Here is a 226,061-nt window from a genome sequence, read left to right as displayed (position 1 = left end):
GCAAAGCAGCCTTGAGAACAGCAACAGGGATTTAGAGTTATTTGTGCCAATGGAAAGTACTTGACCAGCAGCTACAGCTAACGGAGGTAGTGAAGTATTCCATGCCCCTTTTTCCTGCTGAATAGATGTACGATGAGCTGAAAGGAGAGGTTATGCAATATTTGCCAGGTTCCTAAAGCCCTTATAAAGTGGGCTAGCAATGAAAAGCATTTTCATAATTCAGATGGACTCAAATTTTATTGAATTGTCTTATGTCCAAGTTGGCAAGAACATACCATTCTAAAGTTAATCACAGAACCCATGGTTTTCATAAGATAACCTGAGCTTATGCACAATCACAAGGATAAAACTGAACCAGAGTCTGGTAGAATATTTTTCCCCCAGTTATAAACATAAAATGGCTAAGCGTTGAATCTGGAAATCAACCCCCTGAATCTGTGGATGTGGCTGCTTTGTTAATGGCCAACTATCAAAATTTCCAAGAAAATGCACACTCTATTTTAATGATCCTGCCAAACGTGGGGATGACAACATTACCCTTTTCAGTATAGAACTGTGTGCTAAGCTGGTAGCATGCAAAGGGAAGGAATAGAATGAAATTTGCTGCAGGCTTAGAATGATTCAGATGGCACAACTTGCTCTCAATAAGCCACCATATTCCCAAAGGAAAGGCTGTCTCATCCACACACCAAATGGATAACTGAGGAATGAGCTAAGTGCTGTTCTTCTTCCAACCTTCACACAAATGTATGCTTATGTTTGCTGTATAAATTTGGTTATGAACCATTTAATACAAACCACTATTTGATGAAAAATTGTTACAGACAAACCATTAGGGCAAACTCTTTAACATGTTGCACTATGTATCTGGCTTGGAAGAAATAATGGGCCCCCCCCCCCCCCCAAAAAAAAAAATCTTTCCACAGAATGATCGACAAGAATGCCGAAGGTTTCTGTAAGGCATTCCCGGCACCACCAGCACCTCCATGGTAGAACGAAGTAAAAAGTGGCAATGAGATACAAAGTAAGTTACAGCAATGGAGTAAAGGATAGGCTTCTTCTCCAACCTTGGCAATTTTAAGACCTGTGGACTTCAACTCCCAGAATCCCTCAGCCAGCAAAGCTTTGAGTTGCCAAGATTGGAGACCCCTGTATTAGACTGTAAGTTAATGTATATAAATTTAGTAATAGGGAGGATGAGCAATACCACATCATTTTTAGCAGTAATAAAGCTTATCCCCTTACAATGATGGCTTCTAATTTAAAAATATAAATGACAATTTGCATTTTCTTCAAGACTATCAAAGCAGTTATTTAATAAAAAGTATTCAAAGATTCCTCAATAATTTTCCATATAAAATGTCAATTTTCCAAATGAGTTAGCTTTGAAACACATTAAACTTTCATGCAATAGCATGAACTTTAAGCCCAAAATTAATGGAGCCTTAAAATGTTTTGAATTTTACATGAACAGATTTTAAGAAAAGTATCTTCAATTTCTCTAAATGCTTATTTTACTAAAAGTATCAACATTTCCTTAACATGTTGCATTTGGATGAATTTGGACAGCAATTTTAAAGCCGTAACAAAAGTTTTTTTTTTATCAATATCAATCACAAATTACTTAAAGCTACTAGTGTACTAGTTAGGAATACAAAGGAAAGAAAGGAGGAAGATGTATCACTAAAAAGTAATTTACTTTTTCTATTTTTCACTGTTTTTTTTTATCTTGTTTTCCTATCTTTGTATATTTTCTTTGTATCTATTCTCTTTGTACTTCAACAATTAAATACAGATTATAAAAACAAATTACCTATAATGTGTGTATTTCAATAGAACAGGGTTTTGGTGGGGAGAAGCATTCAAGAATAGCAAGAGAACATCCAAGTTTGAGGTATTAAGATTACGTTGCATGTTTAAAACACTCATTCACTCTTGTGCAACAATGCAGTATTTTAAGGCCCAACTACATAAAAAAAATCAGTTGTGCAGATTATGCAACTGGTTACAGATATTATCATGGTAACACTGTGTCTTTGTTTAGGCTTGTTGGATATGAATATGCTCTTCTCTAAGATCAGGATCAGCAATCTTTAAGAAGCTGATGGCAGTTTAGGCAAATATTTAAAAGCATTCCAGATAATATTATGATGCAATGTCAGACATGCAAATTTTGAAATAATTCTAATTCTAATCCAAGCATAATGCTTACTTATCTATGATCTTAATTATCAAGGATGTGATGGTAGTTTTTAATCAACAGATTATAGATTCACAAAAAATAAAAAGTTTCACTATAACAAGACATGCTGAAAATGCAATTTCATAGAGTAATGATTTTACCCAAAATTACTAATGTTGATAACTTTAGTAATATTTGAGCAGTTGATCAAGTATTTATTTTGAGTTTCTTAAAATACTACTATTCTGTATTATTTATAATTTGGATTGAGTGTTCATATTTGGGTAGGTTCCTCTTTGCACAAACATTTGGGCACAACTCTAAATAGAAGTTGGAATTATTCAGATTTCTTGTGTTCTTCAGTAACAGAAAGCACTTTTCTTCTCTGATGTAACATGTGAAAATACAGCTGAGGGAAGCCTGAAAAACAACAGAATTGGGTAATTAAAAGTCAGGAGCTTTATCTGTGCACATTTTGATTAGTTTCATATATCCAAAGACTCACACAAAAAGGTATTGGTGCCTCAAAACATGCATTTTTGGTTTTTTTCAATATATCAAGGTAAAAAAACTACTCAGGATATGCTAATTCGCTAAACAGTTTTTCTTTGGACTTTCATTTCAATATTCAATTTACTGTATTTTTTTCTCTATGGCACACTGTATGCTTAAAGTAAAGGCTTCTTTAATTAATAAAACAAGTCAAAGTAAAAAGAAAATGATAGCTTCTAGCTTCAATATTCAGAAATTAAAATGTCCTTTCCTCTACTTCCTCTTCTTTCTATTATTCACTTTTATTTGGGCACTGTAAATCTGACCTTCTTTCAAACAAATCAGTATCTCACACAACAATTATCTCATTCTTGATATAACAGCTGCAGAAAGTTTTTGTTCAAATAATTTCTGGTTCTCCCCATGAAAAAGCACTGGTTTGATAAGATTTATGCTTCAATTACAGCACAATACAATAAAAATGCTGGCTGTCTAATATCATATCTTCTTCTTCTTTTATGCCTTCGAGGCAGTGCTGACTCCTGGGGGGTGCCTTAGAAAGGTTTTCAGAGATGGTATCTAGTAATAGCAAAATGAAATTTGCAATGTTTGTTGTTCAATCAGTGCACTGATTATTACTTTCTAGTTCTAGGAAAACAGATGACAATGGGCTCATCCACCTGACCCTGATTCTGAGATGGGCTGCTTACTGTTTGCTAAGGGCACATCTTCATAGTGCAGGTCCCATCTTGTTGCCAGCTGCTTCTGAAGAAGAATGAAGTGGAATTGAGTGATCCAGCAGAAAAGTGATGTTCTGCTAGGAACAAGAACATGGAGCTACCCTTGAGGACTATTTGGAAGCTACAATTGGTCCAAAATGCAGCAGCACAGACAGTTTGGTAGGATTCTAGGTGGCACATGTAACACTACTCTTAAGTGAGCTACCAATCTGGGTGCAATTCAATGTGTTGGTTATTGCCTTTAAAGCCCTTTGTGGTGTGGGTCCAGCATATCTGCGGAATTGACTTTCCCCGATGGAATTGGTCCATCCCACTTGTACTGGCAGAAGAGGCTACTACAGATCCCATCAGCCAAAGCATTTCAGTGGATGAGATCCAAGAAAAGAGTTTTTTCTGCCACGGCTCCTGCTCTTTGGAGCATCTTGCCACAAGAGGTAAGACCTGCCCCTCTCTTTTATCCTTCAGAAAGGTCCTTAAAAGCTGGTTCTGCAGACTGGTCTCTCTAAAAACTGGTGGGTTTTTTTTTTTTTTTGCACAAGGTGCTTTTCTTGATAAGTGCTACACAGCCCACTGCCCATTCCACTCTGCCAATCTCAAGCCCTGTGTAGCCTGTCCCCTTCCTTTTCCATAAAGGAAAGCCACCCTCAGGCTCCCTTGAGGGTGGCTTTCCTTTGCCACCCTCAAGGAAGCATGTGCTTGGATGGGGAGAGGGGTCTCCAACTAAAACTATAGGGAGAACAGCCTTGGAAAGCTGTTGTTTCTGGTGAACAAGAGAAAAGCAAAAACATCATCCCAAGCAGTTCAATAGTTATAGTTGTGTAACATTATAAGTTGATATATATTTTTTTATTTAACTTGATATTTATTCGATCATACCAGGATGGCCATGACGAAAGGAGGGTGAGAGACATTCTTGATGTCATCCAGAAATAGGTAGTAAGAAACTCTTGCTGGACAGCACTGCCTTTAATAGCAGCAGCGGGAGCTGCTGCTTACTCACCCTTGAGGCATGAGATAAAAATAATGCTGGTGGGGGAGGCCATCAGTTTTGAAAATGAGATGCTTTCCTGGCTTCCAATGATGGAAGGGAAAAACATGTAAGGAAGAGCCCAATGTGAAACCTGCATATTCCAGCTAATGTGGAAAGTTACCAGAACAAAATGAAGGAAAGAGAGGTTTAGGAAGAGTTTTGTATATTTAACAGATGTATAGATATTCCATGCAGGGCTGACAGTTCTGAGCTTTAGCAGATTACCATTATAACAATTGTTGCAGAAACCCCCTTCATAGACAAGAGATCTGTACATTTATGTTCACTGTGGTAATCTTAAACATACACATACAAGTTGGTGTAATGGTTAAGGGGCAGAACTAGGTTGTGGATTACTAGTTGATTTTCAGCCAGAGAACCTTGCTAGATAACCGGAGTATATTTTTCACATAGAATTCGGTTATGGAACAACTCCTGGAATACAGGTCTGAAAATAATCCCGCCAGGCTTTTTGCAAGATTATTCTAGAATACCAACACACAAAATCTTTAACTGCAACAGATCACAAATATTTTCAAATTGTTTTAGATACATAAGGCAAGAAAATATGAACTGAGTCTGTACTTACTTGGAATGTAAGTTAGCATGACCAGGATCAGAAATGTGTAGTAGTCAAATGAAAAATTATATTTGTTAGGTAAACTAATAGAAAATAAACCAGATCGCTTGACAAAGGGCAGAGCAGCATACATTGTGAGCATTTCTCCAGTAACTCCCATTGGATATAGTATGATGAATAAAGTATACCTACAAAACCAAAATAAATATTCACATGGGGATAAAAGTCAGAGAGGCAATTCTAGATACTGAAATTTCAATGACTTAAAGATACACACATTTTATAACCAAATCAATATAAAAATTGTTATAACTGATTAGTTATACATTGTTTGAGGATAAAATATTCAAAGTTAAATAAACTGCAAATTTTTCATTTCTAGGAACTCAGGATATTATCCAATACACATTTACTCGGATAAAATTTCATTAAAAACACTGGGAACTTCTAGACACAAAAAAGAACTGCTTCATAAGTATAGGTTGTTGCTTCAGTAGGATTCTGCAAAGGATTTCCTGAGCATTTCCTTAATCAAAAATAGCAAGACAGTTGAAAGAGGGGACAAACAAAGAAAAGGGAGAAAGAGAGAGAGAAGTATGAAGACAAATGGAAGAGTCATTTGACAGGTTAAAAATAAATGAAAGGAAAAGGAGTCCAGTAAGGGAGACTTTTAAATAGAAACAGGTTAACTACAGTACACTAACTGGCTATATGCTTTTGTGCTATACCAATTGTTACTACAAAATAAAAATGCAATTGTTCATCAATTAGTTCTCTGAATATCCAAAAGAAATAAAATAATGCCCCCTCCATGCATGGGTATAATCTAAATTAGGAGGCAACTGATTCCAATACCCAGTTGCAACTTCTCTTCTCCCTCCAAGCATTCCTGCACATGCCTTATTAAGCAAAATTGATCCGTATCTATTGAGTTTCTTCCTTTCCAAGCACAAAAAAACAGCAACAATCCTAATCCCCCTTCTCCTATCTTATAATTAATTGCAAGAAACTGAAAGAGCAGCAAAGGATATTTTGCAACCCAATCAAACACAACTTCTCCAAGTCAGCACCCAGATGTCCTTAATGATCTTCAAAGTCAGAGCAATTATAAGGCAGTCAACACATTCCCTATGCAAAGGGCTTTAGATGCAAACCATTTTAACTTCAAAACTCCTTCTCTGAAATGCTAAATGGGCTGTTCCAATCTTTTTGGAAATATTTCAAATTGGACCAGACCTGTTTTGAATAGAGATAGTCCTTAAGTTATGATAGCTATTGGGACTGATCTTGCTAAGTGACATAATTATAAAGTGCAACATGTAACTTAGCAATAGTATTTTTGTCTGTCCTGGTTGTCATTGTTAAGTGAGGCCCTCACGTGACCGAGTCTTCTGATTTCCTGCTGGCTTTCTCACTGACTTTATTTGTAGAAAAGCAGCAGGGAATGTCAGAAGTCACAACCACATAACTGTGGCTCACTGCAATCTTGTAAATCACAAACTAGGTACTGAGTGTACCAAATCACAATCATGGAGATGCTATAACAGCCAGTACTCCAAGAATTGGTTGTTAAGTCCTTGTTCAGTACTATGGCAAGTTTAAATGATTGTTGGGTGAGTGACTGCAGTCTGAAGATCACTTATAGAAGACGCTCTGCTTCTGAGCTTGAAATATTACATTACAAAATATTTAAAACAGTTCACATCTGGAACAGTATTTCCATGCTCAAAATAAGTGCTTCAAATCCAAATGCTTTTCATGCTCCCATTAAACTCTTTCCTTACATAAAATGCCTAGTGCATTGAAGATGGTGTTTGATTTCGTTGTACGAGGTGCAGTGGCAATAAAGTAAACAAAACTAAACTAGTGTCTGTTTGTTTCTCTTCTGTTTCACTGAGCTACTGTTTCTTAAACTGATAATTATTAAGTATTTAATCACCTTACCTGGCCCACTTGATAAAATAAGGAAGGTGGTTTAGTAAACTAAACGTGTAGAAGGAGTAACGGATGATCTCTGTGATCGTCCAGGCGACCACAAAAAGAAGGATGCTGTCTTCACTTTGCACCTATAAAAGATAAATGCAGCTATTGAAAGTGGAAAATAAATTACATATACAATCTAAAATATTAAACCGTGCTTATATTCTTTGACCCCAAGCAGGTGAATCATACCATACAAATGAGGCTTCGGGATAACCATCCTTCCAATGATTTCAAGCTTTGCATATATAATCATACTAATTCATTCTTGTTTTTTTAAAAGCCATCTCAATTCTCCCTCCAGAACAGACTACAGGAAAATAGTTTTAAAATGATTTTTGCCTCTCCCATCAATAAGCACTGAAATGGAGTCTTTTAAAAAATTAAAAATGTTGCACAAATGAATCTTCATTTTTTTAAAGTATCAACTTCTAATTTGTATTATTATTCTAAAGTGAAATAATTAAAAGACAGCAAATGCAGCAGAAAGAAGGAGTCTATGTAATGCATTGTTGTAAAGAATTCTGGGTGACTTCAGATCAACACAGCTCCTAGCTCTACCAGTCAAAAGATACTGGATGGTTATTCTGTCTTTACTTAACAGATTTTCTATAATAAGAAAAAAAAGAAATTGTGTGAATAAAAGGAGGGTTCAAGTGGAAAACATTCTTAATAATCCCTGTAAAACTTTGTATTAGAGGCAATTGCATAATAAAAGCTTCATCTGGAAACTATTTCTGTTGTATTATAGAAAAGGATAAAGATTAGGAGAAAATTACATCTTTGGACCCGAGGACAGTAACATTTGTTATCTTTTGGGAATTGCTGCACACTTGGATGCAACGGCTCAGGTGTACAAAAAAAGGAAGGAAGGAAGGAAGGAAGGAAGGAAGGAAGGAAGGAAGGAAGGAAGGGAAGGAAGGAAGGAAGGAAGGAAGGAAGGAAGGAAGGAAGGAAGGAAGGAAGGAAGGAAGGAAGAAAAAGAAAGGAGAGAGAGAGAAAAAGAAAAAGAAAGAACTGGTTGTTTATTTGTAACTTTGATTTTTGTAAATTATTATCTCTGACTTTACATACAATAAATTGCATCTGTGTCTGGTTAATAACCTATCCAGAATGTTCTACAGACTAGAAAATCAGGAAAATAACTGGATTCTGTCCCTCAATATTTAAGTAAAGTTAGAACTGCTGCCATTTCTCTCAATCTCTCTGAGGACTGCCACTGCATACTGAAATATACTGCATATAGGTAGTCCTCAATCGACCACTATTCATGTAGTGACTCTTTGGCCCTGAAAAAGGGACTTAAAATTGATACTCACACTGCTGACCATTGCAGCATCCCCACAGTTATGAGATGAAAATTCAGGGACTTGGCCAACTGGCATGTCTATACAACGGTTACAGCATTTCAGTCATATGATGGCCATTTGCAATTTTCCAAGCCAGCTCTTGACAAGCAAAATTAATGGAGGAAGCCAATTCACTTCACAAGTACATGATTCACTTAACTGTAGTGATTCGCTTAACAAATCATGGCAAAATGAAGAACACGGGGGCAGAATCTCAGACGGGAGGGAAGTTCAAATATCAGAAAGCATTACCTCGTAGAAAGAGTAGTGGAAGCTTGGAACCAACTTCCAGCAGAGGTAGTTGGGTCAGTCACTAGTAACTGGGTTTAAACATGCTTATGATAAACATATGGCAAAAATTAAAAATAAGTAAAACATTTAAAATAATAATTAATTAAAAAGGAAACAAAAAATTCAAAGGGAAGACTTGATAGCCTGCTAGGTCTTTTTCTGCCATCAGTTTTCTATGTTTCTAAAAAAAAGGTCGCAAAATGAGGCATGACTCACTTAACAACTGCCTTGCTTAGCAATTGAAATTCTGGTCCCAATTGTAGTTGTGCAGGTTGACTACCTATACTGAAACTCTCCTGCAGGGAAGGAAGAGAGGACGGTAACCTTAACTTTAGCCCTAATTCTCATCCCTATTCTGTGTTGTGGTGTCTGTGACATACATATGGGGAATCAGCCAGCTAATCTATCAGAAAGAAGGGGACAGCTAAAATAATAACTTTAAAAATGTGAGCCTTGCAATCCTACCTTGTTGAAATGAAGGCTCAGCTAATACTGCCAAATTAATTAGGCAGGCTGAAACTAGGAGACTGACAGATCTTGGATAAAACAGTACACCCCCCCCAAAAAAAAAAGCTATTAAAATGACCCAAGCCTATGTTATATAAGTGAAGGTTCTTGAACTGTTTGAATGTTCAATATTTCTACATAAATATGACCCATAAAACATGAATATTAAAAATTCAAATAGGTTCTTAAACTTTTAAGCGCTGCTGTAAGTGGCCCTGAACTTTCAGTCACTTAATGGAGATCAAAGGAAGGATTAAGAGCTGCCATAGCTCTTAAAAAACACTGAAATGAAACTGAAGTACCTTGCTTTGTGCTAACATAGGAAATGAACAAATGTAGGATTCTTTTAGAAAGGATATGTTTCTGCTGAAGCAAAATGCAACAGACTTCCTAGTGTCAAGGGCATTAAAATATTATTGAAGGAGAGCTGTAGATCTATGAAAAAAATCAGTTATTCATGTAGATGAAATCCTGACACTCCTTTATGCAAAAAGGAAACAATTGGTCATTTAGTCCATATCAAAAAAAATCAAAATTACAATTGTATGATCAAAAGGGACAAGGCTCACTGGTACTATATGTCACTCCAACATGGAGAGAAAACAAAGTACAATCAAGCTTGCAAATTTATTATGTCTCAGTAAAGTATCATTCTAGTCTTCCTGAGGAGTCTGTTTCCTGGTCAACCATGTAGGGTTGGCATAAATTTTGTAGACCTGATTATGTTTTACTTCAGAGGCCTGCCTGTGTATCTTCTCATGTGATCTTGTTTCCCAGGGATCTTTTAGCCCTCTTTGTTTATGTAATTGTTGTCTATTTCTCTCAAGGTTCCCTCACTGACTCTCCAACAGAAACGTGCTTATTCTAGGAATTTGGACAGTCCTCCCTCTGAAATAGATTCAATGCCGAAGATATTTGGGGAGCGGATTTTACAGCTGGTTATCTCACCAAAGCATTCTGATAGTACAGAATAAGAGGAATGGGGGAAAGAATTGAGGGAGGAACCACATCACTTGGTACCAATAAAATTGGACTGATGAGGAGTATTCAAAGGTAAAACTTGGCTGATGCAGACAAAACAATATGGACTTTACCAAGGCAGAGAAGATGAGATAGATGGGACAGTTCTTTCTATAAAAGAACAGCTCAAACAACGTCATCCAAGTAACCATGTGATAATGTTTGAATAAAGAACAATGCTTTATGATTGGTTTCTGTGCTAGAAAAGAAGTAAATGATTCTATCTTTGTGATGGTCAAAAGAATACTCTGCCTAAAGTAATCAATGCTTTATATCAATGACATTATTATTAACAATACAAAAAGAAACTTCAGTTTAAGGAGACACCTGCATTTTCAGAAACAATATGTAAATTAACAAATTACAGGTTCTACATCAATTGTAGCATCATTGCATTAACTGCATTGTGCAGAGAGAAGAGACTGATATCCCTCACGTTACTAGTAATTACTGAAAAAGCTTTTATTTGCACTGAAAACTTTCCTCTGTGCTATTATTTTTTTAAAAAAAGAAAAAACTTTGTACAAGACTGCAAACAGCACATTTCATATCATATTAGTCTCTCATTATAAATATTTTGTTAGTGTACATCTTATGTCACCTACTGCCATCTACTGGGCATATGATGAACACTGTTTTACATTCCTCTCTTCCAATGACAAGAGTAATGAACTTAAACAAAGGCTACTCACAATCAGCTAATGACAGGAAAACCATTTTTAGCATCATTCAAAACTAAGCTATTATAAGTTGAAGTTGAACTAAGCTATTATAAGTTGAGCTATTATAAATAATTAATGCTGTTACAACAGCAAATAATTCATAGCTTAAAATGAAACACAGCTATCCCTCCATCCACAACCAATAGCTGGTTTAATTTTCTCTCCAATGTCCAAGGTACATAAATATTCTTTCTTTTAAAAATAGTCCTCAGTAAGGAATTTGTTTTTTACTGTTGCACAAATAAGAAAAACAATAAATCTATCAAAATTTAAACATATTTATTTTACTTATTTCTATTCTGCCTTGATTAAAAAAAACTTGGTGGCTTACACAAACCAGTTAAAACTTTCATTGCATAAACTTCTCAGTAAGAACAATAAAACAGTACCCACCATAATATAAGAATGAAAATAATAAAAATAGTAGTTTCCAATTGTGTGATAAAATCAGGGGAAGGCTCTCCAAAACAATTCTGTCTTTAGTAGCTTCCAAAATGTCAACTGGGAGCGGGTTAGAGCCTAATCTTTACTGGGAAACTGTCCCACAGAGTTGGTGCTGTCACAGAAAGGCAGAGCCCTCCCATTCTCAAAAGTATGTGATAAGTAACAATCTCTCTCTTTTTATCTGATCAGTTGGGCCAGTACTGGTTGGAGTAGGTGATCATATAGATATTGGATACTAATGAAGAGCTTCATAGGATAAAACTGGCACCTTTAATTGTACCTGGAAAACGATTGGCAAAACCTTCCTATTTGCTGATGATATTGGAAGACAGGAAGTATACAGCCTGCTTGTTTCGGACCAACTTAAAGTAGTCTTTAAGGCCCAAGAGTCCGTTATAGTTATCCAATCCAACTAGATGGTGATGATAGGCTCTATTTAGGCACTCCTGCTACAGGTAGGGTCACAAATGGTACACTAGTTAGAGCCATGAGTCCAGAAGGGTCTCAAGTCATGAACTTGCTCCCTCGCTGGCAGGTTGTGCTCGTTCATCAAGGAACAATTCTGATGGTGACAGAAAACCTTAATGTATCAACACCAACTCTGACTTACCAGGATTCAACTTCAGTCTATTCTCTCTCATCCCAGATTCCCACAGCCTGCAGGAACTGGTAGGTAATATTAACAGTATCTCTTTCTCAACTGATACCAAACTCCAAGCCATCACATGATCTCTCTCTCACAGCATCTTCATATAGATGTTAAATAGCAGGGGACAGAGGAGTGACCTCTAGAGAATCTACACATCAGAGGCCACTCAGCCAACCTCTCCACCCCCACCATCACAGACTGGAACTGTCCACTGAGGAAGAAAAAGAACCATTACAAACAACCACATCCTATCCCAAATATTTGCAGACAGTCCAATAAGGTACCATGATTGATGGCATCAAAAACTGCTGCTAGGTCCAATAAATCAGGAGGGATAGATTATCCAAGTCCTGATAAAGGTCTTCTAAGAGTGTGGACAATGTTGCTTCAATACTGAACCAGAATGCTTAGGTGATCTCCTTAATCAAGAGAGCTGCAAAGTTGTTCTGCTACCATCAGCTCAACAACTCCCACAAAAAGATCCCACCAATTGTCCATATTATTATTAGAAAGAATAATCTTAGCATTGCAAACTATCAACATGGGTAGCCATGACTGGAAGTTTTGTTCAATAACATCCGAAAGGAAGATTCACTTGCTTTTTGAGTCTTTCAGCAATACCAAGTGATTTTTTTTTTTTTGCTAAGCAGGTTAGTTGTCAAGATGTGGATTAAGCTAGATTAAATCGGTGAAATCTCTAAACTCAGTTTTTTTTAAATCATAAGATCTGCTGGGTTCATTCTGCCACATGAAACATAAATTGTCCATCAAAGTAATATGCAGAAAGCTAATGACATATCAGTGTTCTGAATAAGAGCTTTACAGTACTGGACCCTAAGCTTTTCCCCACCAACTAAAGATTATGAGAATAATGTAAAGATATTAAAGTTAAGCAATGCCTGACACATTAAGAAAACAAAATATAATCAAGCCTGATTAACTCCTGGTTTGCAATACCCTTGAATGCTGGCACATTGTCTTCAATCTGGCATTACATCAAGTTTTGGCTTTAATTCACATTTGCTTGCCATACTGATTTAAAGGGAAATCACACAAGGCACTCCTATCTTTGAATCGCTTGTCTTCCCTAATGAAAAGTAAGAAAGCAGGATTTAAACTTAAGATTTGGCAGGGTTTTTTTTTTCTTGAATTCAACTTTTAAAAGAGGGGGAGAAAAGACAGAACAAGTTAACAATGTTATCATCTTAGTAGAACAAGCACATTCCTCAAGCATCACTGGACTCATGCAATTAATATTATGCACTAAACATCAGAAAGCATCCAAGAAAAGATTAGAAGAACAATCTGATATCATATATTTGATACCAAAACAAATAATTCCTTCATTAGACTGGTAAATAAATTAAGATAGCTTTATCCTGGTTTGAGAGAAAATTATATTCAAGAGAAATCTGATCAAAATTATTAAAGAGTCTCTCACTAAAAGACTTGAAAAAGACATGAAAGATTTATGCAAGAGATGAAACACATGCATCTTACAACATTCTCAATAGTTGAACTTGTTCAAAGAACTCAGGTATGTAGACAGCCTTTCAAAAAAGAAATGTAGAATGCTTTCATAACAATGCAAGTAACTATTTTTTCAAAGAAAACAATACATCCTTTCAACTAGCCTGGGCTACTTAAGTAATCAATCAATAAAATTACACTCTATTACAGCTACAATTTTAATTTTGGATGTTTGTGTTTTACAATCCAGTTCTTACTATGCTATAGCTAAGATATTGGAATTATTTCTAATCATATGTTTAAATTATATTAATACAATTGTGTATTCCAATGGAATCTGCATCAAAGCTGCTTAGTTTTGAAAAATAGATCCTCTCTCAATTCTTCTAGCAGACTTGCTAGAAATCATCATCATCATCATCATTGTCTTTTAACAACCTCATAATCCCTTGAGGGGTGAAGTCTGGGCAACTGAATGGAGCTACTGCACCACCCCAGCAGTTACTTAAAAAGATATATTTTTTCTTTATATAGATTTTTTTATTGGGAGCTGCTCAAAGTCACTTAGAAAGATATCTGGCCATACAACCTGAATAAATAATAATGATAAGTTTGGTTTATGGAAAATTGAATGCAATAAATGAAACCAATGAAGTAAAAAATGAAACTGTTCATGGGAATGTTGATTGTCCTTTCCAAACAATGAGTTGGATTATGACCCCTAGTTTTCTTCAAGCCTACAGAATCTCACTTGAAATATATTAAATGGCAACAAAATGATGTCTACCAAAAAGCATTCTAAATTACATGTCCACGGTGTTGAAATATGACATTAAAACTAACAGTACTGAAAAGGTTATTTGTTTACCACACATCTACATACACATCTATTATCAGCAAAAGAGATTATATAGTGGTGTCCATTGTGAACAGAGATAGGAGCTTCATGATAAAGGATGAATAAAATAGTTCAATCTCAACTCACCTCTTTTACACTGTGGGCTATACCCCATGTCAAAAAAACTCTTGACATGATTTGGAAAGCAGTCAAGACAACAGAAGAAGGAACAATCCCTGTAAAGACAATTTAGATTTACTATATTTTTGAGCTCCTAAACTACCCACCCACCCTTTAATAGTAATCTAATTTGGAAAGAGATAGTGTTATGAAAATTAATTGTAATGTTTTAATATTAAAATATTGTTAAATATTCTTTTCTTGGTTTCAAAATTTCTCTCAAGTCTGAATTTTGGATCGGAGATGAAAACACAAGGTTTGCTATGATTTTCAAGTAATAAATTTGATAAACACATGACTAGTTTCCCTTCTGATTATCAGATGCCAGAGCTAAAAGAACAACAGATATTATGTCCCATGTAACATACTTGAATGAGATTCCTAGATGCTGGTGCCAAGCACAGAAGGAAACAAACACCCAGTAAGGCAATTACAACAATAGCATTTTCAAATGACTTTTTTTTGCTGAACAGCAAACTCTTGTTTATGAAACAGCACTTATCTCTGATAGTAAAGGGACAATGTCAAATCTGAATATATGACTGATGAATATTCAACTGCCTGTGACAGATGTTGAAGGAAATATATATTTTCCCAGTACTTTTATTTTCATGACACCAATGATTGTTTAGGGACAATAATTAAAATTCAAACATTTCCACTGAAATGTCTGAATAGCATTAACTAATTAATAACTCTGGAAGAGGCAATACATGAAAGATTTTTCATGTGTAAAACTCATGTCTTTCTATAAATTAATTCAGTTTAACATTAGTAAAGGGATATCAGTTCTCACTTGTAAACATTTGTGCATGCATAAAGCACTATTTCTAACTAATTTCTCACAATCAAATTTTGCTTTAGATTTTGTCACATTAGATGCATACATGTAGAAAGTTTGTTTTTGTATTAATAATAATAATAGTAATAATAATAATAATAATAATAACAACCACCATTGACCCTGCTAAGGAACGGATCTTCAATACAGGATAGGGAAAATGCATCAATGGCAGCAATCCCTTTGCTAAAGATTCCAGGAGTACTGGAGTCAGCAAGCCCGCTTGTTCTGATAGACTCTGGAAGTTCACAGGATCCCTCAACTGTTTTCTGATAGCAACAGACTCAGATACTGTATTCAGGCCTTTGGCCTAAAGCAGAGGTCCTTCATGAAGATCCAGTCAAGAACTGCACAAATCTGAGACTGGCCAAAAGGCATTGGGGCTGGGGGCAAGAGGAGAGCAGACTACTATCCTATGAGTCTCAGCTGTGGACAAGGCAGAGGTTCAGCATTACTTATTATTAATGGCCATCCTTCTTTCGGCAATGCTGAGGACAACTTAATTAAAACCCATCTCTTGCCTGTGACTATCCTGATCTTATTAACTCTTCCTTCTCCTTTGGATTCCCCTTCTGACTCGTCTCCAACCCTGTTTGTCCCAGGATAGTGATCTCTTCTCAGAGGTCCTGCAAAAGGACTTTTTCCAGCTAGTTACAATAAAACCTAAGCTTGATTATTTCTAGCCTGGCAATTGAAATAGCATGCTCATTTGCTTTCTGGCAGCCAGGTCAGCTATTTAAAAAAAAATGTGTGTGTGTGTGTGTGTGTGTGTGTGTGTGTGTGTGAAGAGAGAGAGAGAGAGAGAGAGAGAGAGAGAGAGAGAGAGAGAGAGAGAGAGAGAGAGAGAGAGAGAGGAGAGAGACTTTCCTGTGATGAGGCTAGAAGAACTGAAAATTGGATCACATTTTCAACTTATAAGTAAATTGCTTCAAAATGCTGAATTTTATTTTGGCAAACTTTAATGTTTATACCTAACAGTTGTTCTATAAGCAGTATGAAGCAGAAATAGACCAATTTTTATTATTAAATAATTAACACCATAACAAAAGCTATATTCAGTACAAGCAATAAACATAAAATGTTGAACTAACTTCTGTTAGTCTGAACATGTAATTCTTACTTTTGAAAAAATGATTATATTTGCATATTCAAATGCATGTTTAAAACAAAAATAAAGAAAATCAAATGCTGAGAAACTAGATGTCATGCTATATATAGTTGCAATTCCTTTAAACGACTGGGCAGAGAATATGAGTAGAATTCCCTCCTTGCCTTCCAAAATAGAGATATTAAATATTTAATTTAAAAACTTACCTATTGCACAGTGCACGATCTAAAAAAAAAGTCAGAAATAATTATGACTTTTCACATTTGTAGCACATTTTGCTTTACCACAACAGTATCATGATTATGACTAAGAACATTGTTCTTGAATAGTATTGTTCTTGAATAGTATCTACACCAGGCATTTTTATCATAACATATATCTCTTATCTGTTCAATAATAATTTTGTGAAATTTTAATCTCACCAATGACTAATTTCCCCATTTACAATTCTGCTGTGCTGCTTTTAGAAAACTATGTTATTAGAAAAAGATTGACTTTTATCTCTTTTAAAAGAGATTCTGGGGTTCTCAAACATCATTCTTCCTTGTTCATGAGACAATGATCATTGTCAGATCAGAACTTATTCCATGAAATAAAGCAATCTCTCCTTTGTATGCATTATTGGGAAGAGAAGTAAATGACAGGTTGGGCTACTGTTGAGATATCAGAACCATCTTTAAAAAGTATTTAATTTTCTCTGATGAACTATCAATAGAATATTTCTTCTTTATACTGTGATAAAAAAAGCATGAAAAGTCTCTAATTTGACATTTTTACCAAGTATGTCAAATGTCTAAACTTTAATTTCAAAGGAAAACACATTCACTTGAAAGTAATAATTTTATCATGTTAGTCTTTCTTTGTTGCACCTGATATCATTATTCTTCCTATTATGCTTATGTTTTATCATTATTTTTTTCATTTGACAGAACAAACCTTGGAAAAAGACAATGCATTTAAAAGGGATAGTAATTAATCAAGCATTACAACAAAGGAATAAGTTGAAATGCCTAGGGAAGTGATGGCGAATCTTTTAGGCTTGGTGTGACCAAATAAAATAAAATAAAATAAATCAGAAAATGCCTATCTTGACTCTGCTGGCATCCTGGGGAAAAAAAAAAGGTCTCTCTGGACCTCCTCTTCAAACTGTCCTTTCCTCTCTAGACCCTCTGGAAATTGCACGATTTTTGGACACCTCAGAGCCGTGTGAGTTCAAAGGCTTTTCCACACCCTTTGAAAGTCATGGGAGAGGGTTCTGATTTTGCGAGGCCTCTGGTGCCTCAGGAAATTGTATGAAAATGAGAAAGTGCAATTTTTGGATGTTTCGGGCTGCACAAGAACAAGGCCTTTTTGCACAACTTCCAAAGGGCTCCTGGCATGTCACCAAAAATAGCATGTCATGTCATCTCTGACATACATTTCAGAGATTTGCCATCACTGGCCTAGGGTTTGAAGACTGTGATAAACCTACCTCAAGCAAAGCTCCAGTCTGGAAGAATTTCAAAGGCTTTTCTATTGAATGATAGAGTTTATGATAGCTACCTGTTGCAAGGTATGCTCTGACTAAACCAACTGCTATAACAAGCCACCTAGAAGAAAAACAGAGAAAAACACAGTGATGTTTTTCTTGAAGTAGCAATAGCAACAGCACTTAGGCTTATATACCGCTTTACAGCCCTTTCTAAGCGGTTTACAGGATCAGCATATTGCCCCCAACAATCTGGATCTATGCAACAGATACTATGAAATATTTTGAGAGTAATATAATAAAATAAATAATTCAGCATTATATTCCATTGAGAAAGAAATATATTTTACCAGTCTGATTGCTGAAAAAACTGTGAATTATAGTCAACAGTTACAACTGCAAAGCTAAAAATGAGCTTCTTTTAAATATTTTAAATAGCAGCAAATAGCACCTGTATTAATTGAAGATTAGGAATAAAACTGAGTCTAAATCCATTAGGTTTTGATCACTTCGCTCATTTATCCAACACAGAGCTCTCCTATGAAGTTTAACAATGTCATGCAATGATGTATGAAGAGCAGAATTCAATATTAAATGTCTCCAAGGAAACAAAGTACAAGTGCACATCATCAAATAAATTGTGTTCTACTACGACTACTTTACTAGCTACTTTTTACTGGGATCTAGTAGATCCAATAAGACTTGCCAAGTGATTATATACACTTCAAAAACTTATTTTCTTAGAAAGTTGGTGACATGCATTGTTTGGTGTTGGTGTTATGCATGTCAGCCTTTCTGTAAAAAAAATCTGGTAGGACCTGGAAACAAGTGAGTACTTGCAGGCTTAACATCAATGGGAACTAGATTGGGAATTATCTTAATTTAAAATTACTGTGTGAATTATTTAGCAAACTCATAATGAACCAACTTAGTCATGTTCATCATTATGTCTGGCTAAGCACCCATAGGGGAAATTCAGGAGGCACAGTGTTGTGCTGGCTTTAGATTTCTGCACTTTGTAACTTGAATTCTTTAAAATGATAAGGTTAAAGGCATAAGGTTCCTGCCTTGAGCAGGGGCTTGACCAGAAAATTCCAAGGTCCCTTCCAGCCTTATGATTCTGTTTCTAAAAGCAGAATGTGTTCATTTGATGTTTGAGATAACATTGCTAGAGAAATCTATTCTACCCAATTTAAAGTGTCACAAAATTGTTACTGAAGCACATCTTTATCTTTAAGAAATGTCCATTAATCCCTGGGAAAGTAGAGAGCTCTAGAGATTTAGAGACAATTTTGGAATGAATGAAAATGATCTGCAACTTAATATAGACAAGACAGAAACTGATGATGGGAAAATACATTTTAGCTAGAGCGGTTCATCCAGTTCTGAATGGAATTGCATACTTTCTGGAAGTTCCAGATCATCATTTGGGGTCTTGCAGAAATTACAAGATTGTGGTATCACATGAAAGCTGTGATAATGACTATACTTGTAGAGTTAGGCTCACTAACATGCTTCCAGACATTTCCCATTTAATACCTTCTGACCTAAAGTTATAAACAATCCATGAAGTTTCGTATCCTACCTTTTTTTACCTTTTACTTAAATAAACTGAATGGAAAACTGGCACGCTAAAAAGTAAAGTACTGGCTTGTAGATTTACCTTTACTATAATTCTTGTATTGGTATTTTTACAAAATATTTTTTTTTAAAAAAAGGGAGTGACTATAGTTTCAAATTTTGTTTGGAAATATATCCACCTACCCAGAAAATAAGGCAAAGATAATCAGATAATTGATGCAAGGAAAAATTCTTATGAGAGGCATTGTTCATAATTAACTTTTCTCACTATCATTCTGCTTCTTCAAAAAATCCCACTTATTACTCTTACATTTATTTGCTGCCCATCTTGCAGTTCAAAGCAACTCTGAGCAGCTTAGTGACTTAATGTTTTACCTTGTGGATACATGCATGGATTTGTGGTGCATCAGCATCGAGAAACAGCACCTATTTCTCACCCTGTGCAAATACATCTAGAGCAAATGATACTTTAGTTCAAGGGTCTTCAAACTTGGCAAGTTTGAGACTTGTGGACTTCAACTCCCAGAATTCCTGAGCTAATATGACTGGAGGAGGAATTCTGGGAGTTGAAGTCCACAAGTCTTAAAGCTGTCAAGTTTGAAGAGCCCTGCTTTAGTCAACAAGCAGTTCTATAGTGACAGTGATCACTGAGCACCGATCTCTTGGCTGTTCTCTCTTTCTTTAGATAGTGATACGGTGATAGTAGAAGTGATACAATCCAAAAAATGGTTGCAAGTGATGCTGATTATACTGAAAGACAACCTGCTGACATTTAGAACTGACACACAAGTTCAAAAATCAACTAATACACACCTCATATATCCTGAGTATGTTCCTACCACATGTATGCTCAATCCTGGAACCTTAATGTTGTATGTACTGTTGTAACACAGAAATTTGTAATGTACCCCAAACATATCAGATTCAAATGATTGCTTTATTGTGATTAGAATCTAACAATTATTTCTACAGTGCAATTCTACAAGCAAACAGAAAGAACAAATGCATTTTAACAGGTGATAGTTTCAGAAAGTGATGATGAGAATAGCCCCAATCAATGTAAGGAGCTAACAAAAAAGTTATTCTGTAGATAATCCAAAACATTACCAGAATTTTAGAAAATGCCAAATGCCCAATGTTAATCAGCATAATACTATATTTTAGACTTCAAATGCTTTAAAAAAATCAAGGACACTACTTACAATTATTTCCAGCTTTTGTTACTGTAAATTCCTAATCCCTCTACTTTCCCCCATCCCCACCCACCAAAGGTGTGTTTTACCTGTGATGTCTCCATCCCTAAGAGCTGAACCTGATATTTCTAAAGGGAACTGCTTAAGGATTGTCATGGGTGCAAGCTTTGATGAACACAGCATTCAAAAATCAAGGGCACTACTTACAATTATTTCCAGCTTTTGTTACTGTAAAATCCCTATCCCTCTACTTTCCCCCACCCACCAAAGGTGTGTTTTACCTGTGATGTCTCCATCCCTAAGAGCTGAACCTGTTATTTCTAAAGAGAATTGCTTAAGGCTTGTCACGGATGCGAACTTTGATGGCTACAGCATTTCCCAGAGCCTAAGCTGAACACTTCAGCCTCCATAATCGCCTCCTAAGTGTACACGTCAAGCCTCGAGAACATTATTACCACATGAAAAGAAAGAAAGCTCTTTGGGGAAGGAAGCGCTCGCATATTATACAATGACCTCTCGACTTAGAAATAAAAATATTTCTTATTAAATCACCAAGCTGGGGTCCTCAGTAAAGGATCCCCAAGAGGAGAGGCGCCTGCTTATGTGCATCTCCAACCTTTGTCCGGGCTAAAGGCAAAGAGAGGCACGTTCAAAGGAGCAAAGGCCATTACGCCCAGGGGAGGGAAAGGAGAAATGTCAGGGGAGGCAGAGGGCCGCCGGGTTCCCCCGAGAAGAAGCGGCCCCCACCACACGCCCTCCTTCCCGCGCCCCGAAGCCGAGCCCACCCACCCGTCAAGAGTGCGCCGGCGCTCGCTCACCCGGCGGTCATGACCACGTTGTAAAGGACTAGATAGGCCGTCGCTAAGGCGCCGGGGCCTCTCCGCCGCCGGCCGCCGGCCTGCTGAAGCTGCGGGCTTTTGCTCTCGGAGCCGCTCTCTGGCCGGCGGCCGCTCCCGCTGCAGCTCCCGGACGCCGCCATGGCGCCGCTTCAACTGCTTCCCCTGTGCCGGGAGAGCGCGAGGCTAGGCGCGCGAGGCGGAGCTTGAGCGAGGCGGCCGCCCAGGAGGGCCTCGCCTCCCGCGGCGTCACGCGGGCTCGTCCTGGGGAGGTGGGGAGAAAGAGAACGAGGCCTCACGGTCGGCGGGGAAGAGCATCGGCTGGGGCTGCTTTGCTGTGGCCGGAGGCTGAGCGGGTGCATCGGGAGCTTGCACCAATGCGCTGTAAATCCTCGGCGTGCATTTTGGCTGGCTTATTCTTCACCCCGGCTTGACTCGGATTCCTCCTTTCTTACGACCTTTCCGGCGTCTGTTATTTGGACCCTATCTAGTGGACCAATAAGTAACAATAACAAGGGACCTTGGAGGTCTTCTAGTCCAACCCCTGCTCAGACAGAAAACCCTATACCTTTTGAGACAAATAGTTGTGTGTTTATTTATTTATTTGATTTGATTTGTCAATCACAAGATAATAGGTATAAGTATAACATACTTATGAATACATGAAATGGATACATACAGAAAAATAAAAAGAAACAATAGGACAGGGACGGTAGGCACATTGGTGCGCTTATACAGACCTCTTAGGAAAGGGGTGAGGTTAATAGTAGACAGTCTAAAGTTAAAGTTTTTGGGGTTTGGGGAAGAAACCACAGTCAGGTAGAGTATTTCAGACATTGACCACTCTGTTGCTGAAGTCGTATTTCCTGCAATCAAGTTTGGTGCAGTTTACCTTGAGTTTGTATCCTGTGCTCTTGTATTGTTATGGTTGAAGCTGATGTATTCATTGACAGGTAGGACACTGCAATATATAATTTTATGTACTATTTTTAGATCTGACTGAAGGCAGCATAGTTCTAGATTTTCTAGATCTAGAATTTCGAATCTGGTGGCATAAGGTATTCTGCAATGAGTAAAGGAGTGGAGAACTCTTGTGAAATATTTCTGGACTTTCTCAAGTGTGTTAATATCAATATAATTAATATAATTATATATATAAATATGTAATTAATATAATTGTTTGGTCTCTTCTTGAAAACTTGCAGTGTTGGAGCACCCACAACTTCTGGAAGGAAAGCTCACCAGATCAGACATTTAAAAAAAGAAATAATGTTTTATTTATTGATGTCTTTATTTATTAAATGTATATACCTACCCTCTTTGCAAAGCAGCTCTGTGGCAATCGTAAATATTAAAATATTAAAAATATTTGTAATAGACTTTGCCTGTCTTCGGGGTCTCCCTGAAAAGGAAGAAACAACGTGACTCCACCAATTTACTGCAAGGCTGGCTGTTAGGAATGGACTGGTTTCTCTTGGGTGAGAGCCAGAGAGGCTGAGAGGTAGTGAAGCTATAATGCCACGAGTTGCCTGGCTTCTCCCAGGGATGGTTGGTGAGGACAATAGGAAGTTCCCTGTTATTCCTGATCTTTGGGGATCTGGTTTTGGGGATCAAGCTTCAGGGGGCCCTGAATAAAATGAATTATCTGGATCTTTTTCAGTCAGAACTCAGACCCAGGTATGGGATAGAAACAGCATTGATCATGGATGGTCTCTGGCATGGGCAGGATGGAGGTTGCCTATTGACCTCTCAGCATCAAATGTGGTGCCATCAAATGTGGTATCCTGGAGTGGCTCAGAGGATTGGGGGCGGGCAGCCTGGTTACCTGCCTCCCTTATTTGTGGTCAGTTATGGAAAGTGGCAACAAGGAAGGAGAGGCACACCCTTGGCCACTACTACATGGGTTACCACATGGTTGAGAGATCTTCCTTTTCTTATTGAACATTTACTTACATGAGGCTGTTTGGTGAGCTTATCCTCTGCCATGGGATGAGGTATCATGAGCATGCTGATACATCCCTGGTGAATTAAATGAGGCCATGAATGTCTTCTCCTGATATCTGGAAGCTGTGATGGCGGACAAAGGCTTCAGCTGAACTCTGGCAAAAATGAATGGGCCTACTGGTTCTAGGACTATGCCATACCTGGTGTTCATTATGGATGACCTTGGGGATTGAAGAGATGCTCCTGAGGAAACAATCAGATAAGAGAGGGAAGAACCCCCAGTGGTTTAGCAGTCAGAGAAAGAAATTTAGAAAGGATCTTCTCTAATAGATTGACCAGTTAAAAGTGGAGGCAGGTAGTTTGTACTTTCAGAATTGCAAGATTCTGTTCACATAACTTTACACAATAAAGTAGAATTAATTCATTCAGTCCTGTTTCCTGTCTGGTTTATCTGGGAGGGCTGTCATCCAGACAGACCCAGTGCACAATTTGGGGGGTCCTAGTCCCACAATTCGTACTCAAAAAACCAAATGGCGATTGTGGCCTTTGCACTGCCTTGTTATTGTGCACCAGTTGTGCTCTTTCCTGAGTCAGTTGTGCTCACAATCGCTCATGCCCCGGTCACCTCCAGATTGGACTACTATAATGCGCTGTACTTGGAGCTGCCCTTGAAGAGTATCCCGAAGCTTCCGACAATGCAGAATGCAGTGGCCCAGACAATTATGTGTGCTCCCAGGAAAGAAGATACTACCCCTTTGCTCCACAGGCTGCATTGGCTGTCAGTCTGCTTCTGGGTCTAATTTGAGGTGCTGATTTTAACCTTTAAAGCAGAGGTATCCAAACTTGGCAACTTTAAGACTTGTGGACTTCAACTCCCAGAATTCCCCATCCAGCATAGCTAGATAAAGTCACCAAGTTTGGGGAGTTCTGCTTTAAAGCCTTTCATGGTATGGGAGCAGGTTATCTAAAGGACTGCCACTCCATGACTACATCAGCCTGTCCTATCAGAATGAGCAGAGAAGGCATGTTGTGGTTATCATCTGCCAGAAATCTACATTTGGTGGGTCACAGGAGGCAGGTCTTCTCTGCTATGGAGTCCTCCCTATTCTCACCTCCGAAGTGAGGTTACCTCCATCCCTGTTATTATTTCAAAAGTCCCTTGAGATCCGATTTTATTATCAGGTCTGGGGGTCCCAGGGAACCAGAGATAGTCTTAGGTAGCTTCACTGGGATCAATCGTTTTACTGTCCCAGTGTGGTTTGTATTCTTTATAAATGCTTTACATTTTTATATGAATTTTTATATTTCTATAATGATTTTTATATTGTTTTATTGACAGTTGAATGCCACCCAGAGTAGTTTCTTATGAGATGGGCAGGCATATAAATGGGATTAATAGATAAGTAACTGTGTGACATTAGAGAAGGAGAAAGGAAATCCTTGAAATATTTCCACAGGGAAGTCTTGGAATCTTCCCTTCTCTGTTTGGGAAAAGTCACATATTTTATTTACTAGCTTCCTTTTAAAGGTAATCAAGGGAACGTTTTTCAACTCTTACAAGAATAACTGGTTTCTCTGTTAGAATTTTAGCTTTGAAGCTGTACTTCTTTTTGCCAGAAGGAAGCCCTGTTTAACAAGGCTGTGAATAAGGGGGGTGGGGTGGGCGGCTGTGGATAATTTTGTGAGTGCAGTTGTGGTTGCACATGTTTAGGAAAGCTCTTGGTTTTATCAGAATTCTGTACAAGTTTATTGAGAAGCAAAGTACTTAGTTTTGCATTGGAATTATGGGATTGCATACCAAGTTTCTTAGTTCGTCCCAGAATTATATGCTGAAGAAGATAGTCAGGATTCTGTGATTTACAAAGAATCCAACATTACAATTGTACCTATTATGTGAGTGTGTGTGTGAGAGAAACTTTAATGCTTTTTCAAAATGTTGATTTAGAAGGAGTACTAGTGGAAAAGTTAGGCCTCTGGAATGTCAGCTTATTGTCCTAATAACTAATACCAAATCACATTTCTGTTGGGAAATGTTAACACGAAATACATATGCCTTACAATTCTTGGTTCACTCCAGTGCATAAATAGAAATATCAAGCACTTGAGCATTCTGTCTTCCAAAGAGCACATCTTTCTAGACATTAGGCATTAAGAATTGCTGAAACTAAACAGAAGCTTTCAAACTTTTCCAAAACTTTAGATCGTACATAAAAATACTCTCTGAACTAGTTGTTTTGGTGAAAATTTGCCATTATTCATTTATATTCCCTTTACTGTTCTTATAAAGTGGAAAATGAGTTGACCCGAGGCAGAATGACTGACTCAAAGTCATCCAGCCAACTGTCATGCGCAAGGTGGGACTAGAACTCATCATCTCCTGGTTTCTAAATGCTGAATGGACTTTTGATTTGTATTTCATATATGTTCAAAAAGAGGGATTTGCAATTATAGTTAAAATCTTGGAATTCCAGTCTTGAGCAGAAGAAAGGTATCCATGCAGTAGAAATCAATTTAAGTCTCTGCATGTATAAGTGTATGGAAGTGTATGGAAGTTCAAACTGCAATCTAAATTGCAATAAAAAAAATCGGTTTTGCAGAATGCCCATAGATGGCTAATTTAACCATAGTTTATTCAGCTTGCCTGACTGCTCTGTGAGCTAATAATTCACACAGGGTGAATTATCGTATCGGTTTATAATAGTCTGTCTCCTGAAAAGAACTTTCTCTCTTCCTCCACTTAGCACAACCTGGAGGGATATTGTGTATAGGAACTGCACAAGTAGTTCTGTGCTTTTTGAAGGCAGAACAGTTGGGAATGGAGAAAAACTTCATACCATACTTCTTAAGGAAGAACTATCAGAAATCAAATTCATGTGGAATTGTTCTTCCTGCCTTTTCGACCCTACCTCATCCAGATTGAACACTGCAAATATTAGCTATTTTGCAACATGCTCACAACTGTTAAACCAATGGGTGACAAAAGGAAGTTTGGGGAAGAGATTAAGCATTCTCATTCATTTATGTTGGGTTTTTTTTTATAACTTCAGAAAATACATTGATTTACCCAGTGGAAAATGACTTTTTAAAAGCAGTCTAGCAATAACAGTAGGACTTCATAGTGCTTTACAGCCCTCTCTAGGTGGTTCACAATGTCAGCGTAATTGCTTCCAACAGTCTGGATCCTCATTTTACCAATCTCAGAAGGATGGAAGACTGAGTCAACCTTGAGCTGGCCAGGATCAAACTCCTAGCAGTGAGCTGAATTAGCCTGCAATACTGCATTCTAACCGCCACAGCTCTTTATCAACAGCACGGGGGGACAAAACTGCAAACTTAATTCTTAAAAATGTTTCTTTTTCCTCCTCCTTGGCACTTGTTCGTTCCTTCACAATGCTGGATACCAGGAAATAGCCATGAAAGAAAAAGTAGCACACCTTCACACATCACGAAAGCTAGTAGATGGTTCCTGTCATACTCCAGTATGTAGTAATGTAGGCTACATGGAAGGGAAAAAAGAATGAAATGCCTAGGAGGTGGAGGCGAACAAGAAGAGGTGCTGAAGTGAGTTAGAAGGCAGTGGGCAAAGAAAGAAACCACAAAAGACCAAGGCAGAAGACAGGAGAGCAGGCCACCATTTTCAGCCTACAATATTTCCTCCAGGGGGTTGTGTCAGGTGCAAGAGATGAGAAACCAGAATGGAATTTAAAAGTACTACAAGTTTATTTAATGCTACCTATACACAACAATCTGATCTAAGTCAAGATGAATTGGTGCCAAACTTCAAGGGGGACTGTGTCAAAACCTGCTGGGGTTTGCCATACCTGTGGGGAGGGTGATTGGGGAACAGCCACAGTAAGACAACCAGCAGCAAATGGCAGCGGCAGTCCCAGCCTCCTAGAACAGGTGATCGGCGGCATGCCGGGCCCCCGAGAGCTGCTTACTGGTGAAGTCTCCAGTGCCTACCAGGTGAAAGCGGAGCGTGATGTTTCCAGTCACCCGGACCAGCTGATCAGTGAGGCACTGGGATGCTAACAATCAGCTGGACAGTGGCTCAGAAAGCGGCAGCTGAGCCCTGGAAGGTGCTGGACAATTGGTTCCTGGGGAAGATCGGAGCCCTGGAAGACTCTTTGCTGTAAAAAGACTGCTAGCTGAAGAGGGCCAGTTGGCTACCAGATGGTGGCTGAATGGCTGGGGGCATATCCAGGCGGGGAGGGCATGGACCCTGCCTACAAAAGATGCTGGGGGACAGTGGCTCCCAGTGCTGACTTCCTCTCAATGGGTAGTTTTTACTAAGCTGGACCTGCAGGAGGCCTTCTACCAGCTGACCATTAGCCTTTAGGAGATTGCTTAACAGTAAGGCTACCCTGGCAAATAAGGGGATAAACTGCTGGTAAAAATGGGCAAAACCTAGGAAACCCTGCAGTTGTCTACGTGACCTTGATGCCTGCCATTCCATAACAGCCTGGACTTTGGCTAGATTCATATCCACCCTGGCTCAAGTCTCTTATGGGACGTAGACCCCAAACTAATGATTAATTTAACCCAACACCGCAGGCTCAGTCTCATCATCTCCTAAAGGTTGCCTCCCTTTTCCTTGCCTCTACCATTTCTTCCCATTTTGCCTTCCGTCCTTTTTGGGAACCTGCAAATAATTCACCAGTTGTAAGAAAAAGTGACTAAAATGGGTCTCAGGGCAGGAGGTTCATACGTTATTTTTCTTTCCTGTACTTTTAAGATTTGCTTTTTTTTAAAAAAAATTAAGCATGTTAAAAGAATATGTTCTTTTCTCCAAAAGTGTTAAATAAAGTAGGTGTGCTTGTTTGCTTTCAAGCAAACATTTCAAGGCTTATAGATTTTTAAAAGAGAACTGTTAGTAGAATCATTTTGCAAACAAACACAACCCCTTCCTTGTATGAGTTAAAAAGATTCATGGGCCAAGATGAATAATTTAGTTCTCAGCTAAATTCATCATAGTTATGTACTTTTACAACTCAAATCTCTAGGTAGAAAGTTATATAACTGTGGGTATATGCAAGCAGTATAATTTATAAATTTATCAGGGAGCAGTAAAGTTCTCAAACACTCACCTTCGATTAAGAAAGGGAAGTAGAACTTAAATTGAACAAATGAACTAGTAGCAACATGCTTTGTGATATGTATTTATTTAAAAATTGTGAGTAACTACAGCTGTAGTGTTCACGAATATTCCCTCTCTGTTTAAGACACCAGAAAACATTAGCATATTTTTTTAATTAAGATATACAAAAATACACCCCGTTGTTTTCTTAACACATTGAAAACATGTGAAAAAAATGCCTTGTATGCACTAAATAATATTAAAATTGCCTTATAACAATGTGTGGCAAACTGGCAATGACTGTGTTTTATTATAACAAAAGTTTCTCATCCACTTAAAAAGAGGACATGCTGATAACTAAGAAACAGCGAAAGCAGTAATAAAAAAAACCCACAGCAAATGTGAGTACATATCATAAATGGAATTTTGAATATCTGCATTCCAACAGGCAGACAAGCAAATACAGAACATGTAAGACTACAGTAATAAGATCAAACGTTCTAAAGATACTTTATGTATCTACATTGAAGTATAGTCAATTTTCCTCTTCTGCCTTGAGAAGCTAATGCAAAATTTGTTTTCTGTGTTCTTTAATGAAGCCAATGTTATGCTGAAAATATTGGCATCTTGCAGAAGTAGTGGAGAAAAGCCAGAGTTGTAATGATACACTAAGTGCAGACAGATACACTGTTAGGTATTCTGAATGACAGCTGTGAAAGGAAAGCAATATGGAAAAATCTGAATGTGTTAATCAATTTGAGGAAGGTACATATTTTTTAACCATCGGGTGTCTCTTTTGTATCAGGAAACTTTCTGTGGTACTCTTGTATTTCCAGTGGGCTCCTTGCAGGTAAAATTTTATTGCTCCAAATGTACTTCATTCATACATAATTCAATGGTGTCACAGGACACCAAAGACGCATTTTTGCTAGCTATATTGCTTGATGAAACAATTAGTATACTTATCCAGTTCCTCAATCCTGATCATACGTTTATGAAAGAAATGGTTGAGTCTAGCAGATTAGCTTCATATAGTGTGTTCACATTCATTGTCTGGGCTATGCAACTGATGCTTTAACTTAAACTAAATCCAAGCACAACAGCCAACTAAAGTGCTTGTTAATTCAAGTTAATGCCCATAAATAAAACAGGTGTCAGCCACACTGCTGATAAAATAAATCAAGAAAACTATGACCTAGTGTAATACTACATGAGCATTAAAGAGTCTTCAACTGAGTGATTTTTGTCCTCTTCTGTTGATTCATTCTTCTTCCTCCTCTTCCTCTTCCCCCAACGTTTCCACAATAAGTTCTGCTGTACAAGTTGATTCTCCCAAACAGTTAATTGCCTTGCAAGTATATTTGGCATCATCATCCCCACAAACTTCAGAAATAATCAAAGAGCAATTGCCATCTTCGTCATAGTCAATCTGGAAGTGCCGGGATTCCTTGATAGATTGCTCATCTTTGTACCAAATCACTTCCGGGTCAGGGTAACCTGAGAAATACCAGATGCCAAAATGAAGATATTTTATTTGTTAATTTTTTTAAGCAATAAGTGAATATAAAAAAGAAATAGACAATCATTTGAATTAGCCATTAAAAAGCAGGCTGTGAGGGCCAGGGGATGTAGATGTGCATCTATCAACTAAGTTACCTTTAACAGTTAATAGTGTACAAAAAGAGCAGCACAAATGGAGTTTTTAGAGTAAGTCCAATTCTATGAAATTGCAGGTTATATAAGAGAATCCTGTGGAATCTCCATAATCCAGATGTCACTCTTTAACAGCTCACTTCAAATGCTGCATAGGTCATTAGCAGGTATGGCATAAGCTCAGTAAATACAAGATAATTACCATGTGAAATGTAAAGTGGGTAGATGTATGGTTGGCTTTAGAGTGATTATATATGGTTGTACAAATTTACACCCACTTACCTGTAACACGTGTACTCAAGATTTCAGCTAGAGTCCAACAGCAACTGTTTCATGATATGCCTTAGTTGTACAATTATAATTAAATAGAGACACTAATGTCAATCAATGTATATATTTGTAAGTCTGCAATTCCTGTAAGTTGCCAAGTAATTTGATAAACACACAACATTTTCTTTACATGGCAGGTACGTTAAAATAAATCAATAACTAAAAGCCAGATGTGATCATTGATAACCTGAATAAAGCTGTGTTAAAAATTCTATCTTGTAGCACACCCAGAAAATGAGAATGAGAATTAGCAAATAAGATACATCAAATTGCAAGAAGATAACAAATACCAATACACCAACCCCAAAAGGACAGGTGGATAGCTGAAGATAAAGTCTTCTGAATTAGTGAAGAATACCTTCAATTTTACAGTCAAATCTAGCAGCACTGCCTTCCACAACTTCTATATCTTGAATTGTTTTAGAGAAATAGGGCTTCACATGAGACCTTTCTTCATCAACTGCTTCTAAAAGAGAGCTGGCTGTTTCATCTAGGAAAAACAACAACACAGTTCTGCTTTATCACAGAACAACTGTCTGATAATAATTCTTATAGCCTAATATATGTCAAAGCTTGTCTTTCAGCCACAACATAGCAGTTTTCAGAAGTCTACTTTATATTTTTTCCATGGCAATCTTTAATGACTGCTAATTTAGAATTCAAATAGGAATATTTTATTCCTTTTGGGAAAATTCATGTGATAAAGCATCATGGATATACATCCCTGCAGTTCAGACATCAATTGTGGTAAACGGACAATGCACATTGTCCTTTTAGACAATAGACTTGGAAGGAACCAAGTGTTTATTGAAACTTGCTTCCTGCTCAAACTAGATCCTTGCTTAAGCAGAATTTAAAGTATCGCAGACAGATGATTATTCAGTTTTGTTTGAAAACACTCAGAGAAAGAGGATGTTACAATTATCTGGGTTCCATTTCAAATTACTCTATCCTAGGGGTATCAAACTGGATTTCTTTGAGGGTCAAATCAGCATTGCAATTCTCTTCTGTGGGCTGGCAGTGGGAGGGTGAGCAGGGGGGGTGGGGGCGGGAAGGATGTAGCACCCTGCCAGCCAAAACGCAGCACGAGGGTCCAAACGCAGCCCCCCTGCACCTTGTTTTCACCCTCCATGGCTTCCTGCAGCACTCTGCTGTTTTCGGGCCTGTTTTGAGCCTGTTTTATACTCATTTTGGGGCCTGTTTTTGCCCATTTTTTGCCCATTTTCAGCCCAGTTTTTGGCCTGTTTTGGGGCCCATTTTGGGCCCGGTTTTGTTAGGCAGAGTGCTGCAGGAGGTCATGAAGGGTAAAAACAAGGCACAGGGTCCCCGCATGTGGCCCGTCTTAGGCACCAGAGGCACCCTGGGCTAGTCCTTTGATATTTCCAGGCTGGCCCCACAGGCTGGATTTAAGCAACTCGCAGGCCCAATCTGGGCCGTGGGCCTTGAATTAGGCACCCCTATACTATTATGAGTAACAGCAAACAAAAATCAGAATCGAATTTCCTGAAACTTAAATTCATTATCATATCTTGCACTTTAAAGCAATGAAGGACAAATTGTAGCCTTCTATATGACACTTCTTACAATATTTTTAAAGTGCTTTCACAGTATCTTCTCAAGGCTAAACATTCCCAGTTCTTTCCATTTTTTCTCCATAGAACTTAACTTCTAGTCCCCAGTTCATCCTGGCTGCCTTTCTTTAAATTTGCTCCAATGTGTGGTATAATTGCTCAGAAATGAACAAAATACTCAAGATAGGATCTGACTAAGAGTCATAAAATAATGTTAATTTATTATTTCCTGTGATTTGCAAATTAAATGTCTGTTGACACAACCTTAAACAACTTTTTAAAGCCATATTATAGAGATAGTTTATATTCAGTATATAAGCAACTCAGTATTTTTTTCACAGGTATTACTGCCAAACTGAGGTTCCCCATTCTAGATTTGCATTTTTCTATTGTTTTATATGTGTCTCTGTCAAATTTCCTTTTCAATCTAACATATTGGCCATTTCACCCAATTCTGTGCCACCTGTATTTTTAAAAGATATTTTTCCACTTCCTCATCCAAGTCATTAAAAATTTGATTTTTTGGGGGGGAGTACAAGGCCTATAACTATTCCTTGTAACATTTAATATGCCACTATATTCTAGTTTGTTTAAAAAAAGACTGGATGAATATTCTTTATATAATACAATTTTCAAGCATCTGTTTAAGTGTTATGCCATAATCTATACTTAAATAATGTGGTAATCTGAATGTCATGGAAAAATACCTCCAACTTCCATCTCCGCATTAACAGGGCTGGTTGGTGAACTTGAAGAGGACTTCCGTCCACTCAGGCCAGAAATCATTGCCATAGAAGACAGCCTTCCTATGGCACGAACAGCATTCCCTGTTTTCTGTAACATAACCAAGAAATGCTGATGAATTCCTTCTTACCATATGCTATTTTTGATATATTTGTAAAAGATTGAGAAAAATACAACAGTTCTATTTAGTGCATTGAAAGCAGACTCTAGAGATGGGGGTCCAATAACAGTTGACCCAGCGAATGGAGGGTAATAGGTGTCTGGTAAAGATTTCAACCATAGAACTTTTGGGCAACTTGCATTATAGCCTGGCAAGGAAACCTTTGAAGCAGCTGGATTTTTAGGAATTTCCCCTCTCACAAGAACAGAGGAAGGAATGAAAATCAAAAAGGGCAAATCAATATCGAGTACCTGCCCAAATGTAAGAAAAAGTTACCAGCCTTGTTTCAAAATGGTGTAATCACTATGCCTCACATTTGCTACACCATAATAAAATGCTTTTAAAAAGTTATTAATTTGTTTAAAATAACAAATAAAAATCCCCCTGAATACATCCACAATTATCTCAGCAGAATTTTCTTATAAGCATTGTGAAGGTACAAGTTTGATCAAAGCCAACATGATCATTAATCTGTTATTATTAAATTAAATGTACTAATAGAAGAGAATATAAGTTACATGTATTTACTTTAAGGACAGGGATTGGAATAAGGCAATTTAAGATGTCCCTCCTTTATCCTGTACAGGTAGTCCTCAACTTACAACCACAATTGAGCCCAAAATTTATGTTGCTAAGTGTGGAATTAAATGAGTTTTGCCCCATGTTATGACTTTTCTTGGCACATTTGTTAAGTGAATCACTGCAGTTGTTAACCTAGTAATATAGTTGTTAAGTGAATGTGGTTCCCCCCATTGACTTTGCTTGTCAGAAGAGTGCAAAAGGTGATCACATGACCCCGGGACACTGCAACCGTCATAAATGTGAGTCAATTGCCATGCATCCGAATGTAAATCACATGATCATGGGGATGCTGCAATGAACATTAAGAGTGAAAAATGGTCATTGTTAGTGTTTGGGGATAAACCCCCAAGCAGAGTATGCAGCAGCAGTCCAGCCAGGCAGGCAAATGAGAGAGAGAGTGGGCCCAAGAGTATACACACACTGGAGACAAAAACACTGTTTGTAGTTTTAAAATAGTTATTTAATTCACACAGAGATTAAGAAGTGTCATTCAGTCCATATATCATTATCCAGTATATCCATCCAGTTATCAAGTCCATTAACAGTAAATACAATGTCTTTATCTGCTTGTAAATCTTCTCCTCCCGATACCTTTCTCTCAAAGACAACGCTGAATCCTCAGCTCACCAAGTAAACAGTCCAAAAGGTATCTGGCACAGTAGCCTCCAAGAGTAAGCAGATAGACGTTCCAGCAGGCAGCAGACCAGGAACAGAACCAGGTGCATCCAGAAGCCGGGTCTATTACGTTTCCCTTCCTACCTTTATTACTGCCTGCAACCGCACCCACAATGACATTGCAGTTTCTTGTGCTTAAAGCTACAAAACACTTAAAACTAGGTTTACATATTTATTCAACCCAAACCTGGTTGGTGTATCCATATACCCAACAGTCATAAGTCATTTTTTCAGTTCTGTTCTAACTTCAGTCAGTAAACAAACTGTCGTAAGTTGAGGATTACCTGTAATAGTTTTCCTGCAAAAGATGCATTGTTTTCTTAAACAAATGGCCTTTTATTTTCATATATCTTACAAATTCATGCACTTTAGAACGTACAAAGAATTTGTTTCATATGTTCTTGACCAATTTAACCAATTTCATTGTATACATGATGTACAATGACAATAAAGGCTTTGAACTTTGATCACTATGCTTACCTGCCCCAAAGGTGCTTTTTGAAAAGGCAACTGGACTTTTTTTTATTTTTCTTGAAGACATTTTGCTTCAATTCTGAACTGAAGAAGTTTCTTGGATGAGAAGCAAAACGTCTTCAAGGAAAAACAAAGAAAGACCAGTTGGCTTTTGGAAAAATGACCTGGATGATGAGAATCTCCATAGACATCAGTTACCTGCCATTTTCTTCTAGCCATGTATTTTTTCATCCTATCTTTGGAGAGCTTCTTCGCTTCCATGTGTTTGGTATCTTTTTGCAGCCACGGATGCTGTAAGCACTGAGTACAATTCAAGCGGTCCCTATGAGTAATAGAGATAATAACTATTATACTTACATAAATAAAACTTAAGATTTTAATGAGCTCTGTATTTAATAATATGGCACGTTAGACTACTGTACATTATTCAGCTGCAATTCCCAAAGTCTCAGATGTTTTATTTCTAGCATTATATTAGGAAGACTGGAAAGCTGCTTGCTTTCTTGAGGATGCAAATCTTTTTACATTGGGATATGTCTACCCAGAACCATAAGAGCCTCCAAAATTCCTTATAAATGCTGACTTTTACCTTACACTTCCAGATGGCACAGGGCAGCTGACTGACTGCAGAGCAGAGAGCTACCTTAAATAAGCCATGGGATGAGTTCCAGTGATAATTATATGTCAATATATAAATTAATTTTAATTCATAGAGTGATAAAAGATTTATGTCTTTGGAATATTATGACAAAAAAATCTAAATTTAATTCTTAAAAACCTCTGCTGTAAAGTATTTGAATATTTCATTATTGTGTTTCATATTTCTTATTCAGATGTATTTCATTACTTTTTGATATCTTTGGAGCAATAAAAAATGGCAACTATACCATCCTTTTCTTGGAAACAGTCTACATTTGTTACTTATTAACACATTATTTATCACTAAGTTTTCTCATAACTGCTGTGCAGAAGCAACGAAATCACATATGAGAAAAATATCTATTATTAATGCTGCAAAAAATCTTACGTTATTGATTACATCTTTTTTTTTATTCCTAAATCATGGGTGGGAAATGCAACATTTAGCATCTGTATGCAGGTTCCAGACTTCTTTTTGTAGGCCACACAGATTCTCTGGATTATGCTGCCAAAATTAAAGTAGCATTTTGAAGCTATTTTGTAATCTCCACAAATCAACAACATGGGGGAAAGGTGTGAGTTTCAAACATGCACACAATTATGCCTAGAGATTTGAAGTTTTTTTTAAAAAAATTAAAACCATCAATGCAAAGTGCACATAGAATATTACATTTCATAGGATCAGTGGATCGGAGGTCTTCTAGCTCAACTCCTTTAGGACAGGCATCTAAATTAAACATATTAAACTATATTTCATATGTAGTTATATTAAGAATAACGTAATTACACTACACATTGAGTTAAGCATTTTTTGGGGGGATGCATCTATCTGCATATTTCTATGATTTCCCTCAGTAAAAAAAAAGTTGTCCTAAAGAGGTACTACTCATGGCTGGACTGCCTGTGTGGAAAAATGCCAATACATTAATCATTTGAGCAAACCTGAAATACCTAAGAATTTTGTTGTAGATCCACTTGCCTTGATTTACAAACTGTATGTGGGTGTCAATGTTCAGATGAAAGGATTATGGGATTAGCAATTATTTAAAGGAGTAATCTAAAATTACTAGAACTTAATTCTTTCCTTGACCTGCTCCTTTGCAATTCCCACACAAGGCATTAGAGCCAAGCTGAATGCTAATATATATGGAAAGCAATGGACCAGAATAGGAAATGTTAAAAATATTCATATCTTAAGAGTCATTACAAATTTATAGAAGAAAGTTGGATTTATTAATTGTATTTATTTAATCAGGTTTATAGGCCATAGATTAGGATTATTAGATCAGTTCCAGAAACGCAAAGTGAACATAGGCACGAGTCTAAATTTATCATGTACATTAAATTAGTGCAGAAGTTCCACAATAAGGATACCTCTTATGCAATTATGCTTGGGTAAAACAGTGTAAGAAATTTCTCCAGGATAGTCATTATGCATTCATATTTAGAGTAGTATGTGAACATTATATGAATGTAATGTATCCTTACTTCATATCTTTCTTTAAAAGGTTGCTTATGAAGTCTTTAGCATCATCTGATATCTCATCAAAAGCTTCGTCATCAAAATCCCAGGTGGCTGAGGTAACATTAGCTAAGGTTTCATTGTCATTATCACCCATGAAAGGGGAAAGTCCACTGACCCTGAAATTAAGGATGAAAACAGTGAATGGTAACATTTACTTGAGAGTGTTGATAGCGTCTGAAGGAAAAGGAAACATTATTTTTAAAAGCATGCATGGTTTGTAAATATGTAGATTTAATGATTACATACAAGAAGGCACCACATTAGAAATAAGTTTTCAAAAGAGTCCAATAGCCTGATAAACCAAATATTTACTATACTAGAAGCAGAACTGATCTCATTCTCAATAAGATCTCAATACTTTAAAACCAAGGAAAAAATAAGGTGGATTTGTTTTTGAAATGCATAGAAGTAGTAAACAAAATAAATAGTTCCATTATTTAGTCATTAGAGGGAGCCAGTAAGCTAGAGGTCTTTTAAAAAGAGAATAAGTGATTTTTGTTTTGTTTTAAAGGAAATTAGTATATTAGTGGAAGGGAGCTTCTGATCCAAAGGCAAAATAAAAATATTAATTTAGAAAATGGAATAAATGCATGCCATTACAAGCAACCCTCATCTGAACAATGTCTATGCAATACTTAAGATTGTTCCATTTGCAGAATAGTAGTTGTGCTACTCTTAAAGAATATGCAATGCAAATTTAGTTCATCAAATTATTGGTGAAAGTGTGCACGCTTTAAAATTACCATATTTTTCAGAGTATAAGACACCCTCCCCCCTCAAAGTGGGTGGAAATGTCTGTGTTTCTTATACAGTGAATATAGGCCCATTTTTGATCTCCCAAAGCCTCTGTGCTTCCCATTTTTGCCCTCCCTGCAGGCCAAAAATGTGGCCATTTTTTGCCTCTGGAGACCTCCGTGCATCCCGTTTTTGTCCTCCCCGGTGTCCAGGGCAAAAACGGGCATGTTTTTGGCCTGCAGAGGGCCTCTGGAACCTGGAGAGGGCAAAAACAGGACGTGCAGAGGCAATTTTTTTTTTCTTATTTTCCTCCTCTAAACCAAGGTGCATCTTATAGTCTAAAAAATACAGTAGATGTGAACATTTTACTGCATGGTTTGACCCCCCCCCCCCTCAATTTGAGTTCTACAATATAGTTAACACAAATGCTATTAAACAAAAAGTACTGTGGATTTCACTATTTTATTGGGTAACCTGCTTCAGGAAATCTATTGAAACTGTAGATGAATTACATAGTAACAAACTGTCTCTCCAACATCAGAAGCACAACTGATCATTGCAGAAGGTATTTTCTGTGACCATCTTCAAGTGTAAAAGTTCCCATGCTCTCTCTCCTTCATTGATTTCTCTTAACACTGAGCAGACTTTTGGATCTCTAAGTTGCTATGTTCATTTTAACTGAGATCACTGCTATATTAGCTTATTAATGCATTTTACCTAAGCCAATTTGAGTCATTTCAAGACAGAAAAGCTGGAAAACATGATATAATAACTGCTAAACTTCATTTCAGAATATGAGTCAAAGAAGGTCCCATCAGTTCACTGTGGATCTCCAAGACCATAGAATAAGATACAAAGAATGAACTTTTCAATTAATTGCCTTGAAAATAATGGTAAGAAAAACAGTATTCCTTAACTAGTTTGGGAAGGAATAGAGTGTCCAGGAATGGAATTTGCTGGCATGCTTCATAGAGTGTCTTCATTTTTTCCAAAGATCTCTGTAACCTTGATCTGTGATCTCTATTATATTCAATAGTGAAACAGTATCTAATAGCAAAACAGAGCAGTATTTGTTTATGGAAACTATTTCCTTTCTGCAGTGTCATTGTCAAAATGAAAATGAACAGCAACCTTCAAGGAAAAAATAATTTTGAGATGAAGGTATGCAGCTACTTAGAGCTAATATTGAGCTGCTTATTGGAAAGGTTTCTTCAGCTACTTAGAACCAGCATCTTCTTCATGTATGGTATGCATAAACCCAGGCATACCTTAAATGTCTCTGACAATTCTACTTTAACCGGGCAATTAAAAAATGATGTGTGCACCTTTCAATAATGCTAGAATGAAATCAAGGTATCCTTCCTATTAACCCTTATTCTAATTTATACTATCTGAGACTGACTACTCAGCTCCTCCAAGATGGCTTACGGAGAAACTCAAGACCTAAGCAATGGACATATTCCTGGGCTTTCAGCTTGGTACTCTACAGAGTTCACAACAGTTGGATGAGAAGGGTCTCAGGAAGTGTGGATACTTTTTCCCTTAGGACACTCTACTCTCATGTCAAAAGATCATTGTGCAAAATGTGCAAATCTATAAAAACTCTTGATATGTGTAAGTTTGTATTAGCTCAGTGCAAATTGAAACTTTACACTACTCTTATTTACCTCAAAATAGTGCTGCTTGGGGGAAATCAGCCTATTTTTGCCCCAAAGTAAAGTATTTATAATCCTTTACCCTTATCTCTTCCTTTATGTTTTAGGAAATGATTTGTCTTTCCTTCCATAAACTTGCACAACATAAAGGAGTATGTATATGTAACCACACTGTTTGAACTTTGGATTTTTCCCAACTGAAATAGAGTAATGCAGTTTTACATCTTTGACTTCCCTTACCTATTTGTTGACCAATAACATTTGCTTCATTATGTTTTATCCTTGTGCTCATAAGCTTTTTTAAGTGTAAGCTTCCCTAAAAGGTAAGCTATTGTTCATATAATGGCTCATTACATGCTAAAGGAACATTTAGATGTGATTTTTCTGCTAGAAAACCCAGAATTGCTTTCCAATGTAGGGTTCTATGGAAACTGTAATCTAAAAATGCTGCTGTGATTTAACAACAAAATATAAATTTCATGCCCCCATGTTCTCATACATTCAGCTTAAGAAACTGCTTTGCAGATAATGATGTAACAAAAGGAAAACTCTAAAGGAAGGATTAAATATTTAAACATGAAACTGAATCAGGAAAGAGACATTCTCACATACATGAGAATGAATAGAATAATTTTGTGTAGGGTTAATTATCTCTATTGTCTATTGTATCATTTCTCAGCAGTCTCACAGTGGTTAAATGACAATTGAACTTTTGTATCCATGAAGTCAACAGGATTCAGATTTAGTTTAAAGGTAGTTTTAGGCAATTGTAAAATTCAATTAAGACTAACTGGAATAATTTACATATTAGGACTAGGATCACAACACATATCCTTCCCTAAGTCTTAAAAAGGACATTAACATATTTACAAAACTGTGATCTAATTAAATTCTTATATTCTGGGAAGTTTTGCGTTTAAAGAGCATGAATGTACATTTAAGGGGAAATAATTTCAAATAGAACAGTTCTACTGTATATGGATATGTTTAGATTGGTATGTTTTTAGAAAGTGACAATCTAGAATGCAAGCAAAAAGAATGAGATATTTTAAATGTCTGACTCAATTAATTACTTACAAGATGTAGCAGATGACTCCTATGCTCCACATGTCAGTAGCATAGCCAATAGGTTCATAATTAATAACTTCTGGAGCCACAAATTCTGGTGTTCCAAAGAGGACCTTCAGAGAACCTGCATTTTCTAAGATTACAGAGAAAGTTAAAATGCTGTGTGTTCAATATAGTGTCTCTGAAATTGCTCTCTGAAGTTAAGCAAATTCTCTCCAAATTTCAGAGTTAACATAGAAAAATAATTTTAAGGCAATCTAGGTAGAATACAAAGGCAATTAGGAATGTGAACCTTGGGTGATTATCCAAATTTACATTAGTACGTACATTCCTCTACTGCTGAACAGTTTTATATGAAGACTGGAAAGTCAAGAAAATATTCCTTCCCTCTTTCCCTGCCTGCTCTCTCCTTCTCTATACAAAATGCTTCTAATCCATTATATGTACTATTCCTGCACAGTGTGAGTATGAATGTGTAAATATATCTACCCACTCACCAATATACTATAATGAATGTGTACGTATTACAGATAAAGAAGCTACAGTTCTTCAGATGTTGTACAAGTCCCACTGGTAAGGGCCTTGTCAGCTGGATAATGTAAATGGAAATAGAAATTTAAAAAAAAATATTGGAAATGCCTCCATCATTCAGTAACAATCCACAATTAGTCACAAGATTCTTATTTCAAAAATAATACTGAATTTCTAAATATGTTAAGTACAACCTCTTACTTGGAGTAGGACAAAACTAGTCAGCATTCAATGAAGATTCAATGTGAGTAAGAGACCATCTACCAGAGAATTTGGGAGATAATAAGTATGGTGGGACAGTTTCCATAGGAAACAGCATAGAACTGCATTTATTGAGATTCTAATCTACCCCCAATTAATTTCACACATATTAATCCTTCAGTACAGTATGTTCCATCTTATTTCTTTATTAATTTGTTATTTTATTAAAACATATGCCTTTCTAAAAGCCTGTTTCATATTTTTGTTGAAATGCAAGTTGGCACAAGGTTTTGAGTTGAGCACTCAAAAGTTCAAAAAGATGAAATTAATAAGTAATTATCCTATAATCAAAAAGTAGTTTAGGGTCTATTAATAAAATCAGTTCTGACTGGGATCATAAATTCTGCTTCCCTGATTCTCCTTAAAATTATGATGATTTGCCACAGATATTTATTTCAGTTTATGAAATCTATACACCTAGCATTATTGTTTGGAGATCAGTCAAAGCCTATCCAATGACTTTTCTCAAGTTCTTAAATTTATGGATGTAATCATCTTCTGAATGATGACAGAAGGAACTGCATTCATCTGAAGGGTCCACTGTAATGGATCTCTGGCAAGCTATAATGCTAATTAAACCATACAGAAAATGGGACAAGCCAATTTTGAATTAAATAGTAGTTCCAAGTACCAAGTGGTTGCAATTACTATACATAATAAAAATACACTGTATCTGACAATTTTTAAGATGACTTAGAGACTTTACCTAATCTTCGTGCAAGTCCAAAATCAATCAGCTTGATTCTTGTACCAGTTTTGTTGACACACATAATATTTTCAGGTTTCAAGTCCAAATGAACAATGCCTTGTTTATGAATGAATTGTACACCTTCTGAGATCTGTTTCATGTATTTAATGCATTCCCTCTCTGTCAGTTCAAAGTCCTCATCAATGATTCTTTCGAAGAGCTCTCCTCCAGAAACACTAAAGCAATATAACAAAGAGCAAACAGTGACTGCATGGAAAACACATCCACATGAAGGAAAGTCAGATCACCTAACTCTGATTATTCTGAAGGACTAAGGTGGGATGGGCAATAGGAAAAATGTAATGTATCCATGCACAAACATTCCTTTGTCCCAACACTTAAACCTTTGAACATCTCAACATCTGTCAGTGCAAGACAAAGTGACACTTTCTATTTTGAAGAATAATAGAGTTGGAAGTGAATTTGAAGGTCTTCTAGTACAACCCCCTCCTCAGGCAGGAAACCCCCGGCCTATACCATTTCAGACAAACGCTGTCTAATCTCTTCTTTAAAACCTCCAGCATTAGAGCACTAACAACTTCAGAGGCAAGTTGTTCCATTGATGAATTATGCTAACTGCCAGAAAATTTCTCCTTAGTTCTAGGTTGGTTCTCTCTTGATTAGTTTCCATCCACTGCTTCTTGTCCTGCCTACAGGTGCTTTGGAGAATAAGTTGACCTTTTCTTCTTTCTGGTAGCCCCTTAGATATTGGAACACATTGCAATAGTGAACGAGTACTGTGGTCTCTTCAGGAATTCATACCTTTAATGTTTAGATTTCATTTTGTTCATATGATCCAATATGATATTAAATACATTTTTAAAAAGAACATGTTTGGGTAAAACTTTTAGAGAAAAATATACCAACAAACAAAGACACTAAAAATGAATTAAAACAGTAGAGCAAATTATATACTTTGGGACTATTATTGTATGTAACCACCTTACGAAAAGGACCATGATTAAATGGATTAGACGTAAGTACAAATGGTAAAAATCTGCTTTGTTAAATGGAAATGCTTTATTGAAAACCTACTCACATACACTCTGAATTTCACTGATTTGATGTTTATATATATATATACATACATACACACACACATATAAACTATTGAGACAGGAAAAACATTTTCCCCACATATGGTGTTGAATTTAAAACAAAACGACAGCAGTGAAAACTTGGATCTGCAAATCACTTTTGCAAAAAGGAAGAGTTAACAAATCTAGTTAAGTACTATTTACACTAATTTATTTAATATTTATCACTCCTCTCTGTTTATAAAATATTAAAAGAACCTGACAGCAATTGAACAAGAAATTTGATAGTTAGCGATGTAAGACTTTGTATTAGTTATGCTTTAGGTAACAGAAGCAAAGACGTTTTGAAGTCCTACTCTGAACTGCTTTATTTATTTATTTTTGTCAATTGCTTACGAGATAATAGGTATAAATAAAAACATAGTTATGAATACATGGATACATATAAGAAAAATAAAAAAAGTAAAAGAAACAACAGGGCAGGGACAGTAAGCACGTTGGTGCGCTTATGCACGCCGCCTACAGACCTCTTAGGAAAGGGGTGGCACTTGTGCTCCTGCCTGAACCCAACCCAGAATTTAGTTGCATAAAGTGGTGCCTGAAGGAAAACTATGAAGGTTGGAGTAATAAGTGGACAATTTCAGATCGTAAGAAAAGATGAAGACTCATTTGGCCAAACAAAGGGTGTGCTACAATGGATGGTAGAGAAAGCAATTCTACTTAAGACAGTCAAACAGAGCAAATTATGTGGATGAAAAGGCTAACAGGGTAAGGGATATATAAGATATTTAGTATTGCAAGAATTTAGAAACTGCTTTCAGACCCCCACAATAGAAATAGATTCTGAGTTTGCAAAAATGGGAAAAAAAATCATACTGCTAAACAGGAGATAGGAAGGTGGAACCCAGAAGATGCAGCTTTGTAAAAAGGTGAAGAAACAAGGTAATTGGTGACTGATTCTCCAAGAAAACAAATTTATATCGATTGGAACCATTAAGTATCTGATCATGGATATGACAGATAAATCTCAAAAAGTACTGATAGTTATCCCTTTCTGATAGTCCAAATGGACACTAGTGATGTTGCCAAGAATAGTTATAATTATAACATCATGGACTATGAAGATTTGAAGAGGTTCAGAATAATAGTACTCAACTGATATTCTCATCCATCTTCTCTACCCAGATAACAGAGCCTTAAACAACCAATCAAGAGATAAACAGAAGATTTTTGTTTTTTTGGAACACAGACTGAATTTTTAGTGATGGTTACAGGCGTGAAATCGTTGGAACCTGACCGGACAAATATTATTTGATTAAAGTATGCCAGGTTTAATTAGAGAGACTTGAAACTGAATCCAGGAGGCTGAAGATTAAAATGCTGAAGAAGAATTATCAGGTACAGAACTGTACAATAAAGAAGGATGTTAGGGGGTTGCTTTAATGGGATCCATTAAATCCTTAAATTAAAAAACAAACAGAAGAAATATTGGCTCATAAAAATCATGCTATTTATTTCCCATGTTCGTGAGTCACTAAATCAGTGAGGCAAATAAGACCTAATATTAATAATAGATCTAGTGGAATGATTCCTGCAATTACAATACACCCACTCTTTTAATTTGTGTGAGACTGTAATAATCAATGATCTTTGCAGCATCTCTCTCTCTCTCTCTCATTCACTCTCTCAGTCATGTGTTCACTTAATGACTATTTTGCTCAATGATGGTTGTTAAAACATAGCTCGGTCACTAAATAAGAAGTGGATGCAAAGGAACTGAAAGATACTATTCATTCAAAAGGACTGCAAAAACATCTTTTCAGGTTTCTGAACTCTTAAGATACTGTGTCATTATCACTTAGACCATAACGCTTTAACAGTCAAAATAAAACTGGGGGATTTTCAGGCTTGATACAGCTGGAATGTGCATGGAATTATTAGCATTCTTCAGTGTTCTGATTTCTAAAGCCAGAACATAATTCTCACAATTAAGGGTGGGGGGAAATGCATTAAAAGCTTGCTAGATTCATATAATCTCAGATGAACTCGAATTATGATGGGATAAATCAAGCTTGAAACGCTATTTTAAGAGCTTTCATTTGCAGGGCTGTTCTTTCTGCTTCTGGGAAATACTAGATTGAACTAAAAGATAAAACAGGAACATACAATTGAATTCAATTCATCCTCCACAGAAGTTGCCTCATTTTGTTCAGTGAGTTCATTCCCCCATAAGCCTGCAAACTATCGAAGTGCTCATGTTGTAAAAACACCTTGGATTGGAACAATCACCGTTTATCAGTATATTTAAAGGGAAGGGAAATAATATTTAATTGTTTAAAAACAGTGGACTATTGTGTTTTGTAGAGCTGAATTAAGTATTCTAAATTGCAAGATGTTACTTAAAGCAGTTACTGCAGTCAAAGCTGAGAAGACAGAGAGTGGCTGTACTGACTGTACTGTTCCAATGTAATACAGCAGCTTACTATTAGTCTGCTTTGGGACCTAGGAAGAACTTAAGGGGAAATATATCATTAAAAATACTAAACAAGTTCAGGATTGTTATGTAAGAAAATAAAGATTATAAAAACTTTGACACTGCTATTAGTCCTACTACGGTCAACTTTTTACTTACATTTCCAATACCATGACAATGTTAGCTTTCTCTTCAAAAGCATCTACCAACTGGACAAGTTTTGGATGGTGCAGACAGTTCATTATGCTGATTTCTTGCCTTATGTTTTCTTTATCCTTAGCTGAATATGCTTTAAAAAATTTTCCTGCCCAAACTTTTCCACTTTTTTTCTCAACAAGCCGGAAAACTTGTCCAAATTTACCTCTGAAAAATATAGAAAAAAAATCCCAATGAAATGAAAATATGTAACACAGGAAAACATGCTTTCTGGATGCCCCAGATTCTAGGGTTTAAGATGATTAATATGGTTCTTATGCTCAGTTGACAGGTATTAGCCAGAATCAGCATGCTTGGATTCACAGGCACAGACATGAAAAGGCAAGGGTTATCGGAATGTGGAAACTGCCCTACAACAGCTCTGATTTTTTTGTACTTGCCTATATAGCACACTTTTTTTTACAATAACTAGCAACCGCTCTCCATGCCCTTGCAATACTTAATATCAGATATTTTAAAATTAGCACATCAAGTACTGAACTTGGAGTCCTTAATGTGCAAAGCACAGACTTTTCTGTTAAGCAACACAATAATTAATCTAGTAATAAAAGGATTAAAATGTAATTTGAATATGTAGGAAATTTCCCGATTACAAAAGATGTGGAAAAACAAAAAAAGTCCTTTGATCATTGAATATTCTGAGTAAACTAGAGGAGAGGAATGCTAAACAATTTATTTGTGAATTCTCTACCATGATCTTGAAATCTAGCAGATTTGTCCTTCTACAGAGAATTGACTTTTCAGAAAGAATGGAGTTGCAAATCTGATAAAATGGATTAGATTTCAACAATAGGATACATGTCAGAATATAGATGGGTGCCAACCAAGGAGATCCATTTGGACCCACTAAATCTTTCCTTTCTCTATGAATGATGAACAGTTTTTCACAATAGCTGTTTATACATTCTCTTTAATTTAAGGGAAGAGAGATTGTAACTTTATTATGGCAATAGAACTACTTATCTTAGGGTAGTATTTAAAAGTTTGCAGAGTACTTGGAGAGTTCTTGAGACAAAGAATAAGAGCCAATGTCAGGGACCTGTTTCATCTTGTCATGTTTGTCACTGGGCTAAGTCTGTTCCTAGAAAGTCAACCAACTTGTTCCAGTCTGCGCCTTCTGACATCAGAAATACATTACTGATCTTCCCTCTGTACAAGGCTACACAAGAATTACAGTAGTGGTGGATTTATTTACAAAGATGGCTTATTTTATTCCTTGCAAGGGCCATTTATTGGATGTGGAAACAGCACTTTTAGATCATGTTTTTAGATACAGACCATGCTTTTAGGTGCAGGAATTAATTAATTGTGTGATCTCAGATTGCGGGTCTCAATTTATATCTAAGTTTTGGAAGTTTCTACCACTTGTTGCTGTAGACATTTAAGAATCATTTGTCATCTTCAAACCGTCCAGTCTCTAATGAGTTGATAATGAGCCAAATATTAGAAAAACACTTGAGGTTTTTTATCAACAGGACAATTGGATTGAATTGTTACCTCAATTGATTGTAACAATTGAGTGCATTTCTCCATATGTATATGTGTCTTTCAGGAAACCTAAATCTAAGTAGCTAACCCAGTATACACTGTACAGCAGGAGAAACTTTCCAGTGCCATTTGATGTTGTACAGCAAGATTTGTCTTTTGGGTAGGTGAAAGGTTTGGGTAGGTGTTACGGTTTATGTAATAAGTGCCAATCACACTGTCATTAGTGTGAACCAGTGAATATATTCTCTGTTTCTCCAAAAGCTGAACTGTCACTGGCAGTTGCCAAAATGATCTCTTCTATATTTAGCTTCAGATCAATTCCATAAAGTTAAACCAATTGATTGGTAAATGAGGAAGACAGAATGTTTTTTTTTAATTCTTGTTGATATCTGGGAAATCTATGCCTTCCTACATCACAAACTGTAGCTTAATTTTTTAAAAATAGTATCAATAAAAAATAACCCATACCGATATCTTTCACATCATAATGAAAAATTGTCCATTTGGCAATATAGGAAACAAACCTTATGGCAGCAAGGTTGTAGAATCTATCTGATTAAAAAGCTAATTACTGAAACAGACCAAAAGGTCCAATTTTATTGTTCCCAATTAACTGTAAAATTATTATCATTTGATGACTGCAAATATTAAGATGACACACTCATTTGGTAGAAAATTATTTGAGTATGAATAAGAAATAAGATATACCTTAGAGACTCACTTAACATGCATTTAAAATAGAATAGCACTGACAATAGATTTTTAATGAGTCAATGTACTAAAAAGGGAAAACACATTGTTATACTTACGATCCCAATCTTTCTTCAACATGGTAGAATTCTGAAACTTTTTGTTCTGTATTGATAGATACTGTCCGATAATCAATTTCTGTTTCTTTCTCTTCTACAATTTAGTACAAAAATATTTAATTACAAAAAATTCCCTTATATACTATAAATCCCATATTTTGCATTAGTCAAGGTCTTACCATCATCAGATCCTTCAGCTTCTTCTTCTTCTTCTTTAGGGCCTAAAAAAACAGACATATATGTATATATATGCCACTTAAGAGTCATAATCCACCTTGTCTACTTCCCTGTTTTATTTCAAATGCCTTGTGACTCCTTTCTGGAATAAGGCACTTATGCACACTGAACTTGTTCTGAAGTTTGGAGGTATACAATATTGTTGAACTGCTTTTCTATGTATTGTGATCTGTCCAATGACCAATCCATGAACATTTTCATGGTTGACAATATGCTGGAAATACTGAAAGGAAAAATTCTAACTCCTGATCATTTAATGGGAACACCTAACTCCTGGCTATTGTTGGCAATATAATTTGAATTCTTATTTCATCAGATTTGTAAGCTTGATCTTTTTTCTCCCAATATATGCTTTGCAAATAGGTTCCCAAACTGAATTTTCCTTCTCCCTCATCTTACAAATTTATGTTGTTTTACCAAAATAAAATATATATATTAATGCAAGATATATTCTTTTCCTTATATTATTCCTCCACTCCAAGCAGAGACATTGTATAGCAGCTTTACTAACAACATATTATTTGTTTACTTTTTTTTAGAAGAAAGCTTTTGGGTTAACTTTCTATAAGCACTTTTGCACATGGTATTTGTTTTTAAAAAATTAGCTTCGTTATTGCAACTCTCATCCTATTTATATCTCTTAAGATACCATTTATGGGAAAGAGCTACAGTACAGTAATAGAATAGTGTGATTTGTATGCAGGTTAGCAGTCACCAGTTATGAGGATCAGATGGCTATTCATGAGAAAGCTTCTGTTTGGGACAGTCAGAGCAGACAGTAATTATCTGATCTCGCTTAAGACAGTATCTTGTGAAACTACAGACCGAAAATAAGCTTTCCAAATTCTTTTATGAGGTTTATAAATTAATATTTGGTATTTATTTTAATAAATGTTATAAATATAAAATTGTCACTATCATGTAGAGGACACCTGAAGACCTTCCACTGCTCCAAAACTTCTTTTATTGCCAGGCATGATCAATCTTCATGCCATTTGCACATATCTGGCAGTAAACCTGGAGTCTTAGCCTCACTTTTGAATGCAGGAACTAGTAAATGCTACACCATCAGTATCTTCTGAATGTTCCAATGTTAATGTAATACATTCTAAATAAAACTTGTATCTTGTATCTGAATGTTTATTTTATTTCATTATTACAGATTGTTGTGCTGAAGCAGAGCTATAATGCATGGCCTCCAAAGAAGGCTGGATTCAGATTAAACACATGCCTCAGGCTTGCATACAAAGTATAATCACATTTATTATATTTCCTTTTATAACTTAAAAAGTTCACAATGTTTTTTTCCACTGACAGGGTTGTGGGGAGGTTGCAGCACAGAAGAATCTTTCCTCTATATGGACCGTTCTTTAAAACAGTTGTTTTCCAGTTTTCCATTGCTTTCTTTCTTGAAATGACAGTATCAATCATAAATGCATTTGAGTATGATTGAAATTTCCTGGAAAAGATGAAACCTGCACAAAAAATTTCTTCTGTGAAAAGTATTTTATGGCAAAGGACTGACGTTTTCAACGTGCAATTGATGAGGAACTTCATAATGAAATGAGAGATCAGAAGTTTTTTCTTCATGTTTTCAATGATCCTTCCTCTTCATGATTGATTTTGTTTTGCTGCACATTTACAATGTAATCTTACATAGGTAAAGCATTAAAGGAGCTACTTTAATCCTATGAACCAATCAAATGATGCCAAGGTTATCTAAAAGCTAGATACCTGCTGTGGAATATAAGCTTTGGAAATATTTCTTGTTCTATTCACCTTAAGCAGTAAAATCCTGTTGGGCTTAAGAAGTTGTGTTGTTTGTCATTAATTTTAATGAAATTTTCACCTTTTAGTAGAATAGAATAGAACAGAGTTGAAAGGGACCTTGGAGGTCTTTTAGTCCAACCCCCTGCTTAGGCAGGAAACCCTACACCACTTCAGATAAATGGTTATCCAACATCTTTTTAAAAACTTCCAGAGTTGGAGCATTCACAACTTCTGGAGGCAAGTTGTTCTAACTGTCAGGAAATTTCTCCTTAGTTCTAAGTTGCTTCTCTCCTTCATTAGTTTCTACCCATTGCTTCTTGTCCTGCCCTCAGGTGCTTTGGATAATAGTTTGACTCCCTCTTCTTTGTGGCAGCGCTTGAGATATCGGAACACTGCTATCGTGTCACCACCCCTAGTCCTTCTTTTCATTAGACTAGACATACACAGTTCCTGCAACTGTTCTTTATATGTTTCAGTCTTTAGTCCCCTAATCATCTTTGTTGCTCTTCTCTGCACTCTTTCTAGAGTCTCAACATCTTTTTTACATTATAGCGACCAAAACTGAATGGAGTATTACCACTGGCCTTACCAAAGCATTATAAAGTGGTATTAACACTTCACGATTCTATCCCTCTGTTTGTTTATGCAGCCTAGAACTGTGTTGGCTTTTTTGACAGCTGCTGCACACTGCTGGCTCATATTTAAATGGTTGTCCACTAGGATTCCAAGATCCCCCTCACAGCTACTACTATTAAGCAAGGTACCACATATACTGTACCTGTGCATTTGATTTTTCTTCCCTAAATATAGAACCTTACTTTTTTCTCCATTGAATTTCATTTTGTTAGATAGTACCCAATGTTCAAGTCTGTCAAGATCCTTCTGTATCTTAAGCCTATCTTCCGGAGTGTTGGCTATTCCTGCTAGCTTGGTATCGTCTGCAAATTTGATGAGTTCCCCATCTATCCCTTTGTCTGAGTCATTGATGAAGATGTTGAATAGTACTGGGCCTAAGACAAAGCCTTGAGATACTCCACTGCATACTTCCTTCCATGTAGATGCAGTTCCATTGAGGACTATGCATTGAGGCAGTTGGTCAGCCAGTAACAAAATCCATCTGGTGGTGATGCTGTCTAACCCATATTTTTCTACTTTATTTAATAGTAGGCTATGGTCTACTTTATCAAATAACTTACCAAAATCCAAGTAAATTATATCGCAGCATTCCTCTGGTCCACTAATTTTGTCACTTTGTCAAAGAATGCAATAAGATTAGTCTGTCATGATCTGTTTTTAACAAACCCATGTTGGCTTTTGGTTATTACTTTGGATTGGATTGGATACTTTGGATTACTATTATTGGATTGTACATGGGGCTTTTTGCTCCAGTGTGTGATGGTTTTATTCCATCATATATTGACCAGGTAAGCAGGAGTATTATTTATAATAAACATAAAAGCAAAAACATTTTGTGATTATCTTTTTCCTCTGTCCTGTGCTAGATTGTTTTCTAAATAAACAGTCTTTTGAAAACAATCTACTTTCAAGTTTTGGAGAGTCAGACTTCATATACAGAATTATATTTTCAACTAAACTGCAATACCTTGTTCTCAAAAACAGCTATTATCTGTCAATTCTTTGTTGATGTACATATAAGGAAATGGCACAGTCTGTACCACATCCTGGTCATGATAATCTAAAAATACTGTACTGTAATTCATAAGCCTCCCTCCATCCCAAGATCACAAAGCAGTCCTTTTTGAAAGATGTACATACCCCTTTCCATTAATAACTTAAAATATTTTATGCTTATTGTGTCAGTTACCATATAAAAGACCTGCAAAGTAATTCAGAACAGCATTTTAGAGATGGGAATTCAAGTTGTAAGGAAGAGTGGTTTATTGTTATAAGATGCCTTATGGGCAACTGCTCCATAAAACTCAGATTTGTCTTTGCCAAATATTAAAGGGAAAACAATATAACCTACTATTTAAGTATAGTTTACTAACGCCAAGCTATCTAATAACTCATAGCCAGACTAATGTTTAAATAATGAATTACGAGGAAGAAAGTGATTAACTGAATTTTTGCACTCTAACAGCAAAACTCTTTTACTTTGCTGAATTTAAAGTAGAAAGATAGCAACAAAGATTCAACTATAATTCATAAGACTAAAGCAAATATATCTTTCCTAAGACAATAACACTCATTTCCAAATACCAGTATTCATTATCAAACCAAAAAGTTTGGATCTTGTAACTAACTGGATCATATTGAGATACAAATAGATAAAACCTCTACTTTATGATTTTATTGCATTTAGAAGTACACAATTCCTAAGTGACTCTGGGCAGTTTATGTCTTAAAAGAAACAATAAAATGAACGAAAAAAACTTCATACTTCTGAAAAAAAAACAACCTACCTCATCAAAAAAGCCAAAACCAAACAGAGGGTCAACAACCACTCTAACTCCAAGCTGAGTCAGGTTTTTGAAAGAATTACAAATCAATTGTAGGGTGGGAGCCACATGGATTTCAGATGTGAGGGATGCTCTTCCAGAAGGCTTTCATGTGTGTTCACATAACCCACCCTCACCCCCCCCCCCCCCCCCCCCCCCCCCCCCCCCCCCCCCCCCCCCCCCCCCCCCCCCCCCCCCCCCCCCCCCCCCCCCCCCCCTCCCCCCCCCCCCCCCCCCCCCCCCCCCCCCCCCCCCCCCCCCCCCCCCCCCCCCCCCCCCCCCCCCCCCCCCCTCACTTCTTTTTGTGTAAAGGGATTGGATGCACTTCTAGTAACTAGCATTCCTGTGATACAGAAATATTTCAAAGCATAATCCCTTGTAGTACTTACCTTCTTCTTTCTTTCCTACTTTTACTAGCTCAGATTCATGACTTGGCTCACTTATCCCATACACATTAGCAGCTCGCACCCTGAATTTGTACTCCCGGTCAGCTAGAAGATCATGGACATTGTATGAAGTGCTGCGGCAAGTGGTGAGATCTGTCCATTTCTTGTCCACTGTGTCCCATATTTCCACACTGTAGGATTGCACTGCACTCCCACCATCATACGAAGAGCCATACCATGAAAGGGTGAGGGAAGAACTCCGAATATCAGATGCACAGGGGGTTCCTGCTGGAGGATCGGGCTTATCTGCAGATAGGGAAATGTATATGCAATGTATTATTACTGCTGTTGTTATTGGTTACTTGTTGAACTTATTTTCTGCCTATCTTTCTGTGGGGCTACTCTAGGTGGCTTACAATAATAAAAAAAGAAAAGGGAAAGGAGTGTGAATAGAATTAAAATAATAGAACAATAAAATACAAAATGAAAAAGAGAATACAACAAGAATACATCAATATGATAATCAAAAACAATCATTACCTCAGCAAATCCACTTTCTTATTTCTCATACAGAGGAAAGGGTAAGCTTGAAGTAAATTTGAAAAATTTAGTTTTTCTCAAGAGAGCAAGTCACACTTTAAGACTTTACCTACATAGTGTGGGACACAAACTTGTTAGATTTGAAGAATCCTAGAGCGTTTCTGTAATCCTGCACTCATAACTTACTTAAATCATGGATTCAACAATGATATTTTATACTCAACACTCCTTACCTTTCATTTATCATTCTTATTTAGAAGACAGTAAGAGACAGAAGTGATTTGTCAGCAGGCGAGTCTTTGGTCATGCAATTATTATCCATCGTAGTACTTTATGCTACATGCCAGAATCAAATCATTTTTGGTCAAGATACTGAACTGATATAAATCAGCATATTAAGGTCTGTGTTTCATGTGGGGCTGTGCTACCTCTGATATTTGCATGCGGGGAAAAAATCTATGCTACATTAATACACATTTAGTAAATCACACATTCACAGCACACATACACATATGGTTTCCTGCCATAGTGCCACACCCTAAAATGAAGGTAAGCATTTTCTTGTCCAGAGATAACAGAATCTTTCATACTTTCTCTGACGGATGAACAGATATTAACACAATTAATACAATTAAAACCAATAGAGTGTATTGAAAATTAATGATTTGGCTCTATAGCAGGCCTTTCAAATACTTTGAATTTGTTAAGGCTTTCATAGACTCTTTAAATCTCTCTAAACAGCTCATTTATTTTCTAGAGTACAAACTTAAAAATGGTTTTAGGTAAGTATTAGATGCAATAGCCACAAATGATAGATAACATTTTGTACTTAATGCATTAATTGTATTTGGATCCCTTCTTTCCAACTTCCCTTTTAAAAGTTGCAAGTAGTTTAAGGTTAAGAATTTTCTATACAGACTATTTAAGGCCCAGAATCAGATACATTATTATCCTAGTTGCTATATCTATCTATCTATCTATCTATCTATCTATCTATCTATCTATCTATCTATCTATCTATCTATCTATCTATCTACCTACCTACCTATCTCTATCTGTATGTGTATGTATATGCATATGCATATGCATATGTATATAATAAAAAGCTAGCCATAATTTAAAATAAAAATTCAGTTTCTAAGAGTGAAGATTAAAGTTTGGAACCCAGCACAATATATAACTGTAAAACTAAATCAATTTAAAAGAAACATAAATCTTCTGTTACTTGTATAGGTGTACTAACAGCAAAAGAGCAAACCATTTTTCAGTCCTAAAAAATTAGGGCTGAATTTTTCAAGGAACTGAATAAAATGCTTCCATACATAAAAGCTATGTTACTGAACAGTGCAATCCTAAATATATTTACTAAGCTAATATAACCAATAGTAATAATGTAAGTTAGAATTGCTAGGTCAAGACTCATTGTTCCTTATGCTACATACTATAACAGGCTACAAAACCATCATTCCCTAATTTATGGCCCATATTGGAAAAGTTGGACGAAGACAATAAGGTGCAGATGCCATGGGGTAGGGTAAGCAAGAGGAACCCTAACAATGGCTACCACCAAAGGCAGCCTCCAAACTGAGAAGCATCATGCCTTGAAAACATATGTTGAGAGAGACAAAGACAAGGTTTTGACTTCTAATGGGCTTGCCAGCTTCCCAGAAGAACTGGTTGACTGCTCTGGGAAACAAGATGCTCTATTTGTTGAAACATCAACTAGAATCACTGCAAAGCTCTATTTTTAATGAATGGACTTTAAATACTACTAACTTCAATGGAATCTGTTTTCAAGCATCTATATTTGGCTGCAGCTTTATGGCAAATGCTATTAATTGATATCAAAATTAATGGATTGTGTTCATGTTTATTCAGTAGGGGAGAAAAAGATTGGATATAAGAAGTGATATTTATGAATGGGCTCTGTGTGTTACTGTGTATGAATGTTAAAACTTTCTTAAGGCATGGAAGAAATCATTACAGCTGGAAATATTGCAGATAAATACTGGTAGATTTATGTTTGGTACAATTATGTCATATTCATTGTGTAGTGTTAGTGAATACCCATTACTGGGTCTCTCCCTTGTGTTTTGAAAACATGGATGTTTTCTTTCCCTCTTGGCAGGTCTGATTAGCTGTAGTAGTAGCGTTCACAAGTAATGTTTCGGTTTTTATTTAAGAAGTTCTTTAGTGTTTAATCTTCAAGTGTCAATATGTTATTACTTTTAATTTTTTGTGCAGTATAAGCAGTATTAGAAAGCATTTGGAAAAGAAAAAATGCAGAGTAAATTTCTCTCTCCACAAATTTGTGTTTAATTTGCCAGCAATAATAATTTTTGTACTATTATTATTATTATTATTAAATTTATCAGCATTATAATGACATTGAGTAGCATGAAAAAGCATTTGATAAAGTGACTAAATTAGTGGATCAAGGAAATGCTGGTGATATAGTACATTTAGATTTCAGTAAATCATTTGGTAAAATAAATCTCAGCCTGTTTCTTTGTAAGACAGAACAATGTGGGATAGGCAATACCACCATCTGATAGATAATTGTAGTGGGCTGACCAAACAGATTCAGCATATGGCTGTCAATGGAACTATATCTACATGGAAGAAAGCATGCAGTGGAGTACCTCAAGGTTCTATCTTAGGCAAAACATCTTTCAACATCTTCATAAATGACCTAGATAAGATAAACAAAGAGGTGCTCAGCAAATTTGCAAATGACACCAAGCTGGGGGGAACTGCTAACACTCAAGATTTAGAAGACTCTTGACACACTTAAGCATTGGGCCCTATTCAACAAGATACAATTCTGCACTTAGGTAGGAAAAACCAAATGCACAGGTACAGAACAGTTAGAACCTGGCTCAACAGTAGTGCTTGAGAGAGCGATTTAAGAGTCTTGGTGGACCACTGCTCAAATATGAATCAGGTGCCAAAAAAGCCAGTGCATCAAGGTTGTATCAACAACATTCCCTATTGATGCTGCTTGTCAGAAAGTCACAAAAAGTGATCACATGACCTCAGAACAGTGCAACTGTCATAATTATGAGACAATGGTCAAGCTTCTGAATTTGGATCACATGATGCTGTAACAGTAATAAGCCTGAAAATGGTTATAATTCATTTTTTTCAATGCTTCAAATGGTAACTGAATGAACTGTCGTAAGTTGAAGACTACCTGTATTTGTTATACAAGCTTGTTCTGGATCACATTGTTTCTAAAAAATGAGCACAAATATTTCTATGCATGCTGAAAATTTATATATGTAGCCATATATACCTGCACATAATTATTCTCAGAATTTGACAGCAGAAGTCAACGGTAGAATGTAACTTGTTTTAGTTCCCTGCAACCAGGTCACCAATTACAGCACTTTAATTTTTTTCTCATGAGCAAGTAAAGAAAAAATTACAAGAACATACATGGACATAACTGAAATAGGAATATCTAAGCCCTTCTTTCTAAGGATCTAATAGATTTATTCTGTCTATCCTATGAATGGTCAGTAATTACTACATTCCGTTGCTTCCAGGATGATATCGAATTATGTTTACATGAATTCTACAGCCTTCCAAACTCTTAACTGATTCATCTCCTTGGAAGTACAAGAGCTAGTTTTGCTATGCCATCTCTCATTCTATGTAATTACAGCCTGTGTATTTTTATTGTCACTTATGCATTTATTTCTATTTATATCCCACATTTTTGCCCATAGGAACACAATGTCCCATTATAGAAGCAGGGTGCACCCAGGGTAGACGAGTAAAACCTGGGCCCAGACAAAAATGCTGTATTAATTTTAGTCTACTAAGCATTGGAAATATTTAAAATATTGCCAGTAATTTCAACAATTTAAAACAGACACCATGGCCTGGAAAGGTTAAGCAAACATTCACACTGGACTTCACACTTAGATGCTCATATCATGCCAATCCTATGCTTCTTAAATTTCATTTTTCTAAATAAGCATTCCCATGCTTTCACAATCAGTCATAATTAATTTTCTGTGGTGGTTTCTGAGATACAGCCAGAGTATGAAACAGAAGGGACCAACAATTGAGCTTATCCAGCAGTTTTAAAATTAGTTGTGTTTATTTGGTTCATTTCTATATTCATAAAGGATGTAGTATGGCCTAACAAGCGTGTAGGAGGACAATTATGAGTGCATCTTATCACTGAAATCTTGAATTACATCAGGAAGAAGAGTAAGCTTCAAAGCTTCAATATGCTGGCTTTTAGATATTAATATTACAACAAGCAGTGGCACATGACTAATATTGCAAAACTGGTGTATTTAACTTTATTAAAACTGGTTCAAATAAATGGAAATGCTGCTCATTGGGCTATTATAGGGGAGGCTGAGATCTTTGAGAAAATCCCTTTTGTCATAATTAAAATGTGTGAGGGGGGCTGCTTTCAGATTTTGAAATGCTTTGCCAAGGATGCTCACACAAGCCTCCTTTCTTTTATTTTTTAATCAGTTTGAAAAATATTGTTATTAAGGCAAGTCTCTGTTATCTAAGATAATTTGCTAGGTGGTGCTGTTTGTGTTGTAATTGTGTTTTCAATAATGTTTTCATTATCCTTGAAACAGTAAGAGCTTTTTAAAAAGTAATTGATCTTTTTGTCAAAATCTTGAACACCAATTGCTGGTGTAAAGGCAAACATAAATAAAATAAAAATCAAATAACTCTGGGTGGACAATAGTAATATGGGATGTGGGTTCTTCCTTGTGCACATTCTCAAAATCAGTTATCCAGAGGCATTAGCATTCATTTCAAAATTCTAGCTTCACAATTCCAACAGTTTACTCACAGACTGTTCTCCATTCAGGATGGAAGCAGCTTCTCAAGAAAGTTCTCTTTAGATACCTTAGCTCCTTTTTGAGTGATCATATTACCATTCCACACCATTATTAGCTATTGAGAAACTTGCCAGCCAGATAGAGAGCAGGCATAAAGCAACAATTAATTCTTTTCCATGGGCTCGTCTGTTTAGCCAGAGAAGGTATTTAATATACTGCTAAAGCTGGCTGGATGATGTCCATGCCGACATTACTGGCAAAGGCTGCACTTGAGATTCATTTGTGAGAGAAAAATGAAACCATAAAAGGCCATAACTGAACTCTAAGTTACTGCTCTCAGGGCTTGGGGTCACTGTAAACGTCTCTGCTTTCATTGGAAAAAAAACATTGTGTAGCTTATATTTTCAAGGGAGGAAAGAACTGTAATTTAAAGGCATTATTCTACAATATATAGATGTTAATGAATTCTATTTTTAGAAAAAAAAATGGATTTAGACAAGAAATGGGTAAGTTTTATTTAAAAAAATCTTCATGTAGTCATTAAGTTCCATAATAAACAGAACTTTCTCATAAAACTATCTTTTTCAACACTGAAGCTACAGTGAACTTTAATTCTCTATGAGAGCTTCTTTGCTTCCTAAAAGGTGTCAGTTGAGTAGACAAATTATCTAATGTGGTATCTTTGATTATGTTATTTTACAACACTTTCTCTAGTTAAATCTTATAGCTAAAATAAATAATTATTGAATGACAATACTGAATTCCGATGATTTCTTATGCATTTATGAAAATCTTGGAAAGTGTCTTTTCATCTTCATACATTACTATATAACTTGCTGTGATAATATTTAGAAAATTTTAAACACTGAATTATATAATGTTTCCAATTTTTTCTGCAAAGTTGAGAGACTTTCATCAAGGCTCATAAAGATAAAAAAGTATAAGTAAGATGAGCTACATACTGGGTAATTAAAAAAAACCAAACCTCAATGTAAAAAAATGCATTGTTTTTGCAAATAATGTTAGTATTACAACCATGAAATAGATAGTGGCAGCTATATTAATAAATTTTGGAAAGGAAGGTTTCTAAAATCTTTTATTGACTCCTTTGAAGTTACCATCTCCAAGCCAAAAATTCCTGAAAATTTAACGTACTTCCAATATTTTGTAAATTTACACATGTCTTTATGCTATCAGATAACAAGGATCAAACTTTATGAATTTAAGATTAATATTTTTCCAGGGAAACATTTTTTTAACTTGAGTAAAAGGTGTCAATTTCCAAATTTATCGGACAAACAATTTGCTTTTCTCTTAAACAATCTAAATCACTCAATATTTATGTTTTGTTTCTCTGTCTTTGTAGTTCTTTCATATGTAACCTGGAATATCCCAACTCTACTATTTTACTTGCTGATTTTTCCATCAATACATTTTTTTGGATCTGGAATAGCCTGAAATATGCTCAACTATAGGGAACAAAAAGAGGAAGTTATCCAATACCTTTAGTCAATCAATCAAATCATCTAGCTTAGTAAAGCTACACACTTCTTTCAATTTCACATTTGAAAAGAAAAGATCATCATAACTCACACCAATGGTTATTATAAACAGGCATTTTATAGCTTGTACTACCTGAAATTTAACTATTTTGACAGCTCATGCTAATTTTCCCAGTACAATAATAAAAAACCTTCCTGCATCAACCTGACCTAGCTAAGAAAATATATTCTACCATAAATTATAGCCATGTTTAAAATGATAGTAGATGGTTGTTGGAAATAACAGATACAAATTTACACATTCTTATTAAAGAGATACAGATATAACAGAGAATTGTTGCTAAGGAAAATAATGCTATCTGTTGCTGTGCTTCTGGCTAAACGTCCGCCCTCAATGGCTTAAATATCTTGGCATCCTCATGAAAGGTGTTCCTCAACATCTCATACCTTCTTGGATACCCTGTGCAAAATGAGAATGGTGATTCCCCTTTTGCTATCTGGGCATTCTCAGCCAACAGCATTGCACACCATTCTAGCTATGAACAAGATCCTGACACAGGGATAGTCCTGTCAGTCAAGGCAAAGAAGTGCAGAAATAAACAGTGTAGTAGTTGGGCTTCCATTAATCCTGTTTTTTGTCATAGCATTAGCTGCTCACATTATATTTATCATTGTGGGAGAGCCAAATACAGGAGATTGCTATGTTAAATCTTTCTATGGTACACTTCTCAAGACAAATAAAATTACTAAGGGAGGTCGAGTAACATATAGGTGGCCTAGGAAAAAACACGACATTTTTGGAGTGGAATGTGGGATACAAAATAGATGAGGTGACTTGAAGGTCAGGCTTTAGGTTTGGGGTTTTCCATTCTGATATGTCAGTTATAGCACTTGCACTTTAATCTGCTTCTAATAACAAAATAGTGCAAAGTTTTGATCATAGAAATCATGATCAGAAAGAACCCCAAGAAACAAAAGGGCCTCTGAGGTCATAGTGCTCCTGAATTTACAGGTTGTTCATTTCTGTTCTTGAACAGGAATACTTCACTGAAGGTGTTCTCATTCATGTTTACTCAGTGCAGGAGGAAACTATTCAAAGTGAATTGAGGGAAGACTGCCCAGAACAGAAGCTACTGTTAAAGACAGTAGAAAGAAAGATGAAAATGAAAGTGCAAACCTACTGCTGCTGAAAAGCATGGGTGTTTTTGAGAATTGGATCAGTACTAAAACATTATAATAGCAGCCTTGGTTCATCATTCACACTAAAAGCAGGTTGGAACAAACCTTTAACAACCTTACAGAAGTTAAATCTAGTTAATATCAGGACAATTTCATTCTACAATCTCAATCTGTATATAGACAGTAGAAGACAGTACTCCAACTTCTTATTGAAACAATTCTTCTTATTTGTTATATATTAATAATTTCCCTTTGAATTAGTATTGCTTTTTAAAGTTAATTTATTTTACAACATCTAATTATATAGCTAATTATCTATAATTAGACAAATAGCTCAAGTACTCCAAATGAAAATACAACCTGATTCTAGAAACATGAAAAACAAAAATAAAACCAACATTTTTTGTACTTACCTACAACTGTAAGGTTAACTTGGGCTTGCTTACTACCCAGCTTGTTTTCCACTACTAAAGTATAACATCCACAATGTTCCTGCTTTGTTGAGGAGATGGTCAGCATACTGCTATTCTCAGCATTCTCAATTTTGATGTGTTCATTTTCTTGGAGCTGCCAAATTAAAACAGGTAGATTAATATAGATATTCTAAAATAAACTACGATTTCATAGGATAAATACACCAATATTAATAGGAAATGATAAAAGAAGTGTGTTTGGCTGATTATAATATTCTGTCTTTTCTTGAGATCACCCCTGTATATACTCTCATGTGATATTAATCTCATTTTTAGTCAAGAAAAGCCTTAGAGAAGATATTCCTATCCCACTGATAGACTTGACTTTCAACCCAATCTCATCTAAGAATGCTTAGAATGAAGAAATTATGAACATCTCACCCAATACAATCAAACTTTAAATTTAAAATTGCACCTTTGGCGGGAAAGAGAGAAAATGAAATTTGATTTTGTGTTTTAACAATTAAAGTGAATTATTAATATAGAAATGACTAGTAGTTACTATTTTGTATAACTAAAAAGTTGATACTGTAACTTTATTATGTTTCTTACTGCACCAAAAATTGTCTGAAGTTACTGCTTGTTTCTTTTATTTCTTTTTCCTCTCCCCTCACTTTATCTCCTCTATCCCCTTTCTTTTCCCCTTTTTTCTATCACTTTTATTTCTATTTGCATTTTATATTAAGAAAACACTTTTAATAAAAATATGTTTTTAAAAATTAAAGCTATGACATAGGGGATTTTTTTTTTGCTGTCAAAGTAAGCCACATCCTTAACCAAAAGTTGTTAATAGTCCTAATCATAAATTTTCTTGGAGACAATCAAATAAATATTGCTTTCCTTTGATAGTAGTTCTACCATTTGGATTTGCTTCAGTATTACATTTTTAACCTAATTAATTATACTCAGCAAGAGCAAGTGGCTGTAAGTACAAACAATGTATTAAATAATATTTAATATTAAATGCTAGAAAGGCAGTTTTAAATTGCATACACATAAAATTAATGCTAACATTTAATACTTTGCTCATTTCAATATTCTGATTTTTAACCAAATTACAAAAAGATATTCAACCAGTCCTTAAAAGATTTATTGTGGATTTTATTACTTCATTTCTTTTACTAGATTAACATTAACAGAAGAACTTGGAGCATTTACATTTGTTTGTCTTCTAACTTTGGAATTATCTAGTGAGAATTCCATATCTACTTATATGCACACAGGCTTCTTTCCAGTAGTTACTGAAATCACACTAGAGACTAAGAAACATATTGGGAAGAGGCATCATTGGCAGCTTACACAAGTAGCATTTACTTCATCCATTACCTCCCAAGTAGCATTTTGAAAATAAGCTCTTGAGTTTTCCCAGTTGGAACTGTTGGTCTTCCCAAATCTTACTCTGGATTCCATTACTTTAGATTGGGAAATATCAGTGAGAAATTGATATGCATAAATTGGAGTCAGTAAAAATATTATTTAATTATAAGCATATAAAGAAAAGCACAGATTATTCTAGATGTGAAAATACTTGGGTCAATGACTTTTATGTCATTCCATTAATTTCCTGTTAGAGAATAGTTTTTCCAGTTCATCTGTAGAGTTTTATAAGAAGTAAAGGCTATTTAGTTTGGCTTTTCTTTCCATAATTTTTGAGATTTTTAAAAAAAAATCATGAACATTGTAAATCGTGTATTGGTTAAACACTAAGTTGATCCTACAGAATAAGTCGTATATTCATAATTATTGTCGGAGAAGACAGTATTTTCTATTTGCATTGTTTTGTCTTTTCTTCAAGTCCCTTCATTTCTTTTATTAGTGCTCAACAAGTGCTCCAGATATGGAATCCAGATGTTCCATGTAACCAAAGAACTAAATACCCATATTAGCAGTATTTCATTTGCAATTGTGCATTAATACAATTCCTGTAGTAGGGATCTTCTGATCAATGAAAATAATAATAATGGTGTGGTATGATGGTACTGCCAAAACTGGAAATCCTTGAAAAAGATATTGATTTTAAAAAAACATTCAACATTGCAAGTTTGGCAACAACTGTTCTGTGTTAATGTATGTAATAGTTTGATGTTATTGTGTGTCCCTGAATTGGATTTCATGATTATGCTGCAGCACATTTTCCACTACAGATGATTTTTTTAGTTGTGTGTTTTTTTCTTGTGTTATTTCAGTTAAATTCGGAAACTGTTTTGTGATACCGATATACAACTGCCAAGAGGTAGACTTAGGATGCTATGAATAGAGTCTCTGTTGTCCTTGGCTTTCCTGGATTTTTTTTAGTCCACCAAAACAATTCTGATCAAGCACAAGCCAAGAACCAATCAGAGATAAGCCCCTACCTGCACCAATGAGAAATCCTTTTGGCTAAAGACCAATCAAAAGTCAGGTCACCTGGTTATAAAAAATGGTAAGTTTTGCTCCGTTTCTGTGGCCTGAATCTCTGAAGATGCCAGCCAAAATTGCTAGTGAAACATCAGGAAATTATTGTCTAAACCAGTCTCTAAACATCTGAAGTTCAATATTATCTAACAGGCCATTTTACATCAGTATGATGAAGAATATAGCTTTCTTCACCTAAAGGTTATTTTAGTTTAAAAAAACCTATCTATTTCTATTAATAACCTTGGCTCTAAGGTATGGAATTGTGAATATAAAATAATGATGCATAAGCCTCAACATTCACCAAGGTTATATTTGAGTTTGGGACTTATAGCCTGAGACAATAATAAAATATCAGTAGCTGTCTTCCACTGTCTCCATAGCAGGCTAAGTTCAGACTAAGTAATATACACTGTACTCTGTGAGAAATATCAGAAGAAGTTGAGACAGGGTGCCCAGCTGTTATATATTTGGGTTAATATTATATATTTACCTCTAATAGTGTACAATACTGTCAGTTCAACTATACATTATATTTTAGAAGCAAAAATAAAAAAGGTTTTTCAATTGTTGTAAAGAGGGACAAATATTAAGCTATTTTGGATATAGCTAACTGTGTTATTTATAGTTCAATGAATATTATTTAAATAATGAGGTGATTAAAATCAGGATTGGGATATAGTAGGTCAAGAAATTTAACATTTTTTTACAGTTGTAGAGGTTTTTTTTTGTTCAACCTACATCTTGCAGCAGTGTAAAAAAATTAATCTTTCTACCAGTATATTCAATTTTCAATCCTTGAGAATGGGATTGTTGTGTCTATTTTCCTTTTTTTAAAAAATCTCATTTTTTAAAAAACTAGAAAGTATCTACATAAGGCCAGCAGCATATTTAGTGCTAAATTAATATGTCCATTTCTGTGCCCCAAAACCAGAGATAGCGCTAGCACTTACTTATATACTGCTTTACAGTGCTTTACAGCCTTCTCTAAGCAGTTTACAGAATCAGCATATTGCCCCCCAAAATTTGGGTCCTCATTTTGGCCACCTTGGAAGGATTAAAGGCTGAGTCAACTTTGACTTGCAGGCAGCTGGCAGTCAGCAGAAATAGCCTGCAGTACTGCACTCTAACCACTGTGTCACTGGGGCTTATATTAATTAATTAAACATATATCACAATGGCTTCCTTTACCACAAATGCATTCAGCTGGCTGAGGGATTTTGGCTGAGGAATTCTGGAAATTGAGATCTACATATTTTCAAATTGTCAAGGTTAAGAAACACCGGGCTAGAGAGTTATTTTTACCAGAATTTCATAGCTTTAAACCATTTTGCCCTCTCCAATGTATATTTGTTTACAAAGCAGCTTTTGGTTATTTACATACCACAAGCAAGAAATTATTTTCAATCTTGAGGAAAATTCCATAAATCTCTTTTTTTAGATTCCCTTTTCTATCATACAATTTATGATTAAAAGAATAGCAGCAACAATTCTATTACCTGCTTCCGAAATTTCATCCAAGTACATATTAAAGGTGGGGTTCCTGCTACTTTGCACAACAGCTCTACTGATTCACCAGACCTTACTTTCTGGTCTTCTGGGAACTGAACAATTTGAGGAGGAAGAGCTGATAAAAAGAGGAAACACTTTTGAGTATTTTTTTTCAGAGGTAAAAATTACAAAAATATTAAAGCGGATATATAAAATATAAACCAATTGTTTATCCAGTCCCAAAGCTAGATCTAACAAAAATAAAGGATCTGGTTTTGGTTATGATAATATAATCTTTCAACTTCTATTTAATAGTTCAATGCCTACTAGCAAAATATGTATCCAAACTAAGGAATCGGTAAACCTCTTTTGAGTTAAATTCATGAATGATCATTAGTCAAACCTCAAAGGACGGAGGAAGCTTTATAAATCTGTGCGGATAAAACAGTCCTGGAAAAGAAATCTGCCAGTGTCCTTGCCATACAATTGACCATCCAGATCTTTCTCGCTTATCCAAAGCTCACTTTGGATAGTCATGGTGAGAATGATAATCCACTATAAAATGCACTAACAACTTTGCCAGACTGTCGAAACTAACATTCTAAGCCCAGTCCAAATTCAGAGATTCTTTACAGAGGAAAAAGCATTCCAAGGTTATGCTGGCTATTCTAGCAATCATCCTATACAAAGTAAAGATGTGGAGGCTTCCTACTTCCATAGAAAGTCCTCTTGATCTTAGGATCTTTTTGGTTTAGACTTAGAGAGCGTTTTATATTCCCTGTTTCAGATTTTAGGGGAACAAATCTGTTTTAAATTATTTAAATTAACCCGGGTCTTGGAATAGTTCATTTATTCCTTTTCCAATTCTTTTAGTAGAATAATAGGATCACATGTAAACCTTTCAGCAAAATACAGGGTTTAAACATTTTCAGTAAATACATACTGTCCTGAACTACCTACTCATGGCTCGCAGTCTTTTCCATACTAATAGCAATTAGTGAGCAATTAATACCTGCTTTGGGTGGAGTTTTGGGAGCAGGTTTCTTCTTTACAGTTGCCTCACCTAGTAAGGAAAAAAAAGTGCAGCTAGTTCAGTTGTTGAATGTTGAAACTCTTACTTATCCAACAGATATTATCATATCTTATCGTAGACAACATCCGCTTATAAATTATGCTTTAAGGATGAGACACTGGTACTCTCTACCCAAGAAGAGTTTCTTAGTGGGAAATAAATGTGTACACAGGTCACTGTATGAGGTAACAAAGGTAAATTGCATAACAAAGCTTATGATGAAACTCCCAAAAGCTCTCACAGCTGTAGAAGTTCTTTATCTGGGTAGGGTTCAAGGGAAAAGTACGCTCTAACACAGAGGTGTCAAACTCAGGGCCTGTGAGCTGGATGCATCTTGTGCTGGCCCCACCCCCACCCGGTTTAACGAAGGGGGAAAAGTCCTGATACGTTACATAACGCTGCCGTGATGATGCAAGTTTGACACCCCTGCTCTAACATATCTTTTCTTATTGAGGACCTTTAAATCCACACTTTTTAACCAAAAGGTGAAGCTTATGCATATAAAACATTAAGGTTCAACACTTTCCTCAGCACATCTGCAGAAAATAGAATTTTGACCATGGCCTTGAGGCATTGATAGAAATATTTCTATCCTTTTCCCTGTGGTTTGTCTCCTGTTCAAACTAAGTGAAGGAGATATGTTTACTTTTTTTACAACACCAAACAAAAAACAAAATAGGAATTTCAGATATGGAAGTTTTCAGCTTAAGATAACAGGGAAAGATAGCATGAATTCATAGAAACTGGAGCCATGACAATAAATATTTTCAGTGTATAGTGTAATAATAAAATAAAAAAGAGAAAATTCCCCCCATAAATATTGTGCTTAAACACATTTCTACAATCAACAAATTGAGCAGGCTCACCAAAATACCCAAATTAAAAACTGAAAATTATCCTAATTCATTTTCTTTTCTATATTTTGTGCTAATGTCCAGTATACCTGGAAGTTTGTGAAAGCACAGGAAGGATATAAAAATTGTGGAAGGATGGACCACACTCCAAGGATCACATTGAATGCATCTTAGGCTTATGCAGGGTAATAATTAATTTGGTAAATATATTTTTCTTTCTGTCTCACATATGCACAAAATCCATCCCTCTCTTAAAGGATATGGGAGTGTCTTTAGTGATCAAATACTCATGGGATATCAGAACAAGACTGAAGAAAAACTTCCTTTCTTTATTTAGCCTTTAGTCTTTATTATATGGCCTCCCATCTCACAAAAGTGACATCAGTAAAAATAAAAAAAATATCATATAAACACATAAAAAGTTATTATTAAAAATGAAAAAACCCTACAAATTATATATAGCATAGACTAACCTGACTTAGTATTTGTCTTTTTTCCATCAAAAAACAGGATGAAAATAAAACTTCATGTCATTAAAAGACTGTAGCTTTAACCTGAAGAAAAGTGCACACCACATGGGAGAAAAATCTACCTCCTGGGCCTGCAGCTATGAAACTTTTGTCATGCCATTTGCTACAATCCCATAAGAAGAGATGTTCAGAAGAACTGTGTTTGTTCCTGTCCCAGTCTCTTTCTCCTGTTTCCCTTTTCAGGCATTTTACTAAAAATAGAAATGCAGAACTCTCAACTCCTCTAACCTCTCAGTGAATAGCTCTCTGTGCAGTTCCGGTCAGAGCAAATCCACAAAAATGGGGGGAAATACATGCAACTGCACAGTGACCATCTCCTCCACATATCCTTAAAACTCTGTTCCACCAAGATTGCTTTACCCAGACACAGGTTCCCCAATGGGAAGTCTGTGCCACGAATGTATTTGGCCCTATGTACCTGCAAATGTACTTTTTTTTACTAGCCATTTTGATTTCATGCAGAAAAAAAGGCAAACAGATAGTTCAAAGCAGTGGTGGGATTCAATTTTTTTTTACTACCGGTTCTGTGGGCATGGCTTGGTGGACATGGCAGGGGAAAGATACTGTAAAATCTCCAGTCAGAGGTGGGATTTGCTGGTTCTCTGAACTACTCAAAATTTCCGCTACCAGTTCTCCAGAACTGGTCAGAACCTGCTGAATACCACCTCTGGTTCAAAGGCAATTCAAGTTGTTTGTTCACAGAGTGCCAGAGTAAATTTCTGACAAGATTTACCATCCAAAACAAAAGAAGACTCAAGTGAAAATTGAGATAGGTGAAGGCAGCATTCGGCTAGTAATATGAAAAATAAGTAGCATAACAGTAAAAATAAGAGGGTTCCTGAACACTGGTAGAGCACCAGTGGTGCAGTGGTTAGAATGCAGTATTGCAGGCTAATTCTGCCGACTCCCAGCAGTTCAATCCTAACAGGCTCAAGCCTTCCATCCTTCTGAGGTCAATAAAATGAGGAGCCAGATTGTTGGGTGCAATATGCTGAATCTGTAAAATTATAGGGGCTCTAAAACAAGGTGAAGTGGTATATAAGCCTTATTGCTATAGTGTGAAAAAGCTGCTCTCAAAAAAAAGGCCAAAATCCAGGAGGTGCAAATGGTATTTTCCTTATTTTCCCATCTAGCCACTTATAGACATTATCAGACTCCTGCAATTTTTTTTCTTGAAAAAATAGTTCTTGAAAATTTAAGAAAATGTGGCATTTATAAGCCAGATTGAAGTGAACATATAAACAACCAGATTACCCTCCTTAAAAGAATAATCATGTTGCTGATGCTTGGCCATCTGTCCTATTCTGACAGGTAGTAAGAGAAACCATTCCACAAAGTGTCTGATTGGAAATCATAAAATTCTAATAATTGTACAATTCTTATGATTTTTATCAAGGCAATTCTTCCTAATACACACAAACACACATATTTCATTTTGAATGTTTCTGTTTTTTAGTATGCTGATACATTATTACTCCTCTCCCCGTTACATAAAGTGAAAATAATCAAAACAAAATGAGAGTGAATAACACAGAGAGAGATTTTAAAATGCCCCAAATAATTTAATATTTCAGTAATGATCAATTGGGTTAAAAATTATAATATCAGATGAAGACTCCATTGGGCTGAGCTCTATTCCTTGTGACCACGTGATCATGTCTATTACTTTACCAAACAAAAATATGGAGGTGGTCTTCCACTACCATTTTCCAGGAAGTTTTTTTTTTTTCAATTCTTCAGTTTAACTCTAGACCACAGTTTTGTGGTAGTCTTCAGTATGATTATACTCCTATTAATAAGGGGTTGGTCGTCCCCTCCGTCATTTGATGATGGTCTTCTACAATGAGTTCCTATTTCTGACAATTCAGATCTAAGTCCTATGATGTTCAGTAAGACTTAATGCCAAGCAAACACTGGCCAATATAAAACTACCTCTGCCACAGAAATAAACAGTACAAATCCAAAATACATCTACAATCTGCCTTCCAGACTACTTATTTTTCTTTGTGTTTCTTTTAGTCTTTGGGCACTTTTTCAAACAAAACCCTGGGATAGAAATGCCTACAATATTTTATTTCTTAAGAAAGCCCATAAAGCTGTAGAGGTTTTCTTATACACTAAAGATATTAGATATCATTTATTGTTCTGCAGCATGTTAATTTCATTTTAAAAAATAATTAGTTTAAAACAGTTTTTATAAAAAATTAAACGTGATTCAAGGAACCTGGTAGAGCCAAGGCAATTATGTTGTTCACTGTGGATTTCTTCCTGTCATATTTACTACTGCAAAGTGGTGTAGTTTATGTTTATGTTGTTTTGAAAAAAACCATAAAGAGCCACTGGAAATCATACCACAATGAATATGTAGGGTAGAGGTTGTGCTTAACCAATCAGCTTCGAGCTTCTCCCATTTACCTCCATGCCATCAAGAATTGCAGTGAAATCAATTGGGACATAGAGCTGCTCCTCCAACTGAGGCATCCAAGCTGCCTCACTCAATGGAATGTTTATCAGATTCAAAATTCAAAAACATCTCCCAGAGCATTGAGAGCAGAAGGGAATGGAGGAGTTAAAAACAAGGGAAAAGCTAATTTTAGCATGAAAAAACAACTGTGTTAAAGAATTTGATTAAATATTTTATATCTTTACCAAAAATCTACTTTAGAAAGCATGTAAGGAACTATTTACTTAAGGGTTTCTTCAGTTTTCAGATGAAATAACTGCTGTTGTGGGAGGCTATATCTCTGAATGAACTCTGATTATAATACCCTTAACTGAGACTAGCCAAGATTTGTTGCTTTCTAAGTCATTAGTCTTCTCCCCACGAACTGCTCCCCATATTCATATACATTCATATGCAGTATATTGTAGTCTCCACCTCCTAGAACACATGAACATATTGCTGTGTTACATAAATAAAGGAAGGGCAAAGTCTTCTGGTTAAATTAGCAAAAAAATTTTTCATGAATCCTGCTCTGACATACTTTCTTTCTTTCTGATCCCAACATGACAGCACAAAACATACTCAATAACCTCTGCCTTCCAACTAACTTGCCAACATGCCTTTTTGAATTGTCCTGTGAGTCCTCCTATTTGCTTCTATTACCTTGTTTTACCTTACATTATAGGATGCAAGGCAGTATTTAAGGCAGCTCTTCAATTTTGTATAGGAAATTAGTTCTGAATAATAATTATGAATCTTGCTGCAGGTAAAAAAGTCAATATCATAAAAGAAAAAAACAGCTTTAATTAAAAATCAGGTAAGGGGGGGTGGACAGACATTAGCCAAAATCCAGATTCCACTTCCCAACCTTGCATAGAAAAATGAGTGTGAAAAAGAAAGAGGGATGAGAGGGAGAAGGTTAAAAAGGAAAGGGCTTATTGAGACTGCTGCTTCCACCATTGAAAATAGGCATGTAGAAGAGTGAAAGAGGAAATGACATAAAAAGGCCCCACATCTTTATCTTTTCTATTGTCAACCATATGCAAATCACTTATCAAGATTTGTGATGGCATGATTCCTTCATGAAAAACCAACCATTCCTTAATGAAAGACCTAAATTCCAAGTTTAAAGCACAGGCCTGGGACAACCAGGTCTCAAAATAAAAAAAAGATAGAGAAGAAAAAAGAACCCCTACCCTAACCTATTCCTCAGTTATTGCTGTTCCAAACTCCATAGCAGAGACAGGGAATATTTACCTCCCTATATTAAGAAAACTCAGTTGCTTAAGTCACTTCAGTAGAGATTACAGAGTTCTCCCCCTAAATCTAATCCAGGAACCATTTGCTATTTAAATTTGCCACAACCACCATCTCAGATGTTCTGGAACAGTATACTAGATTCAGAATAACAGCTGCAGATGTACTGATGTAAGATTTTGCTGATGTCCTTAGAAACTTAGATATAAGGGTCCTAATCATTTTTTCCAATCACTACCAAGTTTTGGTTTTGAGATTAGTCTATAGGTTGTATACAAGATTGTCTGATGAACACCAGAAGGTCATTAGTATGGATAAAAACATTGAAAATCCTATGCAACATTGAAAACCCCTGCTGAGCTTGCAGCAATAGGCAATGAGACATAAGTAAAGTGTAAAGTAAATTTATAATCTATATATAAGAAACTGCTGTACAGCATTGCTGTCATTGACCATGCCAGCCCAAAACTCCAAACCCTCCACTACCAAACAACAAAAGAATAATATCTCTACCAGTGACCTCCCAGACTCCTGCACATGCTTCAAATGTCTCGAAACCATCAATGAAAACAAAAATAACATTAAACGCCACCTATGTGATAATCAAGCCCACCTTGCCTGCTTAAACTTAAACAAAAACCTAGCTGATCTCCTAAAAACATCAGATACATTCCCTTGTCTATGTCCATCATGTTTACCTAAGCTAAACAAACTAAGTCCCCTGCCTGACAGAGTTGAAAGCATAGAATCATTCATTTGCTCAATAGAAGAACGCTTACTAACATGTTCTGAAACAACTATACAAGCAAGCCTAATCTCTTGAAAAAAAATACAGCACAGATAAGTGAATACCTATCAGCTCAAAATCAAATCCCAACTCAACAACCACTACCACAACTACTACCTCAACTACAATCACAACTACAACCAAAAATAACCACCAAACCACAGCCACAAATAATCACTATCCCTTCAAATAATTCCACAAATAATAACCCGTTACTCATCAAGGACATCATGGAACGTGATCGGAAACGTCCAAATGCCATCTTATTTGGTCTTGAAGACACCAACGACTCAAATGCTATCACCAAAGTTCATAATATCATAAGCAACTCAAATACGACAAACATCTCTCCTGAAGATATCATTGAAATAACCAGAGATGGCCCTGAGTTCAAATACAATGATGGCTCGGTGGCCCCAAGATTTTATAGAGTTGTTTGCAAAAATGAGTCCAGCAAACATATATTCATTCATACAATAAACGCCATTGCAAAAACCAACCCCAACCATAACAAACTTTGCTCAAGGTCAGACTTATCCATACTGCAAAAAATCTGCTGCCATGAACTTTGCACAGAACTCAAAAAACGTCTAGACAATGGAGAGAAGGACCTGTACATTGACTACCGTGCTGATTGTACCAAAAGTAAGTCACAAAACCCACAACTCCACATCCAACCCTACCTCATCCAAACCACCATCACTCAAAACTAGGCACGCATGCCCCTAACTACCTCAATTCCAACTACAACTGGCCTTAAATGCAAACTACTCAATGCAAGAAGGCTTGTAAATAAAATACCTGAATTTCTCCTCTTACTAAATATGGCTAAATTTGACATCATATTTGTCTGTGAAACATGCTCAACACAACTCTCCCTGACTCCATTACCACAGTAAGAGACTATCACGTTCACTGATCAGATCGCAAAATCCGTAGAGGAGGTGGTGTTGCTATCTTCTACAAAAAGTCCCTACATCTAAAAAACATCCAAGTTGCCCAGGAGCTTGCTATTCCTGAGACCATCATCTGTGAACTGTTCTTAAATATCCTATTTCGATTCTTATTATGTTACAGAGCCCCTAATTATGACATTGAACATGTAAACAAGTTAAATTTACTACTAACATGGGCAACATCCTGCCCACATGCTTTTATCTTTTTGGTGACTTCAATCTACCTCGTATTAATTGGACCCTAAACAATGTAAAACTGAACTCATACATGCAACCTTCTACAATGCTGTAACAAATCTGGGACTGGAACAACTAGTAACCAACAATACTAGATTAACAACTGCCTCGATCTCATCTTCTGCAATAGTTTGAATTCAATTTACGGAATACAAATTAAAGAACCCTTTTCCAACAGTGACCACAACATGATTGACTTTTGTCTCAACATACTTCCACACAAAAAACATCATAACGATGGGATCCCCAATTATAACTTCAAAAAAGGCAACTATGGTCTTATAGACAACGATCTCTCATCTCTTGATTGGCAATTTCTATTCACTGGATGCAATACTGTTGAAGACTATTACAACATATTTTTACTTGAAGTCAAAAAAGTCATCAAACTATATGTACCAATAACAACTGCCAAAACCAGGAAAAACAAACTACCCATAACAATAAGGAAGCTTCAATCCAAAAAGAAATCACTTTAGCAGAAAAACAAATCTGGTCATGCTGCTAACTTCAAAAGCCGATACAAAAATTTATGCCACCAGATAAAAACTGAATGCACCAATTTATCACATTAAACAAGAGGAAAACCATCTATGCACCAATTCCATCTGCACTTTCTACAATTTTGTAAACAACAAAATAAAAGACTCAAGGTCCATCTCACCCCTTAAAGGATCTAATGATAAAGGCTGCAACGATGACACCATTAAAGCCAACCTCTTTAACACATTCTTTGGCTCAGTATTTGTAAACAGCAATGGATCATGTCCAGTATTTCCTAGTTGAACAGCTAGGAACAACTACTATGATCTAATACATATCGATTTTACAGAAGACAATGTTGAAAAAGCACTGCCCAATCTAAAACCATCTCTATGTATTGAACTGGAGATAATTTGTGCCTACTTCTTAAAAAAGCTATCCACTGCCATAGCTGAACCTCTAAGCATAATCTTTGAAAAATCTTTCAGGACCAGCTCCTTGCCAAACCTATGGTCATAAGCCACGGTCATCCCCATCTTCAAAAAGGGAGACCCAGCCTAGTTGAAAATTACAGACCAATCTCTTTATAATGCATCAACTGTAAAGTCATGGAATCAATTATTAACCAATCCATTATCCTCCACTTAGAGACAAATAGCCTACTCTCTAATAAACAATTTGGTTTCAGAAAAAAACTACCCTGTAATCTGCAACTCTTACACTGCAAAAACATATGGACTACACAAATCGATCAGGGCAAAGCAATAGACACAATCTACATAGACTTCTGTAAAGCCTTTGATTCAGTGGTACACGACAAACTACTCCTAAAACTAAAATCTTATGGTATCTCTGGACACCTGCATAACTGGATAGAAGCATTCCTGTCAAACAGACAACAAATGGTCACAATTGGGAGCATCTTATCAAATTCTGTACCTGTCAACAGTGGTGTTCCCCCAAGGCAGTGTTCTAGAACCAACTCTCTGCATACTCTACATAAATGACCTCTGTGATCATATTAAGATCAACTGCGTTCCCTTCGCTGATGATGTAACTAACTAGAGCATACAAAACATTTGCTAGACCAATACTTGAATACAGCTCATCAGTCTGGAACCTTCATTCAACACCACTGACAATACTGCTACCCTTCAAAAAGACCTCGACTATGTATCAGAATGGTCAAACAAATGGCAACTTCAAATCTCAACAAATAAATGCTCTGTCTTACATATTGGCAAAAACAATCAGAAAATAAATACAAGCTGAATAGTCAAGACCTTGTTAATGATCCAAACTCTGCCAAGGACCTTGGAGTACCCATCTCTAATGATCTAAGTGCTAGAGCCAACTGTAACTACATAGCAAAAAAGGCATTAAGAGTTGTTAAGCTAATCCTACGTAGCATTTTCTCTGGTAATATCACACTACTAACTAGAGCATACAAAACATTTGCTAGACCAACACATGAATACAGCTCATCAGTCTGGAACCTGCATTATGTATTTGATATTAATACAGTTGAGAAAGTCCAGAAATATTTCACAAGAAGAGTTCTCCACTCTTTTACTCGTTGCAGAATACCTTATGCCACCAGATTTGAAATTCTAGACCTAGAAAACCTAGAACTATGCCGCCTTTGGTCCGATCTAAGTATAGTACATAAAATTATATATTGCAATGTCCAATGAATACTTCAGCTTCAACCATAACAATACAAGAGCACACAATAGATACAAACTCAAGGTTAATTGCACCAAAGTTGATTGCAGGAAATACGACTTCAGCAACAGAGTGGTCAATGTCTGAAATACTCTACCTGACTCTGTGGTTTCTTCCCCAAACCCCAAAAACTTTAACCTTAGACTGTCTACTTTTGACCTCACCCCTTTCCTAAGAGGTCTGTAGGGGGTGCACCAATGTGTTTACCATCCCTGTCCTATTGTTTCTTTTTATTTTTTTTTATATGTATCCATTTCATGTATTCATAACTATGTTTATACTTATACCTGTCAACTTATAATCGCTTGACAAAATAAATAAATGAAAAAATTAAATCAGATTAAGATATCTGCTGATATCATTGAAAGAATATTTGCCAACGAATCAACATCACAGTTCATTTTAGAAGGGTATATAGAATTATGAATAATTTAATTTTTAAAGTGGCTATTGCATCGCAAATGAAAAAAAGAATAAAGCTTGTTAGTGCAGCTGCAAAAAAACTTATGTGCTTTGTGTACAGCACAGATAAGCTTTCATAATCTACTTCTGTAGTGGCAATCAATAACAGTCATGCTTTCCTTCTACCTGCCCCCAGATAGCAGTGCAGAAAATAAAATGTAAATAAAACCTGCATGGAAAATTCTGTTCTTTGCCAGTATTAACTAAGTCACAGCTTGTGTCCGGATGGCATAAACTATAAAGCATAATAATCCGAATGAATCTCAAAAGCACACCTTTTAGAAGCTTTAACTGGGTGCCAAGAAGGAATGATTTATTCAACTAGAACATTCTCCCCATTGCTCTACACATAACAATTGGATTCCACAGTTGCACAACACTAACCTAAAGAAAATGCCTAGCTATAAGGAAAAATCATAAGTATACATCTTCCAGAATGTAAAAGAGAAGATGATTTATCTGCCAAAATCAGGTTTTTCTCCAACGCCATGAAATTATTGCACTGTAATTGAAATTAATCTTTCCAACTGGGGGTAGTGTTGAAGTCAGACCTTCTTAGAGCTACCTCCTAGGCTCTTTTCCTCAGTGTGTGTTTCTGTGTGCCTGAATTTAATAGCAATTTCTCCAAATATGTAAGCTTTACTATATCAGGTTTTGGAATTGTACCAATGCTACTTTTTTCTCCTGACAAAAAAATGAAAAATACATTTAGACACTTGATGCCTTGGTTGTATGCTATCTAACAGATTGTAATATAAATATTTTTATAAAATGTAAAACATTTTAATACAATTAATAGATAAATAATTTCCCCCTTTCCCTACTAAAAAGTGCTCTATATCATTTCCACTTTGGAGGTGGGGGGGGAGATACAAAACACTGCTCATATTTATTTTGATGACAATCTATTAAATTAAAGCTGTAATATTCTAGTCCAAATGGTAGGATTTTAGTTGGGCACAAAACCTCCCATTCTTCATAAATTGGAGATTATTAAGTTCTGGGGAATGAGTACATTCAAAAACAAAGACACAAGCATTTGGATGGGGATGGGGATAGGTTTATTTCTAAACGCAAGATGAATTAGTGTTATGCCAAGCAGTAAGTCCTCAAAAACCTGATATTGTTCCATTTGATATTTTGAATAGAATGCTATGCCACAATATAATTTTCTTAGAGGTAACTCTAATTTAGAAATCCGGACACTGCACAAGGTTCCATCTTCTTCTTTTTTGATGAAGTGAAGTCAACATACTGTATCAGGAATGATATTTATTAACCTCTTTCTCCAGAAAAGTAGAACAATCAAGGAACACATTTGTTTGGCCTAAAAATCAAGACAGATTGTATGCAATAGCAGGCATGAGGATCTATTTCCTCAGGGATTCGGATACCACAAAAACATTGTGTGTGTTTTTTTTAAAGATGCTGGAAGAAATACAGAAAGAGAACTGCACCATAAACTCTGAAGCAGCTGAATTTTTCACTCAGCACAGAAGGGACACATTTTCTATGGAACTTAGCATTTGTGGATTTATGAAATGCTATTTTAGCAAAAGATGAGTGGAAGTATAACAGAACAGTAAATAGACAAATTAATGGACAACAAAGTAATGAGACAGTTAATAAGCAGAGTTAGAGGATGACAGAAATAAAAGACTCCTGATCAACAATGTTGCAAAAAAGAGAATTATTCTGGCTACATTCCATTATTGGATAAAACTTTTTAAAGGTACCAAGTTATTCCTTTGGTTAGCATGGTTCATAGATAAATGGTTTTTTAAAGCTATCTTGGTGGATTTGTGAGCTATATCAGTAGTAAAGGGAGTCCTGCTGCTTCCCATAAGTTAAAAATCATAGCAGCAGCTGTTCTGTGGAACAGTGGGGTGGGGGGGTACCTGGAATTGACAACCTGGGTAACTTCCCTAATGTTTGCTAGGGTGCCTTAGAAGTCTAAAGAAAAAAGTCTACATATTAGCAATTTTAACACTGAGTTAAAATAACTAGTTCAGGAAACACACACAAAAAACCTATAAAGAATTAAATAAGTGGCTAGCAATGTTTGAAAAGTATGTAAAAAATCCCCAACAACTTGTTTTATATTTTAAAAAATGACCTTTGCAAATAACTTGCAAAAGTTAAGGGTAGCAGGAAAATCCTTGAATGGAACAGAACTGATTTTCAAAAAAAAAATGGCCAAAAATAATCAAGTATCTCTATTAAAAGATGCATTTTCTTTCCACACTAATTTTCATTCTAGATTCTAATCATCATTGTCGTGTCCATGCTTGTGGAGTATTGCAATACTCCCAAAGATGCTTTTTTCAAGAGGCAACTGGACTTTCTGGTTTTTCTTTGAAGACGTTTTGCTTCTCATCCAAGAAGCTTCTTCAGCTCTAGCTCCCCACCATCCAGTCAGAACTGAAGAAGCTTCTTGGATGAGAAGTGAAAAGAAAAACCAGAAAGTCCAGTTGCCTCTTGAGAAAAAGCATATTTGGGACAACCATGACCTGGATAACTGAGAATCTCCATAGACTATTGTAATACTCTTTTTCAGGAGAATCATTGGAAAAGGGGGAACATAAATCAATAAGGACAACATGCTGATTTTTCTATAAAACGTGAAAGACGAACTTTCCCTAAAGTATTTGGAGACAGAACCAGTCCCTTCATTTTTGCTAATTCCTAATAATGTCCGGGATTTTATAAAAGAAACAACAATTTCAAGGATGAACTTGAAGACACTCAGAAAATTCTTTTGAAAGCAGAAAAAAAAGAAAAATTCTGACTTAGCACCACTACTGAATAGTATGTGTGAGTGAACTGATTTCATCAGGCTTTTTGCCTAAACATTGTAACGAATATTTCATATAACAACCTGAAATGCATTAAAAAATTTACTGAGAAAGTAGACTAGAAAATGAGGTTTTATATTTATATAAACTCTAGAAGACATATGTTGAAGAATATTATTAGCAAAATAGCATAAATATTATCATCAGCATAAAAATCTTCACTCATATCAAACTGAAGAATAAATTTAATAGCACTTAATGTGAGTGCATACAGCCCTTTTTAATCAGTAAATCCAGAGATCACCAGTTCATTTTTGTTCATTTTCAGAAAAAAATCCTCAAAGAGCTTCCAGTCTTTTCTAAAAGTAGCTATTGTACCTTCCCTAATAAAATAAGTCAAATTTAAATTAACTTTAATCAAAACTATCTGTGAGAAGCTGATCAAAGTACTAGATCAATGGCTGTATCTTATATTTTCTGTATAACATATCTGCATTTATTTGGAATAGTAACCTACAAGTCAGTAACTAGCATGTTGTATGTATAACACTCATGACTATGAGCTCATTCTGCTTACTATGGCTGAAAGATGCGACAATAAGCATATTTAAAGGACAAGTTGTCATGATGTCCACTGTCTCCTCCCTAGCCTTCTACATAAATATTTCCTCTTTAGTTGCTCTGGTGTGAAAAAAAATGTTTTTCTTTCTCCTTCCAAAACAAAACCTGTTATAAGGACAACGTAAGACACTAACTACAAGTAAATGGTTACTCCACTAGTGAGAAACAATGGCAAGAAGGAGATGGGCAGCAGGGAGAAGGCAGAACTGCTTAATTCCTTCCTTCCATCTGTCTTTTGCATCTGGAAAAGATATTCAAGAAGTGGATTTATGAGCACCTAAAAATACAGGGTTATTCTTAGAAGCCAGCGTGGATTTATTAAGAACAGGCCATGCCAAACAAATCTTATTGCCTTTTTTAATAAAGTGATTAAATTATTGGACCAAGGAAATGTTGTGAATGTAATATACTTATTAGAGTTCAGTAAGACATTTGATAAAGCAGACCAGAGCCTGCTTGGTAAGATAAAATAATGTGGGACAGATGGTACCACTTCCAGATGGATTGGTAGTTGGCTGACTAACCACGCTCAGCATGTGGTCCTCAGTGGAACTATGTGGAGAGAAGTATGCAATGGGGTTAATCAAGGTTTTGTCTTGGACTTTGCAGAGGGAGATCTAGCCTGGAAATAAGAAGGAATTTCCTGACTGTGAAAATAATTAATCAATGAAACAGCTTGCCTCCCATAGTTGTATGCGCTCCACTGCTGCATGTTTTCACGATAAGACTGAACAATAATTTGTCTGGGATAGTTTATTAAGTAGTAGAATAGCTTGCCTCCTAGAGTTGTAGGTGTTCCATTGCTGGAGGTTTTCAAGGAAAGATTGGATAATCATTTGTCTGAGATGGTATAAGGACTCCTGCTTTGGGCATCAGGGAAGGGCATTGGACAAAAGACAGTGAAGGTCCCTTCCATCCTATGATTCCTACGGAGTACAGGTATAATGAAGTTAGGTGGCTTAATGTTACAGTGTCTTAGCTGTGAGAAGCCGAGAAACTTGCCTAATCTCTCTCTCTCTCTCTCTCTCTCCCTCCCTCCCCCCTCTTTTTTTAAAGGGAAGGATCAATGCCTTACTATAGGGATCACAATACCTGTGAAACTCCTGATTAACAATTTTATGCCAGTACTAAATTCCCCTCCTTACGGTCTTTTCACAATATTAATTTAGGAATAAAGCTGGATACTTATTCAGCAAATCAGAAGTTTGGTTTTCCTCAGCCAACTCCCAAACCCCAAGCAAGCATTTACATTTTTGTAAGAGAGAAAAAATAATCAGCCTGTAACATAATTGCAAATTGGAAAGAGGGAAAAAGCCACCACAGAAGTTTATTTGTAAACCCCTGCTTATATTATGGTAAACCCCTGCTTATATTATGGTGGAACATTTATGTGCAATGGTTCATAATTACATTGGATTGTCCTCCAAAACATATGTATGTCAAAGCTTGTTTGCATCATAACTACCACAGCTAGTCAATGTCATCAGTGAAAGTCACAAGAAATTGACAGGCACTGAAGTTGTTCAGAAAAGCAAGGATATCCAAGAACTAGTGGCTACATGTACAGTAATTACATCGGCAGAAGATAAAAAGCAATTTCATTAATTTTTTTCTTGCACTTTATTCCTTAAGCATCTAAAAATTATCAGGTAATATATCACATGTTTGTTCATCATACAGCCCCCAACATTCTCTTGTCATAGATTTCTGAGCACCACAAGGTTCAAACAGCTAAAATTAGCCATAAACTGCCAAATTACAGGACCCTGATTTACTATTAATCCGTTACTTTGAATAATACACACACACACACACACACACACACACACCGTTTCTTAGTGCTTTACAGTCCACTCTAAGCAGTTTACAGAGTCAGCACATTGCCCCTCAACTATCTGGGTCCTTATTTTACCGACCTCGGAAGGATGGAAGGCTGAGTATATGAACTCCAGATTGGATTTATATACCAACAACAACAACAAAATAAACATTAGTTATCCTCTCTGCCTCTCTAAAATAATCAATCACATAATCTCTTCTTGCCCACTGGTACAATGTCAGGATATCACGGATACCTTCCTCAAAACAGAAGAGAAGCTCAAATTGTCAAAAGGTTGCCCAGGATTAAGATTAAGGTAAAATTAAGATTAAAGGTAAAAGTAGGATTAGGGGTAGTTATGAGACTGCAAGGGGAACCTGTGAAAGTTATTTGCTATAATTGGAAGGTGTCTTTTTTTTTTTTTTAATGGAAAGAACCCTTTGGATGGGTTACACACCTATGGCTTATCTCTGGATGTTTCACAGAAGTGGGAGAGGTAATGGAAGAAATAAAAATAAAGGGATGGACATGGAATTCATTCATCACAGTATCTGAGCTATATCTGAGTAACTTCAGTATTTTTATCAGGTTTCCTAGTTCAATAAAAGAAAAATTGATACTGAGGCAATTTAAGTAGGTGCAAAGTATTCTGAGATTCTCTCAAACCACCTACTTACATGGTGAAATTATTACAGAAAACAACTTCAAAGCACCTACATAATTTCACAAAAAAAGAAGAAAAAAGAAGATACATACTTTCTGTTCCATGCACAGAACCCAGTGAAGTCTTTGGCTTTTTGGTCTTCTTTTCCGTTGACTTTAAAGACTCTAAAATTGGAAACAGATTGCAGGGGGAGGTTAGAATAATTAAGAATCAAATCTCCATTTTGACTTAAAGAGCAATAATTGAAATGAAAAAAGAATTCTGGTTTGTGTTTCATTTGATTCTGATTGGGCTAGAAAGCAAATGGAGCTCGTTGGCTGTTGTGATATTTAAACAAAGAGGACTTGGACAAGCTACATTTTGAAGAACAGAATGAAAATAGTTTTCTTTGCTCCCCAGGAAATGTTACGATTAGAACTCTTTAAGTCTCTAAATTTTAAACATCCATCTTATTACTTTACTCAAAGTGTGCATGCAGGTTATTTGGGTTATGTCCCATGTGGAAGGTTGTTTGTTATGAAAACATAGGAATCTGCTGAAGAGGACTAAAATGAAGGGAGTTAGGAAAAAAAGTCTATTGGGCTAATGTTGAAAGAACTGATCAAGTTTCAGTTTTTGAATAGAGCCACATAAGCTGAAATTAGGGTTTTATGCTAAAAAAACTTCAGGAAAATTAAGACTATTTGCATGAAGATACACATTGTGTATGTTCTACCCAAAAACAGATGTTTGTATCTCTGTACCATTGTAAAAACGTATTTAACCAAAAGCAATAGTGAAACCAACAGAGTTTGTACATATTCTATTGGAAGATATACTGTATTCAAGGAAAACAAAATTATTTTGGTATTCACTATGTCTTTTGCCTTTTGAGGTAATATTGCATCTTTGATTTCTCATAATGGTCACTGGTGTGCTTACTTGTGGCAAATAAAAATCAATTTAAAACATTTAAAACAAAACAAAGCAAAGCAAAGCAAAAACACAACACAACATTCTACTGGATGGAAATGACTAATCTAATATATAGGTCTGGTCAAGCAAGTTACTAACAAGGGCACATGCTATAATAATTTTGATGAATATGAACTGATCTAGGTCTGGTAAGTGTTGACTGGAAACACTATGTCTGATACTTGTAATTTCAAAATGGTGTCTCTTTGCAAAACAATAGCTGCCTTTATTTCCAGTACAACTTTACAAACAAAATCAGGAACAAAATACTGATATTTGTAGTCTAAATTTAAACAAAAATGGTGATTATTCTGGGTATGAGTTACTGTTAACTTCTCAAGTTTCTATTTCAAATATTATGGCAGGATTGAATTTGGCAGAATGTACTAGGTTAGCAAAAAGACTCCTACTATTAGCAGAACTTCATTATACTGGCTGTAGTAGTAATCTATAAATATGAATCTTTGCTTCTTTGTATGGTAACTACCTAATCACCTTATAATAAAATAATGAAAACTGAAGAGTGAAGTGCTATGGTACTTGTTAAGTATTTCCTTATACGGTCACAAGAGTGGGGTCTGATGTCAGACTCCGCTCATTGGACTGGCCACTGGTGGGAGAAATGAAGTCTCGTCAGTGGCTGAAACTTTGGACAGTGCTGGTGATACAAGCCGGCGCTAGCCGTGGCTGGGCAGCTGTTACTTAAACTACACAAATAAAGCTGTTACTTGTTCCTGCCGTGTCCTGCCTCTTCAATCCGTGCACCCATCTAACACTACTGTTCTAATTTCATTGTGAGTAAAGGTGGGCGATGTTCAAAATAAATTTGCATTTAAACTGCAAGAGCTAATTTGTTCTAATGATGCAACATAACCTTAAAAAGACACTGAAGATCTTGCAACATATCTTGCAAAAGCTAGGCTTTTATCCAATGCCCTCTGCCAAGAATTTAAATTATCCTCAAATGGCTTAAGAGTTACATGTGAACAGAAAGAAAGAAAGATGAATTGGGGAAACTAAGGAAGGAACAATGGGGATGACCAATATATCTGTGGCTAATAACTAGATATTGAGAACTGACGTTCTATCAATATCTTTGGAATTTAGCACGTGGCTGTTCATTGTCCAATAGTGAGGAAGATGGAAAGGCCACGACCTGAAATAAAGCAATTGTGATGAACGGAACAACCGATTTTTTAAAAAAACCAGGGATTTTCCCCTGATTTCATCTATTCAATTTGTCGCAAATTAGTCAGCATGTCTGAAGAATGTATAGCTAGAGGGCCTTGGTGACTTCAGTGGTATTGTTCTACACACAGAATGATCTCTGCTGACACAACAATTCTCCCTCACTTACCCCAAGGCACTTCAGAAACCTGTAATCCATAGGGAGAATCAAAAATTTCTTCAGAGCAGGTTTAGGAAGCCTATAAGGGTTGCAGCTAGTATCCCACTATAGGAGCAAAAATCTACAGATAGTCTTCGTTTAGCAACTGCTTTATATAATGACAGTTTGCAGATATGATCAAGATGAAACAGTAACTTGATCAATCATTGCATTTACAACCTTCACAGGTCTGTAAAGCAAATGAAAGCTGAACTAGGGTTTCAGTGCAGTTGCAATTTCACTTACCAACTACTTCACTTAATGACCAAGTTGCTAGTTCCAATTGTGGATGCTAAATGAGGAGTACTTGTACTTGTGTAATGTTTTTCTTCTTCCAACAGTCCAAAACTAAAACATCCAATTATACTGTCAATGAATTCAGAACAGATAAGAGGAAATCTAAAATGTGTAATTAATCTACAAAGTACAGTGCCATTGGATGTGATAAGGGGTTTAAAAACTAATTAGATAACTAATTAATGAAATGCCTACCATTAATTATGATGATGATTATATGGAACAATCAGATTTGGAAAAAATGAGTTGCTAAGAACGAATTTGGAGCATGATTTCATGTTGGGATTTACTTGGTTTTACATTAATTTGTTGTATCTTTTACTTTATAAGCAGTGTATGATATCTGAATCCCACCAAACTGTCCTATTTGAAACAAACAATATCCTAGTGTGATGAATCAAGAGTCCAAATATTAGTTTTGTAATTGACAGAGTAGCCACCGCCAAACACAGTCAGTCTAATAAACCCCAAAAGAGAAGATGAGTGAAAATGTCAACCTTTTGAGCTAGATCACGTGAGGAAACAGACACCACATGAACTACTGAAACTCTTATTGTTTTAGGTTATAATAAAAGAACCTTGAAAACTGACATAGATTGTCCCTCTTCCCACGTATACTAAAGGGAATCAAGGCAAGGCAATCTTAAGTGCTTTCCTTCCCCACCTCCTTTTGCTTATCTGGGCTAAGTTGAGGTTTATATGAATTCCTTCCGCGGGGTCATCTCCAAATTACTTTATGGAACACAATAATATAAATTTCCCTAAGTGAACTGGGAAAAAGGCTGGATTTAAGTAAAATAAAATTAATATACTGACTAAATAAAAAGTCTTAGGGATAATCTACACTGCCACAAAAGTTACATGTGCTTTGATTTAAGCTTGAGTTGGTTTTGTCTGCTTGCATTGGGAGTGGTGGATGAAAACTAGCAAAGAAACAGTCGTGCCCAGAACAACAACAAAAGCACAAGCTCTATTCATTATTTTCTTGGTTGATAAATTTCTATCACAGTTCCAATTCAACAACAAAGCACTAAAACAAGAAACATTAGACTTGTTTGTTCTTCACATCACCTATGCTATTAGTTTGTTAATATTAAATCTTATCTTGTGTGCAGTAACTCATCATTTGGTTAAAATGGTTCAAATATAGATGTTTCTTTGACACAGAAACAGTATTCCATAATTATATTACCGTAATAATACTGAATACTGAAGTAAATTCGTATTTGGCAAAATTTTGGCAGCATGGAGGGCCTTTAACTGAGGCACAATACAGACACATGATAGCCTGGTTTAATGTCCCATTCAAGAGCCAATTTACTAGGAAAGGCATATGGACCAGGAAGAAACTAAAAAGAAACCCCCTCCCCCTTTTTGCATAGTTTTAGGAATGGGAATCAGACAGGAAGGAATTGGAATTTTGACATAAACAGAATCAGAAAAGTACTACCTAAGGCCTCTTAAGAACAGTTCTGAGTCTAGGGTCAAGTTACTTACCTTCCACTAAGACGCTGCAAATGCATTCTGATCTTCCTGCAGTATTCTCAGCTATGCATTTGTACTGGCCCTCATCCTCAGGAAAGGCTTTGTCAATGGTCAGGGAGCACAATGAGCCTAAAGGAAAGCAAGAGAAAGTCACAGAAGTGTAATGAATTAAATTAAAAAGAACTCTACTCAATGAAGAATTGATGACCAAAATCATAATCTAACCATAGTTTCCAACATGAGAGTATGCCAAAAGGTTGGTCTTACTTTTGATTCAGTGAAGTCTAAATTGCATGGAAATAGGTTTTCAGAAATTAATAATGGTGCTATGATTAAGACATCAAAAATTTTAATTCCTGCCTTTATCTCTTTTCCAGTGCAATTTCAAGTCAAACAACTTGGGTTTAAAACTATAGATGTTCAGTCAGAACACAGAGAAATATAAACAATTCAAATAATATCCTTTGCTCTGGTTGGAATTATAGCACCCAGAAATTCCAAATAACATGACTGTTGACCATGAAACTATTCCTGTAGATTTTGCTTCCTTCAATTTGATCAAGTTTTTGCTTTTGGAAATCAAAATTTACAAATCCTACTGTGTTTTCACCAGTGTTCCAAAACCTAATAGCCTTCAGATTTGTGGGAGCATCTCTCAACATTAACTATGTTCTTAGGATTGCTAGGAATTATAGGTTAAGAATATCTGGAGGTCCATATGTTTTGCATCCCTACTCTAGAAAATTTATGTGAACAATATGTCATTATGTCATCTTATATATAGTTTGTATATATATTATAAAAAGTATATTATATATACTTTGATTAAAAAATCCACTATTACCAGCATCACCACTCAATCTAGTTCAGAAATTAATAGAGTCAAATCAATTCTGATTGCTCACTACATTACAAAATACCAATTTCACATTCTCTTCAAAAGTCAGAGCAGAGGATGTTCACTTTAGAATTAAAAATATCTGATGTTCCAAGCTTTAATCATGCACAAGTGTTTTCCTTAAAGTACTTCAAGTAAATGTACAAACAAAAGGCAAAGCTAGCTATGTTTACTAAGGACACAACATTTTCCAAAAAGTCTGTGACCTATGCAATTGCTTCTTTCCCTGGGCTGGGAGAACATATGTCTGTCAATGAAACATTTGGTATTTCCTCCACAACAGCCCTTTGTTGACCTCCAGAGATGAGATTCTTTTCTCATAGTTCTGAGAAAACTCTGTCTGGTGACTCCAGTATGGAATTCTGAATTTCTTGGCACCTTACAAAATAAAATCCCAAGAGAGAACAACAGCATTGCTGCAAAAGCTGATCTATCCCTTCCCTGATCTGTTTATATAGCTGTCAACTAACTAATAGTGTGTTATGAAAGTTATACGTCTAAAATGAGCACTGCAATATTTTGAAGCAGCAACTTCAGTGCATTAGGCACAACATGGTCAAAATGTTTATAGCTGGGATTTTAACAGAACATGTTTCCCAATGCTGTGGGAAGGATCCAATCTTTCATAGACTTTATAGCATAGGCTATAGATTCAAACACTCTTAAGACACTCTTGAGTTTTGGACTTATTTGAAGGTGATGTTTAGTTTAACTCAAATAATGCAAACTTGGCAAAAGATTTCCAGTTCTTGTCAGCTTGATAGTCAGTTGTCTTCAAAACAAATATGCAAACCATCAAAACAGGGTAGCTTTTGTGTTTTACTTTCCTATCATAGTCAGCAAAACATGTTCCTTCTTCCAGCTGTAATAACTCCTGCTATGTACCTCAAGAAATATAAAAAAATTACTGGGATGGTGAAATCTGAAAAAACAATCAAGGCTGAGGCATACAAATAACCAAAGTTGGGAATTTAAGTTCAGCTATCTTTTCACATTATGCATTCCTGCCGAAGTATGCTACCTTATTTTACCTCCTACTAACAGTAAGTATCTGATATACTAGTTTTACAATACCCATTTTGTATTCTGCAAAAACACATTAACGTATTAAGGCCATCACAATATACTGTTCCATGAATTAATAAAGAACAATATTTTTCACAAATAAGGTTCCAGGTCTGGACCCTAAATATGGTTGAGTTTTCAAAAGTCAAATGTTCCTTCTGCCATTTCTTTCTTGGCTTTTGATGGTGTTTTCAGTGGATAAAGCACCAGAGTTCTACTTGTTACAAAAGACTGGTTATAAAACTAAAGAAAAAGGAACAGCAAATGAGCACTCTCATTTTGGACATTACTGATGCACTGAGACACAGTTCCCTATTCTCCAAATTACAATTTGGTCATCTTAGTAGAAGTGTAGCTTATTTGTTCTGTATACTGATTTCTGCTATAATATTGGAATCAGCTGCGATGTCTCTTTTTCCACAAGGACTATTCCCAGATCTACTCACCCACAGATTATGGGGAGGAACTCTAAATAAACTTTTATGCTTTTTTTTTTTTGCTAATTCTAAAATATTTCAGATGAAGGACAGAAACATCCGTTCAGTAAAACTAGAAACATCAAAGAAGTTAGAAAATTATGGTCCCAGCTGGTCAGGAACCAGAGCTACCCTAATTCCCACTAAGAAAGCATCTGGCAATGCAAGCAAGATTCTGAGAATGGGCAATTCATCATTACATGTGATATCCAGTGTTTCTAAAAAAAAAAAAAAATATGAGTTTCCAAATGTGTTTTAAAAAAATCTTACTATTAAGATTCATTTGCTCTTTTACAGTAAGTGCTAGGGTAAAATTGATGCATAAATGCAGAACAAAATTCTACATGGTATTTTTAAAGCTACTAGCCATTTCTTGTATATGGTGTACAGAATATATAAATATACAGAACACAAAGTTCACACATCTAACAGTTTCTGTAAGAGACTATCGGCATTGGAAATACAAGTAGTGTACTGGAACAGATACATACTGGGATTATTCCACACACTCCTTCAAAAAAGCAAGGCAATGCAGGAATATTCCCAGATCATTTTTGAATAAGAAACATCTCTCAGGTAATCTTTAAAGCTACTAAATGGTATGACTAATTTACTTTTATTTCTTTAAAAGATTTGTAAGGCTGCCCATCTTAAAACACAACTCTGGATGGCTCATGACAATAAAAACCCTAATACACAAATAAAACCATAATATACAACAAAAATCCCAGATATTCCCTTGAGATGCTCCAACAGCCAATCCAAAACACTTTCTCTGTACCCCTGCCTTTTACCTGGGTAAAAAGCTAAGTCTGGATGATCTTCTGGAAGGTTAAGAGAGAGGAGGCCCGCCAGATCACCAGGGGGAGGATATTCCAAAAGGTAGAGGCAGCCACACGCAAAAAAAGGCACAATTCTGAGGTCCCACTTAATGGGAACATTTCAGGAAAGGGACTGGAGTATGCCTATCCTATCAATCTGCTAGAACAGGCAGACACTCTCAGAAAAGTTGAATAATCATGGCAGAATAGAAATTATAATTCTAATTCATTTCCCCCAGCAATCATTCTGCAGATACTGATTCTTAGAACAATTATGTATAGAAGACATCTGGCTAAGGAAAGACTGGCATATGAAAATTGATAGCAAAACCTTTGACTTATAATTTTTCTTGAAGAAATTGGCATTATTACTGGAATTGCATCAAATAATGTGGGTAAGTAGTATGGGCTCTGCTATAAATTGAATATTTTACTTAGTTAATAGAATATCTTCTTTTATAGATAAAGATAAGCTCTTTCCATTTTAGGCTTCCAGATAAATTGGCAAAGCAGAATCCATGACGTTTCCACAAAGCTTCCCCTAAACAGGGGAAATGAACAGAGCTGTGCCATATTTTGCAGCCAGAAATGCTCTAATTTATTCAACATGTAAATTCTCTCAATTAAAAATTAAAGTAACAAGCCCAAACCAAAGGAGCACAATAGCATTTCTTTTTTAACCTTCTCTATTCTATTTGTCACTCCAATCTGAAAACCCAGAGGGTCTTAGGTAATCCTGAATACAGGAGTAAGTTAAAAATAGTAAGAACTAGGAACAAAAAATGACTAATACCTGTAACTACTTCTTACACTTCGGGCATTTTTCCCCAAATGTCCTCCAGAAGAGCTGTATTTTTCAGTTATTGACAACTTAATAGAGAATAGTTTGAATGTTGCAGGGAGATTATTCCAGTTGAGTGGGGGACACCTTTGAGAACACTCAACAATGAAGATGGCATTCCTCTAATGGCAGATGTCACTAGATAAGAACATTCCACTTAAGAGGAGGCAGCCTCAGAAGTACCCATGCCTTAAGTCATGAAGGGCTATAAAGAAGAAAGAACCTTGAATTGAACCTAGAAGCTATCTAGCAGCCAATGCACACCCATATCAGTATGACCTTTGCACACTGTACTAGTTGCAGTTTCTGAGCGGTCCGCTCTGTACAGTACAAATTGCAATAATCCACAGATGAGCATGAGTAACTATCAGGCAAAACTTCATGCCACGTAAATAGCTGCAACTGGCCATGTAATTGTGCAAAAAGCTTTTGGACGAGGCCTCCAACTGATTGTTCTAGCAGTAAGTATGAGTCCAAGAGATCTCAAGTCAACTCTGTCTAGGGTGAACATATCCCTATGCAGAACAAAACTGAGGCTAAAACCAGAATCCGTTAGCTTCAAATCCACAGGCAACCCATCTTGCTTGGATTGGGCCAAAGTCTATTTCCCCCTTAGCAGCTTTCAGGCACCAAGACTTTCACTGTACCTCCTCTATGATATGAAACAACATTGATGATATCTCATCCAAAGACCTTTCTCAGTGGCTTTGTGTATGTTAAGCTGAAAGAGGAGAAGGGGTATGCATTGCAGCACCCATAACCAAGTACCAAAGGGTTTAATCTACCCTGCTTTCAGAAACATCAGAGGTAAGGCTGCTGCAACACAGCACTGTTTTTAACCTCTTGCAACTGTTTCTCACAAGGCTACAATGGTTGATGGTAGTGAACACGACCTGATAAGAATAGAATAAGATGATGAAAAGAACTAGACAGACAACTCTGAACAATTATAGTAATGACTACTGTACTGAAAAATATGCATTTCTTTGAATATTAGTCACTGAGAAGTAGTACTTTTCCAATAAATTTAACTCATTTTGTGACATGTAAACAGGACTACTTGCTCTTTTCCTCTCCTTCCCTATTCCATAATGTCTTCCTTGGTCTTCATTTCTATCTAGTTCTGCTCCCCCACTTACTGTTTAGATCTTCTTTTAGGATGGCTACCTTGTTACTTTAACTCATTTCTACCATGCTTTCTACTGCTGGAAGGTAGGAGGGGAATTCTATGTGTGTGTATGAGAGAGAGGTTTGTTATGTGAGATAGAAAGGCTGCCAAATACAGCTGGTAGAATCAGACAACCATACAGAATACTATATTTTACAGATAAGCACTTCTGTCCATCATAAATGTTGTGGGCTCCTCCTGCAGTCACATGATTGCATTTCGGGTACTTGTCTTGCTCTCTTTTTTGCTGATTTCCAGCAAAAGAAAAGAAAGGAAAAGACTAATTCTGAAAAATGTTTTTGCTTAATGACCATGGTGATTCGCTTAACAATCACAGCAAAAATGTTGAAAAAATGAATCTGATTACGTGGGTGCCTTGACTTATGACCTCAATGACTTACAATTGGATTTCCAGTCCCAATTGTGGTCATAAATCAAGGACTACTTGTAATTTTTTCCCTCCTATACCAAATCTGATGGGATGGAAATAACAGATGTTGGTTTACTTGCACTACCAGATTCAAATTCCGACAATTCTGTATAGGAACTGGGAAGCAGTCCTATCATGGGCAGCCACTATTAATCAGTAAAGAGCTGGCTGGACCAATCAGAAATTTCCTATGTAGTTCATGAAATTACCATCCAGTCCATCCCTTACCATCTTGTTCCATGTTCCTTATTTTTCTTATCATTAGCTAAAGTACAGGGTTATCTGACTATTGATTTTTATAAGCTGCCTTTGTCAGCCTTGGAAGCCATTTTTTACTTGGAAGTTTTGAGGCTTCCCTATTCAGTGCCTGGGAATTTGGGAGGGGGAAATTAATAGTGGGGTAGAAGATTAAACACAACATTATTCTTTCTGAGAGATTCAAGGACATGTTGCCCTGCACCTGGAAGGGAGTGACTTGGAACGAAGATTTGATTGGGCCATGGTTTGGGGTTGGTTAGTTGGAATGCTGACAGCCTTTTTTGGCTAAAGAATGGGGTAAAAATTGTAGAATTATGAATACACTGCTCAGCATTTAATCAGGATTCCTTATTCTATGACTGATGTCTTAAAGTTACTAAATTATATTCTTGCTTCGGGCACAGTACTTATTTAAACTACAAAAGTCATCTAAGTAGAAACTAATGCTTTTTGTACTCCGATCTGCAACAGAGCAAAAATTAGAGTAGCAAAGCCAAATGAATAACTCTGGGATAAGAAAAAAATTATAGTGAGAATATATTTTAAGAGATTAATATAGTTATTAAAACAAACTCAATCATTGCTTTTTAAATATCCACACATGCATATGGTAAGTAAATAGTTAAAACCAGTGAAAGAATGATGACTTCCTAACTTGGTCAAATAAATATTTTACTGCTTTTTTTCTAGTGCTGCTATTGCATGAAGTGAATCCCAATTCATCCTAAGCAAATTTATAGTTTCTAAGAATAACATAGCTGAAACAGTGGACAATGGTGTTACATAGATTGCATCAAATATACAAAATTATGACAACCCCTGCATACTTAAAACCAAGAGGAATGGCTCTAAATTGAAGTATTATTTAAGGAATAATTGATCTAGATCTAATTTGCTCTCCCTATACTATACATTCAAAGTATTCAAAAGTTGCCTTTTGTAAGGGACTTATTAAATAGGTCATGGGGGGGGGGTAATGAGCATAAGTTTCTATACCCGCAATCAATTTGTTTTTGTGTGTGTGTTGTACAGGTCACCTTCAAGAAGTGAGGGGAGCTGAATGTCAACACACAAAACATTTTCTATACACATTTTATAGTTGTCAACAAAAAAGAAGCGGGGTGGAGTTTCAAAGAGCAGGCAGCAGTGTGGAATCGAAAGTACATTCCATTCATATTTTTTTCAGAGACTGATTAGATGACTGAAGCTTCCGCTGTGTAAAAATCTAATTGGAGAGCATGATTGATGACTCTTGGCTATCGACATGTTTCATTGGAGAATATGAATTATCATACACCCAAAGGGGTGGGGGGAAAAGTAGAGTCAAGGGTGACAGTGAATTACATGTCTCAGAGTCAGCTACGCCCAGGTCATGCCGACCTGTTGACTTCCAGTAAATCCTTTGAAGTTTTGGGAGTATGGCTCAAGACTCATGATTTAATTGGGGTAACTGCCGGAATCCTGACAGAGGGATTAATATATTGATGATAATATATAGAGAAAAATAAACCAGGATCTCTTTACTCTAGAGCTACGTACTGATATTTTATTTAAATCAGATTAGCAGAAGATATATTCTTCAGAAATTTGAGCAGGAGAAATTTAACTTAGTTTATAAGGACAGGAAACAATGTTTTAATAAAAAATTAAATTGCTATTAATAGAAATTGATTAGCTGAAAGTTTAAGAGTATGGGATTATATCCCTCACTGGACAGATTCTCTGTTCTTCATAGAAATTAAAATTAATGTTAACTGTAAAATTAATTGATTAATTGCTTCAGAGTACATATGCAAGAACAGGTAAAGGACACATGTAAAAATCTAGTTATAAAAATTAATTTAGTCATTATTTTAAGTTTAAGTTTATTTATTTTTAAAGAATATCAAGCTTTTAGGACTAACAAATCAGGATTTTCAAAACCAAGCTGTCGTAAACCAGTATGGAAATTCAAGTTAGACAAATCTGTTCACAGTATATTTTTATGTATGTCATAAACAATGTCCCTGAAATGCAGGGCAGAACAACACAACTAGCAATCATTAACATTTATTTATTTCCACATCAGTTTTCAGGAATGGCAGTACCTCAAATCCCACTGCCATATGTATGTCAGTCAGGTGCAATTCACTGACTGATTGTCTAGGCAATAGATTCGCTTTCAATCATTGAAGCCTTCAAGCACTGCAATGCAATTGCAAACCAGGAGAAAATTTCCTCCACCCTCTTTGACTGGACTCTTCTGCGTTCTGCTACATCTGTATTGTAATTTTAGGAAGATTGGGTGTTTAAGATGCTGGAATCCATGATTTCTATCAATTTTTCTGCATTGGTTTTTGTAATATATTCAAAGGTTCCTTGAAAGATAGCCTAGAAATATCATAGCCAACGGCTTGATAATTTGGTGCAGACACTGAATGAAGCAATATAAATACAGAGCTGCCTAGAAAAAACCAAGGCCTAGTCCTTCCTATATCTTTGACTTCACTTATATGATAAAATAACCCAAGGGAGGGCCAATTGGGGGTATAGTAGTTGCTAAAGGCTCCAGGAAAGAAAGTAGGAGACTGAATTCTAGTCTTCTTCCATTGCTAGGAATCAAAATTGACTTGAAGACATGTTTGGGAGCATAAAAATAAAAGAGCCAAGGACAATGATATTTTTAGAGATCTGTTATCATCAAACCATGCATAGATGAATGAGAACTAGCTTATTGCTATATGCCCTTTAGATAGACTCTCTGCCTCCTGTTAACTAACAGAAACACAAGTACAGTGAAATGTTGAAATCAACACAGTGGTCTAAGTAGTCTTGAAGATTCAGACCCTCTAAAGGCCCCACCTCTGCTTTGCCTGTAGCTCCATTTCTCCTCGTCATCGTCAAGATTTCTGCCTATGTGCTTGTTCACCTGTGCTATTGGTACAGAATGGACGGGCCCATGAGTGGCACTAACAGAGGTACTCAGGAGGATGAATCAATGCCAGTGCTGTTCATTTGACTACAACTTCTCTGACAACCAGCTAACTGTGATGATAGTGGGAGGACAGAGACTCATGGAAAAAGAAACCATCCCCTCTTGATCTTACTTTTCCCCCAAATTACTCTAATCATTAAGCTGGAACTGTGGCTAATATGGAGAATCTGTGATTCTTCAATGATATTGAAGTATAATTCCCAGCAGCCAGCATACCCAATATTGAGGAATGACAAAAGTGTTACAACTTAGCAACAAATATAGTGCAACAGGGTCCTGGGAAGAAAAAGCTATCTTCAAAACCATGTATGTATTTTTGATTTTTGTTAAAATAATAGCAAAGTGATTATTACAATTTATCCCTTATACCTTTATTTGCCACAAGCTCACAATATCAGTAGTGAGTGACAATTTTAAATATCGATTGCAGAATTCAAGTAAGATATAAGATAAACCTTATAAAATATATTGTTATTAGTTCATGGCTTATCACTTCAAGTATTTCAGTATGTTACATCTCTTTTGTGCTCCAACGCCTTTTGAGGCAATATACAATCATTTCTCTCCCCCCATCTTCCAAGATATAAACAAAGCCTTTATACTACTTTCTTTCAGTTGATCATGTTATGTGAAGACCAGAAAAAGAGCAACATATAGTTAAACAAAAAAAGTGAAGAGAACACAAGACAAATAAATACAACTAGAATTATTTTACATCATGAGCATTCACTTTCATCTTAAAATGTATGTAAAATGTATATGTAAAAGGGGGTCTTAATTCAGCCTCCTTCAACCTGGGCCTTTCAAATGGTTGGGACTATAACTTCCAAAATTCCCAACCACCATGCTCTTTAGCAATCCCGGGATTTCCCCAATAGACCAAGTAAAGGTTAGTCTAATATTTGGCAAAGAATGTTCTGACTTCTGAAGTTAGAACTTGGTTAGATAACTTTTACATTATAATTTAATCTTTAGGTTTGAAGAAATTAGCATATGCTTATTGTTTAAGTATTGTTGACTTCTCATATGCTTGTAGAATAGTAGAAGCTAAATTATAAATAATATCAGTGTAAATTAATATTTAACTAGAGCAAATTGGGAATTAATTTTCCTATATTTTGTTTCAGTCTGGATTAAAGAACATGTTTAAACAATATAAATCCCAAAGCAATTAGTTGCTGCTGTTTCAATTTCAACACAAAGCAAAATTTTCATTTAATATGGTAATTATGCCAGGATTTAGATACTGAAAATGAAAGGAGCCAATTGCTATGAAGGAGTTCCTCACCTGAAGTTTATATTTATATAAAACATAAATCTGAATTTAAATGCACTGTTGTAATACAAATTTGCCTGATGTTTCTTAAGTTGAAGAAAACGGTTTAAAAAGACTATTTTTTGCTCCTTGCAGAAAATCAAAATCCTGACAAATTTTGAATCAATTAAAGGGATAGAAGTAAACAAAATTAGAGTGAGATATCATAGTTAAAAATAATGAAATCAAAGAAGTAGGTTGTAACCAGCAGCATGCAATGGGGTTTCCTTGCTGTTTACATTAATTTACCTTCTTGGGAGAGAACAATAAACTTTGATGATTTGATGACTTTGCCGTCCAGAGTCCAGATGATAGTAGCAAGTGGATCTGAGGATACCTGACATTGCAAGACCAGTTTTTCACCTTCTACTACTTTGGTATCCTGTAGCTTTTCAATAAAGGATGGTGCTATTCCCTCAGGCTCTATTTTGTTATCTTTTCCTTTATCTTCAGTTATCCGTCCATCTACTTCTGGTGGGTAGTCACCTTTGCAATTACGGTCATTCTTATTCTCTTTCTCCCTTGATTTAACATGTGACATTTCAGAGCTGGAGTTAGTAACTTGGTTTTCATTCTTGGTGCTAGCATTCTGTATTTTATGTCTAGAGCTGGTATCCTGGGACTCCAAAACAGTGCTGGTCTCTGGCAGTTTAGAAGTAGCATTGACAGCGTCCAACTTCTTGGATGTCACAGGATTTTTAGAGGTGATGCTGATATCTGGCACTTTATTGGTGGCACTAGATTTCTGCACTTCAGAGTTGGCATTCACATTCTGGACTTGAGTCCCAGGGCCACCATTTTCAGTTGGTGTTTTTTTCTTTGCAGCAAGCACAGATCTAAAATCTGGGGTGCTTGGCTTTGAACCTGCTGCCTTGTCTGGTAAGGAAGGTTTGGGAGTGCCCTTTTTTGCCAAGACTCCACGAAAGTCTACCTGTTGTGGAGCATGGACCTTTCTTTCTTCTTCTGACAAGGTTTTCGGCTTGACCTGCCGTTGCAGGGTACCACGGAAGTCCATTTGTTTGGCTGGGATATCCTTCAACTCCTCCTCAGAAAAAGTTTTGGTGTTAACTTTCTTTGCCAAAATGTCCCGGAAGTCAATCTGCTCAGCCTCCTGTTGCCTTAGCTTCTCCTCTGTGCTCTCTCGGGTTTCTACTCGTCTTTTAAGCACTCCACGGACACTTTCCTGCTCTTCCTCAACTTGCTGGCCTTCCCCAGTATTCCTCTTGAAGGAGCCACTGATGTTTCTGAATGTCAGTGCATCCTCTCCACAATCAGCCTCTTGTCGTACTTTCTGCCTCCCACTGTAAGCAGAGAAGGGTTTGAGAGGGAGAGAGGAAGGGGCGGGAAAAGAGAAAGAGGGGGAGCAAAGAGCTGGTTTAATGAATTCAGGAATCACCCCCTCAGAGAAAGGACAAAATATGTTTATAGAAGGGAAGGCTGATTAGAGGAATAGTTTATTGCATCAATGATGACTTCAGGAACCATATAAGGGAACTAAATTTTTTAAAAAGTGCTCCACATTGTCAGCTGTATGATAAAAACAGCTCGTTGGGTCACATTTGGGGATTAGATTGAACAGCAGCCAACCCAAGTCTACAAGGAAAGAGAATTAGCTGAGCAAAAAATAAAACCCACCCACATAAGTCCCTGGGAACCGTACTCACTTTTTTTGCATTCCTTCTTTGGAAAATGATTTTTCTCCCAGCGTCAAAGATACCTGACAGTTGCATTCTCCAACTGGGTTTCTGAAAAAGTACAACAAAGTGAGACTCAGCCAAAAAAATAATAATTGCTCTCTGTTAGATAGTACGCAGAAGAGATCAATCCTGCAGTATGCTGATTTTTTTTTTTTGTTCCTCAGCCAAGCATTCCAGTAGTAGATAGTTACTTCATCATTGGCCAGAAAGAAACATTATTCCTCATCCCACCCGCTTCAAATGTTTTTCCTAAAAATAAAGCCACAGGTGGAAATCAGGAGAGAATATACCTCTAAACAAGTAACTTGAAGAAAATTAGCCGAAGGGGTTGGGTGAGAAGGAAAAGAGCCGCTTTACAGCATCTACACTCTTTCTAATTCTTGTCCCAGTCTTTGTTTATACAAGACCAAGCTTTCAACTTTCCTTGCACTGAGACATTAAAAATAGGGTCTCCTTTCCCTGCTCCTCCTTTTCCCTCCCCCATCAAACAGTATAATCAACCCTCACAGATTGTTTCAGCCTGTGCATGTTTATATTTAAAAATAATAATAAAAGTGTCACCATATATGGTGCTGAGCCCTTATTCTTCCTTTTGCAGAGGAATGCCAGAGATGCCTGCAGAAAATGACTCCCATTAAAGTCATTAAAATACTTTCCCCTCTTCCTGCCCGCCCTCAGTACCATGTTATGCTTCACAGCAGATACATCTTCAAATGGTTCATCTCCCCAAGAGACGTAAAAAAAAAAAAAAAAAGAGGGAGGGGGGAACGTAATTCAGATTGTGTAAACATTGCTACCACATCCTAAGCAGCTTGCCATTTTATGAAAAAAGGGCTTTCTCTGCCAACTGCTGAAGAAGAGGTAGACAGTAAATCAGATGGATTTTCAAGATTTTGCTATCCCAAACTAGATCTAAAAGTGGTTTTTAAAATTGTTTAAGAGAAGTGCCGGTTCTACTTTCAGGCTTCAACAACCTTGTCAAAATACAATACAAGGCTAAAAAAAAATATCTTAAAATGACTGAATAAACTATAGTTTGCTTGATTCATACAATTAAGAGCATAAATTCTAAACTAGGAATGAGAAATTTACTTATATGAAATTTACTTATTTCAAACTGAATGCTACCAGGGTTTGCATGCTGGAAGACAGGTGGTGAAAGCTTATATAAATGTGAATAAAAACAATAAAACTAAAAATATAACTACTTGTAGATTAACCGTAGTTTAATTTGAGAATGAAATTGTCAATAGGGTAATCAATAGATGAGAGACAGAAAGGAAGAAAAAATGTATAATTTGTCCATCTGGTGTTTGGGACAAAATTGGACTCCACACAACTACTTCATTGTCCAAGAGAACCTAGCCTTTAGCCCTAAAAAAAGGATCCAACACTCTTTACACTCTTAATAAAAAGACTTCTCATCATTTTTATCCCATAGGTATTTATTGCAATATTGGGAGAAAAGCTGTTGTGAAGCAGGTATTAATTGGTACTAGTTACATTAATTACTTTATTCTGAGAGGGTTTAGCACAGTTGACACACACAGCACTAAGTTTTATTAAAAAAAAAGAATTGCATCATGTTATGAAGTTTTGAAAACACGAGATGCCCAGCAATAACTAATTATCAAGTTTAGTAATCAACAATTATCCCACAATTATCCCTATTCTTAAACTTTGAAGCTGTGGCTTTTAACTTTGATTCAAGCTTTTGTTACATATCAGCTGCCACAAAGAGATCCACATACTATGCTAACCATAGGGAGTTTAATCATTGTTTGAATAAACCACAAGCAGCTTTGTACATGCAGCACTGCAAATTGCTAATGGTGACTCACAAATAGCAAAATCTAGATTCAGAAAAGACACCAAAATCAAGCCAAACAAACAACTTTATATCTTAACACAATGTACTGTAGACCAATGAATCCTGTGGGTGAAAATACAGAAAACAAACAGATTAATCAATCTACTAGGACAGGGGTGTCAAACTGGATTTCTTTGAGGGCCAGATCAGCATTGTAGTTCTCCTCTGCAGGCCGGGGGTGGGGAGGCAGGGAGCGGGGGAGGAGGAGACAGGTTGCTTCCTGCAGCACCCTGCTGGCAAAAATGGGTGTTGCGGACACCGAGGTGTGGCCTGTTTTTGGCTGGGAGAGGCTCCTTGGAACGGTCCTTTGATATTTCCAGGCCAGCCCTGTAGGCCAGGTTTAAGCACCCCATGGGCTGGATCTGGTCCACAGGCATTGAGTTTGACACCCTTGTACTAGGACAATCATATATTACAAGTGAAGTAGCTGTGCTTGCAATGAAAAAGTTCAGTGAGCATATTGCAAAAGAGGGATCCACAAGAAATTGATCCTTAAAATTAAGCAATGTTACAATTATACAAATTGGTGGCTAGCAGAGTCCATCAACTACATGGTACATATTAAGCAAAGTAGTATTATAGGTGTCTAATACCCATATAAACTAAAAATATCTTTTCATATTAGTCATAAGAACGGCTAAGGACTGTAAGGTAGAGCCTGCTGGTCCTACCTTCTTCCCAGGAGGGACTGTTTTCATTTCTTATGATGCTTAAGCCCACAACTTTGAAGGTATAATCAATTTGAAACATACTGATATCAATCCATACATCTGTATTTTATGTTTAAACCACAAGTACAGTAAAAGCCTCTTGTCCACACAATCTCATTTTTATTCAGAATAAATATCAAATATAAAAATAACCTTATCTCTTTATATCTATAATTTATATACCCACACATCTCACATAAGTGACTTTGGGTGAGAAACTCACCCAAACACAGAAGCTCACTACACACAAACTCCCTGGCATCAAAGGATAAACTATGATCCCATTTATCGTAACTAGTACCGTGTTTCTCCAACAATTCAGCCTCCACCACTAGGGAGGCCCAGCATGATTTCTAGGCATGAGGTGAAATTAAGCCCCACCCCCCAAATTTAGGCCTATTTAAACCATGCTTTTTCCCGCCATTTCTCACATCGTTCGTTAGAACTACACAAGGTGAAGAGAAATGGGGGGGAGGCGGGGGGGAGAAAACTTGCCTTTAGGAGTGCCCTGCAGGTAGCCTAGGCTATAATACCCTGATCTACTACCGATAGAACATCAGCCAATAGAAACTTCCCAAAGGCAGAGTCATCAGCTGCTTCGATCTGCTGGTAGAAGTTGCTTCGGGGAGAGCGCCCACGCACAATCCCCTCTCCATGAGGCCATTTCTATCAGCCAACGAAAGCTCCCCAAAGGCAGAGTCCCCAGCTGCTTCAGGGCGAGGCATGGCTGCCCGTGTCACCTCGCCATCGGGGAGCTTCCATCACCCAAAAGACACTGCCTAATGGCAAGGGGACACAGGCAGCCACACCTTGCCCCAAAGTGGCTGGGGACTCTGCCTTCGGGGAGCTTTCGTAGACCGATAGAAGTGGCCTTGCGGCGAGGGGAGTATGCGTGTGCGCTCACCCAGAGGCCGCTTCTACCAGCCGATCGAAGTGGCTGGTGATTGCCCTTGGGAAGCTTCCATAGCCCAAAAGACACTGCCTAATGGCGAGGGGACATGGACAGCCACGCCTCATCCCGAAGTGGCTGGGGACTCTGCCTTCAGGGAGCTTTCATTGGCTGATAGAAACAGCCTCGTGGAGAGGTACGTGCACATGGGTCGCTCTAGGTGGGGGAGGAAATTAAGTCACCCCCAAAAAGACGGCCTAGCCATTTTTTCGGGGGTCAAAAAAAAATAAGGCCTGGCCTTATTTTGTGAGAAACATGGTAACAACAGCAGAAGTAACAATTATTTGAATATTAACATCAGTAAAGAGAAGAGTGAAGAGTAAAATTTAAAGATTACTTTGAAGTTTGCAAAAACAGGCATCCTTATTCTAGAGTAAAGCCTACTAAATATAGTGGAACACTTTTAATGTTCCATTCAGAGATGGAAAAAATGTGATTTTCCCCCCCAATCTGAACGTTTTTCTAATCAAATAAAAAAGGCAGCATATGATCCCAGACCAAAACAGCCATGTAGGTTAAACAAAATAAAAATAATTACCCAAATAAGGGAATACATCTCAGTGCATTAAATAGTATGTAATAATATTATCAGTAAAAAGATATGCAATTATATTTTTAAGACCATACCAGATAATAATGATTAGTCTTGGTTAAAAGGTTTTTTTAAAAGTTACTTAAAACATTTCATATTTTTAAAGTGTATTTTTTTAAAACGATCTAAATTCAAACTCTACAGATAATTGCAATGTAACCTTATAAATGCTTGATAAGGCTCCTTGTAAGAATATTGTACAAAATACCTGAGTGGAAGTCTATTTAACACAATGCATTGTTATATATTTGGCAGATGAGACAACAAACTGTCCTCAGCTGCCTTTTCCCCATGTTCATTCACAAATCCCTTGGCAAGGTTTTTCAGAGGTGGTTTGCCATTGCCTCCTTCCTATGGCTGAGGGAAAGAAACTGGCCCAAGGTCACCCAACAGGCTTTGTGCCTAAGGCAGTGCTAGAATTTATGGTGGTCTGATTTTTAGCCTGATGCCTTAACCACTACACCATTGGCCTCCAATAAAATAAATACATAGCTTGAAGGTATTCTTACATCCTACTTTCTTTCAGCTCCAACCCTTTCTGGACTAGTATAAATCCAAGTGACTCTAAGCTTAGTAGCTTTGCATTGAATTCCTATAAAGTACTTTATGTATAATCATTTGGTCTTTCTTGTAGACCACCTTGGTAAGTATTATTATTATTATTAGTTGTAATACTATTAAAGTATTAAAATATTTTCATACAATAATTTGCGGGGGGGGGGGTTGATGAACAATCCAAAACTTCATGAAGGGGTCAATGTCCCTATCCTATTGTCCTCAATTATTAGTTCCTATTTCTTGTATTTAAACTTATGTTTATTGTTGGCTTCCGGTTTGAGCTTCTTCAGTGACAGACCAAAACCTTGTCTCTGTGAGACTTTGATCCGTGCTCACCGCTGGAGCGCCCCAAGCTGGCTGGTTTCAGGGCTAAGCCACCCCGTAGAGGTGGTGAAGAAGGGGGAGACTGCCTGCAGGGTTGAGGAGAGCTGCATCTCTCCTCCCCAGCTGGCCATTACTCCCTTTCCCGAAGGCGGTTGTAGCAGTGGTCAGAAATGGCCAACACAAAGAAGAACTCAACCGGAAAAGAATGTGCAGGAGGAAGATAAGAAGAGAAAGTTTTGGTTGACCGGGTCAAATAGCAAAAGCAACAAATAAGGTACCCTGGAATTTAAATTTAATAATATTGTTCCCAAAGAAGATTTTGAAGCTTCGAAGGAGAGAGAGAAGGGAAGGGATTAGGTTTTTTTTTCTTCCCTTCCTTATACTGACAGCTAAGAGACTTAAGCAAGAAATTGAAAAAAAACCCACTTTGACATTAATAGGCGTCTAAGCTGAAAATGAAAGTCAAATGGACAATAAAGATTTCTGGATATTTAAAAGTTTTTAAAAGCAGGAAAGGAGAAAAAAAAAGAATAGAAGGGCAGGATCTGGAAAAATGGAGGAGACTGCCTGGAACTAAGGAATGGAACTGTAACTAAAAGGAACTTACAGTGAAATTTCAACAAGATTCCTCAAAGATACATCTTAATTGAAACTTGGTAACAAAATAATAGAACCCCAGGAAGAGAAAGTGGAAAAAAGAAGCAGAAAGAAACAGCCTTGGATTATTTGGATTACTTGGTGATTTTTGGTTTTTGCATCTGGATGACTAAAATTAACCGGGTGGTTGTTTAAAAGTCTTTAAAATGGTATCACTCTTAGAAGAACTGAAAATGGAACTTAAAAAATGGAAAGAAGATGCACACGAAGGGAGAGGTTCGTATTTCAATTCTTAGAAATGGAAGTCTGGAACTATGAGAAACAACAAGAAACGCTTGCAGAACAAGAAGATTGGGACAAAGAAGAAGCCATCTTTAATGATCAAATAATTTTAAGTGGGGGGGAAAAAGGAAAGGGGGGAAAGAGAGTGAAAGGTTTAAGACTAAAAAAAACAACCAAAAAGAAGAATAATAATTTGAAAGATAAGTATATTAGAAAGCAACAGAAGAGGGGATTACAGATGAGAGAGTTAGAAGTAGAGAGACGAGGGGGTAAAAAGGGGAGGAAGAAGAAGAGGGGGAAGAAGGCAAGGAAAAGAAGTTGTAAAAGACAGAAACAAGAAATGGAGAAACAGGGAAAAGATATAAGGATTGTAACCATAAGCTTGTTTAGAGATAATAGGTGAAAATTTAATTGCAAAAGGGATTCTGCAAAGGTACATAAGATAGCATTGTTATATTATAAACAGAAATAATTTTAGAAAATATGATTAAAATGATGGATAAAATATTTACTGTAATGTAGTTGAATGTTTGGTAATAAATAAATGAATTAAAATGATTGAGAGAATTAAATGGGAACATTTTTAATTATTAGTAATGATTTATAAAAATATAAGTGAGAAATATGGAAAAAAAAGAATTAACTATGGAAAGTTTATAAGTGTTCCCAAGGAAGTATGATATTTAATTGAAAAGAAACGTTAAAGATGTTAAGATTTTAATGAATATTAATGATAGAACTGAATTGGAATGGAATGTATGCTTTATTTACATATATATATATATTTGTTTTCTGAGGTTCTCGCGGGTATTTGTATGTGGATCTTTGGTTGTTCGGGTTTTTTCCCGCGTAAGATTCGAAGTATCTAGGCAACGTTTCGATGAAGTCTCATTCATCATCTTCAGGCTTCTGTCTTCGGCTCTTGCTTCCAGCCATTTGGAAACCCGCCCTCATGAACAGACGAGTACCTAACATGAAGAATGACACCAGACCCACACCCATGAGAGCCACACAAGATGCCACCACCACACTTCCATGTAGAAAACAGACTCACACCCACTCAGAAGATGAGACACGACCATGGACCAGAAGCTGCACTGCAGCTGCATCACTACCCACTTCAAACCCCTCCGAGCCATACATGAAGCAAACCGACACCCACTATGAAGATGCAGCACGACCACGAACTCGAAGCCAAACAGCAAGATCACAGCTCACCAACTCAAATCCCCCAGCAACTAAGACTAAGCTGAGCACAACCAAGCCCCCACCTGAACAGAAACGCCTCCAACCAATCAGAACACGGCCAACCCCCCAACCAATCAGAACACAGCCAAACCCCCACCCAATCAAGTCCCACCCCCACTAGCAGTTAAAAGGAAGAAGCAGCTGCAATCTCACATCACTCTGAGAAGCAAGAGCCGAAGACAGAAGCCTGAAGATGATGAATGAGACTTCATCGAAACGTTGCCTAGATACTTCGAATCTTACGCGGGAGAAAACCCGAACAACCAAAGATCCCCATATATATATATATTCTTTTTAAGAATATAGTGTGTATTTTAAGAATGTACCAAGCAGAATTCGATTGGAAGTTATGTATTATATTGAATGCTATAATCTTAAAGGTATTCACTGAAGTTAAATAAGAGTTTGGATGGATAAAATTAAAAGATATAAAGGTGTCATAATCCAATTGGTAACTACAGGGAAAAAATTGTTTAATAAGAAAAGATAACATGAAATTGAAACAGGACAGGGAAAAAATTGTTTAATCAGAAAAGATATGAAATTGAAACAGGACAGGGAAAAGTATAAATATAATGATTTGATTGAGAGAATTAAAATAAAGTTGAGAAAATTAAAAGAGGGGAAAAACTTTGTAGAAAATATAAAACGGTAATAAGATATGGAATAGAATATAAAAATAAGCATGAAATTGAGTTTGATGTCTGTATGAAGAAGTGATAACCTGGGACCATGCTATTTTCAAAAAAGATGTTTTATTTGTATTTTGTTTTTGTGAAAACCCAAATAAAACTTTCAAAAAAACAAACTTATGTTTATTCTTGTTTCTGTTATATTGTAAGCTTTTGACAAAAATAAACATAAATAAATAAATAAATATAAAATGAGCTGAAGAGTTTGGGGATCCAAACTCTCAGCTGGTACAGACCAGCTAATTTCACAGGGGACTAGACTGGGCTTAAACATATTTTTCAGATGTTTCACTCTAGAAGCAACCTGAATAGAGACATCTTCTGTTCATAACACAATTGTTCTTGATCGCAGCAAGTTAGATGTTTCATTGGGTTTTAGCTTTTATGATAAAAGGATACATAGGAAGAGAGCCACCATGTTACTTTCTGGTGGCAAAAAAGTCAGGATACTGGTAACACCTTTTATTAAAAGGCAGGGACTTTTATGAATTGCAGTTCATTTCATCCAATACATGGAGTGATTATGCTAATGTAGGAAGTTACACTAGAGTGAGGGGCGAGGTTGATTGTACAAATGGTAGAATGTATGGAACTTGATAAGTGCAATCATGCAATTAATGATTTTAGAAAATCAGCCATTCGATATGATGGAGGATCGGAATTTCACCACCATTTGTATCTGATTTCCTCTGATTGCCAGGTTTTATCTGGTAATCCCCCAAAAGTTTAGCTCTCCAAACTCTTCAGCTTAATTAACTTAACTTTCAGTGATGCAGGAAGATGTGTCAGAATTGCTAAGAGCATCAGGTCCTAACTTTACATCCATGTCCCTTCAAACATTTGGTTCAACTGAGTGTGCACCACTCTTTCCTTTCTCACAATGTGCACTGATGGGACAGTGGTGAGAATGAGGGGATTTCTTCCACTGCTTTCCTTATCAACTGCATATTTCCTGACCCAAAGTAGCCCACCATGGGAGCCAGGAAAAACATCAGCTTCATTAAGAAGCCAAATGATGCAGCAAGAGTACTTATGCCAGATCTACAGATCCAAATATGGCATACTGTTAGTCTTCATATACAGTATAAAGTATCGTCATCCTCAAAGGCACCCTCCAGGCTCCATAAAACAGGACAAAAGAGTGAGTACGATACATGAGCAGCTAAATTCAGCAAGCAGAATTTGACTTGACTGCTTTTCAAAATATCTATATTACTGGCTTATTTAACCTGGTCAACTCATTTTGCAGTTTTTGACTTTGAGTCCATTTGAAAAGCAAAGAGTAATTTCGGCTCTTGGTTTTCTTTCTTTTTTTTTAAATTTGGTGTCTGCCCATTCTGCCCCCTACATTCTCTCATGCCCTTTTTGTTTATGGAGACTTCAAAGTGCACTTAAGAATATAAAAATACTCTCTATGGTTGGCTATTTAGCTTAAATATGCATTAACTGAGAGCACGCTGTTGATGAAATCCATAGTATGGCTTATAAAAGCTAGTTTTAACTAGTTGATTTGACATGTTTCTTACAATTTCGGACTTTAGTGCTTTAAGCCTGAAAACAAAAGAGGTTTTGCTGAGCAAGGATATATGCATGAATTACGACTCCTGGCTATTCTTTTATTCTGAATGCTACTGAGAATGTCCATTTCAGATGCACATGAGAATAGCCAGGGAGGGCTCTTCTTCTCTCCCTCCCTCCCTCTGTGTGTGTGTGTGTGTGTGTGTGTGTGTGTGTGTGTGTGTGTGTGTGTTGGGGGAGAAATCCCTCTTTTGCTTTTCTTTCACTAATGCTTGTTTTATCAAATTAAAAGCTATCGTTTTAATTTATCAGATTTTTTGTGTGTACAACCAGTGGGGAAAGGGAGAAAAGTAACCATTTAAATACTGGGGAAGAGGGAGAAAGTTGACTAACATTCCTGGCTCTCTGCAAGACTTGGTAAGGCACTTCTGTGTTCCCATTCCTTCCGGTTTTAACACCTCCAAGTTCCAGGTAAGTGAGAGGTAAGGTTACCTTGCAGATCTCCAGCCAATACAGTGAGGGGGTAGCAAACAGATTACTCCTGTATGACTTTTAGCGGGTCCAGATTTTTTGCAACTCAAATCCTGAATCTCACTCTTCCCATGGCAGAAATACCAGGGTTGTTCTAGCAAAAATGTAGAATAACCAAAACATTCAAAAAATATTTCTGAACAAATTGTGTTCATTCATAACAAGTAGACCATACTTCTACCATGCAAAGTTTTGTTCAAATATGATGTTTTGTGCATCACAATTGCTTCCAATGGACAATGTTTCGAAGCATTCTCCCGAGTGAAGGATTTCTTGGTTGTGGGACCTTGACTCTAGAACCCACTAGGTGTGCCTGTTTCTTTCAAGATTTGAGTTGCATAAAATGAAAGCACTCATTTTAATATAAGCCTTTGATTTTAACTGACCGTTATATGAGAAAAGAAAGAACAAATAAACATACAGGATCACATGTGAATTGCAGATTGAATGTTAAAAAAATTATTAGAGGTAAGCAAATTAATAAAGAAACTAAGAATAGGCCAGGAGAGCAACTGCTTGTAGTGAGGAGAATATTGACTGTTTCAATAGTTTAATATGAAATCCATATGGCAACTAATGTAGGCATTTATATCCTAGGAACCCACAGGCAAATATATATAATGAACACTTTCTTGAAAGCAAAGCCCAATAGAAATAAAATGCCTTATTCATGTTTAGACAATTGAAAAAGTTACTCTTCCTATAAACATATACTTCCCTCAACATACCTGAGTTGTATTTCATACTGGCCAGCATGACAAGGTTCAATATTCCTTATAATCAAGGTGAAGATGTCTTCATTTTGTAGGAATTCATAGCCTGCTTCTGTTGTTAGTTCCTCTCCATCTTTGAACCAATGAACTGTGGGGAATGGATCTCCAGCAATGGCACAGGAAATAATAACGTTCTGCCCCACTACTGCTCTCACTGACTGTGGTTTGCTAATAAACCATGGCTGAATACCATCCTGAGGTTCTGGAACACAAAGAAAAAAAAATGTTAAGATGGGCAGGGAGAAAATTTAATAGCACTGGTGGAATCACATGTGCTGAATTTCATTTAGCTTCTGACAAACCATTTTATGGATATTTTGCTTTGGATGCATATTCTGAATTGAGAACCTACTCACAATATTCTGGCTAGTGCAGCAGCAGAGGCAATTCTCTTTAGCAATTCTTTAGCAATTCTCTATATAGCATAAGGAGGATACTTTTCTCAATGGCCATGCTTACCACAGCAGCCATTTGTGAAAGTGCAAACAAACTTATAAAATGCTATGTTCTGAAATAAGGGATCGTGTCACTTCCTTTTAAGTTTTCTTTCACTTTTTTTCATCACAAGTTAATAGGTAATTCTTCAGAATACTAAAAGTTTAAATTCAGACTTTATCATAAGTCACTTTGCACAACATGCAGAAAACTTGCATGTTATATATCCATCCATCCCTTTTCCTGAGGAAGCTAACAATACTCAAATAATTTCCATCTGAATAGTTAAGTGTTTGCTGTAACAAAAGTTTCCATAATAGCTACAACGACAGCATGTCTAATATGATTACAAAGAAAAAAAAAAGGGGGGGGGAATCAAACAAACAAGGTGATCTATAAATACAGAAGGAAACATTTTTTGGGGAAAAAGATGAGCGAACACATTATTGCGTCTAGGTAAAGAGATGGTAGCTCAGTCATTTCAGATGTGTTTGACTTTATAAGAAGTTTCCCGGAGGATCTCCATGTTTCTTTTGCTTCCAAAAATCTGAAGTCTTTAAAACAAAAAGCAACAACCCAGATGGTACATTGTGTATTTCTTTAAAAAAAAATTGGTCTGCTGTGGGCTGGAGAGAATGTTTAAGTAAATAAATGGAAGAAAGATAAATATAGTCCACGGTTGTTTTAAATATCTAGACAAATGAGAAATGAAGCCATGAAATGTCCAAAAAAAATCAGTACCTGGCATCCTAAAATTCTGATGTGAAATTTACAATAATATATTATTAAATAAAATCGAGATTGCTTCACATACTCGAGAATGAAGACACAAGGGATCTCAACTTGAGAGTTATTCCCTTGTATAGAATTATCTCAGGAGAAGACAGTTAACTTTGTAGCTGTTCATTTGCTATTTTTATAGTCTCAGTAATAAATAAATCCAAAAAAAAAAATGCAAATTTTTCAAAACCCGAGAGCAGCCTTCTTTAACCTAGTGCCCTCCAGATGCATTAGATTAGAATTCTATACCTGTATGGACTGAAGACTGGGATTTGTCTATTATATCTGAGGATAATAGGTGGGAAAAAAACAGTGTACAATGTCATTATCAAGCTCCGAACCTTTACACAACATATTTAATCATAACCCATTTGCAGATAATTATATACATATAAGAATGTTTATGCAAGAGTTTAATGATTAAACCTTTCTCATCTACTGCGAATCTTGGGGTATGTTCCATAAACTATCTTCACTGTTTCATTATTATTTACTCCATCAATATTCTCTGCAAGGAGACTGTGCAGCCAGAAGTAGAGAAAGTGAGAAATGGGCTATAGAAGAAAATGAGGGAGAGTGGGAAGAAAGGGAGTGGCTTCGTTCACTTTGCTTTGGAACTCCACTCCCATGCATGTGAGCCACAGTAGAGTATTCCTAAAAGAATTTGGGCCTTGATAAAATAATTCAATAGAAATTTTCCATCCCTGCCCTAATATGTAATATCCATGGATGCATGCTCGAATAAAGCATTTGTGTATAACTTTACCCTTTTTATATTCCCATAAGCACATTCATGCAGCTGGGTGTCTCATTTTGGCTAAATAACATTTGCTTTCATTATGTGTTTTGCTTTACTCTCTTCACAAAAATTCACTGCCATCATTCACTATACTCACAAGGGCTGCGCTGCGCTTCCTTTAGCTTTAGTGCCATGGCCTTAGCTATTGTAACCTTAAGTCTCTTTGTGGAAGTGCTACATCATGAATAGGCCCATGCATTACTTCAGATCTGAAGAGTAAAATGATGCTTCAGGGGTCAGCTGTGCAGCACCCTCTGGTAACCCTTTAAAGTGGCAGCAGCAGCAACTTTTCCCAGAACTGCTATGGTGCAATTCTGGGAGAAAATATATTTGGTTTCTGGAATTGCTGACAGACACTATGTCTGTGTCCACGCATGCAACATATGGGCTTCCTCCCTCTTTGCTTGTTTAGATTACTCAAAGCTATTATTTTATGGCCTGTAGTTTTCTAAATACATGAAATGTCTAAATTAGGTCATTAAGTACATGGCAGTATATTACTGCTATTCTGGTAATTAATATACATAATTTCTATCTTTAAATATTCCATTCCATCAGGTGCTTGAACAAATAAATGTAACTGCTTATAATTATACACACACACACACACACACACAAGCACATATATAGTTTCACCCATAAATAAGAAAACAATAGATAGAATATACTAAGTGTAACTTGAACTTAACATGTTATATTCATAATCCAGTTTCTGAACTAACTATTCAGTCGAATAGTCACATCCCTACGCTTTTACCCTCTACACTACAGAAACACATCACAACTTTTTATAAATCTATGTATTCTCATTTAATACTTTCTTTTCTGGTTATAGAAATTAGAGTACATTTTTCCGAGTGAAGCGGAATGGCAATATCCATTAAAATTGTATCTAAAGGGAAACTATGGAGTTTCAGAGAGGCAGGGAGGTTCTCAACTTTTTGAATACTTTCCAGTGTAGCTGTTAAACAATGCAGTGTGTGTGTGTGTGTGTGTGTGTGTGTGTGTGTCTGTCTGTCTGTCTGTCTGTGAGCGTGCACGCATACCTGTCGGCATATAGATATAAAATCTTTACCTTGTACAGTCAGGGTTGCTTCAGTATGAATTCCTCCCAAGTCATTCCAGGCCTCACAGGTGTATTCTCCTGTGTCCTCGGGAAATACCTCTTGGATACAGAGGCGATACACATTGCCCTTCTTCTCAAAGTGAAAATCTTCTGTTTCCTGGATTTCTTTACCATTGTGAAGCCAAATTATTTCAGGAGGTGGATTAGCTGAGCCACAAATAAAACAGAAGTCTTTGAGATAAAACAAAGGCAGCAGGGGAAGTCATGAACTATTCTATTAGGCCAACTGCAAGTATAAGATAAGGCAGAACAAGAAACTCACATGGACTTCCTGTTGCCATAACGATATTAAAAAGCCCCATTCTCAGTAAAGTACAGGGATATAATATAGAACATTATAGAATATTAGTGAATTCTTATCTGCACATACATACATGCACACACAGACCAATTCTTTGGCTTTAGTCACATCAATGCACCTGTGTCTGATCAGCTATTATATAATGGCTACCTATCAAAAGCAAAACATGTGTTCAAACATACACATTATGTTCCAGAATTAGTGGAACTGTCCTACCCCATTCCTTTTTCTAATCTTCTGAAAATGTTTTTTGCAAAAAATAGAAATAATAGTTTCTTCACATGTGCTCTTGGCACTTTTCTCATTGTGTGTTTTATTGTTTTGTACCCTATTTAATCCTATTATTTAATAGAAAAACTGAGTTTTCACAAATCATTTCTCACTCTTCCATAGATCTAGATAAAGGGTTCTATTTATTTGTTTGTACTAGTTTTATAGCCTAACCCAAACAGGGTCTGGATAAATTACAACAAAGCCCAAAGAAATGCACAAAAATCATATAATATAATTAACATGTTAAAGTTAACATAAGCATATTCTAGGAAAAGGAGGCACTTCTTTATTCTACAATGACAGTAGAGCCATCTATTTACCTTAGATTCTACTGGTTTCCCTGGCTTCTCTAATGATAAAAAAGTTAAAAAAAGAAAAAAGGGAGTAAACATGAACCAAAGGCAAAAAACTGCTCAATTACAAAACAGAATATACCCTTGTTAAAATTACGAGCAATTTATTATTTATTATTTAGTTCTATTTCTATATCGCCTTCTTCCCAAGTTTTCCCACTAGAAAACACAAATATTTACCTGAAACCTCTACTGTCATAATCACTTGGCTCCCATCCATTACCTTGAGATCACTTAGGCCTTTCAGGAGGATTGGAGGAAACGTTTTATTGGCTGTAACAGTCTGTGCACTTTCTAGTTTAATTCTGCTCCTCTTTTCTGCTTAAATAAGAGACATAATGGTTTCCATAAGGAACTCTTATAAAAAAATGCAATTACACTTATCAGAACACAACTTAATAGGACAGCACCATTTCCAATGTAGAAAGACTCAACACTTAATCAGAAATCATTATCATAAAGTATAACTCCACATTTATTATTAATCAAACATTTTAATTTAATTGATTGTCATGCAAAAACTTCTGAAATACTTATAGAACACATAACACCAACTTTATTATTTATATATCTTTGCTAAAGATGCAAGAAAAAATAATATTAAATCACATCCTAATTTTGGATTACTCTGTTGAGAAGTTTTCCAAAAGATCTTTGCCATTCATTTATTTCCCTAGAAAGGTTATATAAATAATGAGAACAATTATTATTGCCTAAAGTATGCTATTTGGCTCAAATGTAACTAATGGCAAATTGTTTTTATTGAGCAGCTACCTTCGGAAGTGTACTGAAAAATAATGTCTAGGATACTGAGATAGATTTTAAATAGCTATTAGAATAAGAAATAATAAGAGCAATGCGGTGGTCTGGAGGTGAAGGTGCTCGCCTCCCACTCGGAAGGTTGAGACTTTACTCCTAGGTAGCAGCAGGTGTTTTTCTCTCAGGGCGCAAAGAGAAAATATCTGCTGCAAATTCTGCATAGGGATCAGGAAGGACTCAGCTCCATTCAGTCACCATAACTCCACCCCAAATGAAGGTTTGTAAAAAGAAAAAAAGTGTAAGAAATAATAAAGACAATGAAAATTGGAGTGGGGATAGAAAGGGGGGCTGGGAAATGATTCATAGATTAGAGCACCAAGAAGCAATTTTTTTTAGAAAGGGGACGATTACATATTATATTTATACTATATAATTACAGTATATAGACAAGCTACTCCTAAAATTAAAATCTTATGGTATTGCTGGACACCTGCATAAATGGATAGAAGCATTCCTGTCAAACAGGCAACAAACGGTCAAAATTGGGAGCGTTCTATCAAATTCTGTACCTGTCAACAGTGGTGTCCCCCAAGGCAGTGTTCTAGGACCAACTCTTTTTGTACTCTACATAAATGACCTCTATGATCATATTAAGAGCAACTGCGTTCTCTTCGCTGACGATGTAAAGCTATTCAACATCACACACAATACTGCTACCCTTCAAAAAGACCTCGACTATGTATCAGAATGGTCAAACAAATGGCAACTTCAAATCTCAACAAATAGATGCTCTGTCTTACATATTGGCAAAAAAAGTATCAGAAAATAAAATACAAGCTGAATAGTCAAGACCTTCTTGATGATCCAAACTCTGTCAAGGATCTTGGAGTACTCATCTCTAATGATCTAAGTGCTAGAGCCCACTGTAACTACATAGCCAAAAAGGCATTAAGAGTTGTTAACCTAATCCTACGTAGCTTTTTGTCTGGTAATATCACACTACTAACTAGAGCATACAAAACATTTGCTAGACCAACGCATGAATACAGTTCATCAGTCTGGAACCTGCATTATATATCTGATATTAATACAGTTGAGAAAGTCCAGAAATATTTCACAAGAAGAGTTCTCTACTCCTCTACTCGTTGCAGAATACCTTATGCCACCACACTTGAAATTCTGGACCTAGAAAACCTAGAACTACGCCGCCTTTGGTCCCATCTAAGTATAGTACATAAAATTATATATTTCAATGTCCCACCTGTCAATGAATACTTCAGCTTCAGCCATAACAATATAAGAGCACACAATATATACAAACTCAAGGTAAACTGCACCAAACCTGATTGCAGGAAATACGACTTCAGCAACAGAGTAGTCAATGTCTGGAATACTCTACCTGACTTCCCCAAACCCCCAAAACTTTAACCTTAGACTTTCTACTATTGATCTCACCCCTTTCCTAAGAGGTCTGTAGGGGGTGTGTATAAGCGCAACAACGTGTCTACTGTCCCTGTCCTATTTTTTCTTTTTATTTTTCTTATATGTATCCATTGCATGTACTCATAACTATGTTTATACTTATACCTGTTACCTTATAATCGCTTGACAAAATAAATAAATAAATACATACATACATACATACATACATACAATGTAGCTTATACTATATTTACATGGAAGAAATATATGTTGTTAAAGAACTCAATAAAGATAGATATTTTATTGTTAGGAAAAACCCAATTCCATGACTGTTCCAATTGGTGATTAAATCCCATCAAGTTTGGGGAAATCATCTCCAGGCAGCCAAATTGACTTTAGATCAGGATAGAAACAGTGTAGCCTTAGAACCACATGCAGGTCATTAGCATCTCTTCTGGGCCTCCAGAGCACTCCTATTATCATGGTAATGAATTCAGGAGCAAATAATACTTCCAACTTGCAAATAAGCCTTATGTCCACTTAAGGACCAAGACCTGTTTTAATCTCATCTATTTTTAGGATACAACCATTGATCTGATTCTTGTGTAGACTGCAATTGGGAGCTTTTGTTTTAATGAAAGGAAATGGTTTAACCAGCTGCTTTTTCTCCTCATATTTTCAGGAAGGAATACAGCAGAAGGAATAACCTGACCTAAAAATTCCGGAATATAACTTCACGCAAATAAAAACATCCATGTAATTATTTTATACTGTTCTCATTTAACACTTAGCTAGTATTTAAAACTGGCACACCTATTGCATGTTAGGCTGACTGGTATGTCTTCCTAGAATTTCCTGGATGCTTCAGTCAGTATGGCTTAACTGGGCTCTTGGCCCAGACTCAGCCTTTATGGCATGTCTAGCTAAGAATTTTTATTTGCATACTACAAGAAGACACTTAAACAATTCACTGTCCTTTGTCAAGATGGAGGTACAATTCTCTTTTTATACACACTATAATTTAATTCCAATAATTCTTTCTCTTAGCCTTCCTATTGTTTAATGAATTTTTCTGCCCTGTACTACTTAGCTTTGAAGCTAGATGATTAGTATTGTTGACATAACTGTCATCTCTATCTTAGAAACTATGGCTCTCAACATCCACAAACTATTAATAGAATTGGGTTATAATCTTTATATGATGTTCAGGAAGAAAAAATGTGAGTACTTTACACTTATTTCATGAGCACTTAAGCAATGAAGCTTTCCAAACATTTTTAAAGCTTTAAATATTATATGGACATATAAATGAACAGTGTTAAATGATGCTTTTATATATTTATATTTATATCTATCTCCCTTGGTATATGAGAATGTCAAATCTGCATCTGAAAATATTTTCTCTTTATGCACCCAATTGAACAAATCTTTATCTAAGGGGAATAGGGGTTTTTGGTTTTTGTACTGGGGTTTTATTTTTGTAAGTTGCTCGGAACTGGGTGGCAATATAATTGAGTGAATTGGGTAGCAATAATTATAATTATTTTTTAATAAATAATAAATGAAGCCAATGGCCCATCAATAAATATGTTGTTTTTTTAAGATACCAAAGATATTTTAAGTTCTACTGCTATAGCTAGTAACAGACATGACTCCTTTCAAATTTATATTGTAACAGGTTTTAATTAATAATTTCCATTATTACTTAGCCCATCTAAATATATTAAGAAAATATTGTTGTTCTGTTCTTTGTAGGAAATTCTTTGCATCAAAGAATTGATGAATGTTGTCATTAAATCTCCTGTTTTGGTCAGTGGGTATTCTATATATTCTTACCACATTGAAATGAGCAAGGCAATTATAAATGTGCCATGACAATGATACAATCTTTATTCCAAAACCCATTGCTCAAGAATAAGTGAGTTATTCAGTAATAACTCACCAGTAGACATTGAGAACTGACACTAAAATCTATATATTTTGCTTCTGAACTCAGTACAATTTACTTCTGACAATAAAGGAGCAACATTAATAGAATACAGGAAAGATTCATCCTAATTCTTTTTTTAAATTGTACCTGTCAATGTGTTATCAAATTTGCCCACTCCCCCTTGCCCCATTAATATATGTGCCTCTTCCTTTCAGTTTTAATACTTTGCACTCCAACCTTGGGAAGCTATAATAACACAGGATGCAGATTCCAACGAGAAAACAAAAAGCAGCGTCTCCAATTACTAATCTAAAAATGGCCATGCTTAGTTTGAACGGTTAGAAATGGAAAAGGAAACTTCTAAATAATGAAAAGCATTTTTATTCCGCATAAAGTTCACAAACAACTTTCCCACAGCACTCCTTCTTACTTAATACAGCAGCTTGTTCATGAATGAAAAGGGCCATCTTTTATTAGCATCCCGACTGTGAGTGGCATACAATGCTCCTTGAGTCAGCTCCCCAGAGATTTAGGTTCAAGTGCTTCTTCCAGAGAAATATTTTTTTCAGAATGTAGAAAGTGCCCTCTGCTCTGCTTTACTTTCTTCTGCCCATATGACAGTTTCCCATGATCACAGCCAAAACTATCAGGAAATTGAAAGGGTATTAATTCACGGGCCAATTTCAAGATTTTACATTCCCCCTTCTGGGGACTGATGTACTAAAATGGGAAGAATGCATTCAAGTACTTTCCTAACGTTTCTTCATTTGCTTAACAATATACTTCAAGGACTCAAATTAGTATCTGACTGGCCAACAGTCTGATTCATTCAGCAATACAAACAGGAGAAACCACCGATCATTGCTGCTGGCATCTCTTAGCCAATCAATGAACTTCTAGTGCTCTTAACATTACACTATCTCATCAAAGAGTTAAGATCTCAAATACCCATGGTCTGGTTCAAATAGAATAGAATAGAATAGAATAGAATAGAATAGAATAGAATAGAATAGAATAGAATAGAATACTTTATTGGCCAAGTGTGATTGGACACACAAGGAATTTGTCTTGCTGTAAATACACTCAGTATACATAAAGAAAAGATACATTCATTAAGAATCAAGAATCATAACGTGCAACATTTAATGACAGTCATAGGGTACAATCAACAATCAAATCATACTAGGAAACAGTCAATAAAAATCGTAAGGATACAAGCGACAAAGTTACAGTCATACAGTCACAAGTGGGTGGGGATGGGTGATAAAGAGTGATGAGAAGATTAATAGTAATAGGAGTGCAGACTTTGTAAATAGTTGAACAATGTTGAGGGAATTATTTGTTTAGCAGAGTGATGGCATTCGGGGGAAAACTGTCCTTGTGTCTAGTTGTTCTGGTGTGCAGTGCTCTATAGCATCATTTTGAGGGAAGGAGTTGAAACTGTTTATGTCCGGGATGTGAGGGGCCTGTAAATATTTTCACAGCCCTCTTTATTCCCCACTCCTTTTCAACTTTCAGCACATCTTACATGGGTAGTTCATAAAAGTAATCTCTCATTCATTTCTCATATGGCTATGTAATGTTAGGTGCCTCGAAATGTAAAGTATCGGGGAGAGGGCCAAAGGAGAGGAGAAACTGCTATATATAATATGCAGAAAGATCTCCTTCCGCACACTTTTTATTTATGGATAAACATTTAACCATGATGGTGAACCTATGGCACGCGTGCCGGAAGTGGCACACAGAGCCACTTCTGCTGGCACATGAGAGGTCACTTGGAAGAGCCCCACTGCACATGCATGTGTGCCGACCACCCGCTGATTGTCAGGTATCTGGTGCGCATGCATAGGGGTGCATGGGAAATGTGTGTGCATGCGCAGGGGCATGCTGGGTGTAGGCGCATTGACTTCTGGCTGCTGGCACATGAGCGGGAGCACAATTTTCGGCACAGGAGCCCAAAAAGATTAGCCACCACTGACATATAACATAGTGTAAATGTGGAATGATTTCTAAGAATAGACAGAGAAAATGTCTCTCTTTTTTTTTTTTTAGATTTGAGGAATTCCCTGTTGTGCCCAAGAATGGCCAAATTTCTATTCTTAGTCTTCAAAAATTTCCTAAGAATATTGCTGTCATAAGTCTTTCTGTTCTCAAAACTTTAAGCAGATCCTGAAAGCCTGGGAAATTGGGCCACTTTTTTGGACCTTTTTGTAGAAACCTCTGCACATATTAAAAATACAAACGGAAGGGTGGGGACACATGCATTCATTTCTTAATACTTATTCACAACTTTCTATACATTTTTCTTGTATTTGTTCTGGTATCTTGAATGACTGTGTTACCTATTTGCCTGTCCGTCAAACAAATTATTGTCACTTAGAGAATGAGGTCAATACCTTTTCTCCTTTTATAATAGAAAACTCACAAATTTAAAACTAATCAAATAGTGGCTTTATTTTCTTATCAGTAAATTCTAATAAAAATAAACTAAATTCAAATTTAGTACAATGGGGAATCATAATCCCTAATGTTTAGTTTCAGGAAAAGAGATTTAAGTCAGCCAAAGCAGTCTGTTTGCCAGAACTTTAGAATAAGGCAGCCAAATAACGCCTAGCCTGAATCCTTCGCAGACACAGATGCTCAGCAATACTGACCATTTATGGTGATTAAAATATTGTGTTGGCTCCCAGTCTCATAAATCAACTGAGCCGCAGAAAAACACTTAACTCTCAAAGAACTAGTTTGCGAAGTGTGCATTGAAATAGACATACAAATATCCATGAAGCCAAATCACTCAACCAGCATATTTCAAATAAAATGTTCCACATTAGAGTTCAGCTCCATTCTGGTTTACACACACACAAACACACCTTACTTATGATTTAATACTGTTAATTCAAAGGGAAGAAACAAACTGCTTAACAGGAATCCAAAGAGACTTGGTTTCTGTTTTTTGCTACAAAAAAGTGTTTTTAAAACTGCAATCCCACAAACACAGCTTGAAATTAACAAGGTGTGATATGTGTAAGTCGTATTACAATCAAAATAACATTCATGAATTTGTTTCCCATCAGGGAAAGCATCTACTTTTGCTATGTCTGGAATTGGACAAAAGGATGAGACTGAGAGAAAGCAAACCTTCTCAGCAATTTTGCATATACGCAAGATGATCCCTAAATATAACCCAGTCATAATGGCTGTGAAATAACTTTTTCAGTCTAGCAGGAAATAGATACATTGCTTATCTAAATAATTGGGCAATCCATGCTTATCATCCCATTGGCTTAAATCAAGAAAAATGCAATTAACCCCAGATATGGTCATGTCAGTTGCAACAACTCTGTTAGACATAAATAAAGCAGCTTTTCTTTCAGCTGAAGTACTTTCAAGACTTCATGTTAATATTTAATGATACAAAATGTGCTATCCAGCAACAATTCCATCTCCTTAAATGCAACCAAATTCTGCACTGTTTTTTTCCCCTTAACTGCAATATGGAGAAGGTTAATCTAAGATGTTACTACATCCCAAGGTTGATAATAATTGTTTCTTGCATTAATAACAGGTTTCTTGAAGGATCTTTATACATAGTCAAAATCACAATCAAATCTTAATTTGGGTAATCGAGATTGGTAAAGGAGGTAGGTTTACCTTCCCAGTAGGACACTATATAGTACAATAAACCAGACATGGTACATGGAAAGGGCAGTGCTGACACTGGAAATCTTCAAAATTAGTGTTAATTGACCTCAATGTTAACTTTGATGTGGCTCGTCTCGGGCAACTGAGGAGTACAGAGCAGCTAGGGTATTCCAGATTTGTCAAAGATTTGTCAATATACGATCCAGGACACATAGTCAATGTGGCCTATGTTATGATGGACAGGGATGTTCTGATTGTCAAGGAGTGCTACTATCTTGGACTTCTGGTGGAAAAAGTGGCAGTTTAGATGCTCTTGAAGATAATATCACAGCTTATTTTGTTCCCTGTATAGCAGGAGGCCTTTCTTCCTCCAGATCAAAGGAGAACACTAGACATTTATCCACGTGGCCCACACAGTGCTGCTTCTCATGAGTTAAGATGAATGATGGCAGCGGGGAGGGTTTTTCATTAAGTTTACAGTTGTGATGTAGCCAAATTTATGGAACTAGAACTGATCTTTTTCATTTCTAAACCAATTTTTATATTTATTCATCTTTGCAGCTAAAGAGAGACTCTTTGGAATAGATAAGTACTTCTCTTTGGAGTTTTTTCTTTATTTCTCAGGCTACATTTAAATTAAAATGTTGGAAAAATTTACTGGTATTTGTTTGACTCACAAATTTTGTAAATAAAAGAGACTAAAAGTATTTAAACAGAATTGATTTTATTTTTGAAGGGTCAAAATTTGAAAATATACTTAATGAATCTGCATTGTGAAATTATAGCCTGAACTTCAAACAGGCTTTGGGTTTTTTTAAAATCTACTTTACCAGTTGGTTGAACTTATAAATGAAGGACTTCCTTCTTTGAATTAAAGGCTGCTATTTTTGGCAATTCCTATTAGGATTTTCCATATGAGAAAAAAATGTTTCTTCTTAACACATATTTTTGAAGCAGAAAGGGATTCCATTTCACTGGGTTAAGCTTCAGGGAATAATTTGTACTTTTCAACAATAGTGAAAATTTTCTCACTACTTGAGAAAATTAAAACAAGACAAATTTGTTTCCAAGAAACACACTTAATAAAGAAAAAAACTAAATGTGAAGTATCTGATCTGTAAGACTTTGAATGAAGAATTTATATCAGCAAGTTTAAAAAAGATTAATGAAGCAGTTATATTAATCCAGACTTAAAACCAAAATTATTGACAGGTGAACATAGCCTCAAATGAGGCTAAAATGTAAGGGATTAAATCTGTAATTGTTGGCCTCTGTTTTCCAAATAAGGCTAAAGCAGAGCTTATGGGCCAATGTTTTCATATGAGAACTGGTGCATGATGAGGGATTGGATGAAGTAGTTACTCTATGGTTTTATAGAATTTCAGATAAGGAAATCAAATTTAACTGAGGCAAATTACCAAAATCTTTTTTAACATATGATGAACAATCTGTTCTTGGTGGACAATTGGAAACAGAGGTATGGTCTTTCTAGGGAATATATTTATTTTTCAGAAACACATAGATCCTTTTAAAAGAATTGATATGATATGGATTTCTAAGAATCTTGCAAATAAGTTCTCTAAGTTAGAGGTTCTACCTAAGGCTTCTTCTGATCACAACCCTATCAATTTGATGCCAAAGAAAAAAAATCTACAATTTTTAGATGTATGAACGAAGGCTGATTACAGAAAGACTTAGTGGACAACTGTAGAAAGAAACTCACTGAACTCTTTGGTAACAAAGGAACAGACTTAAAGACCATTTGGATACCAGTAAAGGTTTTATGAGAAGTTATTTTAATCCAACTTAATCAAGAGTTAAAAAGAGAAGTCTCAAGAAAAATTGCAGACCACTTTGGATGAAATTAAAAAGAAAGAAAAAGATTTATAGAAGTCATTGACAGATACCACTATTATATATCAGATTAAACTTCTAAAACAATAATTATCTATGTTAATAGATATAAAGGCAAAATTAAAATATTTGAAAAAGAACTTTTAGTTTGCAAATAAACTTGGGAAATGAATGACATATAAATTGCGAAAGGAAAAAGAAAAGAAAATGGTAATGAAAATTCAAAAAGGAGATAAAGCATTTGTGGATAATATGAATATGGTGAAAATACACACTATTGGAAATGGATGAAAAACCCCACAAATTAAACGTTCAAGACAATATCATAATATTCTAGAAAAAGATCATACCAATTGGCACATGACAGGAATATAATTACATTTTTCCAGATAGACTTCCCTACTATGAGATATTTTAATGACCCGAAAAATGTTTAGGGCAAATAGAAACACAGCTTTAACACAGCTTTAAATATATGTATTGATGTGTTAGAAATATACTTTAAGAACATATCGAGTGAACAGCAATCCTAAACAGACATATCCTTAAGGAGGGAAAACTCATGAGGGCTCCATTTTGGGTTTTGGGGGGAGGGCCAAGAGCATAAAATGGACATCATTTAATCATAGTGTCTTGTGCATTCTATTGAAATTGTATTCAAGGCAACTTCATCACTCTTCCTTAACATGTGGACTGATTCCATGATATAGCATCTGCTGCCAAGGATATTCAGCCATGGCTTAGAAATGCTGTAACTAATGTGCAAGAACCATGTGAAGAACACACTACATTTTGAAGTGGAAAATTTCAATTTCAAGGAGCTTCTAAAGAATAGTAATACTAAAAGGCTATAATTTTTATTTATCTATACCTACATCTATAGCTAATCTGCCCTCCAAAAGTTGAAAACATACCGTAGTTTGTAAATGGTACAGAGCTTGTTTTAAAACTCTTAATAAATATTGACTGAGCAATTAGATGAACCATACCATAAAGGTATTGTAATTTTGTTCCATGGTACAGCATTCCAAAATTGCTATGATTGCAATTTTGATTATTCTGCTTGATAATTTTAAAAGTCTCAGCTCCAAAATATCTGTAGCATATCAAATTATAATGGCTTTCATATTGGATGTACAGCATGCCTCTATCTCCCTTAGTCATACAAACCTAAAGAAGCAGACATACTTAATTTTTTAAAAAAAATTAAACCCTTTCAGATAATCAATAGTTTACACAATTTCCAGGAATAGAGAAGTAGCTGCAAAAATCAGTGGTGATTTGATATAGTCACTTCCTAAATCATCAAAAGTAATATTTACCCTGTCTTGAGCATCCTCAAAGTTTAGATACAAATTAATTAAACATTGCAATAAAACAGAGTTGCTATGGTAATACTTCCTATGTTTATAAATGTTACAGCCTTGGGTTACTGTTAATTTTGGTTTTATTAAAACGATTTGCATACTATAATTAATGGGCAGGACCAAATTGATTTGTATAAGGCAGGCCTACTAAAATCAATATGCTGAGTTATGAAATAATACATGATTGTTGAAATATTTTTTTCTATGTAAAATGTTAATAATTTAGACAAAATTCACCCATCTCCTTGAAGTTTATGTATCAAGCAGAATTATGCTTAAAGTTACCAACCAATAATTTCTGTGTAACTATCACCTTAATATCTATAAAGAGATATGTTTATGAATTTATAAATATATAACCACAACAAATAAAGCTGCCAGAGTTGTTGGATATGAGATGGGTGGTAGCAAATAAAATTTATAAATAGTCACAACAAATAAACACATTCCCTTTTAGAGAATCCTACCTGGGACCCCCAAACTGTATTTTGCAGCCAGCATCTCTGGGTTGAGATAACCTGTTAAGGGCAGCTGTTCTAAAAAGATTTTAGATGATTCTAATCTGGTAGCCTGCTGATCAATGAATGGCTGCTATAAGCAGATTATGAGAACTATGGCTATCTAACAAAAAATATTTAATGCTTAAGGAGCCTACATGAATTATCCATATACAAAGATAAAAATATTAAATTTCTCTCATGAGGAAAATTTTCTGAATTTTAACTCTAACGTTTTAATATTTATATACTGTTTTATATTTTGATGTTTTATTGTACAGCTCCCAGAGTGTCTCTTTGAAGGAGAAGGGAAACCTAAGTATATGCTATCAGCCGCTTGGCTTTTCACCAATAATTAAACAAGGAGATTAATCAAAGTACTGTAAGCAAAACAGTACAGATGAAAGGATGTTCACATTAGTAAAAACTGGTGAATTCCAAGATGTCCTGGTGGAGATAGGGAAATCTCTATGACAAATCATCCAGTTATTTATAAGATGCAAATAACACTTCTGTTTGATGCTAATAAAATTTTCTCATCAAACACTTTTGAGTAAATTTAGGAGACATGGGCTTAAAAAAAAGTGGCCTTTTTGTGGACTACTAATTGACTAAAAAACAAAAAAATACTAAAATAGAAATAAATGGGACATTTTCTCAATGGAGAGATGTAAGAAGTGAAAAAACAGGGATTGTAACAAACGGCAGAAAAATATTTTTAAACTGGCTGATTAGAGAACCCAGGGGCAAATCAGACTGAATTTAAGAAAGTGAAAAGAGATGCACACTGGGACACCTATAACTTCATGTATAAACTGATGGGATCTGAGATATCCACCAACTGTCTCAGAAAAAGACATTAAGAGCCTATTGCATATCCCAAGGGTCTTCAAACTTGGCAAGTTTAAGACTTGTGGACGTCAACTCCCAGAATTCCTGAGCTAACATGACTAAAGGAAAAATTCTGGGAGTTGAAGTCCACAAGTCTTAAAGCTGTTAAGTTTTAAGACCCCTGGCATAGCCCAATGAAGATGGAAACTCTGTGTAGCAGTTGTAAAACATAAAAGCAAAATCGATGCTTAGGAACATTATAATAATTAAAATAAAAATGCCAAAATTGTTATGCTCTTATATAGATCTATGATACATCTGCAGTTTGATTTATGCAGAATGATTTATGTTTATGTAATTGAGGAGGAATGTAGTAGAACAAATAAAATTGCACAAGAGGACAATAAAAATTATTGGTGACCTAGGAATTAATAATCAGAAGATATATAATGGGCATTAACATGGATAACTTTAAAAGTCCAGAACAATCCCATTGGCCACTGTGAAAAACTCTCCCATTGGAGAGCCAAAGTAGTAGAGTAAGTCAAGTATTGAATTAGGATCAAGGAGATCAAATTCAAATACATTCTCAATCATGAACAATTACTGAACTTGATGCCAGAAATTCGCTCTCAGCTCCATCTACTTAATAAAGGAAATGCTATAATTGCTGCCAGAATAGACTAAGTATAACCTGTAAAGTGAAGTGAAATAAAATGAAACACAATACAATACAATACAATACAATACAATACAATACAACACAACACAATGCAACCTGGCTCAATAATGGTAACCGCGAGAGGGATCTTGTAGTCCTAATGGACAATCACTTAAATATGAGCCAGCAGTTACCAAACTGCTGCAGCTACCAAAAAGTCAACACAGTCTTAGGCTGCATTAACAGAAGGATAGAATCAGGGTCATGTGAAGTGTTAATACAAAATGTCTTGGTAAGACCACATTTGAAATATTGCCACCAGTTTGGTCACCATAATATTAAAAAAAGAGGCTGAGACTTTAGAAACAGTGCAGAGAAGAGCAACAATGATGATTAGGGGACTGGAGGCTAAAACAGAAGAAGGTTGGAGGAATTGGGCATGTCTAGTTTAATGAAAAGAAGGATTAGGGGTGACATAATAGCAGGGTTCCAATAATTAAGGGACTGTTACAAAGAAGAGGGGGGTCAACCTATTCTCCAAAGCACCTGAAGGCAGGACAAGTAATAGATAGAAACTAATCAAGAAGAGAACCAACCTAAAACTAAGGACAAAATTCTTGATAGTGAGAACAATTAATCAGGGAAAGGACTTGTGCCACTGGAAATGGTATAGAGTTTCTTGACTGAGCTGGAGGTTGGACTAAGAGACCTTCAAGGTCCCTTCCAACTCTGTTATTCTGTTAGAGATAAGGCTGGACTAGAGGCAGGCAATTTGTTTACATTTGCCATGTTTGAATTCAAAAACAGCAGGTCTGGGAGAAAGAAATTTGCTGGAAAGGTCAGCTGGTGTACAAGTCATGTAGAAGAGGAAGGGAATGAAGAGCAAGGTGTCTTCTCTTTGTCTTACTCATCCTGCAAGGCTTCTCTGGAGCTTGTCTCTGTCAAAATTCAGAATAACCAAGCTGTTTTAGGTTTGGCTTGTGCTAGATTGCAACCTACCTGGAACAGTACGCCCAAGTATTGAGCCTCAATATGTTTGTTTCAGGCACAGAGAGCAACACATTTTTTTTTCCTTTTCATTCAAATAGCTAGTAGGTCTTGAAAAATGAGTATCTCTTATTCCGTTCAGATTTGTGAAAGGTATCTTCCTTAGCCTGTGTAAGGTCTGACAAAGCAACACCCAGCAGTTCCCAGGGTAGAGAGGACTATTATCTAAATATGTCTGAAATGCCCAATGTCATCAAATGAAGGCATCCATTAACTCAGAACGGCAGAACACAAAAAGCCTAGTCTCTATATTTTGGATTACAGAACTGTATAGACTTGTGATATTTTTTTACCTCCACAAAGAGCAAAAATCCGTATGTATATGGCATAATTCTTGACCTCAACATAGAATTTAATTTGGTTGCGCCATACCTGAAAGTCTTCTACCCATTCTTGAATAAGGTTTTAAGTATCTGAAGAATGGAGATTTACTGCCAAACTCTGATACTAAGCTTGACAGCTGGGGAGTCCCACAGTAGAAAACTTGAGGGGGGAGGTCTTCAGAAGGGACTCCTCTGCTAATCTAAGTAATGGAAAGATTAGCAGAAGAGACAATCCTTCTGTTAATAAGGACCTAAAATTATTTACAATGTTAAAGGTCAATGCCATCACCTTAAATTGAGGCCAAGAGGCAATAATCAGCTAGTGTAGGTCTTTTAGAATAAGCTTCACATGATCCCTATACTCCAGTTAAGCAGCCTGGCATTTTCCACTAATGGCAATTTCCAGATATTTCTCAAGTTTAACACTACATAAATTGCACTGCAGTAATAAAGACGGCATGCAGCCATTGCTAAGTTAGACCAGCACAGAAAAGATTGCAGCTGTTGCTTCCAACAAATATGCTGCACTTTACCAGTGCCTCTGCAAATCCAATGGCCGTTGGAGATCAGAGAACAATCTTCAACTGAAAACCTATCTTGTAGGAGAACAGCCTCTTGATTCAGAAGAGGCTTCACTTCTCTTCCCAAGAACCTATTTTTCTCCTTATCAACAGCAGCTTCTTCTTCTCTAGAAGGCAAGCTTAACAGACATATAATGTAGGGAGTAGCAAATCAGCAACAGAGAATATTCTACATTCAAGATATTTCTATATCCAGTTGACAGAATATCTCCTTTTGGGCTGGTAATATGCTTTCAGTTTTCAAATCTGATCACATAATCCAGTGGAATTTATAAAGACACATTTGTCCCTTTAAAAAAATTTTTTCCATTTGCTTTACAAACTGCTTATATACAATAATCTTTTTACAAGACTGTTAATGTCAAAATCTCTTGGTTGGGTTCGATATTTCTTGTTTTCTTCAATAATGTATTTTAAAGGGGAAAGCTCCAAAGGATTTCTGGAGAAAAGTCGTGTGGGTCCACTTCAAAGCCATTTAGTGCCAGGTAACTTTCTTCAAATTATTTGCTTCATCATAATCCATTTGTTTGGAGAAGACAACCTAGTGTTCTCCAGAACTGTTCGATTTCAGCTCCTGTCAACCTCAGCCAACATGGCTGATGAAAGGGGTTGATGCAAGTTGAAATCCAAAACTTCTAGAGAACATTGAATTGTTTATCCATACTAATTTGCATCAGTTAAATATTAAGTGTGTAGACTGGATGGTTGAAGGTATAGTTGTTCTGTAGTGTGTACACTGTAGAGTTGAAGGTATTTTTGTTGTTCTTTACTAGCTTGGAATAGTACACCGAAGAAATGAAATTTTGTATTCTCTACAGAGAGATAGCAGTGATTGTCTAATGACATTTCCTAGCAATTATCTGTGTTTTCAGAACAGCAGATTCAGATCAATAACACAGAGGATTTGCAAAGATGGTGCTATACCCAAATGTCTTTAAACACAATACTATAACTCTTTTTTATTATTTTTCTAAAATAAACCCCTGGTCTGTCATTTTGTTCTGTTTCTTCACTGGAGCTATGTAATGTACATTCATTCAAAACAGCAATAGATACTTGGAATCATAATTAAAATGTTACTTTGCAAATACTATTGAAGCTAAGCAGATTTCTGCCTAGATTGAATCTGGATGAAGAATGCTTGAAGAGTAAGATAAATGTGAAATTAAAAGCTTACTGTGTCAGCCCACAGAATATAGGAATTTAAAAAGTGGAGTAATGAAGGAGTTCAGTCTTTTCACCTGGAGGCAATTCATGGTTCCTCAAATTGTCGTTCTTATTTCTATCTCTTCTCTACTCTAATTTATCTTTGTAGAATAGACTTCTTCAATCAGACAGACTTTTATATGTTGGAGTTAAAGCTTTCAAAATCCTTTGCCAACATTGTCAAAAGCTGACTGGAAATTTGGGAATTTACAATTCCAAAATAATTGAAGGACATAAGATTGAGGAAGTTTGCTATAAAATTAATCAAGATTGGAATCAAAATAGTAGTAGTAGTAGTACAGAAGGAAATAATTCCAATTACAGACAACTGCAGTTTACCATAATTTACTGAAATATAACTCATTAATGTTTTTCAAATCGATTGAAAGATATCATGCTACTAAGTAAAGGTCAAACATATGGGCAGGGGTTTTTAAAAGCAGCAGGATGCATAAAACTCTGCACAAGCTCAAATACGCCTCTTAACGGATAAGTAGATTAAGATATAAGAAGATACATCTGTCAAAGATCAGTTCATCAATGACCACTGATTGTATTTCCACTGAACAGTAAGAAAACAAACAAACAGAAAATAAAGTAATTAAAGTTTTCAGTTCAGTCCTCAAAGGACAGATCAGCTGGACATTTATCTTCATAATTACCTTTAACAGTAACCTGAGCACAGCAGGAAGCTTTTCCGGCAGCATTTTCTGCCAGACACGTATATATTCCATCATCTTCTGGTAAAGCATCTTGAATAGTCAACTTTGCAATTCCATCTTCAAAGTCAGAACACACATACTGAATTGGTTGATCTACAGAAAACAGAAGGAAAAGCAAGAAATTTGCTGAAGTTCCCAGTTTGCACCCACAAATGTGTAATGGAAGAGTTTTCCTCAAATATGGACCCTTTTAAAATAAATCTGTATCATGCACAATCGTTGACCATTTGTTAAAGCATTTACAACAGCCCCAGCAATAAATTATTATGGATACTTATAAAATAGATGAGCAGATTTAAAAACAAAAGAGCACAGTGATTTTATACATATAACAGACTCTTTGGCAAGTGCCTAAAACTGAAAATAATTCTTTCCAAGAATTATTCTCATTGTCTCTTCAACATGTTGTATTGAGAAAAAAGGATGACATTACAAGAACTCTAGTAAATGACTACTTCCCACTTAGAACCAATGTGACAGAATACAGAATTTAAACACTGCCTGCCATCTGTCATATAATCTCCAGACATACCCATCAATACTTGCAGTTGATAACTTGAGGATGGAAAAGAGTTGGGAAAATCAGATAAGGCTTCTATACAGAACAGGGACAAAAAAATTAAAAGGCTAATATGACAAAAAAGAGCTAATAAGACAAAATGGGAATAAGTAATTTTAGAAAGAAGACAAAGAATTTTCTGGATGATTCAAGAGCACTGAAGATAAATCAGTATGGATACCTCTGTGCAAAAAAAATAAGACATGACATGGTGGTAAAAGAGGCATGCTATCCAGCATTGATGCCCAGAGAGGGAGAAAAGGATCCAAAGTCTAAGACAAAGTTCAAAATGCCAGCTATGAGAGATTGCCAGTTTTAACTGAAGCCCTTGATTTACTCTATGGGAAATTTAGTAATGGCTATATTGATAGCAATAGCCTAAAATAGGCATATATAGTAGTTTTAAGAGAAGCAATGCAATTCCAGGGAATGATAGAACTAATATTGGAATGGTAAAAATATCAATTTGATACATTCTATTCTTCTAAAGTAAAAAGCAGCAAAAGATTGGTCTTTTGGCTTTAGTTGACCATCACTTTAATCTTTAATCTAAAGAAAGTAAAATTTTCTACCTTTAAAATTATATGAATATAGACAAATTTTGAACAGGTTTACAAGTCTTTCATGCTTTGTTTTGTATATTGGATCTTAAAAATTCCTCATAACCAATATATATTTGTAGAGAGACCTTGTTTTCTAATAGGCTTTCTGTAATATGATAGGAATTGGGTCTCTTGAGTGATAATGGATAATTTTGTAGCTGGCTGTTTACATAATGATCCCGTGAATCTTTATCACTCTGAAAATCATTTATTTCAGCAGACATAGATACAAAATGCCGTAAAATCTAATTTAATTTGAAAATTAGAAAAAAAAAACTTTCCTTCGTGTAGGGAGCCATCTTTGCTTCACAGCAACTTTGAAAAGTCAATTCATTAGATAATGAATATAATACTTCTGTTTATTTTCCCAACAACAACAACCCTCTCAGTTTGGCTGAGAGAAAGTAACTGGCCTAAAGTCACCCAACCTAAGGAAAACCTTCTACTCACTGTTTCTGGGCCAGAAATTTAACCACTACACCAACCTATAGAAATAATATACTGATGATAAATGACTTCACCAAGATGAAGAGATATAACACAGCTCTTCAATTTGATGCACATGATTGGTACCAATACCTTATACATATTTCTGTTCAACTTCAGTTTGTATTTTATCAATTTATCAACAGAATCTTTGATAGAATTTTCCTTTCTTTAAACGAAAGTTTCAATCAGACGGGGGAGGGGGAGAGAGAAAGGATTAGAAAAAGAGTGAAGTTGGGAGTTTAGGAAAAGAATAATTTCAGATCTTTTTTGCTAGATATACTGTAGATATAAAGTACATTAACATCTTACTCTAAGATTAACAATAGTATACAGTATTTCTATAATCATGAATAGTTCTAATTGTCAAATCCTAGAATTAGAGTTTCATTTCAGTTTCAAACAAAAAGTCCCAAAATGGTCTCCAATAGGAAAAAGTCTTTTCCATAATCAAAGTAGTCAGTTTCACCATCTCAGCCAGCTGAAAACACGAAGGGATGATTCTTTCTTTCCATAAACCCTCAGCTTGGTTAACAAATTGTTCTTGACATTGTTTATCATGAGTTGCATGTTGTTTTTATTATTTGAAAATGTATATGGAAATATAAGCATAACTAAGGACATAATGTAAAAATCAGTTTAAGTATAATGTCAACATAACTTTGAAAGAATTTGAACAAGGAAGGTGCTTCTACCACAAATCATTTAATATCTACAAGTCAATCTGGGGTATAACATTGTTTCCTGAGATGTCAAGTTGTTGGTGGATGAATGAGGATGTGTTGTATGTTGGCGTGCCAAAAATTTCTGTGTGGATTTTTTTTTACTGTTGTGAACCACCCGGGGTTATGTTGCATAAGATGGGGGGAGGGCTATATAAATAATTTAAATAAGTAAATAAATAATCTAAAAATTCCTATCTGTGACTGAATAAAATTTAATGCATAGGATTACATTAGCAATCTTAAAATATTTCCTTGAGTCTATTTTGACTATCCTTTTGTTGTTGCTGTTGTTCCTTCAAGTCATACTTGATCTCTGGCAACTGTCTAGTGGTTTTCTTGTCAACTGTCTAGTGGTTTTCTTGCCAACATTTTTGGAAGTGGTTTGCCAATGCCTTCTTACTATGACTGAAAGACAGTGAAAGGTCAAAAGTCACCTAGATGGCTTCAAGCCTAAAGGAGGACTGGAATTCAGAATGGTCCTGGTTTCCAGCCTGTTGTCTTTAACCACTTCACCAAACTGGGTCTCTAATTATACACAGGCCTTTATTAAAGTCTATTCCTGCCTTTGGTTTCACGAATCCTCTCTTTGTCTATAGAATTCAAGCCTGTACAAGTATTTAGCATACCCTCACCTTATTATATACTTTTAATCTTGTCTCCTCAACTGGAGCCTCTAACAGACAGTGTCTGGCCTAAGTTCAAAGAGATAGTTAAGTACTATCTGTGTACTATGGAATCATCTTTAAAAGCAACCCAAGGTTATTTGAGGCTTGAAAACAACGATATCCATGTTTAACCCAATATGGAAATATTCTAAATTCCAAACATCAAGTTACAGCCTGCCAGCTGAACAATATTTTAACACAGTACTGTCCTGAGTTGCCACTTAGGCAATGTACCATAATTAAGCATGTTGGGTATTAGCAATCATGAATGCAATTCTCGCCTTTATTGGGTAATAGACAACTATCCTTTCCTGCAATGTAATCATCATTTACTGAATGTTGTTTGAATTCACAAGGATAATGTAATTACCCAATTTGATTCTTAAATAAAATTGTCCTAATATATGGTGAGAAGCTACATGAAAATGTAATGTTTGGTTATAGTTTATAAACTAAACCAAGCCAGTACCAAATGATATATAAACAGCTCTGCATCATGATCAGAAGTGAGAGAGAGTTATTTGTGAGTGCTGTAACTTGGGAACAAAAGTAACTTGTTTATGCCTTGCAGATAAAACACTAGGTCTCCTTCATAATTATAAATTCCTGACACTTCTATTAGGCAAAACCATCTTCTGTTGGGTTAGATTCAGGATTTAAGTTCCAAAACCCTAAATGGATTGATTTTTTTTTAATAAAGAAAAAAATCCTGACTTTTCCTCCAAATCCTTTGAATGAACCCAGTTCTGAATGTGCCATTAAAAATGTACATTCACATTGCGGGTGGGGGGGGGGAATGGACCCTGAGATGCGCTGAAGCATATAGAGGGTATCCTCCATTTACGATCATAATTGCTCCAATTGTTCTCACCTCTGAATTCCATATATCCTTGCCATCTGTAAATCAGATTTAAATTTTTTTGATCATAATAAATGCAAAGAAGCAACATAAAGTACAATCACATTTATATCACCTACACCAAGGATGTTAAACATAAGGCCCGGCCGCGATGTGGTTGGATCCAGTCTGCGGGCCATCCTGGAAAATATAAGGGGTTGGCCCACATCGCTTCAGCCAGTCTACCCAATGCAAAGAGGAAACATCAGGCCAGTGTGGCTTCAGCCCGGTCTACCCAATGCAAAGAGGAAATATGCCAGCAGTTTGGGGAGTGGTGTCAAGCTGGCCACGCCCACCATCGGCCACACACACACACCCGAGGTCAACTAGAGCCCTGATGCAGCCCTCAATGAAATTGAGTTTGACACTCCTGATCTATGCCATAGAGCCGTGGTGGAACATGCTGACTCTGTAAACCACTTAGAGAGGGCTGTGAAGCACTATGAAGCGGTATATAAGTCTAAGAGCTATTGCTCTTATAGTTTATATAGAAATTGATTTCTATTGTTTCTATTACAAAACAGAGCATGAATCAGAATCGCCTATCTACAGTAAGAGCAAAAAACTAAGCCATAGTCAATATGCATAAATCAGTAGGCATAGTTGGTCAGTGACTTAAAAGACACCAGATAAGGTCTATACTTCGAGTCCTAGCACCACATGACGGAATGAGCTCCCATCACTTGCCTCTGTTCCTCCCAAACTAACAGTTTGAAAGCATGTAAATGCAAATAGGTAAATAGGTGGGAAAGTAACAACGTTCTGTGTTTCACCATACGCTTTGCACTGCAGAGTGGTGTTATGCTGGCCACAAGTCTTCAGACAGCGCTGGATCAATGCCTGAAAGAAATGGAACTGAGCACTGCCTCCTAAAGTCGACGACAATTAGTGGAGTAAAACTGCAAGGATATCTTTACCTTTCTGCAAAGAATCAATGTGCATGAAGAGTTACATGCAGGTGATCTCTAGTAGTAACTCTTGCTGAGTAAATGACCATGGAAGAATAAGTATTTCCCTAATTTTTTCACTGTCATTCTCAGAAATCCTGAAGATGAATCACACATGAAAGGGGATTCTTTATCCTTACTTCACAGAATCCCATTTTCATAAATACTGAATGCTTAAGAATTACCATTTTTGACCTTCAGGAAAAAAATGAGAAGAGTACAAAAAGGTGGCATAAACCTCATTCAGTTGGTAATTAATACATTGTTCAAAATGTAAGCTTATCACTTGAAGTCTATATTCAATTGAAATAAAGCCTATTCTTTGGAGCCAGGAGTATGAAATGCAGCCTTGTCACTAATGCTCCCTGCTGGACAGCTTTTAAAGACTAGCACAGCTGCTGCCTTTTCTCTCTTGTAGATTAGACTCCTCACAGAGGAAAAGAAATTAATGTGTAGGTAGTCCTGGTTTAGCAATCACAACTGAGACTAGCAATTCAGTTGTTAAGTAAATCGTTTACTAAATGAAAACTGTGCTTAGAAGCTTACCAAGCTTACTAAGATTTCCTTTGCTTTGCAGTCCTGTGAAGGTTGTGAAATTAGTTTTTCACCACCATTGTAATTGCAAATAGTCACTAAATAAGAAAGTTGTTGAATGAGGACTCCTTGAAATTGAGAATTTTAAGATAATGAAGATAATTAATCTGTCCTACTGAGTTCTTCAAAGCTGTTCTTAAATTCATGGACAAACCAAAGAAAATAGCCTTTTAGTGAGTCTCAGAACCTGAAAACCATAGAGGAGCACACAAAAATCAATCAGTGGCCTGAGATGAAACTATTATGTGATGAATTTTATTTTAGTTAAAATATTGGTGAAACCAGACACTGTGGTTTGTAATAAATCATTTACGTCTTAGTAGGAAGGAAGTACGAAGTGCTCTGATAGTAGTTTATTAAATAACTTGTGATTTAGCAAACCATAGTTTAGCGTGATACATAAGCCCATATTTATATGTTCCTGTCAAAAGATGAGGCATTGCAAACCTCTTTTCTCTGCTTGTCTGCTCCAGATCATACATAAAAGTGAAATAAATTATCCATTTGTAAAATGTGAGGACAAATTTAGATAATTTGGAACCCATTACTTGATTCTTCATGTGTATGGACAAGTTTTCTGATCGTGACCTTACCGTTAAGGAGCCAGGTGATCTGAGGAACAGGTATCCCCTCAACTGAGCACCGAAGTGTAAAATCCTGCCCTTCACTCACGTGGCAGGATTTCAAGACCCGGAGAAAATGGGGAGGTACCTCCTTCACTTTAGGCCCTACAGATCAAAGCAAAAGGCAGTTAATAAAATTCAATGCTAACAGATGATCTCAGAATAAGATATTCTAGGCCAATGACAAAGGTAATCCTTAAAGAGAAAAACATGTTTTACTAATGTGTCAGAAACATAGTCAGCAAAATTAACAAAGTTTAGTTGCTTCTAGTCAAGAACTTCAGATATAATTCATATGAACGGAATTCATTCTAAAATGAGAATGCAAATTGATATGTATACATTATTTTCATTCATATTTCTAATATTGCTTACTTCTTGGTGACTCTAGGTAGCATACAAATTTAACACCAAAGAAGTAGAACAGCAGCAGACAAAAAAAGAAAAGAAAGAAAGATAATATCCTAGTGAAATAGACATAAAACACATCATGAAAAAACCCCTCATATCCCACCCTAGCCCAAAGCTTGGAGAAAAGTCAGGTCTAAAAGGATGTAGCACTGGCATTATTTAGTGTGTTTTATACTATGAAAGGGAGTATCTTTTTTTTCCAGGTGAGGAAACTATTACATACCTAGACAGTCACCTAAGCATACTTTGCAACTAAAAAATGCTTACTTTTTACTGTTAATAGCCACCTGGTTGAAGCTTGTCCTCCAGGATTGAAAGCTTTGCAAGAGTAAAATCCACTGTCTTCCAGCTGAGTTTTTTTCAGGCATAAACAATGGACTCCATCTTCTTCATAGATCAGGATGCTGTCTCCCGTTTCCAGGAGGGCTCCTTCTTTGAACCATTCAACAGTTGCCTGGGGTTTCCCTGAAACTAGTTTATTACAGGTGGATTAAGCATGGGGGTGGTGGTCTAAATTTTACAATTTCACAATGTCTCAGTATTTTTCTTGGCTACCACCAATCCCTAGCTTTGCCCTTTAAAGAGTAACCATAATTTTGACACTGCTAAAAAATTACTCAACTATTCAAGATTAGATCTGTGTTGTTCATTTTTGACTGGCCAATGACAGAAATAAAATTCTGCCTGTCTAGATTAAGTTTTACAATAATAATTTAGAGTAATAATCTTAGTTGCAAAACTATACTATGATATGTTGTTTGGAGAAAGTTGAATTTGATTTTTTTCCAACAAATAATCAAGGCAGAATATTTTCTTGGCTCATCCAATTAATCTTAATCAGCAGACTTAAAAAAGATTTTGTTTAACTAGATCCATAGGACAGTACTGTACAGAAATATCTTCCAAATTTTCCTTCAGACTTTTTTAAAAAAATGAATGTAAATGAAAAAGCCATGTCACATTATTTTTCAGTTTTTAATTTTCAAAGTTAAAACAAACTTACATTAAATCAAAATCCACTAGACTATGCTCGAATTTAATTAAGAGAGTTAATGATATAAAAACATTGAACTCATTGTTCTAAACAGTTGAAACATCGTCCTATTGTGAATTTGGCATCTCTGTCTAGCCAACATGTGGTAGGAAGATATTTCTGAATGCTCTTCCATGTTAAAAAAGTACAACATAACAGTAATTTTAAATCAACTCTGCTAATTCTCCTATATAAGTAGTCCTTCAGTTACGACCACAATTGAGCCCAAAATTTCTGTTGTTTAATGAGAAATTTGTTGAGTTTTGCCCCATTTTGCCACCTTTTTTGTCTCAGTTGTTAAGTGAATCACTGCAGTTGGTAAGTTAGTAACCTGGTTATTAAGTGAATCTGGCTTCCCCATTGGCTTTGCTTGTCACAAGGTCACAAAAGTTGATCACATGATCAACTGCAGAGGTAATAAATATGAACCAGTTGCCAAGTGTCTGAATTTTGACCACATGATCTGCAAAGGATGCTGTAAAGGATATAACTATGAAAAACTATCTTAAGCCACTTTTTTCACATGGAAAGACTGTAATGTACGTGATTTTCCCTGTGAAGTATAAAGTAATACAATCCATTCTTATTCTATTCCCTCATGCTTCTGCACACATACCCATGTGATACTAATATAACTTTTGGCTTTCATTATCAAATTCTGTAGCTGAAAGCAGGAGTGTTATCTAGCCAGTTTGACCTATGTGATCTGATTATAATGTTTTTTTCAGCTCTTCCATTGGTTTCCTCCAGAAGGAGCAGTATGCTGGGGACTAGAGCTGAACTTGTACACCATTCTAGGCAGACTGAGTATTGTGCCTCTTGCATTTCATCTACCTTTTGCTGAAGACAAAGACTCATAATGGGGGTGGTAATGCTGTACAAGAGAAACTAATCACGCTTATCTTATAGTTACAGTAAGTGCAGTTATTTGTCTATGCTTGTCTAGGGAAACAAGAGGCCAACCCCCATTGCCCATGCTACGTAAAAGCTCTGGCTGAAAACATCTCAACCTTTGTCAATGGTTAAAAAAAACCTCCTTTGATATCCATGGTGAGATGGCCATCCATTTTCTGTTTAAAAACATCCCAGAAAGGAATCAGTAAATGCTTTCTTACCTCTGCATCTAAATGTAATCACTTCTCCTTCTAATGCTTCTTGGCTTTGAGGCCGACACTCAAATTGTGGAGGGATTCTCTGAATCTTTATTTCTGCTGCACTCTTCTTTAACTCAACATGATTTTCCAATTCTTCAGGGGTCAGATTATCTGGCCTGGTAGACAAAGCAGCCTGGCAATCTGCTGCCAGTAATTGCTTTGTTTTTTCTCCATTAACTTCCAGTTCAGAGGAAACTGCCTTCAATTCTGCCTTTGGTCTGGGCTGTATTTTCACAGAGCGAAGAGTTATGGTGCTTGATGTTTTCTGCAGAACCTGTTGGCCTTTCTTGTCTTCTTTAGGTGGCTCTCTGATGGGTTCCTTCACTTGTTGTAATTGAGTCTCTTTCACTACTTTGGACGGAGCAAGGTGAATTTCTCTCTTCACCAATGGCCTTTCTTTGGATTCTAGCAAAAGCTCTGTAGTAGTTGATTTAAGGTCTTTAACTATCCCATTGCTAGTGGGTTTTCTGATCTCTGAGGTTTCGAAAGCTTTGGTAGTAATGGTGGATTTTGTAGAGGCACTGGGATTTACTGATGTGCTAAAGGGAAAATATTTTCTTAAGCCAAGAGAACAATTTGTAAAAGTAAATGTATTTCTTAAAAACCACTTGCTTAATGTTTGAATGTTGATTTTAGGCAGATCATTTGATTTCTGTTCCATGACGTTGTTTCCCATCAAATGTGTATAATATTTTATGTAAAAGGAACAGAACTGCATTTTGACATGCTACTTCTGTATAAACAAAACAATTGTGGATGAGGCAAGCCATTCTTTATAAGGCCAATGCATATATTATGAGGCAAACCAAGTACAAATCCCACATTTATTTTTCAGTAACTTCAGTAAAAATAATTTCAATAAACAAAGGTTGAAACATTCAGTTCCAGCTAACTCACTGTGGGACAGCTCGCCATGGACAACTCGCCACAGGACAACTTGTGGTAATATATCCATCATATTCTTGTACAGCTTTGTAAGATCTGGGGGTATCACAAACGCTCCTCATGAGGGCAGTAGTGTCTTTATGATGAGAGTTTGATCCTGTTATGGTCTGCTAAGCTCAGAGACCAGGAATGTGCGTGGGAGTTCACAGTACCTGGAGCCATTCCCATGAGACCTTTGGTGCCCTGCTTTCTCACGGGAACTTTATCACCTTCGCTGAGGCCTAGCTAGATAATGTTGCTGAGCTAATGTTGAAGTCATTGTTTTGATTTTGTATTTGCATTTTCTTAATAAATACTGCTACCCGAGGGCTCTCGGGGCTGGCAGTTGCTCAGACGTCTTCCCTGCGTCTCCCATTTTTTTTCAATTGTCAGTCCACCACACAACTCACTGCAGGACAAGAGTTACACTAATATCAAAGAAATGGTGGAATAGAATCATTTAAGAAAGGATGAAAAAGGAAGGGCAGAATGAAATATGAATGGAAAAAATTAAAACTAATTTTTATTTATTTAAATAATGAAATAGTTAAACTGTCCTGTGGCGATTAATTGATAAACTGTCCCACAGCAAGTTGGCCAGTGGCAAGTTGGCCAATGGTGAGTTGGTTCTAATGAGTTGGCTGTGATACGTTGTCCCATTCTGCTCTCAGAGAGTCAAAAGCTGAAATGCTCTATTACATGACAACCATGTCATGTTTGGCTATTGAAGATTCAAAGACATACATAACTGACAGCAGGTAAGCTGAAGGCTTAAACAATAATAACTAATAACATAAAATGTGTTATCTATGTTGTTTTTAAAAGGTAAAACCCAAGATAACGGAGGAAGGAATGGAAAATACATACCAAAAAGGTTGAGAACATGCATCCCTTTTTAGAGAACCTGAAATGACAAAAGATTAAAAATGAAACATAACATTTCAAGCTAAAGTGTAAATTGCAGTTTGCTTTAAGATAGAACTATACTTCTTGATCCTTGGTCTCATGTTAATTTGTCCCCGAACATAGACATCTGCAGGGAAGAGAACACAGGTCAAATGACCTTGTTGGGCAAATGGCACAGCTTTAACAAGCACAAGTACAAAATAGCAGCATTTGTATGATGACAAAATCATATATACACAATCATTTTAGCACCATTACAATTTAAACCAGATGTAGTTTCCATCCATAGAAAGAGAAGACGAAAAGAATAAACTTAAGAAATATGGAAGGTAAAAATATTTTTATTATTTCTCCTTTCCTTTCCTTTCCTTTCCTTTCCTTTCCTTTCCTTTCCTTTCCTTTCCTTTCCTTTCCTTTCCTTTCTTCCCTTCCCTTTCCTCCCTTGTGAAATAATGAAAAAAAAAGAACATTGATTACTTTGAACTATGGATTATATTGTACTAATAACACCATGAGGTTCAGGTAGAACCTATCATCTGATCCTGAGTGAAATAAACACTGATGGCATTCTTGAGGCCAAGATCAGAAAGCAGAAGTTCATGTGATTTAGGTATTTGATGAGAGCAAATCAAGCCTAGAAAAAAATTATAATTGGCAAGGTTCAGGTGTACAGAAGAATGGGAAGATGATCAGTAAGGCAGATGAATGAGATCAGGGAACAGAATGAAATATCCTTGAAAAGTGTTACCATGATAAAAATGGCAGGAATTTCTTGGAAACAACACAATAGCCACTAATTAAATTGTTGGCATATAACTAACTAGAGAAGGAAATCAAGTGTCTCTGTAGATATATGTTCTTTTATTTGATGTGCTTTGGCGTTCTGCAATGCACTTTGCTTGGCTGCTGCCTTTCATCCTTAATCTTCTTGGCTAGGAATTATCTTCTGGTCAGATTTGAGAAGCTCAAACTCACATGAGATCATGATTCAAACCTTTTATGATTACAAAAAAATGTACTGGTCTTTTTTATTCCTATCACAGATTGATCTACTCTTGCCTTTCGGCTTCTGCTTCTTTCTGTCCCAATCTTAATAATCAATGCTCAGTTAGTTTACAGTCTGTAAAAATTAGAAGGGAGTAGGATTTGCTCTCATTTTATATACTAATGGTGTTAATCTTGGTAGTTCCTTGATTAGGCTGTTGTTTATTATTAGCTTGTTTGTCTGATGATGTAGCACCAGGCACAGGAATCAATTATGAAGTTAATACTATGACATTGGGCCAGTCTTTTATGTAATCTTTTTTACATGGTTAGGGTTAAAGGGAAAACCATACTCTCTTATGAATCTTAACTCCTTTAAGTATGAGCTAGTTTACAGGAGCAGAATCAACAAAAGAATGACATCATTGGTATCCCCCACCACCACCACCACCATTTTCACTCACAAGATGTCTTCTATTTTTTAAATGTGACTAGGAGGAAGAGAAAGGAACCTGGATTTCACTATAATCTTTTTGTAATAATTTGAAAAAAAATTAAACCTGATCTGTAGGTTTGGACCATAATTTAGAAGTCACTCTGAAAAAACAGGAGGAGGGAAAGAGTTTTGAAAAATAAAAGAACTGGCCCAACTCTTCGAAAACATTTAGTTGGCAAGTCTGCGTTTTTTCCTTTTAATCTGTTTTGATCATACCTTGAACCATTAGTTCTGCAGTCACAGAAGCCTTCCCAGCATTATTCATCAAGGTACAAGTGTAAATTCCAGCATCAGCCAGCTGAACATTTTGGATTTCCAAAAACTGGATGCCTGCTTTCTCAAACATGTTAAAGTGATCATTTTTCTGCACCTGAATTTCATCCTGCATGCATCAAGAAATAAAATGACATGTCTAGATGTATTCATGAAAAGAGAAAAAATATATCATTTAATTTCATGTTTTATTATTTTCTTTATTTCACAATGCAATGCTTTCCTTTCCATATTCATATAATATTAAAATGCTCCTCAAAAATAAACCACTCTACCAGAAACAAAGTAATTGACAACTAAAAAGACCAAAGAAGTATTTTTTAAAGTTTTTTTTTAGCATGTCGGAGTCCTGACATTAATACTCAAAATACGAGCATTATAGAGTTAGTTTCTTTAAACCAGATCAGATATTTACCTTCTAAACACTGGATCAAAAGATATTTTTATTTGAAAAAGACATGTCTGAGCATGACATCCTTGAAGGTAACTTCTAAGTGTTTGCTTCTCTTAGCTCTTTCTGTTGGACTTCTCAACATTAAAGCAGGCAGTGAAAAAATATATGATAAAGTGGGCCAAAACTGTAGTTATAATATACAGATGGAACAATGGAAAATATGTGGTTGAAAGGACTTAAATTTATATTATACTATAATCTTAAATATAATTTTTATAAAATGAGGTACCAGTGGTGCAATGGTGTATGTCAACAGAGAGGTTACTTAGAATATTTAAAGGCAATTCAAATTTATCTTGGAAATGTGAGCAACAAGAAGGGACATTTTACCATGTTTGGTAGACATATAAAAAAGCTAGAAAATTTAATACACTGGATCAAAGGATTTTAAAGATTAATATACAATGGAAACCAGAGGTTTTTCTTGTGGGGTTGATGGACAAACAGTTGAAAAACTCATAGAACTTGTTTTATACATAACTGTAGTGAGATGATTGTATACCCAAAGATGGGTAGATTCGGCACTACCCACAACAGGGAATGGCTGAAGATAATATAATTTTGCAGAGATGGCTAAATTGACTTTGAAAAGATAAAAGTCAGTATCTATGTTTATTGCTGACTGAAAACCCCTTATTGCATGAAACAGAATAAAATTAACTTATGATTTATATTTTTGATGATGACAGAATATAGAAAGAAGAGAGCTAGCTATTAACCATTGAGTAAGAGGTAATATTGTAATTGTACTTAAAACTCTTGTAAAGAAGATCAGAAGCTACTTTTACCTTTCTTGATCTGTTTCTTATTCTCTTCTTTTTCTCACTTTATATTAGTTTTTATTAGTTTATATCTTCTTAAAATTATGTAATAAAACTGTGTATTTTACATACATATACACACAAACAGGCCAGAATTGAAGGGCAATGAGTGGGTAGAGTGGCCATGATCTATAAGAATTCCATCTTGCTAACAAGATGTTCCATCCTATATACTCTGTCAATTTGGAGGGCATATGTTTAGATGGGTGGGATATGTATGGCTACTGTTAGCTACCATTCATCCTGCTATCTTTTCCTCTTCCCTAGATGGGTTACGCATTCTGATGTAATTAACCATGTTCAACTAGGATCTGGCCTATGATTGTAGTATGGCACATGCTGGATTTCACTTTCTGTTCAGGTGGAACTTCATCATCGTGGACAAAGCAGATACTCAAGAGTTTTACCCAGAATCCATAAAATTTTATCCATAAAATTCTGCAGGGGTAAAGGACCCATACACGAACCCAGGTACCCAACAGATTTGAATGATTTATTGATTATGCTTCTGTATCATTATTTGCAATGCTGTTGATGGAAGTGAGCTGGTACTTGATGCTACCCTACTATTTCAAAGCATTCTCTTCCTTCTCATAGAGCCACATGGCATAGTAGGGAACAGACATTGATGAAGTAGATAAGACATCAATTACAGCAGAGCACAGAAATTCTCAGGTGTAGTCAGATTAAGTGAGCAAAGCACATCTAAATAGTTCAATTGCAGTGGAGACAGAAATAATACTTATTTCTTTAACTCCAAAGCATCTATATTGAACTTGCCAACACAGCTTTTCCTAACTGTATGACATTTCTTCTACCACGGGAAAGCTCTGGGATAATTTATATTGTGATGAATCTACAATATTCTTTGTGGTCAGGATAATTAAATCTGTTCACAATGTGACATTGGGGTAGATTAGAGAAATGAAACTCCCCCCCCCCTCTCTCCTCATTTGTATTGCTTCAAAATTATGACACACATTCTCAAAGGACTTGAATTTGACTCCCAACTCTCTTAGCATTCAGAAAATCTATAGAGACAGATTTCTTTTACTGGTATTTTCACTTGTAATTGATTCTGACAACTATTCTTAATTTTAATAGGTTTAATTTTAGCTTCATGTTGCACAGAGACAAGAAATTATCTGATCATTTTACACCATCAGAAGTCAGAAGTATTACATACCACTAAAATTAGAACACTTTGAGATGGCAACGTTGACTTGTTGGGAAAAAGACATTCTTAATAACCAGAAACCCTATGTTTTGTGAAAATTGAAAAAAAAAATGAACATGTATTTTATAGTTTGATGCTTAAAAGGGATAGAATATGGGGAAAAAAAGGAAGCCATGATGAAACCTTGGAGAGAAAGAGGATAAAATATAAATGCATTTATAATTTAACAGATAACGGATAATCCGAGTTGTAAGGGACCTTATAGGTCATCTAGTCCAACCCCACGCCCAAACGGGAAACCCTACACCATTTCTGACAAATGGCAGTCCAATCTCTTCTTGAAGGTCTCAACTGATGGCGCTCCCACAACTTCCGAGGGTTTCTGTGAAGATCAGAAGCTACTCCTTTATATCTTTCTTTTTTCCTTTTATTTCTTTTATATTTACTTATGAATTTTCTGTTACTTTATTTTTTCCTTATTATTTTTACTTCGCAAAAAACTTAAGTAAAAATTAGAAATTGAATAAAGTTAGAACATTTTTGTATGAAAGTCTGTCTTTCAATGTTACTAAAAGGCTACATTCTGATATGCCAAACCACAATTTTACTAGTGATGCAAATGGGATCTAAAGGATCTATTTCCCCCCTAAATATAATACTAGACTAGGAAAAGGAAAAATGAACCAGGATTGAAGATCCTCTCAATATACAAGTATAATCAACTCTTCAGAAAATCTAAATAGCTGTGAAAACAACTATACCTTGAACCAGATGACCCGAGGCTGAGGTCGCCCTGTTATCTTACAGGAAAATTTACCACTCTGTCCTTCTCGTACAATAACCCGGTTGGGTTTTGTAGCAAACTTGGGCGGACATTCACCCCAGATGCTTGGCCGTTGTTCTATAGGTAGAACAGCAGACTGACCCCTGGAATGAAGTAATCAAATAGTATTACTGAATCATGCTTCTTACTGAATTTCAGAATATTGCAGGCAACATCTAATATGGTGCCACTCTAGAAATGAATTCCAAACATATTGTCCTGGAGTACATGTATCTTCAAGCATTAGAAAACAAAAGCTTGCTTTTTTCCAGTATTATGAGAAGGCGCACATGCCCACATTTGAACAAATGGTAGATTTAGACTTGGCACGAGAATATACTTGATCTCCATGAAAACTCTTGCACTTAAGAAGAACGGAAACTCTGTGCATGCATGTTAGTGTGTTCATTATGGAAGTGCAAGTTCAATAGATATATAAGAATGATCTTTACAATACAATTCACCTGAATTTAAATAACATTTTACTTACTGATTTCATGCAATATACACAGAAATGCACCTCCCCCGCAAAACCCCCACATTATTTGACAGATCTAACTGCAATGCAGCAAATAAGCTTTCTTCTTGGTCATTATTTCCTGAATTCTTGCACATTCTCTTACCATCATCTGAGTCCAACTGAACTGTGTGAGTCTTTGGAAGAACTATGCAATGTTGTACAAGCATAAATCAGGTATCTTTCTCAAAGCTACCATTAGATTAAGATGAAAAATATCTGAGTTATCCCTCCATCCCCAGGATAAAATGTAGGAAAAATTTCCATTTGAAGGGCTTGGAAAAAATACCTAGCCCAGAAGCCTCTTTCTACCTGCAAAAGTAGTGATAGAAAGAAGCCATCGTGATCAAAAAGGAAAGAAAAACAGCCCCTCTATTGATAATATCCCACACTTGGCTTTGATTTTCACAGAATATTTTTCCAAGTAAATAAACTTGTATGATTCTGTAAAGCAGACTCTAATACATATATTTTTGGAAGAATTGGAACTATTTACTGCAGATGATTTCTGGCACTTCATCTAAAAAACACTAATTATGCAGTTTAAACAAGGTATCTGGAAACAACACAACACAAAAAAATCAGAATCTGTTTTGCAAAACTGTAATTCATTTTAAGTAAATATTAAACAGGTAATACTTTTTGATACTGGGTCCTATCATGTTTGACTGATGATAAAAGGTTTAAATAAGGGTGGTGTAGGGGAGAGATAAATGGAATGTATTTTGTTTCAGGTACATGCTGTAAAACTGTCATTATTTGGCTTGGTTAATTTGGGGAATAATTCCTGGCATATTTGTAAAGGTGCAGGGAGAAACCCTCTTGTTCTTGATGTTTCAGTCAACTGGTACATTTACTACCTTATGAGCACCCTTTTTAAATGTTAAGTACTAAAAGTTATTTAAAAAGTAATACTAAGAAGCTTGTAAGAATTTTGTGATTTGAGAATCAGCAGCTGGGGAACATTAGTTTTTATCCTTTCTCTATTTTTAAAGATGATGAACATGTTGCCATAAATATCTCAGAACAAGGCCTTTCAAAAAAAGATCAGAGTGTGTCCCTTGCTATGTATGATGAATTAAATTAATTATATATTTTTGCAATGTTCATCAAGCTCTGCTTGTATTTCAGAAATTCAAAGGTCAAATAACCAATACCAGTTCAGTGAGTTCATCATTTAAAACTGTGATAAAAAGCCATAAAATAAGGAACAGTAATAGAACATTCAATATACACTAAGCAATGCCTATTTAGTCTTGTTCATACCAGTTCTTCACCAGTTCTGGTGGACCTGGATTTTTATAAATTTCCAAGCCAAAATACTATTGGCTAAATTCCCAAAAATGTCAAGCACAGAAGGTTAGAATTAGGTTTCCAGGAAGTCTGGTTCACTTTGATGGCAACTATCACCATCACACATAGTAGTGAATAATCAACAGTGATGAAAATGAAGCTGTGAGTTTCAAGCAAATTTAAAGTCATGGTTATGGCTCTGCACAAAATGCTTACCCATATGCAAGCAAGTTTGCTCATCTTCTGCAATATATTACAATACTTAAAGAAACTTACGAGATTTCAGCTCAAAAAGTAAACACTACATTGTAAACAATGTAATATAGGGAAACTTAATATGGAAATTATAGTTAGGTGATAATCAATTAGCTAAACATATTAAAGGGCAAAGAAATTATAAAAGTTGGGCCACCAATGACTTCTCTCTATTTCTTGCTTTAAAAAACACCTAGCAGATAAATATTATAATCTGTACTTCCTAGTGAAATAATAGTTAAAGAGTCATATTAGAAAATACATGAAATACATGAAACCCCCAAAAAGCAAGTTTCTATTGGCCACACTAGAGATGCCTAGATTAGATCTAATAGCAAATTTAAAAAGAAATAAATTTGTGGAATACATTACTTATAAATTTGGTTCAAAGTTCTGTCAGCTGAACAGAGTAAGTACAAAAGAGGCCAAATGGCTTACAATTCTTAACAATACTGAATACTGTAAAAAGTAAGGAAGATGAACTTGACAGAAATGTACAGGAACCATTACCTAGGGAAATGAAGCCAATTTTTTTTAAGTTGAGAGAAACAAGATTATTTGGAAGTGGCTCAGACACAGGTCTCCCTAATTCACAAGAGTATAAGAAGGAGAAGAAACACCACTCAACCAGATTTGCATCAGTAATATGAACTCCATTAGTTAGGCTAGACAGGAAAATATATGAACATTGTCATAACTATATAGTTCCATGAAATGTTTTGAATGCAGAATTATTATGACTAAAGCCAAACAGAAAATCTTGCCTTCTTTAGATATTTCAAAAGCTCTGCATGTTATGGAATAGATATCTGCTCTTAAGTATATAAATGCCACCCAAACTCTTACCCAGAACTTTTGGAACTGGAAGGCAAGTTATATTTCTTCAAAACTTTTCCTAAAAGAGAATAGAAAAATGGTCAGACATAAAAAAAATACTTTATCAGGACCGCAAATCATTGGGATCCTTAATTGAATTTATGGATTTTTCTATCTCTATATCTTGCAACAACATATTTGTTCATGATATTTTTTTTAAAAATACACCATTTGCTTCTCCATCTGTTCATTCATATCCACCTGAAAAACACATCTAATCAAGCTTTACTTACTTGTACCCATATGAGGTACAGTAATTGCAGCACACTAACAGCTATTTGCTGTGGCGTACTTTGAGAAGCAGCCCAAGCTACAGTCCTATACACCCAAATAAGAAACTTCTACTGAAAATATGGTTTACCTCCTTTGTCCACACATACAAATAGAACTGCTTAATTGTTTTTGCTATTTCAAAAACTGCTCATAGTCTTTCAGTGAGAAGTTTTTATTTAATTCCAAGTGACTAGCTTGAAGCCATATATTAATTCACCTGCCTGCATCTATTACTTTAATATATCTAAGACATTTCTATAACACATTCCTATGCAGAAGCAATCCAGGCAAAACTTTAAATCAGGGTTGAAGGTATTATGTTGTGAGTCTGCAGCACCATCTACTGGATGTGAGCAAGTGAATTTTATGAACTTTAATGGATGGTACAGTTGGTTTCTGTAAACTATAGGGAACAGCATAAAATATTGAAAAACATTAATGCAATTTAATGCAAAATTTAGTGAATAGACATTTATGCTTATCTCAACAGAAATCATGGTGGTTAAGTCTGACATTTGTACCAAAATGTCCTCAGGTCAAATTCTCCCTATATCATGGGTTTCTTCTAGAGATGCTTATGCAAGCAGTAGGATAACCGTGTTCTATCCTTAAAAGTAATTGTTATAAATTACCTAGGTTAACCTGCTTTGAAATACCAAAGTAGTCTTCCCACTTGGTATCCTGCAGATGAGAATTCTGTATAAAAATAGCTGTGCTGGATCAGGTTAAGGCAAAGCACAGCTCAACTCAGCATTCTGTTCCCAGTCAAATGCCTTTGGGTGCAGGAGGCACTGAAACCTCTTTGGAGAGATAGTTTTTCAAATCTTGGAGGGAAGATTGAGTATTTAGGGTAGATGGTATTCAGTCGAATTAATTCAGTTTCCTATTAAAGCCTCCAAGCTCTCAAAGACAATAGGTTAGATTAGGATGGGGTAAAATATAGCTCTCCAGATATTGAAAATCTACAGGTCCCAATAGCCCAGGTCACTAGAGCCAATTGTGAAGAGACACAGTTTTCTTAAATCATAGGTTTATTGTTCCTGATTTATTCTCAGAGTGTTTCATGGCTAAAGGCCTTGTCCCTCAAAGTCTTTGCCGCAAGTACACATTTCAACTTGTGTATTTTCAATTGCTGCGTTCCTTTCTTCCACTGAGTTAGCCAAGGCATTAAAAAAAAAAAGGTAGCCAACTGGCATTCTATCCTCAATTTTCCACATTTGCTTTTTCAATCAGGAAAAAAATAAACAAAATTGGGGTGGCGCAAGTCATTGCATAGAAAAAGAAAGAGCTTCCAGAATGGAAACTGTGCTAGACTGCTAATATTCTTACCTTCCACTGTCAATTCCACAGTCACCTGGCGAATCCCACCAGCATTTCTGGCCTGACATGTATACAGACCACCATCTTCCTCCTTCACCCCTTTAATCATCAAGCTGAAAATCCCTCGGATGCTGCAATCTGCTACACAGCGCTCTCCTGTGACAGGGTGCTCATTTCTGTACCACGTAATCTGAGGTTCAGGGTTGCCTCTCACCTAAAACAGTTCCATATAGAAACAGCCAGAGGGAAGAAATGGGGATTGAGGAAGGGAAAAAAAACAGAAAATGATTTTACCTGGAACAAATGTAGAACACTTTGCAAGCCAGTGGAAAAAAAGTATTTTCTGAAGTATTGTCTGTTAAACACATACAAATCACCAAGCGCCAAAAGGCAAAAATTCGAACAGAAAGAAGAGAATCTACAGATGCATCATGCTGTTAAACTAGCAATGTTGATCCAAGAACTACTTCTGCCTGTTGAGCTTTAAAAGCCAAAATTGAGAAATTTTGAGAAATAGTTTCACATGATAAATCTATGACCCCATTTTTCAATCTGGTACGGCAGACATATAACAGTGTAAATTAAAACAACCATATGTAGGTTGAAAAATCACAGGATATAATTTCTTTTATCAGATGAATTCTCCTTGAAAAGTATTCAAAAACAGCATTGTTCAGACAATTCCATATAAACCAGCTGCAAAATAAAAAGCAAGCAACAGTAAGCGTGCAAAGTCTGGTCAACAACATTTTTCACAGATGAAAATCAGATCTCCCAGATAAATTTTGTAAATTTAACTATTCTTTTCCCTTTTGGATAGTAGAGAATAACAAAGAAGGCCAAAACATAGTAATTATCATCTGTGGAGTATTTCATGCATTCACATTAATCTGAGCTTGAGGAAAAATTATATTTGAATCTGATTTTCAAACATTCATTCAAAGGATATGTATTTTCAACAAGGTAAACTGGGAAATAATTTATTGATATTTCTATATAAACATATGCAAGTTAAGCACCAAGATTTACTGAATTATCTTCCTTGAATTTCGAGTTTGCAAATGATCATGCTCTCTTCTCATATAATTGCATCCAAGAGAAGTACAACAGCTATGAATATATTTAGGATTGTTCTCTAAGGACACATTCACACACACACAAAAGCATACTCAAGAAGCAACAGCTTTCAAGCATAATTACATTCTATCTGGTAAATTACAGCATTCAGGCCTTCTGTTTATAATCTGATCAGAGGAAGAAAAAAATCCAGATACATTCTAAATCCACAACTAAGACTAAATTTTTAATCTAACTCTGAGACCAGCAGAAGATTTTTCAAGATGTATCTAAAATATAGTACATAGACCATGAATTTCTGAAAGAAATTGAGTGCTATAGCTCATAAGCACATAATTAAGAGTAGCAGGGTATTTGTTATGCAGAAAGTCAGCCATATAAAGTCAAATCACTGTTGTTTTTCAAACACTACAAATCTTTTAAATATCACTCCCAAAGAATAAAATTGTCCCACCAAAAAAGTACTGTGGTACATTAAACCTAAAATTGCAGAATATTCTTTGTCATGCTAATAGTTTACTTTATAATCTAAATAACAAAATTTTTATTACAGAAGTCAGCAATTCATGATCATTAAGCAAATCTTTCAAAGTTAACATCATTCTCATGGATAATGAATAGCCCTAACAAATTCTCATCCAACTTGGTGCTCTTGAGAAGACTGTAATTTTAGCAGGTTAGAAACTACTAGGACAGGTTTAGCAGATTGTGATTTTCAATTCGTAGGATTTCTGCCTCAAGAATTCAAAGCAGAGCCAGTATTTTAAGTTTTAATTGCATTATTATTACAAACTTATTGTTCTTAAAATTTAACTGCAGAATTCACCTGGCAGCTACCAGAAGGGAAATTTAGAGACTTTTCTCTGAATAGGAATGGAATTCAATAAAATATTCTAATTATGAAGTAAAATGTACATTATTTAACTATAAATTCCAGATTTTAATCAAATTTCAGGAAGAACAAGTTATATACAATGACACACCATAGCTGCCACATGTTTGCCAAGAACAGAAAATGCTGACACGTCATAAAGAGATTGCCACCAATGTTTCGTCTAGAATCCCAGATGGCTTATTAACTAATAATAAAAAAAATGAAATCAAATTCATTCTAAACTACTCATGCATTTCAAATAACCCAATGCAATTTTCAACTACAACACAAAGAAATCACATTTTGAAATTCCACATCTGGTGATGTTTAGGTTCTTATTCCATATGCAAACAGTACGAATAAGTACGTTATTTTGAAATGATCCAAATAATCTATTATGCAAAGACAATATGCTTCATATTTAGACACCCCCACTCCCCGACAGTGATCAAAATAGCAAAAAAAAAAAAAGCCAACAATAAAAAACGCTTTCCAATTCTCAGTTGACTCTAACAATTTAACTAGAAACCTTATCTTATACTTAGTTACTTGCAGATCTTTTCAAACCAGAGCGGTATATAAGTCCAATCAATCAATAAACAAATTTCACTAATCAAATACTTGTATCCTTATCAACAGTATAATGTAGTAGCTAAAATGCTGGGTAGAGAACAAGGAGTTACAAATTGAAGTTCCTACTTGACCAAAAAGCTCAGTGAGTGTATTTAGGCCAAACACGCTTCACACTTCCGTCTTGCTCTCACTCTAGTCTACCTTATAATATTGATTTGTCAGAATCAAATGAGGAGAGATCTTCTCTCATCTCTTTAATATGCTACTGAGTGCTCAAGAGAAAATATATGATATAATGCAACAAATAAGTAAATTTCATGACACTTATCTTTAGAAGTGGTGTGTTATCTATTTTTCATCCCACAATAAAAAAAAAGGGGGGGGGGTGGACTTTCAAGCTACAAAGATCTATTAACCAGATCAACTAAACAGAACATCTACAGCCATTTGAGGTAGTCCAAACAAGAAACCCAAACCATGAGTAATAAACTACTTTTTGTTATCAAATTGTAGGAATAGAATATTGCAAGTGTGAAAGCACATCTCTCCTGCCTTACCTTTACTTTCTAGGGAACTTCTGAGATGTTTTCTATACCTCCGTTCCTTCTGTGGTCTGAGATATATCTTATATGACTATTGCCCTGGCTGTGGCTGTCTTTCAGGGATATTCCCAAAGTCCATTACAATATCCATATTGGAGGAATCATGCTAGTAATTAAAAAGGAACGTGAAAGCCACAAAAAATGGAGAGACTATATTCTGCCATTATAGTTCTAATAGCCACAATTCTACCCCACCCCCTAGAGTGATTAAAATATGATGTGTCTCTAAATAAAATGGTTTTCTAAGAACACTGCTATTTTTTTCCAGATAAATTTATACAATCATGTAATATCATGATTGCTACTGTTAAAGTAGCAATCAGATTTCTTCCTGTACAATTGAAGTGCCCTCAGGTGAATATGTCCCTTCCACTATCTTCAAGTGGTACAGTGTAATTAGACTGTGTACCTGAATTTAGAAAATACTGAAATGTAAGTCAAGAGACTGAATTTTTTTAAAGAACTTCAGATAACTTCAAAAGATAATATATAAAAATATGTTCAATAACTCTTTAAACATGGGCCTAACAAATCTCCATAGTTATGGATATTTTTCAAATTTGGTACCATCACCAAAACCCTCTGTCTTTTTTTTTTTTTCTTGCATGGCTGATTTGTGAAACAGGATGGGAAGCAGTCTTCTGGTTGAAATCAATGCAGATAATCTTCAATTTACGATCATAATTGAGCCCAAAATTTCTGTTGCTAAGCAAGACAGTTGTTAAGTGAGTTTTGTCCCGTTTTGTGATCTTTCTTGCCACAGTTTTTAAGTGAATCATGGCAGTTGTTAACTAAATAACAGGGTTGTTAAGTGAGTCTGACTTCCCCATTGACTTTGCTTGTCAGAAGGTCACAAAAGATGATCACATGACCCCAGGACACTGTAATTATCATAAAGCACATGCCAGTTGCCAAGTGTTCAAATTTTGATCACGTGACCATGGGGATGCTACAATGGTCGTAAGTGTGAAAAACAGTCATAAGTCATTTTTCCGGTGCCGTTATAACTTTGAACATTCATTAAATGAACCGTTGTATTGTAATTGAGGAGTACCTGTACAGATTCAATGAATTTCATAAACATAACAATTATTCTGATGAAGATTGAGCACTAGAAAAACTCTATTAACATTCATTCTTCCTTTTCCTATGGCACTGAAGGCACTATGCCAATGATGGAGTACTTTCTGTTGTTGCTGGTGAATGTATTAAGCCCCTATACCCTTTCATGACACAAACTTACAATTATCTGTTGTATTTTATCTGTATTCTAGACCATCTCAGATAATTATGTGGTAATAAAATTCAGTTCTCCCACCCTTTGATTTCAATTCTTCCCGATAATAAGCAATGACATCTTTGCATTATTAAACAATGCAGTAATGGAGAGAGAAATTACAAATAAAGGTAGACAATAATTATTTTTGTAAAGCACATTTGGGAGTACAGTACTAAAACAATTAAAGTAATGAAACATCGTTATAGAAACTATAGTTTTTCCAAAACAAAAGCAAAACAAATACAAAAATTGTTAGTAAAGTTAAGCTGAGAATAACATCATTTTTTTATATATATTCTTGTAACAGAAAACTGTTCATGACTGATCTATAAGAGACAAGGTCTAGTAATAAAAAAAAAAATCAGGCAGCAGCTGCAAACCATACTCTTGAACATTATTTTGCTCTTTTTAATGTATCCTTGCAAAAATCCAGGAGGACTGTGGTATAGAAGTCAGTGTCATCATTTGTCATAACAACATATTAACTTTAATTCTTTCAGGAATTCAGGCATAAATGCACTTTAAATTGGTTCTGCTTAGATAAACTAGAGTTTTAACACTCCAAAAGTTTTATCTCCCATTTTTAATGATAGAAAAATTACTACAAGATTCAAATAAATTACAGTCAAGATCACCAGCACCATACTAGAATGAAGTGGGATAAATTTTCAAGTAATAAACCAGAAATATAGCTGCACTGTGATGTCTGGCCAACTAAAAAGCAAACTATACATTCCTCAGAACTTCTTGATATGGTTTCTGCTTCTATATATTGTATTAAAAATCCTCAAAAATGTCTTATGGCTGCTAAAAATGTACTATGATGTCTCGATCCTATTTTTTATAATAACATACCACTACTGAAGTGTGATGTGATCAATTGGGTTTCATTCTTTTAGTACTACTTGGTGACTAACTAAATGGTAATGACTAAGTGGACACTAACATTTTGTAGGTGAAATTGTACATAGATGTATAAGTAGGTACTTGAGAGATACATGTGACTTCCACCTACAATCATACATTTAACCTCCATGTATGTTTGAATTCAGTGTTAAAATATAGCTGCTGTAGCCGAGAACAACTACAACTCCTTTTATTCTGCCTCCACACCTATGTTTTCCAAAAACTTTGCCACCCTCATTAGTGGGATTACCCAAAGCAATGTTTGTTCTTTTATATGATGTACATATATGTATTATGCACACATGCACATCTCATGCTAATGAGCATTAATAAAATAGACTAGTATAATTCTGCAGGGATGCACATGTGCAGCAATTATTTTAAAATGGGGGAAAACTGTAGTGTCAATTGTTAGATGTATTCATAGAACATTGCAGAATCTGTGACAATTCAGTTATGATCACTAAACAATTAGAGTCCAACTCTTATAGCAACTCACATTACAAAGACACAGGTTGTTTATCCATATTCTTGTGTATTATAACTCATTAAAAGTTTCCCTTTACTGGGTAAGAGTCAATTCTTACTTCAAATACATTTTCCCATTTAAAATGAAGAATTCATTTTTCACACTTCATGCAGAATCCTGGAACTGTTGCATTATTTTGCATTTAGCATTCTGTGCTATCAGACTGGTAAGCCTACTGAGAAAGGACATGCAATGAAGGTGCTTTATGGCAACCATCTATCTGTTGCCTCATGACATTCATGATTTGGGGTGGGTGGGATGTGTGCCTTTGAATCAGTTTTTGACTCAAGGTGATTGCCTGGAGAAATCCTTGCAGTTTTCTTGGCAAAGTTCTTTGGAACTGATTTGCAAGATGACTTGTGGAAAATATGCAGTGCCTCAGAATGAATATAAAAATTGTGGAAAACAAATGAAACCTGTCTTGATGTTTTATGACATCTGGCTGAGGTGGCATCTAAGCAAGGTCAATCTCCTTGACTTGCAGTAAAAAAATGTCATACCTATGGTGTATACAGACACTGTTTCCTATGAGCGAAGTGAATATGAATAGGCACTTCACTTTTCATGTAACCACTATGAGATAAGAAGAACATATCTTGTCTTTTTCTTAAAGCACAGTGCCTGGTCCTTGTTAAATCCCTATCATGCTGTAGCCTATCACATTCCCCACTTTCTCTCCATTGTCATTCCCTTGGCAGAATAAGCATCAGCTTATAGATAGTCAGAGCTTAGCAGAGACTTTTGGTCTCTGGGCAACAGTACAACTGAAATGCAAACACAATGTATTCAAAAAGAACATTCAGACTTCATGCAGGTCCCTGGAAGTATTGTGTTATTTTGAATTTGGGATTCTGTGGTATCAGACTGGTATGCCTACTGAGAAATGACTTGCAAGAAAGGTGCTCTATGGCAACCACCTATCTGTTGTCTCATTACGTTTTTCCACATCATATTCATGACCTTTTTTGAGTGTGCGCCTTTGAGTCAATTTTTGACTCCTGGCAACTGCCTGGATAGTCCCTACAATTTTCTTGCCAATTTTCTTGGCCTTATCTATTTTCTAGAACTGAGACAGATTGATTGCCAGCTCACCCAACTGGCTTTGTTTCTAAGGTAGAACTGTAACACTGTTTCCTGGTTTCTAGCCAGGTGCCTTCATGACTACCCCAAAATGGCTCTTGTGACCTACATTTTGAGAAATGCAGAGGTAGCCTGAAACAAATGTCTTTTGATGTTGCGTGGATGGAGAAGGGCCTTGAAGTACAGGGAAAAAATGAAATACACCCTTTTCTTTACACTTTTCAAGAGTTTGCTGAAAGGTGATGATATAGTTTTAATGACTCCGCTATCCTTGACCAAGCTAAATTCAAAAAATGCTAGGGAATGCCTAGTAATATACAGTACGTTACAATATATTTTCATAATACACCACTCAGTAACTTCTTGAGAGAGGTCAGCCATTTAAATTTGATAAATGAATAAAATATAACAAATAAAAGCTTGGCATTCAAACGAATCATCCATCAATAGACGCAGACATCACTCACATTGACACAGATAACCACGGAGGGATTAACTTCAAGGAAACAATCAAGCAGAAAACAATAATCAAGAAACTACTAAGGAGGAAAACACATCCCTATCAACAGTAGCCAGGGTAAGTTACTGTATACAACCCAGGAGCAAACCCCACACTCACTAGTATTAATGATGTTACCTAGTAAGGTTATAAAATATCTGCAGGCAAACAACCAAGCTCAGAGAGCACCAAGTTCAACCCTGAGATAATATATTCTATTCTATTGGACAGTATTAAATAACTTTTTGTGTGTATGCCTTCAAGTTCATTTTATGAGTACCAGTCACTGCCTGGACTATTCTTTATAATTTTGGGGGGCAGTGTTTTCAATAGTTGTTTGCCATTGTCCTTCCTAGGGATGAAAGAGATCGATTGACCTAAGGTGACTGGCTTCATGCCTAAGGCAGGACCAGAACTCACCATTTCCCAGTTTCTAGCCAGATGCCTTAACCAGCGCATCCAATCTGGCTCTCTAAAGAACTATCACACACTCCTCCAAAAAACCTTATACTTATATAGAATGGCACTAGGAATGAAAGGCAAGTCCCAATTCTAGAAACTTAATCATCTCTGCATATAGAAATTAAATATTTAACATCACTGAGCACACTCTCTTAATCAAGATTCTTTATCCTTTGGCACATTCCCTGCCTCACTTTTCAGACTAGCCTCTTTAGTTTCTTTGGGAACGGGGAACACATATATCCTAACAGTCCATCCCTCAACCTAGACTACGTATAAGCTCCAAATCTGTTACACAGTTTTTTTCTTGCTTGCCTTCATTTTCCAAAAATGTAGAAAAAGCAATCTTAATTTCTGCTAACACATGTTTTAGAAAAGTTCAAAGAAGAATTCAGTTTCAATTCACAGCAAATCTGTCTTCTTTTGAAATAAACAATTTAAACATAATATCCTTATTGGAGTTTTGATGAGCCAACATGAAACTTCTAACAAGTACATATCTAACCAAAAACCAGAAATACCATTCTCTCACTATGCCAGAGCTAAGCTCTGCAAAGCTTATGGTTAGCTTTGCAAGGCTGAAATTATTACAATTGTATTCAAACGGCAGAAAGGTTTTAACTGGAAATGGTAGCTGAACACATCTGAAAGATATACTAGAAGTTTCTTTTTTGGACTGCAAGCTTACCAGGGATACAGTTTGTGGTCTTTTTTAAACTTGCCACTTGCAAAATAATCATAGCTGTTTAGCAAGCATGATTGCCATGAGTGTTCTGGAATTAGAATCAATAGGATTTACTGAGCCATTTATTTATAGTTACCCAGTATTAAAACTTTCAGAGCAACTCATAAAGAATAAAACAAGGAATTGTGCTCCTGAAAAGTTCACTTGAATGAAAGACAGTAACTTGACTATTACAGATTGTCAACTAAAAATTTAAAAAGTCAAATAAGTACCTATTTAACTAGTGGCACCTGAAGAGGAGAAGAGGAGAAAATATGTATTTATTGCTAAATATATTATAGATATAGGTATAGGTATAGGTATAGTTACAGATAGATAGTCTGGATCACACAATCACTGCTGCCATCTTATTTTTTTTGATCGTCTCCTTGCAGACTGTTAATTATAAGCAATACTATAAACATGTCGAAGAGAGATGATCTCTAGCCAGGCTGAACAACATGCCACCAAACAGGCTTGTGTGGCTTGCCAATGAGTTGGTTTTGTTTTTGTTTTTTTAAATAAACCACTGACTATGAATGTCACCACTAGGAGAAATAATTTGTTGTCTCCAACTAGATTTTTGCAAACTATGACCCTAAAAAAAATACTATCAAGCAGCTCCAAAACCTCTATTGACACGGATAGCTAGGCAGTGCTAACTGCTTTTTCAAAATATAGGTAGTCCTCAACTTATGACCACAATTGAGCCCAAATTTTATGTTGTTAAGGGAAAAATTTGTTAAGTGACCTTTGCCCCATTTTGTGACTTTTCTCATCACATTTGTTAAGTGAATCACTGTGATTCCTAACAAAGCTGTTAAGTGAACCCGGTTTCCCCATTGATTTTTCTTGTCAGAAGGTCACAAAAGGGGATCACATGACTTGGGACACTGCAACCATCATAAATATGAGTCAGTAGTCAAGCATCTGAATGTAAATTTCGTGACCGTGGGGATGCTGCAATGGTCATATATGTGAAAAATGGCCATAAGTTACTTTTTTCAGTGCTGTTGTAATTTTGAATTCTCAATGAACTGTTGTAAGCCAAGGACTACCTGTAGAAACAGAAAAGGTTCACAAATACCTTAATGACTCTGATGCTAAAAATACCTATACTTCAAAGCATGGAACAGAAAGGGTGGAAACCTACCATATATGCATTGTCTTCTTACCTGATACAGAGAGGCTATTGGCAGGTTCTGGAAAAGTCAAATATAATATGCAGCCTCAATATAAATTAAAATTAAGAGCAAGTTTAAGGTTTTCCATTTCCTGGTAGACATGAAAATAATGCTCGTGTGTAAAGCTGGCTTTGTTTAGCCTGGCATCAGATTTATAGAATCAAGGCCATCTCCCATGCCAGAAAGACAAAAGTAAATGATGAAAATGGCATGCTTCCAAGCAAAGTGCCTCAATGTAATGTAATGCATGATACCATTTCATACTTCCATTCTAAATGATAAAAATTAAACTTCAGCTGATCTAAAAAAATTTCCAAAGTGCTTTCATTGGAGCAGAATGATTTTATTTCTCAAACATCAGGAATACATTTATTTTGTCTTCCATAGTTATCCTGAACTATACAGAGAAGAGAATGCAATTGATCAGTTTTATGAGCAGGTCTCTTCATATTGATCCTTGTCAAAACAAAGTAAAGGGCTCAATAAAATTCTAGCTAACAGGCAACCATAGGAAACATGCTTAATTTTGCTCAAATGAAACATAATATCAACCCAAGGAAGCACAAATCAATGAATTATGTTGTGTGCTGTTAAAAAAATAATGGAGAACCTTTGGGGCTTGGCACGTCAAGAATTCCGAAAATGCCTAACTTTACTCTGCTGGTGTGTTATCCCTCCTCCCCTGAACAAAAGAGAAACAATTCTCTGCCCCACACATCCCATTCCATCTAGGACATCTGAGCAGCAGCACTCAGTGGCTGCTGACTGTGGCTTCAGACTGGGCCTGAAATAGAGGCCGGACCTCAACTTTGATTCTAACGTCACCGCTCGCACTCAGAAAGGTGGCCTTGCAGTCCCAGGATCTGCCACACACTGCTTATGTCCCCACACTACGTATGTTCAGATGCCTATGCTCTCTTTCTGTTGATAGGCCTCTGCAGCCTAATCAACGTTGCTCCAAGTCGCATGTGGCCTTCATTCTTGAAGTAGGTTTGGAGAATGCTCTTCCATGACCACTGCAACCTCTGAAAAACACACAACAGTACTCCCCATTCTTGCATTATTTTCAGAGGCTCCAGAAGCCGTATGAAAGCACACCCCGTTCTTCTGCAACCTCCACACACGCACCCCAAATCATGCGATAATGGGGCGTGTTTTTGAGAATAGTTGCTATTGGGTATTGTGAATGTTGGAGTGTTACCCAAAATATTGTGACCAATAAGGTTTTGAAATAATGTATTCAGATTCCAAAATGGATAATCACTAGTATCCAAATAGAAAAAGAAAAATAACTGAGAATAATTAGATACTGCAATTTCAGTATCAACAGTCTACTCTCTTAAAAAACCCAAAACACCATATGTGGAAACATTACTATCAAGGGAGACCTGCTGTTTGCTTTCTTTTTTCATAACATTGCTAAAGTATTTTAATTGGGAAGAGACAGGAATGAATCAATATTTTTAATATACAGAAACTAAAAGTGTCAAATAGTCGATCTCAACAGGGGCTGGACCTTTGAATACTATAAAATACCAGACAACTGGATTAAACTGCCTTTGATCTATTTCTTCATCATCTTTGCAATTTTAACTCATAATTGTAAGCAGACTTTTATTACTATAATTTACTATAGAATACCAAGGATAAAGCATTAATTAATGCTTTTTGCTGGTATTTGCTGCACTCAGAAGTTACAGGAGTTTATAGGAAAAATAAAAAAGAAGGAAAATGCCATTCCCTTTCTGCTTTTTGGAAAAACAAACGACACCCTAAATCTGGTGTCTGATGATCAGTCTGGAGAAGATTAAGTTTTCAAGACATGTACCAGATTATAAACACAAAACGTAAATTGGCCTCCCAAAATAATTGTTTAAAATAGTGTTTAGAATCTTATTATGAACATATTACAGTAAACACAGATGAATGTTAGACATAAAGAAAAAGGGTTAGGCCTCAATAGAAAAAGTGTGGACAAAAGAGGAATAGGAAAACACTTCTGTACTGTAAAATGGGAATTAGACCTCAGAGAAAACTAAGTTTGGAAACCAAGTAAAGCTTAAGCATGTACAAATTAAAATGCCAGTTGAATTCCTATTCTGCATAGCCACTGCACTCATTAGTCTGGATAGGTTAAATTCTTTCCTGCTTCGTCAAAGACTGCACCCAGGTTTTGTTAAATTTCTTTCTTCACAGTTACAGTAGGTGCCATGTCCAGGAAAATTCAGAGAAACTAATAGCCTCTAGAAAATCTCCACTTGCTATTTAATTTTAACCATGGTGTTAATTTTTTAGAGATATTAAAGATTCATCTAAGGCCAATTGTGACGCATTCATATTAGTAGTATAGTATTTCTAGAAACTTGGATTTCTAGAAATGTCCTTTACACCCACCAATTTTGCTAACAATTTTTTATACAAAAGAATATGTAGAGAAAGGCTACTACCCCCTATTCCATACAGGTACCTTCAATTAATTTTTATGAATTTAAAGCACTTTTCTTTATAGACATTCATTTATATATTCATATTTTTATATGTTTCATTTTGTATTTTAGTACTACCATAGCCAATTTTTATGAGTAATCTAGAAAGATGCACTATACACTTTTGATTTAAAACAAAATGAATTTATTCATAAAGATGTTGACCTTTCCCCCAAATGTAATTAAATATTTTTCTACTTTACAATATTTGCTATGAATTTATGCCATTTTCTAAAGCTCCATCATTCTTTTTCATCCAAAGTGCTTTACAAGCTTTTTATATATTTAGGAAAGAATAAAGCTTTTTTTTCTGAAGTATTCTTACTAGATATTTCTAAAATGAGAACATAAGGTCTTCACAATATTATCCTTATTTTCTGTCTTGAAATGTCAAGGAGTTTATTCTTTCTGATTACATAAATTCTAGTGGAAAAAGTTCTTTGAAGAAAATTTATTGTCTAGCCATTATTTCAATATTCTTAGTATTTATATTATGTAATGAAGGCAACATTAACAGCCAAAAATCTATCTTAACATTCATCTATGGCTTCCGGATAACTGAGAAAAAATGAGAAAACTATAAACATCTTGTTAATATCTGATCGTACATAAACAAATCCAGAAAAAGCACAAAGTTTTTGTTTATCGAGAAGTGACATTTGCTACCACAATCCTAATTAGCACTTTGGAAATAAGATCTTCAAATTTACATGGTTAAGGCCAAAATAATTGGGTTGTCTTAAAATCCCTCATGCATAAATGAAAAAGGAAAAATAAATAACCTAAAATCAAATAGAACAAAAACTATGCCTTGCAAAAAGGACAGAATAAAAATGAAATTTATATTAACTGAATTAATAATGATTAATTCACAATAAAAGAATCAGTTTAATGTAATGGTTAAGGTACTATGGTAGAAATGTATGTTCTGTCTATAGGCATGAAGGCAGCTAGGTGATTTTGGGTCAGTCATCTTAAACCCTAAAAAAAAAGGCAATGACAAACAAATTTTCTTGCCAAGAAAACTGAAGCACATAGTTCTGGAAATTGCCAGGAGTCAACACTAAACCAATATATAATGATAATAATATCAACAACATCACCTTTAATGCCTTTCTCTTACACTTGTACACAGATGACTTTCATATATAAAATACATAGACACACACTTTCTCCACTCTCTTCAGAATACCAGAGAATAGACTGTATTATTGTATAGTATAGCTCTGGTTACCTGTCCTTCAAATTTTGCTGTGCCTCCAAATGGCACCTGGATATTTCGTGGAGGTAGAATAAATGCTGGTGCTTCTGTTGCAGTGGGAGTTCTTAGAGAAGAATGGTTCAAAGTCAAGGTGGCTTTGGAGATCTGAGTCGATACCAGCTTGACATCCCCCATATTAAGACCTTCAGAAATATTAAAAAAAAAGAACAAGATGCTTAAAAAAAAGAACAAATATGAACAAATAACAAAAGAACAAATAACAAGCATTATTAGAAGGACAATCCAGTTACTTAAATCTGCAAACTATTATATAGTTAAAAGTATACTGCTCTAAATGTGATGGGATCAGAGAAGATACCCATGAGCATACAATATTTACAAATAAAATTCCATTTATTTAAGTGGGAACTGAAATCACTAATTATGGCTAGATAAAGCCCAATAGTAAAATACAGGTCCTTGAGATATGACCATAATGGAGCCTGCCCATTACATTTTCATATTGCGATGGTCATTAAGTGGAGAATTTCATCTAATAAACTCTCACCCCTGCTTGACCCAATGAATTGTTAAATTAATGCCTGGGTTGTTAAGGGGAATTCAGGGACCTCAGGGATGGAGGAGACCCTTGGAGGCCTAGCACAAGCCAACACCTGCCTGCTCTTCTAAGGCCGCCCCCACCACTCCAAGATACCCTGTGCTCCACTTCCCACCCCATGAGTCTTTTTCCAGCCTTAGTCCCAATTCTCATCCTACCAGGCCAAACAACTGCCTCCTCATTTATTTTTTGAAGGGCTTTGAGCCTTCCAGAATACTGGAAAGAATTGCTTTTCTGTGTAGCTGCATGGTGCAGTTCCAGAAGCGGCCACCATTTTGTCCTACACACTTATAGTGGACCCATTCAGGTTTCCATTGCATGGCCCAGGGACAAATTGCTTCGTTCTGCTGCCTTAGCAAGGTCTGCATGGTACCGCAAAAACTTTTTCAGATTTGTACAGACCACGTTAAGTCAGCAAAATGAAGCAGTTTGTATGGTAGCTGCCATTTTGTCTCTGCTCACAAGTGAGTGAGAGAAAATGGCAGCCATGTTTGCGCCATCACCACACGCCCAGGAGAAAAACTGGAATCTTCCTTTTCTCCCTGTTGCACACAAAATTAGTAGTGTCTAAAATCCCAACCACAACTGCACATGTACTAACCTCACATTAATTGACTTTTTGGTTGCATTAAACTCAACCTGCTACCAATTTACAATTTGCACTAAATTGAATATTGCATTATTTGAACTTGTATTAATTGTGACCTAGCTGAATACTCTTTGATAATTCATACCCTGACATTTATTAAGAGCCCGGCAACTTTTTAAATGTTTGAGAAAATGTTCATTTACTGTAACATAAGAAGGAAAATCAGTTAACTTTTGATGACATCAAATATACTACAATTAACAGGAGGTTAAAGTTCATTATCTATCTTCCTTCATCGATACAAAATTAAACAACAGCATTCCTGTCATGACTAACACATAATTCTAGGTAACTCTCAGTTGATTAAGAGCAGGACAAATGTGTTCATTATAAGGAGTAAAGTGTTTTTTAATAGGGACATACTTCTTTAAGAATTTATTCCTTTTTAATTATCTGATAAATTAAATCTGGATTACATTAGTTGGGTCAAATGATGGGACTATCTTGTGAAACTGGGCAACCCATGTTCATTTTACTAAACTGGAAAGTGGCTTCCATTAATCACCACATATGAAACGAATTCCAGCCTGCCAAATCATGGAATCAGAAGACTAGCTTTTTGGATGATTAATGTTACCTTCTGTATCTACCTGAATTAATGATACCTTCATACAGTTACACTGCTACAAGTGTTCAAGTTTTTCTCCATGCTACTAGCATTTAGGAACATTAAGATTCTATGACTAAACATATTTCATGCTAAGCTATTACATTGGAGATATTAGGAGGACGACAAATATATTTAAAGTTGGATGTTAAAAAATGGAAGAGAACATCTGGCTTGGAGCCTATTGACAAGGATGAAAAGGGCCCCAGGATTTATTTTCCAGTTTTCCATGAGACCATTGCATTTTAAGTAAGAGATTGCTTCCTTCCACTCATTTTACCGTTAATTAAAAACAATAACAGCACAATGGCAATGTGCTTGCCTAAGGAGGATACATCATCTATGAACCTGTAATGCAGTAATAAATACATAATGCCTTAAGACCCTGAAAGGACAAAATAACTTAAAATATGAAATACCTCAAACTCAAACCGATAATGGATTACATTATGAAGGGTGGAAAATACAAATCCTCATAGTTTTAAAAGTAAGGGGATGAGAGTGAAATACTGAAGGAAACATACCACATTAAGTTTTCCTCAAGTTCTGCCAACCCTAACAAGTCTATTACACCATTTACCCCCCAGCTCACAACAGTCACTAGTATTGCAAGTGTAATTAATCATAAATGAAACAAGAAATAATTAAGGCTAACTAGTGGATTCAAGTCATTTATTCCAAAGCGGGTTTTATTTCATTACTTCATAAGAAGTAATTTCATTTTTTTTTTAAGAACAAACATACGGATAAATATACTTAGCATAGGTAAAATAGGATATTATATTAGCAGCCCTCTGAATATTATTCCTGAGATTCTTCACCTTTTGGTTTAGAAAAAGCAGCTGTGGATAACCCTGTTGAATGTGGAACTTGGAGAAAGAATAACCACCTCTCTGAATCATTTTTTCCCCCAATGAAAATGAATTTCTCAAAATTATACATTACTTCGATATCAAAATGTTTTAAACTTATATTCTTGGGGCTTTATCACTTTCTTCCTCTTCCAGTTCAGTCCTTTCTCTTATGAGTTTGGCCTAAGCCATTCAGATATTTACCTGATGAGATTACTCTCTTTCCAAGACAGGGAAGGCATACTGTAGGCTCTTAGCAATGGACAGACATAAGGCATTTAACTCATGCTTTTCCAGCATCAAGTTGGTTCCTAAATAAGGCTTGTCTTTATTTTTCTGTCACACAAACACCAGCCTCAAAATTATTTTTTATAAAAAAAAAATTATACTTCTGACCTCTGTGTTTCTCTCTTTCTCTGTATAAGCCTACAGAGCCCTTACCCCTCTCATGGGGATGGAAATATGTCTGGTTTCCTGTCAATCTATTCTAGATTGTTGAAAATGACTTTCCTTGAGAATCATCTTCTGCTTTCTCTCCAATTCAGGACCAGAAGTTTCATTTCCTGATCTGTACATGTAGCCCTCGTTCAGCAATCACTCATTCAGCCACCATTTGAAGTTACAAAAGTACTGAATGCAGTACATTTCTTGTAGTTGTTTATGGAGATTCTCAGTTATCCAGGTCATGGTTGTCCCAAAGATTCTTTTTCAAGAGGCAACTGGATTTTCTGGTTTTTCTTCAGCTGAAGATGCTTCTTGGATGAGAATCGAATGTCTTCAAAGAAAAGTAGAAAGTCCAGTTGGCTCTTGAAAAAGCACATTTGGGGGTTCTTACAGTTATAGCCATTGCAGTATTCCTGTGCCAACATTTATTGAAAGTGGGTGTTGGTAAATTTATCTGTGAACGTCCTTTCTATCTATGCTGCGAGAGAGCCCAGGATGGGTAGACTCCTTCTTATGACATCATTAAGCTGAGTCTGTACTTGTATTTAAAAAGCCAGCCCCTGGGAGAATCCCCAGCTTTGGCCAAGATACTTGACAGACTGAAGAAGTGTCTCTGAAAGCAAATAATCCAATATATTAACATGGCTTACCATCTCCAGATGAACCAAGGGAACGGCTGGGCTCTCTCGCAGCATAGATAGAAAGGACGTTCACAGGTAAATTTACCAATGCCCATTTTCCTCCATGCTGCAACGAGAGCCCAGGATGGGACATACCAAATCTTGCATGTCCACGGGTGGGTCCTCGTCCGGCCAATAACTCTGATGGTGGAACCACTCGCTGAAGAACCTGTCTGCTGAAGACCATTGTCGCTGAGGCAAAGGAATCCAGATGGTAGTGTCTGATGAAGGTAGATGGGGATGTCCACATGGCTACTCTGCAAATCTCTTCCAAGGATGCCTGGGTGGCCCAGGCAGCTGAAGTGGCCGCACTTCTGGTAGAGTGCACTGTTAGACCATGGGGTACCGGAAGAGCCACCGCTTTGAAGGCTTGTGTGATGCAGGTTCTGACCCAACTGCTAATAATAGGGGAAGAGGCCTTGCTCCCCAAGTGAGAAGGTAAAAAGGAGACAAACAAAGGAGACAAAGTGCGCTTGATGTAAATTCTAAGAGCCTTTCTGACATCTAGAGTATGCCACTTGCGCTCTAAGTCATGGCATTGAAGGGGACACAGGTAACACAATGTCTTGGGACTGGTGGAACCAAGTGTTAACCTTTGGAATAAAAGAGGGGTCCAGACGGAGAACAGCCCTATCATTGTGAAAGATGCAAAAATTCTGCCTGATAGAAGGGCGGCCAGTTTTGACACCCTTCTGGCCGAAGTGATAGAAACGAGGAAAACTACCTTTAAAGTTAGGAATTGGAGAAACACTGTTCTAAGGGGTTCAAAGGGGGCTTCGTAAGGGCATTAAGAACCAAGTAAAGGTCCCATGAAGGATACCTGTGCACCACAGGAGGGTGTAGGTTGGAAGCCCCTTTCAAAAATCTCCTGACCGAGGGGTGATGGGAAAGAAAGCAAGCAAACCCCTTGAAAGAACTGAGGAGAGAACCGCTACCTGGTGACGTAAAGTATTGGGGGCTAAACCTTTCTCCAAGCCATCCTGAAGGAATCTAAGAACCTCTGCTAACTGGGCTGAGGAAGGAGAGAGACCCTCCTTGAGGTACCACTTGGAGAAAACCCTCCAGGTGGCATCATAGAGGCGCCTCGTAGAAGGTTTGCAGACGCCTGGATGGTAAGGATAACCCCCTCTGGGAGATTAGCCTCCCTTAGCCACTGCCACTCAAGTGCCACACAGTCAGCTTGAGCCACTGGGGCTCTGGATGGATCAGGGTGCCTTGGTGCAGGGAGATAAGATGGGCCGGGGAAGCCACAGACAGGTTGACCAGGTCCATAAACAAGGGCCTACTTGGCCAATAGGGTGCCAGGAGAATTAGCTCTGCTCATTCTGCCAACAGCTTTTGTATGACCGCCAGAATGATGGGAAGAGGGGGAAAGGCATAGAGGAGACCAGCGGGCCATTTGCAACAAAGAGAATTGGTCCCCTCCACTCCCTGGCAAGGAAACCTGGTGAAGAATCTGTTGACTTGGGCATTTTGAGGAGTGGAGAAGAGATCCACCTCCAGAGTTCCGAATCTGAGGGAAAGATCCCTGAACAGGGACAGAGGAATGGACCATTCTGCTTGGTCGACTAAACTCCTGCTCAGCCAGTAGGCTTGGGAATTGTCGACTTCGGAAATGTGATCTGCTGAGATCAACAGCAAGGTATTTCTCTGCCCATAACCTCAAACTTTCTGCCTCCCTCATAAGTGCCTTGGATCTTGTCCCCCCCCATCTGTTGATGTGTGCCTTTGCAGCCATATTGTCCGTCAACATGAGAACATGGGAGCCGGTCACCGAGTCTCTGAAATGCTTGAGAGCCAGAGAGATAATTCTGAGCTCTAACCAATTTATGGGATGGGTGCTGTCTGATCTGGACCAAACTCCTTGAGTTATCTGACCCTCCATATGGGAGCCCCAACAAAGAAGGCTGGCATCTGTGGTGATTACTAGCCTGTCCGGTTCCTTGAATCGGAGTCCCTTCCACAGGGACGGGTAGAGCCACCAATTGAGGGACCACCGGGCCTGTTGAGAGAGCAGGACCTTGATTGACGATTGGCTGGTTCCTCCTCGTTGAAAGCGGAGCAGGAACCATTGGAGCGATCGGGAGTGAAGCCATGCCCACGGGATGATGCCAATACAGGAGACCATCTTCCCCAGTAGTTTGGACAGCAGCAACAGTGGAACAGTCTGTTGTTGAATCTGGCTGATGATCTCTGCAAGGCTTCTTCCATGATCTGGAAACAGGAAAACCTGGCACAAAGTCATGTTGATGACTGCTCCCAAGTGTAACAGTTTGGTCATGGGTGAGAGATGGCTCTTCTTGGTGTTGATGGAAAACCCCTAGCTTTGGAGGCAAGACAGGGTAATTTGTAAGTCCCGATGGGCTGAGTGGATGGAGGAGAACAGTATCAACATGGTGTCCAAGTAGCATTGGATCCTCACTGGAACAGAACGGAGTGAAGCCACCAATGCTGCTAGAATCTTTGTGAAGACCCTTGGAGCCAATGAGAGGCTAAAGGGAAGGGTTTGATACTGGAAGTGGGCATTCTGGTAACAGAAATGGAGAAACTGGCAATGATGAGGCCAGATGGGGATGTGGAGGTAAGCCTCCATGAGATCAGTGGAAGAGAGGAGGTCTCCCTCCCGAATGGTCTCTAAGATAGAATGCAGTGTCTGCATTTTAAATCGCCTGTATTTGACAAATTGATTGAGAAATTTTAGGTCAAAGATGGCTAGCCACCTCCCCCCAAGGCTTTGGGAACAACAAAAAGACAAGAGTAAAATCCACGTCCCCGTTGTAAGGTGGGAACTGGTTGAATAGCCCTTATGTTAAGTAGGTGATGAATGGCTGAATTCATAAGGGCTCTCTTTGAAGTGTCCCATGAAACGGAACAAATCAAAAAAATTTCTGGGGGTGATGTCAGAAATTCCAATCATAGCCCCGACCTAACAGTGTTGAGCACCCAGGCATCCGTTGTTGACTCCTCCCATTTGGAGGCAAAGAAGGCTAAGCAACCTCCAATGGGTGGGAAGAATGAGGTATTACTTAAGAGAGATGAAAGGCATGACCTCCTCCCTGCCAAAAGGGCCATTTACCAGCAGAAGGTTGTTGTCTGCCAGGTGGTTCTTGACATTGGTCTTGGTGTTGAGAATATGCCCTCTGTGGCTGAGGAAAGCGGGAGGTGGAAAAGGCAGGTGGGCGATAAGGAGCTGGTGGGCGATAGCGGGAAGAAAGCGGGAGATGGACTCCGCCCAAAAGGCAGGTGGGCGATAAGGCAAAACCTCTGTGTGTACTAGTGGCTTGGAGAAGAGGGAGGTTCCCCTTGTGGTCCAGGTGCTCCTTCCTCAGGTGACAGCTTGGCAGTGACCAGGGCCTTGCTAAGTAGGCATTTAAAGAGGGCTGGTTTAAAGACTAATGCAGAGGAAGGCTGATCTGGATGAGAGTCTTTTTCCTCTGAAAGATTGCGCTCACAGATTTCGCCCTCTTAACACTCTGAACAAGACGAGCAACTGTGTTCAGATGGGGAGGCACCCTCTTCCCCTTCATACTCCTCCCATTCTGCCTGTGAAGAATGGATCCTGAGGTCTTGGGGTCTGTGGAAATCTCATTGTGGAGGTATGAAAGCCATAGACTGAGAAGGGAGAAGGGCCTGAACCCTTTCCAGAGGCTGAAGAATAAAACCTTCAGCCAATCCCTGTCTAATGGCTAAGGAAACAACATCTTGGATTTCCCTGGGCATGTTATCAAAGGTAATGGAGGGCTGAAGGCCAGCTGTAGTGGGTGTGAAGGTGGCTTCTGGCCTGATCTGGGAGGCCTGAAATCTGGAGGGGGCATAGGACCCAGAGGTTTGCTGGAAATATGGCCCAGACCTGCTGAAATCCTGAGATTGTTCCTCAAATGCCTCAGGGGACCAGACGAAGGGGGTGTCCAAAGGCTCTATGAACAACTTCCCCTCCCCTGAGGGGACTTCTCTGGAAACCCTGATGTTCAGCTGGCTGGGAAGCCTGTTGCAGTTGCCCTCTCATTTGTTGAATAGTCTTATTGAATTATCTCTCTAGAGCCACATGTCTGCGTTTCTCTGCCTTCAACTCAGCCTGAGTTGTCTTCTTAGGGGCTAGAGCCTTAGCTCTGATTTTTGCAGCCACTTCCCTCCGAGCAGTATGTTGTCTTCGTCTTTTCCTTTTAGTGGGTTGGAGGGCCTGTTCCACTGGGAGGGGAAAGCTCTTCATGAGCACTGTACTGATCCATTTTAAAATAAGCAAGGCTCAAGCAATGAGAGAATGGCTCTTAAAAGTGCTTAAGGATGGCAGAGAGTAGAATTGGGTCTTTGGAGCCCTGAAAATGCCCGCCAAGCCACTTAAAATGGCTGCTCACCTCATATCTGAAGAGACTGCACTTAAAGATGGCTGCTGCTCATCGATGGCTCTGAGAAGTGAATTCCGCTCCTTAGGCTATTGCAAGCTCTGAGTCATCAGGTCAGCCAGAGAAGGAAGAGATCACCTCCCACGCGATCAGCTGGCTGGCTCTGTTATCAGTTTGCCGATCAGTTTTACAATCAGACAAACTGTGGCTACGGGGAAGGTCTCAGACAATTCCCTGCTTGCCTAGCAGCGCTTGGGAAAATGTTTATCCCAACTTTGCAGGAGAATGGAGCCCCACTCTCCTGAAGTTGTAGCTGCCCGGATCCCCGGGAGCTGATTGAAGCAAGGATAGCTTCTGTAGAAAATTGCTGAATAAAACGCTAACGCTTTCAGAGACACAGCTTGTGACTTAAAGAAGCTGAGTCAAAGCTGGGGATTCTCTGGGGGGCTGGCTTTTTATATACAAGTAGAGACTCAGCTTAATGATGTCATAAGGAGTCTACCCATCCTGGGCTCTCGCTGCAACATGGAGGAGAATTCAATAAGTCCACTGTCACAAAAAGTTGTTATCACCATTATTGCTACTATACCAAAAGATGCAATGCCACACACCTCTATTGCTTCCAGGCTTCCTCAACACTGTTTTGGTATCAGACTTATCTGTAAAAACAGTAGATAATTCTTCAGTCTGAAAGTTTTTTTCAAAGAACTCAGGAAGATTTCACCTTAATTAATTCACCGACAGATAAAGGTGGAAATTTTGCTTATTCAGTTGCCAAGATTCTGTAACATAATCTTGAATTTTTTTGATATTAAGTCTATTTAAAGAAAATCCATGAAAGAGATGACTTTCTGGGCAAATCTTGGAAACTTGGTGTTCCCCTTTATTAGAGGTTGCCTAGTTTCATGCTCTAGACCTAGACTATGACAACTGACCCATGCGGGACCACTGACAACTGAATAGGTTACTGATACCTTATTTCAACACTAGCAACAGGTGAATATTACTAGCTTGCATAATGTTGTTATTCAGATATTACAGAAAATGGGTCAAGTCCTCCATTCCTGCTCTTCCAGGTTCTCGTTTTATTCTCTAGGATTTCTACTAGAAAGTTTAATGGAACTTTTTTGTCTATTTTAAAAATAGATTTTATTAAAGGTCTTGCAAAGAACATAAACACTAACACAAACTAATAAGGAATTTTAAAAAAGGAAGGAAGGAAGATGAAAAAATAAAAAAAAGAACCAAAAGACAGAAGGGGGGAAAACTTCCAATTTCTTCTGCAGAAAATACTCTTACTCTGTATTTAGAAATTTTCCATGGCTCATATTGAAGTGATTTTGTTTCTTGGATTTTTGACGCCTGAAGGTGTCTAGTGGGCCATTCGAATCACAGGCAACAATGATCCCATAGTGGACAACTGTGGCAACAATATTTGGAAATATGTCTGGCTGTCTTGATGTTAGTAATGACACTTTTAGGAGCCTAGACCGAAGTCACATTAAGTTTGTATCATAGTTATTGTATCATACAATTTATGATTGTGTAAAACCACATGCTATCCATAACAGTTATTTCAATCAGTTACTGATGTCCTAGTCATATTACAGCTTGACTACTGCAATATGATGCACACTGTGGTATCTTTGAAAACTACTTGGATGGTTCAGAATGCAGCACTGCAGGCAGAGAGGCATATGCTCATGTGACACCTGTGCTTTGAGAACTAAACTAGTGGCTAGTATGCTTCCAGGAATGACTTGAGGTATCGGTTAGCACTTCTATAGCCCAACATGGCACAGTTCAAAGCTATATAAGGGACCATTAGTATCTGCCCAGTCACTCTAATAAGGTTATAACAACGTTGATATGTTCCAAATTCCTTCAATTAAGCAGTACTATTTGTTGGGCTGCTGAAAGTATGCCTTCTTTTTTGTGGCCCATGCCACAAAGATCATCTTGAAAATCTATGTGCCTGAAATCATCTTGAAAATCTATGTACCTTTCACCTATAAAGCTTGAAGATCTGGTTGTTCTCCCAGGTCTTGGATTAAGATGCGGGGAGTGTTTTGTTTGATGTGATGTTGTCTATTTTTGTACAATATCTGATCCCACTTTTTCTTTTGTATAATATTTTCACTATTTAGTATATTATGAGTTTGTGTATGTAATTAAAGAGACAGATAGGCGGTACTATCAAAACAGAAAACCACATATATAAATGCATAAATAATGCATACATTCATAACAAATTTAAACATATTGGGTAAAATACTTAGCTACTGACAAGGATAATCTGCACCATCTTTTAAAACTATTTTAAAGGTAGTTTAGTTTCCCTTCTTTACTGTTCTTTACTGTTCCTTGTTCATGGGATTTTTCAATATCAGTTTTAACAGTTTTGAGTGAGGATATGCAAGAAACGAGCTTTTCTTTTATTCTTAAAATATTGCTATAGAAAGAATTGGAAACACTCAAAAATAAGTTGCAAAGAAAACTGAATATTTTTAATAACCAATCTCAGTTCTAACAAACAATGTTTCTATAGGAGTTACATCAATGGGAACATCAATAAATCTGGTTGCTGTTTCTACTTTTAAATGTTTCACATGTACAGTATTTTCTTTTCAGGATTTTATTTTGAATATTTCCAACAACCCTTCATATAATCTGGGGATATACTTTATTTGAAGCACAGCTCAGCATAATGAAATCTTATGTTTTATTTTATCACATTTAGAAACCGCCCAATAGCTTCCCTGTACATTTGTATTTGTGCTTGTTTTATAATGGAGAATTTTGTTTGTGTGAGTATGATTGGTGTTAATCTAGCACCATGAATCACTATATGGGTAGTACAAATAAATAATCATCATTGATCCAGATACATGAAATGTCTGTATCTATTGGGTTATACATAGGTTCTGGATATAAATATCTTGCCTTAACAGACGAGAGTATTTACTCTACTTTTATTATTCTGGCTTCAGCAGAAAGTATCACCTATTTCTGAGCCAAATCAGAGAAATTAAACAAGATCACATTTGATTAGTACAATACAAGGACTGAGGATTTCCAAAAAATTCCAAGGTTGTTGGTGAAACTCCTTTATCAGAGCAGACTTTCTGAAGACAACATTTTAGCAATCTTTGTGAAAACAGCAATGAACGCAAAGTGAATTTGTGTGTTTTTCCCAATTGAAAAGATCACACCAGCATGCTATTGAATTGGAAAGGTTGAGGAACTGTGTGGGAAGATGTTTTTAAGTGATGCATGAAACACTAAGCAGGAACTGGGAGCAAGAAGGTACAGCAAATATTTCCTCTGATGGGAAAACAAATGCTAATCAGCACAACCTATTTGTTGTAAACTTATTTTATTCCTAAAGAAAAAGAAAATTGCAAACAGGTTTTCTTAAAAAAAATGAAGCACCAGAACTTTTCAAAAATGCAGCATTGAACAAAACTTTCATATTGTGTAATTGACAAGGATGCATTCAGAATAAATTTTAGGATTAAGTTAGCATGGTAGACCTCCATCAATTAATTTATTTTGTGTAGCAAAATGCTATTATCGATTTGTTCTCAATGTCTCTATTTCAATAAATTAAGTTGTACAAGATGTTTACTTTTAAAAACTTTATGGAACTAATTATTACTCCCTTTCCCATTCCACCAACAAATTTTTTAATCTGCTTTATATTCTCCATTTTCCTTCAGGCTGCTAAACATTATTTTCATGAATGGTCAGGATTCTAGTAAAGCACATCTTCCTAATGGGCATTAAGCAACAAAAACTAATCCAGATGTTTCCAATAACACCCTAGGGCAGATGTGAGAGGCTGACTGTTGAGGAACAACATGAACAGGTTTCTTCTTTTGTGACTTGAATATTGGACAATACTTAAGATTAGCTTTGTACTGATAAAAAAGTGGACACAGAATAACAAGTTGGAACTTGGAAGTCTTCTGGTCCAACTCTGCTCAGGCAGGAAACCCTATATCATTTCAGACAAATGGTTGTCCAATCTATTCTTAAAAAATCTCCAGTATTGGAGCATCCATAACTTCTAGGGGCAAGTCCTTCCACTAATTAATTGTTCTAATGATTAGAACTAATTGTTCTAATTCCTCCTTGGTTCTAGATTGGAACTCTCCTTGATTAGTTTCCATCTTGCCTTTTTGTCCTGCCTTCAAGTGCTTTGGAGAATAAATTGACCCCCTCTTCTTTGTAGCAGCCTGGGGTGGGATAATACCAGTTCTGCCCGGCTCTATAGAACTGGTAGCTCTGAAGAGCATCAGACACCAAACCGGTTTTGTGTTGCTGCTGTTTGGTCCACTTGCCCACCCGGGCTCTTACCTGTCCTTTATTTCCTGCTTTTTCAACTTCAGCAACCGAACGAGGCACAGCTGAGGTTGAAAAAGCAGGAAAAAGAGGCATTTGAAATGCTGCACACCTGCCCGCAGCGCTTTCCAGCTGTCCAGGCGGCACAGCTTAAGGTTTTTTACAAGCGCAGGCAGCAAAACGTAGTCACCAAACTGGTAGTAACACCAGTTGAATCCCATCCCTGGTGGCAGCCCCTTAGATACTGGAACACTGTTACATAAAATATCAGATATGTAATTGGCAGTTTTACTGTCTTGCTGCTGAATGCAGATTCCTTTTAAGTCTCCGTAATGGACAGAATTTGTCATTTATTAAGTAACTATAGCTGTTGGTTTTCCACATGCTGATGCTGTAAAAAAATAAATAAATAAAGAGACTACAGGTAGTCCTTGACTGAGCCACAATTGAGCCCCAAATTTCTGTTGCTAAGTGGGACATTTGTTAAGTGAATTTTGTTCTATTTTATGACCTTTTTTGCCACAGTTGTTAAGTGAATCACTGCAGTTGTTAAATTAGTAACACAGTTGTTAAGTTAATCTGGCTTCTTCATTAGACTTTGCTTGTCATAAGGTTGCAAAAGGGGATCACATGACCTTGAAACACTGCAATGGTTATAAATATGAGTCAGTTGCCAAGTATCTGAATGTGAATTGATCACATGACCATGAGGATGCTGCAATGGTCATAAATATAAAAGTCACTTTCACTGGTCACAAATCACTTTTTTCGATGTTGTAATTTCAAACAATCACTAAACGAACTGTTTTAGGTTGAGGACGATCTGCAATGCCCAACTCTAACGGTTTGTGATTATACATCCAATTAAAATTGGCCACAGATTTTCTTTCCAAATCAAAATTCTGTGCCTTAGAGACCCATTATTCCCAATTAAAAGAGAGCAGTATCCATCAAAGATTATGAAAAGATTCTTTCTGCATACTGAACGTGTTCATTAGCAGCAGATTTAAGATTCCTCATCTATTTCAAAACTGTTATCTAACCAAAGAGGAATAATAACAATGGATGGGAATAAATAAAAGTAATAAGACATATAAACAGAATTTATCACTGAAGAATTCTTGGGTTCAGTCATCATTAGACCTGGTTATGTCCTGATAATAACTGCCTGCTCCTTAGAGCATCTTGAAAGTTTTTGGGTAAGGTAATAGAATGTGAGTAACTGAAAGCAGCAAGCCAATGAGGACTTTTATGGCTCTACCATAAAACTTCAGGTGGTAGAGAAAAAAAAAATACTGTGGATTTTCCATTTCCTTTGAGGTTTTATTAATCCAAGTATAAATCTATATTTTGATACTCTGTAAATCATTCGACTATATGGAAAGTTGAAGAGACTAACATAATACTCATGTAGTACATACAAGTAGAAATTTGTCATAGCAAGAATGTATTTTGATAATATGAATAGCACTCTCTTGTGAAGCTTTTAAGAAGAGATTCACCCCAAACTCCCAGATTTCATTTCAGCAATAATACTCAATACTGCAACATTTAATATATAAAATGTCCTGATGTATAGTACAAAACTAGGAAAGGCACTGAAAAAAAGAACTGCAAATTGTGAATTACCTGCCCAGTTCCAAAAACAATCCTCAGAAATTGTACAAATTGCTACAATAAATGAAATGAGCATTGGAGTGTTTACATTCTGATGTATAAAATACTAAAAGCTACGCATGTTTTAAAAAAGTATAAAAAACATGTAGAATCAGACTAAGACTAATTGAACCGAGAGGTTTCCTCATGCACAAATAAAAAAGGTAGAAAATGTTCTCTATACACTTCCATAGTTACAAGTGGAAATAATTCTGATTATAATGAAATACTTCTGATGCCAAGAAGGAATCCATCATATTATAGAATTTCCAGATCATATATACAAAAATCCTTTTTCTTTAATAGGTACGTTAAGCGAAAATATTGGCACATGCAGCTTTTTTCATCAGAATACTTTTTTACCGGACAGTTAAAAGGCCCAGAAGTACTAAAATAAGCCAAACCTGTCATGTCCATAGAAAGCAGTATCCATCAAAGCAGTATCCATAACTGGAGATAGCCTTAATAAATAAACCCCAAATCTTTGGCTCTACCCACTTTTGCTCTAGGCATGCCAACAAAGCCTCAAGTGATTCGTCCAGCATGGCATATAACATTTGTGTGGACAAATTCCAAATTCCATCTTAGCTTTCTCCTTTGTTTCTGAAATCAAATCTGTCCTCCTATGCAGAAAACCAAACTCTCCTTTAGTTAGGCATCAAATATGTTAATGTTTTAATCCTTATTTCAAAGAAGTTATACATAGGGTAAATGTACACAAATCCCTTGTTCACAGGCCACCTGCAGATACAAAACATCTGGGCCTCATTTCATTTGTTTAAAAATAATCCTTCTTTCTGTATCTTCCAGTACATTAGATTCACTTGGAGAGACCCCCATGGCAAGATTGAATATACTAAATTATACAAAAAAAACCAAACTGTTTTTTCTGTCCTCTCTAATTCATAAAACTGGTTTTCTTTAAATATTTATGCAGATTTAGCATTGCTGAATATAACTGATTTTAACTCTTTGTTGGTCTTTTAAGATATTGATGAAAACCATTGTATAGGCAGACTTTATAATGCGCTGAATTATGATTTATAGCTTACTATGTTGTTTGGCTTCTCTAATTAACCATGATGATGCAGGTTATATCTTTCCATGACCTGCAAACCCATTAACTGAATCATCAGGAAGAAAGGTATAAAGTATACCTTAATTAGCTCCCAGCCTAAAGTAATGCATCACCTACCTAAAATCCATTTCAAATAGTGGAGTCATGTCCTCTTTCTTAGATTAATCTTATTTATTTGTAACTTCTGAAAAATATTCACATATATGAAAGTACACAAAAATCAAACTCAAATTCATAGCAAATTAAGAGATTTTCAGAAAAAACTAATTCTTTCCAGCTTTATACTGTCATACCCACTGCAAAACAGCAGTACATGCTCTGAAAATGAAGATCCAAACTACCTCTCAGGCATCTTGGCTAAGTGGCTTCCAACTCCTCAAAAAGTTTCCACTCACCTAAGTTAAGAAGTTCTTAAATATCTGGGCTCTTCTTATCAACAGGATATGTTTACTATGTAACTTAAGCATAACTGTTTGTACTTGAAAGCTCCTTTCTTTTCCACAGTGGAAAACAGAAGCATTTTTTCCTTCTGTTCTAACAACCTTTTAAATAAAGAAAATATTAATGCATTATCTCAAGTTTTTTTTAGACTTAAATTAAATAGACTTCTTCTTCCAGGTTGCCCTCAAGATTTTATTCGTGCCTCAATTTTCAATTCAATTTTTTTCTATTTATCACCATCTTTCTAGAACTGGATTATGAGGAAGGAAGACTGGATTATCACCCCTCAGTGTTTATACAACAACTTATCATTCACTTAGTCATGGCTTGTTCAATCTCATTTTCTAGATTTAGATCAGGGGTGTCAAACTCAAGTCCTGGGGGCCGTATCCGGCCTGCGGGGTGCTTAGATCTGCTTAGACCATGGGGCTACCCTGGAAAAAGCGAAGGACTAGCCCATGGTGCCTCTGCCAGTGAAAACGGAGCCCTGGGGGGACATGTGAGGCCCACCCAATCTCCATTTTCACTGGCAGAGGGCTGCAGACCATCGCAGCCAAAAACAGGAGCCCATTTTTGCTTGCAGAGTGCTCCGGCCACCACAGGTGCCCCCGACATGAGTGACATCAAGATGGCCGTGCCCACCCTGGCCCCCGAGGTCAAACACCACCACTTACTGTATGTTAAGTGGTGATGTGGCCCTTAATGAAATCGAGTTTGACAAATCTGGTTTACATGATATACTGGGCAAACAAAAAACACAAAATACTTGACTAAAATGTGATTGGATAATTGGTAGTTAAGTATATGGTGTGTGAATTTAGCCAGTGAAAATTGGTTTCTTGCCTGTCATTATTCTACTCTCCCAAAATAATAGTTTGCAATAAAATCTTCCTTCTTATTCTGTAATACAACAGAATATATATCACTCAAGGCTGAATCTGGCCTTGATTGTTTGAACAGAATTCATTATTTAAGTAACATCATAAATAAAAATGGCTGTGAGGTATGCTCCTTCACTTGCCAGTATTGGTTAGGGGTGAGGTTTTCTCCTTGGTAATCCCTTGATTATTGTTTTTTGCTTGATTGTTTTCTGGTGTTTAACCATGCTTATCTGGGTGTCGGCTGCTGGAGAAGATTTGTTATGGTCTTTTTGTTTCCTTCTTAACTATTTTTATTGTCTATATGTCTGTTGATGGCTGATTTGTCTAAATGTCAAACTTCCAGGAATTCTCTAGAATTTTTAGATTTAGTTTTGTCTAGAACTCTCACAATTTTTCAGTTGAAACTATGTTTATCTATGTGTTGTGAAACACATCTTTGGACTGCTGGTTGGTGTTCATGGATACACTCTTTTTTGTGATGTAGGGTAAATGGAACCTGTTGATGTTTAACTGTGAAGAGGAACCAATGTTAGACAGAGAGTAGTGAGGGACATATTTTGAGGTGACACAGTATGAAGGAACTGGAAGGGAGGAGTTAAGAAAAATAAAGCAGTTTTGTGTGCAGAGAACTCACGTGTTAGGAGTATTATTACAAAATAGGACATTTTTCTTCTTGGGTCTTTTGATTCACTTAAAAATGTTTTGGAAAGTTTTATTTGGTTTGCTATGGTGATGCTGTATGCAATAAGCTATTCAATGTTTTTGTATATAGTGTTGATCTTTTCATAGCTTCTATCTTGGTTCTGCTGTAATGGATTAAGTTGTAAGGCACTTTTTAAATAAAATCATGTAGGTATCAATTTTGTTGGAAAATAATGTACTGTCAGTGGTGGCTAACTTTTTTCGATTCCCATGCCGAAAATTGCATGCGCGCTTGCGTGCCAGCACCCAGAAGGCAATGTGTGCTGGGCCCCTCATGACCCCCTGCATGTGCGGTGCATCTCTGCAAATGCGCACATGTCTCCTGTGCCCCACCCCCATGTATGCGTGCCAGATACCCGACAATCAACTGTCAGGCGGTGGTGCACACGCACATGCACAGTGGGGCTCTTCTAGGTGACCTCTTGCGTGCTGGCAGAAGTGGCTCTGCATGCCACTTCCAGCACACGTGCCATAGGTTCACCATCACAGGTATAGGTGATCCGTTACCTTTTTCTCAGGTTCTGCAGTGCATCTGTACTCATCTGAATAATATTCTTGTATACCTCCTCCTGTAGAAGGTTGGTTGTTACTTTGATAATGGAGCACTCAGTTAGGGTGGGTTTTTCAACACACTTGCATTTCAAATTTACTGCCATTTCCTCTATTGATTAGGAGCTCCAGGAAGGGCAGTGAACAGTTGTTTACTTCTCTCCTTGTGAATATTATTGTTCCGAAGACATTGTTCCTGTTTCATGGAAGTTCTCTAGTTGCTTCTTTTTTTATTATGATAAGGGTATCGTCTACATACCAGATCCATACTTTGGGTTGCATGTGTGGGAGTGCTATAGTTCGTAGATGCTGCATTAGGGTCTCTGCTTTGAATTCTCAGAATATTGATCCCACGGGTATCTCTCTGATTTATTGGTTCTTAAATTTTTTGAGGGCTGCTCTATCATCTGCTTTGATTTGACTCTGATTCTGCATTCTTCCACTCTGTGGTATGACTGTCTGCCTTACCTTTTCCTGAACCTCTGTGCCAAGTCCTGTTGTTTTAAATGCTGCTTCTAAGACAGATTAGCATTGTCTATATTCTAGATGAGAAATTTCTGGAGGATACTGTGTTTTGTGGTGGATAGTGGTTGATTGGACATTTGGCTACTATTTGCAGCCTACACCCAGATAGCAGGGATTAACACTAGACAAATAATTAAGCAGAAAACTACCTTAATCAAGGAACTATCAGGAGGAAAACACACCTTCACAAATACTGGCAGGGCAAGCTTCTGTATATAAACAGGGAGCAAAACTCACATTCACATGCCCTGATAATGTTATCTAGTTGAGTAATGAAACATCTGTAAGCAAATCTCAGAGAATACAAGGACTCCACAATCTTCCTATTGCTTATCAAAGTATCGTAAAAATTCAATGTTAACAGATATTGGGTACATAGTGCATCCAGCAGAATAAATTCTAAAAGGGCTGATACGACACTCAATTGTAGAAGTTAGTTTCTAAATTATTTTGCCAGTATTAACATTATGTTTAATACAGCTTTTTCAGGATAGAAGGATGATAATCACCAAACAGACATTACTCAATATATTTTCAGAAGGAGCTACTACCAGGGCTGGGCAAATGTCAAAAATACCTTGGCAGAAGTGCTTTAGAATAGCAGCATTTCTCTGGTATTTATTAAATAAGCCTGTCTTTTTATAAGCTTCTGAAAAAAAGTTGTGAAATGTAAGGATCATGTTATGAATCCATTCGTTAAAGCTGTGGCATCTTGTTTCATGTTTACATGGGAAAAGACATACAGATAATTCTAATTTAGCCAGCACAATTGGGATTGGAAACTTGGTTGTTAAGTGAAGTGGTTATTAAATGAAACTGTGACTGTGGTTATAATCTTACTTCAACTTTCCTTTGCTTTACAGATCTGTGAAGATCATAAATAAACTGAAGTTACTTTTTCATTATTGCAAATAGTCATTGGACAAGGCAGTTCTACATTGGGTTTAATGAATAACATACAGTAGAATAGAATAGGCCAAGTGTGATTGGACACACAAGGAATTTGTCTTGGTGCATATGCTTAACATACAGTAAGTGGTGGACTATTTGTATTCATGTGAACTCCAAAGTATTTGTGGGTTAGAAAATCTGAAGTGTACAAGAACATGAAAGATAAGAACTGAAGGGCCCAAGTAGCCCATTCCAACTTTGATTCTAAGATGAACAGAAGGCACTAAGTGCAAGGATGGGGAATATATGGTGCTCAAGAAATTCTCAACCTACTAACACAATAATAACAATAATAATAATATGGGAAGTACTAAATTGGTGGATAAAAATGCCAAATCCAGTCTGAACATCTAATTTGACTATTGCTGAACCATAATAATTTGTTGGCTGAGACTGCTGAAAATCTCCATAGAATTTCGATTAAAAGTTTCTCATGCTTGATTTGCGGTGAGCAGAAGACATATCAATGCTGATTCCTGCATTGTTGCTCTGCGTTTGCTCTTGTTCTGACCCAAGCCTTGTTCAAATTAAACAAACACAAACTGTGTATAAAAGCAAACCTTTTGGGGGAATTCTTTGCATTCCTGAGTCATTTAAACTTAATTGTCAAAGATAAAAGCGAGCCCTTTGAAGGTTGTAAAAGGCTGCCAAGAACAGAAGTCTAATTACTGATAAATATCAACCGACAGAAGTTTCAAAAACAAACTGGAATTTGCAGGACTTCAACGAGGACCCAGAGTCTAAAGAACGTCTTTGCTTCCTGAAAAGAGCACATCCCCAAGGGCTGGTTTTTATCCCTTATGGGAGGGGCAATCACCTTCCAGCCTTACTCCTACTCCTGCTGCTTCAGCTGCTCTCTCCTTCGAGCAGCCCTGCACACACGCACACTGGGCACAGGCTCCCCGGGGTCCTCTGCTTCACTGCTGCCAGACTCCAAAAGCTCCGAAGGCAGCACCCCACTCTCCAATAGTCCTGGCCCCATCCCTGCATCAGACGCAGGACCCTCGTCCAAATCTTCACCAGGCTCCCTGACTGGTTCCCTTTCATCCTCGCTATCAGAGACCTCTGCCATCCACACCTGCTGCCAGCGAACCACAACACTTCTTACACCAAGCTAAATCAAAAGGCTTTAAGCCTTTTATCTATTCTAGTGTTCACTACTTCTAAATACTTACTGTACATCATATGCATTTTGGTTAGCTATTAGCAGTAATTTGTTGACTGACTTAGCACATTGCTATTTGTAAGCCTTATTTTAGGGTTTAGCATGATGATTAGGACTCCCAGATCTAGGCTGGAAAAATCCAGATGACCACTAGGTGGCAGCAGTAAAATACAGAAAATATGTACTCTTTACTGCTATCTATTTGTCATCCAGAATTCAGCAGTCCAAATTCAATAATCCTAAACACAATGTATGAACACAGACAGTGACTGCTTGCTGAGCCATGTGCAAATAGAGATAAATTGCCAATCTTCTAATATTTATATTGTTATATTGTTACTGGTTTTAAACACCAGTGTTAAATGATCTTTGCTACTATCTACAGATTATTTGCTCTAAAATAATAATAGTTAGATGAGTGACATCCAAGAAATAAAGCCTCCTCTCTACAACTATTGACATGCAACTTAAATAATGTCAGTGAGGACATGTGCACAATAATTCATGAAGGAACACTAGAAAACATGTTTGTCCAAAAGCAGCTAATTCTTAGCTTCTCTAAAATTAAGTTCTTTGAGTTGTGAGATTGCAATGGGCGTACTAAAATAATTGCATTGATAGAATTTTCTTACAATATCCAGCCCCAAAACAATCAAGCAATCAAAGCCCAGAAAGAATGCCAGCAGAATTCTGCATGATATATTCAGATGGAACATGTATTCACTAGAAAAGCTACTTTTATTACAATGGTTAAATGAGATAAGCAAGAAATCCTCCAAATAGCTCCAATGGTACCACATCTGTTAAATTCCCATACAAAGAACATCTACTTACAAACTGCTCAAGTTATCCCTGCCTTTGCACGTAACATTTTAAAACTGTGTGTAGATAATTAAACAAAACCTTTCTTAAAATCACAATAAGAATATAACGTTTATGGCTTCTGGTTTGAGTCTCTTCGGTGACAGACCGAAATCCGTGATTGTGCAGTTTCAATCTGTGCTCGCCACTGGAACGCCCCAAGCCGGTTGGTTTTGGGGCTAAGCCACCCCGTAGAGGTGGTGAAGAGGGGGGAGACTGCCAGCAGGGTTGAGGAGAGCCGCATCTCTTTTCCCCAGCTGGCCATTACTCCCTTTCCCGAAGACGGTTATAGAGGTGGTCAGAAATGGCCACCTCAAAGAAGAACTGAACTGGAAAAGAATGTGCAGGAGGAAGATAAGAAGAGAAAGTTTTGGTCAACCAGGTTAAACTGAAAAAGCAATAACGTAAGGTACCCTGGAATTTAAACTAAATACCATTGTTCCCAAAGGATTTTGAAGCAGCAAAGGAGAGAAAAAAGGGAAAGGCTTAGGTTTTTTTTTTCCTTCCCTTTCATATGCTGACAGCTAAGAGACTTAAGCAAGAAATTGAAAAAAATATCCACTTTGACATTAATAGGCACTTAAGCTGAAAATAAAAGTCAAAGGGATAATAAAGATTTCTGGATATTTAAAAGTTTTTAAAAGCAGGAAAGGAGAAAAAAAAAGAATAAAAGGGTAGGATCTTGAAAAATGGAGGAGACTGCCTGGAACTAAGGAATGGAACTGTAACTAAAAGGAATTTACAGTGAAACTTTAACAAGTTTCCCCAAAGATACATCCTAACTGAAACTTGGCAACAAAATAATAGAACCCCAGGAAGAGAAAGTGGAAAAAAGAAGCAAGAAGAAACAGCCTTGGATTATTTGGATTACTTGGTGATTTTTGTTTTTTGCATCTAAATGACTAAAACTAATCGGGTGGTTGTTTAAAAGTGTTTAAAATGGCATTACTCTTAGAAGAACTGAAAATGGAACTTAAAAAATGGAAAGAAGATGCACAAGAAGGCGAGAGGTTCTTTTGGGTAGGTATTTCAATTCTTAGAAATGGAGATCTGGAACTATGAGAAACAACAAGAAACGCTTGCAGAACAAGAAGATTGGGACAAAGAAGAAGCCATCTTTAATGATCAAATAATTTTAAGTGGGGGGAAAAAGGGAAAGGGGGGAAAGAGAGTAAAAGGTTTAATACTAGAAAAAACAACCAAAAAGAAGAAGAAGAATTTGAAAGTATAATATTAGAAAGCAACAGAAGAGGGGATTACAGATGAGAGAGTCAGAAGTAGAGAGACAAGGGGGTAAAAAGGGGAGGGAGAAGAAGAGGGGGAAGAAGGCAAGGAAAAGAAGTTGTAAAAGACAGAAACAAGAAATGGAGAAACAGGGAAAAGATATAAGGATTGTAACCATAAGCTTGTTTAGAGATAATGAGTGAAAATTTAATTGCAAAAGGGATTCTGCAAAGGTACATAAGATAGCATTGCTATATTATAAACAGAAATAATTTTAGAAAATATGATTAAAATGGATAAAATATTTACTGTAATGTAGTTGAATGTTTGGTAATAAATAAATGAATTAAAATGATTGAGAGAATTAAATGGGAACATTTTTAATTATTAGTAATGATTTATAAAAATATAAGTGAGAAATATGGGGAAAAAAGAATTAACTATGGAAAGTTTATAAGTGTTCCCAAGGAAGTATGATATTTAATTGAAAAGAAACGTTAAAGATGTTAAGATTTTAATGAATATTAATGATAGAATTGAATTGGAATAGAATGTGTGATTTATTTATATATATATATATATATATATATATATATATATATATATATATATATATATATGTATATAATCTTTTCTTTTAAGAATACAGTGTGTATTTTAAGAATGTACCAAGCAGAATTCGATTGGAAGTTATGTATTATATTGAATGCTATAATCTTAAAGGTATACACTGAAGCTTAAATAAGAGTTTGAATTGATAAAATTAAAAGATATAAAGGTGTCATACTCCAATTAGTATCTATAGGGGAAAATTTGTTTAATTAGAAAAGATAATATGAAATTGCAACAGGACAGACAAAAGTATAAATATAATGATTTGAATTGAGATGAGATAATTAAAATAAAGTTGAGAAAATTAAAAGAGGGGAAAAACTATGTAGAAAATATAAAACAGTAATAAGACATGGAATAGAACATAAAAATGAGCATGAAATTGAGTTTGTGTCTGTATGAAGAAGTGATAACCTGGGACCATGCTATTTCCCAAAAAAGATGTTTTATTTGTATTTTGCTTTTGTGAAAACCCAAATAAAATTTTCAAAAAGAAGAGAATATAACGTTTACCATGTTAGCCAAAGAGGCCAAGTACTGCCAAAATTGTACTTCAAATTAGAAAAGCTTTCATAACCTAAAGTCAACATTACCTTAGGTTAATGTTGAGGCACCTTCATTTATAAGGATATCAGTGATAAAATAAAATATTTTAAAATAAGGAAGATTTACAGTAGATTATTCCTTTAATTAAACTGGTGGGGCGGGGGTGGAGGGAAATCATCCATGTTTCTACTATGCTGCTTTTCTTCCAGGCTCACTTTAAAAATAAGAAAAGACAGTATTCTGTCATATGTGTGGACACAAATAAGAAATCGCAAAATCTACTCTTAATGTAATACTAGGCATACAGAAAGCCTGAAACAGGAATAATGGAGGCTCTTCAACAGATAGCATATTGCATCTGTCTAGTCCAGTCAGAAATGTCAATGATACATTAACTTCAGAAAATACATATGTTAAAAGGTATAAATTAATTGCCTTAATTTATTCCTGACAATACATTGAAAAAGCAAAAAGTCATATTTTAATGTTGATTTTAAAGAATATATTTTAGTTTTAATAAAATGGTCTCAATAAAAAAATAGTTTAGTTCCCAATTACAGAACACAGCGCTTCCAGTTCAGCAAACCCCATACTTTCTTTTTTTTTTTTTGGAGAAAATCTAATTCCTAATAGCTTTGTTATGGTTGTCATCTGCCTATAAATTTTCCATAGTATGAAGAGACATTAATGTACAGAAGAACTGCTTGTCTTTCTCACCCTTACTCACATTCTAATTCACCCTTTGTTCCAAAGAATTTAAATTAACTGGATCCATTGGGATATATGTTATATAAAGTCAACTGTGTCTAATCTAAAGCCAGGGCTCTTCTAAAAGTGAAAAATAGCAAGACGACAAATTATTCTCAAATTATATTTTCAGGATTCTATACTCATATCATTCCTTATCTATGACTATTGCCCCACAACTTTAACTCAGCAAGTATTAGTGTAGGATTTTTTAAAATTAATTGACCAGGTTAATTAAACCCAAGCAGATTAGATCTAGCCTTAAATTGGCCAATCTTACCTAAGATTAAATTCATTCCTCATTAGATGACAGCGAAGTTAACGAATTCTTAAATCCTCCTGAAATTGAAAGTCATAGAGAGGCCTGTGAAAATGGGCCCTCTCTAGGCACTCCTTTATGGCAGCCAAAATCAAAAGTAGATGAGAGACATATCACTCTGCCCTCAACTTATATCACTATTATACAGTATTGCAATTCTCTTCCCACCGAACATTCCACTACAAATAATCTTCCACTACAAACATTTTTCTTGCTTCTTTTTTGTTGTTGTTATTTTGGCTTTCAGAAAAAGCCCCTATGTTAGAATGAGTGTCAACCTACTTCAATTGATTGTTAGCTGCTTGGCTTTCGAAGGTGTCTTATTTTCTCCTGGTTGCTTCTGAAGGCTATGTAGTGGGAAATTTATGCAATTGGTTGGCCACTGTGAGAACTGGACTAAATGGACCAGGGTCCAATCTAGAAGAACAATGCTTATGTTGCATACCATAGGATAAACCATGTCTGTGAAGTCACTGAAATAATTTGCAACCACATGTATGGAACTCTGAAAAATTACCAAAGCCTTATGGGAAACTTCTTAAGACTATGTGCCATAGTAAATTGAATTGGTGACACTGTGACACAAGCTGTTTGCTCTATGGCAAGTTGGCTGCCTGGATCATTCAGGCTTCAGAAAGCAAATATCACAGAAAAGGATGGTGATGATGATTCTGATCCTTTCTATTTTGTTTTTAACATACTACAGAATGAACCAGAGAGACCTTTTGTCAGAAGCATTTTTAAAGCAGGCTCAAAATGTAACAACATTGCTGATACGAATATTTTTAAGGAACAGACAGCTTGCCAATATTTGGTAATGTGGCTAACTTCCCATGATCTTCCAGCTATCCACTTACAAAGAATTCAACAGAGTGGTGATGATTTTGAACACTGGAAAAATACATTAAGTTCTTGGAACTAAGCAACGTGTTCACAGATTTTTCTGCTCCTTGGAATCTTTCACTTCTCCAGGACTTTTAGTATTTAACAGCAGCCGACCATTGCATCATCCTGTTCAGCGGAGAAACAAAATTCACTTCTGGGTTTGGGGAATACTGGAGATAGACTTATTTAATCAACAAAGTTAAATTAAAAGCATTGTGTTTTTATCATGTCCCACAGGTTCCACTTTAAATGTTGAGATGGAACCAAATGTAGCTGCTGGAACTCTGCAATCATATACAAATTCTTGTTTTTGAAGATGGACAAATCAGATCAGAAAAGAGATTAGATTGCTATCATTACAAAATACTGTATATTCAATGTATCTCAAGACACATTCAAATAGAAAGTATTTCATGCTAATTATAGCTTAAACAGTCTTGGCTTGGTTTTATTGTATTGTTCTACAGTGGGTTTTTTTCTAGCTTCAAATATCATGCTAATCGGGGGGAGGGGGTTAACTTTTTTTAGTCTGATGAACAATTAAGAAATCTGAACATCTGACTCTTATAAATGACTGACACTATTGGCACAGCCCTTCCCAAAACCACCATTCACAGGAGGCAAGCAAGATTATTTCTTAACACTCCGTACCAGCACTTCCACCAAGTTACTCTATAGCTGCAAGAACCATACATGGTTTTTTTATTATCATAAATGACTTTATTCCAGAAGCTGTCCTTTAAATCTATTTTTCAAAAACTCATTCTTGTCCTTTATTTTGGTCATTTAATTTTTATTATAACAATAGTACCATTTAAAGCACAGGTTTCCACGTTCATGTAAACAAAATGGAAACTGAATTGTGTCTATGTAACATGAATTTACATATGTTTGATTTGTTAGAATGTCTTTTTCTAAATTTTCTTTTGTAAAGCAAAATTATAAACAATGATATATTTTTATCCTTATAAACCTCTTTTTGCCACTTTTTCAGGTTTGTTTTTTAATTTTTCCAAGAAAATATAGTCCAGTGGTTCCCAAACTAATTCAGTCCACTGCCTCCTTGGTGCTACAAACTCATCCTCAGTGCCCCCCACCCAGCGGTGGGATTCAAATTTCTGTGGGCGTGGCCTAATTTGAGGATGTGGCTTGCTGGTGACATGATGATGGGTGTGGCTTGCTGGTCATGTGACTGGGTGGGTGTGGCTTGATGGTCACATGACTGGCTAGCGTGGCTTGCTGGCTGGGCATGGCTTGCTGGTCACATGACCGGGTAGGTGTGATCTGGTGGTCATGTGACTGGGTGGGCGTGGCCAGGTGACTGGCAAACAAGTGGTCCTCACTAAATGGCCAGTTGTTTAGCAAGTGTTTTAATTTATGACTGGCCTCCCCAGAGATAATTGACCTGTTTTTGGAGTTTTGACAGCCATGCACACACATACACACACACTCCCTTCTAACCCTGCTGGAGCAGGTAATTGGACTAGAATCGGCAAAGCATCTCTGATTAGATTCTAGTAGTGAATAAAATCTAATCAGAGATGCTTTGCCGATTCTTATTGATTTGTTTTACTTGTACCTCATTATTTTATGTTGCTGAATTGCATTGACATGTGTGTCCCTTCTTGTGCACAATCCAGAAGCTTTTGTGATTCTTTGCAACAAAAATTACCAACCTTTGGCTTTGCTCTACTTTTCAAACATGCCGACACTGCTGCATTCTAGGTGCCGGCCCTGCAGGTCCACCCCATTGAGTCCACTGCACTGGAGGGGCCTGCCCAAGCAAGTCAAGTCAATGGGGTGAGAAAGAGAGAGAGAGAAAAGAGAGAAGGAAGAAAAGAAAGAGAAAAAGGGACAGAAAGAAAAAGGGACAAAGAAAGAGTAGGGAATGAAAGGAAGGGACAGAAAGAAAAAGAAATAAAGAAGGAGGGAGGGAGGGAGGGGAAAGATAATGAGATATCTATTCTAGTCTGATGCCCTGCTCCAGCAGGGTCAGAAGAGAGTGTGTGTTCTCCTTGTAATTTACCAGAACATTTTGGTTTTGCCTTCTTCAGAATTGGCACGGTAATACATTGGGGAAAAGTAATTTTTAGGGTGGAGATCTGGTCCAATGGATGCTGTTTAAAGCCTCAACAAAATGTGAGAGCTTCCTGATAGTCTTGACCATGTTTCGTCCACAAAACTTTTAATCGAAGCCAAAGATGTTTCAATGTGTTGGCAAAAATGGTTCAATGTAGAAAAGGGCCTCGGTCTAAACTAGGCCTCATTTCAATCTGATGCATCAGGTCTCTTCTCTCTCTCTCTCTCTCTCTCCCCCTCCACCAGACTGACTTTGCTCTACTTTCCCAATGTGCCTGCAGGGCTGGCGCTTTGAACATGGATGGATGGATGGAGAGAGAGACAGAGAGAGACAGATAGGTAATAGGTAGGCAGGCAGCCCTTTTGGATGAATGTATGGATAGGTAGATAGATTGGTAGATAAGTGGGTAGGTAGGTAGGTAGATGATAGATAGAGATCTATATTGGTAGATAGGTAGGCAGGCAGGCAGGAAGGCAAGCAGACAGACAGAGCTTTTGGATGGATGAATGGACGGATGGATGGATGGATGGATGGATGGACGGACGGACAGACAGACAGAAAGAATGTGACAGTGGCGGCACTTTGGGAAAGTAGAGCAAAGCCAGAGTGGGAATTGAAGTTTACACAAGTTGCCAAGGTTGAGAAACACAGGCTGAATATATCAACCCAGCCATTCTGGTTAGAGTTTAGCATGCTGTTTGATTCCGGCTTAGACAATAAACCATGGCTAAGATCTTCATGCTCCTTAATGCAGCTGCCCCTCTGCCCCTTCTCCAGACCCCTGCCCCAGTTCTTTCTTTGGCATCCAATTTTGCAATGCTCTGCCCAGGAGGAGGAAGGCATGCTGAAGCAGCCCAGACCAGTGATGGCGGAGGGAACGATCTCTTGGAAAGTAAGCAAGCAAGCGCAGGGCTCAGTCAGAAGAACTGGGCTACAGAGGGAGGCTAGGTTCTAGGTCCGGGCCGGCCACTTAGAGCCAAACTGAACCGAGCCATGCACCTTGTAGAGCCGCAGCTACACCCACCCGCAACCCTCACGCAAGCCCAGCTGGCTGGAGAGGCGAAGGCTGGGCAGGCACTGCATGCACCCTTGTTCTCCTCCGGGGAAGGGGGCCCTAACGCCATACCATCCACCCCTTCAAACTACGTGCCTTGGGGCGGTTTTGCTTTTGGGCCTTCTGGCGCGCCTCCGCTGCTTCCACCAGAGAGGGCAGACTGCAAGCTAAGGCGCCCACTTTCCACCACCTCCCTCCTCCCCTCCCCCAGGCTTGGCAAGGCTCGCTGCATGCGGGTTCCACATTCAAGGCGTCGGCTATGGAGTGATGAAAGTCAATGGGCTGCATGGCCGGCAGTCAGTGAGCCTGCGGGGCCAGCACCTTGAACACCCCCCTGCTGCCTATTAGCGCCCCCCTACTGGCCCCCTTGCCTCTTAGCGCCCCCCTAAGGCATCCCACCCACCCCCAGGGGGCAGTACCGCCCACTTTGGGAACCACTGATATAGTCACTGTTATCTATACTTCCATTTATCACGGACCTTTTAAAAAATGGGCAAATGGGGATATCCATAAAGCACTGGGTTATAGCTATACCATGTTTTTATTTCCAAAGAATATCTGTGAAATCTATAGCAGAACAGAAAATTCAGATAGTAAAAGGAACTAATGTTTTACTAAAACAATTTAAAAATAACACATTAGGTAAAACATGAAGTGGCCAATGCCAAAAGGATCACAAGGGGAGCCATGGTTCCCCACAGTCTGCAAATACAGTGATAGCCAGGGTGTCATGGTCTAAGCCAGTGGTCGCCAACCAGTGGGCCAGGGACCACTGGTGGTCCGTGAGAAAATTTTGGTGGTCCGCAGAGAAATGTCACCCCAAAAGCAATTAATTCAGGCTGTGAGGGAACACAAGGCTATGCCACCCACATGGCCCACAGGAACACAAGACTTATGTCACTTGCATTGTGAAGAACACGAGGTATTGGAGGGGAGGGGAAAGGGCGGAGGAGGGGATCTTGCCCCACTTGCCTGGCCTGGCCACGGGCTGCTTCTTTCCACTTCTGCTTTTGGCTGCACGCAAGGAAAGCAGCAAAGTCTTTCTTTCTCTCCCCCAAACTTCACCAGGAATGAGTCTTTGGGACCCTGCAAGGCATCCTGCTCCAAGAGGCTGCGCCGACATGACAAGTCTCACAAAGACTCATTCTGGTGGAATTTAGGGGAGAGAAAGAAAGACTTTAGCTGCTTCTGCTGCTTTCCTTGCATGAAGCCAAAAGTCTCTCTCTCCCCCTGAGAACAGAGCTGGAGACATTATCCTGTGATCCCTAATAAGGAATGATCGATCAGTAGGAAAACAGGGTGGGGAATTTTCCTGCAGATTTTGGGGGGATTTTCCCAGGATCTCCGATCCGCGGGATTTAAAATTATGAGTTTGCTGGTCCCTGAGGTCCAAAAGGTTGGCGACCCCTGGTCTTAGCCATATTGTAATGTAGTTTGAGTTTGGCTTAGAATGTCATGTCACTGTGCTTTGTAAATTATGGTTGATTTTATTGCATTAATCTATCTGATTGTAGATTATTCAAGAAATGATTGCTTTAACAAATGGGTTCACAAACAATCCTATGTTTTAACCTGTTTTATAAGACAATAAGTCAAGATATCTGGGTTCATGTAGTATTGTTAAGATAAACTGAATTTGTAATGACATGTTCTCCTGATACTTAATTAGAATTAACTGAAATTCACAATTTTGGGATTAGATTGAGAGCTACACTAAACGTAGCTCAATTCATGCAGGATGGATGCTCAATTGGGTTCCTGTTTTAGGAGCTTGGCGGATTGGGTTGCTTATACTAAAACAAAGACTTACAAATGGCCCAACTTCATTGAACCTTTTCCATTTTATTCTTATTTCTGAAAAATAAAATAAAAAGTAATACTGAAACTACATTAATAATTCAAAGGTAGGCAGCTTTAGGCTACACCAAAAACAACTTCTTGACATTTACCTCATATCCAGTATCATATCCAGACACATCATTTTGAGCAAAGTTCAGTGGAACAAAACCTTTCCACCTGCTGTCTTCTACCTTGTAACCCAGAGCCATAAAACTTATAAAACATCAGTTACCAATTGTATTCAGAAACTCCACACAGGCCACACCACAGTCCTGTTCCCTCAGTCCTCGTTTCTCATGTTACGTCCCCTGGCAACATCACAGGTCATTTACATGAAAAAGAGTAATTGATCTTCTTTAAAACACACACACACACACACACACACACACACACACACACACACAGTCCAGACAAAAGGAAACATATCTCACAATGAAACAATGTGCAGAGTCAAAAATTGTCTTTGTTCCGATAGAAATCTTTCGACACAGTAAGATCAAACAGTTTGCAAAACCCTTTGATGGTAATTTAATTCTTTTAAATATGTACAAGGTAATTGGGAACACATTTTAAAATACTTGAGATTATAAAATGGTACCTCTGCAGCTGGACGGAATAAATAATGTTGAAATATTTTTCTTATGGGTTTATAATCCCACAGTGTCCTGCCAGTGGAACAGACAGTTACTACTGACAAATAAATTTTTCCTTCTTCTCTACAATTCATCTTCAAATCTCCAGATCTGCTTGAGAGAGTTCAGGGACACTGTGAAGTATACTTGGAAATGTGGAGAGAAGAAGTGAAAAGAGCTTCCTTTGACTGAGAAATTCATTTGCATAATTTGCATTTATCCAAGAGTAATTCTCCATTACAAATTAAAATATCACATTAATACTCTAGTCTTTACAGGTAGTCCTCAACTGACAACTGCAATTGAGCCCAAAATTTATGTTGCTAAGTGAAAAAATTGTTAAGTGAATTTTGCCTCATTTTATGACCTTCCTTGCCACATTTGTCAAGTGAAATCATTGCAGAAGTTAACTTAGTCATTGAATGAATCTGGCTTCCCCACTGACTTTGCTTGTCAGAAGGTTGCAAAAGGACATCATCCCAGGACATTGCAACCGTCATGAATATGAACCAGTTGTCAAGCATCCAAATGTGATCACATGACCATAGGGATGTTGCAACAGTCATAAGTGTGAAAAAACTATCATAAGTCACTTTTTTCAGTACTGTTGTAACTACAGTCATTAAACAAACTGTTGTAAGATGAGGACTACCTTTATTTTTAAAATTTATTTGTATCCTGCCTTTGTTAGCTTTACGAGTGATTCAAGGCACTGAACCTATCCAATCATCCTTCCTCCTCCTATTTTCTAAACAACAACCCTATGAGGTGAATTGGGCTGAGAGTGAATGACTGGTCCATGGTCTCTCAGTTGGCTGGCTTCAAGGTCTCCTACTGGTGCCTTAACCACTAGACTAAACTGGCTCCCTTTCCAAGCTAACCATGCTCCAAATATGTGTGTTTCCATTTCTAGAACTCTTAGCAATGGCCACGGTAGCTGGGAAACTTTCGGAGTTGACGTTCTTAGATTGCTCCCAGGTTCAGAAAGTCCAAAACAATCTACCATATTTATATTAACCCTGTTTTATTCATACTGAAATCATGTTCTTCCTTTATAAGAAACTAGCTCGACACCCATGCTTTGCTACGAAACTATGTGATCGGGTTTAGTTTTGGGGGAGGAAAATAAGGGGGGGGGGGAAATTGTGCCTCTGCCTACCAGCATCCATCAGTATTCATCTGGCTAGCATCCTATCAGTGTGTGAGAGAGTTGAGGGCTGTTTGGAAACTGAAACAATATTTGCTGTGTGAGCAAGGAGACAGCAAGGAGCCTGGGCATGGCTTAGCTCAAGAGTTCTGTACTAAAGCTGGTTGCTGCTGTGATATTAAAACTGAAACTCCTCTCCTCTGCTTGGCTTAGCATTTGAACAGGTTTCTTTTCAGGTGGGAAAGGGGAGTAGAACTCCTTAGCATCAGAGTGTGTTAATAGTAATATATAAAATACTAATGCTATGATGGTCATTTCAAAAAATCTTTTCTTAGTGAGCACCTAGAAGACAAGAGGAACATCCATGCCAAATTTCAAGTTTATAGGCTTTACGGTTTTGGAGATTTTATGATGATGGGTGAGTGGTATTTCACTTATATGTATATAGATAATCAAATGGAATTTAACTATGAAATATTTCCATTGTGATCGTTTCTGTTTTCAGCATGACAATTGCAAAACTTGTTCTCAAACAGGTCCAGTGCTATTTAAGACTAATATGGGCACTGATTCAAACTAAGGTTAACTAGCTAATGGAGGTGACTGCCATTGCCTAGTTTACCTGGCTTTATTGTGAGCATAACCCTTCATGTCACATAGGCTTTGATGTACCCAGAGCCTGTATTTTTTCAACCACGATCTCTGGCATGTAAGCAAAGTGCAGACTGACCTCAACCCCTTCTGCTGCTGGAGGAGTGGCTTTGTTCTTTTGTGAGAGGACAGGCAATTCTCCGGGGAAAAGGAGAAAAGCAAGAAGCAGGATGCTGGGTCAGAGAAAAGCAGAAAGCTAAAGTCATGCTCCTGTAGCTCTGGGCAGGAATTCCAGAAAAACAGAGAATCCGCGTAAAATGAACCAGAGGAAGGGTTTGGGTTTTTTCAAAATTTAAATAGATAATTATCTAGTTGGAATTTATATACATTTTATCTTCGTTTTGATCCATTTGCATTGCATTCATTTTATGTGTCTGCATAATTTAAGGGTATTGTTTTTTCTGTCAATTTGAACCCAATATAGAATTAGTGGTATTGATCTCGTAAAAACTAATTTTCCCTTACAGAGAACAGATCAACACCATTTCGACCTCTGCTGGAATGCTTATGTTTCTTTTTCCATAGTCCTTTGGATCTATTTTTGGTTTTCTTCTGTTCACTCATCAGACATGCAGATTGGAACAACACTTATTTTATCTTTTCCAATATTGATTATCTACCATCTAATATTTAAAGTCACAATGAGATTTTCTAGAATTTAATGTTTTTTTAAGAGTCAGGGAATGCCACTGAAATATAAATTGAGAAAAAACACCAGTTACCAGCACTGACGATGTTACCTAGTTTGGGTAATGAAATGTCTTCAAGAAAACAACCAAGCTCAGAGAACATCAAGGACCCCTCAGTGAGAGAGGGAGGGAGGGAGGGAGGAAGGGAGAGAGGGAGGAAGGAAGGAAGGAAGGAAGGAAGGAAGGAAGGACGGAAGGAAGGAAGGAAGGAAGGAAGGAAGGAAGGAAGGAAGGAAGGAAGGAAGGAAGGAAGGAAGGAAGGAAGGAAAATAAACCAGTCCTATACGTTTAAGTGAAAACATCTGATTTCTGACACTGGATGTTTAAAAGTCAGCAAGAAAACCACTCCCTATAAAATTAGCAGTCATGTGGAAGGCACAAATTAAAGATCAGGGACAAATAAGCACCTTTCTTTAGGTCTAATTCTACATCCAATCATAATGATATGATACAGGGACTGGAATTATGTTACACTAAGCTTTAGTGTAATTCAATTTGTTTTGGTTTCATGGACTCTCTGAATCCATCAGAGTTTTATCAATTTATGGGTTAGAGTTATAAATCAATCCAGATAGCTGTGGCTTTTCAATAAATTACAGTAAAGCAAATCTCTAAGAATGTATCAGTGTAGCCAAGATTCTTAGTGTTCATTTACAATGACTCTCTTTATAATACTCTTTTGGCTACAGCTGGATAATGCAAGTGAAATTCTACCCAAAGGAAAAATGATCGAAATAGATACAATATCTTTAGTCACAATTCAGACAATCCTTACTGTTTAACATGAAAGAGAAAATCTAGATATGACACTGCATAGAATTAACCTGCTGTTTCCCAGATTTCAAGTTACCGGTAGTTACACAGTAAGCAATGTTATATCACATTCCCCAGAGAAATTGGGGAACCAAATTCTCCAATTATGGAGGAAATTAGGGCATGAATGGAAGACATATCTCTGATGGACGAAGATGTCAGGTTAGCTCAGAAACTAATGGTACACCAGATGGAAAAGCTAGAGTAGGGGTGTCAAACCCGATTTCATTGAGGGCTGCGTTGTGTTTGATCTTGGGGGGGGGGGGCGAGGTGAGCGTATCTGGAGTGGGCAGGGCCAGCTTGACATCACTTGTGTTGGGAGTGCCTGTGGTGGCCAGAGCGCTCTGCCTTGGAAAATGGGCTCCTGAGCTCTGTTTTTGGCTGCAACGGCCTCCTGCAACCCTCTGCCAAAAAAACCGGAGCTCAGGAGAGTTGCACGTGGCCCTCACAAGCCCCAGGTACCGCAGGCCAGTCCTTTGCTGTTTCCAGGGCAATCCCATGGGCCAGTTCTGAACACCCCATGGGCCAGATCCAGCCTCTGGGCCTTGAGTTTGACACCCCTGAGCTAGAGCAACAAGGTAAACCATAGCTGCCATGAGAATGCAAATAATTCAACTCTTATTGATATTTGCCAAGATTCTGGTCAGGATGGGAAGAGCCAAAACAGCCATAAAAAAACAGGAAGGCATTGCCAAAAGTTGAAGAGAGGTAGAGTAGTGCAAAGATGGCCATCCCTTTTTATCCTATTAGTAAACATGAACTTAGCAAAAGAGACAAGGACGGTGTGAGAAATACAGTCAATGTTGCCTTGTCTTGACTCTTTTTGGTACAAAAGGGAGGAAGGGGAGACATGATCAGGACTTCCAATAGTCTATTAATACAGCTTATATCAATAAGAGTTCTTGTAATTCTTATGGTATCTGTTTCACAACATGGTCTACCTCAAATGACTGACAAGTTTATCTCACTGCTTGTTGTTCCATGAAGTACACACATCAGTACTGAAGTTGCCCCAATACAATTTGTTGTGTGTTACCAATTATAAGACTCAGCTTTCATTTGTGAGTAACCACTTCAAGTATCTAAGCTGGCCAATTAAGATGTCACTTTCAGATATACAGGTTGCCAAGATGAAGTTAAAATGACACATCAATATTAAGTCTGTAAAATATGATACAAAAGGAGGGGGAGGTTTTTGTGCTATATAGTGTATGTATTACACAGTATTGGGTATCAGGGCATTGGGTTACATAACCTATACTTTCCAAACTGTGAGAAGATGAAGTTTGTTGATGTGTCACAATGTTTTGCAACTGAGCTGAGAACTTTAGATGAGAGGGCTTAGAACAGTGCCTCATCCAGGTCTATAGTGAGAGACATACAATGACAATGAAAGCCAGAAAGGATCATCTCCAGTGACCAGAACATCAATCATCAATGGGAGAATTTCTTAAATGAGGACAGAATTGAGAGGAACAGCTGTCTTATATCCATGCCTAGGCAATAGTAATAGGAGCCCTTAAAGTAAAGCAAGAACTAAAGAATTTTTTTTGAGTTGGTAGCTAGAAGAAAGGCAGGAGAAAAAACTATAAATACAGAATTGCAATGAAGATGGACTTCCCTCTCCAAGAGGAGCAGCAGTGTTGTATTCCATCCATTATATGGGATAAATTGCAAAGGCTAAAAGAACTAACCACACTGCATGTTACATGAAAACAGGAGGGATGCATGAAAAACTCAATCGGTGTCACCCATGATTCAGACCATGTACTTCTTCACCTCTGTGCAACGAAAACACATCAAAAGTTTATAAAATAATTCACAAATAGCAACTTGCATTGGTTTTCTGAAAAGTATAACTGGATGAACTATTTACCTATCCGCATACTTACATATATCCACTTGAAGACACCTAATAAGCAAACCACAATAAACTCCATTCTCTCTCACACTCACATACACACACTCATTGTTTAAGACTGGAGGTTGTTGTAGAGGAAGTATTCAATGCTCTGTTAAGCCTCTGTTTGAACAATGTTGCTATGGAAGCAAATCATTGATGCCCTGCACTTTTATCAACACTTCTCTATTTAAATCTTCTTGAATTTTCAACAAAGCTATTCACTGAACCTTACCTAATCTAAGATTCTGTTCAGATTCTCTCTCTTCTTCCCTAAATAGTCAAAAGGCATTTTCCCACCATTAGTCCTACAGTTGTGACACACGTTCATGTAAAATTTGTTCCTTGTCTTTTCAGATCTTAAGAGGGTTAGAACTTATATTCCTATTTCACAATCAAAAATGGCAGTATTCTGAATGTAAATTCATTCTTCAACAGCTGGCTTTTCAATTCTTATTCTCCAAAGGGCTAGAAACACATGTATTTCATAGCTATATGTCTACACTGTTTAAAAACTTCTAGCTGATGTGTTTGTTTTCTTCTTCCAATTCAGTCAAAATCTTCCTTGCCCAAAATAAATTCAATCCTTGAGATGGTAAAATGTAAAACACTATTTGGTTTCATGAATATGTTGGCCTGAAATGTTCACTTACCCAGGGAACAAAACAATTTGCATTGCAATTTGTAGAAGGGAAGGGAAAGCTATTACTTGGATTGGCACTGATCTTCAGAAAAGACCAGGAAAAGAACTAGAAACAGGTCCTGGCATATGGAGAAATGAAAGTATGTATATGGTACAGTACCATTACATGAGCTAAGAAGGCAAGAACTGATGGACAGGTAAGTGACCTGATAGCAGAGGAATTAATTACCTGAGGCAAGGAGCTGATCACATGCTTTGAGGGAAGGTTTTCATTCTTTGTAGGTGACACAGAAGACAGATATGTTTATCAGGTAGCTGAAAGAATTTAGAATCTGCCACTAGTGCAATATTATGACCTATCATGTGAAAATGAGCAAGACACTATGATTTCATTGAATCTGTGCATTAATTCAACTCAGTTCTTCAACCACTGTTCAGATTTCTAATTTTATGAAGATCATGGTTTCTTATACAAGAACTAGTTTATGCTGCTCATAGCGAATCACAGAATTATCCCTATAGTATCACTAGAATGATATAAACATACACTTTGGATTGGTTTTTTGTTTCATTTTATTAATCCATTAGCTATTTCCACAAATAAATATAAGTAGGTTTCATGTGTCTTGTAATAATTTACTTCAACAATAAATCAAACGTGTAATTATTTAAATCATTATTATCCAATTGTACCAAATAAAGTATATTTTTGTCAGAAGATAAAAATAACAAAAATTGGGTAATAAAATGGCTGCAAGAAAACAATCAAGTTCAAATAGCATCAAAGATTCTACTGTTCAGTCCTGAGCTACAAATCAAATCAACCTTTATTGTCAGAGTACAATATGTGTACAATGAGATTGGCTGAGTTTCCCTTCGTGCACCCCTCTAACACAACTCACAGTGAAGACAAAAAAGAAAAATCCCTAACCCAGTGAATCCGACTAACAAACACACTATCTTATTGCCCAACACACCAGCCCTACAAGTCTATCATACTATGTTGACATGAAGTTATTTTCCATTCAGAAGGCTGACAGCCTACAGGTAGAAACTGTTCTTCAGCCTGTTGGTGTGGCTGGCTATGCTTCTAAATCTCCTACCTGATGGTAGGAGGGTGAAGAAGTGCTGACAAGGGTGGTGAGTCGTCCCTGATAATTTTCCTTACTCTTCTAAGGCAGCGAGCATCTTAATCCATGGATTTGTACCACATTCAAAATTTGGGTTTTTCAATGCATAGAGTCCATATTTTAATTTTACAGGGTAAATTAAATTAAAATTAAATTAAAATAGTCCCTTAATAATATGGGCTCAATTTATTGCAGCATATAATCTTAGTAAATTACACTGTGTTAACCGTACATCTTGATAACTGTTTAGCTTAAACCTTAATAGTGATTTTTAGATTTTTGAAGCCATAACATATTCAGTTATTCATGATTAATGAGATACTGGGGAAATGTAATCTCTGTATTTTAAATCCCTTGTTTATTCATTCTGTTTTATTCCTTTATTTTTTCTTTTTTTATCTGTTTAAATATCTTTTTTTTAAATGTTTGGTAATTAAAGTCAAAAAGTCAATAATAATTTGGATTCCCACACTGAGCAGGGCAGTGGACTGAATTCCTGAATGAGGCCTTCCAACTTTATGATTCTATAAAACTTCTTAAAGTATTTTGGCTTGATTAATCATTTAAAAGCAACACAAAGCTGGTCCTTGACTTCAAGCAGAGTTCCCCAACCCTCCTGGCTTTGCAGACTGACAGGGGATACGGGATGGTTCCACGCAAGCAGCCAACAAGTGTCCGTGTGCAGGTGCAGCTCCATTTGTGTGAGCTGTGTGCATGCATGCCCACCAAGCACGCAAATAAAGCACAGGTGCACATTCACCATTTCTGTGGCCCAATTGCAAATAGCTCACGGCCCATTAGTGGGCCACAGCTCAGCGGTTGGGGACCCCTGACTTAGACCACAACTGGGAGCAGAAAGTCCATCACTAAGCAATAAGGTCATTAAGTGAGTCATGCCTGATTTTACTACCTTTTTTGCCACAGTTATTAAGTAAATCATGCCATCATTGAGCCAAATCTGGCTTCCTCTAATGAGTATGTTTATTGTAAGCTCCCTGGGAAATTTGCAAATGATATTCACATGACCCTGGGAAGTTGCAATCTTTGTAAATAAATGTTGATTGCCGAGCACCTGAATTTCAATCACGTGACTGCTGGGGATACTGCTGTGGTGGCAAATATGATGACTGGTTATAAGTCACTTTTTTCAGCACTATAACTTTGAACAGTTGTTAAAACAATGGTTTAATTTGAGGTGGGTATATAATTTACATCTCTAAATCCTTACTTGTTTGTTGTTTCCTATGTTGCAATGTTAGTTTCTATACAGTAAGGTTTCCAAGAGAAGTTTTGAGTGACACAGATATTTGTATTGCTATAAAAACAGACCATTAAAAAAGAGAACTTAACAAAGTGTGATATAAAACAGTTACGAAAGACTGCTGGTTGCAAAGGGAAGATCCTTGACCTGGTTTGTGTTACTGACAGTGCTGATGATCAGTAAATGAACAACTTTGTTCATATCTTCACATGTTCACAGTTTTGAAATCCCTGATTGAAAAGATCCAGCTGAGACCCTGAGTGGCCTGTCAGCAAATTTCATGTCCTAATCTAAGTTGTCTTCCAGCAAGGTTGTGCCTCTGGTGCCATAAAATAAGTGGCTCTTGTGGAAGCAGGAAAACTTTCAAAAAATTTGGTAAAGTGCTGAGCATCACCATTTATAACTGTCGGATCATGAAAGGATTTGTCTCCCTACAAAACAGAGCTGCTAGCAAAAAAAAAAAAGGTGCCTGAGAGTATCAATAATTCATCAAAAATAGCAAATAACTGGAGATAGAGGAAAATGTGAGGTCTTACCTCTTGTTACTGTAAGAACTCAATAGTTGGTTTAATTATGCCAAGTTACTCAATTATATATCCTGAAACTGTTATCTTATGTACCAACAGACCTAATCATCATTTTTCCCCTAATAAAATTCCATTATGACCACCTACTCATACTATTTTCTTGCATTTTAGAAATCCCAATGTACATTAGTGAGCAAATATGTAGACAAGAATTTTATTTAAAAAAAAAAAAACCTGTGTAAAGCATGAATATTCTATATTGGTGTTAAAGTCATTTTAAATATTACTTCCCATCATGAAATACGTACATATCCTAATTTTTTGTCCCCTATTTCTGCTGTTCATATAGATGCTGGAGACTTTGTAAAACACTGATGCTTCTTAAACAATGTGCTTCAATTGGTGGAATCTGCTTAGAAACTGTCTTGTCCTCTAGCCCAATAATGCCAATTATTAATATGTCCTTCCAGAAGAGCATTCTCCCACCAGCAAGCAGGATCTCCCTATTTTAATCAGTCATGGAAGGAGGATGATTTTTAGTGGGAAATTATTCACATTAATAATATATTCTGGATAGCAACCCCTCAATTATTAAAAAATAAATAAAAATCCGGCCCTTTTAAACACATATTGTACTTTGATACTTAACAATCTTTCACATACCTCTTAAAAGTTGGATTCAGGGAGATAGTGTATAGTGTAGAATCTGGTCTAATTATTCTAAATATGCATGTCGTTGCCTCATTCTTCAAACACAAAATGAGCTATTCAATTAGCCATTAAGTTAAAAATATTCAAGAAAAATAAACATAAGATTCCATTTCATATGAAAAAACATTTTAAGAAGAAACTCAGCTAAACCAAAATTCAAACTTTATACGGCTATTTTGTTTTTGCACCCATTTGGATAAGGTATAATCCCAAATGCATTTAGTTGATACAGTATGTTCTAACCAGAAATCAAATTTCACATATATTTAGACATTGGCACATATTTCAAATGATATGTCATGTTCTCTAGCAACACAGTTATAGAGTATGGGCTAAATGACAATATCTGAAAAGTCCACTTTCATATGGAACTGGTGATGTTCAATATTTCTATCAATGATTTTTCCAGAATCCGTTTTTCAGTAAAATTTACCCATTGTCTCTAAAAGATTTTTGTTTCTTTGCATCTTGCTCCCCACCATTGAGGCTTCTCATCCCTTCCTTTCTCCCTTGCTTATTCTTCTCCTTGCCCTCTTTACCCCCTTGTCTCTCCACCTCCTTTTTATTCTTCTGCTTTCCTCCTTTCTGTTGTTTTCTAACATAGTATCCACCTTTCACCTTATTCTTCTTTTTTTGGGTTGTTTTTCCAAGTCTTAAAATCCCCTTTTCCTTTTCTTCTTTTCTCCTTGCCTTCCCCAACTAAGATCACTTGTTCATCAAAGATGGCTTCTTCTTTGTCCCAATCAGTCAGTTTTTCATAAGTACAAACCGCCATTTCTAAAAATTGAAAAAGAGTGCCAAGAGAATTCTTCCCTCCTTGTTCTTCTTTTTTATATTTTTGGTATTCAAGTTTTAATCCATCCACAAGTGATGCCATTATGGAGAAAAAAAGTTTTTCCAAAAACCGCCCAAGTGCTTTTAATCAAAGATAGTTCTCAGAAGTTCCAAAATCACCAAGCAGTCCAAATAAGCTGTTTCTTTTTAGTACCTTCTCTTTCTTCACTTTCTCTTTCTGGGGTTAGTATTTAGTCACAAAATCCCACAAAGTTCCATTTAAAGTATATCTTTTAGAAGTCTTGTTAATATTTAATAACTCTTTAAAATTCTAGGCAATCTTCTCCTTATTTTCAAATACTGCTCCAATTTTTTTTCCTCTCCCTTCCCACTCACAGCAAAAAAGATTTTTTTTCTTTTTTAAATGTTCAGAAATCCTTATCCCTTCAGCATTTAGTTACCTCCAATGCAGGTTTTCCGATTTCTCTTCTCTTATAATTCCATCAGCTGTCACGTTAGGAAGGAGAGTGAAAAGTAAGAAAAAACTTTCCCTTTTAGAATTCCATTCGCCGCTTGTAACTCTCTCTGGAAACAATTTATCTTTGGCAATTTTCAAATTCCAGGGTACTTTCTCTTGCTTTATCCCAGTCAAAAACAGCTTTCACGACTCTTCCGACTTTGCTCCTCCTGCACAATCTTTTCCAGCTGCAGGGTTCTTTGTGGCGGCCATTACTGACCGCTGCTCCTCCGCCTTGGGAAAAGGGGGTTTTGCTGGCTGGGGAGGGGGTCTGCGATACCCCCAAGCCCCTATCCGGATCCCCCCTGTCTTCAGCTGCCTCTATGGGGCAGCTATATCCCCCAAATCCAAATGGATCGGGGGCATCTTGGCAGCGAGCGCAGCAGGGATCGCGCAGTATCGTGAATCCCTGCCGCTGCCGAAACCTAGCAAACAGGAAGTCCCAATATTTCTATCAATGATTTTGATGAGGGACTTGAGGGGATGCTTAGCATAGTTTTCACATGGCACAAAACTGAGAGGAATGACTAACTCTATGTAGAGAAATGTAGCGGACAGAGGAAATTGAGGGACAAGAAGAAAAGCTACTACTAAGATAATGGCTAGATGAAGAAACCAGAGTCTGGCACAGAACTGTAACCTGAGACAGTATTCAGACAAAACCTTTATAATACTTACAAAGATAAAAGGAAGAAGGGGGAGGCATGTTCCAACTTGCAAGATTCTAATAAAGGAGTATATTTGGAGTGGAATGGAATAGAATACTGTAATGTCACTTTAAATCAGGGGTGTCAAACTCATCTCGTCACAGCGGTATCACATGACATATCAGGACTTTTTCCCCCTTTGCTAAACTGGGTGTGGGTGTGGCCAGCATGTGACCCATCAGCCCACAGGCCAGGAATTTGACATCCCTGCTTTAAATGAACACTAATCAGCATACATTTGTAGCTCAGGGTTGAAATGGTGCTTCCTGAGCTTGATTGTTTTCTTGCAGACATTTCATTACCCAAATTAGGTAACACGCTAAGCTACCATGATGTTACCTAGTTTGGGTAATGAAATGTCTACAAGAAAACAACCAAGTTCAGGGAGAATCAAGAACCTCAACTGCAAGATTCTGTCATTATACTTTACAGTAATAGTTGCATTGGCCACCATGACATTGGTTTCCTAGTCTTGGAAGGTTTCCTGGACTTGAAGGTCTGACATGGAAAGATAGATTTAAAAAGACTGACTTGAGCAATGGGTTGGAATGAATAAGGATATAAGCAAAATTCTGCATCTCAGAAGGATATCAGAAAGGTAAAAAACAGGAAGGCTTGCTTTGGCTGTATCACAGAACAGAACAGAACAGAATAGTTTATTGGTCAAGTGTGACTGGACACACAAGGAGTTTGTCTTGGTGTAAATACTCTCAGTATACATAAAAGAAAAGATGCATTCATTAAGAATCAAGAATCATAATGTACAACACTTAATGATAGTCAGAGGGTACAATCAGCAATCAAATCATACTAGGAAACAATCAATATAAATCATAAGGATGCAAGCGACAAAGTTACAGTCCTACAATCACAAGTGGGAGGGGTGGGCGATAAGGAGTGATGAGAAGATTAACAGTAATAGTAGTGCAGACTTTGTAATAGTTGAACAGTGTTGAGGGAATTATTTGTTTAGCAGAGTGATGGCTTTTGGGAAAAAACTGTTCTTGTATCTAGTTGTTCTGGTGTGGAGGGCTCTATAGAGTCGTTTTGAGGGAAGGAGTTGAAACAGTTTATGTCCTGGTTGTGAGGGGTCTGTAAATATTTTCACAGCCCTCTTTTTGACTTGTGTAGTATACAGGTCCTCGATTGAAGGCAGGTGGGTAGTAATTGTTTTTTTTCTGCAGTCCTAATTATCCTCTGAAGTCTGTTTCTGTCCTGTTGGGTTGCAGAACCAAACCAAACAGTTATAGAGGTGCAGATGACAGACTCAATCATTCTCTGTAGAGCTGTATCAGTAGCTCCTTGGGCAGTTTGAGCTTTCTGAGTTGGCGCAGAGAGAACATTCTTTGTTGTGTTTTTTTATGATGTTTTTGATGTTAGGTGTCCATTTTAGGTCATGTGATATAGTAGAACCTATTCTCGGTTACAACACGAGGCAAGTTGTATAACCTCCTGTCTGTATGCAGATTCGTCATTGTCTCTAATGAGACCAATCACTGTTGTATCATCAGCAAACTTCAGTATTTTAACAGATGGATCATTTGAGATGAAGTCATTGGTATATAGGGAGAAGCAGAGAAAGCACACAGCCTTGTGGGGTGGGCTGTGCTGATTGTACAGGTATTGGATGTGATTCTGCCTAGCTTCACCTGCTGCTTCCTGTCTGTTAGGAAGCTTATGATCCACTTACAAGTGTGTTCAGGTACCTCTAGATGGTTTAATTTACTTAGAAGAGCGTCTGGAATGATGGTATTGAACACTGAACTGAAGTCTACAAAAAGGACTCTTGCATAGGTATTTGGAGATTCAAGGTGTTGTAGGATATAATGCAGAGCCATGTTAACAGCATCATCTGTCGATCTATTTGCTTGGTATGCAAACTGCATGGGATCTAACAGTGGATCCGTGATGGTTTTCAGGTGGGACAGCACAAGCCTTTCAAAGATTTTCATAACTACAGATGTTAGAGCAACTGGTCTGTAGTCATTCAGTTCCTTGATGGAGGGCTTCTTTGGCACTGGGATGATGGTAGAGCATTTGAAGCAGGAAGGAACATAGCACATCTCTTGTGATCTACTGAAGATTCAGGTGAAGATGGGGGCCAATTGGTCAGCACAGACTTTTAAGCAAGGAGTTATCTTGTCTGGCCCTGGTGCTTTTCCTGGCTTTTGTCTGTGTAATAGATCTTGCACTTCTTTTTCTGTGATCACCATTCTGTGAGGCTTGGCTGTTGTTGGTGTGCTTGAGATGTGGGTTGTGAAGATAGGTGGCTGTAGTTTCTTTTCAAACCTGCAGTAAAACACATTCAGGTCATCTGCTAGTTGTTGATTTCTTCTGCCCGGGAAGGAAGTTTGCTGAAGCCAGTGATGTTTTTAAGAGTTTTCCACATGTTTGCTGGTTCATTTGTTCAGAACTGATTCCTTAACTTTTCAGAGTAGCTTCTTTTTGCTGCTCTGATCTCTCTTGTTAATATGTTTCTGGCCTGGTTGTATAGCATTCTGTCACCCTTTCGATAGGCTTCCCCTTTGGAATGATGTAGCTGCTTAAGTTTAGTTGTGAACCAAGGTTTATTGTTACTGTGTATTTGCAGGTTCCTTGTTGGTACACATAAGTCTTTGCAGAAGCTGACATGTGATGTTACAGTATCTGTGAGCTCATCAAGGTCTACAGAGGTATCTTCAAAAACATTCCAATCAGTGCAATCAAGGCAAGCCTGGAGTTTCAGCTTTGCCTCATCTGACCAAGTCTTCACTGATTTAATTGTTGGTTTCATGGTTTTAAGTCTTTGTAGGCAGGTTCAGTGTCCCACAGCCGCTCATGGTAAAGATCTATAAGCATCTTGTACTGTTGTATAGCAGTGGTCTAAAGGATTTTTGCCTCTGGTGGCACAATTTACATGATGGAAATATTTTGAGAGCTCTTTCCTTAAATTTGCTTAATTGAAATCTCCTAAAATGATGGGAAGGGAACCTCGGTGTTTGGCTTCAGCCTCCATAATTTGATCAGCAAGAGTTCGTAATGCCTTGTTTACACAGGCTTGTGGAGGAACATACACAGCTATTAGGAGAAATAAGAACTCATGTATAGAGTAAAATGGCTTGCAGTTGATGTGTAAAGACTCTAAGTTGTCATCACAGAATTTATATATTATAGTTATATCCTGAGGCCAGCTGTTGTTGATATATAAACATAATCCTCCATCCTTTGCTTTATCTGATGTCTCTTCAATTCTGTCTGATCTAAATGTCTGAAATCCTGGGATGTATATGGTGTTGTCCCCATGAATTTCTGGATTAAGCCAGGTTTCAGTAAAACAAAGAACTGCAGAATTATAGAAATCAGAATTCCATCTATTTAAGAGATGAATTTCACCCACCTTGTTAGCAAGTGAGCATAAATTAGTCAGAAAGATTGAAGGGAGAGGAGTTTTTTTTCCTCATTTCTCATGTGTGAAAAGCATCTGAGACACCTTGTTGACACAAGCTACCTGAGTCAGTAATGTGTTGTAGCTGCTTTACAGGCAAACGTTACCCAGGATGCATTAACAGGCACATAAAATCTTGGCCACAGAAATTAATTGTTCCACTTTATTTTTCCTTTAGTAAGATCCCATTTAGATTGTTTTTGACACTCAAATTAAAAAATATAGAAAGAATTTGGAGCCAAGTTCAGAAGATAGTGAAAGGTCTGGAGGCTAACCTCTATGGAGAATGGTAAAAGGAAGTTGATATGTTTAACATGCAATAGAAACAACCCTTTAGAAAGAAAAAAGAACAATCCAGTCCAGGCGTATTTAACTAAGCATTATTGTAAAAGACTTGACCAGGTTCTGACTACCTTTTTTCCTATAGAAGCTGCTAGAAAACATTATCTGATCTCTTACATTGGTCTAACTGATTAATCTAGAATTAGATAAAATCTAAGCAGACTCTCAAATACTGCACAATTCTTAATTTTCCTCCGCCCATCCCAATACCTGAGGAAAGGATGGAGAGGAACTTTCTCAGCTATAGTGTTGTGAAATAGCCTCACCCAACATCCAGGTTGCTATTTCTTTGTTGATGTTTTCCTTGACTTTAAGTATAGTTGCCCGTGTGATTTTTAGAATGATACTTTTCAACCGGCTTTTAACTGTGTTATAAGAGCCGTGATGGCACAGTGGTTAGAATGCAGCTTTGCAGGTTAATTCTGCTGACTGCCAGTAGTTCAGCAGTTTGGGTCTCATCAGCTCAAGGCTGACTCAACCTTCCATCCTTTCCATTCTTTGGTAAAATGAGGACCCAGATTGTTTAGGGCAATATGCTGACCCTTTAAACTGTTTAGAGTGCTGTAAAGCACTGAGAAGTGGTATATAAGTCTAAGTGCTATTGCTATATTTTTCCCAAGCAAGCTTCTAGTTCTTATGGAAACAGAATGTAGATAGAATTTCTTCTTAAGAAAAAATTAGCCTGTTTCATACCTCCTGCTATTCCAGCTTAATTTTATTTATTCATTTATTTATTTAGAAACTTATATGGCACCACTTTTGTACATGATAAATCTAGGCAGCTCACAGTATTAAGTACAAACAGAATAAATACAACAGACTCAACTCCAAGACAACACCATATATTCCAACCACAAGGTTGCAACATCCAATAAATTCTGTATTGATACTTGCATTTACTGGAATAATACACTGCAGTAACAAAAAATGCTAAAGGCATTTTCAGTTAAGAATTTTTGAAAGTCTATTTAATTACAATCCACAATTTGCTTCTTGGGCAGCCATACCTCAATATAATCTCCTTGAATCAATAGTATGAGCAGCTCAGAATCACACTAACTGCAGCAAAAATCACAATTTTATAAAGCTGAAGTTCCCACCTAGTTTCTGAAGGAAATACTTTGTATCACACAAACCATCTCACCAGAAGAGACTACAAGGCTTCGTGACACCACAAACGTCTTCCCCATTGCCCTCACCAGCTATAGCAGGCTTGTAGTAGACCACTTTGGTCTAGTGGTTAAGGCACCAGAGTAGAAAGCAGGAGATCATGAGTCCAAGTCTCCCATCTTAGCCATCAAAGCCAACTGGGTAACCTTGGGCCAACAGCACTCTTTCAGCCCAACTCACCTCACAGAATTATTGTTGTGAGGAAAATATGAGCAGGAAGGTACTTGAATTATTTGTAAAAAATAGCAAAGGAGGAATATAAATAACAATTTGTTCCAGCCTATTAATGCTTGAGATATGTGTTCTGTGCATGAACTGTGCTTTACTTATTTCTTAATTAATTAGTTCCGTTAATTGAGAGTTTCACTATTAGTTCAGAATCTCTTCTCAGAGGACTAGACAAAACAAGCTTGTTAACTGGGTTTAGGTTTTCCCACATGACTCATTGGGTAGAAGTTAGCTAAACTTTCTGCATGATTGGATCTGTTTGGATTTAATTTAATCTCCTTTTTCATGTTTCCCTAACATATTACTTCTCCCACGCTAACCCACTTAAGTGTGATTTGGGAATAGAGCCATGTACACTCAGAACTCTCCTGCTTATACATCCCAAATCACCTGCACACTTCTATAAACATAATAAAATTTCAAGTTCAAAGATACTTATTTCCTAGACATGGGATGCCACAGCCAAAAATTAATTTGTACTTCCTCTATAAAAATAAGTGGTATTTTTACCCTCTCCAGCAGTAGAATTTTCTCATGGTCTCTCCTGAAGCACTAGCCTGCTATGATCCTGCTTAAATTCATTATCAGCTAAGGCCAAATAAATATAGTTCCTGAATCTTATCAGAACCTTTGCCTCCACTGCATCCTACAGCATTGCTGCAAAAGAATGCAATCTTTTACAAAGCTACGAATAGCAAGTTGGATGAGCTCTTGAGCAACTAACCCTTGTTTGATCATTCCCAGGCCATTTAAATTTTATCACATGCCTGAATCAAACAGGTTGCAAAACAGTGACTGGTTTGTCAAGGTGGCATCAAAACCAGTGTTATCACTGGTGTGACAACAATATTAGAGGGAGAGCAGCTCCATAACCATTTCTCACTGTTCAGAATAACACCATATGTATTTACACATAAATATAATGGCCTCCAAAGCCAACAATAATTAAAAATAGGAGATTGCACACAGTTGAATAAGAGACCTTTAAAACACAGGGGGGAAGATAGAAATAACTACAGCAGGAGTGTCAAACTCCCGGCCCACAGGCCAGATATATCACATGCTGACCACGCCCACCCCAGGTTAGCAAAGAGGGGAAAGTCATGATACATCATGTGACGATGTGACTCCGTGAGTTTGACACCACTGAACTACAGTACTCAAAGTCACATGATGCAGAAAATGGTAATATCCTAGCTAGGCTTTTATTTTTGTGTATTTTACATTTCTTATCTTTTAAAATTGTTTCTATTCCACCCTTCTTGTGTTGGTCTGTGACCATAATAAATGTGATTGATTTAATATGGAAACTAGCTGTTAAAAAGTTGTCAGGGCAACAATAGTTGTAAAGTGCCACAATTAGAACACCACTAGTTACAACGGTTTATTTAGTGACCATTTGAAGTTACAATGGCAGTGAAAAAAGTGACTTATGGCCTTTTTCACACATACGACCATTGCAACATCCCCTTTTGCAACCTTCTGACAAGCAAAGTCACATGGAAAACCAGATCCATTGAACAACCAGGTTGCTAACTTAATTGCAGTGATTCACTTAAAAACTGTGGCAAGAAAGGTGGATTACCTGCATAAGAAAAGTCCTATCTTTTGCTCTACTAAAAGAACAGCCTGTCCAACTGTTAAACTCAAGAGTCAAGCTAAATGAAAAGCGAAGGATATTTTCTTTTATGCCAAGTTAAAAAAATATTTTGGGCTGCTTTTATATGGGACTTAAACATCTGGCAGTAGATTTTTTTTTAAGTCAATCTTCCTACACTTGTTCTCCTCACATTCACCAGACTTCCACTCCTTTTATCTCCCAGACAGCACAACCATAGGTCAATCTTTTTCAAACCTTTCTATTTTAGTTTTCAGAAGTCTTAGTAATTGCCATGCAACTCAGGGAATTCTGGAGCTGAAGTTCATATATCTGGAAGTTGTTCAATTTGAGGAAGGCTGACACAAATTATAGCGATTCAATCTAGTTCAATACATCTGGGAGCACCTGGTTGTGAAGACTGTGTTATGAAGTTTCTCTGCCCCTTTTTGCATGAAAAAAATGAAAAATATCTTTAGTGCATCCTTCTAAGCACTGCAGTTTCACATTAAAAGGTTCATGAGCAGATGTCTATTTGACTCGGACACTTCGACTTAGGTGTGTTGCTGACTCATTGATAAACCACACATATATTGATTCCTCTGTGTGTGTGTGTGTGTGTGTGTGTGTGTGTGAGTGAAACCAGCAGATGTGGTTAGTTTGTGCTGTTACACAAACCCAGCACTTAAGCAATAATTAAGTAAACTGCGGCTCAATTGCTTAAGTGCTGGGTTTGCGTGACAGCACAAAATCTGAAGCTTGGATAAAACGCATAAAGGGGAAGGGTGAGAAATGGCACTGCACACACACTTATTCCCAAAAGGGTGTTGCATGTGTGAGAATAAGGTCTCTGTGCTTGGGGGGGTGGGGGGAACCAAGAGCGTGAGGAAGAATTGTGAGCATGGAGCTGATGTTCATTAAAAATGATTGGTGGGGTCCGGGTGGAATGACATTTCTTATCAAAAACGTATGCTTCTCTGGCATCTGCTGGCTGGGGAAATCAGGCTCCACCGTTTAGCATCACCCCCGGGCGTTGTCCTTCAAACAAGAAGTAGCAACCGGAGAAGCCCGTCGAGAGGATTCTCACACTTGAGGCAGGAACTCGGCGGTCCTTTCAGAAAGGGAGGGAAACCTGGTAACCGCAACATAAGTTGCGCTTCGCGAGGGGAAAAAAACAAAAAACGAGGCGGCGAAACACTGACCTTCGATCCAGAGATTTCTGACAACAAAGCCCACAGGCTCCCAGGAAAGTGGGGGGAGGGGAGAAGGGGAAAAAAAAAGCGCTTCTTCGCCGACCACAATTTCCCGCGCTTCAGTGATGGGTTTCAAACCCTCCCCTCCTCCACTCACACCTATTCTTCCCCGGCTGCCTTAACGAAGCGCACAAACCACCTTTTCCAAGGTAATCCGCAGCTCGCGCTCTTGATCCGTTGCATCACCAAGCCGGTAACCAAGCCAAGCCAACGCGAAAGGGGCGGGGGCTATGTGAGAATCGGACTGCCTCGCTTGGCCCAAGCCACTTTCGGCCACCCTATCTTCGTTGCTTGCCTGCGTTTTGCAGACGGCATCCTAAGACTGGAGCTTCCTCCCGGTTGTCAGTTAGGATTGCGGCAAAAAAATAAACTTGTTTGTTTTGCAGGAGTAGCTGTTGTAGGATTCGAGCTGCTCGGAAGTTAAAACGCCGTCTGCAAAACGCGATTCTTGGGCACATTTCTCTCAGCGAAAGCCCTACTTCCCCCCCCCCCACCCCAAAAAGGGGGGAGCGGACGCCAGGCGCCCTCGCAAGATCGCAACCCGGCGTTTGGTTGTTGTTTTTTCCCTTCATTCCCACGCGGCTCCAGGAGACTTACTCTGAAGTAGGTCTGCACCAGATGCCTCTTGAGGATTAAAGCAGACCTCGTGAGGAAGAGGCGCGTACTTAACACACAAACGCGGTCGGCAACGTGGAAAGAGCCGCGTGGCTTTTAGGAACTCGCTGCTCCTGCGGGTTTAATCTTTTTCCAACTCCCGCTGTCTCTTCCCCGAGGCATTGAGGACAAATTAGCCGCAGGAGCTAAATCGAGAATAGAAAGCCCGGCGCTTTAAGCTGGGAGAAAGGAGGCAGAGAGAGGGGGGGGGGAGGGGACGGGAGGGAGGGAGGGAGGAGAGACTCACCGCAATCTCTCCGGCGGCTGCTAGGTATCATCAGCGAGTGAGAAACTCCCGCCGGATTTCAAGCTCTCTTTGCTCGCGAAGTTTTCTCAGCGGCGTTTTCCCAACAAAACAAAACAAAACGGGTCCCTTGTTAATTTCCCCCCACGGTTTGTCCTTTCGAAAACGCGGGCTGCCCAATACCTGGGAAACCTTATTAGGAAATGTTTGTCGGAGTTTCGAGCCCAGGCGGGAAGCCGGACTTTGAGCTAGAGCATGTGGTAAAGGCGGCCCGGGAAAGGTGGGTGGGGGGCGGTTTGAAGCAGGCAGCCGCCTCCGGAGCGGACCTCTTGCAGTTTTGACAACAAACGCTGGTGACCTGCGGCCAGCCAGAAGGAAAGAGTCAGCCTCCTCGAGGCGGGAACGGATGGGTTGGCTGCGCCGACAGGGGAGGGTGACCGGTGTGGTGGCCTGGGGGACGGAGGAAGAGGGGGAAGGCAACAGCTACGGTCGCTGTGATAAACAATGATCCCCAATTCTACAACTGTCAGGGGGGTCGCTTCAGACGTTGAAGATCTCGGAGTCTTTGGGATCCCTGGGCTAACCAGGTTATGTCCCCACGGTGACATAATTTTTCCGGAGGTAACTGGATTTTTTTTTTTTGAAGACGTTTCACTTCTCATCCAAAAAGCTTCTTCAGCTCTGACTGGATAGTGGGGAATGGAAGATCCTTTCATTACCCACTATCCTGTCAGAGCTGAAGAAGCTTCTTAGATGAGAAGCGAAACGTCTTTAAGGAAAAAACGAAGTCTAGAAAAAGCACTTTGGGGACAACCATCACCTGGATGGCTGAGAATTTCTACAGACTTTTAACCAGGTTATGCTTCGCTCCCTTAACCTGCTGTTCCCACATTCCCACAGCACCTTAAAACTTTGAAGCATGGGGTGTGGGGGAAGCAGATGCCCACTCTTGAGGGGGTGGCATCATGCCAAATGAGCTGTTTTGTTTTCTTTCCCAGGTGTGACTTCTGGCTGCCCAAATCTTGTCCTTTCCTGCTCTGATGTGTCTTTTCACTGGACTGGGTGGGTGGGTTGTGTCTTCACAAACAGGTATTTTTTATTCAGGACAAACAGGTATTTTTTATTTAGATTTGGAAGGTGGCTTACAGAGTTAAGAAGACAAACACCTGAACAAAATTATCCATTGTGTTGCAAAAGAACATAAGGGCTCAGCTTGTGTCAGCCCTTTGAGGTAGTGCAGATGAGAAACGCCAGTCCTGAATACTAACACTTCATTAGAAGAATTATAGTAACACACTTTTCAAGTCTGAAAGTATCTCTCCCTCCCTTACTTTTATCCTCCTGAAAACTTGGGAAGGTCCCTCCCCTGACTCAGTTTTTGTTTATCAGACTGTTGTCTAGGCTGCAGCTCTTCCTCCTGTCTCTCAAAATCATTCCCACATAAAATTAAAACACCAATCCAAACTTTCAGGCAAAGCTATGCTTTCAAAGTCTTTTGAAACGTTTGTAAGGGGGGTGGGACTGCAAATCTCCATGGGAGGGGGGGATGCTATTCCTGAGGTCAGACACTTTGAAAAAGAAGACATGCTCCTGAGGTCCCACTACTAAATGACATTAATTGACCCAGGAACACCTGCATTTTACTTGATCTTGCCAAGACCACTTATGATCTTCCTCAAATAAATAGGGCATATGTCACAAAAAGCTCTATGGGTGATAACCAGCCCCTTGAATTGCAGTCAGAAGCCAAATAGCAACCAGTATAGTTCGCACAGCAGTGATAATATATAGGCATGTTAAGTTGTGCCCATTGTTGCCCATCCCACTGTTTTATACCAGCTGTAGCTTATGGGTGGTCTTCAAGTGCAGTTCATGCAGAGTGCATTGCAGTAGTCCAATCATGAGATGACTACTAGGACATGAGCAGAGGTGGCATTCAGCAGGTTCTCACAGTTCTGGAGAACCGGTATGGAAATTTTGAGTAGTTCAGAGAACCAGCAAATACCACCTCTGACTGGAGATTTTACGGTATCCTTCCCCTGTCACGCCTACCAGCCACGCCCACAGAACCGGCAGTAAAAAAATTTGAATCCCACCACTGGACATGAGTGATTCTCCAAAGGGCCTCTATAGGTTGAAGGAAGGGTGCAACTGGTACACAAGATGCAAAGGCCTTCCTGGCCACAGCTGTCACCTTCTCTTCAAGCTGTAGTTATGAGACTGGGATGAATCCCCCTCACACCTATCAAGTTGTGTACTAGTCTCAGATGGGAAAGCCATCTAAATCCAAAGGAGAAAGAATGCTAGATCCAGAAGAACCAAAATAAACACAACCAGAGGTGATATTCAGCAGGTTCTGACCAGTTCTGGAAAACCGGTAGTGGAAATTTTGAGTAGTTCGGAGAACCGGAAAATATCACCTCTGACTGGAGATTTTACAGTATCCTTCCCCTGCCACGCCCACCAAGCCCACGCCCACAGAACCGGTATTAAAAAAAATTGAATCCCACTACTGCACACACCCAAACAGCCTCTAGACGCTGGGCCAGGACATCAACAGCACTTCCTGGATGATCCGAATTAATTGGTATCATTGGAATGGTGATAACATTGGACCCTAAACCAACAGATGACCTCGCACATGTAGATTCCATGTAGATGTTAAACAGGAGGGGCAAAAACTTTAAGCTGTGAAGCAATGGACAGAACTTTCTCCCATACTTCCATCAACATTAATTGGAACTGACCATAGAGAAAGGAGAACCACCTCCACCACGATACAGTGCCTCCCAGTCCCAAACCCTGTGGTTGGTCCGGAAGGTTGACAATATCAGAAGCCAATGAGAGATGAAGTAGCACAAGAATGGACACCTATCCCCCATCCCAGCTTTGCCCAAAAGCCACCAACAGAGGTTATGATTTTAAAGAAAGCTATTCATTTCATTTCTGGAGTGATAATTGTGGGCTTATTTCTATATTTCAGAATAAAATTGGATAGGAAAAGGAAGGTGTCACCATGTGTTTTTTTACATTCCATCAAAAGCATCTACCCACAAAACAGTGGGAAGTGCAGGCTATTTTTTACATTGTCTTTCCTCCATTTTCCCCCAGATTTCAAGGGAATGACATCAGTAGACAATACAGCTAAGGACAAATACTGAAAACCTTAAAACACAGATATTGTAGCATGTACTGATGGAATCTTCTTACTAGTAGTATAACTTCTTTTAATAGAGTTTACATATCAGTCATCTTTAATGTAAGCTCATGCAAACAGTCAACTCAGGAAAGGGTAATCCATCCTTTAATAAAGTAATGTTTATGTTCACATGATTTACTAGGCCTATATTTAAACAAACTATTATCTTGGCTTGCGCAACCTTTTCTGAACGATAAACTAACCAGATGGACTTGATTTCCAAAGCATGTTAGGCTAAAATATGATGAGTTGATTTGTGTTCTTTATGAATTGAGAAAATGAAAGTTCTTGTTTGTTACAGATGTCTGCACATAATGGCCTTGATACCTCTATGCAATCTGAAACTCACAGAGAGAATCTTGAACCTTTGAAGTGACTGAGTCCTTAAGAAAGAAAAAACAAATACATTTGTTATAAAAAATACATTTGAGTTTTAAAATACATGTGTTGTGTCTCCTGTCTGCTTTCTCTCCTCTATTGACAACTGCAGAAATAATGTGGAATGGTATATGTAACACCAGTCTTTCTATTGCCCCCTCAAGAGGATGTGGGAATGGAACATTCTCTGGTTGTGTTACCAAAACACATTAAGTCATCTATTAGTCACATTTTAAGTCTAATATGCTGTTAGACTGGAAGTGTCTTTAGCATGGATTTTAAATCTAAAGAAAATACTACATGCTCTTTTTTTGTTTTCCTTGTTAAAAACAATGGTGGTGAATCTTCCTTTTCTTTCATTGTAATTTGATGCTGAAATTCACTGATGCAATATCAAGGAACCTTATGAAAGTTTGATCTTCTCCTTATTAGAAAATATCCATCATACTTATCTTTTAACTGGATGGGAGGCAATAAGAATTTTTCACTAGGAAATTTTTAAAAATACCAAGAAGGCAATAGTAAACCAATTTCATATTCTTGTCTAGAATGCAATACTGTCTTTCCCCCTTTTAAAGCAGCGAGATATTTCTATCAAATAGGTGTCCCCCAAATTTGAAGGGCATTAACCTTAGTGCACTGCAATGCGCTTTCCGCAGCAGTTTTGAGGGCTGATACAAAAAAAACACAAAAAAAACCCCAACCATATAAACTGCCCCAGAGGACAAGAGGCCATTCAGATTAAAGTTCACATCCTATTATACTGCATCTTCTATAAGGACTCATGGACTCAAATATATAACATGTTACCTAATAAAATATATGGGGAATACTGATCTCTTCTACATTCAGCTACTGTTATCGGATCAGTAAAAAGTAGTTTCTCTGAATGTGACCACATTCTGTTATGGTGTATGCAAAATTAGACTGTAACTGCCCGATGCTAATCCATCACCAATTTAATATATTATTTAAATGTCTTTTTTTTTTGCAGTCATCTGTCTGACTGATATTCTTCACTACCACCACAAAAAAGCTCATAAAATTGGATGTAGTCACGTGGTGACATATGTTACAACTGTAACTTCAAGCTTAGTTATGGTTGTAAGTTGAGGACTTTTTTTGTGTGTGCCAATATTACCTATTTGATACAGATCAACCTAAATTGTAGAAATAACTCCAAAGGCTTCATTTTAAAGTTGAAGAATCTTTATTCATCATCATCTTTGATCTTAGACAACAAAAAAATGCAGTTCTTGTCTTTCCTCTCTCCCTTCCTATCTTCCTCCTCCCTCAAGTGCTGCTGTTCACAGGATTGAGTATTTTTCCAGTGAGACCGGTCTATCGGGGCAACCTGGTTTACCCAAATATGGGTGGGAACACACTGCTTCCGCTTTTGCCTTTCAGGCCCAATCCAGGAGCCTTCGCAGGCAGTCGCTTCTGCAACAAACTATTTTGTGTTACGTTTAAATTTGCGGAGAAATAAATAAAAGGAGACTAGCATAGCTATTTCAAGCTGTTTAGCTCATCGGCTAGCTGGCATTCAAACCCGGCAGCTAGATGTTACTACACCTACCTAATAAGCAAGCGGCCCAGGTTCGAATCCCAGAAGGGTACGGCTATCTAATGAGAGCTAAACAGCTTGAAATAGCTATACTAGTCTCCCTTTATTTCTTTGTCAGTAAATTTAAATTTATTCACAGGATTGTACTTTATAACAGGATTGCATTGTGAATAGCACCATAATTTTCACAGGGGTCTGCATTCTTCTACAGAAGAGCTTCACTGTTGAGAAAACTAACTTTTTGGATTCATTAAATCTACTGGGGAGAAAAAATAAACTGCGATCTGTTTCTCTGCATGGTTTTGGAGTTGCATGGGCAATTAACATTAAGTTATTTTTTTTTAAAAAAAATTTCTACTCAATGATTAATGATAGACACAAATGATAATATCTAAAAGGTCCTGCAATTAAAACACTCAACAGTACTAGATCACTCAGAAAATGCAACAGATACTGTATTCATTAATGGGGCCATATAAAGCAGAAAATATAATCAAAAGCAACAATGCATGTTCCCAGGAAAAGGAGGGAATCCTAGTGGAAGACAAGAGTCCTTAATGGTGCCTTAATGGAATGCTGAATCATGGCTTTGTATTATGTCTGAAAAGCCTAGTGTGTCAGAAAGAAATCAGTCCAAGTACCTTGAAAAAGTAGCAAATTCTACTGCAGATAAGTATGATGCACGATCTTGTACAATTTTCTGCCTGTGTCAGACTTAAAAGCCATTTGCAACTTTTGGCAGCGCTTGTATGAAAATGTGTGGGCTCTTTGGAAAAGAAAAATATCTTTCACTCAGGCTGGGATACCCACTCTATAGAATTCTCTTTTCAGCCTCTTAAACATTACGAAGAGGCCTCCCTGTGACTTCAAGTGTTTTGTTCTACAGCCATAGTCTGCCTCTCATTCTGACCAGGTGCATCAATTTCCTCTCTTCCTTTAAAAAACAGCATGCAGAACTCTGCAGCCAATAGGATTATATCACTTTATCACTTTGTTTGAAACAAGCATACCTATAGTCCAGCGATGGCTAACCTTTTGGTCATTGCATGACAAAAGTGCCAAAACCCATAATGCTATGCACGCACGACCGCCCCGCTTCCGCCACCCCCTGCGCATGCAACCCCCCCATACTCCCCGTTTCCTGTGCATGCACATGCAATCCCATGCACTGCCCTGCACATGCACGTGCATCTCCTGCATGCGCCCCACGCATGCAGGGCAGATACCTAACAGCTGGCTGGTGGGAGGCATGTGCACATGCGCAGTGGAACTGAGCTGGGGCGACAGCTCAAATGCCAGCAGAGATGGCTCTGCATGCCATGTTCGGCACACGTCATAGGTTCGTCATCATGGCTATAGTCCACGCATGCACCCTCATCACTGCTAGTCCATTTTGGAATAGGTACAGAAATGAAACTAATAAATAGCAAGCCAAAGAAATTAAAGGCAAGAAATTAGAAAAGAAATGGAAATAGATACCTTAATATATCAAAGTTTATATCAAAATCATTTGCTATACTTGCTATACTAGGTTCTTGCAAATCATCCTTACTGCTTTAACATCTGTCCACTGAACTTATACATGGTCTTTTGTTCTTTAAACTTCTCCCTTCTCTCTTTCTGAAGATTTAATCAACTGCATTCACTCAAATGTTCTTGGTTCTTCCTTTCTCACAATTCACTCACTCTATAGATGCCTTGTGATTTGATCCTCATTCAATTTTGTACTTCTTTTATACTGATCAGTAACTTTTGTATTCAGTCATAATTTTCCTATTCCTTGCTCCATGTTGACTAAATTTTCCATTCATTCCCATACAATTTACTTACTTCCATCATAAACTACTCTTATTACATTGAGCAACCAAACATCAACTCCAAATGTTTGCACAACATGGCTTTAGTGAAGCCTGTTTATTCTAGCTTCCTTTCCTTTCCCTTTCCCTTTCCCTTTCCCTTTCCTTTTCCCTTCCCCTTCCCTTCTTCTGCATTTAATCTCCCTTTAGGTACAACTTAGGTATAAATTTCCTTTAGGTACAACTAAAGGAAAAGCCAGAGGGAAAAAAAAAGCCAACAGAAAGTAGAAAGAAATTATATATACAGCTTTTCAGTACTACTTTCAGCAAATAGTCTGTAAAGGGTTATCTGAGCTTTAGAAACCAACTTTATATTTGTTCCTTTTACTTCTAACAATTCTGATCTTTAATTCACTCAGAAATTGTGATAGGACTGATTCTATCTTCAGTTTTTCTTTTTCCCATCCCAAATGCTCCTTTGAGGATTCTTGTTCTTCTCCAGCTTATACTATTCAGAAGAAGAAAAAAAGCGGGAGAAATTGCTATGTATTACTGAATTTCTGTAAAATACTTGTTGGGAAGTTAAGGAACTCATACTCTTTGCAAGTCTTTAACAGAGGCTTGTGGTACAATTGTCATTTAGATCCAGAACAGATACCAGCTGCTTCATGAATTATATTCCATCAAATTCTTGTGAAGTCTTAGTGACCTTGTAGATAATTTTTTTTCTGTGATGATCTATCCCTAATCTGCTCTTTCAGTCTTCTAACAGAACAGGGAAGACCAGAATCCAGTCTTTTAGCATCCAGTTTTCAAACTCACAAAATGACTCCTTTCGGGTCATTTTGGAAATGGCCAACTGGAAATCTGAATGAAAAGTTGAACATGATAGAACGTGCTGTCATTAACAGAACTTTTCAGCTGTGTAGTTTATGAGAATGCCTCCACTGTTATACTTACCTCTTATCACATGATCACTCTTCTCCCAAAGGAAAAGGGCAAAATTAAGTGCCCCTTTTCAAATCAATGTTTAATTTCAACTGTTGCTGGACCTTAATTCCCTTTTTTGCTTAGCCAAAGCTTGTGGAATTTTTTTTCTCCAGGTGGCAGACTCCTAGCATTACAGTCAAGGATCACAGTGCAGCTATTCTTTGTCTCTTTAATTGATTTTCTCTGAAAAGAGACAGGAAGGGAACAAATGGAGGACAAAGTAGGCTGAGCTCCTTGTAACATTCTTTGAATAAGAGGGGCATTACGCAATAACAGCCTCATTCGGAAAATCCATTGTCGGACACAAGATTGAGAGGGAATGCAAAAATTCCAATTTTGGCATACGCATACAAAAATACTCTAGATCTTCAGGCCCAAAGAATGTTGGGGGCTGAAGGTTCTGTCCCTTGCCAGGACTATCTATAACTTGTCAGCCACAAAAATTTGCATTTCAACACTTTTGCATATGGGTTGAGCTCCTGTCATAACTATGATAATAATAGTAGCTTTGTACATTTGCTCCTTCCAAGAGGATGGCTTGCCAGGTTTTGAATATAGCTATTATTGCTTTGGTTCACATACCTAAAAAGTTAGAGCCATGGATTGGGACACAGTGATAAAATGCTGGGAGCTAGTCCATAACTTGAAAGTAGAGGAAAACAGATTGTAACAGTTGGCACAAGAGAGCCAATAATTTTTCCATGCAGGTGTTTATGCTGCTTTTTAAAAAATAAGTTTGATCTATACAGGTTGATCTATAATTTACTGAGGATGTAGAACTACTAAATAGAGAATCTTTTGGATCTGCTTTTAAGGGGCAAAACCACCCCCACCAATCATTTCTACAGCCTGAGTTCAATTGGAGTTTAACCTTTTAAAATATATAAACTGAGCCAGGATTATTCTTCTCAGGATTACACCATTTCATATAGGAGCCAGTAAAACATTATATTTCATCAGCCACTACTACTAAGTTTATATTTAAGAAAAAGCAACAGAAGATATGGGACTTGTGGCTTTAATAATCTTTAGTTGCATCCACTGCTGCCAGGAAGCAAAGGCAGCTGAGACATATGTAGGTTTCAGATAGTTTGGAGAATGTTTGCTTGCAATATAATTCAGAATTGGTCAATGAAATATCAGATGGGGCAGCTGCCTCAGTCGTTGTTTTTTTAAAGCTATACACAAATAAGCATCACCAAATTCAGCAGAATTGTGGTCAATGTTTAAAATAGTTTTCCAAATTTGGCAACTCTAGGATGTGTTGTGCTCAGGCTGGCTGAGAAATTCTGGAAGTTGAAGTCCACCCATCTTAAAGTTGCCAAGTTTGAAAAAGAAGTGGTCTAAAGTCTCTGTTCCAACTCATATTTACTGTTCTCAGAACCAAGTAACAAATTTAACAAGAAACATTTTTGGGGGGTGACAGGTTGTTTTTTCTTTGTTTTTGAGTGGGGGATATTCAATAAGGGAGGTAAGCTCTTAGGGAGGCTTCACATACTGTGTTTGGACAAACAAACAAACCTCACCTTACCCCATTGACCCCATTCTGAAAGTATCAGCTCTATAAACCATTTCCTTTCTAGCATGAATTGCATCCTACTGAATTGAGTTGAATAGCCTGCTATTGGCTAGATGGCTTATATTTAGTTTGGAATATACAAAAAAAAAATTAGCTCTGCAACCAGTTGTCCAAAAAGGAAAGGGTGACAATCTTAATACCCAGATAGAGCAGCATAAATTTTGTGGGTTATTGTTTATGGGTCTGGAGAGTTTCTAGGTTTTTTAGGCTTTTAATAAAAAAAAAACAGTAAAGCAAAGAAAGATCTAGAGTGCTGCAAATCTGTTTTAAAAGCAGATGGTTTTGTTAATTAAAACTTCTTGTGATCATTAATAGAAATTAGAGCTTGTAGTGATGCCACTGTGCCTTCTGCAAGAAACCATGGTTTAAAATGGCTTTCTTCAACTTACAGAGATTTAGGGAAAATAGGAGAAGGGCCTCTGATGGCAAAATGTTTCCCACTTCAGGACAATTAAATCAGAACTTTGAAAACTGTATTTGATAAAAGTGAAATAGTCTCCATAGAGCTAAAGCAGTTAACAGAGTCCTTAAGACCCACAGAAACCTGAATATTATACTGTATTAATACAAAATGCTAAACCCTTTCCAGTCTCTCTTTAATACGTATAAAGTATCAATTAATACTGCAATCTGAGCCACTTGTTACTATATATTCAAGCTTAAAGGGGGATTTAATTCAGTCTCCTCTTTAATGTGATCCCTGCCTTACTTATTTCAAGGCTTACCACCTGCAGGTTTTGCTTTTCAGCTTTTACTTGACTATTGTCCGTGTGCACATTCTTATTTTGACATTAGCACTTCCAGGCAAAAAGGTCACTTAACAGTTGTGTTTGTACAACTTATTTATGTATGGTTAACTGAACCACACTTTGTAAAATAACATAATTCCCTAGGTCTGTATGACACACTAACCCATAAACTTGCTCTACAGGATAAGTTAATCATACAATTTAGATATAATTTAAATGCCATTGGGTCCAGCCTCATGTTCAACGTAGGAAACCTGTGAATCATTAGAGCCTCCCCACATTTTTTGATTTACTCACCATCATTTGTATGTACCTATTCTCCAGGATTTCTCAACTGTTCAAAAATAATTAAATAATCACCATTCTTTTCAGTTACCTTTAAAGCTACAGCTCATGTGGTTTTACAGCTTTAAACTCATTCAGAATAAAATTCCATTACCATGTTTTAAATGGATAGAATTGAAACTATGCTAGTGGTCTTCAAACTTGATAGCTTGAAGACTTGTGGACTTCAACTCCCAGAATTCCTCCTCCAGTCATGTTAGCTCAGGAATTCTAGGAGTTGAAGTCCACAAGTCTTAAACTTGCCAAGTTTGAACACCCTTGCTCCATGGATTATATTCTGCTCTTCATAATTTCTTGTGAAACATATATATTTGTTGGAGAGGACTACAGCTAAATGGTAGTATAGCTCTGCCTTTTCTTTCTTACTGATTTGGATTTTGCCATCATCACTGAGTACTGGTATACAGGTAATCCTTGACGTACAACCACAATTTAGCCCAAAATTTATGTTGCTAAGTGAGAATTTGTTAAGCGAGTGTTGTCCCATTTTACAACTTTTCTTGCCACAGTTGTTAAGTGAATCACTGTAGTAGTTATTAATACTATGGTTTGCTTGTCAGAAGGTCACAAAAGGGGATCACATGACCCAGGAACACAACAATACAACAAATGAGTCAGTTGCCAAATGTCTGGGTTTTGATCACATGACCAGGGGATGATACAATAGCCATACCTGTGAAAAATGGTGGAAAGTCACTTTTTTCAGTATCACTGTAACTTTGAATGGTCACTAAATGAACTCTTGTAAGACAAGGATTA

General features: G+C 36.9%; 2 protein-coding genes across 8 annotated transcripts; both read right to left on the bottom strand.

Moving 5' to 3' along the window:
* Nucleotides 1-218: 218 nt before the first annotated feature.
* HACD2 (3-hydroxyacyl-CoA dehydratase 2) lies at nucleotides 219-21,659 on the bottom strand. The gene is made up of 7 exons (XM_026707906.2): nucleotides 21,484-21,659; nucleotides 17,895-18,012; nucleotides 16,630-16,648; nucleotides 14,442-14,530; nucleotides 6,969-7,090; nucleotides 5,034-5,212; nucleotides 219-2,602 (listed from the first exon to the last, which is right to left on the bottom strand). Exons 1-7 carry the CDS (start codon nucleotides 21,642-21,644, stop codon nucleotides 2,520-2,522), a joined length of 771 nt encoding a protein of 256 aa, XP_026563691.1. The 5' UTR covers nucleotides 21,645-21,659; the 3' UTR covers nucleotides 219-2,519.
* Nucleotides 21,660-28,590: 6,931 nt separating this feature from the next.
* On the bottom strand, nucleotides 28,591-214,897 carry MYLK (myosin light chain kinase). 7 transcript variants are annotated; one of them, XM_087920404.1, is made up of 32 exons: nucleotides 214,706-214,897; nucleotides 163,070-163,239; nucleotides 149,570-149,774; nucleotides 147,938-147,986; nucleotides 144,965-145,130; nucleotides 141,695-141,860; nucleotides 139,960-139,996; nucleotides 138,130-138,707; nucleotides 136,249-136,452; nucleotides 135,541-135,675; nucleotides 129,412-129,564; nucleotides 112,810-112,947; nucleotides 111,652-111,849; nucleotides 108,518-108,764; nucleotides 97,886-97,966; nucleotides 96,471-97,522; nucleotides 85,988-86,104; nucleotides 81,945-82,016; nucleotides 66,160-66,210; nucleotides 65,156-65,283; nucleotides 61,203-61,356; nucleotides 52,752-53,054; nucleotides 48,076-48,117; nucleotides 47,897-47,990; nucleotides 45,543-45,746; nucleotides 41,832-42,049; nucleotides 40,343-40,466; nucleotides 36,839-36,991; nucleotides 34,910-35,033; nucleotides 32,784-32,910; nucleotides 30,864-30,995; nucleotides 28,591-30,019 (listed from the first exon to the last, which is right to left on the bottom strand). In XM_087920404.1, exons 1-32 carry the CDS (start codon nucleotides 214,734-214,736, stop codon nucleotides 29,784-29,786), a joined length of 5,889 nt encoding a protein of 1,962 aa, XP_087776530.1. In that variant the 5' UTR covers nucleotides 214,737-214,897; the 3' UTR covers nucleotides 28,591-29,783. The 7 variants fall into 7 exon arrangements, with proteins under 7 accessions (XP_087776530.1, XP_087776529.1, XP_087776531.1 ...); XM_087920403.1 differs by having other exon boundaries at nucleotides 112,810-112,950; nucleotides 214,706-214,882; XM_087920405.1 differs by lacking the exon at nucleotides 214,706-214,897 and adding an exon at nucleotides 214,402-214,533 and having other exon boundaries at nucleotides 112,810-112,950.
* Between the last annotated feature and the right edge of the window lie 11,164 nt (nucleotides 214,898-226,061).

Source organism: Pseudonaja textilis, chromosome 1 (assembly GCF_049901715.1).
Source record: "Pseudonaja textilis isolate UNSWEBS1 chromosome 1, rPseTex1.2, whole genome shotgun sequence".
Taxonomy (NCBI): domain Eukaryota; kingdom Metazoa; phylum Chordata; class Lepidosauria; order Squamata; family Elapidae; genus Pseudonaja; species Pseudonaja textilis.
The sequence above is the reverse complement of the archived record's forward strand: the minus strand, read 5'-3'. Positions and strand labels throughout refer to the sequence as shown.

Coding starts and splice junctions, on each gene's coding strand:
- HACD2 (XM_026707906.2), bottom strand. CDS start 21,644: ATGGCGGCGTCCGGGAGCTGCAGCGGGAGCGGCCGCCGGCCAGAGAGC. Junction 5,213..6,968: donor TATTTTATCAAGTGGGCCAG/GTAAGGTGATTA, acceptor TTGGTTTTGTAG/GTATACTTTATTCATCATAC. Junction 2,603..5,033: donor CATGCTAACTTACATTCCAA/GTAAGTACAGAC, acceptor GTTGTTTTTCAG/GCTTCCCTCAGCTGTATTTT.
- MYLK (XM_087920403.1), bottom strand. CDS start 214,736: ATGATACCTAGCAGCCGCCGGAGAGATTGCG. Junction 45,747..47,896: donor GTTGAAGAAAGATTGGGATC/GTAAGTATAACA, acceptor TATATTTTTCAG/AGGTAAATTTGGACAAGTTT. Junction 36,992..40,342: donor GGAGTCATCTGCTACATCTT/GTAAGTAATTAA, acceptor CCTTAATTTCAG/GGTCAGTGGACTTTCCCCTT.